The sequence below is a fragment of the Lampetra fluviatilis genome, chromosome 15 (genome assembly GCF_964198595.1).
Source record: "Lampetra fluviatilis chromosome 15, kcLamFluv1.1, whole genome shotgun sequence".
Taxonomy (NCBI): Eukaryota; Metazoa; Chordata; class Hyperoartia; order Petromyzontiformes; family Petromyzontidae; genus Lampetra; species Lampetra fluviatilis.
Genome location: NC_136289.1, coordinates 11578243 through 11847756, shown reverse-complemented (window position 1 = coordinate 11847756; position 269514 = coordinate 11578243). Strand labels below are relative to the sequence as shown.

The window sequence follows — 269514 nt, the reverse complement described above, 5'->3', positions numbered from 1 at the left end:
TACTTAGAGTTGATGCTTGGAAAAATTACACAATTAACTGTAGACAACGTCGGAAGAATTGCTCGATGTGCTGCAGTCGAGACAAATTATTGAGTGACAGACGAGAGAAAACGGCGAGAGGATGTTAGAATGCGGAGATGGAGCGATGAAATCGGCCAATGTTGCAGGAGATCATGAGAGTCGGGCACGGCTTAGGAATACCTTCATCCGATGATGCTGAGTGAAACCCCCCACGTGTGAGCTGCCTCCTGGGCGACAACCCACACAGGAACCGAGAGAACGCTCAACCGTGAAACTGCGCCATCTCTCTAACCCACTGCCACCCGGGTGGATGTTTCACGTACGCAGTCCATCACCTACGACAATGAGTCCCAGGGTTATGTACGCCTCACCCGAGACTGAAACGTCGCACCTCCTGCCTCTGACTTCCTCGAAGACACCCGTGGAACATCAACAGCATCAGAACACCAACACGCCACATAGTAGTGCAGTGACTGTGGCCATGCAACCCAAGCCGTGGAGCAGATACTGGCGCCACGATTGCGAGATGTTAACTCCGTTGCCTGGTATGCAGGAGATCGTGGGTTCGATCTCGACCCTGAGGCATGTATATTTGGAGTTTGCGTGTCTCTCTCCCCGTAATCACGGGGAATTTTCTCCGGGTCTTCCGGTGTTTCCCTCCACATTTAGAAACATGCGTTTCGAGTATTTGGCTGCTATACATTTCCACGTGACGAGCCATTTCGTTGAGCTTTCATTTGTGGCCTAGTCGCTTATGAAAAAGAGCTACATAGCTCAGTGGGCCTTACCTGGTCAAATACAAAAATAGTTTTGGTTATTATATATTGTTTTAGTCAATCACTGGAGCCTGTGTTTATTTAACGAAGGAATAGCAAAAATTAAATGAGCTCTCTCCAGGAGCCATCTTGTGGCTCGCAGAAGTCGACAGTGGCATTTAGCTCAATAGCAGATTGCCATTTGCAAGAATAGAATAGCGACTTGGAAGGTGGTACTGCAGGTACGAGTTTTCTTATGGTTGCCGCAAGATTGTTTTTGACGATACAGTACAGCACTTAATTCTAGATTTGAAGCTTTCGTGACTGCAAGGATTCGTATTCTTAGGTTTTTTTCGGTAAAGTCACGTGACTTTACCGAAAAAACCTAAGAATATGAGTACAGCACTTGTCGCAGCTTACAGCTGCGTATCTCAACTCCAGAAATCCGAACCTCCAAAGCTGCAGCTTGTCCGAGATTGCCAACTATCAGGTGTATGCAGTGTCCAGTGTCTTCATTTGCACATGAATAGAACAAAAATATTATTAACCACGAATAAGGCAGAGCTTACAAGCAAGAGCTAGCATCTCGCCTCAATGGCGAGAGGCGAACTACCCCGCCTGGTATACAGGAGGTCGTGGGTTCGATCCCAATCATGACGCCTGTTGTATATTTGGAGTTTGCTCGCGTGGATTTTTCTCCGGGTCCTCCGGTTTTCTCCTCCACATTTAGAACTATGCTTTAGAGTATATGGCTACTATACATTTCCACATGATAAGCCATTTCGTTGGGCTATCATTTGTGGTCAGGTCGCTTCTGAAAATATCTATATAGCTCAGTGGGCTATACCTGGTGAAAGAAAAAAAAATATCGAGTAAAAAATGGGTACTCGGAAGCTAATGAGGGTCAAAGCTGCTGAGTGCTTGGATGGGTGACTGCCAATCCATAGCAGGTGTTGTAGGAAAGGGGCTGGAGAGAGCAATGCAGCGATGGGCTTGTGGATTGAATCCATCCGTATATAGCTTTGAACGTTATCCTGTCATCTGTGTGTGTGGGTGGGGGTCCCGTTACACTGCACTCCTCGCATATGCCCAAACGCTTATAAATTGTATTTCCCAAAACGAATCCTAAGACTCAGTAGATGGCCTCGGTAAATTATTGGCTTTTTGACACTTAAATATATTATGGGGGGTTACAAAGGCATTATAAAAAAAACACGTAAAAATATATTTTCAAAATGGTCCAGTTATCATTTTATACTCCAGTGCCATGGACATGGGCCATGGTCCATCTTTTTCATCTTTACCGTTTAAGAGATGTATGCGATTCACATTCATATATGTATGGTGCAGACTTGTGTAAAGTTAAAACATGGGACACGGCGCACGGTATCATAGCCTCAAGGATAGAAACCACTTCTTCAAGTTTTATCTAAAATATTCAGCACATTTTAATATATTCAAATATGACTTTGAATCATTATAATATAGATAAAAATTACACTATTTTTTGATGTATGCTCATGGTCGGAACTTTGCAAGTATAATTTCAGCACAGTGTTTGAATGTATTTCTATAGATACGGCTGTATATGTATACTGTATAATAAAATGCATTGGCAGGCAAAAAACAAAAAGGGGTCGCCGAGAGGTCGCGATGCTATCGAGTTTATCGACAAGCGCAAATCAACATGGGCTCTCATCATAGACGCACGGTGGAAAATCGGTCCAAATCGAAGCCGTCTGCATAAAAAAGAAACGAGGCAGCTGCAACTTCCGAGTCGAAAGGCGAGGATTTCCCCATCCACATTCAGATCTCAGTTTAGACCCATTCCCATTGACCCGTCCGTTTAGGATCAGTGGTGTAGCCTACACTCAACTCCAATCACACAGACGGCACGCGTGAAAAAAATGAGCCGTGACCTGCTGGGCCACGTCACGTGTTTTTTTTTTCCTTGTTGCTATTCCTTCCTCTCTAGGCGACATCATTGTAAGACTCGACATTGCACTCCATACGACCCCCGGTGTCGTCCCTTTGCCACCGTGCAATTACGTGATATACTCAATAATATTTAAAGTCTGAACCGGTTTCTTAAGCCATTAACTGATTAGCGCCTAAGTGCCCTCATTATGTTCGAAGCAAATAGGCTTGGTAATTATGGCTTGGATAGAGAATATCGATTGGAAATTGCACGCGTGCCACACGCTGACACCGCCAGCTCGCTGGTGTTGGCTCGGGGAAGCTCACCTGTGGAAGAGGGGCAGTTCCTCTCTCTTCCAGCAATTTATGCTTAATTACACGTGTGCACGCGTCTCCTGTTTGTTTTTCAATCGACCTCGTTACATAAATCATCCCTGCTGGCCTCTACACATGGACGTTACTGCTATTGTGGCTTCCTGTGCATAACATGTATGTTGAACTTATGTCGCATCGTACGAAGCCAACCGTGCTCATCGGATGTGCGGGGGAAGGACAACAAACTAAAAGCAAAAATATATTCATAATCATTGAATTTCCAAGCTCGATGATGTCAAAGTGCATAGCTCCAGTGGCTTCCGAATATCTGACGGAAGAGCGTTCCAGACGGCCGCAGAAGGGCATTTGAAAACACACGATGCGGTGACCACCGTCTTTGTTCGATGGAGAGCCAAAAGCCGCTGCCGGAAGGATGAGCGGAGTTCGCGTGAGATGGTTGTTGCTCCTTGACGAGATCAGCGAGGATTTGCGGTTCTTTTGTGGCAAGCACTTTGTGTGTAATGAGTGAGATCTTATAGACCTTGAGCGACTCGTTTCTTGGCCATTGCTTGCCCGCGGTTATTTATTTGTTCTATCTATGAGATGCACGCACGTGACACGGGAACGCGTGAATGAATTGCGATCTTTTGTCAACCCACTACTGGATGCAGGCCTTCGAGCCGCACGATGTCGATCATGCAGGGTTGTTTGACCATACTTCACCATGCTGGTCAACGCAGGTTGATGAAGTGGAAGTGGCTGGCTGAAGACGCACTTTGAGCTACCACTCGCCGCTCGTGTTTAGCCATGGCCAGGGATCGAACTCAGTTTGCCAGGTCCATAGCGCAGGACACGAACCAATGTGATGTTCTGCTTCACCCAAGGAATGTGTGTGCAATATAGATCATATTGTGGCAGGGGCGTGGTGCTGTAATTTGGTTGAAGTTTATTTTTACTTAGTATATGGTTATTAAAATTACACTTTGCAAATATTTTCTTTTCATCAAAAATATATGTAAGGGCATTGTTAGGTACGGCACTGTCCCACATTTATTCCGTGACCTGTCCATGCATCAATATTTTTTTTTCACCCCCCCACATCGCGGCCATGAATTTTGACAAAAATCCGCTTCGCCAAGATAGTCTCCATCATGAGCGAGTGCCCAGGCAGCGTGTGTGGTGTCCTGTCTCGTTGTACACGTTTACAAACTCGCGTCTGTGTGGACCCCGTGCTGGTGCTAAGTTGAATTCATTACATCACAGCCACACAAAAAAAACCTGCGACTATGGGGAGCCTGCCATCTCCCCCCTTCCACTTTTTTTGTTTCGGATTATAATAACATTTTACAAAAATCCCACAGAGATGGCTCCAAGCGTATCCTATATGCTGATCTCCCCGAAGCTTTGGAATTAAATTCGTTTTCAAATTGGTGGAGCTTTTCTATCTCTTTTTGTCCCGCGCACTCAATGTGGAGCACAAAGCATTTTTCCCCGCCTTTATAGATTGCAATTCTAACGACGTATTAGTTGAATGGACTAGAACCACTACTGAAATAAACTAAATCATTTATATTGAATCGTTAACTGCAACAAGGCTCCGACACAATCTGTTTAATAATGTTTTTTTTTTACTGCCTGGTGGATGTTTTATGTTAACCAGTCACATTTGCCCAGTATACGAATTGTAGCCTCATTTTGAACATATATTTCATTGTTGTACAACTAAATATGAATACAAACACAAGCCTATAGCCAAATGACGCACAATGTGTTCCGATCTCAGCAGCTAAGCAGGCTAGAGGCTGGTTAGTGCTCGGATAAGTCACCACCATGAAGGCCAAGCCGTCAGCAGCTACCATGATCATTGTTAGATCGCGTCAATATAAATATACATTTATATATTTACGCGATCTAACCCAACAAAAAAAACTATATTATGGATGATATTGGTCGCGAAAGCCTACGTGTTAAACGGCGTGGGTAAAGTACGGTCAAACAATGCACATGACCGAAACGGCGTGGGGAAGGCTTTCGACCAGCAGTAGATTGACAAGGGGATACGCATTTCACATCATCAATGTACTCTAAATTAGCTCAAGCGTCCCGCAAATCACGTGACTTATGCGTGGCCACCCCCACTCTTATTCCCTCCCCTCTCTTCCCACCCCCTGGGAAAACAGACCCGGCTCTGTGCAGCTCACTCCTGCTTGCTCCTTCCTTCTTTCTTCTAACTCTCTTCTCTCCCCTCTCATCATCACCCTATCATCCCCGACATATTGGCCTGGTCATTCCTCTTCTTCCCCTTCCTGCCTTGTGCTCCATCTTTCGTCCTGCCGCTCATCTTGAGCTGTGCCCTCCGTCTTGGGGACTTCTCTCTCGTCGCCCCTTTCCTTTGCCAATTTTAGTTGTATTCTTATTTCACCACGGAAGGCCCACTGAGCTATATAGTTATTTTTCAGAAGCGACCTGGCGGCAAATGATAGCTCAACGAAGTGGCTTATCATTTGGAAATGTATAGCAGCCAATTACTCTAATACGCATGTTGATTCTAAATGTGGAACGAAAAACCGGAGGACCCGGAAAAAAATCCACGCGAAGAACGTGCAAACTCCAAATATACATGCGTCCGGGTCGGGATCAAGCCCACGAACATCCTGCATACCAGGTGAGGAAGTTAACATCTCCCCACCGCGGCGCCCCATTCTCTCTACTCATCGTCATGTGGTGTTCCGCGAGTAAAAACGTGTTTATATATTGCCTACACTGTGCAGAGTATGCAGAAAAGACTATAACACTGGCACGAGATATACAGCGAACAGTTAAATGAAGGAACGGAAGGCATGGCCGTGTGGGTGCGTGAGTCACGCACGCTGTCAGCCACGTGGCCTTGAAAACAGTGGCGTTCCGTGCGTGGTGCTGGCCACCCACCCCCTCGTGTGCCGTGCCGGCCTTCATATGTGCTACTCGCTCACAGCACTTGCCCCAACAGGCTGCGAAGGCTACACGGATAATTCATATTCTTGGTTCTTTCGGTAAAGTCACGTAGATAGAAAATAAAAAAGCAAAAACTACGACGTTTCGATCGCAACACAAGCGGTCTTCTATTTTATATCTACGTGACTTTACCGAAATAACCAAGAATATGAATTCCTGCAGTCACGAAAGTTTTAAGTCAACATTTTTACACGGGGAATCTTAGTCTTTGCTCCTGACCCCATCGGGGGCCCGACTCAGACATTGGTTTTTTTATACTCCCCTTTCGATTTATAAACGCCAGGTGAGATGACAGAATAGATGTAGATAGGAGGCAGAGATCTAGTGATATGAGAAAAGAGAGACAGACGAGACGGAATTGATGTGATAAGAGAGAGAGAGAGAGATGAGATGTAGATACGAGTCAAAGATGGGAGTTAGATGGGAGACAAGGTAGGGATGATCGAGATGTACCGCATTGGTTTTTTAATGTTAATCGTCTAGTTGTGTTGAATGGGATTTTAATTTAAGCTGATATTTGTTCACCCCTATTTTCATGAACCAGGGTGCCTCATTGGCTGATTGAGGCCCCTGTGCGTCCGCTTGTTTTGTCTCGAGCCGAGTGCGGCTCCCGTCACGGGAGGCGTCACGAACGCACACTGACATGGGCAAATTCTCCAGCCGTCAACCACCTTGCGAAATCGCCACTGGGATGTTCGTCTCCGCGACGATTCATTTGGTACGTCGACGAGGCTTGGCCAGTGAACAGAGGCCAATGGGAAGCGAGGTGGGCAGAGCCTCGCTTCTCTCCACGAGAAAGGCCGCCGCGTTTCTTTTACTCGTTTTTTACGTTGGCGACTTAAGTGCGTGTGAGATTACATCGACTTGCACGCATTTTTTGATTTGCTTATCTGGCCAGCGTGGAAGAGTAGGCCAAGATTCTCTCTAGAATTCCCTCCTCGTGGAGCGCAGTGCCTTCTGCGGGCAGTGGCTCGATCAAGCAATTCCAGGGCTGCGCCTTAACCACACATACACTAGAACGTGTCGGTACCCCTTGAGGTGGCATTCGTTTCGTGATTAAAATGTTTTGTTAAATTATTTACGAGGTCAACAACAGTGAATTATGTTATAGACACTTGAAACGAGTGGAGTTATCAAGTACTATAATCCACTATTGTTAGCCACGTACAGAAATTGGCAAGTGGTACACATTTCTGCTCTGGCCCATGGACTCAATTCGTGGCAATGCAGACCAGCCCAGATTAAGTTTGCTGATAATTCTGGGTCATAACAACAACAACAAAAAGTGTTGCTTACTTATGGTTACATCCACACGAAATCCATATATAACATTCGCCTAAAAATATATGTACTATTACATTTCAAATGAACATTACTTTAAATGTGAAACAGCCCACAATAGTTGGTATACAGTACACACTGCACATTAAGGAGCACAAAACTAGACCATCTAGAAAAATGACCAATCAGCATTGACCAAATTAACTGCCTAACAATTTAATAAGAACAGCACATCAAAGATATTCAATCAAAATAAAGTTTCCCATTTAAGAAGAAGGAAAAATCAGCTTAAAAAAATACATTTTACAGACTTCATCCGAGGTCACATAACCTGCTTTCATTTAATGAACCCACCCCCTACAATCTTTGCTGGAATGGTTTCTCCACCCACATCCAGATTCAATTTGCAGAGACTCTGGCATACTGCCACTCGCATGGGGTTGCCACTGCTGTGGTACAACAACAACAAAAACCATAGAAACATATCACAGGGAAAACAATAAATCATCTCACAATACCGGAGAAAGGAAGAACCACGTGTAAAGGCGTCGTCTTGAGTGGAGCGTTGTTATGCAACTGGCAAAAAGGAAAAACATGGATTTTTTTTATCTCCTAGAAAGACTTACAGATTTCCCAGGATCAGCTGCCTCAAGAAGAAGGACGGCCCTGGTGAGACCAGGACAGGTGGCAACACGACCACTACCGCCTTCTTCACCAGCCATACCACAGCCTCAGGTAAACTTCCACAAGGGCAACCGACTCTGTGGGCTGATTATCCATCCGAGCCATGTGGCTTTGCCGATTTACTGATTTGGTTGTGCACAAGTGGGTCGTGGTATCCATTGCTGAATTTCAGCTGTAACAGTCCGGAATGCTGCTCCAGCAATAATTTAATCAGATTCAAAATATGTATTTATATTGGATCCAATGAGCTATCAAGCTGTTTTTCACAGATGTCCAGTAGGACATTATTATCCATCTTGCTTAATTTGGTGGAGTGATGCAGCGGTTTGTGCATGAATAGTGCTTAGGGTTACCAGCTGTCCTAAAGGACAGTACAGTTGTTCGCAATAAAGAGTACAGTCTTATAGGATTATTAGAGATAGGGTGTACCTGGTACTTTGGGTGGCAGTGCCTTATACAAAATCCCTAATCCAAGCCGGCTCCAAGTGGGCCTCGCAGCAAGCCGGATAATATTGAGTGAGAAATTAAGCCCTGGTGGTATCCATGCAAGTCACTGGCTCTCCACATCATCTCGTGACTCAGTGATACACAGATGAAGAAGGCCGCATAGCACTGTCTTTTTTTTTTCTTGTGCACAGCCAAAAGGCCCACGATTGCATGGGGTTGGCATGTAGTTCCCACTAAACCATAACACTCTTACAGAGCTCACGTCGGCCACCGACCAGTCGATGGAATATATTCGCAGATGAAAAAAATATGGATTTTTTTTTTAAACCAAATTGCCATCCTGATCTCGTGCAGATAATGTGTAAGCACGAAACACGATTTCCGTTGCTGCGCGCAGCACAGCTGTTGCCACAAAAGTCGCGCGCCTGCGATATCCAGAGTTCAATGCATGCCTTGAACCGCAGAGGCCACATTCACAGTGGCTGGTTGTTAGCAGCTGGGCACACGTTGAGCACAGTGGTGGGCGCATTTGGGCAAGCCAGCACGTTGAGGTTCTGGCCCATTTTCACGATCCCATGATCAGCGTGAGTTAGGGCGCGATATGGTGCGCGCGTAATCTAGGGGTCTAAGCAGTGTGCTGGAGACTGAGAGCCCGCTTGATGTATATCCTACAACTAACCCAACACTCCTGTCAGACTTGTTTTTTGGTTATCTGATTTAGGCAGCTATCGATGAGAAGCACCTGACGCCATCAAAATAATGGCACCATATCGTGGCGTTTAACGAAGCGTTGAATGGATGTGAACAATGGCTGCCCTGTTGTTGTTGTTTTTTGGGGGGGGGGCGCGTGGGTAGGCTTTTAACGTGACGCTCAAGTCCACTACAAAATCACGGTCGCAGCTGATGCTACCGTGTTCGGTCGATCCCCTTTCAAAAACAACAACAACGGTTTGTCCAGCTGATTCCCCCAGTTAAATCTCCGACGCGCCGTGCACCATCGGGTATGTGTCGTCGTCCAGTTCAAGACTAAAATATGGTGATGGTGGTGGAGGGGGGAGGGTGGTTGCATGCAGGCAACGTTTTAAAGGCGTGTGAATAGCCGTCGGGGTAGAAATGCCGTGTCCGCGCAGTCTGGGGAGCTCTCTGGTACCGAGAAGCGAGTGCCCTCCCTTGGCAGGCAGCCCGTACAATGCGTGTTGCTCGCGACATTCCGGGTCAACGGTAGTTATTGAGTGTGGCGCGGCATTAACCTTCACGTATAGAATCTGCAGCGTGGCATAGGCACGGGCTAATGGATGGCATTTAAGGGCGATTGTGTTTTGGAAGTCATCGTGTAGTGAGAGCAAATGGCATGTCTAGAAATTATGAACAGACTAGTAAGCACATTTTAGACTTTTTGTTTATTGAGTCAACTTTTTAAGTTTGGTTGATTAAAATCATATCTTTATTCCTTTTTTTTAAAGGGTGGGAACAGCAAACAAAAAGTCTGAAAAAAACTAATTCATTTTTGTAGATGTATCCCGTCATAATCTATGTAAAAGTACAGTGTCCATTTACACAAAAGTAAAACAACAGTTACGTAGGCAATCGGGGGGAGGGGGGGGGTATACGACGTCACCTGTAGTAAGTGTGTTAATTGTACACTGGGACACTACGGCTATGCAGCAATGTTTATTTTGGGAATTCATGAAAAACATCACAAAGCGAACCACTCTGTTGTGTACAACTGCCAGTAAATAGAAGCCTCCTCGTCCGTACCTTGCACCATTGGGCAGGCTTGCTTGGCACATGACATTGATCAAAGTTATGCACTCATGATGGCCTCTCCTCCTGGTCTAAGCTGAGAAATGTGATCGTATGCAACACATAATTTAAAATGAGTCGCAAACACCCACTATCCCAAAGAAGAGAAGCAGCTATTAGCGAAATGTTTTTTTTTTGTTTTAATGTGTACCATCCGCCGACTTATCCCACGAAGCTATTGACAGTCACAGCTTGAACGATGCCTATTTACCGCAGGATGAAGTTTAATACAGTATATATCACACAGAGAGCACATCTTGAGTCCAAAAGGTCACCACAAGTTGTGAAATAGAAAAAAATTCAGTACCGATGGACGGGTTGCTTTTTTCTGTTCTTCTTCTTCTTAACATGTGATGTCCATCTGTCCATTGGGAGCGATAATCCTGTAAGACATCTCCACGATTCCCTGCCGTTGCGTTACAGTGTGTTTTTCACTGAAAAACAATATAATAGGTAGTGGGCATCCCTATAGAGGGACGCTCTTGTCTATACAATCTGCTCATTAGGACACAAAAATACTGTTAACTCAGTAATGTCTTCCTTTTGATGGATAGTACTTCAGCCAAGTGCTTACGCGTTTTCTCGTACTGTGTCCATTACCTTAATTTAGAAATGAGATTGTCATCGACCAAGACAAACAACAAACAACAAAATAGAGGAAATAAATAGGCTCCTCGCCATGAAACAAATGTTAATGGAAATGTCTAGCTCCATTTGAATTCGGGTCTTCTTTGGTCTACACACATACTGTAAATATGTAACTCGTAAAACGTGGATGGTGGCGTGAAAAATGATGGAGGTGAAAGTGCAGCCCTGCAATTTCTTCAGTCGCACCAAAGCGCTGGCAAAACGGCACCCCCACCAGAGGGAGCTCCGGAGAGCCCCTTGGTCTACTCTTCCTACGCCGGCCGCATATTTTGGAAGAGGTGGGGGGGGGGGGGGTAACCCACAATTTTACCCCCCCCCCCCACCGCTAACATGTGACCTGCCACTGACTGTGGTGGTGCACCCACAATTTATGCTGGCTGGGTGGACAGCAGAGGCCAGGGGTCATTCTAGAAACCTGCCCCCCCCCCCCCGCCCCACACACACATTGATTCCTCTCTGTTGTGCCGGGAGATCGAACTGGCAACCTCTTGTGTCTTTTGTGTACGTGTGTGTGTGGATGCGGCATGAAATGGAACGTGATAAAAAAAAAAGAACAAGGAAGCAGCTTCCTTCGGTACCGTTAGCTGCTCCAGGCTCCTTTGACACCAAAACTTAGTTGATGTTTATTGGTTTCCACCTCATATATAATAGTACATTGACACTGGGGGCAAGGGAATGTGGTTCTTTATTCCTCCTCCCTTTCAAGAATTTCAGATTCGTCTCCTTGCTGTCTTAGAGCACTGGCTGCAGTAGTCATTTCCGATGACACAGACCCGACTTGTTCGATTCACGGCAATTTTGGACACGCAAATCAGCGGTGTCCGTAACGAGTGATGAGCGCAGTGTGAACGCTACTTTCTGTCTTGTGCTGCCCGTGAAAAAGATCCAATCAAGTTCGCCCCTTCTCCTTTTGTTATGATGATTGCTCCCCCACCCCCGACCACGTATATATTCTTTATTACAGTGTTGTTATTATTATTTTTTTTATCATTGTTGTGCCTCAACCCACAGGGTGTCACAAATATATCCACATTCTTGTGCGTGTGGCATCCTCAACCCTTTCTGGGAAACGTCCCGTAAAACATCAGCCAATCGCCCCGGTGGTGATGCACCCCCATTGCTGGCCACGTGGCTTTCTCTCTCTCGCTCTCGCTCGCTCGCTCGGCTGCTGGGTCCAGCGCACAGGTAACCTGCCGTGGCTCTTCAGGAAGCAGAGTCCCTTAGAAGCTGTTCGATCTCGGCTACGACCTGCGTGGCGTCCAGACCCTCCCCTCGAGTGCCGTGCCTCTCCCGGCTGGCCAGCATGGCAGGCTCGGCATCGGCCTCTTCCAGTTCGGCGCACGAGGGCTCCGGTATTGGAGCGAGCCGCCTGGCGGAGAAGGGCAGGCTCGTCGGGGCGAGGTGAGCGTTGTTCAGCGGCGTCGGCGCGACATTGTTGGGTACCGACGGGCCGGCGCACTCTTGGCACGGCATCGAGGCGCTGCCGTCGCTGTCGTCGCTGGGCGTCGTCGTCGACTTGCCGTTGTTGTTGCCGTTGTTGCCGTTGTGGTCGGCGTTCGGGTGCCGCGGGGGGCTCTTTGCGGCCGCGCCGGCGGCGTACGGAGCGGCGCCCAGACGCAGCGTGTTCGGACGCGACCCCGGCACAGGCGGCCGCTCGGCGGACGAGCCAGAGGCGTTCGCGGCGGGGCCGGTGAAGGCGAGGTAAGGCCGAGAGGTGGCGCCGGGGCTCGGGGTGGGCGCCCCGTCCGAGTCGTCCTTGCCGAACGTGGAGAACGTGCGCCGGGGGAAGTCGCGGTGGGGGCCACCCGCCGGGGCGTCGCCCGTCGCCACGGCCACGTAGACCCCCTCGTGGCACGCGCCGCCGCCGCTGGGCCTGCCCTCGGCTCCGTTGAAGGCGGGCATCCAGCACCGGTCCGAGTGGCCCAAAACCTTGCACTCGGGAGTGCAGTTGGAGTGGACGTCGCCGTCACCTGCAAGAGATTGCGACGTCTTCACTGCCACGCTCTATTGCCCGAGTCGTAATCGTCGTGAGCCACGGCCAATCCACTGCTGCGTGAACGCCTCCCCAAGCCGCCGCTGCCACCACCTTTTCAGTACGTGCGTACGTACGTTGAACTTCTGTCACACCGTACGTAGCCAACCGTGCCAATCGGAGGATTCTCAAAATCCTGCGATGTAATGATCGCAACAGGGATTATTTCGTCGCTCCATCTCTGCTCTCGGATGCACTTCCATACTTTGACCACCGCGACTACACCGTTATTCTTGACCATCGGCCTACATTCTCCTACGAGCAAAGTGTCCTGCCCAAGCCCGCTTAACTTTCTTAACAGGTTTGAATTGCGTCATTATGCTCGTGTTTACTTTCCTAGTCGATATTTTCGCACTTCCTGTTTCTCGGCATAGATGCGCGGCAGAGATGCGTGCTTGATGGCACGTTTCCCGAGTTTACATTGTTCCATCTTAGTCCTGACACCCGAGTTGTAATTTCCCCTCAAAATACAGCCTCCAGTTCTCTCTATTGTTTGCTGAAGTTTTCTTCACGCATATCATTGTAGTTACCTCTCCCCATTCGCCAATAGTTGCCATTGTGTGAAGGAATGTGCAACGAATACCAAGGTGTTTCACAACAACAGTAACAAGATTATTCTTGCAGAATTCACCAATATTCCGAACGGTGAAAGAAAAAAAATGTCAAAAGGGTTTTTTTGCACGGGCAACTGAAATAGACAGCGTCCATGGCATGGGTCCTGCAATATTGGTCTTTTTAACGTGTGATTCTTTTTTGTTCTCTCTCGTGTTTTTAGCTTGCTTGGCTCAATTCTACATTCATTTTCAGCTGGATAATCTAGATTAGATACCATACACACATATATATGAAAAAGCCACTTGGCAATAAATAGCGCGGCATATAATTAATGCATTAAATAATAATGCTTTATGTGCGGCTTTGCATGCATTAGCACGCTTCGAGCAATGCGATTAAAACATTCTGCTCGTCCCAGAGATGTAATGAAAATTTCCACTTTTTATGCTTATCACAAGGGTTGTGCGAGGAGAGAGCGAGAGGGGAGAGAGCGAGAGCCTTCGCCTGGGCCTCCTCGCATCTTCGAACGGCATCAAAGCTTGGCACGAATCTCTTAGCGCTGCGAAAACGCATTATGGACCCTCCACGCTCCGCTGCCCTTGCGCCAGCGATCAAATAGATGCATGAAAATATACAAGCGCAATTCCGTTTATCTGCGCAGATTTTACGGAAGGGGGGGGGGGGGGTGACGGGCAAGCGGGGGTTGTGGGCCGTCCTGGCGAGCATTGTTCTTCCCAACTGACGAACCGGACGGCACCCCCAGTACCTTGCTCTTCCCGAGGCCCGGCTGCGGCGGCGGCGGCGCCGTCGTCGGTACAGCCGCGCTGTGGCTGCAGCGGGACGGTCTCCTTGGCCGCCACCTCGCTGTAGGAGCCTCGCGTCGTGTCCTGGTCGCTGTCCCCCGGGTCGCTGTCCCCATGCCCGCTGTCCTTGAAGCTGAGCCGGTCCGCCTCCTTGCACGACAGGCTGCTGGCCAGGGAAAAGGGGGGCAGGCAGGGGGGGGGCACTCTGGGTCTGATGGGCGCCGCTGCAAGCTTACAAAGAGGTTGAGTGTCCGAGCACGTGCAGAGATTTCTGGAGCGAGTCCCAAATCCTTCCAAACGCTGTCATGTTCCGTATTAGGAGAGAGCTGTCTATGAGGTAAAGGATATTTTAAGACGTTACGGCTGAATTTTTTTGTATTTTCTCAACAACAAAAAAAATGCCGTACATTCTTTTGATGTGAATAGACACACACTCCACATTGTGCCAACATGGCTCCGGATAACAATGAGCCAAGGCCGAAACAGTGAGCTTTAAACTTTCAAACTGAAGGCGATAGTCGCCAGCGTTTATTTTTCAGATTGATAGGCATTGGAATTTATTTTTATGTTGAATTTCCCACAATCGGCATTTAATTGAACGTTTGTCGCATTCCAACTGTTTAGCATTTGGCAGGAAATATGGCCACCTGACAACACGGGATTCTGCCAAGCCACAATACCGCCTTCCCCTTGCTCCTCTCCCGTGGTGTTGTTATGGATATTAGCTTCGTCTGCAAATTACCAGCGCAAAACGGAACTTAATTTGGAGGCAAGGTGCTGAAAATATTACGGGTATCGCGTGCGTGACGTGTTAAACGCTCACCTTCTAGACGACTGCTGCTGCTGCTGTTGCTGCTGCTGCTGTCGATTGAAATGGTTGTTGGGCTCCAAGAAAAAGCGAGACCTCTGCAAAAGAGCAACGGGGCATGCCATCGTCATTCACACACTTCGAATTCACGATCGCGTACGGGCAGACGCTGCATATGTGCACGTGAAATTTGTTAGTTTTGTATATCGCCACTGCATGCCATTTCCTTCACTTCCATTCTCACCACGGAAGATTGCAACATTCATCATTTTGTTTAGTAACAGGAGCAATCCGTACGAAGCAGGGTTATTCTGCCAACGTTAGCGCCCGACGTCTGTCCACGAATAGGAACGCAGACTCTGAACCCCTTGTCGAGAGAGCGCAAGCTCGCACGTTTGAAGACGAGTCCTCGCCGGGACCACGTGTTTTGTGTGTTTTTTAAACGTACATGAAGCTCGCCAAAAGGAGCGCTCGGATCTCAGCAAGCATAATGATGGCAATCCGTATTCTTCGAATGTGCCTCCTCATTATATCCGCTTCTGAGTCTCTTAAACATCTGCCACCAGCAGATCCCACGGACTCCTGGGTCCCCCCTCCCCCCGTCGTGTTGCTCAATCCTCGCCAGTCCGAGCGGCAAATGCGATCAACATATGCCCGCTGATTGACGCACTCTGCACTTGGTTCCCTTGGGGACGTTGGTTTGCGTAGAGGTCGAACCATGAATCCACCCCCCCCCCCCTCCCGGTATTGTACCTCCCCTATTCAGTTGCTTCACATTATAATTGCTAACCGGAGCAAAACGCATGGAGATGAAATTTGAGCAAAGTCAATCAGTCATACACAATGCGCCTATATTTGATACTTGATTGCAATTTAATTACGCGGACAGTCTACGGAGATATGTATGGAACAAAAATTTATTATTTTCCCCTCCCCGTGCACGCTGCATTGTGCGTAACGCACACTTGGTGGAGGGGGGGGGGATGATGAATCGTGATGGATGATTGATTTTCGATATTTATGAAGTCATTGCCGGGGCAGTCGCGGAGGGAGAATTCAGCGGAGAGTACTTCGCGGGCCTCCGCGGGCCGCGCGGTAATTTAAAAAATGGGGCCGTCTCGCATCGTTCACCTGTGCGGCGGGCTGCGCGAAGCCGCCTAGCAGCAGGTCAGGCTGGCCAGACACACCGTTGAGAGCGTGGCACGGCAGGGGCTTGCGAGGCGCTGGTGCCGCCGACGAGCCGTAGGCGGGCGCGGGTGCCTTGCGGTACACGGCGGCGTCTTCCCCGCGCGCGTCCCCGGAGCCGCGTGTGCCGCCCGCCGCCTCCGAGGGCAGGAACGACTGGTACTCGTAGGTGTGCAGCGCGATGACGGACGCCAGGTCGGCGTCGGAGCCCGCCTTGCTGCAGGCGGCGGCCTCCAGCTCGTTGCGCACCAGCGTCACGTCGTTCTTGCGCGGGCTCGGCTGCGCGCTGGACTCGGCGGCCGCGCGGCAGTTGTAGGTGCGCATCTCCTTGTTCTCCCGCTTGCAGCGCAGCGCGATCATCACCATGGCCACGAGCAGGACGCACGACACGGCGCCCAGCGCCACGATCACGATGAACGACGTCGTGAAGGCGCCGTCCGCCCCGCCGGCGCCGCCCCCGCCGTTGCCGCCGACGTCGTCGCCGGAGCTGCCCAGGAGCCGGCCCTCGGGACGCGCGTCCGTGACGAGCACGCGCACCGTGGCCGTGGCGGTGAAGGCCGGCTCGCCCCCGTCGCGCACGGCGATGGCCAGCTCGTGCCGCGCGTGCTCGTAGGGCAGCGCCCGCGCCGTGCGCACGTCCCCGTTGGAAGCGTCGATCCGGAAGAGGCCACGGTCGTTGCCGCGCGCAATCGAGTAGCTCAGCCGGGCGTTCTCGTTGCCGTCCCCGCCGTCGTCCACGTCGCCGCCGCCGGCGCCGTCGTCGTCGGACGCGCGCACCTGCGTGACGAGCGTCCCGGCGCGGGCGCCCGGCGCCACGTACACGTCGGCCGTGCCGTTGGCGTCGAGCGGCGGCGCGACGACCACCGGCGCGTTGTCATTGACGTCGCCGATGACGAGCGCCACGGCCGCCTCGCCGCGCAGAGGCGGCGCGCCGTTGTCACGCGCCTGCACGCGGAACTCGAGCCGGCGCGCGTGCTCGTGGTCGAAGGCACGCAGGGCGTAGAGGGCGCCGCTCGCCGGGTTGATGGACACGTAGGTGAACACCGACATGCCGTCGATCTGCGAGTCCACGATGGAATAGGCGACCTGCGCGTTCTGTTGCGCGTCCGAGTCGCTGGCGCTCACCGAGCCGATGTAGGCGCCGGGGATGTTGTTCTCGGGCACGTGCAGCTCGTAGGTGGAGCGGGAGAATCGCGGCGCGTTGTCGTTCTCGTCCGTGACGCGCACCGTGAACGTCTTGACCGACACGAGCGGCGGCACGCCGTTGTCCCGCGCCACCACCGTCAGGTTGTACTCGGCGGCCGCCTCGCGGTCCAGCTGCGTCGCCGTCACCAGCGTGTAGTCCTCGCCCCCGTCCGAGGCGCGCAGGGCGAACGGCAGCGCCGCGCCGGGCCCCACGGCCGACGCGCCCTCGAGCGTGCAACTCACGCGCCCGTTGGCGCCCGAGTCGCGGTCCTTCACGCGGACGAAGGCCACGAAGGCGCCAGGCGGCACCCCCTCGGACACGCCGATGACGGCCGCGCCGCCCGTGCCGCCGCCGCCGCTGCCGCTGCCGCTGCCGCCCTGGCCGAGGATGAGCACCTGCACGTCGGGCGCGTTGTCGTTCACGTCGAGGATGCGCACGAGCACCTCGCCGTGCACGGGGATGGAGTTGGGCCCCCGGTCGCGCGCCTGCACGTAGATCTCGTAGGCGTTGGCCTCCTCGTAGTCGAGGGCGCCCTTGAGCGTGACGCGGCCCGAGCGCGAGTCCACCGCGAAGAGGTCGCGCACGCGCGGCGCCACGTGCGCCCCCAGCGCGTACACCACCTCCCCGTTGGCGCCCTCGTCCGGGTCCGACGCGTTGAGCTGCACGACGGGCGTGCCCACGGGCGCGTTCTCGGGCACGCGCGCCTGGTACACGGGCCGGTCGAACGTGGGCGCGTTGTCGTTGGAGTCGAGGACGCGCACGGTCAGCAGGGTGGTGCCGGTCAGCGGCGGGTGGCCCCCGTCGAGCGCCGTGAGCACGTACGTGTGCACGGCCTGGCGCTCGCGGTCCAGCGCGCGGCGCACCACCAGCACGGGCGCGCGGGCGCCGCCGCCGCCCGCCGGCTGCACGTCGAGGGCGAAGGCGCCGTCGTCGGGCTCCATCGCGTAGCGCCGCAGCGCGTTGGCGCCCGCGTCCGGGTCGTGGGCGCCCTCCAGCAGGAACCGCGTGCCGGCCGCGGCGCTCTCGGTGATCTCGAGGAGGGCGCTCTCGGCCGGGAAGCGCGGCGCGTGGTCGTTGACGTCCAGCACGTCGACGTGGACGCGCGCCAGCTCCATGGGCCGGTCCAGGACGGCCTCGAGCAGGAGGGCGCAGCCCGAGTCGCCGGCCACCCGGGGGCACACGGCCTCGCGGTCGAGGCGCCCGCGCACCCGCACCTCGCCGCTCTCGGCGCTCACGACGAGGTAGTCGGAGGCGTTGGTGCCCTGCAGCGCTCGGAATCCGCGCGCGTGCAGTTGCGCGGCGGTGAGGCCCAGGTCGCGGGCCAGGTTCCCCACGAGCGTCCCCGGCGGCTCCTCTTCGCGGACCGAGTAGCGCAGGGCCGACGAGTGGGCGGAGGCCTGGGCGGCGGTGGCGGCGGCGGCGGCGGCCGTGACGGCGCAGCGCAGGCAGCACAGGCAGAGGAGGGCGGCGAGGAGAGGATCCATTTCCCCGGGGCAGGGCGCGCCAGGGCACGACGCGCGGTGAAGATCGACCGCCGAGCTGCGTGCGTGGACAGCGCCGGCTGAGGAATCAGAATTGCGGGGAGATAAAGGGGGAGGGTCGGGCAGGAACACGGAATGATTAATGATAATGAAAAAACAGGTTATGGGGAAACAGGTTTTGGGGGGAAAAAACCCTGTGAATTGTGCTTTTTAATGCCGATATTTTCAGTTGTGGAAAATGAAATTGTGATGTGAAAATGTAAAAATGAATAATGCATAATCAATAGCTATTACCAGAATGAATGGGGGTGCTAATTTTTTCTTTCACTGTCCGAAACATTGCGTGCCATTCACACGATTCGAAGGTCGCAAACCACAGGGTGCAATCTGCGACCGCGTTTGTGCGACACCTCGCCGCAGCCGCCGCGAGAGGCCCCCTCCAATCAGGGGCGCATTGTTCGGCCCAACTTGTACCGCCGGTGAGCACGGCCGAATCTCCCGTACACTCTCCGAGGAGCCGCTCTCTGTTCACTTCCGCGGGCTCTCGACGAAGTCAAACGGTGCAGCATTGGTGGCGGGCGCGCGGTCACATGTGGTCATGCCACGTACGCATTGCCGGAATACGCCAACGTTTTACGCTCCGAGCTAATGTGGAGCGTCATTAAATGTTGCCCCCACCACACCGAATACGGTCGTGGTTGTTCCAAGCAAAGTGACAAGCGTGGGGGATATTTAGGTCAACGTATGCGCGTTGACAAGGCCGTTGGGTTTTCTTCCCATCGTGCCCTACTCATAGGTACGTCAGACTCCCCTCCAGCTTGTCGTGGCCAAAGCCATTGTTACACTTAAGCAGCGTGAACAACAACAACAAAAAACATCGGCCAAAATTTCCATTCATTGCGAGAGTGGAGGAATGGAAATGGTGGAATGGAGCGGTCGTGCATCGCACGTAGCATGAGCGCTCCTCGGCATACACTCTCACACTCGGGGGGAGGGGGGGGGGCAACATGGGCCAGAGACACGGTGGCCGACACAACATTCATCGTCGAAATATCTGTTTTGTAAACGGGCTCATGTATCAGATTACGCGTGTCCGGTATCACTACGTCAGCAGAATAGGAAGCATGAAAAACAAACAGTGGATAGATAAAAGTCATATCGAGCTACATACTTATTAGTGTACCCCTTGCAGCAACAATCTAGTTAATTGCTCTAATATATATATCAGGCTGCAGGTAATTGACAATTACTGACATTTACATCAGGCTGTAGCCATGGCAGCCATTTGTACTGCGTTACACACCAGACGTCGGTATAACGGGCCATCATTGAAGTTAGTACCCCTAGAATTAGCCAACACTCAAACCGTGATATTTAAAACACGCTGCAACGTCGCATATCTGCTCGCTGAGGACTTAAGGTATATATGTGGATGAGGTGAAGAGTTCAGATATGCAAACATCTATTTAGTCACATTTACACTGTGCACAACGCACCGCTGCTGAGTGCGGGCGGATATGCGACGTTGTACTGAACTGAAAACGTGTATAAAGTGGCAACACGGTGCGACGGTGGTCATAACGCTGCCAATGGACAGACTGCAGCCCGTTGGAACACTAGTACACTAATCATTATCCACAGGCTCGCTGATAGGTGTTGTCGGGTTTTGCAAGATAGGCTGTAAATGCGAAATCAATGGGAGAAATATTTGATCCCAACAGCGACCCGTGCACTTCCGTGCACGTGATGAAGCTACGGGACGGCCCTCTCCTCTGTGGTTTTTTATTCGAAATCGCATCTTCATACGTGGCGCAGCGTCTCTGTCGGTCTCTGCAATAAAGCGCTCTCGTTCGGTCCAAGAAACAATAACCATAAACAAGGAGGGGAGGATGGGCTTGGCGCAATCATTAAACTGCGAGGACAAAAAAAAAGCCAACCGTGAAATTAACAGTATCTTAGCCACCACCTGGACGCTAATTAAACACAGTGCACGTCGGAAACAGAAGTAATAAGGCTATGCCACCAATAGGCAGCGCCGTGCTGTTCTAGAGTGCACCTCAAGAAGACCCAACAACATCTATATGATCGAAAATAACAAATGATCGCAAAAGCATGCGCCCGAAAAGCGCACAGGGCTTACGTATGGGCTGAGGCATTTGGAGCGCAAGGTTCCCCTTGCCGTAAGTTAAATGGTTGTGTAAACGCGTGTTCGTGGGAATAGCGCTGTGCCAAGTCCCCATAGGGCATCACGACGTGCAGTGTGCTACAACCACGCGCGCGCTACACAGAGTGCCGAATAAAATACTCTGGCGCGCTAATCCGGCAGCGAGATTGCTGGCTTGGCTCACTGAGCAGCAGGCAGCGGATTCGCCCTTTTACCACAGCCCAGGGTGGTTGGTATCCGTCGGGTATTTTTTTCTTTTTGGCAGGAGTAGCAAGCAACCCCAAAAAAAAGTGTGAAATTATCCCGACTGGAAATCAGACCAACGGAATCAATTTTCATGATAGATGTAATCCTGGCCTTATCAATAATAGAGCACCACACATTCCTTTTATTACGTCTCGGACTCCCTTTCGCATTTAATCTCAGGGTTCCTTTCCATTTCGTTCCTCGTGCCTCATTCATTCCTGGCATTTAAGATGCGAAGAGAAAGTAAACGAAACGCTCGCTTTTGTGTCGACGCCGTCCGCTCACCGGGGTTCGTTCGTCTTAACATCCCAGGACCACACGCAATATTGGCATGCTTCGCTGAATTCTCAAATGTGTTGATAAGGCATCTGTGTTTTGTCGAGGCGTGTGGTCAGAATTCAAATGAAGACCTATGGAAAACCCACGCCCCCACCCCCACCTTCTCCTCTCCTCCCCCCCTCCGCTCCTCAGTCCCCAATGACTTTTAATAAGGCGTCTTATTGTCGCAAGAGGCAGTGTCCTTTATCATGTTCATATCCGACAATGCCGAGTGGATAAGACATCTGGACGAGATAAAGTTTGCTGTAAAGGCCGTGCGCACTGAGTAACACAGCGAGGCGTGTGTCCGGCTCCGTACACACATTGATTACATAATGAACACGTTTCGGAATAACCTGAAATGAAAGTTGCTCGAGATGACGCGCTCGATCCTGATTTTTTTTTGTAGTTTTGTAGCCAAATAAAAAAGGGGGAAAAGAACACAACGGGGGTCCGCGCTTGCTCAAAAAAATTAAATAGTCACGGCCATGATCGCTTTGTCTTCAAAAAAACAACAACAACAAAGCCATGGAATTGAGTATAGTTTGTGAAAGAGCACGACGCCGCGCCGAGGAGAATGACAATTACAATTTCACGAGATAACAAAAAAGACAAGTGATGTAGCCTCACGGATTGTCCGGGCGTCGTCATTGGCGCTCGGAGCGAGCCGGGCTGTGGTGGTGGTGGGGGGGGGTGACAGCGTCCTCAGTGGAGCGCAATGAAGCGACGGAGAGCGGCAGTGCGTCGTGTGCTTGCTACTGAACGCGCTATGACCAACGAATGAACAGAGGATGACATTACACCCCGTCCATTCGCATGGTTGGGATTTGCGTTGGCTCGCCATCGTCTTTCCTTCCCGGACACTCGGCACCGAAGCGCGCCGCGCACACAAACCCAGGAGACACCGAAAACAACAAAAAGCCCGCCCCCCCCCCCCATGAAGCTATTTGGCTGTTGGGACAAGTGCTTTTAACGAGCACCTACGAAGGCCGAGTACAGCCAGCAACCATGCCCGGCCGCCTTTGTCTCCCTAAATTGTGAATCATTTCGGAATTAAATTATTTACAAAACCGCACCACCGGGTTGAGTCGACCTGGCGGGGGGGGGGGGAATCCCAGCACCGGTTCGCTGACAATCGCCACTGATCTCGTTGCGCGGACACAAACTCGCAGCAGCGGGCACAGAATCTTACCCCGTTCTCTGCGGCGACGCCGTGCACTTGGAGAACTCTGCTCCGCCGGCTCCTTGGGATGGCGGTGGCTTGAAGGGTTGTCGCGCGGGTCAAGGCGACGTCCTCGCTCTCGATGTTTATTCCTCCACGGTCCCTCGGGAGGGTGACTTACGGGCGAAACGCATCGTCTCACGCGAGCCCGGAGCCCGTGTCGGAACGGGAGCGCAGTGAAGGATGGTGAGTTTCTCTCCCTCTGGCACTCGCTCTCTCTCTCTCTGCTTGTCTCTCACGCTCCCCGTCGCGCACTCGCCCAGAGCGCACAACACTCGGTCCCGAATGAATTGCCAAGTGACCCCGCGCACGCGGGGCTTTGCGGGAAATTAATTACGATTAATAATATTCTTATTATTATTTTATCGCCGCTACGGGGATTGAATTGCCGTCTACCTGCACAGTTGCAGGCAGCGGCGGCGGCGGTGGAGAATAATAATAATTAAAAAAAAAACTATCAAGCAATGGGTAGTAAGGAAGACAAACGAGAGAGAGTGGAGAGGAGAGTCGTGGGTGCTATCCCAAACGCGGCGGGTCTCGGTGTTTGGGAGCGCATTCGAATCCCGTAAGCGGGCGAGATGAGCGCTTTAGCTCAGGCGCAGCAGCCTATTGCGGTGAGACACACACGCTCGGAGCCAATCACAGCTCTCTCCGTCCGTGCTTGTGGCCATCCCACCATTATCCATTCCTCTCCCTCTCCTCCTCCTCTCTCCTCTACAGCCCCCCCACCCCAAACCCTCGCTACCCCTCCCTCACTCACTTCCCCACTCGCTCCCTCCGTCCCTTACTTGCCCCCCCCCACCCCCCATCCCACCCTCCTCCTTTCTCCCTCGCTACCATCTGTCACGGCTGGGGGAGAGAAACGACGGCGGGATTTGGATGAGTGATGAATGGGGAGGACGCGCCAGGCTTGCCACCCGCTGTCGTGCGCGTGGAAGGGCCGGCGTGCTTTGCTAAATACGCCGCTGTACGGCGCGGCGCTACAGGTCACCCTGGCGGAACGGGGCTCCCTGCACGCCACATGCCCGGAGACTCGCTGCGGAGATCCATCACTGAAGCCGCATTCTCACTGTAACCGGTTTCTCTCATCGCACACCCCCCCACCCCACCCGAACTCCCTCCCCGCCTTCTCATCCGCGTCGTCATACCCTGCCGCGACGCATCTACGTATCTCTCGCGAAAGTTGCATCTGTAGAGGGGCCATTGCCTGAAACGTTAGCCTTGTAAGTGTTATAACCGCGGGGGGATTCGCGGTTGGTGGTGTTGTTGTTGTTGAGGCTCTTCGGTGGAGTTTAGAGTTGTGGCGCGTTGTTCGCCATTATTGTTATGTCCGACGTTTCCCGCCCACGTACTTGCTCAAGAGCTTTTTTTTTTTCTACAAAAGAGCCTAACATCGGAAGGCCTGCTACAAGTGTGTTCGTGTATGTTACACAGTCTGGGTGGATGTAAGGGGGGCAGCGTTAACGTGAATGGAAGAGGCGGTGCAGTGTTCTTAGCGAGGGGACTCAAGGCCATGAACATTTAAAGAGAACGTGTTGACACAGATGCCTTGCAGAAATAGAACATACAACTCTAACTCGTGTGCAGCTTTTCAGCGGCGGTAGCCTTCTAAAAATCACCGATATTTTTTTTATAACTCCCAAACTTGTAAAAAAAAAAAACTATTTCAATTGAATAAAAAATACGGAAAATTCCAGCAATCTGACACGCGTCGAATTCGCCCCCAAAGTAACGTCTTCCCTTCTCGGTTGCTCGTCAAGTCGAAGTCGTTTTTGTGAAATAAGGGAGTGTTTGTGTCGAAAAACGTGACATTTAATTTGTTCGAGATCAACTTGAAGATAACTTAGCCCGCTACTCCAGCTCCTCCACCACCGCACAAACTCTGCGCGCGCGCGTCTGGCACCACCACCACTAACAGCGCACGACTCTTTTTGTGTGTGTGTGTGAAGACGTCGAGCCGTCTTTCTCTACCCCCCCCCTGTCTCTTGTAATTACTGCCGGGCAAAACGTGCACCGGCAAAGAGTACAACTTGCTACGACCTCGACTCACGTGCGGGGAAGCGCATTATGTATTGATTTGCAGCTTTGCGAGAGCTTTAGCGCAACTGATTTTATTTTAATGAGGCGCTGTTGAGCTGCTCGTCGTATAGGATCTTTTTACCCCCCTCCATCTCCCTCCCCTCTCTCCTCCCCCTCTCTCCCCCCTCTCTCTCCCTCTCACTCTTCCCAACAGCTAAAGGCCCCGAAAGCGTGGCAAATCCCATTTGCCGGAGCGACGCTTTCGTGCTGTATTTACCGCCGTTGCGAAGCGCCGCATTTTTCATCCCGGAGTCGAGGCCACCGTCAATTGTACGGGCTTTCCTTTCTCTCTGCTGTGCGTGGGGCTGGAGGTGGGAGGGGTGGGGAGGGGAGCGGGGGAGGGAGACGGGGGGGCAGCGGGAGTTGTCGAGGAGTGGGGAGGGGTGTGGACGAGCAGGGAAGGTGGTGGAGGAGAGGAAGAGGCTCGGGGAGAGGCGCTGGGTCAGTGGAGGATGATGTGAAGGTGCCACCGGGCAGGGTGGAGGAAAGAGAGAGAGGAACCCGCGTCTTGCGTTCCGGTGATCCAGCCGGCGCCCAACGCGTTACAGAAGCAGCAGCGGCAGCAGTGGCAACGAGAAACACCTCGAGTGATCTCACAAGTGCTCCGTATTACAGTATATGTATAGACGGTAATATGTGCCGTGTGTGTGTGTAGAATATATAGAGAGATATGCTGTTTATACAGTATATGCACAGCAGAACCTAGATTACCCTTAGCCCGTGCGCTTACGTATTAAATACAATATTTTAAAAAAAGCACACCAACTCGCAAACTCGCACGGATCGATCGGAACTCGTGCTCATAGACATAAAGTCGGGATGGGGGAGGGAGGGAGGGACCTTGGCAAGGCGAGCGATAAATATTTAATACCGCAATAAACGTCAACAATTCGCTCGCACTCCGCGTTGCAAGCTCTGCCAGGTTGGATGGAAATAGAAACTCTAATAGCCGGGGCGCTCTCCGTCGAGCCCATTTAAACCTGGTTAGAGCAGCTGCCCGCGCTGTGAACACGGGACGAGGGTTCGTTTGGAAGACCCCCACCACCACCACCTCCACCCACCCCTCTTCCTCACCCCCACCACCACCCAGACCTTACTTCCCCGGCGTCCCGCAAGAGTGCCGACCGCATTGCAATACCGTGCATACACTGTTTCTGCATCTCATTCGCATTTTCAGTGGCGCGCGGTATGCATTATGCATTTATGCAAGCGCTACGCGTCCTGCCTCGAAATGAGTTCCGGAATTCTTCTCGCTCTCGTAAGAGGCGCGCAGCCCAGCCCAGCCCAGCGCGTTCGGCGTCCGCGCAGAAAATGAGTGACAGCCCCGTGCCCAAGATTGATAGTTACCTGCGCAGATGGCGAATAGATTAAGCGCCGCTGTATAATTATAAGAGCCCGCGGAAAGCGGTCTTGCCAATGTCGTTACTTGTTACGCACCTCCTAGGATGATCCAGTAAGTGGAATGCATGTTGACGCATCTCCGTTATTAAGTTTATGCGGGTTAATATCTGGCACACGAAGCTCATATTGATAGGATGAGTGAAGGGGAATTTCTTTGGGCGCCGTGATGAAAATAATATAAATTATTGCATTTTTTTAAGCCTTTTTTTTTTGGCCACGAGAGTAGGCTATGATGATGTGCAGCCTGCGAGATTGCTCCGCCAATAATAATGGCGCAAGGTCGTTGCGATTGACACGGACAGATAGGGTTTCCGCGTGTGCAATTAGTCTACTAATTATTTTTGTTGACTTCGAATGACGTCACTGAGCGAAATTGCATTGGTTATTTAAATATATATTTGAAAGAAAGCCCGATATATGCCAGTCCTCAGTTTTCGTAGATCATATTTTGCAGTGATATTTATATACTGAGGATCACAATACAACACGATAGCACGAGCAAACCACGATAATGGTTTGTGCAATTCCCTTTCAACGTGAGCGTTAAAGACACGACCACAGGCCACCGTGTGTATGTATAAGATATTGACCGCACACACACGACGAGACTACATGCATCATCGGGCGCGTTTCACGGCCATTGACATCTTTAAAGCTTTTTTGACCGCATCGACCACTCATATGAGATAACAAAACAACTTGGAGGGGTGCGGGGGAGGGTGGAGGAGGGGGAACAGCCGTACGATACCACACACTTGTTGGCATCTCAGCTTTGTTCGGATAGACGTGTAACATTTGACACCCCTCCCTCCCTCACAAACCACACCCTGGCTCACCCCACTCGCCACCTCGCCATCCACCACGATTTTCTCAGCGCAACTTCTTACCATATGCCAACCGAGCGCCCGTGCAGATCGAGGGGCAATTTCTGCCGTTGAGCCGTACGGGGCGAGGCCGTGGTGTCAACCGTTGCCACCTCCGCAAAGGTGGCAACATACACGAGTCCTTTTGGTTTCCAACTTAGGGCTTGAGAAGATCAAATCTTGCAGGGAAAAAAAACACCGCATGGTTTGCGCTCCTCCATATGGCCACACAGCTTTGGTTTATTTATTTTTTTGTTGCAGGCGTCCAAGTCACTCCCGATCTTCCGAACATCTAATCCTTCAACTGTGCCCCTGGCACCTAAAGCCGCCCCATTTTAGAACAAATCTTTCGGTCCCCTTAATCGCGTGGTAATACTTTGCCCTTTCATCATCTCAGAACTCGTGAGCTGCGCGTTCTTTCATTACGGTGCCTTGGGTCGTGAGCTTTGACCATTTTTTTTTGCTGAATCCCAAGAATCTTAAGAATGCAGGATGTGTTTCGCGAGACATGGATTTTGTGTTGATGGGTTTTCAGACCACGTGACCTCAAATGGCATTCTGTTACAAATCTCCTCGTTTGATACATGATCCTACAATTTTCTGTCACAAAGTCGACAAATAGATATATAAACATTTTTTAGTTTTTCCGGCAAAAATATACAAACATTATTTATGTGTTTATGCGTACATATGCACATAGAATTGCTAAGAATGTGTCGGTAGCCGTAAATGCCCAGTGTGTTTCTTGGAGGGCTATCTACGAGTGACACGCCAGTGACTAGCAGAAGAGGACATTGGAATTCTATATCCTTAATCTTTTTTTGCCTTAGTTTTTTCCACCTTAGAGGCTTTGGGGTTCAATAGTATGTGATTCCAAGGATGAGTTTGATAGATCTGGCATGACGCACCGAGCCCTGGGTGGCCTACCTAGAAACCGTGGCGAATGCTTGACAAATGCATGGAGTTGAATGTGCCCACCAAAAGTCTATTCATATCTGCCTTAAGAAAAAAACATTGCTCCTACCTTCGTTCAACTGGATTAGAAATAACTGGATAGGTTTCAATTAAATCCCTGTGTTGTATCGATTTGCTTCATAATACCCTAGTGCAGATTACAGGTATTCTTCTTCCAAATCTTCACCGCACCTTTCCACTCTCGAGATAAATACATTCTTTTCCTTTGCATATACAACCCATTTTTTTCAATCCACTGCTGGACGAGGGCCTCCGTGCACTTTGCGAGTTGTGGGAGCCATTTGAACATACTTCACCACGCCCGTCAGTGTGGGTTGAAGGAGGAAGTACAGTACAGCAGTGGGTATTGTTTTATTACTCTCTTTTGCCCACAACATCGCAACCACAACGCTGCCTGTGACAAAATGGCGTGCATTTTGCTCACCCATCCAATAACTATCCAAGCTCAGGCCTGCTCAGCCGCAGAAAGACCTGACAAGATGTGGGGGGGGGTGCATTTCGGGCGATTCGATAATAGATTTGCTGTTATTACACTCAAATGCCCTGTATTGGCAATTGCGAGCACGCCAATTTGGGGTAACGTCAAACTCGGTGAGCACGATGTGGTTATGGGGGCTGCCACCGAGCCGCGGTGTGAAGGGCATTTGGGGGCTCGGTTGTCGACATTTGACAAGCCGACGCGATGCGTTTTACAACAGGTGCCGCTTGCGCGTTATGGGTTTAACTGTTGGGTCTCGATGAGAGGACGCTGGGGGGTGGCGTCGTTTGTGTACGCCAGGCACGTTGCGCTGAATATCGCTCTCGCACGCACAGACATCCCGTGATTACACACCTGCTCCTCGAGATGAACATCGCCGTCAAGGACGCGCCCCCGCCGCTTTAAGTTTGTAGCCGACACCACGATCGGTTTCTCAGATGCGGTTGCCACGTGAAGTGAAGGGTACAACCTCCGTTACGGGTTTCAGCGTGCGCTCGCGACCAGTGATTTGCGTGGTCAAATGTGACACCTGTCCAGAGTGCCAATCCTCCTCCCCCCGCTGGTTGCTCCGGAGTCCGACGCTTCCAGCAGAGTTGCGGCGAGAGAAACGGTTGTTAAACTTGTCACCTCCGCCAAAGGAGGTGTGTTGTTGCAGCTGCTACAGCGCGGGACCCATTGCTGCACGGGGCGCAAAGGAGGCGGAGGTCAAGAAAGTGCTGGACCGTGCTAAATCACGCGAAAGATTAGCACGGTCGGCTACGTTCGGTGCAATAGAAGTTCAACATGCATACATAGCAGCGTAGCGTGGCTGGCATGGGGCCCTGGTGCTGCACGGAGTGAAATAGCCGCCTCCTGTACAGTCCCCCCCCCCAGGTTTGTAGGCCGATGCCTGGGCCCCTCTTGCCCCATGGGACCCTCAGTGCAGTTGCACCGCCTGCACGCTCGATGGCTCCGCCACTGGTAGCCCAACCGTATTACCGGTGATGTTTGTCATCACACGTTGTTATTCCACACTCTTGACTAAAGTGTGCGCTTCGTATGGGTGGGCAACTCCATGAAATGTAAAATGGACGTGGGCCATAATTCAAATAACCAATGGAATCAGATGTGTGTTCACAAGGGAGGATGTCATGTCTTTGGTTTAGATCTGTACGCATCCTTCCTGCTATTTACTCACCATGCAGCGGTGAAACCTGTGCCGCTGTGACAATGAAAAGCTCACATTAACCACATCACAGAAGGAATGTGTAACCATAAACTCTTCATGCTTCACAACCTATAATAGCGATATGGTTTCTCAGCACAAAACCTGTGCCTTGTGCACCAATTTCTATTTCCATTCCACTTGAAAGTGGTTCCCTGGCAAGATGTACAGAGATAACCCAGTGGTATCGAGGTGATGAGGAAATTGACCATGAAGCGGATGTTTCCCGCAAGAGCAGAAATAATGTTTTGGAATAAAACCTGAATGTTTCCCAACTTGTTTCCCCTCTTTTACTCGTGATTTTACCGAAATATATCTTTAAAAGACCAACACCACCCCCCCCCCCCCCCAATTGGGGCACCACGGTGGCGAGGTGTTAACTACCTCGCCTGGTTTACAGGGGGTCGTGAATTCGATCCCAACCTTGACATCTGCTGTATATTTGGAGTTTAGCATGTTTCTCTCCCCGTGGTAGCGTGAATGATTCTCCGGGTCCTGCGGTTTATTCCTCCACGTTTAGAAACATGCGTTTCGAGTATTTGGCTGCTATAAATTGCCACGTGATAAGCCACTTCGTTAAGCCTATTATTTGTGGCCAGGTCGCTTCTGGAAAAGAGCTATACAGCTCAGAAGGGGGCTTCACCTGGTCAAATAAGACATACTTGTATAATAGTTGTAGTTCCCAGTCCTCATACCTGTGTCAACCTGACACCACCAATTACAGTACGTCAGTTCACGTGGTGGAACAATGGATGATGGCCGCAATCATTATTGAAAAACCACCAACCACTCCTAACATTACAAAGAGAAGGAATGCACTGCTATCACCTCCCTGCCTCCCTCGCTCCCTCTGTACGTACCTCCCTGCCTCCCCACCCCGTCCTGTAAACATACATCATCTCATTTAAATGGTGTGTAGGAAGAAGAAGACAAAAAACCCAAACTAACATTTAAGAAATACAACTCGTTATTTTACGTCGTCATTTTGTGGCTCGTTTGCAGACATGCAAATCGCGTGTTACGGCTACAGATTCCGAGGGGGTGGGGCTGGTTAAGCCCTGGCGTCTCCCCACTGTTCTTCCCGTTGTGAACCTCCTAAATCACGCGCGACTCGAACGGCATCGCAACCACCGAATGACGGCCGCGATCGCTTACATGCCGCGCACAATGCAAGAGCCCCCGACCTATTGTTGTCATTATCACTCAACATTATCTAGTTGTGCGCGCACGGCGCGCGTGGACCTTCTGAAGCGTAAACAAACGCACGGTAGTGTCGCTGTAAGAGTCGTCAATAAATGCGCCGTAGTTGCTTGCACGTTCTTACACGTGCGTTATGAATGCCGACAACTCTGAACGTAGGGTGGGGAGGGGGGCACATTCATTACACTGGTCAACAAAAAAACTACATTTTTTTTCTGGCCTGGACTTTTGCAGCTGTTTTAGACTAATTTCAGGGTGCTGATTCCAAATCTGATCTCAGATTTGCTCTATCGCATCTCATTTTTATGCTATCGGCATACCCCATTTTCATTGATTTTACCCGAAATTAACTCTGTCACTTATGATTGCAAGTTGTTGCGAGTCAGTGACTGCTTTAGTGTTAAAATATGGTGCTGTATTTTTAGGATAGTGTGTTTATAATATAATTTGATGTAGATATCCACATTTATTTAATATTTTTCTTCTGCAGTTTTTATTAAAAATGCAATATTTGATATCTCAAAAACTTGACGTGATAGACAAAAACTGATGCCAGATTTGGAATCAGCACCCCAAAATTACCTTAAACCCGTTGGAATACCTTATGCCAGAAAAAGTGTGTTGACCAGTGTTATCGTTGCCGTTACGATGGGGCGCGATTTTACTTCGCGCACACGGCTCCGTCCCCTCGTCGTCGTCGTTGTTGTTGTCGTCGTCTGTAAGTAACCAGAAAAAGATGCGCTGGTGTCTGCGACTCGTAACGCGCGGTGTTTCCGACAGGGGCCGTTATTCGTCGTTGATAAACAAAATTAAAACGGGAGATCATCGCTGGGGACGTTCGGCGTCGACGACTGTTGAATGTGACCGCTCAACTTACGAAATGACAACTCAAGCAGAATGCCGCGTACCGTGTGCGTATGGATCGTGCGGGGGAGGGGGGGGGGAATTGCTGGCGTTGAAAATGAACACGGAACGCGACACGTCCATCAATAACGCCGTGGACTTGAAAGGAAAGTAATATACAATAGGCGTCGTTGTGGACAACGGGCCCGTTTTCCATCGCATAACAGCACGACGTCTATAGTTTTTGCCATTTAAGTGCACAGTGTTATTGACGAAGATGAAAGTTTGTTTTCTTAGGTTTTTTCGGTAAAGTCACGTAGGTAAAAAAAGAAAATTAAAATTAATAAAAGTAAAATAAAATAAAAATAAAATAAAAATCACGACATGTTGATACAGCAATCGTGCTGTGACGGTTCCGAAACGTGATTTTTATTTTATTTTTTATTTTATTTTACTTTTATACATTTACATTTTTTACCTACGTGACTTTACCGAAAAAACCCAAGAATATGAATCCTTGCAGTCAGGAAAGCTTCAAATCTAGAATGAAAGTTTGTTGTTTATTAATTGTGCTTGTGCATCGCTGCGAACGCAGCAGCATCACCAACGTAATTTGTTTATGGTGAAATAGGGAGACTTTTTACCAATGAATCTACATGTAATGTGGACACAGATGTTCGTAACAAATCATTATCAGAATGTATATGGCGTCTATACATATAGCAACACACACTGGATATGCAACTTCGGGTGCTGCAGAGGGCACGTGTTGGCGATTTTACCAGACCATGCAGGCGGAGTAAATAACGACACGAAACCAAAGCCACACGGAATGAGCACGAATTGGGTGGACTTAGCAGCGTGTGGCCACACACCATGCGCACAAATCGTGCGTTGCTCTCATCGTACACACTTAATGGAGATATTTCATTTTAACCGTGACATGTAGCTGCCAATGCGGGACGATATACCGCAGTAGCTCTGAGTGCCGTCAGGAGAGTGAAGCACCTTGACACACGGGGCCTACGCTGCTGTCGCCGTGCGTAATTGGGGCCGGTCCTCGCTATTCCCATCCGATCGCAATGCATTGAGCAGCACAGGTGTGTGTGTGTGTGTTGCTGCTCGAGCGAATAATATACAATACATTAATTTCGCACGCAGGCTTTTATATGCGTATACAAACTGTATACACACTCGCACGGGAAGTTCCGTTTGATTTGCATCCTCCAGCCTGTGCCTCTTAACGGTTCGAGATGGTTGCACGCTTCATCCCATAAGCTCATCCGTTCATTATCGTGCAGCTTTAAGAAGAAGAAAAAAAAATGACTAACAGTTCATTTTACGCGGCGCGCGGAATTTACGCCCTCGGCGGCGCGGGAACAGCCACGTCGACTAATACCCTTGCGCGAGATGAAGCTGTCGAATGCGAAGCTAGGGCACCCCCCCCCCCCCCCCCCAAGGCGCCGCGTCTGAATTTACCGCCGTGCGGATGAACACATCGGAGGCGACGCGCCGCCCGCTCGGGGTCGCACGATGTCCGTCTCGGGGTGGTGGGGGGTGGGCTCGGCCCGCATCACGACCCTCGCCATATCTACGGAGGCCATTTACGCCTGACCCCCCCCCCACCGCGTGCGAGGCGTGGTTGCCGTTGGCTTTTTTAGGGCGTAAAAAAAGCAATAACAACAACAACAAAGATCCTGCTCGGCAGCGAGAGAGCTGTGTGTTTGTTGTGTGTGGGAGTTTCCTCCGTTGTCTGTCCGCCACCGCTGTATCGGAGGAAGGGCCATCATCCGTGACCCCTTCGCATGATCCCCGCTGTTGCGTCCCCAGCCGTAGCACGTGTGCGTCCGCGCGCGTGCGTGCGCGCGCGTGCGGTTTTTTTTGTGTTGTTGGGGCGAGAAGATTGTGTTCGATTGGGGATTATCACGCGGCTAGGAATATTGCCAAATAATTACGGCGAGTTTCGGCGTCCCGGGCCCGTGATGGATTGCTGCGAGCTGCGAGCCGCCGTAACTCGCGTCGGCGTTGTGTAGGTGATGCGAGTTACAACGCGAACATATACACGACAACGGCGCAATAAAACAATGCGAGTAGAAAAAACAAGAGAGAGAGGGAGTGTGCCTCTACAGCTTAACGATGGCATTAAGGGCTCCGCACCCTATCGCGGCACTGCGGGGAAAAAAAACAAGCCACTGCATCTCTGCTTTAATAATGCGCAGTGCATTTAGAGCGCGTCGCGCCACGCATCTGATCTCTCGCTCAGTCTCTTGAGTGTCGCGGGCGACAGTCGTCGTAAATCCACGCGCTCGCACGTGGAATTACGCCTTCATTACGTCGGCGCAAAAACTGCGTTCGGCCGAATATCCGTTTGCAAAGAATCGCCGGCGAGTTGACCAGCCATCTCTTTATCATCCCCCTCCAACACCACCACCACGTCCGCCCCAGTCTCCCCCCACCCACCCTGCTCTCATCTCTCTCCCCACTCACCCTGCTCCCTGCTCCATTCTCCCTCCCCTCCCTGGTTCACTTCCCCCCCACGCCTCTGACAGCGCTATCATTTTGCGATGCGACCTCATTGACCCCTGCGGTGTCTTCATGTAAATATAAATAAATAAGTAAATAAATAACGCGCTGCACAATTGCAGCTCCCCCCCCTCTCCCTCCCCAGCCTGAGTTATGGCTCCGCTGACGCCCAATCGGCTGCAGAATGAGAGATATCCGCTGCCGTTTCTTACAGCGACGCCCGTTCACTTTACGATCACGCTCACGACGCCGATTGGAATGGCATTAATATCGGAGGGAAAGAAGGCGGCGGCGGAGGGGGGGCCCTTGTCGTTTTATAATACCCCCACCACCCCCACCCCACCACCACCACCACTCCTCGCATTGTATTGCTTACACAACAGATTAAAGGTCGCGCGCAACGCGCACTTTTAACGGGCGGTCCACGGGACGTGATCACGCAGCCCGCGTTGCGCCATCGACGCCTTTGGTACGCGTGCGGTGGAACGCGCGGGGGAGCGGTGGCGCAGGGGTTAGGAGCGCCGCGCCGCTCTGCGTCGCAAACCCGGCGAGCTGAGTTCGATTTACGTTCACGGGCCAACACCGGTGACGATTATCTGAACCGGGTCCCGGGCGTCCCCATAGGTCGACTCATCCGTAGAATGAGTACCTGGTGCGGTGTGTAGTTAAACATCGCCACTAGGGAGAGAAAGGCGACTGGGTGTGGTGCTGGCCACCCACCCCCTCGTGTGCCGTGCCGACCTTTATAGCTGCTCATTAACAGCACTTGCCCCAAGATTCTGTGATTCGGAGTGTGGAGGCTTCATTTATTGGTGGATAGAGAATGGCCGGAATAAATACATGTATAGATGTGAGTGTGGTGGCCCATACAGTAGTAGAAGCTGTATATTAGCACACTCTTTGGGAGCAAAGCCAGATACACTGTAGTCCGTGTGCTTGTATGAGAAGTTGCCTTTCCCTCCCATCACCTGTTTAATTCGGGAATATGTTGCTTATATGAGAACTTTGCGTATATGAAATGTACCTAAATCAAACTTCAAAGTGTAAATGGGTACACCACAAGAAGTCGATAGCCAGGTCGTGTGTGGTGGGGTTAAAGTGGAGGTACTCCCACCAACTTTCATGTTCTTTTATCATCCTGTGTTTGTACTGTTTATTGTTGTAGCGTTCTTACCCGCCCCCTACGAGACATCTGTGAAAAATGAGCTTCATAGCTCATCGGATTCCTCCTGCAGTATAAATACTGATTCTGATTCCAATATGTCTGGCCAGTGAGGAAGGATAGGCCAGGGTACGAAAGAGAGAGAAGCTCTCTAGCAGAGCTCTTTCCAGTGGAGTCGCGTCGGCAAATAATTGCAGGGCTGCACCAATTCCTTCCTTACAAACTTTTTATTATTATGAAACTAAAACTTTTATTTATTTTATCAGGTAAGGCCCACTCTGACCTATATTGCTCTCTTTCAGAAGCACCATAGTGACAAATATATCGCAACGAAGTGGCTTATCACCACGTGGAAATGTATATCAGCAGTCAAATACTCTAAACGCATGTTGTTTCTAAATGTGGTGGGGCGGAAAACCGCAGGACCTGGAGAAAAATCTACACGACCACGGGGACAACACGCAAACTCCAAATATACAGCAATGGTCGGGATCGAACCCACGACCTTCTGCATGCCAGGCGAGGAAGTTAACCTCTCGCTACCATGGCGCCCTCTTACATACAACTTCTACTGCATTGCAGCATTGTGATGAAAACAATACGTAATAGTGTATTCATTTATCCAGGAAAGCCACACTGAGTCATATTTTTTTAAATGTTTTCAGCCAATCAATGACCGTCTATTATACAAGGTCGGGAGAAAACCGGAGTACCCGGAGAAAACCCACGTGCGCGAAGGGGGGCAACGCTATATCCCCGTACAGATCGGAACATATGGCGATTAGTCCGCTGGCTGTAAAGTCTTCACCCGATGAGCCAGGGCATGGCACCTCGATGCCCACGGAAAGGGGAGTTTCACAACATTTGTCCAACGGAGCCACCACCAACGGTGCCGGATGACAGACCACGTGCATAGCCACCACCAAAGTTCGTCCGTCTGTTTCCAGTGCCCCCCCTCCTCCCTATAGCCTACACGAGTCTCTCGACTCAGACCACCCTACCACCCTTGTTTTTTTTATCCCCCACCCCCACAATCAAATTCCCCGCACACCCACCCCCCCCACCCTCTTTTATTCTTTCGCTTGTGCACGCTTTCCATTAGCGCGCAGTTAGAGAGCAAACGGCCCGGAAAATCGCCCTTCAAAAACGCAAAACAAACGCGGCTCTGGCGTTCACAAACAAGCCTGGCCTGCCCATCCTCCCCACCCCGTCACTCTTCATTACCCTCCCGCGTGCGTGTCGTGCCAGTCGGCTGGCAGTGGCCAGTTATGCCCCTGACTAACGCTCCCCCTGATGCCCTCCGCTGCACTGTTAGGTATTTTAATTCAGCAGCAGCGAATTTAATAAGGTTAATGTCTCGGTACAATGGTTATGGTTATTATTGTCATAGCGCGCCGGTTTTATTCGATCTCCCGGCGCGGTAGTTGAACCCAATGCGGCAGGTTTTTTTTCTTTTTTTTTTTAAAACATGCCCACTAAACCTCATCAATGGATTCACCACATTCAAATCAATAAATGGCAAAAGAATAACCACCATAAATTGTTTGCTATTTTTATTATTTTATTATTTCTCTTCTACGTGACTTTACCGAAAGAACCAAGAATATAATAACCACAATCTTACACGAATACGGAGAGTGCAGGTCGGAAAACAAAAATCGCTTCAAGCAACACGCGACACCTTTTGCAGTCCAGAGCAGAAGCGTCCGTGTGTTGTGGAGATTATAACATCAGTCGATCGGCAGTTTGTGGGGTAAAGTCTGGGCATTCCCACTTCTTCCAAGAAATCCGGCCAGCGTTGTAGAGAAAGCCAAAATACTCTCTTGAGCAAATAATTTGGGCGATGTTGATCTTTATTGTATGTTGAACTTCTTTCACACCGGACGTAGCCAACCCCGTGCTAATCGGGTTTGCGAGTCATGTCACGGCTACACCGTTACCCTTAACCACATTTTTAACTAACGTGGCATTATTATTATAAGTATCAAATAAAATGCCGCGCAGTGCGTGGACATGAAAGCAGCACACGAGGTAAGGTGGGCGCGATAAAAATCGACCTTTATGCTTTGACAACTAACAGCCGTGATTAAATCTGCGCCTTGCAATTAACCTAATTCGTCGTCGGCAGACACGGGGACATTCGTGGTGGCTCTTGGAGGAGCAGAGACGCTGTTGGCAGAACGCGGCCTTCTGACTCCGCATCTGCCCCCCACGTCTGACCCCTCCGCTCGTCATTAGCGCCGGCTCGGTGTCCCACTCCTCGTGGTTGTTAGATTTGTTTTTTGTAAATAAGAGCAGCGTGGGCGTTGTGGAAATACCTAACACTGACGGTCACCAACCCACATGCGTCGAAACGTCACCCCCCCCCCACCACCTCCCATACTTGTGTTTTTAAGGCAACGAGTCAACGCAACAGAAAGTAAAAAAAAACACAGCACCTCCAATTAGCACGGTTGGCTGCGTACGGTGCGAAAGAAGTTCAACAAACATACTCTTGGCATAATCCTGTACTCGGGGCACTCAAACAAGGCGCTGAGCTTCCGTCTCAAAGGGTAAATTATTCTCCCTCCGCGTTTCTTACGCTCTCAAAGTTACAGTGTTTATCAATTCACGAATACCCCCACTGACTTCTGATAATGTAAATTCCAACTTAACAGGCGATTGTGAATGTCGCGGAAGCGATGACACCACGCCTCACAGAAAAGCCGGACACCCCGCACCTAGGATCAGCACGGTTGGCTACGTATGGTGCGAAAGAAGTTCAACAAACATACATGCTTTAAAGTGTACGGTACTTCCATTGACGGGAGCCGTGAAGAGGCTTTGAGAATCACATGTAATATTCTCTGTGTGTGTATGTTGAACCTCTTTCACACCGTACGAAGCCAACCGTGTTAATCGGAGGTGAGATATCTCAAAATATGTATGTGTGCATACAAGCACATTACGTATTCTCCGGATTATTAAAGGGCCCCGAAAATAGGATTCCCGGATTCACTCACGCACCTACAGGATAATAAAACAACATTAGCTGTGAAATACATGGGGGGGGGGGGGCAATGCGTCTCATAATCTGGAGAATACGGTCTATGAGTGTGTGTGTTTTCTGTCTGTGTACACTGTATACATTGTGGGGAGCGATGGTGTAGCGGTTACGAACCCCGGTGGCTCCAAGTTCGATTCCTGCTCACGGACAACACCGGTGATGACCATTATCTGAACCGGTCCCGGACCTCACCCCAACGTCACCGCTTAAGGAGACAAAGGCGGCCGGGCGTGGTGCTGGCACACTCGCTCATTCGTGTGCCTTCCCCACCGTCATGGGTTGGAGCTTTGTCTTTGCGTACATAAACATACATACACGCAATATAAAGGTCGTCGCACGCCTCCACCTGTATCAACATCGGATCTCGCTCTAAGTGGTGCACAGAGGGCGCATAAGGACCTCGGGTGAGCATTCCCGCCTGCACTATTTCGGAGCTAATGAGCGGGGTGGCGCGCTGCTGGGTGGCATGATACTCGAGGGGTTTTTACCGCCGTCGTAGGTTGCCTCTTCTCCTTCGTCTAAGACGGACTCGCAAACGTGCGCGACTGCGCGTCCCCGTTGCGACGAGAAGCGGTATTCCTTAACGTGAGCGGCACGGAGCGGGTGCATGAACAAGAACTATCACTGGGGGAGACCGACACGGCCCGAGTGTGTGGTGTGGCTTTTTTCTCTCTCTTTCCACTACGCAAACCGCTTCGAAGAGGAGCTATTTTGGAAATGAGAAGAAGGCAAAAAAAAAACACCGCTCCATAGACGAGCGAATTGCGTGGTGAGTAAGTTGGCACACGCTGCCGATACGCGTACTTGTCAGTAACCTAAGTGTGATCCCCCCCCCCGTCCATGGTTAACAGTGACGATTATCTCAACAGGTCCTGGGGCTTCGCCGAGGTCGACTTGGCCGCAAGTGGAATAGCACTACTGGTGCGGTGTTTAAACATCACACTGATGAGACAAGGGTGGCTTGGGCCATGGTTTCTGGCCACGCTACTCTCTCTATTGCGCCGCGAAGACCTTCATAGAGGCGCTCGCTCATGGCACTGAGCTCCAACAGCCAGTTGAGGGCTATGTGGGGGAATAATAATTATTATTATTACGTGTTTAACTGGCCTCATAATTAGCAACTTAATAAATTTCGCCGGACATTGAATTGTCGCATCAAAGTAATAATAATAAAAAAAACACATCCCTCGGTGTGAAGTTAATTACATGCGGCGTTGTCGTAAACGTGGAACTACCGCATTGAGAATTAAAAGGACGTAAGATTCGCCTATTGAGTGTTTTTCCGCCCCGAGCAAATATTCATTGGCAATACCAGCGTGACTCGCGTTTCATAATGGACCTTGGTATACATCAGCTGAATCGGGGCATTGACTTGTTGACATCACTTTGGGCCATTATTCACATTTAAACAAATATTTTCCCAGTTTAATTGATGTGTACCTCGTCGCCTATGAGGTAACACACGCACGAGAGAGAGAGTAAGTATGCCTTCCAAAAAGCGGCTTATAAAAATTAATATATAAAAACATCGACCCACAGACCCCTATCACAGCTGAAGTGACATTTATATCGAATCGATGTATTAAGCGATACACACGGTGTGAAGTGCGTCTCTGAATGCGCACTTCAAGTGCTCCGTCTTTCCACAAAGCCTTATCTTGTTTTCTTTGTCTCCTCTGTACTGCTATTTTGGAAAAGAGAAAAAAAGCCCCTATATGTAGCCGCTCTAATCTCAAACGGAGATCATTAATCGCCACCCCTCTCTCCCCTCCACCACTCACCCTCCACCTCACCGTCGTTTCGTTGCGTCTGCCCCCCCCCCTTCCTCGCTCGCTCATTTGTCGGAAGCAAATTCCCACAACACACACCGACCTATCAACCCACCTACCTGCCCCTCGCATGCAGCCCCGGTCGTTACAAGCACTCTGTGTTGTCACGCAGAAAGCCAAGCAGCAGCCCGCATGTGTCCTCGCGGTCACACGCAGCCTTCTACACAAATTAGCTGCGTCCGCGCACGGGTGTTGGGAGCCGGCCGTTGTCTTGCTGTGTTGGAAGTGAAATAAAAATAAGGAGCCCGCACTCAATTATAAGCCCTATCTGTACGCCGGCCTCACAATCGGTGCCTCGCAGACGACTGCTTTAAGCTGCGTTTTTGCAGAGCCATCGATTCCTTCAGTAGCTCTCCCTTCAAATCAATTTCCACAAGCGTATACATTTGCATGGTCTTTCGTTCCGCTGTTACTTACCGGCTGATTTTTTTTTATTATTAGTTTGGAAAAGGCTCACCACAACAATTCTAATGTGCATGCAATGCAATGTCGACGGTGGGGTTTGTATTCAATTTCGACTGGTTTTTTTTTTCAGAGTGAAAATATGGAGAGGAAAACACGCACGCGCTCGCTTACGCACACGCGCCGCTTGAAAATTCAATGCACTCGTGATATCATTGCAGCTGACCATGACCGACACAAAACTGAGAACGATGATGCATTATATACCGCATAATGTTATGAGCTCGGCTTCTCCGTGGCCAACATTTCCGAAAGGAAACCACAAACCGCACATATCCGTTACCCTCCGCCCATGCCGCCCGCTGTGTCGCCCTTAATAGGTGCTCGCAAACAGCACTTTGCTCATATCCAACTCTCTGTAAGGCTACGGCATGCAGCTAGACAATCGTTGTGTTCTGTGTTCTTATCACTTCCCACGAGGGGCCTATACGCGGACCCTCCTCCCGTGGATATGCGTCCGCCTCAACGGGGCCTTTTTTTTCTCACGTTGCGGAGCAACCGATTTTAAGGGCTGTTCAGAATAGCTGGGACACAACGTGCATCAAGAACCGGGAGCAGCCATCTCCGATGCCTTTTGGCATGAAGGTGCACTGCCCCCTGCGTATTCGAAATTGATTGCGCCCGTTATATGAGTAATACAACAATTATATTTCCACGCGCGATGAAATCGCGGGGCAGGCGGCCTTGGTGGTTGAATGTATTTAATATTCATCATCAGCATCAGCCGCGCTCTCTATACCCCCTCTGGATGAAGGCCTCCCTTAAACGCCGTGCCGTCGGCTTTGCGAATTGTTTGACCGTTTATCATCACGCTGGTTTGAGGCGGGTTTGCTAAAGAGGTTTGGGTGGTTTCCATAACTCGTTAACCGTGGATGGGAATCGAACTCAGGTATGCCGGTTTAGTTGCGCAAAGCGACCATTCGACCTCTAAGACTAGTAATTGCATTTACATGTATTAAAACGTGCTTGTAATGAATGATGTGCTAAAAAGGCAAATATTAACACGCGTGACTGCAAATTTGGGCACATCACCTTTTTATTTAACAAGTGTCCCATGGCTTAGATTGTGCATGGTGGTCTAGATGTCCTGTGACCCACAATTAATTGACCCCGAACATTGTTTTCCCTTTGCATATTCTTATCTGTTTTAAATTAACGTTACTTAAAAAATACAATATTACGTTTTATAAAATTAAACGATAGGGGGACACAAGACATCTGGATCCACCATGTATAGATTGAGCTGTGAACATGTTTGTCTATTCAAACTCCACCTGTCTCCCCTCCGTTACGTCCACCGTTTCACCTCGTACCACTTAAGCGTATCCGTGATTTCGGGGGGGGGGGGTGGGGGTTCGGGCCGATGTTGACGGCGACGACAATCGTCTCCCGTGCAAGTCGTAGCGTCCTCACTGGTAACATTAAGGCGAGCGTGCTCGGTTTGTTTGTCGCGAGCATTAATATTCCCGGCAGCGGCATCACGTGCAGAGCAATGCAGGACATGCATGTGCAGGCGCGCTCGGGGCGTGTGCGTTGAGGGTTAGTGCATAAAAGTGAAACTGCGCAAGTGTAAGCCGAGTGACACATGGCCACTAAAATGAAGAGCGCCCAACAGACCCTTAAAAAAACACACAACAGAGAGGGATTACATAATAACTAAACAATGTTTAACGGGTATGACAGCACGGCTTTCGAAAGCCACGTTCATCCTGCAGTGTTAGTGTTCGACAGGCATCCCAGCCAAATCGTCTAGTAGCACAGTACATCAGGATCAGCATGCCTCTGTTCCATGCCAGTGTTAAGATCTGCAAGCCACGAGAGGGGCTTCAGGAGAGGGCTTCAGGAGAGAGATCGTGAGCTGCAGATGCCACCACACATCTCGCGAACCTCTTTCTACCCCACGCCAGAAACCACAGCTGCTTGAGGCAGATTTTTTGAGCGCTGAGCTTTGGTGACTATAACACTATACTGATGACTCCTAATCAGGACGAAACCGGTCCACAGTTGTCGATCACTGTTGCACCCCTGCCTGGCGCTCGGCCACGTTTTGACAAAATGTGTATGGTGACTGAAGACCACAGGACCAGAATGCACTTCTTCAGCAAATACATTATGCAAAAACGTATGTGTTTCCGGCCTGTATTATTATTATGACGTTTTAGTTTTTTTTATTGTTATTTTCAAATAACATTAGCTGCTGCAGAGCAGACATGCGACCTTCAAGATCTGTCCTAACAGTATGGTATCCCACAAACCATCTGGTCTTTGGTCTTCCCCTTTGGTCGCCGGACCTGGAGAGACCACTGCGATGCCTGTCTTAGCAATGGGGCTTCCTCCATCCTCCATCACGTGTCCTACCCAGCACAACGATTTTTTTTTTGCATTATCACATCAATAACATCAACAATTAATTCATTTTTATTTTACTCTCTTTGAGGTGGACATTGATTAGGGAGAGCATAAGGAAAACACCACCGTTGATGTCTTATATACGTGTAGAATACTTGCATTATTCAAGGTGACAAAATTAAAGTTTAGAAAATCAATACTGAACTGGGAAAATACGGTGCTCTGGAAATCAATGCATTTCGGGCGCTTTTCATTGCAAAAGTAAGTGCCCTTGCATTGATTCGTCTCGTCAACTTTACAACTTTATTAGCACAAAGCACTGCAAGAGACCTAATCGTACATGTACGGTGTGATTCCTGCAAAAAGGGGCGCACGTTAAATGAGACGCTTGTAAAAGAGTGGTAAAGAAATCCATTGAATGTTCAATCCCCTTTTTGTCAATCTGCTGCTCGATGGCGGCACGTCCATCCGCACACCGTGGGGGTTGCAGGTTGAGACAACAACTTGCAACTTGACCGCCGTGGCAGGGAATCCAACTCATGCGGGCGGGTTCGAAACGAAGTACGGAAGTAAAAAATAACCCATTGCACCACGCCCATTAATGCCCTCCCCCCCCCAAGATGTTAATATGAACGAACTAATGCAATCGCTGATCACTAATAGGCGTGCATCGTGTAACAAACAAAAAAGGGTTAAACTGTGCAACTGTTTAAAACTGTATACGGCAGCTACGCTGCGAGTGACTGGAATGGCAAGGACATGGGGAGTGGCAACGAATTGGGGGTGGTGTGGGGGGGGGCTGATATAGTGGCTCACAGAATCATAATCTTTATTCATACTGGAGCAATCCGATGAGCCATGAAGCTCTTTTTTCACAGATGCCGGTACTGCACTATGAAAATGCATTGCCAACAAATCAGGACGAGTACAGCTGAGATATCCAATTATTTGCGTAATTTATTAGCTGTTGTTGGTTCCGTGACTCTAAAAATCGGATGACACGAAATACATAGCTGGGGGAGGAGGGGGGGAAGTACGGTACTGCGTCGCCTGTTGCCACATGTGCCGTTGGATGGGGTGATTTGTAATGGGAGGGGCTTAATGACGCAATCGGCATCATGAAGCGCTTAAATTTGGGCGTGGCTTGTTGTGGGTTGCCCTCCTTCAAAGGGGTGTGACAATTGTCGCCTATATTAAAAGGAGGCCTGAGAAAAATCGATCACTAAAGTTGAATTAATCAATCGAATGATTAATCAATCAATCGACTTACTCGACTGATAGTGCCATCTCTGAAACCTTCAAAGTATACCATGGTGGCGGTGAATGTTGATGTAACGCATGAGCGAGCTCGCGTAGTTATTCTAATTAAAGCTTATAATAGCGCCATTTATAATCTCACGGCGCTTTACATCAATTATGTAAGAAGAGGCTAATTTAAAATAAGACATTATTTCTGGAATTTTTTTTTTTAAGGCGGGACATTAAAGACTCAAACCAAGCCAGTCTCTGCCAAGCCTTTGCAGAGAGTCTCACAGTCCCGGTGCCAAGGAAAAGAAGGCCCAGAGATCGCCCACGTGACTTGACCTTCGTTCTAAAAATGCGGAGGAGATCGAAGTCAGATTTGTGATTGTTGTTGCAACTCCAGAATATACGGAGGTGCGAGATCATTCGGGGCCATTGGATGCGAGGAGCAGGACCTTGAATTCAATACGGAATTTAACTATTACCACTACTACATACAACGGTCTCCACTCACCGCAAGCCCTCGGCATCTGCTCGTCCGGCCTTTAATGTGTTTACAAAGGCAGCGTCAACACAGCGCGCGCAAACCGGAGAGCGCTGTAATGCCAGAGGCAGACGCGCGGGAGGATGTTCGTGGGTGGGTGAGAGCGTTGTGACGGTGATCTGAATCGGTCCTGGGCCTCCCCTATATCGACTCGGCCTCGAATGAGTACCTGGTGCGGTGCGTCGTAAACATCTCCAAGTAGGGAGACAAAGGCGGCCGGGCGTGGTCGGCTGGTCAACCCAGTCCACAATCGTGCGCCGTGCCGTGCAGGCCTTCAGAGGTGCTGTTCGCCAACAACACTTGCCCCCAAAAAGTCTGTTGAGGCCATATAGGTGTGGGGAATCTTTGTCTTTTTGTTGTGTTGTGAGAAAAGCGGAGAGTGTGTGTGTGTGTGGCTGGCTGTCTCAATACGGGTCACCCTCATTGGTATTCACGGCAAGCGTCCCCGTCTCCATAGGTGCGCGCCGTGACCAAGTGTGCTGGCGAGACTCGGCGGCTTGCTGCGAGTTGACGGCTTAAATTGGTTTGTGGAAGAAAAAAAAAGTGCTCCCCCTCATTTTACCCATTATTTAATCCACCCGAGCCTGGTGCTTTACACGCTTTTGTTTTGTTTACGCTATAATTGTTTGAGCCGGATGAACGCTAATTTGTTGTGTTTTCTTCAAGACACTGTTTTATTTGCAAGCTACTGACCGACTGATTTTTTGCAGTTCGGGTTTCTAGCTTGCTATGTTATATAGGCGGACTTCGTAGCCAGGGTGGAATTGTAATCCGCGTGTTGGCGGCAGTTAGACACCATGCTAATTCAAAACATGTGTGCACTGTCAAATAATGTTAGCTTTAAATAAAAGCAGGGCATTTAATTTAATTCGAGTAGCGAAGTGGCTCAGAAGCTGTCGTTATCCCGACAATTATTTGAAAAAGCACACGCACTTGCCTAGGAATTATTAGTATTATTCATGACTACCAAGGCTTCATTTCAGCCAGAGCTGTCCGGGGCTGAGTTCCCCCCCCTCCCTCCTCATCCAACACACCATATCCAGCACGATACACACTCGCTGGGGCTATTGAATCACAGACCAACTCCCGCCGTTCTCCTGCACCTCAGAAAATAAACGAAGACCATTTGTTGAATCTTCATGCATTGCTTCGTCAATCAAATGCGTTTGACCAAAGTAGTTGCTGTCCCGTTCATGTTTTTTGTTTTAAATCCGCTTTGCTCAATCAAGCCTATAAATGACGATTTAAAAAAAAAACAATCCCCGTCAAAACAGGAATATGGTGCCAAGTTCGGAAAGCCGTACGTTTCAAACAGCGCACAAGCAAGCACGCTATTGTATGCATATAAAAAGCGCTCAGCCTTTTCGCATTATGCACAATTTATTAGCAGTTCCTGAAGAACGTGATTGTGGTCCTTTTGTATTATAAGGAGGACATCAATATATGTCTGAGAAAATGTGTTCGACTGACTGGCAGCAGTGAGACAGCGATAGACAACTGTTCATGTTTGAAATTAGCGAAGGAAATGGGCAGGTAATGTAGAAGAAGTGTGGATCTATACTCCACACGTGGTTCTCGGAGGCAGACTACAGCAGCAAGCAACGGTGACGATACCATGCTGGCGAGTCCTATCACGGGACGAAACGGGCTTACAGTTCATCTTCTTCGTCTACAGTTGTCTATTTCTGTCTCATCGCTGCCTGCGAATCGGTCACATTTCCTCCAATTTACTTTTGATGGTGACCTAAGAAAGCCACGGCGGAGTTCTTTAGCAACTACACTGTGGCGCTTTTTTTTTTTACACGTAACGCACAAAAGGCTGAGCGCTTTTTTTGTCCCCCCTGTTGTTGTATCCGCTCCGCTGCAAATCGCGCGTCGTGATGCGCGGTGCCAAGCCACCGCATCTGGCCGTGCGAGGCAGCGCGTGGGATCCGTGGCGCCTCACGTCCATATGTCCATCACCAGGGCCCCGCAGATGGCGAGGCTTGAGAGCGTCACTTCCCCTTCATGCCTCGTCCGCGTCTCTTTAAAAGGACGTCCCCAGACGCCACTTCCTCAGAAATCCCAAGCCGAGCCGTATTAAAGCATTCTCCCTTCCACCCACCCACCACCCACCGTCCCTAATTCTTCCCCACGCGCGCACGCACGCACGCACGCATTCATGCACGCCCCTCAACCCCACTCCACCACCCCCCTACCGTAGGCCCCACTCGCGTTATCATTCAGTTCCCACCATTAAGGGGATCGGCAGACAAGCCCTCAACCCCCTCCCCGTGGGCCACTTCAGTCCCTCGGGCCCTGCTCCGACGGCCTCGCCGTGCCACCTGGTAATCAAGGGTGCGGTGGCAGTGAACAGGTTGCGATGCGGTGGTCGCGCAAAGCAGCGTTCTCAGAAAGGGCATTTCGTGCGCAAACGCACTTTGCATCGACCCAACGCGCAGCGAAATTGGTATTGCCCCCCCCCCAAAAAAAACGGCTTCGCTTCGATATGTGACCACAAACCACCTGTTTAATGCGCTCAAAGATACAAAAGGGCCTGGCTTCATTATGCCTTTTAATGTGTGTAATTTTCCATAGTAATTTCCCATAATGGTGTCCGGGATCTGCTCCCATAATGGCACAGTATACCATGGCCGCGCCGCAGCGCGTGACATTTATTGCCCAAATTGCTTGCGGAGTTGCCGTAATATTTTTATTTTTGCTTATAAATATGAACCGGGGGGGGGGGGGAGGGGGGGTGGGAGATATCACAGCATCTCTGTTCATCACATTTAAACATATGATGGGCGTTAAGATGTGCGCGCGTGTCTTGCGAGTGCAGTTTGCGGATTTCATTATTTCAAAGGGGATAACGTGGGATGACGCGAAATCGCAGCTGGATGCGGAGGACCAAATGAAATGTGGTGAATAATTTTGGTGCATTAAAAAAACGCAGAATAGGCTTGACTCACGTGACAAACGTTAATCTCAGTGACTGGGCTATTGTGTCGACCAGACGGGTCACTTGTTGAGATTTCAGAGACAGCTCTGTGGTTATCTCCTTCCGTCGGCCGTTCTGTCGAAGATGTTCACTTGCTCTCTTCTTCTCAGGAAGTACCTATCGGGTATCACGATCGGGATACAATTGTGTTAAATTATTTTTAAAAAAACATGCCACGTGCAAACAACAAGAAAGACTCAGCTGCAGACAACCATGCCAGAGATAAAAAAAAAGTGTCATTCTGGTCAATATTCTGCCGAGCAGCGTGTGCAGATGAGAGGGAGGGAGGGCATAACTTGTGAAAAATCCACAGTCTGACACTAATTGAATGTAATCTAATTCACCTGCACGCACACAAATATGAATGCATAAACAAGGACAAAGGCAGTGATGATGAAAGGCAAAAATGAACAGAGGTGGAAAAAGGAGAGAGGGTGGATTTGGGGATAGAAGGAGGACATCGAATGGGATACAGCGAAAGAAAAGTGGGGATCTTGGTGAGAAATGAGGTGAAGCGGGTTTAAGGGAGGCTATCGAGGCGCCGTGCGGGAAACGAGAAGAATGGAGCAAAGAGAGGCAGAGCCTAATGAGTGTATGTGCGTTGTAGGACCTTCACTTCGCGTGGCCGTAGGAGCACACCCAGCCTGGCACAAGTGCTGGAGTGATGTCACCGCCACTTAGCGGCGAATGGGGAGCCTGTTTTCTCCATTTCGAGTGTTCTTGTTATTATGCGCAACTGCCGCTGTTGTAATGAATGTAAGAACCCCACCTGGATATGGCTATCAGGCGGATAGATGGGAAAATAAAAAAATAAAAATATATGACGATGGGAGCTCTTGTGTCCTGCAGGTTCTTAATGCGCTCACTTTGTGTCTGGAGCGGCTGTCATACGGGGGTCACGGATGTTAGCACACATTGAGTAAGCGCCTGTGTGCGCTTTGCGTTGGAAGGTGACAGCATAATCCGCGGCGTCCGTGTCGTGTCTTGCATATCAACGTTCCACCCTCGGATTAGAAAACAACACCTCTACGCTGCATAATGAGGATGTATATAAAGATCAAAGTATTCGGTTCCGCCGTAAATATTTTTACAGCCTTTAATTAGATTTTTTTCCGAAGTGGCTTGCTTGTTTTAACCCCATAGTCACCCCATAGCCCGCGCTCGGCAGCACTGAGGTTGGGCCTGCAAACTCTACATAATCATCAGCCTCATGAATCATACATTTATACAATTTTTATGGCTGCCCGTCGGCCTTACACACAAAAAAAAAACACATTCAGGCAAATCACCTAAAATGCCTTGAGCTCTTGAGGGATAGCTCAAATTTGAGATAGACTGCTTTTGAAAACTCATCGAGAACGTCTAAACGTTTCATGTGGTCCGTCTGAAAATTTAGGCAGTAGCCTTTCAGATTTCCTGCAAAATTGTTTTTGAAGTCTTTCCTTGAATTTTTAAATTGACCCCTCAACTGCCTGAAATTATTTTTTTGAAATGTATCTGACCTGACTACCATTCCTACCCGCTAACGTCAGTGACGAGCCAACACGAGCATCTGAAACCTGCCCCTGGGCAAACCTCACAAAATACAACCCCCACGACCAAACAAAATAATGTGGGAAAGCCTTCGCGCCCATCAGGGGATTAACAAACGGTTAACAATTTACACTGTGTCACCAACACGCCCAATATCCCATACCTTGGAAGTGATTTCACGTTTGTAGTTTTCCTAATTTCAGTGGCGGTCTGGAGCGCATATATCTTGGCGAAAACCCCCTAGTTAAGTAATTGTTACAATTCAGTGCTACACTATGGATCCACACAGATCGCTTCGAGCAGTAAAACTAATACACGCTATGGTCCCAAATGGAATATGAGGCGTGCCCATGAGTCTATAAATTAAAATAATAGATTCAAACCTCGTGGCTCTACTGCCGCGTGATTAACAAGCAAGCGGTTTGCGGGCACAATCAGAAATAAAGAGCGCTTGAGCTTTGAGGTTAATGTAGCACGCGTGCGATGTAATATATCTATTTGTATGTTATGGCTTGCACGTGCATATATTTACGTCGATGCATTCACGGCGCGTGTATCAGCAATCACCGTCTAATTTGTAGAATGTGCACATTGTCTGTACGTATTGCCCCATTGTGCCTCGTCGGCTGACGTAGGACAATTTCAACGCTTAATTTCCATTTTAATAGTGGGACAATGAACATTACCCAGACTAATAATATATCCATGCAAGTAGACAGGGGTGTACATTGTCTTCATTTGCGACGGAATCATCAGGTTTTTTTTTTTTAAATCGCACGTTGGTGCAGGATCAAATTGTGCGGTGATAATAAGCCTTAATTTGTAGCCCCCTTTTGGTGATCTGAATAGGCAATTCTGTTCGCCAAAGAAGCCTCCCAGCGTGTGGAGTAAAACGTCAGACGTCGCGTTCGGCAACTCGTTGCACAATGTGGAAAATGCATCGGAGAGGTTACACTCGTCGTTAGTCGTCGAAATGTATTGGATCACACTAGCCTTGCATACCCCTCCCCCCACCCTTTGAGGTGTTGGTCATGAGGATGTGTTTGACCATACTTCATCACACCGATCACTGGTAAAGGGCGGATGGGACAGGCGGATGGGTCCCCCGACTCGGCTCCCATGCTCGCCGTGCTTAACGCAAGCGACAACACCGCTCCAAGACTCGTTCGTGCGCGCTGGATGTTGAACTTCTTTCGCGCCGTACGTAGCCAACCGTGCGAATCGGAGGCGCAATCGTTGTGTAGTATCCGCAGCACTCATCAGATATCAACTCTGCTGTTGCAATTGAGGCATCAGCAGTTCATGCAGACGCCTATTTCTTTTCGCCTGCTGTCAATAGGTAACTTGGATTATCATCAGCGTGAGAGTCTTTTGCTTCTAATTTGAGTTTTCGCTTCACACATCACTAATGACGTTCTTTGTGAGACGCTAAGTACATTGCACGTTTCCCCCCAATGTAAACGTATCGCATAGACCTTTGATGCAATGATGTAGAATGGGATGCTCCAAAAAGCCACCTTGTTATTATTAGGATGTTTACAATAACATCTCTGTGTTGTGCGTGTTGTGTACGTATACAGCCCTTTGTTAACCCACTACCTGATCATACATCACCACGCTGATGCGAGCAGGTTGGTGAAAGGTGGGGAGGGGTATTTAGGTGGGAACACAGAAGTACGGTACAACGGTGCATTTTTTGCACTGCCAGCAACGTTGCCCTTACATCACATAACACCCGCCATACGTGGTAGTGGCCCATCCAAGCGGGATTTCCAGGATGAAACCTGCTTCGCTTTCTAAGGTCAGGCAAGATCCGCTGCACTGCTGGTGATCTGATCAACGGGCCAAACATTGTTGTGATAATCATGCAAATCGTTTTCTCAACCCTCTGTCAATCCACAGCTGCGCACAATGCTTCTCTCGTGCCTCATTTAACATAGGGGTGGGGAAGAGGGGTTTTGGGATATACTTCACCACCGCGCCTGGTCAGTACGTGTTTTGAAAGCGTTATTTGGGGTGGAAAGGTGGGGAAGGTGGGGGCGCCAGGAACAGTCCTTCCACCCTCATGTACCGAAGAGAAAACCGCACGCTAAAGCAATTCCGTGTAATCAATAACCCTAGGCATATTTTGAAACCCTATGTGCATGCACTATCCGTAGAATAAATACGGCGATAGTAGAGATTGACCGCAAAGAGTCAATTTAATTGGTTTTAGTCGGTGTTAATTTTTAACGTCTTATTCTCAAGACTGGGAGAATGGTGACCCAGTGGTTAAGCGCGCACTATTGTACCTGTGTTGAACTTCTTTCGCACCGTACGTATCCAACCGTGCTCATCGGGGATGGGGGGGGGGGGGGAGACCATAAACTAAACACAAAGCAGTTTTAAAGAAATTAGTTTTCAATCTATATGGTTTAAAAGTGTATAGCTCCAGTGGCTTCCTAATATCGGAAGGAAGAGCGTTCCAGACGGCCGCAGAAACGCATCTGAAAGCGCCGTGCGATGATGCGGTGACCCACACCCTTGCACGATGGCTCAGCCAAAAGCTGCTGCGAGGATGAGCGGAGTTCGCGTGATGATGGTTTATGCTCCATGTGTGCGTAATTTGATTCCTGGACCGTGGCTAACATCTGTGGCGAGTGATATCTAAAACTGCTCCTGTGCCCACACACTTTGCCAACCCACACTGAACGAGCGTGGTGAAGTATGGTCAAAAGACCACCATGACCAAAACACACGGGGAGTGTCCTTGTCGGTCAGTGGATTCATTCACTTTTATAGATTCTCGAGCAATGTAAACCGGCTGCCCTGAATTTAATCCAGCTTGCATTACATTGCCGATTGTGTGTGTGGCTAAGCGCCACTTTTAGGCCGTTTGCAGAGCAGTTGTTGTTTAGACAGCTCTTCCTTTAAACGTGTGCTTTGTGGGGAAATAGATATAGTGTTTGGAAGCATGACGCCTTGGGAATGTTCAGGCGTTTGGGTGTTTTTTTTTTCTCGCTTCGTGAGTGGTCACTGCTTCCCGCTTCTGCATCGCAGCAAGATCACAAAGCACTTGATGAAAAGTACACAATAAGCAGAAACAAGAGACGAGCGTGCGAGCGAGAGAGAGAGAAAAATAAGAAGCAAAGAAAACGACTTGTTTTTCTCGCAGCCGTCCTCATCACAAAGGAGCTTTTTTCCCCCAGACGTCCCTGACTGCCAAGCGAAACACCGGCGCTGAGAGGGCGCGTCTCTTTTGCGGCGCAGACACCTGACCACGGGCGAAGCTGCAGGTGGGTCGTGGGGGCCATGGTGAGTGTGCCGATTGATCCTGCGCTCACTAATGGACACTCGTCTCTGTCTTTCACTTCCCTCCTTTGAAAACCACGGTTCCCATTGCTTCGCAGCAGTAATTCCCAACCGCTCCTCGCTGCCGCTTCCTTTCATCTAAAGGCATGACTAAAGATTGGCACCATTTCAGGGCCATTCCACAAAGGCATTTTCTCTCTTTCTCTCTGAGATCCGGTCACTGTTGATATTGCTGTTGGTAAGGATATGGATTACAATGATGTCACATATACAAACAAAAAATACTAAGATCCTCCATATAGCCTTAGCAGACTGTTGGGGCAAGCGCTGTTAGTGAGCACCTATTAAGACTCGCGCAGCACATGAGAGGGGGGCGGGATGGATGGCGAGCACCACACCCGACCGCCTTTGTTTCCGCAGTGCTGATGTTTACACCAGGTACTCATTTATAAGGCTGAGTGGACCTCAGGGAGGTGTGGGACTGGTTCAGATATTCGTTATCAAAGTTCGCCATGAGCTGGAATCAAATGCGCCACGATGCTTCATAGCACAGTGCGATAACAACTACATTACAGCTCACATACATACACACATCATTGTCAGTTGTTGAATATGTTTTTCTTAAAGAACACATGCTTTGGATAATTGTTTTTGCTCATGTAGTCTTTTCCAGTTAAAACAGGAAATAAGCAAAACCCTCTAAGAAGGTGTTTAATATTTCAGCAAACGAGGCTATGTTTACGTGAGTGCGATAATTAAAAGCATCGTCATGATCGTATATTATACTTGCACTGGATTCATTGTGAAATTTTATTTTTGGTGCCATGGGTAAAAAAGATACAAACACGACCCTTGCTCCTGTCTCACTTGAATCGTCACGACCCAAATAGAACGACTGGTGTTTAGTACATTTTTACACATGTTTTTATATAAACAGGTGTTTATTGGTATAATACAGCCTTTGACTAAATCACCTTAAATGCGGCCCGATCTCGTGAGATCTCAGATAAGCTAAGCAGGGTCACGCCTGGATCGTGCTTTGATGGGTTCTCACCATGTGCAAAAGAAAGACGGGTGCTCTCGGCTTTTGCGGAGCTACTGTGTCAGCTAAACAATTCATTGTTGTACTGTACTGTGCTCCGATGTCCATGCTCCCTGCCTTTTGCCAAATCCACTCTGGTCACACGAGTCTTCATGGACCCACGTTGCATTGGGGAGGCCGTCATCCAAGAGCGAATTGACTAAAAGGGCTGCACGTGTTTCCACGTGGAGTTCTGTGCACAAACATACGATCGGTGGTTAAAGCGTAATAATTACAATAATTGACAAATGTTCAACTGCTATTTCCCCCCCACCCCCCTCCTTTATTATTTTACATTGCAGAAATCATTGAAATCGGAAAACCCATTATTATGATATGATTGCATAGATAGCTTTGTGAGCATTTTTCATAATCAGCTCGCGTAATATTTTGAGGGTCACTTGTACGTACACGGAGATTACCCGACGTTGTCCCCCCGGCTCAAAGAGAGAAACAATTCTACATTTTGGAGGAAATACACACACACGTATTTTCCTTTGAACGGAGATGAGACGGGGTAGCATGCCAGGAAGGCAGGCAGGTGGGAAGATTGATTTTACATTTCCCGGTGTTCTGGGAAATGTCACGAGAACATCTGCTCTGGCAGGGGCCTTCTAGTCCAAGCAGTGATTGCTAGGTCAGTGAGGTCAGCTTGGGCAAGGAGTATTGATCCATAAAGCTTGATAAAAAGCTTTTTCAATAGCCCATCATCACTGTGGAATTACATGTGTCTCGGGCTTACGCACTGTACGTTATATATTTTCGAATTGCACGAGGCACATGCAATGTCATATGTATAACATTAGTATCTAAGTGGATTGTGTTCATTGTCATGTAGTCCCCGTTGTATTCGATATCCCCATCTGCTTTCCTTGGTCAACGTGCTGTGACGGAGAACGATTCTCCACACGCCATGTTGGCCGTGGACGTTGTTTGACCATACTTCACCATGGCTGTCAGCAGGGGGCTAAAGGCCGTTTCAAATATGACCCGCCGCTGACGGATTTAAACTCCGATCACCACGTTCAACCCGCAGTGTGGGAGAGCCACCACATCAACACTCCAACCCACACTGGATAGAATAATATTATATTAATCATAAAATAATAATAATAATCATCATCATTTATAGCACTTTGCTAATCCACTGCTACATGAAGGGCCTCCCCACACTGTGTGTTGGTTTGTAGACATTGTTTGACCATGCTTTACCATGCGGGTCAGCGCTAGGCACCGCGGTGGTGAGATGTTAACTATCTCGCCTGGTATACATGATAGCATGGGTTCAATCCCGACCCTGAAGCCTGTATATTTGGAGTTTGCATGTTCTCCCCGTGGATGCGTAGACTTTTTCTCTGAGCCCTCCGTTTGGTTTCCTCCATGTTTACAAACGTGCGTTTAGAGTATTTGGCTGCTATAAATGTCCACATGATAAGTCACTTCGTTGAGCTATCATTTGTGATAGCCAGGTAGCTTTTTCAAAAGAGCTATGTAAGCTCAATGGGGTTTACTCGGTAAAAAAAAAACATAATTTAGTTTTTGTTTTAGTTTAGGGTTGTCGAAGGGAGTGAGGCCAGGACTGGTGCAGATAGCACGCGCAACTGATGCTAGCCGTGGCCGGAAATTGAGCTCGGGTTTAACAGCGGATCCCGCTCAACATTGGGCCACCCGCTAATCCCTGTCGTTCTGCCGCAGAGTGTACAGCGTTGTATTTAAGACGTAACTAATGGAAATAAACACCAGTGCGCAAAAGCTGTTGAGTGAAGTGGTTGGCAGCAACCACTGGGCCTGAATGCCAACACTTAACTCTTGATGATTAGCGGAAAGACTCGGGATTCAGCCTAATGGACTCACATAACGCACGCATCATAGCAAACACTTCATAGAAATAAACCCTGTGCCCATTGGTTCAAACGGCAACACACAGTTCAATGTGCACGTTTAATCCCAAAGTGATTAAGTCAAATTGTCAACAGCACAGATTCGTAGTGCTACGTGCTTACGGATGCACCGCCGCTCCACTCTGAATTTCAGGTGTAGTATATAAATGTATCTGTAGACCCACCTATAATATACAGCAAATCGTGGTTTTTAGTTTCAGCGCTTTCTAGAAATGCTTGTTTATGAATGCGTCTCATTCAGATATTGTGTTTTCACGTAGGCAGGCCTCTTAGACCCCCCTTCACCCACTCGTGCCAAATTAGGGGAAAAGCAAACTGCGCACCAGTCAATGGCCTTGACCTATCCTCCGAGTTGGGGGAGAGATCCGAAGCGGCGTGATGCAGGACCATCGCTTGGAATGTGTCACTGCCACGTCCCATGAGCATTCATAGGACACATCTTGAGATTGCACTGTCACACCTCGCCACAGACGGATTGCATTCTCTGTAGCATCCTGACAGCAGAGCTCATCCTATCTGCGCCAAAACTAAGCCCCCCCCTCTCCCCACCCTCCCTCCCCCAATTTGGACGGCATTGTTTATTTATTTACCACCCACATTTATACAAGTGAGACGGTATTTGCGGCTTGAATGAAATCACCACACCTCCCGTATTGCTGCTGATGACCATATTCATCAAAGCACCTGCACAAGCTTGTTTGGTCAAATATATATATACACACGGTACTGTATTATATATTATTTTTGCTGTTAAAACTCGAAGAAATTGGTACTATTTGTGCGATGAGAATTTAAGTGAACAAATTCACGGATTAATTAAACACCCCTCACAGAGTTCAGGAACATTGATTAACCTTGGTATGATAGCGCCACCATCGTACGTATCCGACGCGGCTGATTTTGTGATTGATGTTATAATGCGCATTGAACATGTTGCCTGTGTGCATAGTGGTTGGTTGTGCATAGACGCAAAAAAGTGCTTCTTTTTATTCCGCATCGCGGTGTTCATGTGGAAGGCTGAAACATAATACCCTTTGTTTATCCGTGTATAACCATTTCGGATTGCCCACGTGATGCACCGTTGTTACGTTCAAGAACAACACATGCCTCGGATCCGTTGAAAACGTTCAAATAACGTTATGTTGAAACAACCGCAATAGGCGTTGAGTGGTTGTTGTTTTTTGCGTTGCATTCATAACACTTTGAAATTTGTAAAATTGTTACCCTTCACACAATTATCGACCCGTATTATTTAAATTGTTTTTATTCCCAATATTCCTCTTTTGGAAACGTGTATTATTATTATTATTATGCCCAACCACGCAAGCCTTGCACCAGCAAAGCAGTTAATTTATAACACTTATTTGAGTGTAAGCTGATGATGTATGGACCTGTAGAATTTCAAAAGCACATTAGGGAGTGCAGGAATATGACCGATTTCCTTTTAAGTTAATAAAATGAGATGCCATCTTTTGTAGCTGCCTTGCAACTGCACGTTCCCTTGTCACACTCAAGGACCTCAAGCCATCAGATAGTGTTTTATATTCCTTTGGTTTTTACAGTATGTCCACATTGGGCAATTTCTCTCTTTTGCTCTTCTAGCCTCGGTTGGCTGTTGCAGGGGAGGCCTTGGCTTTGTATAAATGAGCCAACTGTTTGGCTGTTGGCTTTCTGAGACTACTACATTCTATCTGGCTTCCACCAATATCAGTGTTGATCAGATCAACTCTTTGTAATTCATCTGAAGGCTGTTGTCTGTGTAAATAGCAATGATTACCTCGACTCTGCTGTTTACAACTTGTAATTTCACCCCCCCCCCCCCTTCCTGAAAGTATAATGAGGAATAACATAACAAAATGTCTAATGTGCATGTACAGCATGTTTGAGTACTTTCCAATTAAACTTCAACAGCCTGTCACAGGCTCTCCAATCTGACTATTGCAATTAGTGAAAATTAAGGCTCCTTGTGGCAGCATCAGATTTGTATGCACATTATCACATTGGCTCGTTTAGACCAATTGAAAAACATTTGCCAGATGATTTAATGTTAAAAAATAGTTTTTTATTTTATTTATTTGTGTTCTCAAAATACATGTTTTTTTTTTAAGAGAGAGCAGTAAATGGTATATTTATTGATAGGAACAAATTGAGTTTACTTTGATCAAAGGTCCATATTGAAATGAAAATAACTGCGTTGGTCCATTACCTCATTACGCTTTTGTACAATATGTCATTAAGCTGCCTTTCTTGGAAATAAACAATCCAACCATTACCTGATTTTACTGCCGAGTCTAAAACCCATCAATGCCCCGGAGACTTGAGGACTAATGAGCTGTAATCCTCCACGTGGACAGGCCATTCGGAATTGAGAGCGTTCGTTTAATGACTTAAGAGAGGGAGAGAAAAAACACATTTCAGGTTAAAACATGGCCCGTATAAGCAAACACTGAAATAAAGAGAGCGAGAGAAGAGTAAATAAAAGACACCTTTATTAAGCTCTTAGACATAAATTGTTCTATAAATGTGCTGCGTATTACTATATTATTCTTTGGACAAATATATGCATTGCTATTTAAATATTCAGCACTTTCCAGTTGATGAATATTCTGATGCACGTTTCATATATATTTTGTATGACTTGGGTCAGTGCGGCAAGGGAATCCACTGTCATTTTGTGCTACCCTTCCTCCCGTCTTCGCCAAGCCAGTGTGGTGAAGTACGATCATATTCTTAGGTTTTTTCGGTAAAGTCACGTAGGTAAAAAAATGTAAATTAAAATTAATACAAGTAAAATAAAATAAAACTCACGACGTTTCGGAGGCAACACAAGCTTCCGTCTTCAGGTGGAACCGTCACAGCCACGACAGCTGTATCAAGTAAATGAGAGATTACAAGACTTTACCGAAAAAACCTAAGAATATGAATCCTTGCAGTCACGAAAGCTTCAAATCTAGAAGTATGATCACATAACCCCCATGACCCGCACGGGCATAGGGGAGGCCCTGTACACGGGAATTCTGTTCTCTATGTAAGGTTGGTCCACAATCTTTATTTTTTGTTAGACTTGCATTGTGCTCGTAATGTACGAGAGAGAATCTGGTTGTGTCACAACAATACGTGAATAATTGTTTTTTGACAAAAAAAATATTCCCGTAGAGTTTGTCAATCGCCGCTCACCACAAATTGTAAGGCAGTTGAACCCAATCCAGCCCATTCCGCAAACCACAATTGGATTATGGTCCGAGTACGATCGCCTTCATGTGATTTCTCTGCTTGAAGTTAGGCTGTGGCCGAGGAGGAGCTGTGGGACTGGAGGAAATGTAAAGCATTGCAAATAAAGTTTACAAGCATGTACAATGCCAACAGATTATTTTATTTATTAATTTGTAGTAACCGTAAAATATGTACTCAACTTCTCCCTCAAGTGCTTAAAAATGAAATCATGTGGGCGCTGCAGACAGCAAGCATTTTCCCATTAATAAAACATCTAGAATGTCGCCAACAGCATTAGGCATGGTTCACCTGAGTGAGCTAGGGCACGTATTGCATACCGAGACGCTTTAATGAGCTTCATATCAGGTTGGCAGGATAAGATCTTGGTCGTATCATCGTACAGCACAATGGCCTGCTGTCTTTTTTTTGTGTCCAACATTACAGCGGTATTCCCTGTAGTTTACATCTCTTAATTTAAACCAAGGCTGACAGTGTTTGCAGAGGTGCGGAGCTTTGAGTGATTACCCTGTAAAACATCCAGGAGTGGAAGGAGTGGAGAGAGAGAGAGAGAGTGAATATGCCACGAAGCAACATGTAAATTATTCAGCCCAAAACCAGGTACTGCCGAGTGTCTATTGAGGCCACGGCAATTTGTCTTAGTTTGCGAAACTGTAACCAACACTTTGGCGCAACTTAAAGGAATGTTGATACGTTTACTTTTAACCTTGCGAGATATATTTGTTGTTCACCAAAGTAATTTCGTTTGTCGTCCGTGCTCTTGATTAGACTGTGGTTTGTTTTTACTTTGTTTTGTATACCCAAGCCGATTGTGAGGCGCAAACATGTCATGGAGTTAAATCCCATAAAATATATATTATGGCTTTTTTGTACAGAGTATGCTGCTGCTAAGTTGGCTTGCGATCATGAGGGAAGTAAATTGCTATATTACATTAAAATAAAAAAACTTAAAAATTATTATTATACTATGTCTGATGTGTGTATATATTGCGCTGGAAATTATTAATATACTGTAGTGGAGCTTGTTATATTTGTTTGCATAACGTATAGGATATGCACACTATATGAAAAGTAAAAACAGTGTGCAGATTTATTTAGATGTTCTGTTTTCCACGTAATGGCAAGGTGACTCATTCTATAAATCTTACGTGTCAAGCAAGTTCTGCTTCATGTGTATATATATATACACTCAAGGACGAGTAAATAACTTAGCAAAATATTTCTCATGTCTTATTTATTAACTTTTTATTTATTTCATTGGATGCTTCCAAACTCAGCTGTGGTTGCTTGTATTTTCTAGTTTCCCTCGAACAATGATTGGTTTTGGGATCTAGAATAGGAAATGGTTTTGATGTTTACGACATAAATATTTTCAAGTATAGTTTTTAAGTTTGTAAGCTCAGCTATTTCTGTTTAACTGTGCATTTATGCCACAAACACACACTTACAATCCGCATGTACAGTAAAATATTATTCGGACTATATTTATCCCTGCAAGTCTTGACAGCACCGTATATGTAATGATCAGTGTGTAACAATATCACATATTTATTACGTGGAAGATATTTTCAATCTACATTGCATTTGAGCACATGTTCTAAACAATATTGTATATACACAGTTTTGCCTTTATTTCGTGATATTTTCTTGTCATTTTCCTACAATTTTATTCTCAATTCTGCTATCGGCATCATGTCACGGACAATGCTATCTGCTCGGAACTCTCACTGAGCACTACCACGTTAAAGAATGACCCACGGAAGGGGATATCACAGAGCAACTGCTTTTTATCAATTTTCACAAGACATTGTAAGGCATTTCCTCATATTTTTTTGTCTTTAAAAACTAAAAACTCTATTGTAAGATTGTCTAAACGTAGCCGTTCAAGTAAAAACAATTGCATTGTACATTCCACGTGTACTTTTGGGGATAATTAATTACGAAAAAATCTTAAAATAACAATAAAATTACGTTGATACAAGCAATGGTGTTGTCACTTTTTTCAGATGGTCCAGGGGAGGTTGTCGTCTTAATTTCGCCCTTCATCGTCCCTCATCTCTGTCTCTCTATATTGCCCCTTGCCTATATTGCCTATTGTCTATATTGCCCATTGTCTATCTTGCCCCGTGTCTATATTGCCCCGTGTCTATATTGCCCCGTGTCTATATTGCCCCGTGTCTATATTGCCCCGTGTCTATATTGCCCTGTGCCTATATTGCCCATTGTCTATATTGCCCCGTGTCTATATTGCCCCGTGTCTATCTTGCCCCGTGTCTATATTGCCCCTTGTCTATATTGCCCCATGTCTATATTGCCCCGCGTCTATATTGCCCCGTGTCTATATTGCCCCGTGTCTATATTGCCCATTGTCTATATTGCCCCGTGTCTATATTGCCCCTTGTCGCTGTATCATCTCTTGTCCCAGTGTCTGCATGAATCAACAAAAATGAGGATGGTAAAAAAAATACGTAGTTTCGGAAATTAGGTCAAGGTCATTAGGACCATCATTAGGATCAGTATTAGTCGTGGTCTGAAGTAACTATAATGGGCCTTTAACGATGCCTCACAAGGTAAGCATTAATGGTGCCTCACAAGGTGAAGCAGGTGGCGATTACATTTTTAACATTCGTTTTTCTCTGCACTGGGAATGCCGGAAAATAAAACCCGCCAGTCACAACCCTGTGTAGTCATCGCAACTACCAGGCTTTGCAGCAATCTTAGGGAAAAAAAAACAATGCTTGTCTACGAAGTCAGGTGCAACATATTACACGCACATTATCTTCTAGTACCGTATTATGGGCAGGCAGACAGGAGATGGGTCGAATAATTACTTAAACATGGTATTGCAAGCGTCTGTGCTGTGGATAAATAGCCATTATGTGTGATTGGTTTCCCATGTGCACAGATTTATACTCTCCTACGTTATGACTCTGATGTTGCTATGGAGTAATGGTTAGCAACACTGGACTTGCAACCCAGAGGTCGCATGTTTGATCGCCTAGCGTGGCACTTGAAACAACGGTGCAAGATTGTTGAATCACCTCCCGCCTCTGTCCATGCCGGCGGTATGAATGGGTCCATCGCAGTTAGTCGACGGGCATGTTGCATTTGCTGAGTCACAATGCGCCTACTCCCACCTCTTTCAAGACGTCTGCGCCGGCGTGGAAGAGGAGGTGACAAAAAAACAAAAAAAACTCCCACTCGTGTGGCCCTGTAGACCTCCCTCTCGCGGAGGCCTGTTTGCTGGCAAGTAATTGCAGGTGCTGTACCTTCATCTTTTTTGCTTGCTATGTTATGGCTCTGCACTTTGCGGTCTGTAAAGATATCGCATCACCGTTTGGCATCCACTCTGTATTCATTTAAGCGTGATTGAAAATGTTTTAGAATTTTCACAGGAATGGCTAAATCAGCAAAGCACTCGGGTCGTGATCGAAAGGTGGTGAATTAAAATCATTATCAAGGCCAACCTGGTTCACCACCTACCTCGAGGGTCAGGAAAATTAACAACCTCTGCAGAGTGCCACTTGATGGCAAATCAAGAGTGGCTGACCTTTGGCGATATCAGCCTCTCCTATAGGAATATGGAAATTCCCCCCCCCCCCCATTGGTTTAGGACTGCCAAGGACATAAGCGATGTCCAGGGCTTGGATGAATCTTGAAACCATTTGACTATTAACTTGATATATTTAAGTGCAATCCAGAGATGGTTTAAATTTGTTAATATATATACAGTGTATATATATGTATTCAGCATCTTTCCCAATCCAATACTGGATAAAGGTCTTCCTACACCTTTTCGGTCACAGGGGTTGTTTGACCATACTTCACTAATCTTGATACAGTAAATTTGACTGTGACGGTCCCACCTGAAGACGAAGACTTGTGTTGCCTCTGAAACGTCGTGATTTAATTGAGTTATTTTCATTTATTATGATTATTTTATTTTATTTTTTACCTACGTGACTTCACCGAAAAAACCTAAGAGTATGAATCCTTGCCGTCACAAAAGCTTCAAATCTAGAACTGGTGAGTGTGGATTGGTGGAGCGAGGGGGGGGACCCTGTTTAGATATCACTCACCACTGATGTTAGACATGGCCAGGAAAATAAACCACTCAGGTCGTAGGGTTCATAGCGCAGTGTTCTAACCACTGTGTCAACTTAAAAAGGTGTTCAACAGAAGATATTCAATATCTACGCAGACTCACACATCATTGTGTTGTTTTTCAATATGTTCTAATGCGGTCATTTTGTTTGTGCTTTGTGTTTCACATGATGCATCGATTCCCTATTAGATCCCACAATAAGCACACTTGACGAAGCCGTTATAATTTCTTGTTTTCAGCACATGCTGTCTGCCCTTATTTCCAGCATATAAAGAATTTATATATGCCTACAATTTGTGTATTGTCTGTGGGGCGTGGGTGGATAACTTGGCTGCATGGTGATTAGAACTCACTGCACTATGAACTCAGTCAACCGATTTCAATTCCCAGCCATGGCGAACATGAGAGGTGTCAGAACTGGACCTGCTCCTCAACCAAATTAACTTGCTCCGAATGGCATGGCGCAGTATGGTCAAACAACTTCCCAAGACTGAAAGGCATGGGGAGGCATTCCTCAAACATTGTATTGACAAAGAAACCCAAAATTAATCATCTATATTGTTGTACTTTTAAGAAGCCAAGGAATAAAGAGAACGGTTTAGATCTTTCCTTTCAGGACTGCTTAACATCACAAAATAGGCCCCAACAATGCTGTACACACTCCAAAGCACTGAAGGGCGTGATGTGTTAGCCAACCTTCTGGTCTCATTCATTGCATAATTTATTTATCGGTTTGACTGTAGAACATGAATTTAAAATGATGTGCAAATTGCAGAGACATGAGGTTTTGCAGCCTTTGGTAATTTTAAACTAATGTAACATTAATTTAAGAATGTTGAGAGTCGAGTGTTTTTGGCTGTGTTGCGGCAGCAATCTTCGCTAATGGTTAGGATAAAGAAATGTGCACACAGCTTCCACGACTGGTACCCTGTGACAGCACCAGGATGTGGCAGGATTTAACCCGAAGACGCCGCGGAACATGTGCTCAAGTTGCAAGCCGGGGTGCAGAGCAAGCAGAGTCGTCTCACTGTGAGGCATTTGTCCCACTGCATAAATTAGATTTTTTTTTCCCTACGTGGGGGCCTGTGGTAACGTGATTATGTGGCCCTGGAGGGGGTATGCCTGTAAAGCAATGCATGTCCACGGGTGGTGGCTCATTAATTATGCTCCCCTCTCAAGATGTGTTTTTTTTCTCCTCGTATAGAACATCATCATAACATTGAAATAATTGACTTGAATGCATCGGTGCTTCAATGATGCATAGGGTCATTGACCAGCTTTGTGGGTCATTAACTCCTTCATTCATTCATTCATTCGCATGCTTATATATTTATTCATTCGCTCATTGGTCTATTCATTAATTTCCACACGTCTTCAGACGTGACTGTAGATGTTACCCGCTGCATATGTCACGTGCCAGTATAGACGCGCACAAAACGAGAGTTGTATCATGAGCACTGCCACATGACATGAAAAACACATCGGGGACTGGCGTTTCAGACAGAGGCCCTTTTACATAGCATGGATGTTGCCCAAAAGAAATATAATTATCCATAATGCCAGCCTACTATATACAGTATATCTGTAATAAGGCAACGTTAATGAATATTGTAAGAATTGTGTTGGTGTCTGCCCATGCAGTTCATTGTTTTTGTCTGTTCCAGTAAATATTGTTTCTTCTTCAATATGTATATACCTATGTCATGTGATTTATAAGAATGTTTACAGTGTGTCCGTGACAGTATCATTCATTATTAAAGAATGTTAATGAGACTGCCGATTAAGCTTGGTCAACGTTGGTTTAACAACTCTTGTTGGACACTAACGTTGGACAAAAGTGGCGGTGTTTACTGGGAATACACTCACACAATTGGGTAGCATGGACATTTTACCTTAAGAGTGCTATCTCTCTAAATCTCCACATCTACCACTGTAGTGCTGATGACATATGCACATTTAGGAGTCCCGTTTGTTAGAAAAACATATCAGTTCTAATTGTTACAAATGCTTCCGTCATTTGCTGTTGAAGATCAATTCAGTCTTTCTGTTTTTGCTTAAGTATGTACACGTAAACAAGTAAGCACGGAAGTTACATGTGAAGTATTGGAAAATGACGGCAGGAAACTCCTTGACGGGAACACACTTCTTTTATTAAATCTTGACTTGTAACAATACAACGCGTGGCCTCTCTTCTTCACAATGCGGTCACCATACAACGGTACAACTCGTGACCTCTTCTCTCCGCCTTACGCTTCTCTTGACTCTCTTAGATTCTGTGCTGCTGGCTCTCTGTGCCTCGTGTAGACTCCGCGCCTCGGCTACACTCTTCTCTCGTCTCGTGTAGACTCTGCGCCTCTGCTACACTCTCCACTCGCCTCGTGTAGACCTTGCATCTCTCTCTCTGGCTACACCGTATGCATACTCGGCTCGTGTAGACCTTTCTCTCTCTCTGGCTACACCGTATGCATACTCGGCTCGTGTAGACCTTTCTCTCTCTCTGGCTACACCGTATGCATACTCGGCTCGTGTAGACCGTTCTCTCTCTCTGGCTACACACTATACATTACTCAGCTCGTGTAGACCGTTCTCTCTCTCTGGCTACACACTATACAGTACTCAGCTCGTGTAGACCGTTCTCTCTCTCTGGCTACACACTTATACCTTACTCTCCTCTACTCTCCATTACTCTCCTCTCCGGGCTCTATCTCTGCACCTTCGTCTTCATTCTTAGATGGTTCCACTTCTGCCTCTTGCTCCTCTGTGCATCACCTTATATACCTCTTCTTCCCGGGAGACGGAGCGGATGCGGACCTCAACGTCGGCACTGCTCCTCAGTTACCCAATCCCCACGCGCTATCCCTACGATCCGGTTCCGCTCAGCGCGTGTTTCCACTCCCCGACCAATCACACCGCGCTGCTACCCGATCACTCCCTCTGGGCGCGTCACCGGCACACAGCCAATCAGCAGCACTACCCCCACCCGCGCACTGACGCCTGCTCCTCCCCGTCAGCGCGCGTCACCACACACACACCCGTACATACGCGCTGGCACACGACATATACACCCAGCGCGTATCACCACTACATCACCCCCTCCCACATAGCTCGCAGCCGGCCCGGCTGCTAACAACAACCAACCGCGACGATAAAACGACAACCAACAAAAAAAACCCGTAACCCCCCGAGTGTGCCCCGTAACATAACACAACAACAACAACAAGAATAACTATGTACAGATTGACAATGAACACGAAAAGTCAACAATAACACGATACGAGCAAATTCCAAAAACGAACGCGCCCCACGTCCCTGCGACTACACGCAGTGACGAGGCGCTCCAACTGCCCCGACTCCTCACGAGGCAGGTCATGCAAAGTAGCACGACCTGGCGCGAGTCTGTCTGGCTGGTCCGTCGTATGGGGCGGGACACTGACGACCGTCCGGCGGTTCCGGCTGCTCCAGACGGCGCGGAACGGGCCTGAAAGGGCCGGCCCCGCCGCGGAGATCCGGCCGCCGGTGATCGGCAGCTGTCAGTTCCGAGACACCTGGGAGCAGATCAGGCGAAAATACGTGTGGATCAGGCAGAGACATTTCCCCCTCTGGGTCGCCGGTCACGTCACACGCCCGGCCATCACGACACAAGGGGAGGCCATATGGAGGCGAGAACGGTTTCAGTCGGGAGGGGTGAACGTACCAACGGCGCTTTCCCCACTTTATCTGAACGCACTGGGGCCGTGCAACGCGCACGACCTCCACGGGTCCCCTCCACGGTCTCAACAATTTAGGCGACGTAGCCAAGGGTGCCTGAGGGCAATGCAGCCAGGCCCTGTCACCTGGTTTCCATTCGTGCATGGACACCTTCCGTGCCCGCAACCGTTCATTAGCAATTTGGCGAGCCCGCGAATTAAGCCGTGCGGCCTCCCTCGCCTCTGTCAGCTTGTGAATATTAAACTTAATATGTTCTGCCAAATTGGAATTAGTTCGTGGAGCGGACAGGCCAAGTTGCGTTTCCATTGGCGGGTCAGCTTCCCGACCGTACATCAAATAGAATGGGGAAAACCCCGTAGCTGCATGGGGGGCCATTCTATACGCGGCAAGGACTCCCGGGACCTGCAGGTCCCAATCTACATGTGCCTCGCACACCTGCTGGCACAGCATGGAAGTCAAAGTTTTGTGGAGTCTCTCCACCATCCCGTCTGTCTGCGGGTGGTACGGGGAGGTACGCACCTTCTTGGTACCCAACAGATCGCACACCTCTTGCAACAATTTACTCGAAAAATTTTTACCTTGGTCGGTCATCAGGCGTTCGGGAGCCCCCTTGTCCAGGACATAGCCCTGGACGAAGGCATCCGTCACAGCCGCTGCCGACTGGTTAGCGAGAGGCCACGCCATAGGCCATCGGGTAAAGTATTCGACCCCCACTAACAAATATTTATTCCCTCTCGGCGTGACTGGGAAGGGCCCCAAAATGTCGAGTGCAACGAGCTCGTTGGTACGCGAGACCTGAATAGATTGCAGCGGTGGATTAGCTGCCACGGGCGGTGGTTTACGCCTGGCGCACTCAACGCACCCCTTCAGAATATGTGCCACATCACTTCCCATTCCCGGCCAGTAATAGTCACGCTGAAGCAGGGCAAGCGTCTTGTTAACTCCCAAGTGCAAGAGGCGTTCGTGTGCCGCCAAGACAACCCTCCCCCTCACAGCGGAAGGCACCACGAGTGCGTTCCGCCGGGACAAACTGTCCCATTTCAATAACACGCCCTGCTCAAGTACATAGGAGCCGGTACGCTCCTGGTCCCCCTCGGGACCCCCAACCTTGCGGCGCAATGCTAGCAGCGAGCTGTCCGCCATCTGGAGGCGGCCCCATTCGCTGAGCGACAGCGAGAGCAGCGAGTCCCGACCCTGAGAGGCAGTGGAATCATCCACGATCGGTGCGCCCGCTGTCGCAGCCAGTGCCCCCATCTCCCCCGCAAGCGTCGGTTTACAGCGCGCCGATCCCGACAAACACGCGCATTCATCACAAGGCAACAACCGCGACAAGCAATCGGCATTTGTGTGTCGCAACCCCTTACGGTATGTAGTCGTAAACTGATAGTCCTGGAGGACTTCCAACCAACGCGACAACTGGCCCGAGGGCTGGGCGACCCTCAATGAATACTGTAGCGCCGCGTGGTCCGTTCGGACTGTAAAGTGACGACCATAGAGATATGGCCTAAACTGCTGCACAAAAAAAACAATGGCAAGCAGCTCGCGACGGGTGACACAGTAGCGCTGCTCCGCCGGAGACAACACCCTACTACCGTAGGCGACAACTCTTTCGACACCCCCAACGACTTGGGATAGCACCCCCCCCAATGCCCGTGTTGCTAGCATCCGTGTCCAGCAAAAAGGGACTGGCAAAATCGGGATAACACAAGGGTGGGGCACCCACCAAGGCGTCCCTCTTCTTCACAATGCGGTCACCATACAACGGTACAACTCGTGACCTCTTCTCTCCGCCTTACGCTTCTCTTGACTCTCTTAGATTCTGTGCTGCTGGCTCTCTGTGCCTCGTGTAGACTCCGCGCCTCGGCTACACTCTTCTCTCGTCTCGTGTAGACTCTGCGCCTCTGCTACACTCTCCACTCGCCTCGTGTAGACCTTGCATCTCTCTCTCTGGCTACACCGTATGCATACTCGGCTCGTGTAGACCTTTCTCTCTCTCTGGCTACACCGTATGCATACTCGGCTCGTGTAGACCTTTCTCTCTCTCTGGCTACACCGTATGCATACTCGGCTCGTGTAGACCGTTCTCTCTCTCTGGCTACACACTATACATTACTCAGCTCGTGTAGACCGTTCTCTCTCTCTGGCTACACACTATACAGTACTCAGCTCGTGTAGACCGTTCTCTCTCTCTGGCTACACACTTATACCTTACTCTCCTCTACTCTCCATTACTCTCCTCTCCGGGCTCTATCTCTGCACCTTCGTCTTCATTCTTAGATGGTTCCACTTCTGCCTCTTGCTCCTCTGTGCATCACCTTATATACCTCTTCTTCCCGGGAGACGGAGCGGATGCGGACCTCAACGTCGGCACCGCTCCTCAGTTACCCAATCCCCACGCGCTATCCCTACGATCCGGTTCCGCTCAGCGCGTGTTTCCACTCCCCGACCAATCACACCGCGCTGCTACCCGATCACTCCCTCTGGCGCACTGACGCCTGCTCCTCCCCGTCAGCGCGCGTCACCACACACACACCCGTACATACGCGCTGGCACACGACATATACACCCAGCGCGTATCACCACTACACATGTTTTTCAACGGTTCAACTATTGTACGCAAATACAATTCTTGAAATAAATAATTATAAGATGCGAAATCAAATCAAGGAATCTCAATCCACCAATGGATAAATATTTTCCCACACCATGTTAATGATCAGAGTGAGTTTTTTTTTTACCATACTTCACCACGCTGGTCAGTGCAGGTTGATAAAGGGGTGGGGGGGGTAGTAGGTCCGGTTTTGATATCACTTGCCACTAATGTTAGCTGTGGCTGGAAATCGAACCCAGGTTGCATGATTCATAGCTCAGAGCACGAACCCACTGTACCGCCACTTTATCCCTCATATTATTGTATTTATGCCCTACGAAGGATACAATTTGTGTTTCCAAACAAATAAGGAACATCTTCTTGGTTCTTTCGGTAAAGTCACGTAGAAGGGAAGTAATAAAATAATAAAAATAAAACATAATAAAATAATTCTCACGACGTTTCGGCTTCTTCACCTGAAGACGGCTGCTTGCGTTGTAGCCGAAACGTCGTGAGAATTATTTTATTATGTTTTATTTTTATTATTTTATTACTTCCCTTCTACGTGACTTTACCGAAAGAACCAAGAAGATGAATCCCTGCAGTCACGAAAGCTTTAAATCGAAAAATAAGGAACATCTATAATAGAGGTTTTTTTGGGGTTAGATCGCGTAAATATATAAATGTGTCGTTAAACCCGCCACCACCCGACAAAGCCGACTAGTAAGGGTTGTCACGTAAACAGGACGTGTTAATTCGTCACTAGTACAGCACTAACCGGTGTGTTGGAGAGCCAAGCCACAACATTTACAATCAGAGTACGACGTTTTGGCAGCCAGATTCTGGCTGTCGCCTGATGAAGCTAGTTGTAATAACTGGCGAAACGTCGTACTCGGATTGTAAATGTTGTGGCTTTGCTCTCCAGCACACCGGTGTTGCTGTACTCGTGACGAACGGCTGTGTCGGGTGGTGGCGGGTTTTAACGACACATTTAGATTTTTATGCAATCTAACCCAAAAAAAACCCTCTTATGGATGATATTAATCGCGAAAGCATCCTTGCCAAGGAACACTTGGCAAGAAGGTACTTTACTTTGACGTTGTACAGTTGAACACCAGCAAAAAAACGTCTTTAAGAGATGCTGCCATGCAGTGTACTATTGACATTTTGATTGCTTCGGTTTTGCAGTAAACACACGTATCGACTTTTGCATTTCCATACGAACACAGTTCCGGTGCTTACGTTCAAAAGTGTTTGCTATTATGCCCGTGTTGTATAAGTCCATTACGCTGAATTCCGAGTCTTTCCGCTAATTATTAGAGTTGAGTGTTGGCATTCAAGCCCAGTGGTTGCTGCCAACCACTTTACTCACAACAGGCTTTGTGCAATGCTGTTCATTCGCATGAGTTTTTTAATCTTCTGAACGCGCAACCCTCTGCTAATATCACTGGCCCTAGGTTCCCCCCTTTCACCAACGTGCACTGACCAGCGTGGTGAAGTATGGCCAACAAACCCCTTGGCGATACTGAGCGAGGAGACCTTCGTCCACAGCAGTGGATTGTTTGGGCACATTGCCCTAAACTATTTGCATTATTACTCTCATCTAGAACAAGAGTAATTTCAGACGCTGTCTTTCCGACAGACCTGTTCTTCACCGGAGGATGGCTGCTTGCGTTGTGGCCGAAACGTCGTGATAATTATTTTATTATGTTTTATTTTTTATTATTTTATTACTTCCCTTCTACGTGACTTTACCGAAAGAACCAAGAAGATGAATCCCTGCAGTCACGAAAGCTTTCAATCGAAATTTAAGAGTCATTGATTCATAATATTTGTCAGAAGAATTAAGATATTAAATTACATATTCTGATATGGATGTGTGAGCGTTAAGAGTCCACAGGACACATACATGTCAAATCACTTTTGTCAAACTACTCCTAGATTCGATGCCTTCCCAAACCTTTCCGGGGGTCGTGGCTGTCATTTGACCATATTTGATCACACTGGTCAGTGCAGGCTAGTGAGGACAGGCCGCATAGACCCGGAGAAATAGAAGTGCAGTACAACGATCGGTTTTGCTACACTGCCATCTACTGCCCACCACATAGCCTCGCCACCTACGGCATCCTATTTTAAAGTTAAACTAAACTATTTTTTATTTAAACTAAACTATTTTTTATTTCACCAGGTAAGGCCAACTGCGTGATATAGCTCTTTGTCAGAAGCGACCTGGCCATAAATGATAACTCAACAAAGTGGCTTATCATATAGAAATGTATAGCAGCCAAATACTCTAAATTCACGTTTCTAAATGTGGAGGGAAAACCCGGAGGCCCTCGAGAAAAATGCACGCTACCACGTGGACAGAGATACGCAAACTTCAAATACACAAGTGTCAGGGTCGGGCTCAAACCCACGACCTCCTGTATTCCAAGCGAGGTAATTAACATCTAGCTACCGTAGTGCCCCATTTGCACATGTTAGTCGCCCAAAAACTATCCAGGATCTTCCGAGATTAGCTTATGAGATTTCATGAAATCGGGTGCATTCCAGGTGATTTAGTCATAGGCGGATGGGTCTATATTAATCAGTATGCGGGTATGATATTAAATAAAAAAACAAATAAGCTCCCTTTTTCCCATTTTCCTTCTGTAATTGTTGTGAAAAATCATATTGATTGCCAGCTCTAATCACCATCACAAGCATCCATCATCCATCATCAGTCACACATCAGTCAATGTCAGCTGCTGTGTCTCCTCAGACCCATTTATCATTCAGCATTCGACATCCATTCTCATCATCATCATCATTACCTTTGTAAAGTGGGCTTTATATATATATACAATGTTGCGTCTAAGTGCTTTTCTGGGCTGTGAAAAGAGTCGTTTCACTCTTTCTATGACAAACTTTCTCGCCTAAAAAAAAACCCGAAACACTTTCCCCAACAACAAAGCAACAATAATAACAAATGGCATCTCTGTATGGGACAAAACGAATTCCCACAAGAGACCCATATAGGTCATCATTTATCAAAAATCCCATTTCACTGCACTCTAATCTGGCATTCCTTTTTTTTTGTCCAGCATATGAATTTTTATTACGGGGGATTTTCACCGCGCAAAGTCGCATGACACCGCAAGTCCGAAGGTCGGAGAAGTGCATTGCTGCTGGGAGATTTTATCACCCCACGTGCCCACGCAGAGCCATCTCCGCGCGCGCGCGCGCACGCGCACACGCTGGCATCGCACCGTTCACCAAGCAAGCCAAAATGTTCCCGCAACAACCTCGTGTTTTCACAGCTAACCCAGAATAAACAAGAAATTCGGCTGCCGCCGTTTTGTGCAACGGGTAGCCACGTTGAATCGAACCTGAGATCCCGATTCAATCTCGCAGCACGGGCTGCTGAAACATTTCTGCATGGTGATTAAATCCCACCCCCTCCCCTCCAAACCTCTTTCCTCTTCTTCCCCTCCTCTAAAAATACCAGGCTCCCCATCGTTGCCCCTATGGAAGCCTAATCACCCGTTCGCCTGCCTGTGGGCACCTGGGCATTGGGCTTGTCGTCTGTGCCCCTTCCTTGCATGGTTCATGCGATGTACTGAGCTCTTGTTCTATAAACAAAAACACTTTTTTTTAATGACCCCCCCCCCCTCTCCACGACTACGTCAGTTCAACCAGAAAAATAAACGGGTAAGCCATAGTCAGTCAATATGCAGGTCGTGCATTGTGAGGTATTCACCTGGCCTGGCACTCAAGTCGGCTATGTGTCCAATACAGAAACAGTTGTTTTGTGTGTTTAGTTTGTTGTCCTTTCCCCCGCATCTCCGATTAGCATGGTTGGCTATGTGCGGTGCGAAAGAAATTCAACGAACGTACAGACGTAAAGCGTTGCTAATTTCACCTCTTCCAAGACGCGTCTGGCCGGTTTGGAAGAGTAGGCCAAAAATATTACCCGCTCAAGAGGGGGCCCCTCAAGAGCTTTCTCTCGCGAAGTGCCCTCTGCCAGCGGTGGCATCAAAAAGTAATACTTTCATTGCTGCACATTTACATTTGTGTTTAACTTTTTTTTTTAAATAAAGGCACTTCTACGATAACTTTGGGAACTTACTTTCAGGATGGCTCGACAAGGAATGTGCATGTCTGCTGCTGCTTGCTGCTGCTTGTAAAGTGAGGCGGTATGGATACATGGATCACGAGTAACTGTCAAAAAAGAGAAAAAACTTTTGTTTGAAGGATCTCAGCGATTTTTGTTTTCAGGTATCGTCTGCTTACGAGTGTCTGTACAAATCCATTAATGTATAATGCATATTTTATGAGGTGGCATTTATCAAGTGGTTCAGAAGTAAAATTACAATTGCTAAACTCTGCTAGGCATCAGATACTGGCAAATAACTCGTCTATTTTAAATAATTCATGAATTTGTGTAATGTCTTTATATTGTCCGCGATCCAAGAAACATCTGCTTTGTAATAAGTAGTGTATGCTCTTACTCATGATTTGAGCTATTATTAGAGAAAAGTGCATTCTAATATATTCATATTAACGCTCCCAATTCGGGACTGAGAAATAAAACCGGGTTCATGCAAGATGCATTCTAATGCGCGCACAACAAAACAGAAATCCTTGTTACTTACTCATCTTCACCTATCACATTGAACAAATAAACAAAACAAAATCTCATCTCTAGCCTTTTCCCCTTGCGCTGTGTGGTCATGGTTAATGCAATTTTTTTTTAAATGATAATTAAATAAAAAGTTTTAAAGAGGCTTTATACTCGTCATAACCAGACGGGGAAGTTATTACAGAAAGGTGTTACCTTATTGCACCTACCAATACACGTGAGGCGAATATGCAGAATCTCACCTTGTCATGGCAAATGTGCAGTGTGTCATAGTAAGGAATATTTAATGGGCCGTTGTGAGCATAATTTAACGTGATTTATGTTCAAGCTGTATCAACAAATTATGTTGATTCAATTACTGTAATATATGCGCACATTTGATGTGGTTGAACAGACAAAATCTCTGCAAGCGCCACTAGAGACCTGTTCGAGGAGAAGGCGTCAATAAATTCATGAAATGTTTTCGTGTCCCGCACCTCAGTCACCCAGCAGGGCTGAGAGGAGTTACAATTGAACGTAGTTTATCGTGTGGGATGATGCAGGCCATGGCAGGATAAGGTTGGGTCTCTTGTAAAGGCCTCCATCCTCGCCCCCGACCCCATGCCAAGCACAATCCCTCAAATGTAATAAACATCACGCTAATTTCCTTATTAAAATTGAAGCATCACAGATGCCGCTGATTGGTGTAATAAGGAAAATGCAGATCAACATACTAAAACTGATTTAGTGCAAGTGTGCAGTTTCAATAAAACAGTGGGAGACTTCGTATGGAAACATTTTACAGGCATTTGTTAATGCTCCTCCTTTATAAGGCTTTTAGAAGTGAGCAGAATATGATGGTTTCTTTAATCCTAAATGGCCAATAACATACTTGCAATGAATACAGATCGCATGCTGCAACTGCGAAGCAACACAGAGCACACAGACAAGTCCATATAATTGGGTTGTCCTTGAAATTTCAACATGCAACATGATTATAATTATAACTAATGGAACATTTCTCTTCAGGGCCCATTATTAATTACAAAGGAGTTGTGAAATTAAATTAACAGTGACTTTTAAAAGAGCTAAAAAGCGAGTGCATCAAATCACGTGCAGCCCCCTACCCCGTGACGTCGTGAGCGAATCCAATTGGGACACCTCCACGATGACAAAAACATATTTTTACAATCAGCTGTTATTGTTCACGAATTGCGTTCGTGCTGGCTTGGCAACACAATGCCGGATGACGTCGTTAAAGACCAGAATACTGCCCGGGCCATTCACGCTGAGCTGAAAGCCAGGCGCCATGAGATGCACTGCGTACGCATTATCCCAGTGTATTGTATGAAATGAATGCATCTGTGAGACATTGTATGAAATACATTTTGCCTTTTTGGCCATATGTGAGCAGATATGCGTTTGCAAAGCACACAAAAAACTGGGGAATTCTTTGGAATAGCTCGAGAACACATATTTGGCAGAGCTTTCTTCTGTTATTTCAAAAATAAACCCATGTTATATATTTTTGTTAAAGCAAATTTTGCGTAATAGTATTTGATATATAAAGGTAAAGGTGCAACCAAGTGAACTGTTTACTTATCACACTGCTGGCGAAAGGGCCTCCACTAGAGGGAGATCCAGAGAGCTCGAGAGGTTTTTGGCCTACTCTTCCCCCCCCCCCTGGCGTGAGGTGGGAATACCCATACTTTACCCCACTACGCGTGAACTGCTCGATTGACAAATTGTGGATGTACCCATTTATACGGCTGGGAAGACGGAGGCAGATTTACAAAGCTCGTCCATGGTTTCCACTGCCGTGTCGGGAGTTTGAACCGGGACGACTTCTGTCCATTGTTAACGTGACAGCACGGAAACATCTCACGATATTATTTTGTTGTATTCTTTCATTTCTTAAAAAAAAAACGGCCACTGGGCAGCGGTGTGGCTGTCGACGTGGCCTGTAATCCAGCACTGCGAAGGCTCCCTTCCCCATGGCTTTCCAGCAGAAGGACAGTACAGCAAGTGGCCTCATTGTCATCCGTTTCCATATCTGTGTGGGGATATAGCGTTGCCCCGTCGCGCACGTGGATTTTCTCCAGGTTCTCCAGTTTCCTCCCATTAGTTGGCTGAACAAATATTGAAGTAAAAACCCAATACAGGACCCTCCTGAAAAAAATAAGATTTCTCCCACTCAGTGTGGCTTTTCTGGATAAATACTACTCGTAATAATAATACTCATATATAATGAATCGATTGGAAATCTGTCAACTTATCCATTTAAACAAAAAAAAACATTTCGAGTATCAAAGGAAGCTCGGTTGGATTTCGGATAATATATTTGAGTTCAACATAGAGGGCTGTGAAAGTGAGGTTTAAATGTCAACAGGTGGATTGAGAAATTAAGTGCAGTCAGTGCGCTCATTAATTATGGTATAGGGAGCTTTCCAAGCCTTGAGAGTGATGTCCATGGGAAGAGGTTGACCCCACCGATGCCCTTCAGGGCTTTAACTTTTAATTTTAATAATTCTCTCGCGGTAATTTGCTGGGTAAACGAATGAGCACCACGTGTACGCGGGGTGGAAGTCTCCAGGCAGAAGTAACTTCATTAACTGATAACGATCTATGTCGTGCTGCGCAAATAGATCTGCCGTGGAGCGGCTCTGCCCAGGAAAGCACAGTTGGGGATTGCGGGGTTGATGGGGGGCAGCGCATGAGCCTTTTAAAACGCCTCTTTGCAAAAGGGATTGTAATTTTATTTAAACAAAGGTATCACATGTAATACTGTATAAATGTATATCAATAACCCCCCACCCCACCAACTCCCCCTCTGCACACGGGTCTATAGCTCGATCAGAATTCCCGTGAATTCAATGGGGGATCAAGTGGCCAATTAAATGTAAAGTAACTCGATAGACTCACAAAGGGAGGAGGCTCAATGGTAGACGTTTTTTTTAAATCTCTCTTTCCTCCTTTGCAATGCTTATAATAATCATAGGATGATGATTAAACAAACCCTTAAAACATTGCTCACTTATAGCAATTAAATATCCTCTAATTTCCTGCTACGTAAGTAATGCCCCTTGCGGTATGAACGTGCCCAAATACTAGAAAGCGATTCTGGAACTAAACACCTATTGTACTAATATTGCAAACAAATCACGTCCACAAAGGAGATGTAGCGATGAGATCAGCTCCTGCGCAGGTGCTAGGTGTATTGCCACATGACAAGATTTAGAGATAGTGGTGGCTTGGAGTGGCCTTCATCCAGCAGTGGATTAACCATGGTTGATGATGATAATTGTGATCATTGCAAAAAAATGTACAGTCTTGGAGTTTTATTCTGTCAACTAACTTTGTTTGGTTCTCTAAGGCTTAGCCTTTTTCTCCTCTGGTCTGAGAAAGCATTGGATATGTGTTTATTTGAGCTGGGCAAATGTGACAAAAGATAGTATTGAACTTAGTCAATGCTGTGTATGCTGGAAAAATACGGGATAGACAACATTGGCATTGTTGTTTGTAATTCCATTTTTTTCTTTGTTCAGCGTACAAATATGCTTTTTGTATAGCACTTAAGAAATGCTGACAATGCTGCTATGACTTATAACAACAGCACGTATTTATTTTATGGGGGGATGGGAGGGGGAGTTGTATGGAATTGTTTGTTGAGCATTGTAATGTAATTTATAAAAATACAATCTTATGAAGTATCTTGTGGAAGGGTCGCTGTCTTGCAAAGAGGGCATTCTTACATCTTCATGGGGTATGGTTGTGCACACTTTCGAATCGCGTTGTTCAGAAGAAGAAGAAACAAACATTGTCTGGATATCGACATTTATTTTTCACTTTGGAATAGAATGAAGGTCATGTCGGTAAATGAACGGGGCTGGCTTTTTTGCGAGCCGAACGGGCTTGTTAGTGCGCACCATTCTCTGTTGCCTCCTCTATATCATTGCAAAGGATACATTGGGACCGCAGTCAATGATAACAAGAGTATTTGTGGGTTTTTCTGTGATGATGCCCTGGGTTCTGTTTTTGTTTCCTGCTTTTCAGGTATTGCACATTGGGATCCTAGGATGGAATGGGAATTATAAATTTTAATTATCATCAACATCAGCCATGCTCAATCCACTGCTGCGTGAAGGCCTCCTTAAGCTGCCACTACTTCTCACAATTCTGCGATGTCACAATTTGCCCAGCACCTGCACATGAGCTAAATTCATCTCTCCATCTTTGCGGACATACTCTCGAATGCCGTCCATTCCTTGGCTGCTTCACCATAATTGCTCTTGGCCATCGGCCATCACCCCATCCAACCACGGTGTGTCTTGTCTAACCCCAATTAACATTATTCACAGTTTGTCCTGAACCTGCGGATGTTCTGTAATCGGTGTGTTCCTCTTGCTGTCTCTTAGTGTTAATTACAAGTATGCATCTGTCTTTGCTTCTTTGCGCACTTTTCAGTTTTTGTTCCAATGTTTAGTTCGTGGTTGTGTTTCTGAAGCATATGTTACAGGTAGTATGCACCGATTATGCTGTTATATACGATAGAGTATTGACTTGTTAATTTGGTATCTCCATATGAACGACTTACTGTGTTCAGCATTTCCACTGAGTTGCTATATAGAGTACATATATAGCATCTGCCTGTCTATGATGTTTGTATGTGTGCTTTCAGAGAAAATGTAATGTAAAGTAGAATGACATCATAACTACGACAAATACGTTTTTCACCCCCCTTCCACCACCCTCTTGCATTTCAATAAAACCATTATCACTTAAAAAAAAACAAATTCACCAAATAATAATTTAATTAAACACATTACTACATGCCAACATAAAAAATTAGGAAATGTGCATGTATACATGCATGTGTAGTGTCTTCAAAAATTACTCACACCGACACGTTGTAACAAGTAACCTGCTTACACTTTATTCACCTGTTCTTGCACCAGGTGTAGGCACTCCTATAACTATCTATACGGTCACTTATGGTTAACGTTTCCCCACCGTTATCTACCTAATACCTCACTTATCCTGCACTCAGCAGCTCTGCTCTCAGCGACTCTGCACACAGCGTCTTTGCACTCAGCGTTTTCGCACTCAGCGTCTCCGCACACAGCGTCTCTGCACACAGCAACTCTACATCTCCACTGCTGCCCTCACCTACGCTCCCTCAGACCCGCTCACCCATCTGCCCCGGGCAAGGGGATCAGCCAACAACTCCCCCTCCGCTCACGCGCACACCCTTATATCTCTCTGCTAATTTTCAGAGACCTCTCGTGCGTCTCTTTAAGCTCTCGCCAGGCCGGCGCCTGTTGGCCCATAAATCAACCCTTATTTTCCGTCTCCTTGGCAACACCTCCAGTCTTAACGTGCACAACCGGTCGACCCCGTTTGCACCTGCTTCGCCCCTGCTTCGCCCCTTAACAATTCAAGAGTGAGGCGTCATCAAGATTCAGGACAGAATCACGTGGCGACTGAGTGCCTTCATCCCACATTGTCCCGGCCACTGCCAGCACAGCGGTCGCACCCTCTTGCGAGGGCTTACATCTCGACGCCCCCGAGGCACACGTGCATGTGACATGTGGCATCAGCGTTGATGTGCCGAGTGCCTTTCCTGTGCACCACTGTGAATGAAAATCCGTGAAGGATTTCGAGCCATCGGGACAACAACCCCGAACGGCTGGTTGATGCACAGGGAGTACTGGAGGGCCGCATGGTCCGTGCAGAGAACAAAGTCCCGTCCAAACAAATATAGACTATAGAGCTGGATGAAATGGACCATAGCCAGTAACTCCCTGCATGTGATGCAATAGCACTGTTCAGTAGGAGACAGGACTCGACTGCCGTAAGCCACTACCCTCTCTGTGCCCTCTAAGCTGGGAAAGGACTGCCCTGATTCCCATATCACTGGCGTCCATGTCCAATATGAAGGGCCTCGTAAAATCGGGATATGCGAATACGAGGGGGGGGGGGGCATTGGCAAGGGGTGCATGGAGGGCGAGGAAGGAATCCTCCTCAGCCTTATCTCACCGAAATATTTGGCCCTTGGCCATGAGGGCGTATAGTGGTTTAGCAATGGTGGCAAAATTCCTAACAAAACACCGGTAGTAAGAAGCGAATCCGATGAAACTGCAGACTTCCGCCACCAATTTTGGCGCCTGCCACGTGCGCACGCACGTGATTTTCTCTCGATCTGTGGCAACACCGATGTCTGAAGCAAATGACATTATTGCGGCTTGAATTTCAACTTAGCCTCACGTACTTTCTCAAAGACCGAACACAATTGCTGTAAATGTTCGTCAAAGGTACTGCCAAAAACAATGACGTCGTCCAAATATATTAGGCAGGAATTCCATTGAAACCCTGCGAGGACCGGTTCTATTAATCGCTGAAAGGCGACTGGTGCCGAATTCAATCCCATCGGAAGACAATTTAAGTGGTGGAGCCCTTGTGGCATGCAAAAAGCGTTTTTTGTTTTTGATTTGTCATCAAGGAGCAATTGCCAAAACCCGGGCAGTAAATCGAGTGTTGAAAAAAACTGTGCGCCCGATAACACATCCAGCGAGTCGTCCATATGAGGGAGGGGATATGCATCTGCCACCGATATCTTATTTAACTTGCGGAAATCAACACAACATCTTTAGTTCCCATCACGTTTTTTCACTAGGACTATGGGCGCCCCCCACAGGCTATTGAACGGGGAAATAATATCAGCTTCCAGCATCTCATCAACAGCCTGGCGTACCTGTTCCTTCTCCGCGGGGCTAAGTCTGTGCGAATAAATCCGAATTTTGGGCAAATCGCCCATATTGATATGATGGTGGAGGAGAGGAGTGCATTCAATATCAAATTTTATAGTGCTAAAGACATCGTAAAAATCATATAAGAGCCGGTGCAGCTGAGCTCGCTGAACTTCTATCAGTGCAGGGTTCTCGGAGCATAGAGATTCCAAGCACGCGGAATCTGACTCATCAGGTCTACCAACGCTTCCCGCGAACCCAGGGGCTGGCTCCGAGGCATGTGCCAGGACAGTGCCCTTCTAAATCACAACTGGCGCATGCCCCGCGGATACAATGGTCATAGCCCCCGCTAGGGAAGGAGATTGTGATACGGCGTTAGAAGGGGTTAGCAGGATCCCCTCCTCTGGGCCCGGTGAAGGCAACTCTTTGCGCAATCGCAGCAGCACAAGCATTTGAGAACCCGGAGGCACTTTAACGGTTTGGCTAGCCATCGCATGAATGACAGCGTTCTGCGATGGCTGTCGACCAGGGTAGTTCAGAAACAGCAACCGCTGTCCCGATGGTAGTTCAATAGACCCCTGGTCGATGATAATTTTCAAGGGCATCCTGCCTAGAAAATCGGTGCCCACCAAACAGGGCAAACAGATTTCCCCAATTTGCACAGAGGACAACATCTGACCCATAATACCCAGACTCCCCCCCATTAGCCACCACACAAGCGCTTCTCACGGGGTAAGAGGATCGGATGACGAAGGCAACGTGCGAAACACAGCCTCGGAGACCTTAGTCACAACGGCCCCTCTGTCTATCAAGAGACGAACCTGGATCCCCTGAATTAGGCCCACAACTGTTGAGGAACCCGCCGCGGTGCCCACTACGTGATGAGCCAGTGCGTTCCACTGCTTGACACCGCTAACGACCCCGCATCCTGTTTCTGAGTCGCGACGGGATGAGATTCCACAGGATGAGTCCATGCGCGACCTATGCTAGATGGATGATGGGACAAAAACGGCAGTGTATCTGACACGGTCGGACTCACCTGTATTTTGTGGGAGGAGGAGGTTTTGAAGCCGGAGGATAAATGCGGCGGGAACCCTCCGGTCCCGCGGCGGCAGTCGACGGCGATGTGGCCCGGGCAGCCGCATCTGTAGCAGGTATGGTAAGGACGCCCAGGCGGCTGGCTCAGCCTGGGGTGCCATTCCCGTGCTGATGAGCGCAGGCCACCGCTCCTTCCCTCCATTCCCCGGGCAGAGGAGGTACACGCCTGCTCGTCCACGGCCGGCTCCATTGCACTGGCCGCCACTGCCGGCCAGTCTTTAAGGTTGAGGTGTGCTTGGATGCCGCGGGCTACCTGCAGAGAAGTCGGGTCATCTTCCTCTGCCACCGAGAGGGTGACCCCCAACTCCCGAGCCAAGGAGAGAAGTCGTTCCAAGGTGAGGGAATCCAAGGCGACTCTGTCCATGCGAGGGAAAGCCGCGTGCCCCAAGGCGAGGAGAGTACTGCGATATGCCAGCGGCGTCTCGTTTTCACCCCTTCGCCGCATGCTGAATCTTCTTTGAACATTAGACGGGGGATCAAAAATACCAGCCATCTCAGTGTAGGCGCGTGCAAGGGTTATTCTATCAGACTTGGGGATGGTGAAAAAAGCGGCTAACGAGTTGTCGTCGAGGTCCATGGTAAGAGCTTGAAGTGCCTCCTGGGATGTCCATCCCACCGAGATGTAGGCGGCCTCGAATCGACGACAAAAAGCCATCCAATCTCCTCATGCAGCAGTGAACGGATGCACCAGCGGCTGCTGTTATGGCACGGGCCGATTGCCCGAAATGGTGGACAAGTGGAGAATGGCTGCAGTCCCCGAAATGGCAGGAAGGTCCAGCGCTCCAGTCGCCTCGGTCATCACAGCGGCGGGAAGCATGTCTTGACGTCCAGTGGAAGTTGCAGCAGTCATCCACTGAAAAATATGAGCGGTGGCCGACAGCAACCTCCCCAGGTGACCGGCGATGTCCAGCTAGCTCTGCGGAGGAGGTGGCTGGTCTGGACTCGCCATGCACTCCTGAGCCAACTGAAGCACGTCATCGGAGCGGGCGCTCGGAGCTCCAGCAACCGGAGCTGTTGAAGGGACGACATCTTGCTCGGCGTCATCGTCGGATGATGCAACAGGTGGGTTTTTATGTTTCATCGCCGACTTGGAAATGACGGCGAAGGTTCGTTGGCACTTCTGGCACCAAATGTAGTGTCTTCAAAAATTACTCACACCGACACTTGCTTACACTTTTTTCACCTATTCCTGCACCAGTTGTAGGCACTCCCATAACTATCTTTACGGTCACTTATGTTTAACTTCTCCCCACTCATATCTACCTTCCACCTCATTTATCCTGCACTCAGCAGCTCTGCTCTCAGCGTCTTCGCACTCAGCGACTCTGCACACAGCAATTCTACATCTCCACCGCTGCCCGAACCTACGCTCCCTCAGACCCGCTCACCCGTCTGCCCCGGGCAAGGGGATCAACCAACACCCACCCGGCAACGGCGTGAGGGTTGAGGTCCCGTTGACGGTTGGAGCGGCAGCGGCGAGATGTCTTCACTCTTCGACCCCGATAACAACTCTCCCTCCATTGATGGCCTGTTGGCCCATCAATCAACCCTTATCTCCCGTCTCCCTATCAACACCTCCGGTCTCAACGTGCACAACCGATCGACCTTGTTTCCACCTGCTTCGCCCATTAACATCTGGCGGTTTGTCCGTGCAAACCTGATGTTGCACACTTGCACTTGTTTGCCCTCGGTTGCCCTTGGTTAACTGTGTATTTCACTCCTCTACACATGCATACATCCTTTCGATACGTTTTATCTATCTACCTAATAATATTTTCTGTGTTTTTGCTTTTGTCATAGCATGTGTTTCACAAGCACATTTCAACATAGTGACTTATTGTACTAATAATTGGCATTTATAGGCAGCTGCTTTAGTGAAGCTCAGACTTTTTAATATAGCCTTGTTTCACTTTCAATTTATTTATACAATAAGCTGCCTTACTCTCTGTGCTTTTGATTAATCCGAAGGTGCTGGGTCCTGGCAATGTTTTGATAATAATTTTAATAATCATTGCTTTACAGAATATAAAAATATTTAGTATCTATTTAAAAGTGTTTATATTTTAAATAATTAATTTTAAAGTAAATTAAATTCTATCGTTTTATGATGGAACCTTTATTAATGCTAGATACATGGCGAGCAAATGTCAGGGAGTAATTTGAATTAATCTGCTTACACGTCTAGATTTTTTTTCATCCTAGCCCCTTTCATCCTTACAAAATTAGAATTCTTCATCCAGTTATGAAAAAAATTGTCATTATAAAATGTTAGATAAATGTTGATTATGAGATTAAAGTAAAAGAAATGGCATGGAGAAATGGAAAATTGTTAATTTTGGTCACTAATACCATATGTATTACACACATATGACATGAAATATTGAACAAAAAATTAATTTTCAGGATTGCAATTTAGATCCAGGCTGTTGAAAAGTGTTTCCTTTGGGCCATTTCAAATCAGCCGTTTGCTTAATGATTTTGCAGAAACATCCCCGTGGCCTTGAAATGAAATTTCATTTCAGATTGCTATGCGCAGGACCCCTAGGCCACTCAAACTCAGGAAAATCTTAGAGAGAGAGAGAAGTCCAGAAATAGGAAGCTCCATCACTCCAATTATATCCTTTCATACACTTTTAGCCAGATGGGTCAGTGGCCCAGAACAGTTTAGTGTTCCGTACGACTATTATGGGATGCAGCTATGGTGTCATGGTTAACCCACTGGACTTACAATCTAGAGGTCACCAGTTTGACCTCCTGGCGTAGCAGTTGAAACGACGGGCAAGTTACTTAAAGCCCCCCTCCCCGGCCTTCGCCCACCCAGCAGTATAAATGTGCACGCCACGGTTAGTCGATTGGCAAGTTCACACGCGGTGGGGGTAAAGTGTAGGTACTCCCACCTCTCTCCATAGACGTCTGGCCAGCGTTGAATAGTCGGCAAAACACGCCATGTAGAGGCTCTCTAGAGCTCCTTCGAGTTGTGAGGCCCTTCTTCCAACAGTGGGGTAAGCAAAACATTTCAGGGCTTGCACCCCTAACAATTTTTACCTGACTATTTATTACGATTATTATTGTGGTGAGGAACTGGGGTAGCGCTCACTGAAGAAAGTAAACTTTTATAATGGACTCCATTTTATTCAAAAACAGCTTGCTCTACACGGTTTGTCAGCGTGCGTATGAGCATACGTGGGGACATCTTATAAAGATTCGTATATACCAAGACTGTGGAAGCAGCAACTAAAAAAACGCTACAGCAAGGCTATAAAAAGAATCTCTCTCCCTGGAGACATCGCTGCACTCACATAAAAATAATAAATAAGTGGGGGGGGGGGGAATATTTTTGGTATTAATCTGCAGCTCACAGAGGAACAGGCAGGATGACCAAAGGGTTAATGTCTGCTGGAGGGCAGAGTGTGGTTGCAGAATACGTTGGATGTAGACTGACGTTGGATGCATAGAGTTGTGATGAGCTGGCTCTTGCAATCCATTATCTTCTGCAATACCAATGGTTTTGTCCAGTGTGTGTGCAAAAACTCTCAAATTTACCCAGTTCATTAGTATTGTTTTGCGCCCCTGCCTGCCAGGATTTGTAAAGCTTGCGCTGAGCCGCGCATGCGGATTGTTTGCCGTTATTAATTAACTCAGCTCAGCAGTGGTCCCTTTTAAATGCTATAATGACAACAACAATAACAAAAAATTATTTAAATTTATACAAAAAAATTTGCACATTAATTCCTCTGGTAATAAACACGTGCACCTGAGTGTCCAATGGAGTCGCTGACTTTCAATGAGGTGCCCGTGGACACGTTCAGCGGCTCTGCGGCAGAGCTCTGCGGTCGTTGGGCTCGCATTTTGTGGGTGAAGGGAATTGTTGTTGCAACCGGGGATGTCAAAGTGTCATTTTCAGCACCTACGTCTCTGGCTGACTGTGATATTTTTTTTGATGTGCATCCTCTCGCAAGGGACTAATTCTGCTCCATCTTGATGTGTGTGCAAGTGTAACTTTTGGACCCTTTGAAAATGTCAGCATAAAGGTAATTCTGGAACTCTGGTGACTTGATGAAAGGGTTTCTGTGTTCAAAGACTATTCGGTTCATTACTGCACTCCGATCTCCTTCTGCCACGTTGGCTCAAGCCCATGATACACTCACTCATTGTTAAAGGAGGTAAGAGAGACATGAGTGAAGTTGATGTATTGTTTAGTTTATCGCGTAGGATACCAAATAACTCATACGTATTTACATTAATTGTGGCAGGTTATGCTAAACCTGTGCCGATGACCAAACCATCTGGAAACATGCCCGGCCTCATCAGATCTCAGAAAGGAGGGCAGAGTTGAGCCCGGATAGTGCTTGGATGGGTGATCACCGTGCATAAACAGGTGTTTGTAGGCTGCTGTTGCTGCCCAACAATTTCAGCAGAGAGCTCTTAAGAAGAAAAAACAGCCATTATTGTGCTGTATTATGCTCCAATGTCTATGCTCATTACCGTCACCAACCCACACTGACCGGCATGGTGAAATTTCCTCAGATCCCCCCCCCTCCCACACCGCATGGCCTGCATGGTGTGGGGAGGCCCAGAAATTTAGCAGTGGATTGAGAACAAGGAGCAAAACGTGTCCGCATATATCAGAATCAGAATATGTATGTATACTGGAGGAATCCGATGAGCTCAAATAAAAAGGTCTTTTTCACAGATGTCCAGTCGGGGCGAGTAAGAATGTTACAACAACAAACAGTACAAAATACATGCTTGTAGTGCAACGTACAAGAAAAGTAAACAAATCACCCATATTCTTGGTTTTTTCGGTAAAGTCACGTAGAAGGGAAATAATACAATATTAAAAATATAAAAAAATTCTCACGACGTTTCGACTGCAACACAAGCAATCATCATTTTATTATTTCCCTTCTACGTGACTTTACCGAAAGAACCAAGAATATGAATCCCTGCAGTCACGAAAGCTTTAAATCAACATTTAAATCACTCAAACACAAACAAATGAAACTTAACCATCCCCATCCTACCAGACAAAGCCCACTGATAGACTTCATATATATTTATCATTTATCATGTAGCTTTCATGTTTTGAAATGTACTCTGTCTTCCTCGAAAAATGATGGAAGGTGTTCACAGTGGCTTTTGTTTGCAGCTTGGGTTGGAGAGAGGCTAATAGGTGCTTGGATCACAATGGCGAAAAGAATGTGGCAGAAGGGATACATTAACCAATTTGGAGCCAGCTGTCATCACTCCATTTAAAATTAACAAAGTTTATGAAGTAAAAACTAAAATGTAGTATTTGGCAAGATTAACTGGAGGGTAAAATGTATTTACATAAAAGGGCATTGCACACGTTTTAATGGTGGCTTCCTTTACAGTTGAGCAGTAATACTACAGCACATTTGATATATATATATAATTTATATACGTATCATTGTCTGAATAATGAACACGAACGTCTTGTTCCTTTTCTTCCCCACATCTACAGAAAGCCCGATCATCGTCACGTGAAGCCTTTTCACATTGTCACATCGTCAACGTACGAAGCAATGTTCTTCATTGCCGATGCATTTTTTCCCCCCTTTGAAAAATATAAAGAAAATGTATTCCACTACTGGCAAGGTCACAGGAGAGTGCAACATTGCACAAATCTGACTTTCTGGGTACTGAGGAATAGGTGGATATGTGAAAGGGTCGGATATGTGAGCATCTGTACAAAATTACGGTTGTGCGACCGCACGCAAAATAGGTTACTAGACAAAAATAAAGGCCTGCATTAATCATGGGAAATGTAATTTGTTGTACTTCATAAGTAAGCAAATGTATTATTGAAGATGAAGAATGCGTGACTGTGAAGAGGTTGGATCAGTGCACGCCGACAGAAGACGACCGGTTACGCTGCGCACAAATACTGTACAGCACTGGCCGTGGGCAATCAACTGGTCATGGTGATGGACGCACAATGGTCGGATATGCGACGTTGCACTGCATGCACCGCGTGCTCAGCTCTGTTTTATTATCCACGGGTGTATTTAAAAAAAATCTAATTTAGCTTTGTTTTTCCAATGTTTTGTTGTTTTTGGTTGTTATTTTTAAATCCCCCCTTCTCCCAAGGCTTCCCACCCCCACCCCCCAAACCCAGGGTAAAACAATTGGAGGTGTTACATGCGAGCGCCACGTTTTCCCTTTGACGCATTGCATTTGGAGGCCTACTGTTTGTGTCGTCTCCACACCTGTGTGTGGCCTAAAGGGTGCGAAACCAACACGTACACAACTGGCAAAACAAACTATGAAGGCACACCGGCTGCTCGCTTGAGTCAACACACATAGTTCTCTCCGCTGTGTACTGGCAAGGTGTTTCAGAGCAATGTGTTTGGTGCTTGATTTTTGTTATTTGTATTCTTTCACTCAATTCTATCATGTATGCACCCTATGGCCAATGCGTATGTTTGTGGTTTCTCAACAGCAACAGCAGCGAGTGCTACTGCTCGTTTGGATTCACAGCCGGCTGTCACCATGTACAGTTGCCATTCAGTACGGGATGATGAAATGTACTTTCAAAGAGGGGAAACAAAAAACGAGAGAGAGAGAGCGAGAAAAAAAAACTTGTACAATTAATTTTATGCTTCCTCTCTTTGAGCCAGCTTCCTTTGCCTTGTCATTCGGTGCAGAGGGCAGATGTGGCTCGAAGCATTTGTGCCACGAGGTGGGATTAATCACAACGTTGCCTTTCTGATCCTATCAGAGCAACCCAGAGAGGTGCAGTCCTTTATCTTTTGCTCTTTCCAACCCTGTCCCACACAGACACAGTAGGACATTTATGATTGCTTTGGCTCAAATTGACCGCACACCACGGAAGATTTATTTTATTTATTAGGACATAATGGAACTATAAAGGTAATAAGTGTGAGGAGGCTAAAAAAAATATCTCCAAGCACTTCAGAACTTAAAATGTTGTGATATATTTCGAATCGAATTTGATATGTTTTGAGAAATTGCTGGTGTGTGAAGGCATGGTGAAATAAACACGTGTATATAGCTGCGATGGCACATGCCTGTAATCAAATGCTTTGAGTCGGGTTTTGTGGGTCATGCCAAATCATGGTGTACCATTCTCACCTGCAGAGCTACAAGATTGTCAGCATAGGAAGTAGGTTGTTACCTATCTGCCTTGATATCTGAGTGTTATTTACTCGCATCATTCACGAATTCTTAAATATATAACTCGCACAAATTGAACTTAGATATGACATTCAAGAAGCGTGGCAGAAATAAATTAAATAAAAAGCGAAAGTTTTCCAATCCTGACAAGAAGGATGGCACAGGCACCAATGTGTTTGGATTTCCCAGACACTCCTAAGGTCTGCCTCAGTGTAGACTTGCAAACAATAATTTAAAAAAATATCATGGTTGTTTACAGAAAAAAGACTCAATGTTTTCAAAATACGTGCTTCAGCTTTAATCAGCAATTGTTGTTTTTGAGCCGTGTCTCGTGAACGTAGCAGCTTTGTGCTCGCCAATGTCTGTCGCATTGTGGGAATTGTTTGAGTTGTGGCAGCAAATGGCAGGGCTTTCGTTTGAAAAGACAAACCCGGACGGTGACAGCTGAGGTCATAGTTCATTCTGGGAAAAACATTACTGCAGCGATGTGATTGGTTGACAAGTTGTAATCGGAGCTGTTGAGAAACCCCACGATGTAGTGTTGCTCTGCCGTAGTCCTGGGGCAAACAGGGATAAGAAGCGAGTTTTAATATTTTAAGCACCCTGGTACATGCTGTACACCTTGATGTTCTGTTTTACAACAGGCATTCAAAATACATTTGTTATCCAGACCCTGGGGTGTCCCTTGATGGGGGAGTTTGCCGTCAATTCTCCCGTGTGCATATATGCACAGAAGTTTCTTAATCTGACAATATCAGTAAATAGATAAACCATAGTTGACAACATCATATATTTATACACACACATAGTGTTCATAATAAACGTTTTTGGGTTAGATCGCGTTATTTATAAATGTGTCGTAACCCTCCACCACCCGACACGGCCAATCAGCAAAGAAGGTGTCACGTTGACAAAAGACAAATAGTTCACTACTTTAGCCCACCGGGTTATTGAAGAGTTAATCCACAACATTTACATTTTTGAGTACGACGTTTCGCTGGCAATTCCATCCAGCATCATCGGGCAATTCGCCAGAATGGTGAGGCTCCCCTCTAGCTCCCGGTCTTAAATAGAGCAGCAGCAGGGTGACGTCATCATTGAACTCATCAGGTGCAATGATTTGAGGCAGAGGGGGGGTATTGTAATTATGAAATAGATTGGTAATCAGTCAAGCCTACGTGTTAAACACACACATAGTGGTATGTAAACAATATTTCTAGCTATGACTAATATCACTAGATAGTGATATCGGAGGTGATCTTAGGCTCCACCATTCACAAATTCCCGTGCGGACGAAGTAATTGGCCAAACAAACACTCGTGACTCACACGGAAAGGGGACGCTTTAATTCAGCAGTGGGTTGTCAAAGTGTTGAACACGATGTCAAGTTGTTAACGAATATTGTTATTCGGATATATTCACGTGTTCAGGTCGTGCATCGCTTGGTGTACTGTGCTTTAAAAAAAACCAGGAGACTTAAGTTCGATTCCTTGGCCACATTTCTGGCAAGTTTCGGATAAACCAGTCTTGGGTCCCTCATTCACCAACCAGCACTGACCAGGGTCGTGAAATATGGTCAAACAACCTCCATGGACGACACGGCCTTCATTCAGCAAATGTATTAACAAGGTTACTGCAACTACCATACCACGTTTTAATAATATTAATATATGTCTCGAGTTTCGTGGCTGGCTGCTGGTTGGACTCCTTATCGCCCCCCAATAATAGCTCTGTTGTTAGTGGCTGCTGCGGGCCGTTTCCAGCGAAACTAGTTTGGTAACCGGCTACACGGGATTTTCCGTGCAACAAATAAGCGTGGAGTTGAAACGGTGGAAGAAGTTCGGAAGACATATAATAGGTAGCGACACCAGATACGTGGGAGTGACGGATCCAGAAGATTGACACGGTTCTCATGAAATTGCTTTAACTGTATTGCTTGTGCTCCTATTTATGTAAGTATTTCGCCAGAATACGCGTATCCTATGTAGAATATAAAAGCCCTCGGTGCATATTATCTTGGCATTTTATTACGACGTTAAAAAATAATCTGATTACTTGTAGTGCTCCGAGTACAAGAGGGTTGTTAAAAGAACATGACAGCTTATTTTCTGTTGAGAGAGCAACGGGTTCTCAACGGGTTATCATCCAATATAATTCAGATATTGGCGTATCTTTCTAAATATGATGCGGTCCATCCAGAAATAAAACAATGGGCCTCGTGCGAATTAACTAAAATGTAAAACGGCAAAGGTGCAGCCCTGCAACAGCTTGCTCAAGCCACTGCTGGCCGAAGGGTCCACCACTCGAGTGAGCTCCAGAAATTTCCAGTGGAAGTATATTTTGGCCTACTCTTCTGCAATGAGCAGACGTCTTGGAAAAGGTCGGAGGAGTACCCCACGCTTTACCTCACCACACCCATTGATTGTGTTGGTTCGGGGGGGGGGGCTTTAAGAAACGTGCCCACTGATTGGACTGCCGCACCCGGAGATCGAACCGCTCGATCTCGTGATTAGCAGCATCCTGTTCGTTCCACCGCTGCGTCATTCACCTCATTGAACCACCGGCACGTAAAAAAAACAATTAATACGTTCATCTTCTTGGTTCTTTCGGTAAAGTCACGTAGAATGGAAATAATGAAATAATAAAAATAAAACATAGTTAAATAATTCTCACGACGTTTTGTCCACAACGCAAGCAGCCGTCCTCAGGTGGAGAACAGGCATGACTCGCAGTGCTATGCAGAATGGCCATTGCCTGAAACATTTCATTATTATTTTTATTTCAAGGCAGCGTTATTGATGAACGTATTGACTCTGTGTTATTTGTGCGGGTGCAATGCATTATCATCAATGCATTATTATCACCAATTACCAGTTCATCATATTAATTAATTTCGTGAGATATTGTGCTGCATGTTAATGTGGACTGTAAAGGATACATTTAACTAAATAAATACTGATCTTTGTAAAAAAAAAATTCCGGCGCTATTTTCAATGTATTGTACTTACAACGAGAATACCAGCATCTACCAATAAATACACTTCAAAAAAATAATACCGTACAAAAATGACACTGGCCTTCTTCAAGAGCCCGGATGAAACTGCCTCATTATGCAGTCACATTGGTTTGCCAGGAAAAAAACCCACTATTTATTTATTGTCATCTCCAGATGCAATAGAGAGGGCACAGAAGGTTTCTGTTTTGTCTTTCTGAGAGGGCCGTGTGTGTGTTTTTGTAGAATACATATTGCATCTAATTGGCTTATTTAAGATCAAAGGACATGGAGTAGCGGGAGCTTACATTTGTTTATTTTATTTTATTGAAGCTGCTTTCGTGTTACTCAGAGGGCGTCGTGTTTATGACGAGGAACGTAAGGGGGGCGGGAGAGGGGTCTTATCGCCACGTGATGTGGCCCAGTTTCTCTACGTGGGGAAAAGCACGTTGAAACGGGGTTCTCTTAAGACATTCTTCATAAATGAGAATCAAAATGCACGTTCTTGTCATTGCCACATGAAAAACTGCATCCCCCCCCCCTGTTGGATGTCTTTAAAATAATTGATTTGACACACAATTGGATAATGCTTTAATTCAAAACTTGTCATTACACGTCCAGATATCTTAATAGTAACAATCATGGTTTAAATCCACAGTGTGAAATTGTGTATTAACTATGCTCCCTGAAATTGCCTTATAGTGACGAGCTGATTTTAATATTTTTAGACATGCACATTTACACACACGCTGGGTGTGAAGATAGCACTACGAGCAGTGCCTCCAAATGCAAAATGTTTTCTTTGGATGTCCAATGCTAGTTTTAGAACTCAGTGAATGATAAAAAAAATCGTTTGGTATCAATGCTGTCCTTTGCAGAGGAAAAAAAAACCCAGGTCTGATTGTCAGTCTGAGTGTGGTCATGTCGCGAATGCACATCACCCTGCTCTGCCTATGGTGGAAGTAAATTATTTTAGCGAAATATTTCTAAATATGACGGCATAAATAGTTGTACCTTGGCACGCACTTTAAATAAAGAACTTTAAAAGTCTGGGATCTTTGGACAACTCATCGTTTTGGCAATGAAAGTTTAACAGTCTTTTTATATATAATCTCGTCGTCTAAAAAAAGACACAATCACACAATGGAGGTAGAATAATAAATATAAAAAATCACACATGAATGGCTTGTCAAACTTGCCAACAGACGTGTTGAATTAGCGTGAGGAATAATAATAATTATGTTATATTCAAAGCTTCAAAACGAGATGACATAATCACGTGATTAGAATGTTATTGGGGGAGGGGTGGGTGGAGGGGGAAGCATGTGACGTCACCGACTTGTTTTTAAAAGTTTTCTCTTTTAAGCATTCTAAGTTTTTGGCAACCCTTCCAACATTGCACTGGGTTTTCGGTAGGGTGAGTAAAGTCCCTCACAAGAAAACTACACATTAAATCATCTTAATGAGAGTGATCATGACCCTCTCTGCAAAATAGACGGTAGGACAGAGCTATTGCATGTGTAGTGACATGAATAGAATTGCATATAATTGGTGCGCTGATGTTATGGTGAGCCTATAAATTAAAGTATTGCCCTATTTTCTGGGGGGGAGGGTTTGAATATTTGACAGCTAAGATGTAGAGAGCTGAAGAATGTGACCAGCTGTATAAAGAATGATAGTGTGCAGAGAGTAGGGGGATATTTCTTCAGACAAATCTCTACCAGTCTTTTATCTATTTCCAAATCATTGTCCAACACCGTCTGCTCAACTCTGTATCTATCATCCTTATGCCTTCATATCGCTTTTATCATTTTTATTATTTCTCATCCTTATCTATCCTCTTCATCTTCCCCATTGCCTATCTGTTTTGTTTTAATCACAGGTGTCCAGCATTTCCTTGGCCACATCTTTTCATTATATTGGTTTTGTTTTTGTTTAGATCATGTGACCTGTTGCCCACTTATCACTCGGACACTTTTGACAAAGAACTTATTTTATTGGTCTACACAGATTAACTGTGGACGCCTTTTGACGTCCTCTGGTCGAACACCGTTTGAGACTAGGCTCGAAAGAAAGCTCTCTTTGGTGTGGACCAATCCGTTTCAAAGACAATGCATATGCTATCAGAGTATGTTTTTTGTTTGAATTCTGACCACAAGTATTGCGGTTAATGCACACATGATTCCTTGTAAAAGGTTTCAGTTTGGTATTTTAACATCTTAAAGTCTGTTTTGTTGCCAGAAAAAAGGGGAAAACCTATTCTCAGATTAACTGTCCTTGCAGAATCTGCCCAGCCACACTGCTGTTTGACAGCCACCTGTCAGATTTTCAGAGGGAGGTCCCTTTACACAGGACAGGCAGTGTTTATTGTCGGTTTTTTATGTTAATTGTAAGAAAAGCAAAGGTTTGTTTTGTTTTCTCTCTCTTTCTCCCAGATATGCTCTGCCAGATGATCAGTTCCATCTGTATGTCTCCCCCCACCCCGTGAGTCCATACAAACCTATCCCTACTCCAAAATTGTGTTTATATTTATCTATATTGAATTGTTGTAAACACACAAAAGGTTTAAGAGCATCACTCTGCACCACACTGCATATAATTTGGATACTCTGCATAGTGCAATGTTTTAAATGCGAAGTGTGTGTTCTTTTATGCTCAAAGGCTAAACACAGTTCAAACGTTCTAACTCCATATTTATGAACCAAATTACAATAATTATAGATCAAAGATCGTAGAATGTTTTCCACAAACATGAAAAATGTATTCCATTACAATAAAGAAAAGCCAACATCTAACACACCGTTACAATAGACATTTTAATATACAGTACTGTAATTGGATGTATAGTACGCCTAAAAAATGCGAGTTTTTTTCTTTCACTTTGCCATCAATAACGATCTCAGTCTTATAGTGAATTATGTTAGTCCCCATTTTCACGAGCTACGCCATTTGTGGTCACACAAAAGTGGGAAAGAGTTCATCATTAATGTAAAATTACTTGGCGCATGAATGATAACCACCTAAAAAACATTTTATGTTTTACAAACGATCCTTTATTTGGGTAGAAAAAAATTAAGACCATCAAAATTTCCTTGCACTAATTAGCTAGATACATGAAAAGAAAGAGCGTAGATACTGAAGAGGAATAGTACATGTAAAGGGCTCTTACTGCACCCATAAAGAGTAATGAATAATAGGGGCTGGCCCTTTGTGCTTTTGCCTTGTACACAAGGATTCCTTCCTTGTGTAATGTGCATTACCGTACTCTCCAGATTATAATAAATACATTTATTTTCACCCTGTGTGTTCAAGCAACGTTTGTGGGATTTATCTTATCATCCGGATAGGGGTGTGTGTTTGAGAGCAGATTTGTTGTTGTTGTTGTTGACACCCGGGGCATATTTAGGGGTGCCGTCTTGCGTTCCCGAGTGTCTTATAATCCAGAGAAAACGGTACCAAGCATCGTCGTCTATAACGTGGGTGAGGAGGCACTGCCCTCCGAGACATCCAAATTGACATTTTCTCGTCTCGTGTCACGCGACGGCAATAGCACAATTGGAATAAAATAGCAGATAAAAAAAAAACCTCCCACACTTTATTTTATATTTAATACACCCATTCAAATTACTTTTCATGATAACGTTGCTCGCAAGTACTGTCAATGTGCGGAACTGTATGCGTGTGAGTATATTTAATGCCTGGAAGGGGGAGAAAAAAAGTTATCTCTCTCACTAAAATATTAAATATCCATTGAGTGGAATGTTTGCCAGAGGGCTTAATCATAAAACGAATATCACAAGCAATAAGGCAATGTAACGTTGCTGCATTGGCAAATTATTTACGTTGAAAGTTAATAAAATAAAACATATTTCACTGTTAACAGTCATAATGGAATATTTCACAAAGGACACTTATCGGAACGGGGATAAAGGTGTATCACGTATTAATGTTGAAGGTTTGCGTCCCGCTTAGCATCCAATGTAAATCTCAGCCGTTTAAAATGTACACCGGTTGAGACGTTTATTTCTACATTTCCCCTGAGAAATTGGGTGGCAGCAGTATCTAATTGTTTAAATTAACTGTGTTGAGGTCACAAGTCAATATCGGCACGTGAATTACTAACGGACTATTATTTGTTTGGACAGTACGAGCCGCGACTCTGCTTTTACATTTGTCCAATCGCTTGTTTATTCTATTTGTTTGCTTGAAACCCGTCGGGGCAAAAAAACCGCAACAAATTGCTCCGAATGCAATTTGATCTGATGGACAAAATGAAGCCACTGCCTGGCCACTGGAGTCCAACGCAGGCAACGCTCCCTGTGCGCCGATGACGAAGATAATTCCAATTAAAATGCAAAAAACGATTAGCGCTGCAAATCCGCTAATCTACCAAAATCCTTAAGGGAGACAATACTTTTCACTTTCTTCCATTAAACTAATTCATAGTCAAACGTAATTTTGAGATACGTATGCAAATATATGAATTTGTGGTGCTCTGTTCATTATGTAGATGGTGGAGGATCGTGTTGGGTAATTAGCATTGCGCATTAGTTTTGCTATGCATGCTGAGGCCTGATTAATTCCATGCCAAAATCCCTACGTGAAAAGGAATTAATGCTGTTGGCAAGAATGTTATATGCTTTAGTTTTTGTGTGGAAAAGAAAGGCTATGTTTCTGTGCTCATGCCAATATTGGCATATCTTCATAGAACACTTCAAAAGAATAAAGCGAGATTATATATTTTTTTACCTCTGACATTGGCTACCTGAATGAATCATATGTAAATTATTTTGAACGTATAAAATTATTAATGCTATCTACTATGTACTATGTGTGCAGCCTGTCTGGTATGGATGCTAGGCATGGGCTCACAGTCCAGACGTACTGATTTAGCTTCCCCTTCAAGGTGTCTAAAGCCTTGGCGATGTATTGTTGTCCGACTGTTTATGTGCCAATGTACCAGAGAGAATGAGCACAGCGCAGTTAAATTCATGAATAACATGTACATGTACTGACCTCCGTCGATCCACAACTGTGAAGGTTATGGGGGTCATTCGACCATATACTTCACCGTGCGTCAGCGCGTGTTTGTAAAGGCGGCGGATCATCGACCCGGGAGCGTAGAGGTACAGCACAACACTGGATGCTGCTGTGATGCCCTTTGATGCCCATAAACATCGTCCTGCGCCCTACAACAAATGTTTTATGCATGGTGGTCTTCTTCCATTCAAGCACCACCCAGGCTCAAACCAGCTTAGCTTCCAAGATCCGATGAGATTGGGTGCATTCTCTGGAATTTGTTCATGGGAAAATTGTGGTAGCATTGCCTTTGTTCGGTATATCAGCCTATCTTGACAGCATGGAAAAGCAGGTTAAAATTATCTTCAAAAGAGAAATCTATCTGACCTCAGGAGAATGCAAAAGGTTGACCTCTCAATGCTTTATATATGATAGAACATGCTGCATCTAAAACGTGTTATTGCCTGGTGAGACAAAAAAGATTGCTTATTATGTTATTAACTCTGCAGTTACCATTCATGATGCATTTGACATTATAAATATTAAGTTGAATAAAACATATAAAAGCACATTTTGAAAAGCTCATTATGTTGTATATCCAGGCATTATGTTTATCACAAAATTACCACATGTTCTCCATCAAATGCATTATTATATGAAAGAATGTGAAAATATTTGCTCACCTGGAAAACGTTAAATTTGGCATGTATATAGATAAACGTGATCAAAAGAAGATGTGTCAATACATGTTCTGACTGTTATTGTTGATAATATATCAAAGACCTATAATGTTTGTCTTTTATTTCAATTTCACTATCCAATTTGTGATTATTTAAGATCTGTAAGAGTTCTATGAATGTTCAAACGTTTGACAAGCACGAGGTGTGTTTCTGCATATACGGTGTTTCTTGATATACGGTGCTTTTATAGAAGACTTTGCTGTTTTTTCCTGGATTTTTCTGTTGCGCATAGTCACTTTAAGATGTTCCTTGTTCATGTTTTTGTTTGTTGTGGTTGCACCTGAGTCAAGAGCCGAATGGCACACAGGGCTATACCTAATACATTAAACTGAAACTGAATGTTGTAAAAACTCCAAGAACACAATATGTGCAATAGTTTTTAAAGCAAGATATTTTACCATGCAAAAAAATCCAATCACCTTATCAGATGCTCGTTCTGCTTGGTTGACATTTATCTTCTACTTACACTCTAAAACAACAACAACAACCCCTCTTAACCACTAAGTGGCAGTGATGTCACCACATACTATGTTGCAGGCTAGGTACTCTTATACCAACTTTCAATGGACTACCCACTCGAGTTGGACTTTTTTTCCCTCATAACTACACTTGATGGTCAACTCGAATTAGTAAAACAAAAATGTGGATTTTCCTCGATTTCTTTAGTTTATCGAGTTATCGTGTGATTTCGGCAGGTCTTTCCCAAGACCTTTCCACACATCCTTGATTATTCAAATATTGAATGGTACATTAAATGTTCTTCCCACTTACATACAATAAATGTCTATAAACATGTTTGGTGATGCATTTGTACTCAGCCCAAGCTCTGACATAAAGACTTCAGACCATCCCACGAAGTGAAATCGGCTCCGGAGAATTTGGGCTTCAGCTTAGATGGTGCCGCGGTGGCGAGATATTAACTACCTCGCCTGGTCTGCAGAAGGTCATTGGTTCGATCACGACCCTGATGATGCCTGCTGTATATTTGGAGTTTGCGTGTCTCTCCCTATGGTCGCGTGGATTTTTCTCTGAGTCCTCCGGTTCTTCCCTCCACATTTAGAAACAACATCACACGTTTCGTGTATTTGGCTGCTATACATTTCCACGTGATAAGCCACTTCGTTGAGCGATCATATGTGGCCAAGTCGCTTCTTTAAAAAATAACTATGTAGCTCAGTGGGCCTTACCTGGTAATAATAATTAAAAAAATAGTTTTAATAGAAAGGCAGCCGCCACTTTCAATGTCTCATGGGAACGTGGTTATTGAGGCTGCACGAAGTGGTGAGGACCCACTGGCAGGGAAGTCACGGGACAGCCTCCGTTATTATGGGTTTACTGGCCAGGGTGATTGGCATTTGAGTCATGAAACTCAGTGAGGCTTCTTGGGTAAACAACCGTAGGAATAATAACATGTTCTACCCACAACTCCCTGGGCTTTGTCACCTGTTGTTCTGCTTATTGTTTTGAACATCGCACTCCAACCTCCAGTTGTTTATTGAGAGTGAGTGCTACCAGCTGCTCAGTCATGTCCTATGAATCCCCTACACATAGGTCGATTCTGAGCTCAATGGTACCAGTCATGAGCAAGTCTGTTCATTTCCAGGTCTTCCTGTACCACATCAGCTGTCCGTTTACAATCGCTTGCTTTGCTCAATTTATTTCCATCTGACCAGTAAAAAACGAGCTGTTTTGGCATTCAGTGGCTGAGCAGATGACTACCAACAAGACAAAGATCCCTATAAAGACAAATAGGCTGTGTGGGGAAGTGTTGTTAGTGAGCACCTATGAAAGCCATCGTACTGCATGAGGAGGTGGTGTGGACAGAATCACATCTGGCCGCCTTTGTCTCCCCAGTGGAGGTACTCATTTAAGACTGTGTTATTCCCCTGTAAGTGTACAGCAGTCAGTGGCGGCTCCTGCAAAATCTCTCAGGGGGGCAAATGTCTGGATGATTGATAAGGATAAGGACCACCCATGCAATGGATAAATAAACAGCTTAAGCATGTAAAGGCAACTTCACTTCTTTAAAATTAATGAAAAATAAAGTGACTCTATACTCACTATTAAAACAAACCACTCAAGTTTCTTTTATTAAAGATTCCACTAGGTGGCGACAAATTATATTGTTGGATGAAACGTGCTTACGTATGATGACGTAAGCACGTATGATGACGTAAGCACGTTAGGGCGAGCCCTCCCGGAAGCCATAGAGAATGCATTGCAGCGCCCCCGTTCGAAAAAAAAACATCTTTGAATGTAAGTCTATGGGACCACTCGGGGCGATTCTCAGCTGGAGGGAAATCGCCCAAAAAGAGGCGGTACTCCACAGAACGTAGCATGACGCTGATTGGACTATATCCAGAGGCACAGTGACGGCTAGCGTGACTCTGTGGTTGAATGACATTGGTGGTGCGTCGCCCAATCGCCCTAATGAAGAAATTGTTTTTGACAGCAGTGCATATAATACTTGGCATAAAAAACAACAACGCTCCCGCCAACAAAGTAGCAAACTTCTTCAACCGATAAACACAGCGATGTTGAACAGCTGTACTAAATAGAAGCTTGACGTTCATGAATCACATCACGATGGCAATGTCCTCGACGTCATATTTAAATTTGCATTAACTTAATGACGTTCCTTTTAAATGCGAAAGAAGCGCGCGAACCAGGCGCGTCAATCCATCCAAAGTGTATAATGAATCAGTGTGGCGGGTGTGAACCGCACACCAACGCAACGGAAAGTCCCCTCACTCAATAGCTGCAGGACTTTCCACACCAAAATCGCCTTTCCTTCATTTGGCGCTCACACCAACAACCCAATCGTTAAAACGAACTCCACCGCATTGTTTTTTACACTCACTATTTACCTCGCCGCTATTAACCTCGCCGCTATTTACCTCACCACTATTTACCTCACCTATTTACCTCACCGCTATTTACCTCACTGCTATTTACCTCACCGCTATTTACCTCACCTATTTACCTCACCACTATTTACCTCACCGCTATTTACTTCACCACTATTTACCTCACCTATTTACCTCACCGCTATTTACCTCACTGCTATTTACCTCACCGCTATTTACCTCACCTATTTACCTCACCACTATTTACCTCACTGCTATTTACCTCACCACTATTTACCTCACCTATTTACCTCACCACTATTTACCTCACCGCTATTTACTTCACCGCTATTTACCTCACCACTATTTACTTCACCGCTATTTACCTCACCACTATTTACTTCACCGCTATTTACCTCACCACTATTTACTTCACCGCTATTTACTTCACCGCTATTTACCTCACCACTATTTTCCTCACCACTATTTACCTCACCACTATTTACCTCACCGCTATTTACCTCACCTATTTACCTCACCACTATTTACCTCACCTATTTACCTCACCGCTATTTACTTCACCGCTATTTACCTCACCTATTTACCTCACCACTATTTACCTCACCTATTTACCTCACCGCTATTTACCTCACCTATTTACTTCACCACTATTTACCTCACCTATTTACCTCACCGCTATTTACCTCACCACTATTTACTTCACCGCTATTTACCTCACCGCTATTTACCTCCCCACTATTTTCCTCACCACTATTTACCTCACCGCTATTTACCTCACCACTATTTACCTCACCGCTATTTACCTCACCACTATTTACCTCGCCACTATTTACCTCACCACTATTTACCTCACCACTATTTACCTCACCTATTTACCTCACCGCTATTTACCTCACCACTATTTACCTCACCACTATTTACCTCACTGCTATTTACCTCACCACTATTTACCTCACCTATTTACCTCACCACTATTTACCTCACCTATTTACCTCACCACTATTTACCTCACCACTATTTACCTCACCACTATTTACCTCACCACTATTTACCTCACCGCTATTTACCTCACCACTATTTACCTCACCACTATTTACCTCGCCACTATTTACCTCACCTCTATTTACCTCACCTATTTACCTCACCACTATTTACCTCACCTCTATTTACCTCACCACTATTTACCTCACCTATTTACTTCACCGCTATTTACCTCGCCACTATTTACCTCACCACTATTTACCTCACCACTATTTACCTCACCTATTTACCTCACCGCTATTTACCTCGCCACTATTTACCTCACCACTATTTACCTCACCACTATTTACCTCACCACTATTTACCTCACCACTATTTACCTCACCACTATTTACCTCACCGCTATTTACCTCACCACTATTTACCTCACTGCTATTTACCTCACTGCTATTTACCTCACCACTATTTACCTCACCACTATTTACCTCACCACTATTTACCTCACCACTATTTACCTCACCACTATTTACCTCACCACTATTTACCTCACCGCTATTTACCTCACCACTATTTACCTCACCACTATTTACCTCACCACTATTTACCTCACTGCTATTTACCTCACCACTATTTACCTCACCACTATTTACCTCACTGCTATTTACCTCACCACTATTTACCTCACCACTATTTACCTCACCACTATTTACCTCACCACTATTTACCTCACCACTATTTACCTCACTGCTATTTACCTCACCACTATTTACCTCACCACTATTTACCTCACCGCTATTTACCTCACTGCTATTTACCTCACCACTATTTACCTCACCACTATTTACCTCGCCGCTATTTACCGCAACCCCCCCCCACCCCCCCTTCTATCCTCTTGTGCAAATGTTGTCCTTTCCTTTTAAAGTTATACTACCATAAACTTTAGCTTCCCCCTCACCCGCCCCACGCAAGCCCAGTAATCATTATAACTGCCCCCCTAATGCTCCCACGTGACGTATAATTGTCAATGTGTTTACCCAGTCGATGCTTTTCAAATATTCATACACATCTCTTCGCAGTCACTCTGCACACAACTTAATACCCAATACTGCACACACGAATTCACCTCCAGTTTTCTAAATCACGTGCCGTTAATTCACTACCTTCCCCTTCCTTGCTGTCATCCTTCTCATTATATACACCTCTTCTCACACCGCGTAACTCATTTCCACGAACTCAATTGGGATCGCAAATCGCAATCATTGCTCCCAACTCGCCTAGTTGCAGGCCAGGTGCTAAAGTCACTACGTGCCACACAGGGACAGCTGCACCTGGGGGTGCCCTTTCGAACGTTTGAGAGATTTGAAGTGCTCTGAGAAGCCCATGTGTATAGGAGGGCACTCTATCCAATACAAATCATTGTTATGTATCTATGTATGTTTAACTTCTTTCATATGGTGCATATCCAAACCGCGATAATCGGGGGTGCTATTAACAGACTATTGGGACAAGTGCTGTTAATGAGCAACATTGAAGGCCATTTTCATACCTACCACTGATCACTCACACCCACGCCCGCTAACAAGTCTGGATTCACACTCTTGAACTGTGGACCCACATTAACCACATTTGCCAAACAAATTACACGTTGCATCCACACATAGTTAACAAGTAAAGGTGCAGCCCTGAAATGTATTTCTCACACCACCGCTTGCGGAAGGGCATCCACTCGAGGGAGCTCTGGAGGGTATTTGCGCCTACTTTTCCTCACTTGAACAAACAAACGTCTTGGAAAAGATGGGAGTACCCACGCACCACAACAGACCTGTCGATCGACTATGTTTTGTTTTGTCTCCCATTTAAACTGCTGGGTGGACAGAGATGGGGTGGGGTGGGTGAAATTAAGAAACGAACTACGATTTCTCGATTGCCACCACAGCAGCAGCAGCAGCAGCATCGCAGTCACTTAATAAATACCTAAAAATGTATTCAATTCTATGATATGATTTTTTTTTAAACCACATCGTGCCAGAATAGCTGATACAATAGTGTGACCTTGTCTTACCGTGAAACTGTGTTTTTTTATTACTGGAATCGTCTTTGATTTATTTATTTTGCAAAACTGTTGATAAAACATGTTTTATGTGCGTGAAGGCTATACCAGAAGTGCTGAATAATGTGATGAGTGTGCTTGATATCAGCAGCATGTCTTAAAGCAATGCACTGGAATGCAATTATTAATTATTGTTTCATTGCTTCTTACTAGTTTCATAGAATAAAGTGGAAATATTAAATTACCAAAACTATGCTTGTCATGCTAGTTGTTTTGTTATTTACTGAACGCTCGTATTTCGTGTTATGTAACATGCGAAATTAAAATATTTACTTGTATGCGTTAACTCGCTTTATAAAAGTTTCATATTCTGATTTATTTTCTGGGAGAGTCTTGATCCAAGGAAATTGTTTTGCCATTAAAACAGTAATTTGTGCGGCTTTCAGTGGCAGCGTTTCATTATAAGCCTTATCTGTCTTACTTTCCGCAAACGCTGTGCAAAACGAGGGCCCGCATTCCAGCTTACCCAACCAAATTCGTAGGCCGTTAATTGTGACCGATAACCCATTAATCTTATCAGTCACAACTTAAAATAAAAATGAGTGTCAAGACTCCAAGGACGAGGCTGTTTAATATTGCGCTGCACACGAGTGCAATGTTATTGATGAATGCATGATATGTTTGGGACTATGATGGATACCCTGCCAAGGCTAACAGGTCACTTGGGTCAAATTAAACATTTTCTTTTTTTTGTTCCGTTAACATTCTAAATTCTCCAATATAAATCTGGATTGCTAACCACAACTCTACATGCTTCAGGGAATGCATTTTCGAAATACGGCACTGCTTACACTGTATATATATATATATTTTACCGATGTATTACTTTGTTGGAGTTTTTTTTGCCCTCAATACCGTAATGGTAAACAAGCCGGAATGTCACTCATGCAGCCGTTGCCTGTTTAGATCTGGTCTGTGGCACGCGACCTAACGTCGCCAGTGCATTGACTGCCACAGCCGGGCCCTTCCGAAATCAATGGCTGTTTGTTCCCGATTTTATTGCCCCTAAACAGGGTGGGTGCACTTGCATTATTTATCTCTTCCTGACATCCTACCCTGGAGGTAGTCTAACTATACTTAGGTGCGTTTAAATATGAAAGTCTTTACGATGCCAATTTATAAGCGCACACCGTCTGGGTCATTTCTGTCGTGTCCTATGATTTGTGCGTGGCTATGTCTGGTTAAGATTACCTGTGTGTGTGCGTGCGACGTGTTGTGGTGTTACTTCCCCTTAATGACTGCGTGACAGCCAAAGGATCTGGCAGAAGGTAGGAAGTGATGGCCGCAATGTGATTCTGGTCTTGCCCAAGCTTGCATTTGGACTTTGAGAAATCTTCAGGAATGTATGTACGAGTGCAATTGGTACTTCCATAAAAATGTGTTATATTTAGATATTTATGAGTGACTTGTTTTACTTTTCTCTATCTTACCCGTGTATCATTTGTTGTATTTTTTGTTGATTTCACTTGATCATCTGGCCCCTACTGGACATCTGTGAAAAAGAGCTTCATATCTCATCAGATTATTGCAGTATAAATAAAGATTCTTATTAGCTGATGACAACACACCATGACCACATTACATGAATTATACCTGATCTTGTTGGATCTAAAAATCTAAGCAAGGTTGAATCTGGTCGTTATTTGAATGGGGGATCACCAGGATTTTCCAGGTCTAATATAGTCATGGACTATATTATGGCAATGTTGAGTGTTACATGCTTGTATATGTGTGCGTGTGTATTATATCCGAGTTTTTCAGTTTAATTTAAAAATTCATCAAATTTCCCGGCCATACATCTCATTGCAGGACCCTTCCGTAAATCAGTCTTAAGACTTGGTAGGACTTTTTTGTGTCAAAACTTTGCACTGTTATGATAGTGTTTAATTATAGATGCTTTGCTTTCAGAATCAAAATAGATTTTGGCACACTGACACATAATTCTATCAGCTCTCCTAAGCATTATCCATGAAATTATTATGCTCTGCCACAGTCCGTAAGTAGCATTTCTGAGAGCCAAAAGCTTTTGTTTTTATGCACGGGCTTTCAGGAAAATGAGTGCCAATATAGGCCCAACCAGATACATCTGGGAAAAAAAATCTGTGCTGTACACATGCCACATACAAACTCAAAGGCATGCTCCTGGGGGTGATGGCTAATGCACTACACTTACAATCCAGAGGTAACTGGTTTGACTCCATCTCCCGGTGCAGCAAGTTGAAACAATGGGCAAATTCGCTCAAACTCCACCCGCCACTGTCCACCCAGAAGTATATTTGGGGTTGACAAAGTTCGTCGATTGGCAAGTCGAGTGTGTGGTGAGGAAAAGCGTGGGTTACTTATACCTCTTCCAGGATGCCTGGTTAGCGTGGAATAGCTGGCCAAATGCCTCTCTTGATCTCCCTCAGCGGGAAGCCCTTTTGCCAGCGGGGGGCACAAGAAAACAACAATTGCAGGGCTGCACCTTTACACGAGCAGGTTTCTATAATATAAGCAACATACTTCATATATAAAATATTTTTTAAATATATTATGTTACTTTACTCAGTTTTGGGGGTCACCCTTGAAAAGAGCTTGCCAGCCCAATGGGTCTTACCCTGGGATACCAAAAATGTAATACAAGTATAAAGTATGATGAAAAATCCCCATGACTGCCACAGCACAGGGAGGATTTCATTCAGCAGTGGATTGATAATTGTATAATTAAACTGAATTTGTGCAAGGCATACCTTTCTGTGCTGCTTATATAACAACTGTACTGTATTTACAGAGATGCATGCAAATTGACACTTTGCATGCAAGATGAAATGCCAATTATTCTCAAACATTTATCAGTCAATTTTAGAATGCTAATTATTTCATCAATGTAAATATAACCCGTAATTGGACAAAGTTGGAGTTTCTTTTAGATGTTAAAAGGAGATATTTTTGAGTATTTGGTGGAGAAGTAGCACACTGCAGTCTGAACCTGGCCAACCTGAATTAAATTCCCAAGCAGGGCTATCATCAATAGGAGGTGAACTATGAATGTGCCCTGGGCTCCCATTCACCAACCCGCACTGATCAGCATAGTGAAGTATGTAAAACAAAACACCTGCAATCAATGCTGCCAGGGAAGGCCTTTATCTGGCTGTGAATTGAGAAAGGGCTATAATCTATACATTTTAAAGCATCCTTTTTGCAGCTCTGATTGCATTTTGAAAGTTATTCATAATGCCTATACTTTTGATTGACTGAAGGGTTCTGTGCAGTAAGCAGCTTAGAACTTTGAAAGAAGACCTTTAGCGATTATATTACTCATTTGGCACATGTACACATACATTAAACAGCTATATGGATCTAATTTTTTTTTTTATTTCCAATACTCTTCATTAGATCTTATAGCTCCACTTCAGGTTGATTTCCATATTAAATAAATGTAGCACACAGATGTTGAGTTCAAAGGCTTCTATGCCAAAGAATCCATGACTCTTGTTTTTGTAAACAGCTAACGGACTAAAATGTGATGACATGCATGAGAGGTCTTACTATGAGCATTATTTATTAATTTACCATTAACTAACCCAATTGTCAATCCGCTGCTGGATGAAGGGCTCTACATGCCGTGTCGGTCATGGAGATCGATTGACTATACTTCACGCTGTTTCGGTGCAGGTTGACGAAAGGGGGGACGACGCTCAGGTCCGGTTCAGGTATTACTCGTCTCAGATGTTAGCCCGAGTTTTGAATTGAAGTCAGGTTCACCGGATTCAAAGTGCAATGCGCTAACCACTGTGAAACCGCAACTTATGCACATTGTTGCCAAACAAAATGATTGAAACAAGTAACATTTTTGGTTACAAAAAATTTGAGTCTACTTTTCTAAACACAACTTTCAACATGAACCAAACAACCTTCAATACATTCAACCTGCAAAAACTAAAGTTTAGAAATAATCGAGGATGTAAAAAAGAAGCAGAAAAGGCTTCATGCCCTTTCTGGCAATAACACAGGTGTTAAGATGTTCAAACACTAAATAGGGTAATAACACCTGTATTGATTTAAAGCTTTCGTGACTGCAGGAATTCATACTCTTTGGTTCTTTCGGTAAAGTCACGTAGATAGAAAAATAACTAATAGATCACGACGTTTCGATAGCAACACAAGCAATCGTCTTCAGGTGAAACAATACAGCAGGCGGACTGCTGAGGCAGGAGCAAATATAGTTTTAACTTTTGTGTTGGCCGACTCTTTGAGTTGCATTACATTTCTAAGTTTGCTAAACTTGATATCTTTTTTCTCTCTTTCACCTTGTTCCCTCTGTACATTTCACCCCACACTCTCGCCCGTGATGGCAGCCCCTCCTCTCCCCCCCCCCTCGGATTAGCTGAGGTATGCGAGCTCTGCGATCTTACATTTACTTGCAAATTCCATCCCTAGCCCCGCCCACTTACCCTTGGGTTGTACCCACCACAAACGTATATAACCTCTGGTTGCAGTAGCTCTCTCGCGACATTTCCTCCTACCTCAGCAGTCCGCCTGCTGTATTGTTTCACCTGAAGACGATGGCTTGTGTTTGCTATCGAAACGTCGTGATCTAGTAGTTATTTTTCTAAATACGTGACTTTATCGAAAGAACCAAAGAGGATGAACACCTGTATTATTAGCAGAAAGGGTAACACATTTTCTTCTTTTAATAATCTTAATACTGGCAATAAAGGTGCCGTAGATAAAACTCTAGGATGTGTTTGAGTATACTGAGAGTGCTCCACTGGTACAATCATCAGTGTGACATTGAGGAGGAATAATTGGGATGGGACGAGAGGGAGATGAATCGGGTTTTGTGGCGTGATTAGATAAAGCGTGAAACCCGAGACGCTTCTATTCAAATAATCATATCGGAGCAAGATAAACTTCAATACTAGACGCGATGCTTTCATCTGGATATTACTAGAGTTGCAGCAGTGTCGTGTTGTTAACCCCAGTGACCTCGGTTTGATTCCTGGCCACAGCTGACATCGGTGGTGAGTGATATCTGAACTGGTCCTTGACCCAGCCATTTCACTAACCCGCACCGACTAGCGTTGCAATGAATGTACTGTATGTTGAACTTCTTTCGCACCACTTGGAGCCAACCGTGACAGCCAGAGGTGTGAGTGTACAATCCACCCCCATGAGATACACGGCATGGGGAGGCCTTCATCCAGCAGTGGATTGACAAAATTACTTTGTGTTACCAAATAAAACATGAAATGGGTCAAAAATAATTATTTAGGATAATGTTGTACGTATACGGACAAAGGAAATACCAAGTTATTAAAATTAATCGTAACTGCCTGGTAAGGATTAAACATAAGTAATCTCTTTTACAGCCAACATTATGATAACTTTCAAGTCAATTTTTTTCCTAACATCTGTACCTGACTTATGTATTACTTCATTAAATAATAAATGAGCATCATTAGCCATTGTTTATCCACTGCTGGATGAACGATTCTCCATGCCGTCACCATCCCTCGTGTTCTATGATGCCACGCTATATCTCACTCCAGCACATGTCCCCTGGTGTCATTGCTTCATCACCACGGTGGTCATCCCCTCAGCCACATTCGCTCCTTTGGCTGCCATTTCATTACCAATGTTGTCCATCAGCGATGTGTCAAGCCCAAATCCATTTAGCAGTCAATACGATGTCTCCGATGAGTTTTTCTACGGAGGCTTTCACGACCAACATTATGATTTATAATTAGTTTATTGTGGGTGAGATCGTTGGAGGTATAATGTCAATTCGACCTATAATCCTCCACCTCCTGACAAAGCCAAACATATCAAGTTGTCCCGTGGACAAATGTGGCAATCGATTATATTTTACAGCAAACAGGTTAAGTTGCAAAGTAAGCAAAATTTTACCATTTTGTATAACGTTTCACTGGAGATGACTTTTCTTTAAATTATACTTTTTTACTTTTTGGTTCTTTCGGTAAAGTCACGTAGGTATAAAATAAACAAAATAAATGTAATTTCTTTTGTGTTGTTTAAAATTTAATTTATTTTGTTTTATTTTATACCTACGTGACTAAAATACATTTAATTTTTTTATATTTATTTTATACCTATGTGACTTTACCGAAAGAACCAAAGAGTATGGATCCCTGCAGTCACGAAAACTTCAAATCTAGATTATACTTTTTTATTTTACCAGGTGAGACCCACTGAGCTATTTAGATCATTTTCAGGAGTGAACTGGCCACAAATGATAGCTCAACGAAGTGGCGTATCACGTGGAAATTTATAGCAGCCAAATACTCTAAACACTGTTTCTAAATGTGGAGGGAAAAACCGGAGGGACCAGGAGAAAAATCCACGCGACCACGGGGAGAACACGGAAACTCCAAATATACAGCAGCAGGCATCAGGGTCGGGATCGGGATCAGGATCGAACCCACAACCTCCTGCATACCAGGCGAGGTAGTTAACATCTCGCCACCGCGGCACCCAGACCACAGCCAGACTGTATTTCAACTGGTAAGGTCCATTGGGGTGACAACTCCAGTTCGCGGGCCATCTGCGGTTACAGGATATGGCAGGGTGGGAATTTGCAAACGAATAAGAACAAAAACAACAACAAATGATTGACACAAAACCCAGGCAAGAACTTACTGCAAAGAGGATAAACAATAAACAGTTATTTTTTTAAACGTAATAAGGTGTCGAGATTTGAGCTCTTGCTAACACTTGATGTTACCAGATGTAATCTCCAGAGAACTGACAACTTTTCAAAATTTGCTTGCTTTTCAGCTCAACCGGTTTGCTGGAAGAAAAAAAATCAATAGGCATATTTGTCCACATGACAATTTGAATTGTTTGTCTTTGTCAGGTGGTCGAGGATTTTCGCTCTCATCACATGTCTAATGATCTAACCGCAAATAATCTCATTATGAATCCTTTGATGTCTATATATGTAGTTTTAGGTTATGCAAAAACATGGATTACATATTAATGTAAATTCACCCTTAAATCCTTGTTAAATAAATATAGCAACGCTTTTTAAGGTTCTGCCAGAATTAAATACTGCATTCTCTGGCTGAGATGGATAGCAGTCCTGCTTGGACCAGTGCCTTGTGATTGTTCAGAATGCTTAAAATACAATGAGATCAACATGGTTAATCCCTTCTCCCATTGAGCATTGTTGTTTTTTGGTTGAGGGGAGTTTCTCTCGAGGACTTAGGAGTAAAACAGGCAAAAATTAAATCTAGAGAGGGCCCCGAAAGCGGACACTTTGCCCTACTTTTTTAGGCTGGAAAGGCATGAACTATATATGATTATTGAGCTTCTTTCGCACCGTACGTAGTCAACTGTGCTAATCGGGGGGTGCGAGGGAAGGACAACAAACTAAAGTCAAAACTCTGTTCTCAAATAATTAGTTTTCAATCGAGATTTCAAAGGGCATAGCTCCAGTGGGTTCCTAATATCAGAAGGAAGTGCATTCCAGACGGTCGCGGAAGTGCATCTGAAAGCACGCGATGCAGTGAGCGTTTTTATTTAATGGACAGCCAAATGGATGACCGGAGTTCGCGTGATGATTTATACTCCTTGACGAGATCAGTGAGGTATTGTGGTTCATTTGTGGCAAGCACTTAGTAGATCGTGGAATTAGTGGGAGTCCTCACATTATTTTTTTATTGAATCGAGACAATTGCATCACCTCGGGGGTGAATCGTTAAAGCCCTGCTTACAGAGTAATTTTGTCTTGAGCGCGAGCTTTGCAGTGACACCAGTGTGTAGACTTTGGAGTAGGGATTGAACAAATCACTCCCTTCGTGAACCAATGCTTTGCCACACTTTAGGGTTGTGAATTGATTAAAGTGTAACTCTTTTTGTTATTATGCAAATGTAGGCCTCTCTTGGCTCGATGATTTATGTGAACCACTTACATACACTATAATTAATAATGATGAATAATTTTATGAAATGTACACGAATCTTTTTAAAATATAATCTGTACATGCATAATTTGAAGCATCCAGCTTTATATACAGTATGCCCCCAATCTTCATCCTATCAGTGAATATTACATTGGGATTTCTCACAGATCGGTGCATCCCTTCATGTTAAAGAACGGTTCAAGGAGGTCGATTTCACAGGACTACTTCTGACATCCCTTCGAGTGACCTTTGGTGCACATGGTAGAGGCAGTACTTTCCCACCCACCGTTGCAACAATCTGTATTTGGTGATGCTGCGCTGGCAGTCGTGCACACAAGCACAAACAGCTAAATATTCAACACTTTCGCCATAACACTACCTTGTCCCATGAAGAAGGCCCACTACCCAAACGTCACCTATTACAGTATATATATATGTTTCCTTTTCATTCAGCGTTATTGACAAATGCGTTGAACTTTCTGATAAAGAGAGTAATGTTCTTCGCATGACAGTCAAATACAATTTGAAATTATCGGAGCTGGGATATAACCACATTTAGTGCAGAATCAAATTTTACGTGGTGGTTTATTATTATTCTCTTGCGCGTAGTCATTGGGCAGAAACCATCAACTCACTACAATTTAAAACTCAGGCCCCCCCCCGCCCCCCTATAATATGAACCTCGGATCTCAGCAATTCCAGGCTCAGCCGCCCTGACCTTTGAGCAAAACCCGGCCACCTACGCATAACAGTCAATTTTAATTGATGTATCATTACACGCCCTGTTATGGAGTTACACGGTCTGTACCATGGCACCGTAAAGCTCCTGCCCGCCCTCCAGCCTCCTTCCACTCTCACGCAACAATGCCATCTCATGCTACAGGTGCTTGTACCCCGCCCACCCTCCCTGAACATAAATAAATTATTCAATGTTCAACCACCTCTAAGCGGACTTATGACCCATGGGACTTACATTTAGATTATTTAGATAATGTCGCTGCTTTAAATTTACACGCGACAAGCCACTTTGTTGAGCTATCATTTGTGGCCAGGTCGCTTCTGAAAAATAAGCTAATGGCTCAGTGAGCTTTACCTGGTAAGATAACAACATAGTTTAGTTGTATTTGTATATATGTTTAAGTGATTTGTTTAATTTGTTGTACTTTGCAGTCCTATCGTGTTTTTTATATTGTTGTTTTGTCGTTGTAGTGTTGTGAAAAAGAGCTTAATAGCTCATTGCATTCCTCCAGTATATATCAATACTCTGATTCTGATTTATACCCACAGACTACCATGTCCCATATAGGCTACACAAGGGCTCATTGACGAACATTGGACCTATTTAATTACATTTGGACCACAGGCATAAATACATTTTTATTGGTAGCTTACGTTTAACCATTGGCTTACATGATATGTAGACGTATTTAGGACCCATATCGTAGTTTTATCCAAGGCAGATAAAACTCGTGCACAAACAATGGGAGAGGCTACTGGTTAGTGTCTTACCAACCACCACCACCAACACACCATGACATGAGCTCAGATAACATTTCCCATAATGGCAAAGGTCTCGCCGCAATTGACAATGTCTGTTCAGTCTGCTTGGGCACTGTGCCATCAGTAAAAGAGATGGTTAGCAGACTGTCTCTCGAGCTGAGGAATCAGGGTTGGGTGATGGCAAGATTGCTGTAAAGAAGAAGCAGAATAATAATAAACGAGAGAGATTAAATACAGAACTGCTGGATTTTCATAATTTGCGGGGCACTTAATGATGAATGCCATAAAGCAGAGAGTGTAATTAAACTTTATAGCAAGCAATTGTTGATTAGTACGCTCGTTGACCTATCCAAATTAGAGCTAATTTACCTTATGGCGGGACCCCGGGGTCCCGAATAATCGGAAGTCAAAATCGTAATTAATTAATTTATTTTTTGCGACTTCGTCCCACCGCGCACATTAACACCGCGACCCGCCTGGCACGAATTGTTCTGTTATGTCCCAAGCGCAGCGGCGAGGACGAATGCAGAAGCGCTGAACAAGCGAATGCTGCACTCCATGCTCGGGTACGGGCAGGATCATAAGTCTTATCCAAAGCTGCTCAAACTCCCTACGCGACTTAAGTCCTTTATTTGTCATAACGGTATGCATAATACAGTGAAACTGCTCTCTTATCTACATTTTTATTTGTGACCTACCAATATCTGCAGCAGGGATCAATCGATGACAATCCTATTACCTGCAGATATTTAACAGATGAGATGCGTTGCACCGTTAATTCATCCTGTTTGATAATACTTCTCTTGTCCGTATGCATCTGTGCAGATAGGTTTTTTTTTGCGGTTAAGCCGTAGTCCCCACATACCGCTCGTATCAATGCGGATAAGCGGGGCGGCGACCCATTACTCTGTAGAGTAACATTGGTATAAACGCTTGTTACAATATGAACAGCGCATTGAAAGCGCGTACTATTTTATGTTCTGTTTACAAAGTGTGTTCACAAATCCACACTGAGAAACACGATGATTGACAGAAGGGTGTAAATAATGTTTTCGATAGTGTATTTAAATAGAGGTACTGCAGGTAAGTAGTTTTCAGTTTTAAAGGCATAGGTAACAGGACAACACTTGCCACCATCCTTCAAACGCATTGGTGAAAAAGAGCAAAGTTTTTGTTTACATTATATTATAATGTTTACGTGAGAGCCGGAGGCTAATCGGACCCCGGGGTCCCGCCATAAGGTTCAAATGAACAAAAACATTACGTTTTTATTGTTTAAAAAGGGGATTTGGATTGCAGAAAGGTTGAGAATGGAATTGTGAGATGGTGATAAGCAGAGATTGCTATCGTATTTAAATTAGCATCCTTTATTGCTTTCATACCTCCCAGTTTTAATTCAATTGTGCTATCGGCATCTTATAATGAACATGAAATCACCAAACTCTTCCTAGAGTTTCCTAATAAGGCCTCTTTATCCATACGAGGAGCACACTTTGCATATGCCCTGCAAGGATTATGCTTCGAACATCAAACTGTGGTTTATATATATATAAATAAGCTAATTAAAATAAGAAAAAAAACCCCACTAATTTAATGTGATGGAGTCTTTTGTTGTTTGTTGTGTTCAGTAATTTGCGACCATTCAGAATCAAAATATGTATTTATACGGGAGGAATCCGATGAGCTATTAAGCTCTTTTTCACAGATATCCAGTCGGAGAGGGTAAGAACATTTCAACAAACAATACAAAAAAATGATAGGAGTGCATTCTGTGTCCACTCTTGAGGACAGGCGGCTGCCCAGAGTCAACCCCGCACCTCCGCTCAGCACGGTTGGTTACGTACGGTGCGAAAGAAGTTCTACGTTCTTACATCTCAGCAGCACCAGCAAAGTGTACCCTGACACGGCATTAGCCCCGTGAGCCACTTGGCTATCTCAATTATCCTAATTTTAATTAACAGTGATTTTTTTTGCAGTTAAGTGCATTGAAATTGTTTGCTGTTTTATATCTGCAGGCTAGCGTTGGTGCATATCTGTGTTGAATTTTCTCATTATAGAATCCGTGTGAGTGGAGTATTTAATTAAAAGCATCTTGCATTGTATTACCACTTCTATTGGTGGGGAATATAATTTATATTTTTAGTATTTATGTTAATAACCAAGTTCAGCCAGCATAGTCTTGTGATGTCACCTCTTTGTGCATGAAGCATATTTGAGGATATTAATGTTTTCAGAACATGCACATCATCATCGTCATCACCCTTATAACCCTTATAACTATTGTCATTATAATTATTTTTATTGTTATCACCTTATCACTATCATCATCACTACCATAATCACGACCGGCATTGCCACCACAATTATCATCATCACTTCAACCATCACACACTAACCAGCATGGTGAAGTATGGTCAAAAAGATCCCCTTACCGATGCAACGTGGGATTTCTTTCCTCTAGCATTGGATTGACAAGGCCTGTGAATTCATTGGTTGACATAAAGCATTTTGCAAAAACAGAAAATATTGACACAGTAAAAAAAAAACATTTAAATCCTTATTATGCAGATTGTTATTGCCTGGGATTATTATTAGTTTGCTTGTAGTGCATTTTTTATTGATGCGGAACAAAATTCACTTTGTTTAAATGACGTGAAATTCACACATTTTAGCATGTCAACATAAGTAGAAGGTTAATTAGGTGTTGTATAATTCATGAATAGAATTTTACGTATGAACTGACAATATGCTAGAGCCTAACTACTGTCTGTTGCATGCAAAAGGAGAGCAACCGTCAATTAATTTAAATAAAAAAGCAGGTAAATCTAGTATCATCCAATTACCTCTCTGTCATTGTAAATTTAGAGCCGGCTTTTGCAGTGATTCCTGCCCTTTTTCTATGCAGCCCCCCCCACTCCTCGTGCTTTCTTCATCTGAAATGTAGCAAAACGAGTGCCTGTCTTTGTTGGGCTCACACTTTAATTTATCGCAGCCCCTCAACAAATGGAGATGTCACGGGCGACCTTTACAGCGTGGACAAGACTACCGTTTTTTTCTCTGCCCCCCTCTCCCTGTCTCTGGGAAGCGGAGATCACGGCTCTCCATTGCAATTCCTCAAGTCCATTACCGTGCATCGAGATTAAACGCCGTGAGCCGAGAGGTGGTGTGGTGGTGGTGGGGCTGACGCAAAACTGATCTTAGCACATTAATTCACTCCGCCTAATCTGTCCGTGGCCAGGCTGCGGCCAGAACGAGTCACGCTGACCACTCTTCCCTGCCATCCAGTGCCTCCAAGTGGCTATCGTTGGGCAGATAAGCTCAGTAACGAGCGTGCTTAGAGCATAAAAAAAGAATTAGTGCTGAGAGTGATTTTTTGGAATTATGCAGAGGCGTTTGTATCACTACGAGTTATATTTTTGGAACCAACAAAATCCCCCAAAATTGCATTAAAGATTAAAAGCAAAGGTTACAATTATTTGCGTCTTGTGTTTTTACGTCTCCGCAAAAATATTCTCACGTTAAAAATAAAACACTGCACTGCACTGTACTAGGAAAAAAAACAAAGTGTAAACATCGTTTGGGATATGCGCTGTTCATGACAGTTCTTTCGCACTCGAGATGAAAGTGCGATTTAATTAACGTTTAATAACAGCGGAACAAATTCATATTTGTCCTTTCAGAGTGAAATGAAGCCGATTCTGTAATCATGGCTGCAGAATGTGCTAAAACATCACAGAGGACAACACAATATCACGGGGGAGATAAGCTTATAACACTTTAAAAAAGAAATATTCACTACGGTGTATAAACATTAAACATGCATGCTTAAATCACCAAAGTGTGCCAAAGTGTATCAGGATATGTTTTGCCCTTTGTATATTTTTTATCTGGATTGGTTTTTATTTTTACAATAATGACTTTTTTCCCTTCTAATGATCAGTCCTGAATTTACAATTTGTTTGCCCTCTGTCAGGAGGTCAAATTCATGGATAGAGCTTCTGAATGAAATCGTATTCAGGTTGAGCAACACATCTTCACAATTGTGAAGAATTCACGTCCGAATAGATGCTAAATGAACACAGAGTATATGTAGATATATGACATATTGTCTGCTTATCCACAGCGTAGTGTATATACATTTGCATACCATCGAAACACATTTGTTGACATGCGTGTTCAAAATGTCAGTCGTATGAAACCCACTTCTTACTTGGTCATTATAGTTGTTTTACAAAAGCACTGTCCCCAACAGTCTGACGGGGCTTTGCTCAGGTTTGATTATTGTTATTTTGCTTGTTAAAAAAAGAAACGTTCATATATTTCTACCTTTTTCATATATTTCTACCTTTTTCATATATTTCTACCTTTTCAACAATATGGCCCTAGGCATGACCAAGATGAAACATTCAGGGGCTCAATTTAAACAATCATATACACTATGGGAACCTCATTTGCCAGTAAAAATATGATAATTGGTTCTTTACCCTTCTATCTGGCAACAAAACTGACACCTTTTTTACGAGGAGTCATGTTTGCATAGACCACAATACCTGCAGTCATAATGCAAACAAAAACATAACTCTGAGAATGTTGACTTCAAGGACAGTGCATACATTATCAGAGTTATGTTTTTTGTTTGCATTATGACTGCAGGTATTGTGGTCTATGCAAGCATGACTCCTCGAAAAAAGGTGTCAGTTTTGTTGCCAGATAAAAGGGTAAAAAAACTATTATATTTTTACTGGCAAATGAGGTACCAATGGTGTAAATGCTTACTCCGAGCTCTCATACTCTGATGGTGCATTGTCTTTGAGTTGTGCGCCTTTTGGCGTCATCTGGTCCAACCCATGTGAGACTAGGCTCTAAGGAAAGCTGTCTCGGGTGTGGACCAATCAACTTTAAGGACAGTGCACATTATCAGAGTTCTGTTCTTTCGTTTGTATTATGACTGCAGGTATTGCGGTCTATGCAAACATGACTCCTTGTAAAAAGGTGTCAGTTTTGTTGCCAGATAGAAGGGTAAAGAACCAATTATTAAACAATCATGTTTCCCCACCTTTACGTGAAATGGTTATTTGAGCCCAATTGTTTTCTTTTTCTACGACTGCAGCTATATTCTGCCTTCTCTGCATTTGACTAATGCGGTTTTATGGCCATGATGTTTCTTCCAGCGTGACTTGACTAACAATAATAATAACAAACAGTAGTAAGTGAAAGACAAAGACAACATCCTTGTAGCAGTTTTATCAGTGAGTTTGTTAATAAAGCATGACAATGTCATCAAAACACTGCATTCCCTATGTATCTACGTACAGGCCAATGCTCAAAATGCAGTCAAAATTTCAGCGATTTGCTAAAAGGACTGTGCAATTGTCATGTTGTTGTGCTTGTACGTGATTCGCAGAAACAGTTACCTATTTCCACCAAGTGTGCTTCTCTTGGAAACTCAATACTTAATCCTTTAACCCACGTATTCTTCAATTCTTTGGCGTTTGTCTAATTCACAGCATCTATGATACAACAGTTGCACCAATCACGATTTCGTGCAATCCACAAATCCGACTGGCACCCTAATTTGTTAGCCGTCCAAATTTTGCCTGAAAAAAAACCCCTCTTTCAGCAGCATAGACAGTGGCTGCTGGAAATGACCACAATACAATTGGTGAAAAGGTTAGTGACAATTACTGTGGACATTTAATTACTGCAATGAGTTATGCTGCCAGCTTAACAGCATTTTAAATTGCCCATCAAATATATGTGACTTCGAAAAAATGTTACCGTGTTATTAATTAAAAGCCCGCTGCCATAATATTGCATTGAATCTCCCTCCCTTCCTTTCCGCCAGAGGATTAAACAAATATTTAAGGTTTCCATGGATTCATCCCCATTAACTCCCTGCAGAAGATTAAAAGAGACATGTTTTCCTAACTTTTTCCATAATACGCCAGTCTTTTCCGAGTGCGATATTCAAGCAATTCATAAACTAATCAATAGAACGGAATTAGTTATTAAGCCAATTAGTCGGTGATAAAATTAACAAGTTGAGCTGCCATGAAAATTACATTCATATTTTTGAGGTGACATTTAAAAATCTTTGCATGCAATGTGCTGAAGATAACATAACCTTACTTCAAGTGGTAATTTAAATATCCATTACCGTATGTGTATGTGCAAGGCATGCAGGCCTGGTTATGCCAGTCTAAGGTTGCAAAAGCTAACAATTAAAAATTATCATCAGTTAAACTTTGAAAAAAACAAATGGGTAAGACTTCATCGTCCAAATGTTTAGCATGAATTTTCATAAAGTTTCCATATTTTATTAATTTTCACAGATGGAGATTTAGTAACCTTTATAACCATCTGGTAACCAATGAGTCAACAAATGGATGAAATGACAATACACAACAAATAATGGCTTAATTTAAATAAGTTTATTTAATATAGATGTAAAAATAATGTACCAAAAATTTCATCTTGTAAAATTCTGCAGCTTTCTGAAGCAGTTTCAGCTCCAGAGACAATAATTAAAGTTTAGCACAGCCCTAGATTCCATGAATTGAAAATATTATTCAAAATGGCTCAGCAATAACTCCTATTGCATTATTCCTGCATGCATATGCCTTTGTTTGGCCTTATACATCTTTATATAGAGTAGTTTGGAAGCAAAGACTCAATAGGCATATGAAAAAAATAGTATCATCTACCAAAAATGAAAACTATTTTGTTTGGGTTTATTAAAGAATAGCTGCTTCTAACTCCACAAATCCCTGAATAATCTTAAGTAGGAGAGGGATTATTGGTCAGTTAAGTTGATTATTCGACTACAAATTATAATTAATGATAGGTATCCCTCGATTTACGAACACTCGGTTTGCAAAATTTCGCGTGAACGAAAGTGACAAATCGTGGACACTTTTCGATTGATGAAATCAAATTTCCGCGTTCATAAAATTTCACTACGGCCACGCGCCGTGAGATCATCAAACAAGGAGCAGCGGCCGGGAGGCTGCGTCATCCATCAGCAACAGCATCACGGTGTCAACAGCAACGCCTCCACATCACCTTTCCGTTTATTCCAAAATGTAGATCTTTTGGCAAGTTTCCTTGAAAAGGTTAATCATTTTTTATTTAAAATTCAATATCATTAATTTTTTGAACATTTATGTTATTTTTGTTGTTTTTGGTTTTTGTGAAAAGTGATATAGGTGTATATTTTTAAGTTAGGAACAAAGTTGGAACGACTGTCTGAAGCACATCCCAAAATTTGTGTATTAAATTAAATGGGGAAAGCTATTGTGATTCACCAAATTTTATTTTACGTGTCTCTTTTTTAAAGAACGCAGCCCGTTCGTAAAGTCAGGGATACCTGTGCTGTATTGTAACATAATACTTGGGCCCCTTTAAAAGATAGATGGCCGCCTATAATATCCCGACTCGTGAAGGCAGGAAACCCCTCTTCGAGCCACACACCCACCGTGATGCGGCCGATGATGTCACCAAACCCCATTCATTACTTCCTGTCCGGCAGCACACTTAGGTGACAGAGGCGATACTCTTTTTAAAAATATATGCTTACGATTTTCTTGCTATCCGAGTGGTCGATTAATCTAACCAATAATCAGTAGAGCGATCGACTACTGTAAGTTAAATAATCGGATAGCCCGGTTATAGTCTTATGATTTAATTTGTCTGAATGGGAATGTTAAATTCGTAATTACATGTCAAAAAAAACATTTTATACATATTCTTGGTTCTTTCAGTAAAGTCACGTAGAAGTGAAATAATAAAATAATACATTTAATACGTTTGGGTAATCCTCCACGTTGGTGCCTTCTACATTTCCAAATAAGGAATGTGCTTATTTGGAAATGTAGATGGTATCCCATTGTTTCCATGAACTAAACCTTCACTGTCCACTCTCACATCCCACCTTGATGCGATCTCATGTTGGCATGGTGACGATGACTTCCAGCTATATGTTTACAAACCAGAAGTGGTCCTCCTCAGCGAATAGTTGACTCTCAGCTTGAGTGTGCACCTCCAAAACGTAAATATTCCACCGGCAGTATGTGTGGAACCTTGGGAGTTTTCATCGCTAACAAAGTTCTCATTCTCTTCCCACATTACTCAACTTGGCGGGACCTCATCCCTCCATCTGCGCAACATTTCTCTAAATCCGCCATTTGCTCACCCTCAGCTACTGCTGAGATCCTCATTTATGCCTCCATGAAATCTGTAATCACCTATCGCAACTCTCTTCTCGACAGCCTCCCAAAATGTCTCATCCCCAAAATCCAGGTCACCCAAAATGCTGCTGACGGACTTCTCACCCACACCAGGAATACTACAATTCCCCCCACACCATCGTCAAGATCCTCAATGGACTTGCCCCTGCCTACTTCTCCCCTCTCATCTCCCTCTACCCTCCTCCACACACTCTCCTATCCCTCCCCTTTCATCTCACTTCACTCCCCTCCACACACTCTCCTACCTCTCCCCTCTCATCTCCCTCTACTCCCCTCCACGCTCTGTCCACTGCAGGAACGAAGGCTTAATATAAAAGGCCCCCAGACAATCATTGCTCAGTGTAACGTCACTCATTTTCTTTTTGCTGTCGTCGTGAACTCCCTTCCCCCAGCCATCCGTGCTGTCAAATCCCTGCCCCCTGTCCAAGTCCAGGCTCAAGGCCTTCTTTTTTTCTTGAGATGTTAGCTGCATTTAAACACCACAGACACACAAACACATCACACACACAGACAAAGATCCCTCCTATAGCCTTAACAGACTTTTGGGGCAAGTGCTGTTAGCAAGGGTGGCCAGATCCACGCCCGACCATCCCAGTGGCGATATTTTTACCCACCACTTCAGGTACTCACATGCATCCATATTGCATCATAATTTCTGGTGAAGTAATGGATAATTTTTTTTCTATGTTACAGATATGAATAACAAGCAATTTAATAGTTTTAGTACAAGGGAAGAAGAAAACAGCAGTAAATCAAATGCAATCGGCTTAGCAGCTACATTTTGGAGTGTGATATTAAATGTTGTTTTATTACTTGTGGCTCAATTGCATGTCTGCAGTCGCTCTGGCTTCTAAATTACTCTATTTTACTTGGTGTCTTTACTTGTCACTCCTGGTTTCCTTCAGCCGTCTCATGATGAGATGGGGAGCAGACATAAAGGGGGTTTCAAGGTCCTACGTTTGTTAAACTATGAAGAGTGATAAATATATTTATAGTTGATGCTTTTTGTGATGCTCAACACGATGTGTGTACAAACCACGGTCATGCTAATATAGTGTGGCGTTATAAATGGTTATTTCCCTGATTTATATAACGGCTGTGCGCATTTGAGATTTTTTTCATCATTTATTTTGTAACGGTTTAATTTGTGAATGTTGAGTTAACAATGTTGGTAATAATGTCATTATTCGTGCATTCATTATTAATCGTAAATGTATAGTAATCAGACTTGAGAAGCGTTTTGACCAGTATTAACCACGAGTAATAATCCAATGCAATTATACAACTGGCTTCGTGGTGCCACGTGGTTCATGTTTGCTTAAACGTACAAATACACAATTTCCTTCAACACTCAAATTCAATGTCCAATTCTCTCCGGCATTAATGTTGACAGTTTGAATGTTATCTGCCTAAAGTGAATCACAATTATCTTCAAATAACTTGGAAGCCTCTTGCATAATACAAATTATGATAATGTGACATAAAATGTGTGAGTTTTGTTGACGTAAATTAGTGTCTTTTGTGGTGCATTTGTGAGAAAGAGAAAGATTAAAAAATGTTGTTTAATTAAATGCCAACGATAAGCTAACGGTTGACTGGGGAGGTCCTTTGATAAAAATTACACTATGTAACACAATTGTTGTTCCTGGGTAGTAAGTCTTATTTCCTAATTGCCTATTCCTAACAAGTATAGAAAATGGCTATTATTCCCCAAAAACTTAGTTTTTGTGACCAGGACATTGATATTTTGAAATGTACCTGTTTTCGATGAGAAAACTGGCGAATTTGTGTCTTTTCGTTCACATAAAATCAGAAAACAACAACATATGAATCAAAATTAACATGTATTTATACTAAAGTTATACAAAATATCTACAAAAGATTTAGAAGTGAGTAGCTTTTCGAGATTTACGATTTTTCTGTAAATCACTTTCACGAATCAGCCCCCAAATGTCGTCTCCCATCATGTTCTCGTTATAGTGTCCTTGGTAGCAGCGTTCAAAGTCCAGTATATCCTGGTGGAGGCGCTTGCCTTGCTCCTCCGAGTACGCTCCCATGTTCTCCTTGAATTTATCAAGATCAGCATCAAGGATATGGACTTTGAGGGACATCCTACAGCCCATTGTGCCGTAGTTCTTCACCAGTCTCAACCAGCTCCACATAGTTTTTCACCTTGTGATTGCCCAGGAAGCCACGAACCACTGCGACAAAGCTGTTCTAAGCCGCTTTCTCCTTACTAGTGAGCTTCTTGGGGAATTCATTGCACTCCAGGATCTTCTTTATCTGTGGTCCGACGAAGACATCGGCTGTGACCTTTGCCTCAGACAGCTTAGGAAAGAAGTCTTGAAGTTACTTGAAGGCTGCCGACTCCTTATCTACAGCTCTGACAAATTGTTTCATAAGGCCCAATTTGATGTGCAGTGGTGGCATCGGCACCTTCCGGGGGTCCATCAGTGGCTCCCACTTGACATTGTTCCTCCCCACAGAGAACTCGGTCCACTGTAGCCAGTCCCGCATGTGGTAGTGCGCCTTGGTGTCCCTGCTGTCCCAAAGGCAAAGATAGCAGGGAAACTTTGTAAAACCGCCTTGGAGACCCATCAGGAATGACACCATTTTGAAGTCTCCGATGACCTCCCAGCCGTACTCATCATACTTCAAGGCATCCACGCAAGGTCTTGATGCTGTTGCAATCCGCTTTGAGGTGCACCGAGTGAGCCAGGGACAGGGACGGGTACTTGTTACCAATATGGAGCAGCACAGCTTTGAGGCTCCTGGATGAGCTGGCAATGAAGAGGCGCCACTCATTAATTTTAATTTTTTACCTACGTGACTTTACCGAAAACACCTAAGAATATGAATCCTTGCAGTCACGAAAGCTTCAAATCTAGAGCCACTCATTCTGGTTACAGGCGATTCCGATTGCCTCGAACAGACTGGTCACATTGTGGCAGAAGCAGAGCAAATCTTGACGGGTGAAGAAGCTGCAAAAAGGTTGGTGACACTTCCTCTGATCTGTGACTTGCACACTTTCATTCAACAAGTTCCACTGCTTGAGCCTAGACGTCAAAAGCTCGGCGTTGGACTTGGTGAGACCAAGATCTTTGATCAAGTCGTTCAGGTCTTTTTGGTTGGGGTAGTATGCAGGGGCGGTTTCTTCATTAGGGCGATTGGGCGACACACCACCAATGTCATTCAACCACAGAGTCACGCTAGCCGTCACGTGCCTCTGGATATAGTCCAATCAGCGTCATGCTACGTTCTGTGGAGTACCGCCTCTTTTTGGGCGATTTCCCTCCAGCTGAGAATCGCCCCGAGTGGTCCCATAGACTTACATTCAAAGATGTTTTTTTTCGAACGGGGGCGCTGCAATGCATTCTCTATGGCTTCCGGGAGGGCTCGCCCTAACGTGCTTACGTCATTATACGTGCTTACGTCATCATACGTAAGCACGTTTCATCCAACAATATAATTTGTCGCCACCTAGTGGAATCTTTAATAAAATAAACTTGAGTGGTTTGTTTTAATAGTGAGTATAGAAACAAACAAGATGTATTGTAAGAGTCACTTTATTTTTCATTAATATTAAAGAAGTGAAGTTGCCTTTACATGCTTAAGCTGTTAATTTATCCATTGCATGGGTGGACCTTATCCTTATCAATCATCCAGACATTTGCCCCCCCCTGAGAGATTTTGCAGGAGCCGCCACTGGTAGTATGGGTTTCTCTCCTCAGCTCCACCTCTGAAATAGTCATCTGGATCTACGTCTTCCTTGCTCTCTGACTTGCTGCTCTCTTCTAAAGATGGCTGCTCTCTCCGGAGGAGTGGGTACGGGGAGCTCATGGCAGTGTGGCACCGGGGCAATGGATGAAGGAACGTCTGGATACGTGATAGCCGGTGCATTCTTGCCAGTCCGACGTTTGGAAGGGTCCACCATGCAGAAGTAGCAGTTGCTTGAGTGGTCAGTGGTTCCCGCCAAATTATTGTGATAGCGAACTTCATGGCTCTCTTTTCCCCTCTGTACCATCCTACAAAAATACATTTATTTAAATGTGTAAGAGATTCTTGAAACATTTTTCATATATGATATATACTTTTTTAAGAAAATTGTAAAACATTTAAAAATTAAAAACTTCTACAAATTTTATAACATAAAATTCCAAGCAACAATTATCCATCTTACCTTCCAGAGTTTTTTGCATTGCTCGCAGGTGAAATGAGGTGCCCAGGATTTGTCTTGATCTCCGACAGGCATGCCAAAATATGCCCTGTAGGCCTCACACATCTTAGCAGATGCTTCCACAGAGTACTTTTTCGCTCTTGTCTTGATAAATTGCCCACAGACATAGAAAAATGCATCTGCCAGATGCTTGCACTTAGGCAGCTGGAACTAAACTGAACTGGTGGGCTTAAGGCCCCTGTATTTATATTACTATTTATATTACTGGAAAGTTCTAGAATGTTCTAGAAGTTACTCCAAGTTTATTCAGCACTGAATCTATCTGGAATGTTCTGGAAAATAGGTAAATTTCAAAATATCATTGTCCTGTTCACAAAAGCAAAGTTTCTGGGGAATTTCAGCCATTTTCTGTAGTTTTGAGGCATAAGCAATGAGGAAATAATACTTACTACACAGGAACGAAAAATAAATACAAATATGTTATACAGTGTTACCATGGGTTCCATTCTAGAAACGTGTTAACTCTTATCCATTATACCTTTGGCATTGCTGATGGTTGCTGGCTGCTCCACGTTTTTGTCCTTTACACAGCCACTGTGTAAACAAACTCCCCCACCTCACAATGAAAACAGCAAAGCTTGTGGAAGATGGTTAGCTATCGAGCCTCGAGTTGGCCAGAGCAACTGCCAATTCTCATTTGGCATGTGCCCGATACATCGATTACATCGATTAACATACATTCCCGATTGTACATCGTGAATCTAATTGCGCGTGTGAGAATCGATCACTTTCAATTTACATAAATTATATGCGCATTAATAACGTAAATTATATTAACAGGTGGGTTAATGGGGCGGGCGAGACGGAAGCAACACAGAAGAATCAATACAAACGAGGGGGTGGAAAACGAGACGGGAATGATTACATTCTCGAGTACAATCGGGACCGTGAAATTGTGATAACTCATCAAGCCATTGTTTGGGGAAGGGGATAATTAAATGAGTATGGTGCTTAATGTTACATTCGTCCCTCAAATGACACGTACGGCGAGTCCGTACGAATGCAAAACCAACAGCATGTGACCAAAGCAGCAGCGTTTTTGAACATCGCAAGAATACCAAGCAAAAAGGACCCTTGTCCGTGCACTCTGAGAATAATCCTTTGATTCAGGGGGGTCCTTGAGTCTTGATGTTATCATCATCTGCAGCATTCTGCATCGCTGTGGAGGCACGACTTGGTGGTTCGAGTTGTGAAGCTTCCTATCCCCCCACTGGGCTGAAAGGTGAGCCGGGAGATAGCAGTTCTAAACGTATCATGTGAACCTGCCTGTGCAGACATTTGAGTCCAATCTTCTTGTGTGCGCGTGGGTTTTCTTTCTAACGAAGCGCTTTCATTTGCGCTTCTGCGGCGGTCTGGAACGCTCTTCCTTCCGATATTAGGAAGCCACCGGAGCTATGCACTTTTAAATATTGATTGAAAACTTATTTCTTTAGAACTGATTTTTGTGTGAAGTTTGTTGTCCTCTCCCCCACACCTTCGATTAGCACAGTTGGCTACGTACGGTGCAAAAGAAGTTGAACACACATTTCTACACATACAAAGTAATACATCATTAAATTGGATAAGCATCCCTTCTTAAAAATAGCGTTTAGATTCAGTGAGGCACACCTGGGTAAAATATAACTATTACTGAATGCCAAAATGTATATTATCGAGCGCAGCCCACTAAGACGTGTGGCTTCATTTCTAACAGTATCTTGACAAGATATTAGTGATGTTACCGTTTAATATAAAATTGAGAATTAATTTACGAATGCACGTTATTTGTGAAATGCATATAATAACATTATCCGTCTATCTGACTGCAATAACCTCATCGCTCTATTGAAATGTCTCTCGGGAACGAATTGGTGATTGTGATCATATTAATATGGCAATAATTTCAGTGCTTACAGCGTGCCGCAGAGTATTCGCTAACTCTGGAAGAGAGAGACCACAACTCAGGTGTGAGGAGGACGGGAAGGGAGCTTCATAACTCGTGTGCGATCCACCAACTTTTGCCTCCACAGCGTGAGGATTAGAGACCTGCGTCACCACCACTTACACACTCCGAGGCTGTCCACAGCTCTGCAGGAATGAGATGGATTGTGGGATCATAGAATCGAGTGAGATTGTGATGGCATATGGAGGTTCCCTGATCCAGCAGTGGATTGATCATTGCTGACAATGATGACCATTAACCACTCCAGAATTTTACAGCAAAGATCTGGAACAAACATGCAACATGCCCCACATAGACACTTCAAGATGCTCATATACAAGTTTTTTCGAATTAAAATCCCTGGAATGGTAGTTTTTGTGTGGAATTTTGATCCTATCCTCCATTTGAAAATATTATGGAGTATTATGTTGACATGCATACATTGACACGCATACTGTGATTTGACTATAAGAAAAGTAAACTTCACTGCTTTAAAAGTTGGAGGTGTTGGTAAATAAATAACAGTTCTCCAACATAGTTCACATATGACTTGAAAAACTGACCTCTTTTATTTTTGAGGCATAACTTACCTGACTTTTGGCTTAGGAGTGAATATATTCCTTTATTAAAGATGTTTTACTCACTCGAAAAAAAAGTGTTTTCTATTCTTCTCCTTTATATTATATTTATTTTATTTGTGTACTTTTTAATTCCATTAGTATCCTCACAATATTTTGCTATCCTTTGAATCTGTTGCTATAATTTTCATATTTTAATAAAGCTATATTTCCTATTGCCATTCATTTAATTTTATTTTCATTATTACATATTTTTTTCCCGTTTTGTTTCAGATCTGTGAATATCTTTGCCTGGCATTACACGGACCTGTCTCTGCCTGCCTTTTTCTTTCTCTCACTTTCCCTATCCCATTCTCCAAAATCTCATTTTGGGCCAATTCCCACAATGCGTAACCAGATTTTTGCCCACGAGCTCCCCGGCTTAAATCTCATTTTACACTGCATCACGGTTGCAAGGCAAACCAGATTTTGTGCGGAATAGAAATGAAACGGGGGGCCACTTTCTTGGAATAATTTCATTTTCGGGACAGTTTCTTGACGTGGATGTATGTGCCTTACAAGCAAGGGGAGTGTGTAGGCAGAGAGGTGGCTGATATACATCAGCGCAAGGGCCAACGGGCTTCATAAATCTGACCTTTTCACATGACCGGCTTGGGACAAATATGAATTGGCAGGTTTCTTTTTTTAAAAGCACAAAGGGGTCGCATTTGGAATTTAATTACATTGCTCCGTGGTGCTGTGTTATTAGGTTACTCTAACAAATCGAGAGGAGGGCAACAGAAGGCAGCATGCACGCATGTTTGCGTGTCCGTGAAATGTTTCGTGCGTGTGTGCGCGTGTGTGTGTGGTGTAGCAGTTAGCCTAATGCATTGTTGCTTAGGTGACCTCTATTTTAGTAAATCGCCAATTAGAAAAACGTGTGAAATGACATCTACTTGGCTACCACGTATGATGAGGGCACACCCCAAGGGTTAGTCTACCTTGAAACTGCGTACCTGCCACGCTGTGTTTGACATTGCTGGAAGACAAAGGCAGCTGGGCTTAACATTGGCCAAACTACATTGTCGCCTAACGCGCCATACATCAATGTAAAGGTCATCACCGGTGGCTAAAAATGTAACGCCCTATTATGCACTACGCTGGCTTATAATTGTGCGAGACAAAAATGTATCGTGTTAAATTGACAAATTTCTTTTTTTTTCCTCTAACTAAAGAGAAGTCTATTGAAGGTTGCCAAACTTTAGCAGGTCATAACATTATCTGGATAACCTGATGGCATAATATCGAGAGAGAAATAAATAGTCAATAATATTATTAGGTGCAGTACAAACAGTCTTGCCAATGTTTTTCAAACAATAATTTTTTTTTTTGTAGGAATTTGTAAATGTGTAATGTACTGCATGTGGATTTATATTTAATGAATCGCCCACAGAATATCGACATGGAACTTATTGTGTTTAATTGTATTGTTGTTGCTTTTGAAATAAAGTCAAGTAAAAAAAAATGATCGAATGCAGAGACTATGAATGAGGCAATATGATAGAATGTTCTTTTTCATTCAGATAAAAAGCCTTTAAGATTACTCATAGAGCAGTTTTTTTTATCATTGTGAGAATGTAAAATTATATATCAAATTATTCAAAATATAGATATTTTTGTGTTTATAAGCAAGCCTGCCACCGGTGGTTGTGGTAGTGCAATGTCTTCATTGTAAAATGGAGTTCCATTCGGATGACATAATCGGTTAATTCAATAAAGATATTTGCAGAGGTGGTGAAGGAAATTCATAATTTCAGCGCTTGCAACCACAACTGCTGACAACGACGCATATCTTTGAATGGTCTTTCTTGGGTCAAGTCATGTTAATTCACTATATTCACAGTTGTTAAAGAATTGACTGCTTCGGCTCTCCTGTGTGTTTCCGGCTCACATTCTTGTTGTTGTTCAGCCTCGCGTCTGACGGGAGAGCTCCGTAATACAGCCGTGAAAATGTGTGCAGTAAGTAGTACATTACCGTTTTATACAAGTGAACTTTAATCCCTTTTTTTTTTATTAAGACTGCAATAGAAATGACAATGATTACAGTTTTTAAAACACATATATATTGTATAACCATTGACAGGCGTTTCTCAATCCACAGCTGGATGAATGCTTCCCCACTAACTGTACTACTCAGTGCAGGTTGGTGAACGCAATTTTGGGTAAAGGAAGGGCCAAGGCCGAATTAAGGTCATATGGGGCCTCAGGCTAATTGGAGGAAATGGCCTAAGTATGTAATACATATTGCACGAAACAATTATGAAGCCATAAGACATTTATACACCTATGTAAAATTAACAAATTTTGTTCGACTCAAGGTACATTAAATTAATCAAACAAACATCACTTACTACAATCATTTCTTTAAGCAAACATTTCCTAGGTTTAGATGTGGCAAAGTCACGAATGCTGTTATCGTTCTTCAAACATAAAACAATTTCCGATGGTCCTGCTACCGTCGCTCAGCTGTTACTTCAATGTGGAATAGAGAGCCAAAAGGAGCACCTGCAAAAATAGGTGAATCCAGCCCTGGGTAGGACTGAGGATATTTGGCCTACTTTTCCACACTGGCTAGATGTATTGGTTGAGGTGGCAGTACCCACATTTTACCCCACTCCACACGACCTGCCGATCTCGACGAACTGTGGTGTACTCTTTCACACTGCTCGGTGAACATCGGCAAGGCGATTTCAGAAACGTGCCCCATCGATTCAAGTGCTGCGGCCAGGAGATCAAATTAAAGTGGTGACCGACCTTTGGAATGCACGTCGAGTGTGTGCTAACTATTCCACCGTAGCAGCATCCAAATTTATTCCATTTGTATACGAGTTTACAATTCATGTTTGCCATCAAAAGGTTTTCTGGGTTGCTTAATAATACAATGATTGCACCTGTTTCTTCAGTAATACACGTAGGTGTTATTTTTTACTGAGAACTCAACTCTGATGGTCACCATTCATCACTTAGCTGTCATTTTCCAATATGGATCGTCTGTGACCATCGTTGGTACATACTGATGTTGCGATACTAGTAAATGCCTTCATTATGTTTGGGTTAGATTATTATAATGCTTTCTCTCCTGACTCCCCAATAAATATATTCATCGTCTTCAATTATGCCAAATTACTGCAGCCAGAATTCTTACCCGTACAGTCAACTCATCATATAATGTCTATCCTGAGACTTATCCATTGGCAACCAGTTCAATACCAGATTTAATTACAAATGCTCTTCCTCATTTTCAAAGCAGTTCACAACCTTGGCTCTCCATACATGAGTGAGCTGATGACTACATGATGTCACAGTCTGCTCCGTGGACAATCTAAGGCTGGTTGGCTTGCTTGTGCCTCAGGTTCAACTGCAAAAAATATTTAGTTCAAGGACCGTTTTTCAATTGAATTTCCCATATTTTAATGAGCTTTCTTTGACCATCAGAACTATTGAGTTGATCAATACATTGATATCATTGAAAAAGCCATGTAGTAAGAATTTAAGGGATTGGCTGGATTTCCCAGACGAATGTTCATATTGATATCGGATTTATTGTTATCATATTTTGTTGATTTTAATATGATAAGGATGGCAACCACGGTATAATGGTCAGGACACTGGACCTGGTTCAATCTCCCAGCTTGGCAGTTGAAACAATGGTCAAGTTTGTTAAATTCCACCACCTTTGCCCACTCAGGAATGTAATCGGTCGATCAGCAGGTCAAGTGTGATGGGGTAGTGTGGCTACGGTACTCTGCTTTCAAGAAGTCTGACCGGTGTGGAAGAGTAGGCCAAATACCCTCCAAAGGGGCTCTCTCGAACTCCCTTCTACCAGCAGTGGGGTGAGAAACCAATTGTAGGGCTACACCATCGTCATTTATGTCAATCCAAATTGCCTTTTTTGTTCGTTCAGAACATTATTGTAATCAATAATCACCGGTCATTTTTAAACCCAGGATGGATGCAACTGCCAATAAATGTGTGCAGTTCAACGTGGTAGTTCTTTGGTTTGATTTGCTATGAATGCCATACGAATGTAGAACCCTTGGACTACCCACTACTGGATGAAGGCATTTCCATGCTGTGTCGGCAATGGGGGTTGTTAAACCATACTTTATGAAGTTGGTTAGTGCGGGTTGGTGAAGGGGGGAAGAGGTTAGGATTGGATCAGAAATTGAATATGAAATATATTAAAGTGAAATGATTTCACACATTTATCGATTGCTCAGCAGTGTAGCTTGGTGAAGGGTAGCGCCCAGAACTGTTTCAGATCTCACTCACTACCGACGTCAGCCAAGGTTTTGAATCGAACACAAGTTACCAGATTCAATGTGCTAACCACTGCGCCATTATTTCCCCGTATATTAAACTTAACTAACTATAGTTCATATAAAACAATGTCAGACCTCTTAGAAGACGTTTAACATTGGCATTTTCCACCGACTGGCCATGTGGCTTAGCATTAGAGTAAGGAGTGAAAGTTTGCAAGATCAAATCTTGGTTTAGGGTTTGATTCGGACCATCATTGCTCTGGGGTTGGGCAGCACGGTGGCGAGATGCTAACTACCTTGCCTGGTACACAATAGCGCGTGGGTTCGATCCCAATCCTGATGCCTATATATTCGGAGTTGGCGTGTCTCTCTCCCCATGGTCACGTGGATTTTTCTCCAGGTCCTCCGGTTTTTCCCTCCACATTTACCAACGTGCAATATCCATATGATTAGCCACTTCGTTGAGCTATCATTTGTCACCAGGCCGTTTCTGAAAAAGAGCAGTGGGCCTTACCTGGTAAAGTAAAAAATATATAGTACCACTTTGATCATCCTATGAATAAACTCACCCCTGCCATAGTAATGAGGAATTTATATAACATAAGTGCTGTAAAGAGGAGATGAGTACCTACTCCATGTTGATTTGAGCAATAAATAACTTTGACTTGACTTTCCCATTACCTGATTTACTGGTTTTTAAATGCTCGGTGGTGATTTACTACTATATTTACCCAAGAATGTCAGTGTGTAACGCGCGTGATGTCACTCCACGTCGACCAGCCCCCCCTCATTAATAATAATGACCAGGTGACGTCCTCCACATGGACCCGCCCCTCATTAATAATCATGAGCAGGTGACGTCACTCCACATGGGGGGCAAGGCGCCTGTAGCGAAGTGCGTCCACTTAGACCTCATACTCGTATAAACGAATTGATCGGCACCATCAGGATCTGGCAGCAGTATCGGCGGCATCATCGCGGCATGCTGCGCCACCAGGCCTCGTTTGCAGACCTTGCTCGTTGCACCATCCAATTATATGCCCGTCCACTCCGTCGGCACGCGTCCACTCCGTGGAGAGAAAAAAGCGACCTCGCCAAGTGGGTGCCCGCTCTTCCAGGAGACCGCAGGCTTGAACACCGGGGGTCGAGAGAATGCGCGAGTTGGGAAAAACCTCCAGATGCTCGGCACAACTTCCGATGTAATTAGCGCATGGTGGGACGCGACCTCCTATTACCACGGTTGACGACGTGAGGTGCGAAATGGAGTTCAACATACGTCGTGAACGCAACTTGAGGAGATGCTGCGGCAATAAGGCTGCACATTCCAGTTAATCCACGTCCAGCAGCCACGGCCAAGGACGCATATACAGTGGCATGCCGTCTCGGCGTCACGTCACCGTGCATTTGCAAAGGCGAGCGTTCATTCTGCGAACGATAAAAAGTCAACTCCACGAACAGAGTCAATGCAAGGACACCGAACCCCAACGTACCTTGCCTGGCTGAGACGTGGCACGAGGGCAATGATTGCCGTCTGCGTCAAGCGATTGCCATCGGGCATCCTGCGGGTCCTCGGATGTGCACGCCCGTTGCCACCTGAGTCAAAGAGACCGACAATACAAGCTGCATCCATAAATACTCTTACGTTTTTTCGGTAAAGTCACGTAAAGAAAAAACCTAAGAGTATGAATCATTGCAGTCACGAAAGCTTCAAATCTAGAATGCATCTGTAAACCCCGGTGCCATCGCCACCGACGGATGGCGCACTGACCATCGAGCCAAAAGACGTTCCAGCATCTTTGTGCCAGAATCGCAACGTGCATCGCCACCGCAATCTAGGGCCCCTAGCTCAGAGAACGTCAGCCCCTTGCCCTTCAGGTTGTCAAAGACGAGAGCTCGGGCTCGCAAAAGAACCCGAGGGAACCGTGGCACTCCCTCGACAACGTCGCGTGTAGGGCAGAGAACGAGCACACGATCAACTCTCGTTGTTGTCAGCAAATTACTCTGAGGACCATTCCGACAGGAGGGTCCACGGCATCCCACGCTTCTACAGCGGGCGTGCTGTCAGCAACGTTTGTTGACATCGTTAGTCGACAATCGGCTCTCGTCCTTCACTCCGCCGGGCATTGACGATGCAATAAAGCTTTGTTCGTGACGCTCCAGCCAAGCAATCCGAGCTTGATCCACTTCCAACTTGGCTACTCAAGGACTACATCGACCTGCTGGCACCGTACGGCACTGACCTCTTTAACGCTTCACTTGCCACGGGTTTTGTCCCCGCAGCATCCCGTTGCTCTAGAAGCCCTCTGCGGTGTTGAACCTTTGGGTGGTGTCGAAGATTCTAGAGTGGGGGGCCCCATCTGTCGCCGGATCGAAGCTCATTCTCATCGAGGCTGGCCTCCTTCCGTCCGAACAAACTGCCTGTGTGCCGGCATCCGCCAATAAGTCCGGATGCCGCCTGAAGTCTGCTGCTCATGGTGACCTGAGTGTTCTGATGAAGGAAATGATGTTTTGGGTGACTACACGAAATGCTGTTGCCCGCCAACGTGCTTGGAACAGCCCTTGCTACATGCGAGCGACTGAATCACTGCTGTCGTTCAAACACTCAACGCCAAACCACTCATGCTGCCAACAGCCGCGAGGGACACTTCATTTATTTCTCACCGAAATGGACTAATGACTCCTGTGTAATGTTTGTTGTTGTTTGTTCATCACCCTTGCAATAGATCGCCATGTTACGGCGCCATTGCAGTTGTCATTATGATTGTACCGTTATTTAAAATGATTTTCTATTTGTACGGTAGTGTTAAACGTAATGGAAATTTTACACATTATTTTCAAAAGGTCACTGCTGGAAGGGTAATGGGTTGAATGGGAAGTTGACTGCAACATGTATTTCCTGGTGTCCAGGCGACGTGTCTTTTACCGTAACATTTCAATCGTGAGATTGTTGTCTTTGAGATGTTTTTTTTTCCGACAGCGTGATTGTGTGCATGACTGAAGAATATAAACTGCTTTAGTCGCAAGGCACAATCGCCAGGTTCAGGCTTGCGATATGAAGCGTGTATGTTTTTTTTTACGTTTCCTTGTTCACGTTGACTTGATTTAATGACACTATATCAGACATTAAAATGATACATTTTCTTCACGTTTTTTCGAAGCTCGTAACTGGTATGATGGTAATAAATATTGATCAGGCCTTTGCCAATCCACTGCTGGATAAAGGCTTGCCTGTGCTATGTTAGTCATGGGGACTGTTTGATTATACTTGACCACACTGGACTGTGTAATTAGTGAAGGTGTGGGGGAGGGAAGCCGAGGACTGGTCCCGATATCATTCGCCGTTAGCTATGCCCAGGAATCGTGCTCATCAAGTCAGAGGGTTTCACCCCTTAGTGTGCGGGGAGGGGGGGGGATACTCATCATTACAAGCCACGGTTAATCCACTGCAGGATTAAGCCACGTAGTCGCCATCCATCACGGGGTTGCAGTGCCAAGAACAGGCTCACTTGTTCACGTGAGTTCATCTCGAATAGCAACACTCCGTTGTGGTTTTCCACCTGCGTCTCTCCAAACATTTATTTTCCTTTTTCAGCGATCTCATTGTGCACGACTCTTTTTTTTCTTTAGACCGACTCTGCTACCTACTAAGTCTTGTTTTTGTCATAACTTCCTCCAGTTCATTTCATTAAAATTTCAAAATAGGAATTGATCACGAGCTGATGATTTGCTATTGTTATTTCAACATCGCTAAAGAGGTGACGTTAATACAGAACAAAAACAAGACGGTTGATAAACAACATTTACTGCTCCTGGTGGGAGTATTAAGACTGATTTGAAGAAACAAGAACAAATGCATAGAGAAGCAAAGTGACGAAACGGAGGTCACAACTTTGATTTAAAAAAAAGCTCATTGTAATGGACAGTTCGCTGAAAGCGGGGGTCAAAACATTAAAATGAAAAATAAGTTATCTGAAACCACATAGAGACATTCTTTGGGTCTTTCGGTAAAGTCAAGTAGATAGGTTCAAAGAAAATAAGAAAAAAACAATAACTACGACGTTTCTATCGCAACACAAGCGGTCGAAACGTCGATCGCAACAAAAGCGATCGAAACGTCGTAGTTTAGTTTTTTGTTATTTTCTTTGAACCTATCTACGTGACTTTACCGAAAGACCCAAAGAATATGAATTCCTGCAGTCACGAAAGCTTTAAGTCAAGATTCACAAAGAGACATGTTCAGGAAAAGGAGATAAATGCTGAGGGTTGTGAGCGCAGAATATAGATAGAATACATACAACTCTGTAGAACCATTCAGAATATATTGAGAAAATAGGTTAAAGAACACAAAGTTAACAAATTATTAAAACTGTGAAACGAAGGAAGAGTGGCCATGATAACAATATAAAATAAGTTGATTCATATATCACAAACAGTAGAATGTATAGAGCAGGATGGAGTAATGTTATGCCAACCTCGATCGCAAAATCTACACCCAGAAAACAAATCGAACATAAACGTTTTGGATAAGACAGTGGTCACTGTCCTTCTGGGTGTGACATCGGGAACATCCCGTTTCCCTATGTGAATCGTTATTTGTTTGATTGGTTTCCTGTGGTAGATTCCACCATCGAGGTTTGACATCAAAGGTTTTCAATACAAATGAAAAAAAATGGTATTCAAAATGAGAATTACCGGATCAGATGGAAAAAACTGTGGACATCATAAAAGAAGCAGGATGGGCTGTTGGATCGAAATTAGCAAACATGTACACTAAACACTTACACGGAAATGAACAATCACATTCATGGAATGAGGCCTAGGTCTATCTTGTTATTCAACAAGAGATCACATTCGTTGGACGCATTTCTGACCAATTTGCAACTTATTCCACGTACAAACTGAAGACCGCACTGCAGAGAATAATGGAACATACATACGTGAAAGCCTCCACGTGAGTAACGTGCACTTAGAAAGAAGGGTTCTCGATCATGACCAGACACATAGTATCAATCAGATTTTAGAAAAGACAAATGAATATCAAATATTATTTTCTGGATTCTTTTTTATTATGGGAAGGCATTTATTTGAAGCAGGGAATAACTGATGCAGCCATCCAGGCACGTACGAACAAAACCCAGAATAGAGATCAGCAAAACTGTTTGTAAAGATGGAATAGCTATACTGAGATTGCATGTCGCCAGTAACAACGAAACAACCTAATCAGAAAAGTAGTCAGGTTTGGAGATACACTCTCACCAAAGCCATTCACAGGATCACACGACTACAGATATATATTCAGAAAATTGGAATGGAGACATTTTGGCATATGCATAAGTGGAGAACTTATTAACCATCTCAAATTTGCTCATGACATGTCATTATAACAACCAATTGGGAATGAACGACAGGATGTAGGTATGTGTATATGACTTGGAAGTGCATGCTGGCAGTTAATGACCATTCATATGGGCTTTCATATGCAAAGCAGGAATGACATTATCATACTCGCACAGTCCCTTACATGTTTGTTTTATTTAGTTGGCGACTTAAAAAAAAAACGGGCCTTTGTAAGTTCCATAACACATTTGCATATTAAAAGTTGTCAACTATATCTTTTGGCACCTATGAGTATACGCAGAGCCACCTGAAATGATTGTTTCGCTTCCTCCTTAATATATTAACACTGTGTAGAGATGAAAGGTTTTGTTTACAGCCAATTTTCTTGCGAAAGTGTTGTTATTTTCATTGCGCTTCCCGTGATTAAAATGCACGCGAGTGATATTTAACAAACAAAGAAACTCTCTTATAACAATCATTTAATCATGAGTCTTTTCTCCATTTTAATGAGCAAAATAACGCTATTCTTGCTCCTATAATGTGGACTTCTGTACCAATGTGTGTGCGTGTGTGACCTTTGGTGTTAATACCAGGTTAAGTGCTAACATAAGGACCATGTTGTATCATTGCGTTGACCTTCAACACTTCACCTAACCTCGGCGACCTTTCTCATGGCCCATTTTAGACCCAACACATGTTAAAGTCATCACAACCAGACATATGAATGTGTCAGTGAGCGAGTGAGCTCGCTTGTATGAGTTTGTGTGTGTGCGCGCGTGGGAAGCTGTAGCCCAGTGGGTTAGCACGCTGCCCTGCGAACCTGGCAACCTGGGTTCCATTCCCGACCACGGTTAACATCCAGTGGCAAATATATAAACATGTCCTGACCTCCCGTTGGTTTATTCATCATCAAATGGGCAAGCGGCACGGTGTGTGAATATCTGAATTTGTGGAGACAAAAGCGGCCGTGCGCATGTTTTTACCCAGACACACCACCCCCAAAAATCTTTCAAGGCTTTGTATGAGTTCATGCAGGGGGTGTAAATGGGATGGGGAGTGATAGTGGCTGCATAAGAGGCACTTGCCCATCACAGCAGATGGAGCAGGCACGCGAGAGCGCGTAGCGTGTCAAAGCGGAAACCGAAACGCAGATATCGCGTATCTCAAAGCTCCCAAGTAAAACGCCTTAATCATGGAAAAGTGAACCTTTGAGGCTTCAAAAATGCCAAGAGTGCATTTTTTGACAGTATAAAAGGTGCATTTTCATTCATATACATATATCAAGTGTCACGCGGCATTGATATATATCCTCCACGGTATCAACCCCATCGAGAAGTAAACACCAGTAAATTACATTAAATATTTACACCTCACGTTTAAGCATGTTAAAAGTACAAATCTGGATTCTGAGCAGGAAGCATTGGCTGAATGTGTTTACAATGGTGAGCCCCTTTTGGCATTGTCTCTTATTTGTTTATGTAAGTACATATAATTCGTTTGGTGGTTCTTGTGTGTACATGTTTACCTCTTTATAGTTTGAATTGAAAACATATTTGCCTTTAAAGTTTTTTTTTTACTCTAATGTTGGTGTTGACAACAACAGCAGCAACAGCGTGTGTTTCTGCAGCATCTGGATAGCCCCGCAAAATTAGCTAAATATCAGCTTGTTATATAAAGGACTTACCGGCTAGATATGTATAATAACTTTGTTATTCTTTAATGCTTAAATTAATTCAATTGTGCCGCCTCTGCACCCAGTTATTGATGTCCTTATTCATTATTTGGGGATATACTCGATGCTTAATCAGCACATATAGCATTTGAGAACGTGGATTTTCTTTGTGAATATGTTTCATCATTGGTAATAATTTCTTTAAGTATTTTTTTAATCTCTCAAATGTCCATTAAAAAGTGACTATGTATAGCAGTAAATATATTACCACGGGGGTATTTTTGTTTAAATGAAAAATAAAATATCAAGTCCAGTCGATGTCAATCAGTTTGACCAATGATCAATGCATTCCGATGAAATTATAAACGTAAGTAGTGTGTGTCACGATCATTCGGGATATTCCGAACTCAAAATAAATTAACACAATTATATCTAACTTAATTTGAACGCACGTGATCAAATTTACTTTCTTTGTCGTCAAAATGATCCGCACTTCGTGTAATCTTGGGGGGGGGGGGGGGGTGCTGTGTTGCTATAACGGTCAACACACTGGATTTGCAATCCAGTGATCGCCAGTTCAATGTGATCTCCCGACACGGCAGTTAAAACAATGGGCAAATGTCTCAAGTTCCCCCTGTCTCTATCCACCCGGCAGTGTAAATGAGCGCACCGTAGTTAGTCAATCAATAGACTGTAGCCTGGTTCTTAATCGGAGTGAGTGTACTGGCAATCTATAATGTAGACTGTAACCTGGTTATTAAGTTTGGTGAGTGTACTGGCAATCTATAATGTTGACTGTAGCCTGGTTATTAAGTTTGGTGAGTGTATTGGTAGTCTATAATGTACACTTATTATTGGTTAAATCTTCACTTAAAGCTTTCGTGACTGCAGGAATTCATATTCTTTGGATCTTTCGATAGAGTCAGGTATATAGGTTCAAAGAAAATAACAAAAATAACAAAAAACTACGACGTTTCGATCGCAACGCAAGCGGTCGCCATCAGGAGAAGAGGGGTTAGCCTCTAAAGGCAAACTGTTTATAAAGGTTTAGAGATGGGCGTAGCCCAAGTGTGTCAGCAGCATGGGCGGGGCAGCTAATGTTAATGTGGGAGAAAGACAAGCAACTACACCAATCAAGGGGCCTCCGGTCAATCATTGCATCTCGCTCCACACACCCACACTGCTGACGGTGGAGGTTGACGAGAAAACACAAATAAAGTCATCACCCAAAGTGGTTGATGACATCTTTCCAATGATTGCTGAGTTTATAACCATCCTCTCGGTTGAAATTGTGTCCGCATATATGGATGGCTTCATGAACGAATCTTTATTGATAGCCAGTAGGCTTGAAAAGTACCATCGTCTTAGATAAATGAATAATCAGGCTACAGTCAAAATTTGTGGTTTTATTTTTTATTATTTAATCACTTTATTTTATTTTTCTATCTACGTGACCTTACCAAAAGAACCAAAGAATTAGAATTCCTGCAATCACGAAAGTTTTAAGTCTAAATTTTACGTAGTTGCACTTTACTTAATTTGTGTTTTCGATGATTTGCCTTCTAAAACATTCTGGCATGTCTCGCCCTCCCCCCCCCCAAAAGGGCATCTCGTACCCCCAGAGGGTACGTGCACCCCAGGTTAAGAACGACTGGTTGCGAACTGTAATAATAGGGGTTTTCCCCTTTTTTCTGGCAACAAAACTGAAACCTTTTTACAAGGATTCATGTCTGTATTAACCACAATACTTACAGTCAAAATGCAAACAAAAAACACACTGTGATAAAATATGCATTTTCCTTGAAACTGATTGCTCCACACCAAGGGACGGCTTTCTTGGTGTGGACCAATCAGTTTCAAGGACAATGCATATAGTATCATAGTGTGTTTTTTGTTTGCATTTTGACTGCAAGTATTGTGGTTAATACAGACATGAATCCTCGTAAAAAAAATCAGTTTTGTTGCCAGAAAAAATGGGAAAAACCCTATTGTTATATTTTGGTACTGGCAAAGGAGGTCTAATGATGGTTACGAACGGGTTAAGAACCACTGCTCTCGACGGTCTCTATGGAGCTGCCTCCAGTGGAGGCCTTTCTCCATGCAGTGGTTTGAGTTTAAACATTGCAGGACTTCACCGCTGCCTTTATCAACTTTACCAAGTGGTCGCAAGCATTCTGGCAGAAATGTGAAAGCCAAAGCCCTTATTTAGCATGCCTACAATATTACCTCGTGTAATACACGATAATCGTATGTCACTGTACATACTATCACACACGGTACAAATGCCATCACATTAAACTAGGTGGCTCTCTGCAGATGGCTTTCTATTAAGTAGTCTATTCATCATCTCATAATTGCTTCACTGGCCTCTTTGAAAATTGGGGCGTAAAAAAAGCGTTTATTTAAAGCATAACATGCAAATAGCGCATTGGATTAAGAGGTTATATTCTGCAGATAACTTTTTAATACATAATTTTAAGAAATATTTAAACATTGGGCGGTTTACGCTCATCCTAAAAACAAGTATTTGCAGTGTTGAATTAATGCTAGGCCTTCATTGCTGGAGTATGTAAATTTTTGTTCGCGTGGTAATAGTTTAGGGACCGGATTTGTCCTCTCTGCATCACTATAACGTGGCCTTATTTTCTCGACCCAATTTCCGAATCTCAATTATTCTGGGCAGCGAGGGCTCGCATTCTAACAAATTAATTAAGGGAAGGTGTGAGGGAAATTACGGATTGCTCCCAGGAAACCTCTCTGATGAACGAACTTGGCAATTGTGACAAGTGGAAATTTGGTCCGCCTATTTTAACTCTTGTTTTTTTTAGTCGTGACATGGATTCTGTAGCTTCGCGTTAGTCTAAAATTGCCTCTGTTCTGACCTAGAATTTTGCTGTTAGCTGTTTAGTCTTTGTTGCCTGTAATTATCGTTTTCCTCTCGTTTAGCTATGTTGAAGGGGGGGGGAGGAGTTTATATAAACCGCAAAAGACCTGCTGAGGAAGAGGAGAGCTAATAAAAAGGGATGGGAATGCTCAATACAAGCCTGCATTCACAGAACTCGGTAAAATGAATCAGAAATAATGAGAAAAGACAACCAATTTTTGGAATGTACCTATTTTGAACTTTTCCCTGGACCATACATAGCCTACCGTGCTATTCGGAGGTGCAAGCTGAAGGACAACAGACTAAACACAAACAGCAGTTCTGAAGAAATGAGTTTTCAAATGTATGATATGCTGCAGTCATAAAGCTTAGTATTGCTTGTTAAAGTTTGCATTGTGTAGCATAATTAAGCCACGTACGTGTGGGTGTGTTTTTTAAGTCTGCGCCAAACACTGGTTAGTCTCAGCCTCAAAGATAGGAGTATGAATGGTACCCCCCGCAAGGATTAGCTTGAACTCTCTAATGCACCCATGAAGATGGGCCAGCGGGCTCAGTCTTTCATTCAAAATATGTTACGCTTCATGTTTGCTGTGCCCACCTCGAGTTGCTTGGGGGGGCTAGGATTGTGTTACAGACCGGTGAACCCTGGAATTTGAGGCAAGTGCATTGCTTATGAGCCCCCCCCCGCTGCTGCTCTGTGATGCTGCAGTGTGTATCTGCTTTTAACAGGGAGATGGGTAAAGTGGGACTGTGCTGATGCAGCCACAAGAATAAAACAAAAAACCCAAATGTGAGTCTGAACAAATCCTATTCATCGCCCATGGGCAGTAGTGCCAAAGCTTAGCTCTAACATTAAACAGAACAACATTTCAGAGAAAAAAAAACATGAAAACCGATGGGGGGGGGGGGGGGAGCTATGACTGAAATGTGCACTGTTGTAAGAATGTATTTTGACATTTATGTTCTGACATTATTCTTACAAAAATTAGCATAAGCACATTTGAAGTGAAGCAAATGTGTGGTAATGTTTTAGAATATTGCCGTCAAAACAATTCTGGCAACAAATCGTCATGGGCGCCAACGATACTGGTTTCATCACTTACGAGGACGCATTTCAAAGGCCAACATTTTTGTTGAATGTCTTCTCAGATTCTGCAGACCTGGGTTTGTCAAGCTTAAAAAATATTAACGTCCCTCAGTTTTGTGTCTGTAGAGCAGTAGCACACCATTCGAACCTAGTGAAGCCTGTTACATTTGTGGATGCTCAAGTTACGAAATATTATACTAATTTGCAAGAGAGAAGTATCCTTGGAACAATTACAGCGAACCTGATATAAAGTCGATGCTTCTGTTACATTTCCAAGCACTTTTTTTCTTTAAGTGATTTTTGTATAGAAATGAAGACTGTGTTTTAAATTAATTTACATGGGAGAAATGATAGCCGTATTTAAATTTCAACTTCATTACTAGTGTACGACTATAACGGCTTAAACGAATTAGACCCTCGTAAGCCGAATGCACGCTTGCCAAGCAATAATTTGCCCTGTGACAAGGTGTTTCAGGATTAGTGTTTCTTGCTATTACTATCAGTGAAGATGACCATACTTATGATACAATACATGCCAAATACTCGTTAAAGGAATTGGCCACATACAGTGTATTTCTCTCCTGCTGTTCTCAATGGGTTTCCTCCAGATTCTCCAGTTTCCTCTTACATCTACTAGCAAAGCATAAACTGTAACTGGTGATGGCCAAACATTCCAATGCTGATTATTACCTGAGAATTTACTCAATTGGGTTTACAGATAGCATCATTTCCCCCAACTGCGAAAACTTGGCAGGATCCTCCTGAAAAAAGTGTTGAGACAAAGTGAGGCTTTCCTGGGTAAACAAGCAAAATAATCAGAGTAACACAGAGCTCAATATTTGTGATGTTATCACGAATATTTGTGATGTTTCTCCAAATGTATTTGCCTTCACGTGCATTGAATCCATAATGACGAAGGAACTAATGCATGGCTACACACGGACACCCAAGTGTGGGGAAAAAACCCATTAGCATGCAGGCCACGATGAAAAAAAAGGTATTTACAGCTCACAGGTACGAAATATGTTTTACATTAACACATTTTTGGGTTGGGTTTCTTTTTTCACTCAAAAAAAACTTTTTGAACGAAAGCTTTTCTTCCCCATATAACACTTACACTCTAATAGCCGTGGTTCGTATGTTCCAGTGGTGTTCTAATAATTATTCATGAAATAGTGTAATGTATTCCCTAAGTAGACCTTCAACAAAACTGATATTATGCGCTGTTGTGGAACTTTTTTTAAAGTGTTATTGTTTCCTCACCGATGTGTTTTTGGGTTGTATCGCATTTCCTTCGGCGTTTTGTTCAGCATGATGTCCACCATTTTGCTCCACATGCTCGGAGCTTCTTTAGGAATTGCCAAACAACCCACGGTACAAAAAAAAACACATCAGATACAGCCTAACCACAAGAGCCTATGCAGCTGTGATTTTTTTTCTGCTGCTGGATAAAGTAAAACAAAAAAATGAATGTAGAGACAAAAGGAGGGATGTGTATTTAATAATGAAAAATGCCTCACAACAGGGCATGAGTTTTTTTGGCAGTATTTATTCTGTGTTCAACATTGTCCTGTTCAAGCAGCAGTTGTTTAACAAGGCTCACTCTGCTCATGGAACCAAAAATGTCAAAACCAGTCCAGTGGTTAATCAATTTTTTTATCGTTGACAAGTGTGGAAGGCCAAAACGACCAAGAAACTGTGTTATATTTTGTACAGACAAACAGAATTATGTTTATTTTTTAATCAGATCTTAAATAATGTGAACTTCTGAAAATGTGAACATGAACATCACATTCTCTTCACGTACTTTACTGAAAGAACCAAGAATATGAATCCCTGCAGTCACGAAAGCTTTAAATCGAAATTTTAACTATTTTTATTTTTATTTTACCAGGTAAGGCCCACTGAGCTATGTGGCTCTTTTTCAGAAGCTACCTGGCCACAAATGATGGCTCAACAAAGTAACTTATCACGTGGAAATGCATTACAACCAAATACTCTAAGATCGTGTTGTTTCTAAATGTGGAGGGAAAAACCGGAGGACCCGAAAAAAATCCACACAACTACGGGAAGAGAGACACCGCAAACTCTAAATATACAGGAGTAACGGTAGGGATCGAACCCACGACCTCCTGCATACCAGGCGAGGTAGTTAACCACCATAGCACCTATTGAGATGCTACATACAACTAAACTAAATATGTTTTAAAATGATGACAATAATATATGTTGGTTGTCATGGTAAACATATAATAATTTATATAATCAACCCCCCCCACCATTTTATATGCCCTTATGTTTAAACAATTCATGGGCCTTGTTGAGCCTGGGAAACCATGTGTCCTTTAAAGCTGTCATAAAACAGTTTCGAAATGTGTTTTTATTGCCAGAGTACAAACTCTCATTTACATCCAATTAACGAACAGTCTGCAATCTAAACACAAAAATGAAAGCATTTGCACGCGACAGACCCATAACCTTGGTGTTTGGAAGTATGCATAGCCATAAGTGGCAACATATGGCACACTTGCATATTCTTGCAACGCCTTTAATCGCGTGATATACCAGTGTACAAAATGCTGCCAGGGTGTCATGGTTAGCACACTGGACTTGCAATCCAGAGGTTGCTGGTTTGATCCCCCAGTGCAGCAGTTAAAGCAATGGGCAAGTTTGTAAACTAAAACCCCGGCCCCTGTCCACCCAGCTGTATAATTGGGGGTACTGGCACTCTGAGTCGATTGGCAGGTCGTGTGTGGTGTTATCAAGCGGTGGGTACCAGGACATCTGGCCAGCGTGCATGAGTTGGATAGAATACACTCTGGAAGGGCTGTCGAGAGTCTCCTCCAGTGGAGGCCCCTTCCACCAGCAGTGTCGAGAGCGGGCAATTGCAGGGCTCCACCGTCACCTCTGTACCAGTATTCACACTGGCAGTCAACACGGCAGAGGCAGAACCCAAGAAAATTGGTGAGCAGAGCAAAAACACAGTTCTTAGGGTTGACAAAAGGAATCCCCCTGTGATGCTTCGGGTTGTACCATTTTATTTTTATTTTATTTAATTGTATTTGGAGAGTAAGCACAGCAGGACGCACGGCTGCTCATTTCTCCAGCTCCCCACGCGCCCAAATAACAGACGCTCAGGTGAAGCTCTTGGCTCAATGCTGCCGTTATTCTAAATGGGCTTACAGCGGGGGGAATGCGGCAGGCGCAAGTGGAACACAGTGTGCGGCCGTTGCTCGTAAATTAAGGATGTAAGCAGCTCCTTGCGATCCGCACTCTGTCCGGAGGGGGTAGATCAATACACCACATTATAGCGCATCAAAAAAGTGTTGCTAAACCATCAGGCTCTGGGCAATAATGTGATTCCGACTGATGTTGAATCTTCTCGCAGGTATGACAGTGAAACTGATTGCTTCGGTGGTCAAACTGTAGAACTTTTACCTCCATGCCAAAGGCTCTGGGCCTGCATTCGTCAGCATGGTGAAAGAGCCAAAGGTGTAGCCATGTAGTGTCTTGCTGAGACCACCTCTGTTGGAAAGGCTTCGACTGGGAGAGAACGCAAGAGAGGTCCTTCTGGAGAATATTTTGTCCGAGTCTTCCAGGTTTGCCAGATGTCTTGGAAGAGATGGGAGCAGTACCCACACTTGAACGCCACCACACGTGACCTGCCAATCAAATTAATTGTGGTGGACCCATTAATACGCCTGGGTGGACAGAGGCGGGGGTGGGGGGGGGTGTTAGAAACGTGCACCATTGTTTCAACTGCCACGTCAGGAAATCAAACCAGTGACTTTTGGACTCCAACTCGTGTGCTAACCATTACACCCCAGCATAACTTAATCGGCCTTTAGCACTCTATATAAAAAGTAGGTCATGTTTTGTTTATGTCAGTAACTCACTTGCCAGTTTAAATCTACATTATTGTCATCGTCACAGGGCATCGTCTATTAACTGCTATATGACGACTTTCCGATGTCACTTTCACCCCACGTGGTTCAGCAGTGCTAACAAAAAAATCTCACTGCAGCACGTGATATGATCTCATTGCTCCATCTTCTTGGTAATCGTCCTCCCAGATGCACTCTCTCCTTTTTGCCTTTCTGTCCACGAGATTTTCGGTTTTCACCTCTTCTGGCGATGCCTCCTACCCGGGCCCACTTGCTTTTCCTAACAGTACACATGATGTCACTCAATTGTGTTTGTTCCCTGAACCATGTGCTCCCCCGTGTAATTCCGAATGTGTAACCTCTCCATGCTACCTTGCGCACTTTTCGGTTTCGTATTTGATCCAAGTCATAGCTGGCATCGATGCACCGAATGAAAACTTTTTTTTTCCTCTCGCGTGCACATCAGTATTGCCGCTTCTTCTCATAATCAAGTTTAACTTTCCAAAATTGCCCCTTCATGCTGTGGCTTGCCTATTCTTTGGCCCCTTTTTGATCTCATTTCTCCTTCACATTTTATCCCACACATGCATATTCCACACATGCATATTCCACAGTACCTTTGAGTTGTGTTGCAGCAAAAACATATTTCCTTTGGCAAATGTGTTGCCCCTGACCTTTCTTTTTTTACTTTGGTGTATCTAAAATACAGATTTTTGCAGATGTCTTGTAAAGTTAAGTTATTCATTCGCTTCCTGCAATACTGTACATTGTAAACCTGGCAGACCATTCTTGCCGCATTTACGTTCATGCCATTATTTTTCAGTTCAATTTCTCGAGGATATTTTATGAACATCACCACAATTAACCTTGATGGGAACGTGTCACCTTGTGTTAACTGCTATTCTTATTAGGAGCTTGATGCTGTCTTCATGCGTCAGGATCCGAATGTAACAAAAATTACACCACATTAATTACGCAACTGGGGTTACACATATCATCATCACCCCTGGCTGTAAACAATTGGCAGGACCCTCCTGGAAAAAAGTGTATTGAGACTCAGTGAGGGTTTCCTAGTTAAACAAGCAGATCTTTAACAATAACAATAATCTCATGATAGCAATTCCTTCTCTGTAAATATATGTGTTATTATAAGGATTGAGGCCTTGGTTTGTGGGAGTTTGGATGACTTTTTCAGTTGAAGCCTTTCCATAATTAATAACAGCCAGACATAATGATGTTTGAAATTAATTTGCCTGTTGTGGAACCAGCTTGGCGGTTAATGGTTGTACAGGTTTCCCTCATTTAATGCGGGTTCGGTTTTGTGCTACTTCGCGTATATATCTAATGAACATTACCACAAATTACCTTGATGGAAACGTATCTACCCACAATTCGCTATACTGAATGCGGTTTGAATTCACTCATATGCGGCTATGCTGTCGGGCGTAGGACAACATTGTTTGTCTAATGTACTGTATCTGCACCTCGGCAGGCAGCTGTTACGTGCGGTGCATTGTTGTTTTTGGTGTTTAGTTGGCTGTCCTTCCCCGTACCTTCGATTAGCACGGTTGGCTACGTAGGGTGCGAAAGAAGTTCAACGTACATACATAGTGGATAGGGTAACTGTTTCGATTTGTTATTCGGTTTCGATTTGTCCACCTTTTTTTGGAAAGCATCTGTGACCGCATTAAGCGATGGAAACCTGTAAAACCAAAATGAAGCTTGCTCGTTGTGGTTGCTTGGCCTCTAAAATCTCAGAGTACTGTAGCGATGATTACATATAAACGTATTGCTAAAGCAACTGAAAAAAATAGATTTTTTATTTCATCCCACTAAGTTTAGGCACGATTGAGTAGCCTTTTAAAAAGAGTTTTTAATAATAGCAATTTTCGAGAAGAAAATACCCTTTTCTAATCCTATCATTTGTATTGGCAATGTACTTTACAGATAATTTTGACCATCTTAAAATGTATTTAATTAGAATTGTGTTTCATTAAAATTATTTTATTGAGGTTTCTGCCGTGGTGTCGGGATTGGCATGCCGGTCTTGCAACCCAAATGTTGTCGGGTTCAGTCTCCCAGCGTGGTATTTAAAGAAATTGAAAAGTTTCATGAATCCCCCTGTCTCTGTCCACCCAGAGGCATAATGGGTTACACCACAGTTGGTCGTAAACTTGACTCGATTTGGCAGGTTGTGGAGTGGTAAAGTGTCGGTGCTCCAAGACATCTGGCCGGAGTGGAAAAGTAGGCCAAAAACATCTTCCAGAGCGCTTCTCTAGAGCTCATCTTAGTCGTGGCCCTTCTGCCAACAAGCAAGCGACTGTATTACTGCACCGTTAACTTCACCGATTATTATTTTTTATTTAAATTAAAAGCACGTCTTTTTTTAGAGCTGCTTTATTCAGCTCACATTGCCTGAGCACAATTTACAATATAATTCGCAGTGTTTCACTTGATAAAAAAAAACAAGGTGTTATGTTCTCAACTTTAAGTGTAAAATAACGTCAATTAGCTGAAATTACACTTGTGACCGGCAGGTGCTGGTGCATTGAAGCTCAGTGTGGTGTGCGTTGCCAGCTGGCTTTTGAAACTTGGAGGACCGAAGCAGATGGTTGGTGTTTAATGGCCTGCCATGAGAACCATTTGCAGGAGCCACATTTGTTCATTTTGAGTCATTCATTTCACGAGGTGTGCGCCTACTAGTTTAACAACTCCGTGAACCACTGTCCAGATCTGCTCGAGACAAACCATCGGAAGCATACATTTTGATTTAAAGCTTTCGTGACTGCAGGGATTCATCTTCTTGGTTCTTTCGGTAAAGTCACGTAGAAGGGAAGTAATAAAATAATAAAAATAAAACATAATAAAATTATTCTCACGACGTTTCGGCCACAACGCAAGCAGCCGTCCTCAGGTGAAAACCAGGTCCGTCGAGGCGACAGAGTCTGAATGAAACAGCACACGAGCTTGGAGCATGCGTATTACAAGAAAGACATGTATTTATGATATCATAAAAAATAATAACCCACCATTGCGAATGGAAGGTGGTACCTGTGTTATAGTTTAATGAGTGCCACATGTGTATTTCTCATTTAATGATAATATAGCAAAAGGTTGAATTAATTACTCATGGTGTTGTGAAGCTGATTATCGGTTTCTTAAATGTGACGATTATAACATTTTGGATCCCACATGAATGAACTTTGCTAAAAGATGCTACACTATCCATCCATGGTTTGAACTTTGTTGGTGACATATAAAAAAATGAATGTAGATAGAATTCCTCGACAAGGCAGTCACACACATATGTGGCTTTGATGAGGAGGACCTGATTAGACAGCCTAGGTATTGAGTTTCTCGGTGAATGGCAATGTATGTGAAATAAGTGTTAGAGGGGGTCAGCTGTCAGGAGACGTACAGTCTTATCTCATTCCTAAGGCATCACCAGGAGAAACCTGGGTCACTTACAATCCCCTTCCTGCAGGCAATCCATTACAGATTTTTTTTAATCTACCTTACGTGGTGGCCCACATAGGGTGTTGTAATCTTTTGAATTCATTGTCTCCTGAGGCCATTGCAGCTGCCAGTGCCTCTAGGTGTAGGTAGCAGGTCCAATTTTATTGATGGGGTGGGAGGTAGCGTGGGTTGTGAGTAGTTTACAGATGGGCAATGCTAGGAGCACCCGTTTGAATTGCAGTGGTATTCAGCAGCATTACATCTGCACTCATACATATATAATGCCTGCTTATGCATTTGGATTAAAATGAGATTCCAATAAAGGCTGTACTAAAAAATAACTTTTTTCTATAATAACGTATTTAAAATTACACCTATACTCATACCATTTTTCTGGTTACTTTGTAATAATTACATTGGTTAAATTTTAATGCTGATGCTTACCAGGCTGGCCTTCAAATAAAGTGTAAAGAGCACATCAACCCAACCAAAACCCCGTAATGGATTGTTCTAAAAGATAATACGATAAAAAAACGAAATCGTTGGAGGGGTTTTCCAACTATTCAGTAATACACCTCCTTAAAATATTACAAATCCAATCTGCGTCTAGTACATAGCTCGAAACTCGTACGTACAAAAATCAGTAAAAAATGTTTTAAAGAAAGCTAAATATTGTGCTCTAATGTTTCTGATGCAACATACCAAATCTCTATTTTGCTTATATGAAGGCTTCCTCTGTTAAAGACGCCGTGTTTAACAATGGGTTAGCATCTGGAGCTAAACTGGGATTCGTTGATTGGGATTGACTGGCATTGGCTGCAAAATTGATTTTTAGAATTAGTTTTAACACGTTTCTTACAGGAAGCATCACGACTCGCAAAGTGTGCATTATTGCGTCCCGTGGCCTATGGAACATGCTGTTTTGCAATCATCAATACGTGTGAATTACGTATCACATTTGATGACATTTTAATAATAACGACTTTAGAGGTGTGTTCTTTGACAGTTCTGAGTTGGTCACATTTTGAGTAATAATTTAGAGTCTAGAGCACATTTTTAGAAATCATTGCTACTCTGCAACGTCGGGTAAGAAGGTTGTAGAGGTCACGTGTCATTTGTCAGAAAATCATCGCGAGAATAAGCTATTTATTCATAGTGTCACACTGGAACCTTCTTTTTAGAGAAGGGAAAGGGTTGATGCGGCTGATGGCTTTGGGAAAAATCAATGTTTGAAATGGGATAATAATGGCCCAGTGTCTGAGGTTCCCTTGTGAACCTGGTCCTGCACTGAACAGGTAATAGACTCCAGAGGAGACCATCATGTTTCAATATTGACAGGCGGGGGGGGGGGGGGCTTCAGGCTGCTTTCATATCCTCAGCAATCCTCTTGGCCACCACGTCTTCTAATAGCTTGCTCGACACCAGCCTTGGAGAGATGCGCTATTGTTGGTCACACATCTGTGCAGCCTGCTGTTTGGGGACCCTGGTGACTTAAGCTTCCCTTTTTTTCAGACACAGGACGAGAAGCCCTTCGTCAGGGACGTGTTACAGATATGAGTGAGGAGGTTGGCCATCTCCACGGTGACTGATTTTTTTCTTTCTTTATTTCTTTCATCGACTTGATAGGTGGGCTCCCCTTGTTACCGTGACGGTTGTCACTAGGAGGCGCACTTTGATCTACGCCTTCATGGCATTTGCTCGCATAGTGCCGAGTTCAAGCATTAACTCTTCAATCTACAAAGTGTTGAGGCCCAGGGATTAATATACAATTATGGCAAAGCAGCTTTGGGAATGTTATTTCCCCCCTCCCCCCCCCCCCCCTAAGCAGTAAATGCAATGCGTAGCCGTGTTTTAAAGTGATCGTGCGAATTGGAAATTGTTATAAGTTGTGCGCGTACTTCAAAATGTCGTATTGTTAATGTAAGAATTACTATTGCCGACATATTGGTATGATGCATTAATTGCTGCATGCGCTTACGCAAGATGAACATTTAACACGTTTCCACTCACAAAAAGTGAGAATCGTCAGAATGGGATTTGATTTAAATGTACCGCGCGCAAAGCTGTTTCTCTTGTACTGGGTGTAATAGCAACCCTAACATTTTAACCACTGCCAGTAAAGCGTTGAATGATTGGCCGCTTGCTCAAAGAAAATTAAAGGTTTGCCTCAAGCGTCGTCTTCAGAAGTGTGCAGAATGAAAAAGAAAACCACCCTCGGAGAGGGCAAATGCATTAATTAGACTCATTAGCATACATTATAAATTCCAACCATTATGAATACTGCAAGGACCATCAGCTCTCATCAGCCACTGCGCCAGATGAAAACTTTGTGCTGTCAGTGTTGTCACAAGCAATCTGGGTAGTCACGCCCGGGTGTAGGGTCAGCCGGGGCTGGAAGAGCGAGACTTGCTGACGGGGGGGAGGTCGGCACACAGAGGAATGCTAATGAGACAACCTGTAACCTTCCCCAACCACCCCCACAAGTCTGTCGGCCTAGCCCCCAACAAACCCCCGGATCCCTCCCTCCCTTTCATGTGAACAAAAATGTTTAAATAGGTGCCAAAGACATTCAGCTTCAGAAGGGCTTTTTTTCTAAGCCCATGTTTGGCCCGGTCCTTTGGTGCGTTGGGCTTTTTTAGTGTCACAACAAAGCTTGATGTGACCTTGTATGTCAATAATGAACCACATTGGTGGGGTTAACAAGCAGGTGAAAAAAAATGCTTAAATGTGCCTTGCCTTAGCGATTAAACAATCGCATGTTTTACTGTTTCCAGCATAAAAAAAAAGTTTTAAAGGATTGAAATTGCTGATGATTATGTTTATAAAATTGTAGATTCATCATTATTGCTTTGTCTCATCACAGTACCATGGGAGCTAAGTGTTTTAACTCGGTTGTTTTATCATGGGTAAAAAAAAAAATCTCAAGTACTTTTTTAATAGAAATCATATCTTTGCAATTCCATTTCTAATATCGTAAGATAACATTTCGGCTGAAAACATGGGTTGTCGTGCATTCTGAAAGGTTCCTAGTGAGAACAAATTTAGTAACTTTTGTAAACGGATTTTCTTGGGAAACCGACGTCTGTGTTGCGCTGACGGCCACCACCAGTGACGATCATCTGAACCGGCGATGGACGTCCCCTCGGTCGACTCACCCTCAAATGAGTACCGGGTGCGATGCGTAAATATCACCACTCGGGAGATAAAGGCGGCCGGGCGTGGTGATGGCCACCAAACCTCCCTCGTATGCCGTGGCGGCCTTCATAGGTGCTTGGTAAGGGTACTTACCCCAACATTCTGTTAAGGCTTTATGGGTGATATTTGTCTTGTGAGCTACATCTATGAAGCGCTTCCACACCTCGCAACAAAGTCCACCCCAGTTTAATAAACCATCTGCAGGGAGAAGTTCACACCTTTGATAAAAGCAGGCCTCCCTTAATAAAGTGAAACCCTGGGGGATAAGATAGAAGCTGTTATTGATGACCTATTGTCCAGGTAACGCTTTAAAATATTAAATATCCCAAAGGGCAAAAACTGTTTTAATTTGTATTTCTTCTGCAATGGGGACTGCTTTGTCCTTTGTATATATATGTGTATATATTTCGCTTTATTATCGTATCTAGATTGCTATACTTATTTGTTTGTATATATTCAAATCAAGATTGCATATATTTGTTTCAGAATTTATTTTCGTGCATATGAACACTTAAAACGTAATGTCTCTTTAATTTCAGGGGGAAAAATTTCAGTTAAAAAAAATGTGTCCTTCGTACCAATCCCAAGGTCGTAAAATTGTAACACGCTAATATAAATTATATGCCACTTATATAATATGCCGCTTAGCTCGCTTCATTTAGATTTTTCATGAATTGGACATTTCCGTAAAACGTGATAAACATATGTAACACATTGATAATCTTGTGTCGTGCATATAAAAAATTACATGTTAATGAGTAGAATATATATGAATACCTAAAACATCATGTACTGTACAAAAGATATTAACTTTTTAATTCATAATTCAGCATTACACAAATGGCCATCAAATTCATTTCTGTGACGACCGCACGCACCACAGTATTAATAATGAAACAGATCGACGGTGGGTGGGCTGCACGGATTCGTGCATGATTGCCAAGTTGAGAAGAGACAGTGGCACTGGTTCCCTAAGTCGCATGTGTTGACAGTGAGTGTAAGGTGGGAGCCACGGTGGTGAGATGTTAACTACCTCGCCTGGTATACAGGACGGTCGTGGGTTCGATCCCGACTCTGACGTCTCCTGTATAATTGGAGTTTGCATGTCGTCCCTCTCTTCTCCCCGTGGTCGTGTCGATTTCCCTCCGGGTCCTCCGTTTTTTTTTTTTCACCCCTCCATATTTAGAATGAACGTGCTGCTGTACATTTCCACACGATAAGCCACTTCATTGGGCTATCATATGTGATGGGCAGGTCGCTTCTGAAAACGAGCTCTATAGCTCCGTGGGCCTTACCTGCCAAAAAAGAGTTTAGTTTAAGGCTCAGGGAGATAACAGATAAGACCTCTCCTATCCTTTCTGACATCCCTCCACCCCCCCCAGTCCCTCCCCTTTTCTTGCCACTCCCCCTTTCTCATCTTCCTTAACCCCCCCCCCTATCCTCTCTTGCACCAAAGCCCATAATGAGTTGCCTGTTTGCCTGCCTAGGGCTTCCCTAAGGCACATGCATGCATTATTCAACACTTATTTAAATAAAGTTGGCTTCAAAGTAATTTGCATTTTTGTACTTTTTTTTCACACCATTCTTCAGAGTTTATTGCGGGGAATGCAATTAATGGCGGCTCGCAGCGTTTTTCAAAATCCTTGTAAATAATTGTATTTGCATTGAGGCAACATGAATATCCGGGAATTTTGATTTTCTGTTGCTCCCTTATTCGAATTTCAGCAGAGCTGGTAAGACATTTAATATTGTTAAAAATAGCCACGAGGGAAATTGAAATATATTCCAAAAATATTCATTTGTTTTGACAGTTTTTGTATGTATTTATAGAAAGTTTAATCCTGTATTTGTCTACGTTAAATGTCTATTTCAGAACCTTGGAAAGAAAAAGCAACATGTTTACATGTAGAACCAACAGGTGAGTCAATGAGTAGCTATGTATCGCGTGCTATTAAATTGTAAACGTTAACACAATTCATAGTGTGCAAAACTGTGCAGTTACCGGCCATATTTTGTCACGTTTTACATCAAGCATGCATACATGAATAGATATAGATTGCCTTAAATTGTCTGAGCTGACAATAAAGGGCAATTATCGGCTATAACGAGCAATCTCTCATCACCGGCTGACTTCCTAGGCTGCTGCATTTGTAGCCTACAGATGCAGACCCTATATGAACAAAAAACCCCACATAAATCCTCTTGATCCGCACCTGTTCATCATTGTCACAATTCATCATTGTCTAGGTCAAGGCTGGCTTTTGTTTCCGATTAGTCAATCTATTGGGAACATTTGCAATGTTCTCCTGGGCTTTTTGTTGCCTTATCACAAGCCTGTTTCTCAATACTTAAAACCCTCCAGCCATCAGGGCCGGTTGTTATAAAGTCCCCCTTGAGTCTGACACAGCTTAATGTGAACACTTTGAAGGTATAAGGTGGGAAATGAATTGTTGTTCGTGTATTTTATTTCATCCGAGCTTGGTGCATTGTGTTTGTTTCATTGGGTTTAAAGAACGCGATGATGGGGGAACTTCATCTTTAATGCAGAATGGTAATTACAAAGCGACACTAACTTAATAGCACACTCTTCGCCGCACTATCTTTAAGTGTGGATGGATTTAAAATGTCACGTGGTAATGCCAGATAAGCAGCAATTCAAAGTTGCTGCTTTCTCATTTCCACTCGTGATAATCCATAGTATGTTTAAACTCATCGTACGCTTCATGTGCACTCCGAGTGAATATATTAACATTTCATACAAATGTTTGCTCTGTTGAACTCCAACATCGTGTTTGGCTCATGGCATTGCCCCATATATTCCAGTTGAATAATATGAATATCAAAATTAAGGTAATTAGTAACGAGTGTTAGCTCAGGCATACTTTCCAAGTTTGCAAATGCAGCACCATTTATTTGTCTTACACAAGCTCTTCATCGCCCACTTTCACATTATTTGCTTTAAAAGAGAAAGATAATTCATTATTGTTAATGACAGTGGGAAAAAAAGGACTTGATGCAGATTTTTAGAAGAAGAAATTATGCAGATTTCAAGTGTTGGGCTTCACACTTGGGCGAATTTGTAGCGTCTCCCTTGGCCATTCCACAACAGATCACATTCGTTCATGGAATTTTTTATTTTTTTTAATAAGTGTACCTTTAAATCCAACACTAGCCGTTGCAATTATATCCACCCATATTAAAGTGTAATATCTGAGTATCCACCATAATAAAACTATTTTTTCCCCACGCTATAATATGAATGGTCCTACATGCACCACACGTATATCCTGTTGCAAGCTTACTTCTTGTACGCTAAGGGCCCATTATTGCGTGAGGGTCAGCTGTTTGAATAATAATGTTTTCTCCCTTCTGTGACTGTTCTCTATTCACATTTACTGACCTCATTTCTCGTTCCATCACGAAACTTCCTTCTCTCCCGCTGTCTCCCTCTGTACTCCTCGCGCCCTGCACCATACTCTCCATAACCAAAGTTCTAGTTGCATCTTCTCTGTCTCTTCTAAACACATACCCAAACTATATTTGTGGCCTCCATTATTTTCATGCCCCGAGCCCATACACAAACCCCTAATTGAGATTTGAAACTTCATGGATGTCATTAAATTAAATCTACGCTTTGTTCGTGGTTATGTAAAAATACATAGAATGAACGTTGATTAAATGTGCAGCAAGTGCATGGGAGAGTTAAGTGGTTTTTTTTTACATACTGAACTCGGTTACAGTGCTGCAGGTCATTCTCTTCAGTTAATTCCGAGAGTTTATCAAAGGGAAATAGAATTGGAGTTTCAGGTGAACTTCACAATACCCGGATGTAGTGTTGGTTCCAATGCTAATATGAAAATGTTCTTATTATGTGGGTTAATAGCACACTTTCGGTGGGATCTCTTCTATTGGACAATAACAAAGGATGAATACTAAACACAATTTTCGAAAAAATTCATGTCGACGGCATGTGATGTGCAGCGAGCTAATTTAAGGCGGATTATTTGCGTATGGCCAATTGGTCCCATATATGTGTAATGTACATCATGTTTTAGAATTGTTTCAAATGGAATATAAAACATTGGATTATATCATTAATTTTAAAAGCACTGTTCTGGAATTGATTTAGCCACTGAATATTTCTCTTGTTTCCATTCAGTTTCCAGCACGATGCTCGAAAATGATGTATTCATTGATTGGATTTTTATATATTTTTTTCATACCGTGCAATTTGGCTGTCTTGAGTCATTATAAATTTATGGTACACACCTCGAGGCAGCACGTGTGAGTACTGTTGTGTTGAGATAGGACGTTTATGATATTATAAATATGACATTTATTATATAAATAAATGCTGCATAATAAATGCATCATTTCGGAAACTGAGAAATGTAGTGTGGATATTTTCTATTATTTTTCAAAATTATATCCTAGATCTGGATATTTTATGAAGGAAGCATATTCAATTCTCCTGATTCCACATTGGTTGATTGTTGTGAGAATCCACAATTTTTCTATGGGTGATTCCCATATTATGTTCTCAGTTCAATTAACCTGGAATCTAACAGTGATTTTGCCATGGAAGATTCGAGTCATAAAAGGAAAACTGTCAAGTTTCCATTCCGAATGTAGCTTATCCAACCATTGCTAATTCCAGCTCACCACAGAGGTGAATTATTACAAGCTCCAGGCAACCGGAATGACTTGTGCATGGAACTGGTCCAATACAATCAAAATAATCTGGCGTGACAATTGAAAAAGACTGGCAGAGTGGAATTGCCATTGAAACATATGGCCGATGCCTATATAATTCATTTCCGTGGTGATTCTAGTCGATGACCAGCTGGCTGGCTGACAACTGAGAATACGAATAACACTGGTGAGGCAGTGGGTCCTGGTGGTTAAGGCCTGGAAGAAATTAGGAAGATGCACTGGGCATTCACTGGGCTCCTAACCAACGTCATGAGGCAAATGATAATTTCAGATGTCTCACAAGATGGCACCCTTGATGCCTCTGCTCAAAGGAGATGGAGACATCCAGGAATATGCAAAGGATCGAGGTATCAATCTTGCAGGTCATATCTTGAAGCTGTGGGGAAAGGTGATGCAAAGAGATCAGGGAGAACGAGTTGACTATATATTGCCGTTATAACACGGTGTTATTGATGGTGGTCAGTTTCTTTAATCTATAATCATGCACTTCTGGCAATTCACTGGCCTTAATTGTACATTGAATTCTGAGCAACGAGCCTTGAAAATAATACCGGTTCGGTAAACCAACAAGGGCTGTAACGTGGCGCAGTGGTCAATGCACTGTGCTATGAATGCAGAGACCCGAGTTCAATTCCCGGACACGGATATCACCAATGGTGAGTGATAACCAAAGCAGCCCTGGACACCCTCCACTTGTTGTGATGTGTTATGAAGCGTGGTCGAACAGCGACCAACATGATCGACGTGACGTGGGGAAGCCAAGAGCTCTCGAGCTCTCTAATTAAGCAAACATTGCAAAGTCATTCTGGTGTTTGACCTCTCCAGGCGCCAATGGGAGCAGTTAAACCGTTTCCCATGTGACCAGGGAGAGTGTATGCCGTTTCCGGACATGGATGGGGCATGCCGGGCGGACTGGTTGCCCTGCACGTGAGGAGGAGGCTGAAAAGTGGGCTGACGTCCACTCAAATAACATGTATTTATTTATCGACATATATTTTGTTAATTTACATGGTTGTTTGACTGTGGAAAGTCACGTCAAAGAGCATTCGCTAAATAAATGAAAACTGCATTCTAACATTTCGAGCACAACTTATTCCTCCCACTACATCCTTTACTGGACTCATTGTGACTCAGAGCTATGGTGCCACCCATCGATGGTGGCTCTGGGGACAGGCAGTCCCGTCGACTCAACGGGTAGTCTGCCTAGACTATAAGGCTCACATAACCTGAGAGACGGTGAGCTTTAGGGAGATAAATAAGAGGCAGGATGGAGTGGAGGCCAGAGGCCAAATTGCCATTGGGATTAAGTTGAGTAACAGAAATGTGGTGGATAACAGACGACTACATTTATGGACAATCCCAGCTGGGGCAATGTTTTCGACAAAGTGCACCGGTATGAAGTTTGTTTTGACCAACAGCACTCTTTTTTCTCTTCCCAGTTTGTAAAATGTATTTGTGCACACGGTATGTTGTGTGTCCTCTTGTGTGCTCTCTTTTGTAAATAATAAAAACCATTCATACATTATGTAATTAAGTAGATGTATACGCTGCTGCAGGACATTTTCCCCTGGAGGCGAACACGGGTCAACATTGTGCACATACAAGGAGTGTCTTGATTGACATTAATGTTGCGTGGTAGACACAGATATAGGAAACACTTTCTTGTGTATATATTTGGCTGGCTGTCAAGTTTGATGAATTGTCGGCAAGTAACAAATGGCTGCTTGTAAATTACATGACTGAAATAATCTGCCTTAGTCAGTGACCCTGAGTTTAAAGGTTAAAATAGCTGAATGAACCCCTTCAATGACAATGCAATTATTTACAAGAAAGTTTATAATATGCTCATTGGTTGTCCACATTGTAACGTGTATATTTTTAATGTACAAAAATTGTAATTTACCTTGGAAGATGCATCTTATACTGCTCAGTAACTGAAAAATACTTGTAATTTCACAGGCAATTAAACAAAACTATAATCTATTTGTATATTTTATTATCAATTTGTACATACACGTTGTAGACTGCATTTTCTAAAGCAATCTGAGGTCCAGCTTTGTGGGATATAATTTTAGTTTTTTTACATAAATCAGATGTGTTTTTTTTTATGGCAGTAATACATATACATATGGACCTCCTCTTAAAATAGGGAATATATTGTTTGCATGTGCATTATGTAATGGTTGTACCTGTACATATATATACATGTATGACACGGCTTAACAAGTAGGCTTTCGCGACCAATATCATCCACAATACAGGTTTTTTTGGGTTAGATCGCGTAAATATAAATGTGTCGTTAAACCCGCCACCACTTGACACAGCCAATTAGTAAGGTTTGTCACGTGAACAGAACATGCCTATTCGTTACTAGTACAGCACACTAGTGTGTTGGAGAGATTGCAAATGTCGTGGATTTACTCTCTGCTTTCCAATGGCCAGATTAAATTTGCAACATTACGTGCGTGTGTATTGAGGTTATTAAGACATTTAATGGCCAATTATGTATCATGGGACCTCCTTTGCCAGAACCAAAATATGAGAATAGGTTTTCCTCTTTTTTCTGGCAACAAAACAGGTGTTAAGATGTTAAAACACCAAACTGAAACATTTTACAATGAATCATGTCTACATTAACCACAATACTTGTGGTCATAATACAAAAAAACATACTCTGATAATATATGCATTGTCTTTGAAACGGATTGGTCCACACCAGAGACAGCTTTCTTTGAAGCCTCGTCTCAAAAGGTGTTAGTCCAGAGGACCAGAGGACGCTAAAAGGCCTTTTGGCATCCTCTGGTCTAACACCCGTTTGAAACTAGGCTCCAAAGAAAGCTGTCAATGCATATATTATCAGAGTATATTTTTTGTTTGCATTCTGACCACAAGTATTGTGGTTTATGCAGACATGATTCCTTGTCAAAGGTTTCAGTTTGGTGTTTTAACATCTTAACACCTGTTTTGTTGCCAGAAAAAAGGGGAAAACCTCTTCTCCAATTATGTATGTCAAGCTCACTTTCTTTATTTGATGCTTTGCCTCCAACTCAAAACTCTCCAGTTCACTTATGTCCCCCCCCCTCTCCCTTCCCAGCATCCACTCGCCTGCTGAAATTTAACACCACATTCTATACGAGAATCTTTGAGCTCCCTCCTCAATTCCCTTCTCATTAATCTTACCAGCAGCAGCTTCTTCATGGCATGCACCCCCTTTTCCATGGCGATAATAATCCAAATATTATTTGAGCGCCCACTGCTTTTTGTCAGAATACTTCCCCGTATACTTAAACTTGTCTCAACTTGTCCAGCTGTTGTTCATTAATGATTGTGATTTTTAGCCTACTGCCCACCTCTCCATAAGCTATTCATGAATTTAGTTTCTTGCATGTTTCCTCTCACTTCTAGCTGTAGTTTAATATATATACGTAACAATGTTGTTAGTGTCTCAAAAAAGGACACTTTAATCGAGTTTTCTCTGGATTCTGCTGCATTCCATCGCCGATATGTACAACTAATCCTGAGCAAGTGAAAATTAATAACAAAAGTTTAACTTTACTTTTTTCACGTTCTTGGCATGATAAAAAAAAAACTCGTCTTGTCTTGCTGACGTAGTGTTTTTTTTCTAGTTGAAGGAGACTGCAGATTTTCATGAGCTAGCGGGGAAGCTTGAAAAAGTAGTTGATGAGGAGAAAGGGTGAGTGAGTGAGCAAGCATGACTTCATCTTGAGTATGTGTGTATGAATGTGGAACCTCTTTCGCACTGTACGTAGCCAACTATGCTAATTGGAGGTGCGGGGGAAGGATAACAACATAAACACAAAAAGCAGTTCTAAAGGAATGAGTTTTCAATCTAGATGATCCAAAGTGCATACTTCCAATGGCTTCCTAATATCGAAAGGAAGAGCATTCCAGACGGCCGCAGACATGCAATCTGAAAGCGCGCGATGCGGTGACCGTCGTTGTTCGACGGCTAGCCACGAGCTGCTGGCTGCGAGGATGACCGAAGGTCACGTGATGGTTTATGCTCCTTGACGAGATCGGCGAGGAATTGTGTTTCATTTGTGACGGAGGCGCAGCGGATGAACTTGAGCAACGTGCAGAAGGACATTGAGCCGAGCGTGAGGACGTACAGGAGCTGGCAGAGCCGGTATTAAAACAGCGAGCACCACCAGGAGCGGTGACCCTCGTCTGACAGCTGGAATATAAAAAAAATTGCGTAACAAAAATAAAATGCTAAAATTTAAATTTTCTGAAGAATGTAAGCTTTTAAAATGAAAACTGCAAATGTGGTCAAAGCTCCATTTGTGAAGGTGAAATATGACACAATTGCACATTTATGCTAATGTGAAAACTACTTAAGAGAATACAGTTAAGGGTTGCAGAATGAGGATTAAAGTTAGATAAGATAAGGCTTTAGTGAACATGCAATAATAATTTTACACTTAGCTGCAATGGCTTGGCTAATTGCAATTTGGCAAGAATGAACACCTATTTTTATGATGGTAAAACATATCTGAGAACATGATATGAAATTACACACATGCACACTCTCAATACATCATATCAGCATCCCGCCGTGAATGGACTCAATTGGTTTATTAATACAAAGTAAATAAATCTATCAAATCTATCACCGTAGATTCGGAATTTGCATCACGGCCAACAAAGACTTTGGACCTCACAAGTCCCCACACAATGCTCCGTTTAATTTCTGAAGGCGACGGGAATTCTTTGTGCTGGAAATAAAGAAAGTTGAATGTTTTGTTATTTGTAGTTTCACAAAGTGTGTGATGTTGTACGTATTTATTATCAGCAAAGCTGCAGATGTTTGGCCCGAAATCCTCTTACATTTTTGGTTTTGCGGTGTCAATAACGCTGATTGCAGACCAGGGGCTCGCCCAAACATCGAGAGGTCAGGTCAAGTTTCTCTTAATATCCTGAATCAGACTTCAGAATGTGTAAATGACGAAAAAAGAAAGATCCCAAAGAATGTTCAAACTAAGATTAAGGTGTATGGAAGTAGTGAAGCGTGAGAGTGCATGTGACCTGACCGCAGCTGTAAGTGAAGCTCTCCTCCCCCCAACCCCCCAAAAACATAATCCCACCATCCTCCACGCATTCCACGCGGTCTGAATTCTCTCTAAACAGCTAACCTCCCAGAGCGCTGTTATTCCCCTTGAGAAAAATGGGTATACGTCCCGGGGTCTCCGATTTAGATTCCTGCTGAAGGCCGGCTAAAGACGAGGCAAAGATTTAGGACTTGGACTTGTTACATCTGAGCCTGGACGCTATAGTTTGTCATCGGAGTATGAAAGTGGTCTATTAATTACCAATGTGAAGTACGTATTAAATTGTCCGCGAAAGTTTGTTTTATTGGTTGGTTTGAAAAATAAAACACGGCCATTACTTTTACGACGTATTACGGTGTTGGAATAGCAAAGCTAAACTTTAAATCTAACTTTTATTAGAATACGCATAATTCTCAAAGTTCACACTTCCGCTTGTTCACTTAATGTTTTATGAATGTAGCGCTATATAATATTTAGATTTTAGTTTTCCTCATGTGTGTTATTTTAAACCATTTATACACACACTTTACAAATGTATTAATTGTTGTATGTGGGAGGGTCTTTCCAGGAAATACTTGTCAAAAGTGATCAAATTAGATGCCGGTTTTACATATGTATGACTAAATCTACGTGTAATGATTTGTATTGTTATAAAAACAAATATCAAATGGTCAAATATTCTAAACATGAAACGTCTACGAAGACTAATCAAATAATAATTGACTAAAGTGACTTTGGTTTCTTGTTGAGTGTATCTGTAAGTAACGTCTCGTCGAAAAAACGAATAAAACCCGAAAAGTATGCAGAATTCTTTTAATTCATTTTTCTGTTGTCGCACTGACAAATATTTGATGTGTCATTGCAAATCAACAATGACAAAAAGCCCGGAATATATAATGGGCAAGAAAAGAACCAAGAAAGAACCCAGAGATGGGGAACAATTTGTTTTCGACGACGGGGGGGGCCTGCCCCTTGTTGTGGGGGTCTGAGACGCTAAGTGCGTCGCGTGTTTCCACCTGTCTGACGGCGTCTTGTCCCACACTTTGTGTGTTTACATCCTGGGTGGCTTTCACGATGCGCTGGAAGCTGTCTCTGTCTCAAGCACTTCTCGTCATGTGCCCCAGCTTTTTTGGTCTCGCCCGGAAACCCCCCTTCCTCTGCCGCGCAGCCATATTCAGATAAGCCTCCCCCTCCCCCTTAACTTGTATTTAAGACCATTGGAACCTCATTTGCCAGTAGCGAAAGTCTATGCACACATGACTCCTTGTAAAAAAAGGTGTCAGTTTTGTTGCCAGATGAAAGGGTAAAAAAACAATTATCATATTGTATTTAAGAGCTTGTCTCTTTGATTTTTCCCTCACTTGGTACAGTAAATTTAGCTGTGACGGTCCCACCTGATGACGGAGACTTGTGTTGCCTCCGAAACGTCGTGATTTATTATTTTATTTCCATTATTATTTCTATTTATTATTATTTATTTTTTTATTACTTATTTTTATTTTTTACCTACGTGACTTTACCGAAAAACCCTAAGAGTATGAATCCTTGCAGTCACGAAAGCTTCAAATCTAGAATAATCCCAACTAGTTGCACTACTAAAAGCAGTCCCCTTGCAATAATTAAGAATACAGTCAGCATTTATTTACGGTTTGCCTTTTTTTGTTTGTTACTTCAGTAGAATCCCACTGATAACTTGATGTGTGGGTAATACGTGAAGCATATATATTATTAGAATCACTCTAGTCTCCAATCCTTCGTATACAGTATTGATATTTACAAAGGCATTATCAAACTAACTGATGAATGAAAAACCGCTTAAAGGGAAGTATTGATTGAAAATACTCACGACACATCTCGGTTTTATCAGGAATCTGGAAAGCGCACGGGAAACTATTCCATCCCTTCCAAACGGTAATAGGTATCCTGTCAGAAACAATTACTTTGTATTTAAATTCTGGCAGTGGTTTATACATATACCATGACTCACAGCTGCGTGCCTTTAAATATCCACCACAATCTGCCTATTGCATAGCGATGCTTTACATTTAGAATGTCGTTGTACACACTGCATTTGTATTGTTTTACTGTAATAATTTTTTCTTGGCAAATATATTAGCATGCAAATAAGTAAATAATTGGCATTGTCAATTTTTTTACTTTTAATGTGATTAGAGTTTTTTTTTATATACTGAAAAAATGTCTGCAAGATGGTAATTTTATCTTCTCTGAAAGTACTACAGTACGTAACTTTATTGTATTCTGATAACTTTACTTTCTTTATCTGAACAAAGATGTTCTGGCTTACTGTACCAAGCAATTCCAGAATAATTTATGAATGAAACATAAAAGCAGTATTCAGCAGGAGCAGAGAGAAGGAAATAATGTTAATGTTTACTATGATGATTACATAAGCGCTATAAGACTAAGCCATCTCCACAGCTCGAACAAAAAACGGAAGATAATGATACCAGCCGCAGGTGCAATTTTAAGATCCAATGCTAATTTCTCTCCGCAAATAGAGTTTCAAGACCAAAATGCTGATTTCTTTTCTAGGAACGTGGAATATTAAAGCTAATGAAACATAAACAGAATCATATTTATATCTCCTTCGGTGTTTATTACTTGTGTCATTTATTTGCAATGAAATAACACATTGTTTAAACTCAATTTGTTACTTTTCATGTTTTTATATTGTTTTTGGGATTTCATCTTTAAAATGTGAAAGCAATTTTTCTTTTTACAAAGTAGACATATGTTTTTATTATATTCAGAGAAATGGTAATTCATATATATCCATTTAAATTGGCAGCATTTAATTATTGGGGGTTTGTTAGATTGGCAATAAACTATAATGATGAACATGCTAACAAAACATTCATAAAGTATTTTTGATTCTATTCTATCATGTTGTCAGTTGTTTTGAATGAGTATTTTGGACTTCCAAACTGCCCAATTCTTAAAAATAATGCTTCGGCATTCTGACCACTTTCGATCCCTGAAGTCACAATATATTTCCCTGGGCACTCTCCTTATACCCACGTACTTACACAACCGCCTATTCCATTTTCTGATATGGTTGATACAAGAGGTTGTGCACCACAAGAGCAGACGTGCAAACACGCAGACACGCGCACTCATGCTCATTGGCCCACACAATAAGATGACGTGCACTTTGTGAACGTGGGCACAACCGTTCAACGATAAGCCCTCGCATTTTTAAGATTTGTTAATACTTCCTCGATTAAAATGCAGGTGCTTGTATGCATATCTCAGCAGTCGTTAACATCAAAGCCGGGGATGTGGATGTGGCAACCTGCTGTGATTTCCCATCATTTATCATAAGCTGCTGTAACCATCATTGCCCTTATTTGCATGCTATTACTAAATTGGTCTGGGAAGATTCATTGGATGACATCACGGAAGATGAAATCACCACGTTTTCGGTGGAAAATTGCATTGCTTCAATATTGAATTGCTTTGAGAAGCGAAGAAAGGTGATATATAAGGCTTATTTATTTTTAAAATAGCCCTTTCCATTCTTTGATACCATATATGTGTGCTTTAGGACACCTTTGGCTCACACCAAATAAATCTGTGCCTGAATAACCTACAGCCTTCCAAAAATAATATTGTCTTCTGTGTGGGTCACCTATGATGGCTGCTTGCCGAGACGGTGTTCCAAACCAGTGAAGCCACTCAGCTTTATACTGAATCACAAAACCAGAACCGGGATTTTGATTGGCAATTTTTTTCCTGTGGAGGTGGGGGGGGTGAGCGGGGGAGGGAGGGGGAAGAGTGTGGTATGAGACTAGAGAGAAAGAGGGAAAGAAATGCGGTTTTCTTTGCAAGCTCAAGGGCCACAATTACCGAAACGATGCTCTGCTGTGCCAAGAGGCCGTGTGCGGAATGGCAATCACCTGCTTAGGATGCCATTCACCTCCCGACCTCCCTCTCCAGAGCAGTGAACGCACACAAACCTGCACAAAGCTGCAGACACAGCGTGCGCGGACACACACCATGCTGGGTTAGGCCTCTTTGTGTCAGGAATTTGCCCAGTGCAAATTAGGAGCCTGCGGTCAGCCTATTTACCGCTCACTCCTTTGTTGCGTTGTGTTGGACAGCCCCACCTCGCCCCAAGACCACCACCACCCCTGCTGCTCCCCTTTTCCCTCCCTGGATCGTGATTTTGAACAAACCTCATACTTTTATGGACACACACAGGGAGGTAAAGAAATTTTAATCTTCAGTGCCCTAGTTACACATCAGTGGATCTATTTTCCAAAGCTCGGTGCCAAATAAACTTTACTTTTTCCTGTTAGCTACGTTATCTGTATATATGTTCACTAAACTAAGCATGAGCCTTTCCCTATGTATTGGGCAAGGAGTGTATCGAAAACAAAAGAATGTTTCTGCAGTATTAATAGGTAACAATACAAATTGAATTCCCCGGAAGATTAATATTATTTTTCATATTAAAAGAGTTTGATTATTATTGTTCACTGTCTGGAAGAATATTTTAATTATATTGCAGGCGGGCAAAGTAGATTGCCACTTTGCATTTAACGTTCATTAAACAAGGCATTTAATATGTAATTAAAAACATGTTTTTTTATTTTGGGCAGTTGGTAAAAAAATGAAAGCAATTTGTAATATATTAGTGATCATTTAAAAAATATTTCTAATTTCTAAGACCTAAAAGGGTGATGCGAATTCTTTCGACGGCAATAATTGTGTTGGCGTGGATAATGTTATTGTGTTGTCCACAATAACAATACCTGCATGTGGACTGCAAACAAAACCCAAAGACCTTGTCATTTAGAATTTCATAGCTTGACTTAAAAGCAAGAATAACTCATACAGAATTATTGGCAAGCGATTACTATTATTATTTGACAATACATACCCACCTGCATCCCACCGCCCTGTTATAATAATGGATACAGCTAGCAACGCTGGTAACCAGTGAATTCTCTGCTTTGGTACTTGATGAAACAGACCATCACTTGCGCTGCGAAAAGCCTGGCAGCTGGCGTTTTCCCACTCCGTGCCTGTGAATAAGCTTGGCAGCTTCTGCTTTGGGGGCGAGGGATCGAACACATTTATGTAGTTTATCCACTTAAAACACTGTGTGCAAACAGAGTCATTAACTTACGATGTTTACCCATCACTTGCACATTCCTGCCCGCCGCCTGCCTACTGGTGGGTGTTTGCTAAGGCGGTGATGTGGCTGGTTGCTGAGGCAGCTCGGGGTTGTGGGGGGGATGCGGTGGATATGGCAAAGGTGCTTGGGAGGTCAGGGGAGAAAAGGCAGGGGAAATATTAGATACGGTTGGGTGAAAGGGTATAGGGCACGTATGAAAGGCCCTTTCCTTTATGTTTTTTTCTTTCTTTCTCAAGCGTCGGCCAGGAGATTTTGTTCACAGCTCTCAATATCTTCCGGATGGTTCTGGAGAATGACCAAAATGAACCCAAGGGGCCCTTTGGCCGCGCAGTGTATGCGATTGTCTTGCATGAAATGAGTTAATCATATCGCAGCGTGTGCTCTTCAGATTAATGACGCCAGTGTAATTCTCTTGCACAATCAACTCATAAACAAACCCACTGGTGGTGACTTTAGAATTCTTGATTCCTTAGATGCATTTTAAAGCTCTCTTTTTCACGTTGTGATTTTTTTGTAAGTGCACGCATCAAAATGCACACGCAAGTATTGTTTTAAACAAAACATGTTTTGTAATAGAGCTTACGTAAGTTTTGACTTGAAACTTTCGTGACTGCAGGAATTCATATTCCATGGTTCTGTCGGTGAAGTCACGTAGATAGAATAACAATAAAATAATAAATACAAAGTGAATAAAATATCAGCTTATATAAGCAGAATTTAATTCTGTCGCCACATATAAATAACGAATGTGTTTCAGTCCAATGGTATTTTGGCTTTCTGGACCAATATTATCGAGCAGAGTTTATTTAAGCAAGCTCGCAAGTTTAGTATAGCTTTTTTTTGCTATAGAAAAGGAAAGCACTATAAAAAATAACATCCATTCCCAAATCACTGTTTTTTGTATATGTGAACTATATAGCTAAGTGGGCCTTACCTGGTGAAATAAATAAAAAAAAGTTTAGTTTTTAATACAGCCTAAGAAATGTGAGATTGTTGAACACAACAGGGAAGTAAGTAACAAAGACATGTTTTGGCATGGAAGTATTTAATTACGTAATTAGTAGTGCAGAAGCCATGGGTGGCAGTCAGGGCAAACTTAATTTGCTAGTTTTGGACAACTCTTTGATCAATTTGCATTTTTCTATAGGATAAGTGCTATATATTTCTCACTAAATTATCACTCGTTTTGGATAATCTTTTCGGAGTGTCGCCGTGATCCCGTGTTACAAACAAACGGACGAACATAAATACAAATGGACGGACAGTCAATACGTGTATGCTTTACAACTTACCTAGAAAGTGTTCAAAAATAAAAACATCGATTTCAATCCCAACTGACAGTGCTTTGTACGGTACTTAATTTTTTTGGTACATTTATGCATGCGCAATGTCTTTAAATAATTGATTATTTTACATTGTTGGTTTTTTACCCTTCTATCTGGCAACAAAACTGACACCTGTTTTACAAGGAGTCATGTTTGCATAGACCACAATACCTGCAGTCATAATGCAAACAAAAAACATAACTCTGATAATGTATGCACTGTCCTTGAAGTTGATTGGTCCACACCAGAGACAGCTTTCCTTAGAGCCTAGTCTCACATGGGTTGGAGCAGATGACGCCTAAAGGCGCACAACAACATGACTCCTTGTAAAAAAAAGGTGTCAGTTTTGTTGCCAGATAGAAGGGTAAAAAACCAATTATCATATGTTTTACTGGCAAATGAGGTTCCAATGGTGTTTTACATTGTGTTTAAATTTCCTCGTACAATATTGCATGAATATGATCCTGTAAATGCATCACAAAGGTGTCCTTTTACATGATACTCGTGGTGTGCTTTGTTATTTAGTCAAGTTGTGTCACTGTTGTTAACTCAAAGCTTCCCTAAGATATTATAATATTACCATTCCGATTCATGAGTTTCAAGACACCCGAATAATGTAATTGTTCTAGCCCGATTGGTGGCTTTATAGTAATCTGTAATTTGTGTTGTAAAATCCAGTGCAAATGTAAAGTGTCCAAAATCAGAATCCGAACATGTATTTATAGTGGAAGAATTCGATGAGCTATAAAGCTCTTTTTCGCAGATGTGCAAAAAGGTGAATGAGCAGGACTGCTCATTCTTGCCCATGCCACTGCTCATAGAAGAGCCTCCGCTTGAGGTGTCTCTTGAGAGTCTCTTTCTCTAGAGGGCCTTCGGCCTCCTTTCAATGCTGGCCAGAAGTCTTGGCTGTCCAGACACATGCAACCTCCGAATCGACTAAGAAGCAAGAATATTTAAACTAACACTGGTCAACACACTTTTTCTGGCATAAGGTATTCCAACGGGTTTAAGGTATGATAATTGGTTCTTTACCATTCTATCTGGCAACAAAACTGACTGTCAGTTTTGTTGCCTGGCAAATGAGGTTCCCATAGGGTTTAAGGTAATTTTGGGGTGCTGATTCCAAATCTGGCATCAGTTTTTGTCTATCACATCAGGTTTTTGAGATATTAAATATTGCATTTTCAATAAAAACTGCAGAAGAAAAATATTAAATACATGTGGATATCTACATAAAATTATATTATAAGCACACTATCCTAAAAATACAGCACCATATTTTAACACTAAAGCAGTCACTGACTAGCAACAACTTGCAATCATAAGTGACAGAGTTAATTTCGGGTAAAATCAATGAAAATGGGGTATGCCGATAGCATAAAAATGATGTGATAGAGCAAATCTGAGATCAGATTTGGAATCAGCACCCTGAAATTAGTCTAAAACAGCTGCAAAAGTCCAGGCCAGAAAAAAACGTTTTTTTTGTTGACCAGTGTAATTGTCCATTGTTTCATCAGCTACACCGGGAGATTGAACTGGATCCCTTTGGATTGCAAGTCAACTTTTTCTACCCGTTCGGTCACTGCAGCATCCCCCAAGTGCGATGCATTTATGGCCAAGTATATTTCTAATATTTGAAGAGAGCCCATGATCCTCGTCAGGGCAAAATCTGCCCCAGTTTTGCCGCTCCTTACATTGGTACATTATACTGTATTATCTTTTGGTTTAATATAATTTCATTGTTACATTTAAAAGGACAGACATTAAAACGCGAAAAATAGACCATCAGATACAATTATTTTACTGCCAAGTAACACTGTTAATAATTAATCTTATGAGCGTCATGGTAAAAGTAAGATTTCATGCGAGACAAAAATAATGGCTATTGACCATTTCATAGTAAATTTAGCATCATGCATTCTTTTGTGACCTATTTCAGCAAACCACCAACTATTGAATAGCGTAAAGTTAACTGTAATCTAAAATCAATACTGGGGTCAATGAGAGTGAGATTCAGGGAATGCTTATGTAGCTCGCACTCCTAACAAAAGACATCAATATTGCGAGGTTTTTTTTTCCTGTCACTTAGAAATAATCAGGCTCTTTAATATTAATGCTGCACATTGTTATCTCATATTGGGCTGTAAATTGCTCTCAAAGAACATTATGTGGCTGAGGAATAATTAGGCAATTTTGCAGGCAGTTAGAGAATAACATTGCATACCAACATTACGGTCCATGCTAATTCATTTCTTTAATTTATTTTTGTTGATTAATTTGTTTAGTTTGCTTTACTTAAGCTTTCATATTTTCTTCCAAACAAAGGAAAATACGATTGAAACAGAATATTGTGGCCAGAGCACTGCTACATAAATGATTGGAAGCAGTCTTCGTACATCTGAATCTGGCTTGCAATAAATTATAATCAGCGGTCGTTAATTTTATCAATGCAAGAACACGAATTTCAAAGCATAATCGTATCCAACAGCATCGCAGGTAAATGTTTACTTGTATTACATTTCCTCATAAACTAAAGTCATCCTCTTCTCAGTTGTGCGAACTTACAGGATATTATATACACCGGAGCACAGGTGGCATTTTATTCTTGCATAATGGTCCGCTTTAAATATATATAAAATATATATATGTAAAATAATAATTGTGCAATGTACCTTGTCGGCACTTGGTGCTCAGACAAGGTGCTTTGCAATTAGGATGTGAATGTCTAAAGTGCCAGGACTTGCTGTCTCAGGCTGAATGTGAATTGCTTGTCTGGATGAAGACATGAGAAACGTACAGTGTATAGGGCACTTAAGTCGGGCATGTTATATTATATTTAAATTTACTTTCAACAAAAAATAGTTTTGCGCGACCGAAGAAAAGCAGTTCGGTAGTTGTGGAAAAAAGTTTCTGTTACATTGCGTGTATGTAAATGAATTGCCCGATGATGCTAGATGCAATTACCAGCGAAACGTCGTACTCAAATTGTAAATGTTGTGGTTTCACGCTTCAACACACCGGTGGGCTAAAGCAGTGAACTATTTGTCTTTTGTCAACGTGACACTTTTTTACTGATTGGCCGTGTCGGGTGGTGGAGGGTTACGACACATTTATAAATAACGCGATCTAAACCCAAAAACGTTGATTATGAAAAATTGTACGTACGGTGCGAAAGAAGTTCAACATACATAACATTTCTTCACAATCCGCAAACAATGCACTGCTGGATGACAACCTCCGCAAAGCCATCACCCACCTCACACGGCCCTGGGACGTTACAAGTCAGTTAGCCGTTGTCCACGAGCTGATTTCATCACTCGATCCCCACGGTGAACATGCTTTCGAACATTTCCCATGCCCTGGCTGCCACTCCATTGCCAAATTCGACCACCGGGCCATCATCTCCTCTCATCTCTTCGAGCAACGCGTCCTGCACCAAGCCCAGATACTTTTCTTGGACAAACCACGTCACTGGAAGCGACAACACATTTAATTACAGTTTAATGGTTCAGTACGTTTATTGACTTATTGGGCACAGACTTTGCCTAATTTTGTGGTCCATGGCTACGCGATATAAATTCCCAGCAGCCGGCTGGTTGGGGATTGCAGAAGCTCGTCGGTTGTTTGTATGTATGTATGCATGCAAGACGTCGCGTGGATTCCCGCGAGGTATGGCCTAATGTACATGCAGATCATGTTACCGAAAAGCCCTTTCATGCTGTGCCTCACGCCAGAGATGCAGAAATGGTTAATTAATTCAAGTCGCAGTGGGGAACCATAGCCCCTCATTGCCAAGCCGACACCACCTGTAATTACACCATATGCACAACACCTTGCTAAGATTCGTTCTTTGGCTCCCTGCTGCCCTCCACCACATGCCCTTGTCGTTCCGAGCCCCTCCTCCCCCTCCACGGCGTACCCTCTCAGCCCCATTCCCTGACCAGCCCTTCCAACTGTGACACCATCCCGACTGCCCAACTCAAAACGGAAAAAGGCGTCCCAGACCTTTGTGTTGTTTTTGCACATCAGGCGCCATACACCTGGCTCAATTCCCCATTTTCTTTTTCGCTTAAAGAGCAATAAAACAAAAGTTCTGCATTTACTTGAACACTTTGCAAGAGCATAGAGTTGTCAGCTTCCTCATCCACCCAATCAGACAATTTGGTTTTGTCTGCCCAAATAACCTAATTGTGCTTCTCAAAATTACGCCTAAGAGACTTTACGTCTGCAGTATTTCAACTTGTTAGGGAATTGCCTTGCTTGCGTTAACCTTTCCCAATGGTGATTGCTGTGACGGCTGCAAGAATCACATTCAAAATTAGTTTTGGTAGGCTTCCAAGACAGGATACATTGCCTCCGAGCATATGGGCCTGCAATAATTTGTTTATTTGTTTCGTGATACAAAAAGAACGCTAAATTGTTCATCGTGAGAAATTTTGCAACGGCAAAATCGGAGAACGAGGACTGTGCAACACTTGCCTCCAGACTGCATTAGCTGCATTTTGCAAATGTATTCCATTTCACAGATGTGTACTGTGATACTCTATAATTTGTTTACATTTGAAGTTCACATGGAGCTTGGTAGTCAGTGGTTGATGAAGCATGCGATACCGTGATTGGTGGGGCTGAAGTGGGCAATTTTGAGTTGTAATGTTAAATCACGTCTAAAATTGTACTTTCAAGGCAGAAGCGTTTTACTCATCATATGGTCATACAGATGATTATGAATTAAGCTTGCCATTCTATGTATACATCACCATCAGTCTCTGTGTTCGTTCTCTGCCTTTTTATCTTACTATTTCTCCTCTTGTCCAATCCTTTCCTCTTTTTTCAAGACCTCCCTCAACCTTCTCTTTCCATCTCCTCTCTGCTCCTAACCTCTCAGGTTTAGTCACATCCGCGATTGCAACCTTTTGTTGCAATGTTACGGGCACCTTTCTCTTCAATTTAATGTTAAACATTCTCAAGAATATTTGAATATTCTTTTTGGGTGGCTGATACATTTTTTTTACCAATAATGTGAATCGTACAACTATACTAAACCGCTATAGAGTTATATATATACTCTATATTTAAAAAAAAACATGTTGTCTCGAGGACATTAACAGGCATTTGCTTATCAATACGGCCGAGACGACGTGACGACAGAGAGAAGTTGATCTTTATTTCACAGCCTCCCTGAGTGGGTGCCAACAAACAGAAACCCCCAATGGCTGAGCGAACCGTGATGTTTTCCCAGATCTCAGCGTGCAAGTCCTTTGACACCAGCACGACAGTTTCCACGTATTAAATTGCTCCCATTTTTGGTATGACCCCCCCACTCCCTCTATTCTCTTCTTTTCATTTCATCCCCTGCTCCTTCACGCTCCTTAAGGAACAAAAGCAGGTAACAGATGTCTTGCTTTTTGTGCGGCATTTTGTTTTTCCCGTTGCCCCCCCACCCCCCTTTTATTATTTAACTCCGTGTAAAGGTGCCGTCACTTCCAAGGCGTAGGCACATGGTGCCATTCATTGCGTCTCCTTTCGTCCAATTCATTCCGATTCATTGACCATCGTGTAGCCATCTTGATATTTTTCCGTAACGTACCGTCAACAAGTTAAAACACTCCGCGGTCAGCTTTCTTATATCGCGATATTAACATGCAAGTGCGGGGAGGTGGAGGGGAGAGGGAGAAGGGAGGGAGGGGAGGGGGGAGGCGTGTGGGCGAGGTGGTTGTTGTCATCATGTCTTTCACGGGGAAATCTAATTTAACACATTTTCGTCTAATTGGAAGGAAGTGGGGAATCAACAACGAATGTTGCGTACAAAATTGTTAATATGTGTTTGTTACATAATGGGCTGTTTCATGAAAGGGAGGTCGGAGAGCTGTTATTATTGTTATACGAGTAATACAGGACACAATAGTATTACGTAATAATCTCATCAGTACTGATTATTCTTAATGAACGGAGAGCGGTGGCACAATTTTTTTGCTGCCTTACCCAGGCTTGCATTTAGTGTTGATAAATCTGACTTATATACCGATGTTTCATTTATTTTAATTTAGTGACTTCATTGGGTTTTAGAAATATATAAGTTGCACTCCTATCATGCTTTTGTACTGTTTGTTGTTGTAACTTTCTGACCCACCCCGACTGGACATCTGTGAAGAAGAGCTTCATAGCTCATCGGATTCCTCCAGTATAAATAAACATTTTGATTCTGGATAGTGCACGATGCTATGAAGTCTGGCGACCTGAGGTCGATTCCTGTCCATGGCTCACATCAGCGGCCAGTGAAATCTGAACCTGCACTGACCAGAGTGGTGAAATATGGTCAAACAATCTCATGACCAAGAAGGTGTGGAAGTGCTAACATCCAGTTCTTGATTGACAATGGGTCGCAATATAGTATTGTTTTTTAACAGAGGTATTGATGGTAAAGGCTTTAAAAAAATATGAAGTATTGCACAGTACTAAACCGAGAAAACATTGACGCATGATAAATTAATTGATATTAATCACGTGTCTTGTAAAGACAGCTAATCACGATTGGTAAAACATATCAGGGTGGGGCTTTTTCGCGAACATTTTTTTTATTGAAAGATTTTACATTGCTTCCGCGGAAGGCATTACAGGGTGAACATTCAATCAAGCGAATAATTGTTCTTGCGGTCATTAGGCGCGTTACTACCTCGTTGTTAGCGATGGCTGTAGGGCGGCTTTCAGCGCAAGCGCCCGGGCCAGACTTGGACGTGCGCCGCATGCTTTAACGCAGCCGCAGCCGTGCAGAGGCCCTGGACGCCACGCGCTTCAGCCGCGGCTGTTGGCCTCCTTTTGTACGCGGGCGTGGAGAGGACCGAGGCGGAATGATTTCCCCAAAGGAGATCGTCACCACCACCACCCACCACCCACTCCCCAACCCACCCCATGACCCCGTCCCGCAAGCCTTTGTAGTGGAGGGGAAACACTAAGGTCATCTATCAATAAAATAAAAACCCATGAAAATTGGGGGTCCAGCAATGCACGCCAGATTCCCCTACTCCTCTGGTTTGTGTATCAGCACAGATGTCTCTATCTGCTCACCAGAGAAGCCCCAGCATATATTGTGGGAATGAGGATATTCCTCAAATGTATGTGTGTGCGTATATATATACCGTGCATGCATTTAAATGTTTGCACTGTTTGTAAGCTGTGTAATCAATGGTGCATCTCGATTTTATGTTAAAGTGCGCGTCATATATTCAACTGTATGCGGTGGAAAAGTTAAGCAGTGGCACAGTGCTCTGAACCTGGATACCTGGGTTTGAATCCAGGCTAATATCAGTGGCAAGTATCATTGGAATAGGTCCTGCATGCCCAAATGGACCACTCAACAATGAGCAGCACAATTACAGTCACACAAGCTCCGTGGCGAACACAATATGTGTGCGGAGACTTTCATTGACCAGTGGATTGAAAAAGCGGGCGAATGAGTGGTTTGCAGTGGCTCGTCACTCGTGGATATCTCAAATCTTCTCCGTGTCACGAGTTGCAAAGCGCAGTAGGTCGAGTTACGTGACGGTGAACAGCAATACCGAACTCGTGGAGACCATCGGCCACCGAGCGTGCAATATAAATGGGAGTGTTGTGCAATCGTGCGTCCTGTGAGCTTTTAAAGCTGAATTTGCCTCGTTATTCTAATCGTGAAGGGTTTACCCCGGGTGGGGATTTGTGTGCCGACGAGATATATGTTTCAGTGTTTTAAGTACGCAGCTTGACTGTTTTGCGCGTGTTATGTGAACGTGCCTGTAAGTTAATGTTCACGCGGTACTTAGTTGGCGTCAAGCAAAGTCCCCCGGGTGTTAAATTCTAATATTTTATTCAGAAAATTCTTTAGACGAACCGCTCGCAAGCCTCCCTCTTGGGTATGAAGGTTGATTATTTCTGCCATTCTGCCGCTGTGGAGAGGTACGAGAGTGCTGCAATTAGTTATAGCTGTCAGCTGGTCTCTGCAGCACATCAATTAGTTTTTATGCCACTGGTTTCTTGGCTTAAACAGCACAGTTAGGATCAGCTAATGGTCCTATTAGATCAAATTGCAGGATTTACTGTTTGGTAGAATTGGTAAATAAGATGTAAAATGTAAAGCTGCAAACATTTCTCACCGTATCTAATTGCAAAATGGTCTCGCTTATGTTCACAAAATATATTTCTCGATGACAACTCGATGATGTGATTAAACAAACAAAACACACCCTTCCTCCTTTCGATAATCCGTAATCTATGTAATTTGTTTTAAACTCAGTTAATGTGTCCTGTGATAATGAACTGCACTGGTTAAGCCCACACGATTCACCAACGAGTTGCACCTCCTCACATGCCTGCCGTTACAGTGTACTTCTGCCGCGTAATACAACTGAATAATAATAATGGTGTATTCTTTCTTGGAATCTATATTTTATTATATATTTTTTCTATGTAAGCCTCATATGAAAAGAGACGGGGAAAATACGCATTTATTTATGATAAAGGGGGGGTATGGGTTAGATCGCGTAAGTATAAATGTGTCGTTAACCCAGCCGCCACCCGACACAGCTAATTAGTAAGGTTTGTCACGGAAACAAAAGCGTGACAATTAGTTAATCCTGCAGCCCAACCGGTATGTTGGAGAGTAAATCCACAATGTTTACAAATTGAGTACGACGTTTCGCTGGTAATTACGTCCAGCATCATCGTGCGATTTTACCAAAAAAACATTTCATATGAATAATATTGGTCGTGATAGCCTACGTGTTAAAATTACCTTTTAAAAATGTAAATCACTCGCCTTTTTGAACAACCGTCTCCATCCTTTAGAAAACTACGAACAAAACTGACCAATTCCTGCAGCAACCTATTTCATGTTTTTTGTTATAAATTTAAGATTCGAGTACTCTGCTTTTAATGGCTGTAAAGGATGAGAGAGAAAAAAATTGCAGCATTGTGGTAAATGAAGCGTAAAAAATACTGCATGATATCTAATTAGCTGGACACTCTTCTGACTGCTCAATTGGAAAAAAAAAAAACTCCACCAGATTGAAAATTGCGGGAAATATATTTGCTGATTAACATTTAACCAATTAAAATGTTCCCGGAAAATTAAAATTCTTTATTCATGAACAAAATGCATTCTTTAATAATTTGCTGTAACAATTGAATGCATTTTAATTATACTTATTACATATTACAAATGCTGCAACAGGCCTGATAATTTTTTCTTTGTCCTGCGTATTGTAACTGGTCAGGCGCACTATGCCGTGTGCGTAGACGACCTTGGTTTGATTCCTAGCCATGGTAACTATGAGTTGCGAGTGATATCTGAAACCGTACCCTCCTCACCCCCACCTTCACCAACCCTACCTTCACCAACCCCGTACTGATCAACATGGTGCGAGAAGGTCTTCACTTACGAGTGTATTTACATTAATTATTATTATATCTTTAATATGAACCCTTTGCATCTTTAACTTTAATATTTTTGTGGGGTTAACATGTTAGTTAAGATACTTAATTTGCAGTTGATTATGTGGTGGTGTGCACCACTATACTCGGCATTGCCCGGGGGAAAAATATATTTTAAAACTTGTCTTAAAAACACCATTGGAACCTCATTTGCCAGTAAAAATATGATAATAGTTTTTTTACCCTTCCATCTGGCAACAAAACTGACACCTTTTTTTACAAGGAGTCATGTTTACATAGACCACAATACCTGCAGTCATAATGCAAACCAAAAACATAACTCTGATAATGTGCAACTTCAAGGACAGTGCACATTATCAGAGTTATGTTTTTTGTTTGCATTATGACTGCAGGTATTGTGGTCTATGTAAACATGACTCTTTGTAAAAAAGGTGTCAGTTTTGTTGCCAGATAGAAGGGTAAAAAACCAATTATCTTGTCTTAAAAACATAACATGTACATACACAAGTATTAAGCTATTGTGAAAGCCCGGCGTTCCGTTTGTCTGTCCATTTGTCCATCAACAAAATTATAAGAGGCTTGAAGAAGTCCTGAATCAAAAAGTAATAGAAAGTGGCTGGTAAATAGTTGATCTAAAAGGTTTCCGAAAATTGTCGACTCCCCCCCTCAAAAAATGTTTACCCCCCCCCCCCCGTAGGCACATATAGCTACACACCCTACATACAATAGAGTGAGTAGTGTCTACTGATTTTATAGTAGTATCTGGCTCTACAGTAGTATCTACTGACTCTATAGCAGTATCTGCTGACTCTATAGTAGTGTTGAGGAGTTCCCACGGACTCACTCGGAGACGGAGGTAAGTTATGGGCTTTCGCCAAGGGTTTATTAAAGGTTAACAATAACACACAAGGGTACACAACTCCCAGGGGCTAGGGGTCCTACTCTGAGTCCTGGTCCCTGCCCGGCTAGCTCCGGTCTCTCTCTCTCGTGTCAGATCGGGGACTCTGCCGACTCCACCGACCGGAGAGAGAGCACCTCTATCGGCTACCACCGGCTTCTCCCCAGACTCACTACCCGATCCCTCTCTACCCCTGGTTCCCTCTTCACCCTTCGTACTCTACCCGTTCCCACAGTGACCCGGCTTTCGTCACGGGGTCTCCCTTAAGTACCCTAGGAGACGTGACGTCATCGCACTGAACGGCACACCTGACGTCACGTCCCCATTTTACTCCTCTACATTCGTATCTGCTGACTCTATAGTCATTACTAACTGACTCTGCAGCAGTATATACTGACTGTAGTGGAATCTACTGACTGTAGTATTATTTTCTGACTATAGTATTATCTACTGACTATAGTAATATCTACCGACTCTACGGTAGTATCTACCGACTCTATAGCAATAACTACTGACTCTGCAGTAGTATCTAATGACTATAGTAGTACCTACTGACTGTATAGTAGTAGCTATTGACTCAATAGTAGTATCTACTGACTGTATAGTAGTATCTACTGACTATAGTAGTAATTACTAACTCCATAGTAGTATCTGCTGATTCTATAGAAGTATCTGCAGACTCTATAGCAGTATCTGCAGCCTCTATAGCAGTATCTGCTGACTATAGCAGTATTGACTGACTCTATAGTCGTATCTACCGACTTTGCAGCAGTATATACTAACTATAGTGGTATCTACTGACTGTAGACGTATTTACTGACTGTAGTGCCCTTCACGAGCCTCCTCTACAGAGGCCAATCTTTACACTGCTGGTACCAGTCATCGGCAAGTCCACTCAGCTACACATCCTCCTGTACCACATCACTCCATCTCTTCGCTAGCCCATGCCGCGCCCGTTTAGCCCCCTCGATCCGGCCAAACAAAAAATGTTTAGGCATGCGGTGGCTGGGCATGCGGGCTACATGGCCCGGCCAACGCAGCCTTGCCTGGCGTAGGAGCTCGCCGATGGGACTTTGTCCAAATCTTTCAAGGATTTGTGAGCTCCTCACACAATCCAGCCTGGTTAAAACCCAGGATGGATCATAGGCAGGCCAGCCTAAATGTTTCTAACCGGCGAAGATGTTCCATTAGGGGGGTCCACGTTTCGCAAGCGTAGCGAAGGGAGGGAATGACCATGGCCGAGAAGACCTGAAGCTTTATGCGGAGCGAGAGACCAGGTAGCTTCCACACTGCGTTACGCAACCGATTAAAAGATAATGCTGCTTGACTGATTCGGAGTGAGACCTCTGCTGTTAAACCGGAGCCAGTCATGAGCACACTGTCCAGGTATGGGAACTCTCCACTCTCTCCACAACTGCCATATCACCAATTGGGAGTTGTGGGGTGGACTGTCCGATGGTACAAAATACCCAGGCAGGTGCTTAGTTTTTGTGGGGCTGATGGTAAGGCCCCACCTCTTAGTGGCAAGCTCCAGGTTCAGCAGCAGTGCCTCCAACTCCTCCTCTGAGTGAGCAGCAATTACCAGATCATTGGTATACATAACATAGTTAAGCAATAGGGAGCCATCCCTTGACCGCACCCGAGCATTGATCAGCCTCCGATTGTATCTGTACCAGATGTAAATTCCTCCGGTACATCTATTGAAGGCTTCACGAACTATGTGGTCGAAATAGATGTTAAATAATGTGGGAGCCAGGGAACATCTCTGTCGCACCCCAAGGTGTACAGGGAATGGCTCCGACTGGAGGAGCCCTGAGAGTAAGGATTCAGTCTCCTGGTAACGTCAAATGGGGTTTGGCCAGGAGACGTCATAGATGCCTGTCCCCCCGGAGCCTCCGGCACAAGCTTATTAATTAGATATTTTAAATGCGGTTTTGTGGTAGTTAATTGAAGGTGGAGGGGTTACCAGCCCCTCGCACCCGTCCAGAGCCCCCATTTGGCCGCTGTGGTGGTTACAAATGCCATAAGGGGAAAGGTTAATTTAAATTGGCCCTCTCCACACGGCACTGCCCACCACAGTGTTGCTATCTGGCACCACGAGGAGATAGGAGGTTGTTTTTGCCAGACGTTTCGCCAGTAATTACAACTAACTTCATCTAGCTTGTACTCAGATTGTAAATGTTGTGGCTTGGCTCCAACACACCGGTGTGCTGTACTAGTGAGGAGTTGGCATGTTCTGTTTATGTGACAACCCTTACTAGTTAGCTGTGTCGGGTTATGGCGGGTTTTAACGACATATATTTATGCGACCCAAAAACCTATATTATGGAACCCATCAGTACCTACGAAGGCTGGAACTACACACACACATACACCACACACACACAGACACACAGACACCACATCAGTACCTACGAAGGCTGGAACTACACACACACACAAACACCACACACACACAAACACCACACACACACAAACACCACACACACACAAACACCACACACACACAAACACCACACACACACAAACACCACACACACACAAACACCACACACACACAAACACCACACACACACAAACACCACACACACACAAACACCACACACACACAAACACCACACACACAGACACTCACAGATAGACAGACACCACACACACACAGATACCACACACACACACACAGACACCACACACACAAACAGCCCAAACACACATAGACACCACACACAGGCAGACACCACAGTACCTACTAAGGCTGGAACTGCACACACACAGACACCACACAGACACCACACAGACACGCAGACGTGGTGAGGCCTAGTCCCGTGCAGAGCTCCTGGCCTCGCCTAGATTGCCCAGCCGACCGAGGTGGCACCTTGGCAGGCTGGGGCTGGGCTGCCCCCCCCCCCCACGCATGATCCCCTCGCTCGCTCTACAGTAGTATCTACGGCCTTTAGTAGTAGCATCTAGCGACTCTATAGTAGTAAGTGCACACATTGGGGTGGGGGGGAGAACATCATACTGTGAAGAATTTACCTCAGTCTTGTGTGTATTTATTTTGCATTTTTAACGCGAATGAGAATTCCCCCCTCCCCCCCACCGATGTGTGTACATTGCTAGTGGCAACCACGGCTCGGCTTTGTCGCGCATGTGCAGATGCGTGGTTTGGCGCGTGCTCAGCGGCGTAATATAATAATTACTAGTATTAAATTGTTAATTTAACTACTTTAAAGTTGACGGATGCGAAATACGAATAGTGCTGGCTCACCACGTGGCCTATCGTGTGGTACCTGGGTACTTTTGAAAAATCATAAACCCCATGGTTTGCAAGTTTCATCCACACATGGACAGACAGAGATATACACAGATAGACAGATACACACACAGACAGACAAAAAAATACTTTTATAGGTAAGAATACAAGACACATGTGGTGAGGTAGAGTGTGATTACTCCAAAATATGACTGTCATGGAAGAGTAGGCCAAAACACTCTCTTGAGGGGCTCTTAAGCTTGTCCCCTAGTGGAGGTTGAGTAAGAAATCACAGAACAACAACTATCATTTCACATTCAGGTGGTCAAGCCAGATAACCGAGTCAGGAGCAGCGAAGTGTATCGCTGCAATGTCTCCTTCGTTTTTGTGGATCGGGCATTGCATCGTCATACGTTGTACTGTCTGTTCTGGATGACCACAGTCGCACATTGGAGAATTTTAAATGTTCAATTTGTGCATCAGGTATCCGCATCTGCCATGGTTTGTGCGAATGCGATTTAGGGTGGACGATGGGCTTCGTGGAAGATCAAACCCAGGGATCTTCTGCATTGGGTCTTTCACAAAGTATTTGTTTCTGACTTCTTTTGAACTCCATTCGGCTCTCCAAGCTTCATTGGGGTTAAATTCGCAAACGCTTTAACTAATTGTTGGTAACGGTCGTGTCTACATTCTTGAATGTCCTGGGAAAAGGAAAAGTGGCTGGGGAAAGAAAACCTGTGCGGGTCAACTAACATTTTATTTGTCACACTTATTCAGTTACATTAGCGATTGCCGGTTGCACACAAGGGCACATGCCAGGAAATTGGGGTAAGTGGCTTGGCAAGAGGGCACTTTCTAGGGATTGGGGCACATTGGCACGCAACAGCAGTGGGATTCAGCCCAGCCAGTGCCTGGTTTCTGCAGAGTTCTGATTACAACACGTCCTGATTACGTGGTACATATTAAACGTAAATATGAATTTTAAAAATGTTTCAGTTAAGGTGAGTGTTTTTTCTTAAGTTGAGGTATGTGTGTGTCTGTTGAGTTTAAGTAGATCCCTCCTTGTAATAAAACCGCTGTATATTTTTTAAGTCAACATTTTAAACAGGAAATGTGACTGCATTGAAATGTTCGTAGGTAATGAAATAGAAGATACGAATACTTTTTTTCAGTATTTTGGCCTATTAATAATAATGGTAAAAACAAGCATTGGTGAGGTGTGGTGGCATTAAATGCTTTTGTCATGACGAACTTGATCTTGGATCTTATAGGTAACTTCGTCACTTCGTTTCTGGGCGAAGGCTTCCTCACTGTGTCATTTGTGGGTGTGTTTGTCTGTAGTTAACTACACTGACCAGTGCAGATTGTTAAAGGCTTTGGTAGGGCCATTGGCAGTCCACATTCCACTCAGCACCGCAATACTCTCCAGATAGTGATGCTCCTGCTGTTGTGGAGTGACTCATGCAGCCAGCTATGGCTACAGGGTTTGGTGGTACATGTTGTTTATGTCGTTTATTGTGAAATTTCGTTCACAGTTCCTTTGATCACCGTTACATTGCTTATGGCTTTATTTTGGTGATTTCGAAAAGTTTTTTGGTTTGGCCATGTTTGTTTGTTGTAGTATGGAGTTAGAATTATGGCTTTAATCTAAGTTGTCTTGTGGTTGTTGTTGTTGTTTGACTTACATCCCACTGGGATTTTTGCACACAGCGTTGGTGTACGGTGCTTTTTTTCTGGAAGACTTTGCAGTTTTTTCCTGGCTTTTTCTGTTTGCGGTTGCACCCGATTTAAGAGCCGAATGGTTCACAGGGCTATACCAAATACATGAAATTGAAAACTAAGATATTGAAACGTACTCTTTGGTTTTTTCGGTAAAGTCACGTAGGTAAAAAAATAAATAAATAAAAATATAAATAAAAAATAGAAAGATGTATTATTTTATTTCTATTATTTTTATAATTATTATTTATTTTTACCTACCTGACTTTACCGAAAAAACCTAAGAGTATGAATCCTTGCAGTCACAAAAGCTTAAAATCTAAAGATATTGAACTCGAGTTGCTGGGTTCATAGTGAAGTCTACTTGGCACTGTACTACTGTTCCAGCCCCATTAGATATTTATTTTTAGGAAAATATTGTCACAATTAATACAAATTTACACGGGTGGAAAAGACATGAAGGTGTCTGAAAATGAGACCTGTGAATGTATTCAAAGTCTTGCTATATTGTTATGAATAAGATAAAATATTAAGAGATGGTGAGCTTTTAGTTAAGCCGTCATCCAGGCGTGAATAGACAATGTTAATTAATTGCGATGGTAATAAAACATAGCCTTAAGATGTATAGAAATAATTGTTTCGTCAGTTTTTGCTGCCTGCTCACTGTTTGAATGTCTGTGTCAATGAATTGCCTATATTGTGTAAGCCTTCAAACGAAGTTGTTCTAATGAACATTGCAGAGTAGTCTGTCCTTTCTGTTTGCTGTCGACGGGGAATTTGTTTGATTAATAATGCATTGTTTTTGTACAATGAAAGAAACCGAACTCTGTTGTAAAAAAAGATCAAACACTTTGGATTTACTTTTACAAAATAATGTTTCATTTACAAATTCTGTTTAATATATTTTTCATACATTAAATGCAATGTTATGATTCTGTCATCTTAGTAAATAAAGTGGTGTACCTGATTACTTATTTATTAACGATAGATTAAAGTAACATTGGTGCTTCACAGACATTATTACGTATTGTTATTTGCGTACATGACCTAAAAAAAAGTAGAAACACAGCCCTCGAATGACATGATTACGTCACTGCTGGCACAAGGGGCTCAGAGGTAGTCCAAGAGGGCCCCTCTCCAGGGTATTTTGGACTAATCTGCCACAATTGTGGTGCGAGTACCCACACTTTACTCCACCACCGAAACACAATCTGTCAATTGATTAACTGTAGTGTACCTATAATAATTGGTTTTTTACCCTTCTATCTGGCAACAAAACTGACACCTTTTTACGAGGAGTCATGTTTGCATAGACCACAATACCTGCAGTCATAATGCAAACAAAAACATAACTCTGATAATGTATGTGTAGTGGTGATACGCGCTGGGTGTATATGTCGGGTGCCAGCGCGTATGTACGGGTGTGTGTGTGGTGACGCGCGCTGACGGGGAGGAGCAGGCGTCAGTGCGCGGGTGGGGGTAGTGCTGCTGATTGGCTGTGTGCCGGTGACGCGCCCAGAGGGAGTGATCGGGTAGCAGCGCGGTGTGATTGGTCGGGGAGTGGAAACACGCGCTGAGCGGAACCGGATCGTAGGGATAGCGCGTGGGGATTGGGTAACTGAGGAGCGGTGCCGACGTTGAGGTCCGCATCCGCTCCGTCTCCCGGGAAGAAGGGGTATATAAGGTGATGCACAGAGGAGCAGGGGCGGAAGTGGAACCATCTAAGAATGAAGACGAAGGTGCAGAGATAGAGCCCGGAGAGGAGAGTAATGGAGAGTAGAGGAGAGTAAGGTATAAGTGTGTAGCCAGCGAGAGAGAACGGTCTACACGAGCTGAGTAATGTATAGTGTGTAGCCAGCGAGAGAGAACGGTCTACACGAGCTGAGTAATGTATAGTGTGTAGCCAGCGAGAGAGAACGGTCTACACGAGCTGAGTAATGTATAGTGGGTAGCCAGCGAGAGAGAACGGTCTACACGAGCTGAGTAATGTATAGTGTGTAGCCAGCGAGAGAGAACGGTCTACACGAGCCGAGTATGCATACGGTGTAGCCAGCGAGAGAGGAAGGTCTACACGAGCCGAGTATGCATATGGTGTAGCCAGAGAGAGAGATGCAAAGTCTACACGAGGCGAGTGGAGAGTGTAGCAGAGGCGCAGAGTCTACACGAGGCGAGAGAGGAGTGTAGCCGAGGCGCGGAGTCTACACGAGGCACAGAGAGCCGGCAGCACAGAATCCAGAGTCAAGAGAAGCGCATTGTGAAGAAGAGAGGCCACGCGTTGTATTGTTACGAGTCAAGATTTAATAAAAGAAGTGTGTTCCCGTCAAGGAGTTTCCTGCCGTCATTTTCCAATACTTCATCTGGCGTCAGAAGTGAAACGGGCTTCCAAGTATGGAGACGAGGAAGACCCGTAGGACCCACGGGATTGACCGCGAGGAAGACCTGGACGACTCGGGGCCGCTGGTGGCGGGGGGTGAGGAAGAGGACTTGCCCACGCTGCAGGGTCCGTCGACGGCGCCGGCCGAGCGACCGGGGACAGACGCCGGGCTTCGTGAGGCGCACTCCCGACTGGCGGAGCTGCTGCTCGCCGCCGCGTCCATCTTGGCGGAGATCAGCTCGTCGGGAGGAGCGGGGACGGTGGGGGACATTTTACAAGGTCGCCCCGCAGATTCCCGCCAAAACGAATGGGGGATTCCCGCCATTGCGCCTGGGCCTACTTTTGGCGGGAACGGCGAGCGCCACGTGGTGGTGGGTTCCCAAGCGCGCGCATCGACGTCATCAGCGCGCGAGGGGGTCCGCCATCTTACGTCTGCTGCTGGAGCCGCCATCTTAGACACCGACGGACAGGCGGAGAGGAACCACGAGGCGGATGACTTCATTTTTCAGCAGCGCCTGCCCACGTTGTCAGCCTTCAAGGCGGAAGGCGGAGACTGGGGCCAATTTCAGCGAAGGTTTTTGGCCCATCAAGAGATGTCAGCGTGGTCCGATGCTACGGCGCTGCGGGCATTGCCCGCCATGCTGGACGACGATGCGCTCGCGGCCTTCAGGGCTGCACGGAAGTCGGACCGCTCCACGCTGAAGGATGCGCTGGGGTTGTTGGCCAGGGTCTACGGGCCTCCCTCTACGTGCCGCCATCAGTTCTACGCAAGACGGAAAGCGGCCACGGAGACCGCGCTGGCCTATCGCACGGCGTTGCTGGCTCTTGCTGATGCTGCGTTCCCTCGGATGGACGAGGAGGGCCAAGACGCGATGGTTTTGGAGCAGCTGCTCAAGTTGGCGCAGGACCTGGGGGTCCCTATCAACACAGCTGACGAGATTGATATTTCTTCTTTGAGAGTCGCCACGAGTATTCAAGCGCACGAGGCCCTACAACGGAAGCAAGGCGTTGGTTGCAACGCTGCTGTCGTCGCAGCCCCGGGTTTGGTGGTCGCCGAACCCCAAGTCGTCAGCCCACGAGAGGAGGCGTTCGCCACGGGACGACCAGGGGACTGGAGGCCGGGGGCCCGGTCGCCTCTGCGATCGGGCCGAAAGTCGGAGCAACCAAGATCTACTCCGACCCTCGTCACGTGCTATAACTGCGGCCTCCGGGGCCACGTGGCGTCCGGGTGCCGCGCTCCGCGGCAGCGCGCCAGGGGAGCTCGGCTGGACGACGACCGAGAGCCCAAGTCATCTCTACAATCCCCGGCAAGTCGCGGCACCTCACACGCTCGGCCTGTTTATTCGGCACACATGGGACGCCGCGTTGCGGCGGAGGAGGGCCGGTTAAGGTTCGGGGATTCGGTTCGGCGAGGGGGGTTCGGCCGGGACCAGGGAGACATTGAATGGGCGGAATTGGGGCATAGAATTGTGGCTGCTTCGGCGGGTTCGTCCGTTGTTACGGGATCTATTGATGGGGTTGAGATTAGGGTGTTAGTGGACACGGGGGCATCGGCAACTATTATATCGGACCTCATTTATAATATTCTTCCGGTCCAATGTCGTCCGCTGCTTCCAGTGGATGTGCCATTTTACGCCGCTAATGGGGGATCGTTGGGCATTATCGGTCAGGTTAGGGCGTCCATTTGCATTGGAGATATCAAATTGTCGGGACCCGTTTTCGTTTCGTCTTCTTTGGCAGTTCCGTGTCTTTTGGGCACTGACTTTTTGGCTAAAATGCCCATTAAAATTCTTATCGATCAACGATGCATTGAACTGCCATCGGGTCGCCGGATTTCATTTTTGACGGGCCCTACTGACATTCGGACGGCGTGCGCTACGATACAAGCGGTGGCGACGCAGACAGTGCAAGTGCCCCCGGGTTCACAGATGTTGATTCCCCTCCGGTTGCGGAAACCATGGGTGAGGGAGGCTTCGGGACAGAGTATGCTTTTGGGTCCTTCTAACAAGGCTGTCGGGGGTCTTGATTTATCGGTGGCTCACACTTTGGTGCGGGCTGACAGGGATCCGTTTGTGATGGTTTTGAACGCGGGGTCGCGACCAGCTGTCATTCCGCAGGGCACCGTGCTGGCTCACGCGGCGCAGGTCCCTGGGGATGATGGGTTGGTTGCGCAGGTGGGCTCGAGCCCCGCGCGGAACGTTGAGCCAAGGGAAGACCTTGAGTGGGTCCATTCGTTATGTGCCGCCTCGGACGATTTGTCGGCGGCGCAGTTGGGTGCGCTGCGCGAGTTGCTCATTGAATTCTCTGATGTATTCAGTAAACATAAGTATGACATTGGGTGCACGGATTTGTTGCACCATCACATTGAAACGGGCGATGCGGCGCCGGTCAGGCTAAATCCCTTCCGACTGAGTCCCGTGGAGAAGGAACATGTTCAGTCGGCTGTTAACGATATGCTAGAAGCCGATATTATTTCGCCCTCCTCTAGCCCGTGGGGAGCGCCTATTGTGCTGGTTAAGAAGCAGGACGGGTCCCTGCGATTCTGCGTTGATTTCCGTCGCCTGAATAAGATCTCTGTGGCTGACGCGTATCCGCTCCCCAGGATGGATGAGTCCCTCGATGCATTGTCTGGTGCGCGATATTTTTCGACTCTTGATTTGTTATCGGGGTTTTGGCAGTTGCCGCTCGACGAAGAGTCGAAACCTAAGACAGCATTTCGGACTCCAGGGGGGCTGTTCCAGTTTAACCGGTTACCCATGGGGCTTCACTCCTCTCCAGCGACGTTTCAGCGACTTATGGAGCTGGTTTTGTCGGGCTTGCAGTGGGATACATGCTTGATTTATATGGACGATGTCATTGTTTTCAGTAAAACGTTTGAGGAACACCTCCGGCGATTGAGAGGGGTGTTCTTGCGAATGCGATCGGCTAAGTTGAAATTTAAACCGGCCAAATGTCACCTCCTTCGTAGGTCCGTTAGATACTTGGGTCACATTGTCGATTCTTCGGGGATCTCCACCGATCCCGCGAAGACGGATTGTGTCGGTTCGTGGCCGACACCTACGTCCGTTTCCGACGTGCGTAGTTTCATCGGGTTTGCTTCTTATTATCGGCGGTTCGTTGAGCACTTCGCCACTATTGCAAAACCCTTGCACGCTCTAACGGCGAAGGGAGTGAAGTTCAAATGGGGACCGGAGGAGGAGGCCGCGTTTCGCTCCCTCCGGGACGCCTTGGTGGGTGCCCCACCCTTGTGTTATCCCGATTTTGCCAGTCCCTTTTTGCTGGACACGGATGCTAGCAACACGGGCATTGGGGGGGTGCTATCCCAAGTCGTTGGGGGTGTCGAAAGAGTTGTCGCCTACGGTAGTAGGGTGTTGTCACCGGCGGAGCAGCGCTACTGTGTCACCCGTCGCGAGCTGCTTGCCATTGTTTTTTTTGTGCAGCAGTTTAGGCCATATCTTTATGGTCGTCACTTTACAGTCCGAACGGACCACGCGGCGCTACAGTATTCATTGAGGGTCGCCCAGCCCTCGGGCCAGTTGTCGCGTTGGTTGGAAGTCCTCCAGGACTATCAGTTTACGACTACGTACCGTAAGGGGTTGCAACACACGAATGCCGATTGCTTGTCGCGGTTGTTGCCTTGTGATGAATGCGCGTGTTTGTCGGGATCGGCGCGCTGTAAACCGACGCTTGCGGGGGAGATGGGGGCACTGGCTGCGACAGCGGGCGCACCGATCGGGGATGATTCCACTGCCTCTCAGGGTCGGGACTCGCTGCTCTCGCTGTCGCTCAGCGAATGGGGCCGCCTCCAGATGGCGGACAGCTCGCTGCTAGCATTGCGCCGCAAGGTTGGGGGTCCCGAGGGGGACCAGGAGCGTACCGGCTCCTATGTACTTGAGCGGGGCGTGTTATTGAAATGGGACAGTTTGTCCCGGCGGAACGCACTCGTGGTGCCTTCCGCTGTGAGGGGGAGGGTTGTCTTGGCGGCACACGAACGCCTCTTGCACTTGGGAGTTAACAAGACGCTTGCCCTGCTTCAGCGTGACTATTACTGGCCGGGAATGGGAAGTGATGTGGTGCATATTCTGAAGGGGTGCGTTGAGTGCGCCAGGCGTAAACCACCGGCCGTGGCAGCTAATCCACCGCTGCAATCTATTCAGGTCTCGCGTACCAACGAGCTCGTTGCACTCGATATTTTGGGGCCCTTCCCAGTCACGCCGAGAGGGAATAAATATTTGTTAGTGGGGGTCGAATACTTTACCCGATGGCCTATGGCGTGGCCTCTCGCTAACCAGTCGGCAGCGGCTGTGACGGATGCCTTCGTCCAGGGCTATGTCCTGGACAAGGGGGCTCCCGAACGCCTGCTGACCGACCAAGGTAAAAATTTTTCGAGTAAATTGTTGCAAGAGGTGTGCGATCTGTTGGGTACCAAGAAGGTGCGTACCTCCCCATACCACCCGCAGACTGACGGGATGGTGGAGAGACTCCACAAAACCTTGACTTCCATGCTGTGCCAGCAGGTGTGCGAGGCACATGTAGATTGGGACCTGCAGGTCCCGGGAGTCCTTGCCGCGTATAGAATGGCCCCCCATGCAGCTACGGGGTTTTCCCCATTCTATTTGATGTACGGTCGGGAAGCTGACCCGCCAATAGAAACGCAACTTGGCCTGTCCGCTCCACGAACTAATTCTAATTTGGCAGAACATATTAAGTTTAATATTCACAAGCTGACAGAGGCGAGGGAGGCCGCGCGGCTTAATTCGCGGGCTCGCCAAATTGCTAATGAACGGTTGCGGGCACGGAAGGTGTCCATGCACGAATGGAAACCAGGTGACAGGGCCTGGCTGCATTGCCCTCAGGCACCCTTGGCTACGTCGCCTAAATTGTTGAGACCGTGGAGGGGACCCGTGGAGGTCGTGCGCGTTGCACGGCCCCAGTGCGTTCAGATAAAGTGGGGAAAGCGCCGGTGGTACGTTCACCCCTCCCGACTGAAACCGTTCTCGCCTCCATATGGCCTCCCCTTGTGTCGTGATGGCCGGGCGTGTGACGTGACCGGCGACCCAGAGGGGGAAATGTCTCTGCCTGATCCACACGTATTTTCGCCTGATCTGCTCCCAGGTGTCTCGGAACTGACAGCTGCCGATCACCGGCGGCCGGATCTCCGCGGCGGGGCCGGCCCTTTCAGGCCCGTTCCGCGCCGTCTGGAGCAGCCGGAACCGCCGGACGGTCGTCAGTGTCCCGCCCCATACGATGGACCAGCCAGACGGACTCGCGCCAGGTCGTGCTACTTTGCATGACCTGCCTCGTGAGGAGTCGGGGCAGTTGGAGCGCCTCGTCACTGCGTGTAGTCGCAGGGACGTGGGGCGCGTTCGTTTCGAATTTGCTCGTATCGTGTTATTGTTGACTTTTCGGGTTCATTGTCAATCTGTACATAGTTATTCTTGTTGTTGTTGGTGTTGTGTTATGTTACGGGGCACACTCGGGGGGTTTCGGGGTTTTTTTTTTATGTTGGTTGTCGTTTTATCGTCGCGGTTGGTTGTTGTTAGCAGCCGGGCCGGCTGCGAGCTATGTGGGAGGGGGTGATGTAGTGGTGATACGCGCTGGGTGTATATGTCGGGTGCCAGCGCGTATGTACGGGTGTGTGTGTGGTGACGCGCGCTGACGGGGAGGAGCAGGCGTCAGTGCGCGGGTGGGGGTAGTGCTGCTGATTGGCTGTGTGCCGGTGACGCGCCCAGAGGGAGTGATCGGGTAGCAGCGCGGTGTGATTGGTCGGGGAGTGGAAACACGCGCTGAGCGGAACCGGATCGTAGGGATAGCGCGTGGGGATTGGGTAACTGAGGAGCGGTGCCGACGTTGAGGTCCGCATCCGCTCCGTCTCCCGGGAAGAAGGGGTATATAAGGTGATGCACAGAGGAGCAGGGGCGGAAGTGGAACCATCTAAGAATGAAGACGAAGGTGCAGAGATAGAGCCCGGAGAGGAGAGTAATGGAGAGTAGAGGAGAGTAAGGTATAAGTGTGTAGCCAGCGAGAGAGAACGGTCTACACGAGCTGAGTAATGTATAGTGTGTAGCCAGCGAGAGAGAACGGTCTACACGAGCTGAGTAATGTATAGTGTGTAGCCAGCGAGAGAGAACGGTCTACACGAGCTGAGTAATGTATAGTGTGTAGCCAGCGAGAGAGAACGGTCTACACGAGCTGAGTAATGTATAGTGTGTAGCCAGCGAGAGAGAACGGTCTACACGAGCTGAGTAATGTATAGTGGGTAGCCAGCGAGAGAGAACGGTCTACACGAGCTGAGTAATGTATAGTGTGTAGCCAGCGAGAGAGAACGGTCTACACGAGCCGAGTATGCATACGGTGTAGCCAGCGAGAGAGGAAGGTCTACACGAGCCGAGTATGCATATGGTGTAGCCAGAGAGAGAGATGCAAAGTCTACACGAGGCGAGTGGAGAGTGTAGCAGAGGCGCAGAGTCTACACGAGGCGAGAGAGGAGTGTAGCCGAGGCGCGGAGTCTACACGAGGCACAGAGAGCCGGCAGCACAGAATCCAGAGTCAAGAGAAGCGCATTGTGAAGAAGAGAGGCCACGCGTTGTATTGTTACGAGTCAAGATTTAATAAAAGAAGTGTGTTCCCGTCAAGGAGTTTCCTGCCGTCATTTTCCAATACTTCATATGCACTGTCCTTGAAGTTGATTGGTCCACACCCGAGACAGCTTTCCTTAGAGCCTAGTCTCACATGGGTTGGACCAGATGACGCCAAAAGGCGCACTAGTGTACCTATTTATGCTGCAGGGTGGACCATGGGTAGGGGAATAGAAAAAAAACCTGCCCATCGTTTCAACTGCCTTACCAGGAGACGGAAGTGAACCGGCGACCTCTGGACCATTATACAACAGCAGTACGTGCTCTAAGAGCTCTCAACACGCCATTGCCTTACTTTGTATCGCAATTTTCAATTTGCGCTTTAAACCTTTATCATTCCATAAAAAAAACGTGACCGCTTTATATAGTGTGATACTTCACGTGAAAGATACAAGTACACGTAAATTGGCAAAATAATTGAGTGAAGGGCCAAATTCGGAGACTTGAGCCTCGAAGGCCAATGGAGGTTTAGTTCTGCGCAAAAGGATAGGTGGATGGCGCGGTTGCGAAACAAAAGCTTTGAGCCTTTGCCCATCACAGAGAGGCATGTGAATTATTAAACAAGCACATGGATGGGGAATTACTTTATCCCCACACATGCTGGAGCCTCCCCGAGGCCCTGCTGCATGTGTTTGCACACAAGCTCAGACCCCTTCTTATCTCCCGGTCCCCTATTTCAGCTGAGCTGCTGAAAATGGAAAGCCATATCAGTTTACTGTCCATGGACTGTGCAAAATCAGCCTCAGGCTGTAAACTAGATATTGATCCTTGTCCTCTTTCTGTGCACATGATTAAGGATCGACTGATAGCTTGTCAAACCAGTTAAGGCACGGTATTTTTTAGTTGCGTTGTCAGCATTTCTTACAGGTATAATATACACGTACGAATGCACTAATTGGCTCAACACGCATGTATTATTGAGTTCCGTTATAAAGAATAGGCATTTTCTTTGCGAATGACATTGAGCGGAGAGAGAGGGAGAGAAAAAAATGACACGACAAATGTGTGACTAATACGCATTTAGAGCAATGCAGTGTATAGTAAACATTAAATACGTTTAAATATGCTTTGGGTTGCTTGTTAATCATAACTCTGTCCCTTCAATGCCAGAATGGCCATAGGCATCGTGTGTAAAGAGGCCCCTTTACACACTAATTGTCAATGATTGTAGCAAATACGTGCAGCCCTCAGGCTGTGGCTAATTGTTTGAGACACTGGCCAATCACATCATGAAGCCCCCCCTCACCCCCCCCCCCTTACCCCTCCCTCCCACACCATTCACATCCCATGCACGCTCCATTTACCACTGGCTGGCACAGATCCCTTATGCAATGCAATTAATTTTTTAAATGTGCCACATGAATGATCACTCGGAAATACAGACGTGTGTCCACTTGCAAGTTTGCCAGAGTAAATGAGGGATTATTTTCTCGGGAAATTTGTGATTGAGATTTTTTTTTAATGCAGCTTGTTTTTTTTAGTTTACTGTTTTAAAATACTGTACTTGTATACAAAGAAAATAAAAAAACTCTGCAAAAGTGTGCTTATGTCAACATTATATGGCCATTACAATTAGAATGTAAACTATGCTTGCATAAACCCAGCAGATGCCCTGCAACAAACATAGCAGAAGATTCCTTAATTCAATTATCTTTTGCCGAAATTGTTGCCACTGGAATGGAGCTGCAAGCTTTAAACATCATACCATTCGTGTGCGCTTTGGTGATTTCTAAATACTGTTGGGGCAGAGCGTGGTGCTGGCCACCCACCGCCTCGTGAGCCTTGTTGGCCTTCATAGGTGCTCGCTCACAGTACTTGCTCCAACAGTTATAGTATCTATAATTATACACATACACGCAGAAGGCAAATGATAACAAACCGGCTCATTAGATTAGGGTGGGTGCCCATCACTACACTTGTGACCGATACAAGGACACATCCAAACGTATTAGTCCTTGTGCGTTTTGGGCTTGTGAAATTACGCTTAAATACATTGTTAGTGTTGAAGAAACACGCCCCAGGCATAAGCTAACATTATGAATCAGACTGAAATTGAAGGTGATAAAGGTGCAGCCTTCTGCCAGCAGCGCTCAGGTCACTGCTGGCCTCCTCTAGAGGGACGTCTAGAGATCCCCCTGAGAGGATATGTTTTGGCCTACTCTTCCACTTTGGCCAAAAGTGTTGGAAAAAGTTGGGAATAACTTTACCTCACTATACACGACTTGACCGATTGACCGTGTGGTATCTATTCATAACTACAGTGCTGTGCGGACAGCACCGGCGTGGGTGGGTGGGATTTAAGAAACTTGCATTGTTTCAACCGCAGCACTGATGGCCTCTGGATTCCAAGTCCAAAGTACTAATTCTAAACTATAAACTATTTTAATGTTACCAGGTAGGACCCACGGAGCTACTGTATATATCCTTAGGTTTTTTCGGTAAATTCACGTAGGTAAAAAAAATTAAATTAATAAAAGTAAAATAAAAATAAAATAAAAATCACGACGTTTCGGAGGCAACACAAGCTTCCGTCACTTGAAGACGGAAGCTTGTGTTGCCTCCGAAACGTCGTGATTTTTATTTTATTTATTTTACTTTTATTAATTTTAATATTTTTACCTACGTGACTTGACCGAAAAAAAACCTAAGAATATGCATCCTTGCAGTCACAAAAGCTTCAAATCTGGAACTACTGTATATAGCTTTTTTTTCAGAAGCGACCTGGCTATCACAAATGATAGCTCAACGAAGTGGCTTATCGTGTAGAAATTGGCAGCAGCTAAATACTCCAAACGTGCGATAGTTGATTCTAAACATGGATGAAAAAAACCGAAGGACCTGGATAAAAATCCACGGGACCACGGAGAGAACACGCAAACTCCAAATGTACAGCAGACGTCAGGGTCAGGATCGAACCCACGACCTCCTGTGTACCAGGCGAGGGAATTACCATCTCGCAACCCCGGCAACATCCCCTTACATGGTGACTGCGTATAAATGTACCAAAGGACGTTAGGACAAGAGTAGAGTCTCAACTTGCATTTATGTGTTTTAATCACTGTCACAAAAGCGCTGAGAAGGATACAAAATAGTGCTAAATATGTACCATGCAAAAATACCTCTTGACTTTTCTCGATTGTAAAGGGACGTGTGTGAATGTCGAGAATGTATGTACCCTGGTAATTAGTTTTTGACACCTTTCTGTGTGGTGTCATTTTGTTGTCCCAGGATGATCCTTCTGAAGAAATAAAAGAACCAACAAATGTGTAACCTTACTTGTTAAACTCTATTTTGTCTCCTGTGTGAATGGTAGCTGCCAATCGACTCAACGTGATAAGTACATGTAATGTGGTATTAAAGTTTTAGCATGGCAAGTGTTTTTTGCCTTAACAGCAGGGAGTTTTAGCCTTTCCACTGCATATTCCAGTTAAAGACTGCTCACAAAAATACACCCACTCCTCTGGGTGCCACTTAGTTACTTCCATTCAATCAATGGGAAGGCTGCTACATAGAACCACGGTTAGTACTTTGAATGTTCGCTCTACCGAGCAAAGTTAACCGCCTCGGCACAATGGATGCTCTCTGCGTTCAAATGTGTTGCTGCAGGAGATTAGCACATCTTTGTCATTTCCTTAAATGGCCAATATACATTGGGTACATTTGTGTTGATTTATTTATGGAATCACTTTTGAAATCTTTGTACTTGGGTAAAGTAATGGGAGCTGGATTTGCCTAGTTTTTTTCCACCTACTTTTGCAGTAATAATAAATCCCGTGCAATTCAATGGGTATATTGCTCATTTAGGACGAGTAATATCTTCATTTACCTCACGGTGGAATAGTGAATGCAAATGGAGTGATACATTTATATCAATCCCACAAACATCATGATGAGCACTGAACAGATAAAGCAACATTCAGAAGCCTCCACACGTCTCCATCTCACCAATTTCAACGCACCGTATTACATCTCTTAGTTCTCTCCTCCGTGCGTTATGGAGCCCGCCGTCTTCACAATATTCACTCACCTGTTGAGAAGAATCCAAGAAGGTCATTATAAATCAAAGGGGGTATCTAAAGTTAGATCACCCTGTGCACTACCGAGTTGCAAGCCCTACTTTTGTGGGACATACAACTTCTTAACGGCACTGCAATGGAAATGGGCCCTTCAACCAGCGCATTTCAAAGTCGGAGACAAGCCAGCCTTAGCAGGGCCTCCGCAAAGATGTACCTGCCCAGACTGTACCCCGACCATGCTCGTGCCACGCTATCATTAATACGGCCTTTGCTGGTGGGGGAGGGGGGGGGTGCTGGGGGTGGATATTAATAAACACATCAGGTGGTGAAGTGACAGCCAAGGGCAAAGATGGGGAAAAAACCGCATGGATGCTCTTCATTGTTCAGCTAAAAATGTGGAATCCGATGTGCGTTTCTCACCATAAGCATATCCTATGCAATCTAAGGTCAAGTAACTGGGATTTTTCTCCACGAGTCTCTTTTTTTTTACCCACATTCCCCGCTGTCAAATTATTCCATTTTCCTTTCTTGCGAAATTACGTGTTTGGATGCATAGTTATTTATATATATTCCAACTGTCTCGTGTGTGCATTTGAATATCATTATAGGTGAAAGTGCAAAAGAAACCAGAATGCATCTTCATGCCTCCTCGCCAATTATCATATATGAACAAAATCTGAAAAAAATTGAAACACAGGGATGGTATTTGGTAAAACCAAAATTTAAAAACCCCAACACAGCGCATATCATATCCAAGGGCACAATTATACACATTGCGTTATTCAGGTCAAGAGTGCCGCACTTTTAGTTCAGACAGAACACAGAGGTATGCGGCGGCTTCAGTGTTGAGACCACTACACATCGCTATCTTCGGTGCCATCTGCTTTTGTTACTGGACTCTGTGGCTGAGAGAGGGCTGGAGTGGGGCAATGAGTGGTGATGCCTGACAGGGTGATGGAACGCACAGAGTGGGATTACTCTATAACGCTAAGTCGGATTTGACTTCTGTCTCTTTTTGTGCTCGGTAGTCCATCATGGGGATAACAAAGGTGCACTCGTGCTCCTATTGTAGATATATCTGGAGCATTTGGAGGGGTGCTTTTTATCCTCCTCCTCAGAGCCAGCAAAACAATTTAGAGGTCTGTGTGTCATTTGTGGCCGCCGGTCAATTTACAAAAAGGTAGCACTGAGTCTGATTCGATGCGTTTTATTGTTTGCATGTTAGAGCCCATATAAAAGACACACGTTATTTTTTTTGCAAGGGAGCGTCAGTTTATATGGGTGGGGAACAATTTAATCAATTTGCATCGGCGATACGTGCATTGAGTCGCACGTCTAGCATGTAAGGGCTCAGCCGACCCCTACAAAAGCGATGTCCATAACAATGGAGGAACTTTAACTGCATTTGATGAACAGTAACACAATTCCACAATGCTTGCGACATTACGAAACTCTTTCCATGACTTAAATCACAACCTCCATCCACGTGTGGCCAAACCCGTCTCCGTCAGTGTTCTCACATCTCTCCGGTAGCACGCCCTTTGCGACAGTCACCTCTCCACATGCTCTTCCCCCCCCACCCAGATCTCCCACAGCACTCTACAGAACGTCTTCACAACTCCACACCTCTCCACATGCCCCCCTCCCCCGAACAGATCTCTCACAGCTCTCTGCAGAACGCCTTCACAACCCACCACCTCTCCACATGCTCTCCCCAAGTCCTCTGTCTCCTTCCAACAGAGCTCACCAGGTGCTTCTAGATCTCCATCCAATATGCAAACGTATTCCGTGTATTCATACATTACTGCCACGTATCCCCTCACATGCATTGTTTTTCAAATGCATAATTTATCCAGACTATTATTGTTGGGCAGCAGTGAAGCACAGTGGTAACTGGTGCCTTCCTGTGTACTGTTAGAACGCTCTGCCCCTCGCTCTGCATGGGGTTTCTCCGGGTTCTCTGCTTTCCTCCCAGAGCTAAAGAAACATATAATGTATTTGATCAGTTTAACACGTAGGGCTTTCGCGACCAATATTCATAATAAAGGTTTTTGGGTTAGATCGCGTTATTTATAAATGTGTCGTAACCCTCCACCACCCGACACAGCCAAACAGTAAAACATGTGTCACGTTTACAAATAGTTCTAAAGTAGTGAACTAAAGCAGTGAACTATTTGTCCTTTGTAAACGTGACACATTTTTTACTGTTTGGCCGTGTCGGGTGGTGGAGGGTTACGACACATTTATAAATAACGCGATCTAACCCAAAAACCTTTATTATGAATGTATTTGATGTTGGCCAAAGATCCCAGTGCAGTACCCTCCTGAAACAAGTGTGGCTTTTGTGGGGAAACAAATAATTGTTGTTTATATATATTAATAATCTCAGGTGTTGACTCCACTTGAATTGATCATTTTATTATTTTTGATTCCTTCTGTTTTTCAGACTGCTAACAACCTCCATGATATTAATAATATATCCTAAGATAATTTCACCACGGAAAAAGTCACGATTGTGACCATAGAAACAGCTCTCTATCATGCCTTGCATGTCACGTGACATAATTTTCACGTAATTTCACCCATGATTTGTAGAATAATCGATTATAATCTAAGTAATCGGAGAGGCCAGCTATAAGTAAAATGTAAAATGAAATGTGTAATGCTGATGTTGGTCTTTAAGATTATTGTTGTTGGTTTTCCCTCGTCTGCCTGCAAAGTGAAATACAAACGACCCAGTGTGATATCCCGATGGTCACAAATCCCATCGTGTGGCGTTACACAAACTTTTGTCAAGGAGAGTGTGTATTTTGACTCCCAACCTAGTTTTGGAAAATGAAATTGATTGCCTGATTGATTGTGCCTTCACATACACCACAGTATTGACCTTGTAATATTACGGTACCTTAATTTGGCTCTGTAAGCTTCGGGCATTTTATATTGAGCCCTTTAAATCCACGTAATCCCATCAGGTAAGACTGTGTGTGGTATTATCAAAATGCATATCTTGTTATGAAATGACTTTGGCTTATGCTACCTAAGGTGGCATTTCACATCATCGATCCAACTGGCCAGGAATGGATATATTTTTATGAATATTAAAATAAACCCATACCATTTTGTGCTTTCAAAAAAGACGTTAAATGTCAAATACACATGAAGGGTTTGTAATTATTGCGGGATGTGTAATTTGCATGGCAGAGAGGACAGAATTGAAGTAGTGCTGGCACATCCTAAAGATCTGAGACAAATGAAACGTACGCAGCCATGTCCCATATTAATGTCTCTCACACAACAAAGTGTGCCTTGCATATATACAGTACGTTTGAGCTAGTCTCTCCAATTATTGAATCAATCGATTACTCTTCCGATTAGAGTATTGGTTAATTACCCAACTAAACGGAGAACACAAAAAATAAGTCGGGAAAAACTCAACTCTGTCCCCATGTGTGCCGCTGTAGAGTAGTAGTTGAAGGGCGCGGCTTCGAGGATGTGCGCGCAACTGCCATTTTTAAAGGGGCCCGCATGATCAAACGCAAAATCACTTGGTTCGATTAAACGTAATTAGTCGATTCGTTGACGTGAACAACTCATTGTCCCAGCTCTACGTTATGTATGAAGGCAGTCACAACAAGGCGTGGCTTTTCAAAATAATTATAATAATAATAATCACATCCTTAAGTCTCCCTACAGTTTGGGGCCATTGGTGGCTCACTCATATGGACCAGCTTTGCATCATCCGTCGCGGTTGCCTTTTGAACTGTTGGCATCAGGCGTGGATTGTTTCCCTCTAGTCCTCTTCTTGCTGGAACGCGCCATTCTCCCGTGGCCGACTCTTGCCATGCTTTCGTTCATAATGACCACCGTTGGCTTGGTTCTTTTACGTACATTTCCGTTGGCAATCACAATTACATACTCATTACGTATGCGGGGTGGAGTGGTGGCGATGTGGTCATTGTGCTGTACGGTGAACCTGGCGACACGAGTTTGATACCCGACCAAGGCAAACACCATTGAAGAGTGATATCAGAACCGAGTCATGCCCCCCCCCCGCCTTCACCAACCCATACTGACCTGTGTGGTGAAGTAAGGTCAAGCAGCCCCGATGACTGACACAGCGTAGGGAGGCCTTCATCCATTGATGGATTGGTAACGGCTGGAATAGCTTTTACTCTATTTTGATGGATATAAATGATACTCAATAACTTGAGGTGGAGTGGTGGCACAGTGGTTTGAAGACTACGCTATGAACTCAGCGGATTGAGTGGCAAGTGATATATGAACTTAGAAAGTCGCACTCATTTGGTAAAGTCGCACTCATTAAACACACAAAGTGCTTTCCACAAATGAACCACAATACCGTGCCGATCTCTTCAAGGAGCATAAACCATCATCACGCGAACTCCGGTCATCTCCTCGCAGCAGCAGCGGCTTTTGGCTAGCCACTGAACACAAAGACGGTGATCACCGCATCGCGCGCTTTCAGATGCGCTTCTGTGGCCGTCTGGAACGCTCTTTCTTCTGATATGAGGAAGCCACTGGGAGCTATGCACTTTTAAATGTAGATTGAAAACGAATTTCATGAGAACGGATTTTTGTGTTTAGTTTGTTTTCCTTCGCCCACACCTCCGATTATCACGATGGGCTATGTATGGTGCAAAAGAAGTTCAATATATACTTACATACGGCCTGGTATTGCCCTCCTCTTCTCCATTCATCACTAAAACATTATCAATCCTATAACTGATGGAGCATAGAGGCCTTCATCCAACAGTGCATTGATAAACGTCTGTACTATATTATTGTGTGAGTGTTTCTATATGCTGCCTATATATCTCACACGCAACCTATATTGAGATAATAACGCAAATTTATAATAATTCAATAATAAAGGAATTTGACTCCTATCACAGGGAAAATTGTACTTCACTTTAATGAGTTTAGAGATGTCGTGAAAAGCTAAAAGTGTCAAATTTACATACATATCTGGATATGCTGGTACATTTGAATGGCTTTATTTTGACTTTATATTAAAAAAATCTAATTTTGTTTGTGCTGGCTTCAACAAGTGAACTAACTAGCTTGAACACATTTTCATTAAATAGATATCTTGTTTTATGGTGTGTTGAGTGCTGGATAGTTAAAGAGCAATTTCTTCTCAAGTATATGACAAACTCCTATAATATCACCTAAAATGATGATTACAATTTACGCTGTTTTTCAACATTGCATTATTTGTCACTTTAATATGCTGCTCATAATTCACGCGTCGGATAGTTTCACAGCCTTCTATCGTGCCACTCTCACGGCAACACATTAATGGAAAACGTAAATAGCCAGGACTGTGTAAATTATCTGATCGTCATCACTAAGTTCATTCTGAACCTGGATCACAAACGACTTTTTTCCATCTCGTTTTGTGATTGTACCATTATAGTCAGTGAACCTGTCACAAGTGCTTTCTCAGGCCACGTGGAGTGGCAGAGGGCTGCTTGGTAAAGAGGTCACACGATATAACCCGACGTTATCGATTTAAACAAATCTCAATGACTTGCATCCATTCTATCTGAAGCTCCACAATTGTTATAATTCTCTGTATTCGAGTTGCTCTAAAGCTAGTCCATAAAACTGTTGGAATATGCCAGCATCAACTTCAAACCACTCCTTGTTCATTTGCACTGTCACTCCGCTATCCTCTCTGTCTCTAATGTCATACCTGTTTGACACTGCCTATTTAACCAAACAAAAGCCTCAAGGGCATCTGGCAGTTAGACACGCAGGCTAATTTACCTCGTCAGCACAGTCTTGCTTCCAGAATTATTGTCACAGTCTTTCAAGTATATGCGTGCTCATTTTGCAATTCAGCATAGATAGGGTTCGCTCATAAGTAATACAAAGACTTATTTAGCCATACAAACTGTTGGGGGTAAGTGCTGTTAGGAAGTGCCTTTTAAGGGAGGCAACGTGCACGAGAGGGTAGTGTGGCTAGCACCACGCCCGCCCGCCTTTGTCTCCCCAGTGCTGATGTTTACACACTGCACCAGCGACTCATTTGAGGCTGAGTCGACCTAGGCGAGGGCCAGGACCGGTTCACATAATAATCGTCACTGGCGTTGGCCGTGAGCGGGAATCGATCTCGGATCTCTGGGGTTCGCCGGGAAGCGCGCTAACCGCCACATCACCGCTCGCTCATCCATATGACTTCTCAGACCCTTCTCACAACCGAACGCACACGAGTCCAAGCACACTCACGAGGGCCTAGTCCGCCAGCCGCACTGAGTCACGCCACATCACATCACCGCAAGAGCTCCCCGCATTTGTCTGCCCCTACGTGACGTGAATGCCATCGTAGTCTTCGCGCTGGCTCTGCATCTGTGGTTAGCACTCTATCAATAACGGCACTGACTGTTAAGCAATTAACACCTTAAGTCTTTGAAAAACGTCCTGCTGAAAATTCTGAATATAAATTGAAGTATGCGCGACGATTACGAGCATCTTTTGTAATTGTGGGACATTTTTTTTTTCAAAACAGTTGTTTAAAATGCACCTGAGAATAAGGATTAAATATTCAATGCAGCCAATGTTCTACACACAATTGTCATTTTATATATTGTAAAAGATAAATACTGTATGTGTGTTACAAATTGTGGGTTTATATCCCAGAGTGACCCTCTATGTATTTTGCAATGGAAATGCGGCAATATATAACCAAGCATGTGAACTCAGTAGTTCCCATAAGATTTAATTATGGTTAGACACTGGCCAAATCATGTCCAGTGCACATGTTTTCGCTATATTCAAATGCTAAAAATGCTATTCATGCAGGTCATTACTGTATTTAGCTCATTAAAACACAAAAAATTTACATTTTGTTAATATTTTACATTGTAAATGTTCAGCAAATTATTTTTTCTAAAACATAGTGAAATTATCACATGGCTAACTGTGTTGTTTTAAAGGCTGCAGGTGAAATATTTAATTGGCCATTAATGAGGCTATTGCTAGGTCAATGGATATCCTCGTTTCTAAAGCTTGCATTTGTCTCCATAAAGACTAACATGGCTTTCCGTTGGTCTTCATCCAAATGGGCACCCACTCGAAAAAATAAATCTTTCTAGTACATGCTGAATAAGAGCAATTTAAACTCTGTAAAACACATTTGTCGAACACTTTTCATACAAAAATTTTACTTTCATCCATTATTGGATAGCCTACAAGGACTACATTTTGTATAATTCAGCAAACTCAAAGTATTTTCTGTGTATGCTCACATGGTGAGTATAATCACCAGATGATCGTCTCCCAAACTAAACCAAAAAAACTTTTTAGATTGTGATTGAGTCACTAACCACAGATTTATTTCTAAAACTCGGCGTATGTAGACTTATTCATACTCATGCGTACGTGTGTATGTCTTTATTTTTTATACAGATTACACATTTTTGAAGCGTATGACGGCGAGTGAATACTGTGCATGTCTGGAGAGAGAGAAAAAAAAACACATTATCTATTGGATTTAGTTTTGGTCCGAAGAGCAGAAAAACAGATTTTTTTTGTTTAACTGCTGTATTGGATTCTAGCTGCATATCATGTACACCTTTTAAAGAAACCGACCTATTTCATTTAATATTTAGCTGCTATTCTATGCAAAAATCGTTCCGCGAGCGTGTGTGACTCGGGAAGTCTGACTCTCGAAATATCTTGCGAGAGCATTCCCATCATTATGGGCCCACAATGTGAAATTCTCTGCTTCCCTCATAATGAATGCATTCTATCATATATTTAACGTGACATGCCATTTTAATGCAATACATCTTAAACATGTACTGTCTATGCTATGTAATGGAATGCACTCCGAGGCCATCACTGGGGGCAGGATGTAGATGAAGCCGCTTTTCCGTTGTGATTCCTCACATTTACATATTAATGAATAATTAAGTAGTTGCGCTATCAATAACAATAATAACGGGCAGGAGGACGTGTCTGTAATACATTTTTTGTGTGTGTGCCCTAGTTTTATTAGGCACGGAATTAAACGCACAAGAGAGAGTCAAATACCCACTTTTCGCAAAACCGGTTTTGCAACTGAATGTCACAACTGGCCTAAAACCAGTACATAGTGTATACTTTGCAATCCGATCGTGTTCATGTATCGTTTGTTGTTGTAACTTGCCGACCCGCCCCTTGCTGGACATCTGTGAAAAAGAGCTTCATAGCTCATCGGATTCCTCCACTATGACAGAGATTCTGATTTTGTAACACTCCGGAAGAATTGCTCTTCAAATCAAATCAAACTCTACACATAGAGCGCAATTCGTGCATAACATGCAATGCAAAGTGCTTTACAAGACAAAATTACCTTCACATTTTAGATACCGTGCCATACATTATACGTGTGTCTACTGCGCACTGCCTCAATTGAGCGAAATCAACTTGGGTATGAAGAACAGTTCATAATTAAGGATTCCTACTGCACATTACCCTCATTATGTAAAATTATGGATTGCCATTGTAATGCAATAAAATTACTATGCCTTGATTTCCATTGTATTGCAATTATGTCATCACAGATTGAGGCCATTTGGTAATGGGCCCTCGATGATCAGAGCCTATACCACGGTGCGTCACACTGAGTGACACAATTGATAGCCCTTCGCAATCCACTGGTTGATGTCGCCCAGCCCCCTCCAACTAAGTTTGACCATACTTCAACACTCTTTGGTTCTTTCGGTAAAGTCACGTAGGTATAAAATAAAATAAAATCACGACGTTTCAGGCGCAACACAAGCGTCCGCCATCAGGTGGGACAACCACAGCAAGAAACATACTTCAACACTTTAGTCAGTGCCTACTGGTGAAGGTGGGCTACAGTAAGCCAGGGCCAGTTTAGATATCACTCGCCGCTGCCGTTAGCCTTGGCTGGGGATTGAACTATGGTTCACCATGTCAGTGGAGCAGTACCGCTAACTGTTGCAACATCGCTCACCAAGGCCGTAGCCATGGAGTCAACATTGGGGGGGACCAAATCTTCTAGGGGGTCTGGGATCCCCCCCCTAGAAAATAAATATCTAAATTTGAAAACTCATTTCCTGCCATTTCCTGCCTAAAATATTTTTAAAAATCACTAACATATGGGATAGACTTTTTATTTACACAATTTGTAACAATAATGTCTAATAGTGTATTGTATTACATTACTCTGTTTTTTCTTTTTTACCTTTTCTTGTTTCATTGTATGTAATGGCGGAGATTAGGGATTCATAAAGTACAACCATAACCACAATCATATAAACAGAAATGTATGCATTGTTATATGAAGACAAATCCAGATATTGTGGCCAAGGTTTAGCAAATTGTTGTTTTTATTTACATAGCATCGCAATTATAATTTTTTAAAATATTTTTTATAGCAATATATTGGGGGGGACATTTTGAGCATATTTGAATATATATTATAATTGCGGCCTTGCCGCACACAATGCACACTATATGAAACGAACGTACGTACCCATGCATAACATTCAGTCGCCATTGTGTGTAACACCCATTTTCAAACTCATATCTGGCCATGTCAGCATTCAATCATTTACGTGGCCATTTGCAAGAATATGGCCTTTTTAGCAGCACAGAAACAGAGCATCGCGGTTGTGTTTATTTTGAGTGTGAAAGCGTTGCGAGCCGCAGGACGAAGAGAGTTCTGTGCAGGAACAGAATAAAACTCCAATTACAAGCAGTGTCCCACCGCTGTGATATGCGAGCTGTTTGATTTGTAACCTGGCAGTTTAGTCCTTGTGACATAACTTGACACCAGCCCATTGCGGTGTGTCCGATTCAACCTCACGCCTGCTGCTGCTGGTTTGCACGCCAGGTGCAGAAACCACTAAGATGTTGCACGGCCTTTTGATCAGAGCTCTGATACATGTTTTAATAGTTTGGTTAAGGCGGGGGTGGGGTTATCGTCGCAGCATTCAAGTTAAAAAGAAATTAGTTCCTCTTTCATGTGAAATATACAGTGATTCAAAGAAAGGTTTTTGATTGTGTGTTTTGCATGTTATGCTACGTACGATAATCGTGCCATATTCTCAGGTTTTTTTCGGTAAAGTCACGTAGGTAAAAACATTAAAATTAATGAAAGTAAAATATTTTTGTTTTGTTTTATTTTACTTTCATTAATTTTAATGTTTTTACCTACGTGACTTTACCGAAAAAACCTGAGAATATGAATCATTGCAGTCACGAAAGCTTCAAATCTGGAGATAATCGTGCCATTTAGTGACATCAGTCGTGTCCTGTCAACACTTAATTACATTTAAAAGCACTGAATATTGAACGAAAGAATCGGCGCTGCTTTGCGCTCATTCAGATAGTGACCCTTTTGGGGGAGCAGTGGCCCGAAGCGGTTCGTGAATTGCGCTGCGAACTCAGTCGCAAACTAAGTCACCGTTCTTTTTTGTTAAGGGCAAAGTGTTATTGACGAATATGTTGAGTTCTTAATAGTTTTTTTCGTTCGTTATTTGTGCTTTGTGCACCCACTGCCAACGCAGCGTCACCAAAGCAATCAGTCACCTGGGTTTGATTCATGACCGTGGCGTCTTTCATTCCAGCAGAGAATTGACTGTAAATTAATGTTATTACATCGTAACAACAACCACACCTGTCTATTAAATAATGAAATGGGGGAATCGGCGCTGCTTTGTGCATTTGCAATTTGTGATTTGATGCCGTTACACGAATACAAAGTGAGGTCACGGGGTGTTTGATATCCACTTTGCAGGTGTGTGTTTTTTTCAATATCTCACAATATAGCCAAACAGGTCAAAACTCCCTCGTGTACACTGGCCCGAAAGGGAAACAGGTTGACCAATTGGGTTGTCAATCCACCACGTAGGTTAGAGATTATGCACAGATTATCAGAAATTCTGCACTGCCTTTGGGAAGGTAACTTATACGCCAGTTAAATCAAGTAAACACAGAGTTCTCCGGTGTGTGTGTGTTTCCAGGTTGTATTGCATTGTTCTTCCACACTCTGAAAGCCTCCACGAGCATCGTTTGAATTCTTAAAGAGGTGAATCGAGTTCTTGAAGAAGCTCCCAGGGCACTGGGCAAACAATGAACGTAGGGCTGTCACCAGTCCTCGTTTTCCCAGGGATAGGCCTATTTTTTTAAAGCATCTGTCCAGGGAAATCTATATGCCTTTCCGGGAACATTAAGATGCTCTGGGGATTTTTTTTGTCAGTTATGTGATGAGAATAATAATAATAATGATCGAAATACACAACTTACAAAAACCCATGGAAATGTACGCCTCCCCTAGGCTGGCATTGCGAGAGATGAATCTTCCCATGATACGTCTTGGTTGTTTTGTACAGCATAAGTGCCAACCCTCATTAGACATTGCTTTGAACAATTACCGTTACAACCCGAATACTCACCGGAAAGATACACGGCGCAATCGCAAAAGTTTTGCGGTAACATCAATGCATTACCATTGTGATCACTCCAAATCAGCTGAGATGCCACCTTAGTCTGGCCTTGTCGGTGCCCTGGAGAGGGACATTATATACATCTGCGATCATGATTATTATCACTTCGAAGAGCTCACAATCACTATAATGTATTGCGTTTAATTTGCGCATGTGTAGCACACGCTATTACATTGTATTTCGTTGAAAAATGCCGAATGCACACTTGTGTACAGCAAATAATCGCGCAGTGCCTTATGTTGGGGGAGGGGGGGGGGCACAGGCTGAAATCTCGTGCAAAATAATGATTGCATCCTATTTGTGAGCAGCGACTGGTTGACTTAGCTTGCCAAACATAGTTGATTGCCCTTTGAAATTTAATTCGGAGAGGGGTAGTCACTGGGCTTAGGAATTATTTAAATGTACAATTTTTCTGTATAGATAAGAAATGTGCTACAAAAAAAATGACAATCGAGACAGTTGGAGAATGGGCATGGAGGGGCAATAATTTTAGTGTACGGATAAGTGGACAGCTGCCTCTGATGCCCTGACACTCGGCAAAAAAAACTGTAATCAGGCTACAGTATTAAGATTTGTAAGATTTTCGATAGGAGCACAGCAGGGTATCGACCAAGAGAAAATTGGTAAATCTTGACTTATAGCTTTTCGTGACTGCAGGAATTAATATTCTAGAAAATTGGTATTCATAAATCCTCCCCAAAAATCAACTCATACCAAAAATTCCATTTATGTGTGGAAATAAATATGTACAAGGGTAATTGCATCCAGTTTTAAAGTCAAAAGCCCACTTAGATGAGTCGGTTGACTCAAGCACTGGCACAAATAAATTTGTCTGCAAGTACTGTAACCATCTGATAATCACTTAAATTTCAATGACTTTCAAATTAATCTCGGGAGCAATGCAGTAACTCTCTCGTTGTCATTCCACTCATGAATATTTGTGATCGTCATGATGAAACTACTCCACTCTCTCGATGTCCTTGCTCAATGATGTCGACGACCATGCCCTTCTTCCATTTAGCACTTTCCATGACATTACTCCAGTGGCGGCTCCTGCAAAATCTCTCAGGGGGGGCAAATGTCTGGATGATTGATAAGGATAAGGTCAACCCATGCAATGGATAAATTAACAGCTTAAGCATGTAAAGGCAACTTCACTTCTTTAATATTAATGAAAAATAAAGTGACTCTTACAATACATCTTGTTTGTTTCTATACTCACTATTAAAACAAACCACTCAAGTTTCTTTTATTAAAGATTCCACTAGGTCGCGACAAATTATATTGTTGGATGAAACGTGCTTACGTATGATGACGTAAGCACGTATGATGACGTAAGCACGTTAGGGCGAGCCCTCCCGGAAGCCATAGAGAATGCATTGCAGCGCCCCCGTTCGAAAAAAAACATCTTTGAATGTAAGTCTATGGGACCACTCGGGGCGATTCTCAGCTGGAGGGAAATCGCCCAAAAAGAGGCGGTACTCCACAGAACGTAGCATGACGCTGATTGGACTATATCCAGAGGCTGCACAGTGACGGCTAGCGTGACTCTGTGGATGAATGACATTGGTGGTGCGTCGCCCAATCGCCCTAATGAAGAAACCGCCCCTGCATTACTCCACAAATTCGCATCAAATACTCCCAGTTGTGTGCCACTGTCTTTAAGGGATACATATGATTTTTACAATGCAAACATTATAATCAGTTTATTGTTTTTTCATTACACGTTCAATAACCTAACTTGTGTCTTTCATATCATTATTTTTGTACCTGGAAGTGCTCCGCTCTCTGCAACTTTGAGATGCGTTATATCATCGGTATACTGTGCTCCTGGTAACATGTACGTCACTTCCCATCCATCTTTCGTATCCATTTGTTTTTTTATCTCCCATGCTACCAAACATCAACAATTTTACAGGTTTCTCATGTCACGACTATGCATGTATGTTGAACTTCTTTCGCACCGTACGTAGCCAACCGTGCTCATTGGACTAGCCAAGTTTCTTCTATTTCGGTGTACAGTCCAGCGTTTGCGCTAATCTGTAATCATATTCTTTCACGACTTAGGCCAATGATTTAATACAGGAATCATACTTATTTTAATTTCTACACCATCGTTTGTATTGTTTCTTGGTTTCAAATCGCTTGTACAACTTTGTCCCGTTGGTACAAACGTAATAATACCAGAGGTGGGACAAAGTCATTGTTATGCAAGTCCAAGTCGAGTCGCAAGTCATCAAATTCATGACTCGAGTCTGACTCGAGTCCAAGTCACATGACTCGAGTCCACATCTCATAGGTGGGACAAAGTCATTGTTATGCAAGTCCAAGTCGAGTCGCAAGTCATCAAATTCATGACTCGAGTCTGACTCGAGTCCAAGTCACATGACTCGAGTCCACATCTCATAGGTGGGACAAAGTCATTGTTATGCAAGTCCAAGTCGAGTCGCAAGTCATCAAATTCATGACTCGAGTCTGACTCGAGTCCAAGTCACATGACTCGAGTCCACACCTCTGAATAATACCATACTTTTCACGTACTGTAAATACTAGATTCTTACATCTAAAATGCAGTGCTCATATCACGAGTGTAAAAATCTATTTTAATCATGGAATATGCCAAGAAATGCCTGCATATTTCTGGCATTGGAAAAGCGCATTGCACACGCAGTCGCACTCAGATCGTAAATGTTGTGGCTTGGCTCTCCAACACACCGGAGTGCTGTACTAGTGACGAATTGTCCACGTTCTGTTTACGTGACAACCCTTAATAGTTGGCTGTGGCGGGTTTTAACGACACATTTATATTTTTACGCGATCTAACCCCAAAAAAGCCCTTCTAGATTTGAAATTTTCGTGACTGCAAGGATCCATACTCTTTGGTTCTTTCGGTGAAGTCACGTAGGTAGAAAATAAAAATACTAATTTTTTCACCGACGTGACTTTACCGAAAGAACCAAAGAGTATGGACCAAAAAAAACCACCTTAATTATGCACACGCAGTGTGTGTTTCTCACGACTGGTGTGGCTTCTGTCCCTTGTACGTGGAACCTCTCGCGAGACAAGCCCTCTGCACACTCTAACCACCACACCCTGTATTACAGTCAAATAAGGTTTCAATAAACGTGGACAATGGCCGGCCTTATTCACAATTGGAATGGTCGATGTGGCCGATGCGGCCATTCCAATTGTGAATGCAGATAACGTGAAAGAATATGCTACGGGAGCGCACAGACTCAATTTGTTTTGTTTTCCTATGTTAACCAGCATTATGGCAGTTTGTAATGCGATTTTAAGTGCTTAGCTAATTACTTTAGACACACAAAGGCATACAAGGGGTCTCTTTTTTTATTGGAATGCCTTATGCAAACAGAGCAGCAATTGCATTGGTAATATGAAGAGAACCTCTGCCACTGCACTAAACATAAGCCTGTATATATCATAAATGCTTTTCCTTTCAGTAATATATGAGATATATATTTCATATGAAGTAATTACTGATCAGCTATATTGTAGGCACTGTCTCTCTGGCTTCCTGCCTGCCTGTCGACCTGTTTGCCTGCCTGTTTGTAAATGTAGATGTCTGGCTTTGCTATCTGTGTTGGATGGGTTGCATGGCTATCTACGTTATCATTAAAGTAAATTAAATGCAATTTTGCATTTTGCTTAATAATTGTTCGTGTGGGGTAATTGGTGGTATATAATGAGATTGTATTTTTAACTCAAAACTTCAAAGAAAATGTTCAGTTGTGAAACAGGCTTTTGAAAGGTACATGAGATGAGATCTATTTACAAACTTGGTTTTTATCTTGGGTTGCTAAATGATGTGCATTCTTTTTTCAAAGGAGTTACATAAATGTTTGGCTGAAAGGTAATGGTGAGTGTCTACTAGAAATTAAGGGCACTTATACTGAATGTAGTCTGCATCATTTCTTAAAATTGTTTCAGTTTCCAGCAATTAGCTCATCTGCGTGCATGAATGCAGATGAGGCCATTAGGAGTAGGTATGTGTTTTGAAAATGTGCGTAATTACATTAGAGCATTTTTATTCATAACAAAGTTTACACAGTAAAGGTTGGTTTTAATGTGTGTATGGTTTTGGAATATACTTGAAGCCTGATTGTTTTGAGACAGACTACTTTAATGTATGCTTGTGCAGTAAGACTAAATAGAGATTAATTTAGCGTAGCATATTTCAGAAAACGTGTGTGCGTGTTTATTAGAACAACGATGTGTCATTGTGTAATTAGTGCATTAGCATGGTTACTGTGTGCATTGTGATCATTATATATGCTTGACATTATGTTTTAAAAAGCTTATTAAAACATTCCAAAATTGCTGCAAAAAATGTGCATATATTAATCATCAGCACAATAGCCGTTAGAATATAAATGTCATCTAAACAATGAATATAATTATTCCCAATGTTAGTGTCACGAAGACCGAAAAAGCACCGTGTACAATTGACAGTACAGGCCTTCAGATTGTCAGCTTATTTCCGTCCATTGAATGTGAATGGACATTTTCAGAAACCAGGCACAAGTGGAAATTAAAAAGTAAGTGCAGCAAGTGTTGACACGCTCTAAAGTAGCCACTTTAAAAGTTCTTGCGGTGGTGCTGGGGCAATGCTCTGTGGTGGATTCAGCTCGTACAGCGGGGTGGTTCTGCTTTAATGTCCGACGTTTTGCTCCAAAAAGCCGGACGCTTATTCAATTCCTGAAGCAAAATGATTGAATAAGATGCGCTTCTGCGGCCGTCTGGAATGCTCTTCACTTTCAATATTAATAAGTCACTGAAGCTATGCACTTTTAAATCATCTGAGTTGACATTGAATTGGGTTAGAACTGCATTTTGTTCTTAGTTTTGCAGTCCTTCTCCCGCACCTCCAATTAGCATGGTTGGCTACATATACGGTGCTAAATAAGTTCAACATACATACACAAATAATAACAATAACTTTCAGCCATTTGTCAATACACTACTAGATGAAGGACTTATCATGCAGTGTCAACTCCACTGTTAGTTACGTGGTGTATATCACAGAAATGTAATTTAGTCAGGATGAAAATATATCTGGCATAGTAGCTGTCTATAATATATAGAGAAGTGCAATCATGATGGGTGGAGCAGTCGAGCAGCAGTTGGAGCACTCTGCTCCGAATGCAGCGACTGAATGGAATGTTGATCCCCGCCTGTGGCTAATCAGTGGTGAGTGATGTCTGACCCCGTTATCAACCAACATCGGAAAGTCCTAGATCCAGCAGTGGATTGATAAAGGCTTGGACATTTGTATTGCTATTTATGTTTCGTGTTCTTACAGTGGTGGTATATAAAGATAACATATAACTTGCGGTGCATTGCAATTAAATGAAAAAGCACGATATGGCCGCCTGTCAAAATCCTGGCTCTCGACAGTAATAAAACAATTAACGCGTACGTTTTGCTTGCCAATATGCTGCGATGACATGACCTTGTGGCAAGGGTCTTTGATGCTCATGCAGTCCCCAGAGGAATGTGGTCCAGTGCTGGGTACAATGTGTCCTGACATTAGCAGATGGTGGAGGAGCCATGGGACCATTGTTGACATTGAATGAGCAATGATGTTGTTGGTAATTATAGATATTGCAAAGTCATGAATGTAATTTTGGTGCATGCACGTTTACTACGCAGAAATGCGTATAAACAAAATAAAACTCGATAAGGCTATTCAAAAGTGCAATGCACTTATCATGGGAGGCTGTTTCCAAATCCTGCCACTTGAATACAAAGATCAGGCAGATCAAAAGTATTGCGTGCAGAGGAAGTGAGGGAAAGAAAATGGAAAGCAGGCAGAGTGACGGGGCAAGATCTTGAGGTGGCCTCGGGAGTGCTAGCCTCATCAGGCAGGATGTGAGGATGAATGGCACAGACTTTACTGGGCCAGGTCTTGGGAGGAAAGACGATGGGGAGAGACAGATGGAAACGGAGAGACAGGCTCCCCTGGGCAGTTGTAAAGCAGGGCAGTCCACATAGCCCAAGGACAGACGGTGGGGTAGACGTGTGGGAATAGACTTGAAAAAAAACCAAAGTGAGTCTGAGATGGTGTGCAACAATAAGAAGTGGTATAGCGTTTGTGGCAATCGTCTTAAGAGTGCATGTCAAATAAGACTATGATCTGGGACAATAGATTCAAAGTGACATGTAGGAATAGGGGCAGTGATTGCGAGTGTGACAAGCAAAAATTGAAATAAAAGTCTCGCTTTAGATTGAAATGGAAGTCGTGTCACTCGGGACAAGGCAGTAATGCCACCATGGCAACTTTCTTTGGTGGAAGTCAAAGATCCAGCCCCCAATCGGCTTATGAAAGAGGAAATACAAGGTGCAGGTCGAGATCATATAATAGTTTGAAAAAGTATATATCGTTATTCGATAAATACATTTTAAGCTATTAAACACAATTCATCAATGAGCAAGCACCGATATGTTGTTTGAAATATCATTGAATAAAAATGAGTTTAAAAAATAAAGGACAAAAACTACTTGTTGTGTTTAGTTTGTTGTCCTTCCACGCACCTCCGATGAGCACGATTGGCTACATACGGTGCGAAAGAAGTTCAACATACATACACGCATACATAGTGATTCGATTTTCAGTAATTAAAAAAAAGAGAAGGGAATGCCAGCGGCCATTGGCTGGGTGTTTGAGAGGAGTTTTAACACGAGGTTGTCTTGAGGTACGGCTGGCGAGAGAGAGAGAGAGCCAGTGAGAGGGAGTGGGTGATCGGGGAGACATGGCAGACAACTGAGGACAGCCGAGAGCATAATGAAATGGGAGGCGGGCTGCCACCACGCTCCACCACACACACAACATGAAGTGACAGCAATGGGATGGGTAGGGGGGAGGGACGCTTCGTGTCAGAGGCTGTAAGGGGTGGGGAATTCAGGGGTCACAGGAAATTGAGAAGAGAGAGAAGATTGCGGTGAAAGATAGGGAAAAGGGTGAAAGTAAGATAATGCTGCGACGACTGTTCAGGCAGTGGGAGCTTTTTATTGTAGGTTTTTTATATATTGGGATTCAGCGCTTTACTTTAAGTTTTTTTTTTCTAATGTGCAAGATTAGCAATTACGCTGCGGTCATTTAAATGAAGCCATGTAATGCCGCATGTCACAAAATAGATTGATTTCATTTTATATTATATATAGTATGCTTGAAAGATTGCTTCAGATTGATTCACATGGTTCAGTAATTAAGCCCTAGGGTAGGCAGTGCTGTGTGATGGCATCTCACACTGACCATGACAGGCAGGCTAATTGACCGGTGCTGAATTCTGCCACCAATATAGTGAGCAGATAATTTGCATTTCATGTATTAATTTATAAAATGAACCTTCGACATGGCAGAACAGCTTTACAAAAGGCTTCAAGTTGCATGAGGTTTCCCTTCATATTGAACGTTTGGTTTTTATGTCTGAAATATGTGAATAAAACAGCAAATTATTATCAAATGTAAATATTAAATAGCCTCATGTATTCCGTTTTGTAAGTGTGAGAAACGCACATTTAGCGTATGTGTGCGGAAGGGAGATATTCTCCTTTCACAAGTCACATGCCGTCAATCAGGCTTTTAGGACCAATTTCATACAAGATTCCTTTATTACCTCCTGCATATCCGTTTCGCTCTATTGGCATTTTGTGTTGTTGTTGCCAAGGTGCTTCACTGTATTCAGTCAAATTTAAAGTTGCACACTCCTAAAGCTTTATGCACACAGGCATCTGTCTGGGGATTAGACTTCTTTATTGGCCATCCATGAATGTATCTGTGAAGAAACTTTTTTTTACATTAACTTTGAGGGGCGATGGAAAGGTCACAAATCTTTTTTTTGGGAAGCACAGGCAACCCTCAATAATTCAGGATTGCAACTTTAGCTACCATACAGCTCTATCTATTAATCTATTTATTCATGTGTGCATACCGATTTCCTGAATTCTGAGTTTTTTTCTTGCACGTGTTCTAGTCAATGTTTTAAAATGTGGTTTATGAACTGCATACCAACAATGTTGGCATAATACGATAAAATAAACGTAGTGAAAATCTAAATGTGAAGGTATAAGCTTATAAACAAATCTTTATTTACTGGGGAAAAACCTCAACAGTCTCAAAATGGTTTACATAAGGACTCTCTCTCTCTCTCTCTGACCATTTCCTTTATCTGTTATCTTCATATAACGAGAAGTGACAAGAAAAACACATGGGGTTAAACAGGCGACCGAGGACCGGCGACATTACTGGCAATTAAGTGGACGACACAAAAAAAGGGGCACGTGGTACTTCAATAGGACGTCGCTTGAAGGAATGACAACTGAAGGGCAAAAAAAAATATTGATGGAGCATGAGACAGGCTCGAAAACACACATGAAGAAATGACTAAAGAGGAGATGGTATGATGAAAACAGGGAACGTGTGGGAGTGAGATTGATTGCATCTGCACAGGATCATGGGCAGTGGCATTATCATGGAGAGGCCTTCATTCAGGAATGGATATAAAAATGTTGATGATGAATGATAGGCTCTATATATATTTGCTTTATATTTATAGTACAGCTACATGCATGTGCGTCTCTACGGCGTGTACCGCACTTTTATTTTTTATATATATAGGCGAACGAAGAAGCTGACATCCCATTTTATCATGCCGTGCAAATATGTGAGGGTGCACACTCAATTAAAGGTGACAGTTGTTCTTGCGTGGTGCGCAGCAGAGATGTGCTTATGGTAATCCACCATCATCACTAAATGATGAACTTACCTTTCACTGTAACTCTCTCGTATTCTGCACTGTGAGAAAATACCAGCACTTGTAACAGCCCCATTCCTTTTTTTTTCTCCCCCCCCATCCCCCAATTTGTATTGACACTTTTGTCACGGTCCCCCAAAGAAGCTGCGTGCTTCTTCGTGTAACATGCCCTTCTGCGCGTATTGTTGTGCAGTGGCGACCACAGTAATGCTTTGACCATAGATGGGGCAGGTCCCCCCCCCCACCCGTCTGCCCCAAGGGAGGCCTCTAATGGCCCATCTCTGTGGGGTATGGCTTGTGGGCAGGTCCCCTGGTATAGCCCATTAGTTGTGTGCTTGGTTCTTTTTTCAATCGTTTTTCTTTTTTATTATTCTTCCCTTTTTAACGGATACAATGAGCAAATGTATTTAAAGGAACGTCAATAAATAAAGATATAAATTCTGGGCTGTGTTGATATGTCTTTTTAACACCTTAATTAAACATGGGTTTATTCACTTCTGGATGAAGGCCTGTTTAGGGCATCGCTATCTTGCATGGCTCTGCCATTCGATAATTGATCTCACTAATGCGCTTTAACTGATCTGAGGTCGACTCAGCCTCAAATGAGTACCGAGTTCAGTGTCTAAGCTTCACCAATAGGGAGACAAAGGTGGCCGGGCGTGGTGCTGGTCGACCACCCCCTCGTGTGCCATGTCAGCCTGTTGATGCAAGTACTAACAGCACTTGCATCGACAGTCTGTTAAGGCTATGCAGGGAATCTTTGTCTTTGTGTCGTTCTCTTTTTTGGCTGTTGTACCATCAGTCATCATTCTCGCAATATTTGCTGCCCAACACTGCTTATTTTATTTGTATCAGTTAGTATGATGTGTCTTACTCCCATTTCTCTGATGTATCCACTCCTCGTCCCGTCTCTCGGTGAAAATAACTTTTCTTCGGCTTTTGTTCCACTTTATTTGCCATTGTTTCATGTTCATAATCTGTATGTCAAAGCTGGTGATGTGCACTGATTGAGAGCGTTTTATTTGGGTACATTGATTTTCAGTATCAGGTTCAGCTACATTAAACCACTTCATCTTTATCATCTTCACCTGTTTATTTCATAATTTTGATCCCAATCCATCTTCGTTACTTTCTCTTTGTATAGATGTTTTAACTTCATCATTTAAGTTAGGTCCTTGGAACTATTAGTTATTTAATTTTGATTCGCAAAATTGTTGCAGATGACTTTTGTGTTTGTTTAACTGAAAACCATGTTTGCTGCCCTCTTTCTGCGAACCCACGACCTCCTTCATACCAGGCAAGGAAGTTAACATCTCGCCACCGTGGCGCCCAGACAAATGAGACTGAAGTTGCCGGGTTCATGGTGCAGCCGCCGCTCCACCCCACACACACAGCACATTCACAACTGAACTATCCTAGGCATTTGGAGATATGGAAAATCTAATGGTAATAACAGGACTAGGAATACAACCAAGATGTTAAAAGTGAATTGATGATGCGATAAGTTTTAAAGTTTTACTGTCTCCAAGAATATTTTTCCAAGAAACTTGCTTGATATATGTGGGCAGTGCCTTATAACAGAGTGCAAAACAATTTGGATTGATATTGCGTCCAAGTACAACTGCATCTCAAAGTTCATCCATTATTTTTGTGTATGGAAGGAGACCAGAATGGCTGGGGTATGCTTGGACAAATGATAGGAGAATTCCACATAGATACAATAGATTTATCAGCCACTTTTACAAAGGTATATTAAATACAGGTACATATAAATATGGTGGCTTTGAAACCTATTAATGATTTAATCTGAGAACCCAAAAAACCCCATCACTGGCCTTGCATACTGTTGGCCAAATATCTAAATATTGTAGAAACTGCATATTTACTCCATGACAATTGGAGCACGTAGCAGGCAGTAAAATATGGGGTGCGTTACACATGGCAAAAGCTGGAAATGTAAAAAAAACACATTTGGATGGTGGCTTTATCAGGCTTGACAGTTGTATTGTCAGCAACAGTTCCCAAGTTGGTTGCATTGCTTCGTGTGCAGTGGTTGATGTTACGGTAGTGTGCATCTTCAAAAGTTAAACTGTCAAAAATAAAAGCGGCCTTTTAAGGGACTAGCGGGGCAAAGATACAGAGATTGCTTCACACTAATTCTAAACCAGTGCTGAATGCGTTAAATGTGACACAGTTGCAACATAATGCACAGTCCACACATGCACACGCCGGATACAGAGGCGATGAGAAGCATGAGTACACTTGTGAGCGTTATCCACGAAATTACCATGTAGACCTATAAATGCCCTGGTTATCTGTGCATGTTTGGTACGCCGTGCATTCCAACATAATGCTCATAGATCGATTGTAAATTGAAGACGATAACATGCTTGTTCAAATAAAAAAATGGATTTTAATGAGGAATGCAAGTGAAACCAGTGCCTATTCGAGGTTACGTGCGCATATATGTGTATTCAAGTGAGCATGTGCCCACATAGGCATGCGCTTGAACATCCATGGATGGGTATGCACTTATGGCTATTTCTACACATACAAGATTCACTGTCGAGTGTGTGGGTGTGGTTACATCTCTAAGTACATGAGCGTGCACGTTTTTTCCCTTCACTTCTACACGCGGGCATACGTGTTTAATTAATTTTTTACTGCTCACTTTGGCGCAAAACTTTGAATTGTCTCGTATCCTTCTGAGATTAGGCAAAATGGTGGGCGGTGTATGACAGAAGATGGTTATTTTTCCCGTGAACCCAGCAGTAACACAATGTCCGACTGGAAAATGTCATGGGATGTTGAAATTGAGCAAACAGTTGGAACATATCCATCACTCTAAAGAGAAGGACAAGTCCATTTTTATGATGCGAACACAAGCGCTGCATGTACTTTTACTTTGCGAAGCACTCTATTGAACTGCATTTCTTTATGTTTTTTATAAAAAAAATTATAATTGAAAAGTAAAATGAAGCTAATGCTCTTAATTTTCCCTATAGGTACACATTGACATATGGTTGATGGTTGGAAACAATAACATTCACGTTTTTTTATTAGATTGCACGTTGGTAACATTGTAATTCTATTTTCACATTGGCAACTCGTTTGGTGTGATTATAACCCTTTAAAACATCGCGTTGGGTGTTGTTAAACCGATTAGAGTGTTAATAACTAAAACAATATTACATTGCACTAAATATCTTGGAAATATTTGATGCATTTGATATTGTTTGCATCTCACCTTTAATTAAGGTTACAATGCATGTAACCATGCTGTGGAGTAAATTCGTGTACAAATTTATTTCCAGAAATTTCACGAGGCGCTAAATATCCAAGAAAAAGGCATTACTCAAAATGCATGTAGATGTCGGCGTTTGTTTTGTATATTGTATGGCTTCGTGCACAAGTAATGCCGGCGATGATGATAATGATCATGTATCTCAAGACTATTTTGGGAAAAATCCACCACCACTAATCTCTATGGGATCCCCAAATCTCAATCTCTGTGATCCACCAACACCACAATCTCTAGGTGAGCCACTTCGCTAATCTCGAGGTGATCCCCCCAATGCCAAATTGTAGGCCCAGGAGGTGCTCAGGAAATGGCAGCACAGCAAGGGGGTCCGTGTAGTAGACCAGTGGTGGCCAACCGGCATCTCCCGAGCCGCATGCCGAGGTGGCTCTTTATTCCACTCACATGCGCTGCTAACGAAGAGGCACAATGTCGAATGTGCTATCACAGAAGCAAAACGAATAACGAGTTTCTGCCGTGCTATGCCAAAAACTGTCAATAATCATATGCACACGTATATGTATATACACTTGGCTCTCTACAGAACTCACGAGCGCATTTTGGGCTCTTGGTCTGTTACAGAGGCACACAAACACAAATAACGAAAATCTCAACACGTCCGTGAATAACACCGCCTTTTACAAGTGTAGTGGTGATAACTACTCGCTGTTCACAAGCTGTGAGAGAGCGGATCGTAAACAAGGTTTTCCCGCTCAATCAAACGGTCAGGGTCAAATGGGGTGAGGTAGGATCCAAACGCCAGATTGGGAAGGACCAATCGGAGGGTTCCACAAGGTGACCGGGGATTGGACAACCCGGCCACGAACAGGTATAAAAGCCAGAGCGCTGAGAGCTCTTGGCCAGTTCTGCTACACGAAGACCCAAGTCGGCCGAAGACATCTAGGACCCTGGACCAAGCCCTCCAGCCCTTATCAGGGCTAGGGCTCAGTGTAACCAGTGCTCGGGGAGAGATCCCCTAGGTCCAGCCAGAGGACGCTGGGATAGCAGGGAGATTAGATAGCCTGCAAGGTCCGGAGGCTGTACCTCCTTAGAATAGGAGCTAAGCGTGAGTGTGGAGCTGTACAAGGTCTGGAGGCTGTACCTCCTCAGGGTAACGGGTGGGGTGAGGGGACCATATACCCCTTTGTGTGATAGGGACTGTGTATTAAGACAATAAACAGTGTGTGCCATAAAGAAGTTTGGAAGTCAGTCCTTTACAACACTACACAAGGATGTATATTTAAATGTGGACATGTTGAGTAATGATGCTTCTTCATCGCCTTTCTTCATCATGTGCTATGAAAAAGGGCAATCGCCCGAACATTCACCCGTTATATATGTTTTCCTTTTAAGGTGGTATCATTACCTCTATATATGCATATTGCTGGTCAAAATGTCACATTGATAGGTTAGAATAGGCCACGATATCCCCCTGGGTACTTCCTTCAGAAGACTCACCCACAATATTTGATGAATTTGATTCAGCCATGAGCAAAAACTTTCTGCCAATGGTGAAAGGTTTCTGGAAGAACTGGGTTCCACCTAACTCTGTCAGCCCTGCACACTTTGCGCCATCATGCAGTTGCAAAATTGGCCCCCAATGGATTCCTACCTTGTAATGAGGCCATTTTTATTTTACAAAAATAGTCATCATTCTGCCAAAATGAAGTGGAAATGTGGCCAAAACTACATGTGTTAGGACCCATTGTGTCCATGACTTAAATATAATCTAATGACGGGAAATTCAGGCTAGATTAAACGGATAACTTGCATTAACCGCCATCATATTTATAAAAAAAAAACACAGACAATAATTCAGCAAACAACAATAATAAATAAATAGATAAATATTTCGAGACATCTTTTTTTATTTTTTCAAAAACAGCTTTCATTCCATTCAATAACTGGATGGTGGTCTTTTTTTTGCAGGCTAGCTCAAGGTCAACCTTTAATGATTTTGTACAAAATGCCATCATGCCCATTCTGTGTCAGGGGAGGGAAAAACTGAAGTAAAAATATATATATCTTCATGCTTAAAGTGGCCACAGCCAGGCCTTAATTATAGCCTGTCCCTTAATTCCAGAGGACATTCTGGTGCTCATTACACTGGCAGCTCGATTAGGCACTTATCTGCACTCTGTGTGGCAGAAAAAACGTGTCTGCACAAGTAAAGGGATATTCATTGGTAAATGAAAGTAGGACAGCAAGTAAGCAAAACTAGATGATGGTGAGGATTATTATATATATAACGTATTCTGGGCACGAGAGACAAAATGACGGGAAAGTAACTCAGAGTGGAAGGATAGTGCTGTAAATGAGAATCTGAGAAGGGAAGCAAACGATGGAAATATGGTTGGAAACGAGGAGAGGATGAAGAAAACGTGCCTCGTATGGATCACAAAGTGCAGCTCTCACTCCCGTGTGACAGGTGGTGCATGATTCAGCGTCGAATATGTACAGTAATACCCTGGTTGACTTCGGGGATGCGTTCCTGAAAGGTGCCACGAATATCGAAACGACGTAAATGAAAGCAATCTGCAGGGCACGTGGAGGCAAAGGTTCGATGCTGTAAGCGACGTCAGTGTGAGTTGAGGCGACGGAAATCAGCTGGTGGTATAGAGCGATGACGTGTTTGCGAAACGAAGCAAAATGGGGAGACGGGATGTTACAAAGCAACTTCCACTGCTTAAGAAGAGTTGTTTATACTGATTTTTTTTATTTATCATGTAAGGCAATAATATAATTGCATGAATGCTGCCACAGTGGTGTAATGCTGTTTTATGGACGCATGGGCAAGTAATAATGGGACTGCACCTCTCCCTGGTTTGTATTTGCATATTCATCTTTTATTTTGTTGTGGAAACTCTACCACAAAGAAATGTTACCGTGTTGCAATTATCTTTGAACTGTTAAATTCAGTTCACTGAACGGGAGCATTGTTGTCTGTTAATATAAATAAGGATAGCTTTTGAAAATGGGAACAAATAAATATCTGAACACTTAATTATTTTCACGCGATCGAAGTTATAATTACATTTTATACCTCAGCAGTTTCATTAGGTGTTTATATAAATCAGCATTAATATACATGTGCAAGGCCATGAGTAGCAATAGGAAACTAATGGGTATTCGGTCATGTTAGCCTTAATATCCTGGCCGAGCCACATTGTTTCCCTGGAACATCCCGACCCTTGTGAAGAGTTAAAAGTGTGGGACGGGGGGGGGGTGCTCACGGCTATGGCAGATGAAAACAATTGCTTCATTTGCTCGAAAGACTAATTGGCTGGAAAACCCAAACACCTGAAATGAGTGTGGTCACGGAACTTCGATATTCGGTTACGCTGCGCATTTTACTTTGCTGCAGGACACGCTGCTGCCTTTCACGCCCGCGATAATCTTTCACAATTCACGTGGCACCTGCTACCCATTTTCCCCTGCAGTGATTGTCGTTGTTACATAATGTCTCAGATGTAAAAAAAAAGCATTCTCAAATTTCCCATCAAATCTTATGCGCATTTACATGTTTAAAAACAAATGTGCATGCAAATTCACCCCGCCCCCCCCCCCTCCTCAAACAACTGTTTATTCAATCATAACCTGAATAATTGTATGCATGGGCTCAGAAAAAAAAAAACCCACAATGCTTGTTATTCAAAACAAATATTTTCGCTAACCAGGCTTGTTTTGAAGTTAATTACAAAAATATTTGGGGTTCCAGAAAGGAATGCCTTAATTTCATGCAGCCAAGAGACTAATTGTCACATTAGTACTGCCGCATTCCAAACGCGTAGAAACCCGGTGTACTTTTCTTCTAAATCCGCGAGGAAGCGTACAAAGCAAGAAGCGCATGCAAGACCACAGCATAAGGATATTTGTAGGGACGCTTGAAAGATATTGATATTAAACTGACACAGTGGGAGTGGAGTGACTGATGGGGCCAATTGAGGTCAACTCCTAAATAACCATAACATTAGCGGGCATCCATAGCGGTGATTTCAACAAGACAAATGAGGCTTTGGCACTTGATAGAGGTGGGTTTCTGGAAAGTATGCTTTGCAAGGTTCGGCTTGGCCAAGGTTTCGGAGGATAAAACGCTTTTAGCGAAAAAGAGCCACATTGCAACCCTGCGGGGACTGATTTGGTATCCGGGTAGCCAAATCAATCTTAATTTCACTGTGCAATTAGTGTCATCGGCTGCGAGGACGGCTTAGCAATGGAAGAGGTGCGGTGAGTGCAGGGAAATCGTTAGATGGTGATTTGTGCGATTAACATTGGCAAATTGACGAGCCCCCGACAACCCCAGGGGGGTGTCGGCCTGAAGTACGCCATGGCGCAGCACCGATCTCCGTCAACAGAATTGAAATAAAAATGTTTCATCGATTACATTTTTTTGAAGGATTCCAGAAAAAGGGGGGGGGGAGGGGAGAGGTGCAGGGGCTTGTGGGAAGAGAGGATGAGTAGGCGGGTACACGAGCGATGCGGCGAGCGAGTGCTTGTGCTTGCCCTCCCTCCTCGCCCGTACGTGCGTGAGTGAGCTGACGTATAAAAAATGAATGTGGAGCTGCAGCAATCGAACTATTATTGATGAGCAGCCAGGAGGATTCATAGCACAGCTTTAAGAGACACTTCCGCAGAGACTCCGATCCACAACCAACCAAGAGATAAGCTTTTTTCCGAAGCTAAACTATATTTAATGGCCGTGTGAAATATATAAAGAATGCTTGGAGTGGGGGATACAAAATAAAGTACAAGTGTATGTTGTGCAATGTATAAAATGTTATGCTCTTGTCTGATCACCAAATAATAAATCTGCCTTGTAAACTGGCATGGAAGATAAGGCGTGGCTTTTGAAACTATTGAGAAGGTTGTGTGCATTTACCAGAAGATGCAACTTTCAATGTGTAAGATTAGATGATGCACCCACAAAATAAATCAGCCTTGCAAAGAATGGGTTACAGCAGCAAATACAAATCATAGATGAAATCAATCAGGGCAGGCATAGTAGTTATGGGAACGGCATTGTTACGTCCTTCAACTAAACATTCTGTGCTGAAGTTTTTTTTTCCACAGAATACTTTTCATTTTCACAGTATTACTGCTGTATTACTAACCGTGCATTTACGCGTAATTCAAATATTGGTAAAGGTCTGCTTATATCCCGTTTATGTTGGAGAAAGCCAGGATATGTTTTGTCCTGGGCTTTTGAATATTTTCTGAGCCGCACAACATATTTTGAAATGTGTTTGCGTAGGCTACTCAATGCCACAATACTGAAGAAGACACTATGGAAACTATTCAGTCACACCAAGAACCAGAATAATTTAATTGCTATCAGAATTTCTGGGTTTTTTTGCAGAGCTATGCTTTAAAAAAGCATCAACATTTAGTTGGTTACAGTCAAGCTGCTGTTGTCACAAATAGAACATGGTCAGTTACACAATCGGATGCGTTTTTAAGCATTGATGTAAAGCTATATTTGTTATAACACTATACGGTACATTGTATACACCTTTTAACCGATTTCCTTTTGGTTTTGCGCATATGTGTGTGTTTGGCAATGGACTCATGCATGCCAGTCAACGTCACTTGGACTTAACTCACAAAGGTTAACGCCCTGTAGGGGTCAATTGTAACGTCACACATCTAGCATGTTTTGAATTAATCCAGGGAGACAATTCGGCAGGTATCTTTGACCTGACAGGTACTCTACCCCCCTCACTTCCTGAAAAGAATGCTACAACATTTAAACCTGCACGTGCACAAGAACTGCCGTCTCAATAGAATGATACGGAAAGGGCAGAAGAAATCTCTGCATTTGCCCTTTGGAAATGTCACATCACCGAGGGCCTTGTCTGGTGTTAAACAGAGTGTGAAATCTTTCCTGTAAAGTGGATGCCCTCCTATCTATGGCATCTGTCAGTCTCTTAAACTCACAGAGTCAAAGGGATGGAAAAAAATACTGCTTTAATCTCTCTCTTTCTGAACTCTGCATGTACTTTATGATAATATATTCTCCCCATATCTCATGATCTTGTAAAAAAAACACACCATTGAATATCGTGCCTGTGCATTGTTTTATATCGTTATGTATGAGAAAGTGCTTGAAATTTTTACAAACTTTCAGACATGAGTAATACCTTGAATTTATTTGAAATGTATTTTCCATTTTCTGGCTTTGCATTGCGGAACTTATAGATCTTAAAATCAGCGTCAAATTATTGTGACCTTGTAGTAAAATGTAACCTCTGTGGCTGGAACACGTCTAATGTTTAAGTTTGTTTTACTAATCATCAAAACACTTCGAAGTAAGGATTGAGACTGAGAATAACATTAGCTTGTATTGTGGAAAAAATGTGGGTAAAAATTAATGATATATAAATAATATACAATTTTTGAAAGCGTCACTCCTTTTTTACAATCCGTTAGCCAAATACATTGAAAATCAACTAATTGCTATGGGTCTCTCGTTGCACATGATTGCTGATCTGTGCAACATGCAAATCTGCAATTAACAGCAAGCGTCACCCGTGAAACCCAAAACACACGCGACCCCATCAAAAATGTAACAAAAATCATTTCACAATCTCAGCCCACGCAACTTGATAATTACACTAGTTCTTTGATGTGGGTGGACGTTTTATGAAGAGTTTAACAGTTTTCCATTAAACTGCTAATTTACTAATTGGTTCGAAATTCTTAAGCTTTGGCCAAGCGCCTCGGTCAACCCCTGTGACAGCTCACCCCTATTTCTCAAACGCTTGCATTTCACAGACACATGTGACCCTGCAAAAAGGGCACTCATCGATCGAGTTGGCACTTCTCAACTCCAGAAGCGACGCAATAAATAAGCCCCGTGTACTGTAATAATGTCACACGTGGACCCAGTGCATCTCTTTGAAATACAGCGGAGCACCAAAACTCATGAAACCTACTATCATCACCCAGGAATGTCTGTCCTTAACGCTCGTGACGTCACTCCACATCGACCAGCCCCCCTCATTAATATTCATGAGCAGGTGACGTCCTCCAAATGGGCACCCCCCACCCCTCATTAATAATCATAAGCCGGTGACGTCACTCAATATGGAGTACTCCCCCCCCCCTCACGAATAATCATGCGCAAGTGACGTCACTCCACATCGAACAGCCCCCCTCTTTAAAAATCATGAACAGGTTACGTCCTCAACATGGACCCCCCCCCCTCATTAATAATCATGAGCAGGTGACGTCACTCCACATCGAACAGCCCCCCTCATCGATAATCATGAACAGGTGACATCCTCCAAATGGACACCACGCCCCCCATTCAAAACAATTAGCGGGTGACGTCACTCCACATGGAGGGGGGCAAGGCGCCTCCTCCCCCCTCCTCGGCGTCAACTTACAACCCTCACTACAAAGGCAGAACCCTCACGTCACGCGATCTCCGTAACGCTGTTGAGACATCGAAGTAAAAAGGACGTCATGATGAACAAGGGATTATAACCTTTTAATCAAATAGGTCTGTGTCACCGCGCCCTCACAAATTGCACACGAATGGATGCAATGAATATCACGTCGCGATCTTATTTCGCTTGCAAGTTTCAGATTTACTGCAATACACCCGTCCTTGGACGGGCAAAAGGCTAGTACTCTATAGTTTCCATTTCAATTGTGTTAAATCCCGAGTCCCACCCCCTGCTATTATTACCAATGTTTTACAGAATTCTGTATTCGTCAACGTCGTAGCATCAGTGCCAACTCAAGCTATGGTGGCTTCAGAGCTCTGATATGAAGGATATATTTTTACGAGGTGGACAATACCATCTTAGATGCTTCTGTGTTTTATGTTCCCTCAATACTGTTGCTACAGGGGCATAATTTAAGAGTCCAGTACCTCATGCCTGATCAACTCAGAAATAAATTGGGTGCAGAAAATGTGCTTATTTTATAGACCGCATTGAGCAAAGTAATTTGCAATTGTACGGGTGGTGTGAAAGCACTAGAAATAAAAACCACTCAACGAGGCTGAAGTGGCTGTTATTTTGTTTTTATAGGTAAATCGCCGGCTGATATTTTTCGTGTACATAGCATTGGTCAGTTTGATCATCCCAAGCCTATTCTTATTCTGTTCAAAGTGGGTGCCATTTAGTCCATTTTACATTGAAAACGGCAGCATCCGTGACTAACTTGTGATTGTTGGTTTTATGCCGTGTGGTGAGCTCAGGCCACCAGCTGGTGTGACCAGCTTTGGCCTATTCTTAGGTTTTTTCGGTAAAGTCACGTAGGTAAATTTACTTGATACAGCAAGCGTGCTGTGACGGTTCCACCTGAAGACAGAAGCTTGTGTTACCTCCGAAACGTCGTCATTTTTATTTTATTTTACTTTTATAAATTTTAATTATACTTTTTTACTTACGTGACTTTACCGAAAAAACCTAAGAATATGAATCCCTGCAGTCACGAAAGCTTCAAATTTAGAATCAGCTTTGGCCTGTCTACTTGTCGGTGAAGGACAACATTTCTCTTGGTTTTAAGTTTTCGTGACTGCAGGGATCCATACTCTTTGGTTCTTTCGGTAAAGTCACGTAGGTATAAAATAAAATAAATTAAATCACGACGTTTCGATTGTAACACAAGCAATCATCAGGTGGGAAAACCACGGCAATAATTAGTTTTCCCTTGTCTATCTTGAGCCACACTTGAGAGCCTTCCCCATATACTCCCACTTCAGCAAAACATGTTCTTGCTGTGGTTTTCCCACCTGATGATGATTGCTTGTGTTGCAATTGAAACGCAGTGATTTCATTTATTTTTTTTGTACCTACGTGACTTTACCGAAAGAACCAAAGAGTGTTTATCTTGGTCTGAAGATGCAACAATCCACTGAGCTGCGGCACATGAGTTGAATTCATCTCTCCGGCATGTTTTCTCCTTTGGCTGCCAGTCCATTTTACGACTCGAATAGCAGCCATTTTCTCTTACAATGAATAAAACATACTCTCCAAGCCCTACTGAATTTTCTCAAAGTAAATATTGCTTCTCTAACTTTTGCATGTCCGCTGATCACACGTGTCCCTATTTTGTGTCCATCTCAAATAATTCCAAGCATCCACCTTTGTTCAATTTAACTCGTTAATATTAATGTTTCTGATCCATATGTCATTGCAGGTAACATTGCACCGATTGAAAACCTTACTCTTTAATCACATTGGTACATTGCTTTTCATTACTGTATAAAGTACATTTCCAATGCAAGCTGCTGTCATCCACATATTTATTTAATAAAATTGATCCAGGTCCACCTTCAATAACCGACTTAGGTATACACACTCTCACGTGTTTTCCCATTTTGTTCCTCCAACAGATATCTTCTCTTGCTTCGTGAACTTGTACGTGACTTTTGCTACCCTTGCCTATCTTGAGCCACGCCTGGGAGCCTTCTCCATCTACGTTTTCTTCATTTTCTTCAAAAATGTCCGTTCGTTTCCATTTGTTGTTATGATGACTCTCTTCAGGAAACTCTTCGATGGTTAATATTTTCTTCATTTACGGTTGCACCGTTTTTGCTCCAGTGCAGTTTCCAGATTGTTATTGGCGCTTTGAATCATTTTGTCAAAAAAATGAGTCTCCTTGTCCAACTCTCCCTCTGATATTTATATGATTAATTTCTTCACGCAATCTCAGTGTAGCTGTGGCATTTGTTTTTTTAATCTTGTTCATTATTTCTCATCATAAATATAGGTCATGTTTTGTGAGAGTTTACATGCTGGCCCATATTTGTTTTCGAAGCCCACACACACATATATTACAATGCATAAGCTTTATGGAGGTCTTCTTTTTTCATTGCCGTGATCCGGTGAACTGACAATCCAACAATTCAGTATCGCCAAGCCTGAGCATCCAGCAATGGAGCCACAAATGGCGATCAAATCAATTCTTATGAAAAACGGTTGCAGCCTGACAGAAATCAATGGGACGTATTTGCTGGCAGAGTGAAAGCAGATTAAGCATGGTTCAATACTCTTCTTGAAAAGACCAGCAGGGGTAGTTACCAGCCGGCTCCAGCTCTATCCTTTCAAATCCACACTGTTATTGAAGCTTATTTAGCCCAAGCGCCCATTTGAGGTCATTTAGTCTGGGTCTTCACCGTGCTCACTACGTAATCTAGTTATCTGCATTTTTGTGTGTGCGGGGGCCTTGTCTTTGTAAGCTTGCCTCCTTGTTCCTCTTCAATGGCCTTTTGAAGTCACCTGCTCCTGGCTCCCAAAACTTAGTGACTGAAAGGCACAGAGCTGCACATTTTCAGCATCTCAAATTAAATTAGTCCAAGAGAATGACTTTCGTTCCTATTGATGCTTTCAGTTGCGTTCGGGGAAAATAAATAAAACAATGCGAGGATTTCATGAATGCATTTCTGCACGCGTAACAAAAGGAGTTCCACGTTTTACCGGGGGGGGGGGGGGGGGGTGAATGGTCATGTCTCAGCCCAAGGCTCACTTTGTCCACCAGTGGAACAGTTTTTGAATGCGCAATGATGGCGGAGTGGTTAATTCGCTGTACGATGAGCCCTGTCGCCTGAGTTCAACTGCTCAGCCATGGCCAAACATCGACGGTGAGCGACCTCTGAACCGGCCCTGAGCAGCCGCTTCACCAACACTCACCGACCAGCAGTGGATAGAGCTGTAAATGATTATTTCGAACAAAAAGTAGTTCCACGCATTCGTTCGAAGCAGTCGAGCGTGCCACAGAAACTCGCGCTCGTCCGGTCTGAAAGTTTATGAATGCGCATAGCTTTCGTGACGCATCCTACAATAAACCAGCTTTATGGCGGTCAGAGTGTTGTACGTGTGTATTGGAACGGGGCTCTTGTCGATGTATTGATCGTGCCACTGGCTCAGCAATGGCTTTGGCCTTATAATCACGGGATGAACGGCCAGTCGCTCACACTAATGGTGTTTAAATGCTGTTTAATGGCTGCCTCGTACAGCAGAATCGTGGATTTAGGGCGTTAACAAGGTGGTAAATCTGAGCAATGAGATTCATTCTAGTTTCTGTGCATCTCGCTTCTTGTCGGGGACTTAATGTTTAAGTGTACCTGCAGTGCGGTCCTTGTGAATGCTCTGCGTGACAGTTTTATGATTTTATTGACTTTGGGTTTTTTTTCCCCCCCAATCCATTACGTGGAAACTTCGCTTGATGCCTGCTGGAAGCATTCATATTCAATGTTGCCATACACAATATTTGTTTAATGGGTGTGTGTGTGTGCACGCCACTTTGCGGATACATGTGAAGGCTACGCTCATCATTGTTTTCCAGAAGCTATAATGTCCACACGCTTTTGTTTCTAATCCTAAAAAATTGATCTCTTCGTGTGACCCAAACGAAGGCATCACATCTCACGAAACAATATATGAACGTTCAATGAAGAAGAATTACAATTAATCCCAAAAGCGCATGTACCCAAACGAACGCACAATACAGACAACAAAACCACATAACAGGACGATGCTACAGCCGTGAGCGCGATCTATGCACATTGAGCTTACTTTGCACCATATGTAGCCAACCGTGCTAATCGGAGGTGCCATGCGCTTTGAACCCGGAGAGCTGACTTTGATAATTATTATCGGTCACAGCGAACATCAGTGGGGGAGTAGTGTCATAAGCGGTTCTGTCCTTCCCCCTACAACCAAACCTCACTGACCAGTGACGAGCGTGGTGGTATAAACACCACATGACCAACAGGGCATGGGGAGAACTCTATCCATTGGTGGATTAGGAATGGCAGGAACGTATTTGTCTATATATAGTAATAATAATACGGTTCAACATATGCATTTCCAATACAAGTTGTGACAAACAACAGTCTGGTACACTGATGAATCTCGCTTATAAAAACAATGCATGCAAAAACACATTCCAAAACATATTCAGGATATCCTTGTTCATAAGAGAATATACAATGCGTACATTGACGTTCTACAATGCGACTGCATTTTGCACGTGTGTGTTACTGCTAGCCTGTGTACAAATATGCGTGCGGCGAGTTTTAGAAACAAGCATGGCTAATCCACTGCTGGATGAAGGCCTCCTCAAACCTCCGCCTCGAACTCGCGCGATCCTGTGATGTAATAGCTCAGCGCATCTGCTAGATTATTACATTGCATATTGATGAACAGTGAACTTTACTCGGCATGTTTGTGCATGCATGCATGTGAGAGTGTGTTAATGTGTTTGCGCCGTGCAGGAGGAAATATACTGATGCGCACTTAAAAAATCAACCACGAGACCCAGTCAAGCCTCTACTCCGTAGTCTCAATTTAATGGGAATCTGTGGCCCTGACAGCAAAGCCATTTCATCCGCTGTGGCAGTTTATCTCTTTTTTTTATGCCTTCTCTCTTTTAAAGTTCATTGACTCAAACCAGCTTCACCACAAAGTGTTATATGATGGAGGAGGGAGGCTGGAGAATCGAAGTGTTTTGAAAAGGCCCGAACTATGCCAACTTTAAGTTGAAACGCATTATGATGTATTGCATAGTACTATGAACCCTCGAGAATCTTTGATGGCGTGTGTTCTTGATCATGATCAACACGGGACATCACACCAAGGGCTTGAGTCAAATAGAGCGGATGGTGAAGGTCTGAAGTGGCCAACCACCGTGGAAAGTGAAAATTGCCGATCAATATTTCTTCACTCTCGACTTTGAATAAGGAACACTGCCGGAAACATCGGCCTATCACATACACGGTAGACGGCACACATAATATCATGATGGTTCAATCTTGTCATTATTTTCTGGTGGAAGGGCCTCCACTAGAGGGGAGCTCTAAAGATTCCCCATCTCGATGGTATTTGGCCTACTCTTCCACGGTGTACCAGACGCCTTGGAAGAGGCAGGAGTACCCACACTTTAACCCCACCACATTGGACTTCCCAATCGACGAACTGTGGTGGTGTACCCATGTATACTGCTGTGTGGACAGAGGCGGGCAGGGGGTGGGAGAAGGTAATTAAAGCCCCAGATTGAAGGGGGCATCGTGCCTCCTAGTGACGTGATGCTGCTGCGTGTTTAAACTGCGCCCGGCTTGCCACGCCAGCCACTGCCCAGCAGCGTCGCGACCAACTCGAGCGCAAATTTTGACCCGCGAGATGCAGCGAGCGGCGTGTCACGCGCTGTCTTGCGGTGCCGATGCACGCGGTGCAGTGGCGTGCACGAGCACTCGTACGGAATAAACGATGGTGGGTGCAGCAGCCTGCACACAGCACAAAATCAACCGCACCCCATACCACCCCACCAACCACGTCCCACAGCACGCTGACTCACATTCGTCAACTAAATTAATTCTGTGGCTCAGCCGTGATCAATCCACTGCTGAATGAAGACAATCTCACCTATCACCATCTGGCAATGTAACAATCCACCCAGCTTCTGCCCGGTAACTGATTTCATGTCTCCATCTCCTCGGTCAACGTATTCTCGGGTGTGTTCCAATCCTTGCCTGCCACTCCATTATATATTTAATATAATATTACATGAATTGCTATTATTACTACTACAACAGAATTATTAGCAGAGTCCTTATATAATGCATTATACATACACTCATGCGTTACGTTATATTCGACATATATTACGTTGAATTATGTACTATATTCATTGTATTACATATAGTGTACATTGCATTATAGTCCAGCACAGTATACATTTGTTATACTATACACATATTGCATAATGTAATATGCATGCATTGTACTGTATTATACATTATATTATACTCATATGTATTAGCATTGGATTACTTACATGAATGGAATAAATGCAAACTTTTATTCAATTATTATCATCGCTGATCACAATTGTATAATTTTAATGACGTAGAAATAATGATACTAATTAATCATCCAGGAAGCTGCAATGATTCGTATTACTTTTTCAGGAAGGGTCCTGCATTGTGTTTTATTTTTTATTTTAAGACGTTTTCAGACAATTAATGAGCGTTTATACGTGCATGTGGAAACCAAAACACACAGAGAAAACCCAAGAATGTGAGGGGGAAACGCTATATCCCTGAACACATGGACGCAATTGGCGAATAGTCCATTTGCTGTGCCGCCTTCTCCTGGTGACACAAAGTATGGCACCTCAGCACCACCAACCATCGCTGCCTCCACAGTGCTGGATCTCAGACCACGTGCAGAGCCACCACCGCCAGGCTAATTCCTTAGAGAGTGCATATAAATGACACACCATCACGCCTCGCGAGCCCCTGCTCTCTCAGCGGTCAAGCCTCTCTAGGAAGGGTGGTGCAGAAATGTAGGAATGTAAAAATATTACTCTTTGGTTTTTTCGGTAAAGTCACGTAGAAAGAAAAGAAAATAAATTATATAATACGACGTTTCGATTGCGACACAAGCAACCGTCATCAGGTATGAACGAATGAGAAAACAAACCAAGTAAACTTAGAAATGTAATGCAACGCAACACAGAGAGTCGGCTAACACAACAGTTAACACTTTACCTGGTTGATTACGTTCTTACAAAAATTGCTAAATTTGAGAGAGAGACAAACACAGCCACGGAGATACATAGAGAGACACACAAGCAGAGAGAGAAACACAGAGAGAGAGACACACACAGAGACACACATCACGTGTTTCTCTGTTTCTCTGCTTGTGTGTCTCTCTATGTGTCTCCGTGTCTGTGTATGTCTCTCTCTCAAATTTAGCAATCTTTGGAAGAACGTAATCAACCAGGTAAAGCGTTAACTGTTGTGTTAGCCGACTCTCTGTGTTGCGTTGCATTACATTTCTAAGTTTACTAGGTTTGTTTTCTCATTCATTCATACCTGATGACGGTTGCTTGTGTTGCAATAGAAACGTCGTATTATATTATTTGTTAAATTGTATTTATACGTGACTTTACCGAAAGAACCAACGAGTAATTCCTGCAGTCACGAAAGCTTCTACTCAAGTTTGTAAAAAATATTGTTTCTTTTTTTACTTTTGTCATGCTGTTGACTCGGGTCACGCTTGCAAACGAGACTGATCCAGGTCTCTCGACTTGTGGTTAAACAGAATAAACTTGACACGCGTGGGTATTTGCGCTTTGTGGCGATTTGCACCATAAAATCAAATCGTGGTTTTATCCACTGACACGCGAATGCATGCCTTTACAGCTCAGAGAGAGAGAGAGAGAATTGTGGAATAGCACGAGGCAGAGGTCGCAAAAGGGTTTTGATTCCTTACCCGTACCCGGCCGCACAAGGGTCGCAAACGGGTACCCGTACCCGGCCGTACCCGTACCCTACCCGTACGGGTACGGGTAGCTGGGTATCGGGTAGGGTACGGGTATCGGGTACCCGGTTGCGACCTCTGGCACGAGGTGAGTTTGGATACAAGAGAAGCGATGTTCTAAATGGGGCTCACAATGCATCAACATAGAATCAACGATGCTCCTTGTATTGGGGCCTCAAGAAACTTGCCCAATGTTTTAACTTCTGCACCGAGAGATGAAATCGAACCGGTAACCTTCAGATTTGCACGTCGAGTGTGCTCACCGTTACATCGTGGCAGCATTTTAAATATCTTGTACAAACACATATTATGCCTTATAAGGCAGTGTTTCTGATCTCGTATACACTCAATGTTCTCCATTATATCCGAGACGTTTGAGTTAGCCATGAACACAGAACTGGTTTAAAAGGTAAAAGTTGGGTATATAGTACATTAAATATGATATGTTCTAGTTACGTGTGCTTTGTAATTGCTTTCTTTTGGGAAAAGAATATTAAAAAAGTTTTCTTCGACAGAAAAACTTTTGACAGCTTTTACACCATGAAATATACAATTGCTGTATTGAGCTGTTATGGGGGAGTCGGGGGGGTTACAACGGAATGTGGACAATATAATTTTGAAATATTTTTTTCTAAACTGCAACATTAGTTTTACGAATTCTGAATCTAGTGCATCATTATTGAGATAAATATTAACGCCGCATTATTCAGAAGCACGTGACTAGCTCGAGAGGGAAAATGTCCTTTGGACCTGGAGTAATTACAGCCTGGAAGGTCAGTCATTATAGACTAAGTTATTATTTTTATCCAATGTGTGGGAATATGTGGTGAAAAACTGTGTACAACGGCTGGCATAGCACCCCCAAGGGGTTGGCTTTCACAGCAATGAGCAACAACAAAAAATGGCCAAATGTGTTTTTACTGTAATTCCAAGTTCACCTCTAACCCATTATTTCACCCGGTATTTCTTCATCATCGTTAACCATGGTCCATCTACTGCTGGATGCGGCGGATTAGCTACATTGTAGGATTGCAAAAGGTGGTGGCAGTTTGGCGAGACCTTCATCCAACAGTGAATGTACCATGGTTAATCATGATGATGATGAAATACCGGGTGAAATAATGGGTTAAAGAGGAGAAATTGGAATTACAGTAAAAACATTTTTGGCCTTTTTTTTTTGCTCATTGCTGCCACCACCTTTCACAATCTTGCCATGTTACTAATCCACCGTTATTTCACGGTAGTTCTTAAACATTAACATCTGAGCTATATTACGAACAATTCATATAATGTCCACATCAAATTTTAACGAAAAACTATTCTTAGATAATTGCCTCATTGGAATCCTCAATAATGTGTTTTTTTCCCTGCTCCTCAAATGTTTCACATGCTTATTATTATTGAATGAAAAAGATAATCGCTAATTTATGAAAATTTCCCTATAGCATATCAAGAAAATTAATGGAACATTACTGCAGTATTTTAAATGTGTGGATATTCTCATAGTGAGGATATGAAAATTAGAAAGCAATTCAATAACAGGACAGGGATATTCATAATAAGGGATTAATAATATTTGAAACATCAGCACATTAAAGCAATGATACTTGAGAGACAATGTGTTGCAGGGAAGAAGGTTGCCAAATGAAGTGTTTAATTTGTTTCAATGAGTATCAGATAGGGTGGTAATTCCTAAAGATGCGTTCATCTCTCTTTATCACTAATTGTAACGGCATCGCTGTATGCACAATCTGCACGTGCGATATATCCAGAAAATCCAGAACGTGCGATTGGGGAGTTCTTTAAAATTAGTTTTGCTTTCATGAGGTACGGTGTAGATGGGTAGGTACCATTTATTTTCATCGGCCCCCAGTCGTTTGACAATTGTGTTTGGGGTGTCGTAGGAGGTGGATCAGGGAGGGAGTGGTTAGCGGTAAAATTAAATATTGGGGACATAGCCTCCGGTCCCTGCAACTGATATATATTACCAATCGCAATCCTAGAAATTGGAATTAGCGCAGTGGTAACGTTGAACATTTCACATGCTTACAAAAAAAGGGAGAAGTGATAGAGGATAAATGAGAACAAGTTGCATTTTATGTTCTTCAAATATATAACATGTTACGAAATCAATTTGCGTATTCCTTTTTTTTGTACACAATGGATGTCATTTTCATCCTCGGTTTAATCCTTCATTTCGTGGGTGTGAAATTCAGCTATTGTGTGAATTTGGCATGTCTGAATTAGAAGCACAGAATGTGTTTTCCTTTAAAAGGTACGAATTAAGCAGCTCGTGTAGAGCTTTCTTTACCATGGCTAATGCCAACCGCAAGTCGATGATATTTTTCAGAACTTAGCTTACAGGCTATCATTTGTAATAGCCGAGTCGCTTCTGAAAGAGAGCGATATAGCTCAGTGGGCCTTACCTGGTAAAATAAAAAAAATAGAGTTTTTCGTTTAGTTTTTGTTTAAGTGACAGCTTAGTGTTATGACCTCAGAGCAACATCGCCACCTATGTGAGAAGGTGAAGTCTAAGTTGCAGCAGTACTCAACAAAAGGTTAAGTTTGAGGAGGTATTTAAAGGGTACTCCATACAGACCTGAGAACACTAAGCTGAATTTTAAATCAAAACTGTCTCTCTAGTGCGCAGCAGCATAGTAAAATGGAGCAGATTGAATGACACACAAGTACAGGGTGCTTAAAAAAATTTTAACACTTATATGCGATATTTTTGGTTCTATCGGTAAAGTCACGTAGAAGGGAAATAATAAAGTAAAAATTCAATAAAAAATAAAACATAATAAAATAAATTTCTCACGACGTGAGAATTTTTTCTTTCCGACAGACCTGTTCTTCACCTGAGGACGGCTGCTTGCGTTGTGGCCAAAACGTCGTGAGAATTTTATATTATTATGTTTTCTTTTTATTACTTTATTATTTCCCTTCTACGTGACTTTACCGAAAGAACCAAGAATATGAATCCCTGCAGTCACGAAAGCTTTAAATCGAAACTTATATGCGACTATCGTTTTTAATGGAAAAAATAACGGATAATACACTGTAACATGACAACAAATGAATGTTAACAGCTTGAAAAAGTCAAAGAGTCTCCACATTTTCGCCATCATTGTCAACACATACCTGAAATCTTCTTCAGGTGGTCTCCAGAGCCCGGAGGAGGCACATTTCTTGTGGTATTGTTGCAAATTCTCAGAAGTGTCAAAACATTTTTGTTTATACACCCTCTACAGCAGAGGAGCAGGAAGGCTACAAAAACATTGGCGATCTGCCCGTTAAAGTGAGAGATCATTATTTACATCCAATCAAGACTGTGTACCATTGCAACCTCCTTTGCCAGTAGCAAAATATGATAATTGTTTTTTTACCCTTTTATCTGGTAACAAAACTGACATCGTTTTTACAAGGAGTCATGTTTGCATTGACCACAATACCTGCGGTCGGAATGCAAACAAAAAACACAACTCTGATAATGTATGCACCGTCCTTAAAATTGATTGGTCCACACGCGAGACAGCTTTTCTTAGAGCCTAGTCTCACATGGTGTTGGACTAAAGGCGTGTTGGACCAGATGACGCCAAAAGGTGTCACCGCCAAAAAAGTCGTCGCCGCCAAAAGGTGTCATCTGGTCCAACACCATGTGAGACTAGGCTCATCTGGTCCAACACGCCTTTTGGCGCCATCTGGTCCAACACCATGTGAGACTAGGTTCTAAGAAAAGCTGTCTCGGGTGTGGACCAATCAATTTCAAAGACAGTGCATACATTATCAGAGTTGTGTTTTTTGTTTGTATTCCGACCGCAGGTATTGTGGTCAATGCAAACATGACTCCTTGTTGCCAGATAAAAGGGTAAAAAAACAATGATCAAGATTGTATAAGTGTATGTGCATTTATTTGTTGTACTATAACCCTCCACCACCCGACGGGGCCAATACAATTATTTGTCACGTGTACAAATATTCCAATTGATTTGGTTTTTCAACAAAATCGGAATGTTGAAATGCAAGAAAAATGTTGGACCATGTTATATAATTTTTCCCTGGAGATTACATTTAACATAATTATGTGTTAACAAACGTTTCTCATCTCTCAATTACCTTGGCAGAGATGAGTTATTCCAAGGAGCTTTAAAAATAAAAATTATTTCTCTCTTAGAAACTAGAAAACAGTGACATAGGGCAGGATAGCATGCTTCCTGGGAAAATATCATCTAATTTTATTAAACCCTATTTGTGGAAAAGGGTAATTGCCCAATTTGTTTGTATTATTGTTATCTGGGAGATATTCTGACATTTTTACGAACAAAAGGCGTTAGGCGTAATTTATCGGGAGCACTTTATCTTGTTGTTTTCATATTCAGAATTATATGTTCTCTTCCTTTCAGAGTGTGCATTGCACATATGAATGTAGATCTGAAAACAAGAGCCAAGGTGTTGAGCTTTCAATCGTTGGCAGTCTGGGAGTAAATTCATCCCATGGCTTGCCGTGGTTTTGTACCGTGATTGCTGACATTCTATCGATATATTAATTAATCTGTAGATTTATTGCAGATGAAAAACAAAAACCTATTTCGTTTTAAAACTCTGATTCGGAAATTTTTGCGCGTTTATTTTTATCTTTAGTTCGCTTCAACAAAGTTGTTGCACTTTACCTGGCCTTGACCAACTGCAATAGAGACTGATACATTATTATTTTATTTATACACACATGTTTTAATGCACAAAACCTGAATGCCATTGTGATTTACAGCTTCCCAACCTACTCACGCGATTAATTCTCTCAGTGCATGACAGTGTTGTCAATATCAATTGCTGTTACGTTTTGCATGCTTTCTTACGTAACTTCGTAAATCAATGGAAACTTCCCCTAATACTTATTTCAATATTTCATAAGCACACGAAACGGCCTAATAGTCGCTCGCTCTCTCCTCAACCGCTTGTAAATTTCTCTCACGTGTCATTTATCATCCTTTCGCCCCGCCATGCTGACCGACAGCTGCCATGGGAGGGCACCTTCCATTCTCAGTCATCTCACGTCACCCCTAACCTTTTCACACATACGCAAGCAGAACTCAGTCAAAAAAAAACAACAACCCATAATCCATTAAAGGCACTCACATATCCCTTGACCCTCTTTCAGCAGACAAGCCTAATGCAGATAACCAATAGCATGCTACAGCTTACAGCATATTCCATGCAGGCACTTTCCATTATTTAATTACAACCAACGCACAAAAGGTTTTGACATGTTTTATTCCTTAACACTGACCCTTGTGTAGGCCTATTTCTTCATAACAATTTCCCAAATGTTACGGTAATTAATACCTCTGTGTCCTTGTGGTTTACACTTGTTAACAACGGGGTCTTCTTACTGAATTGTCGGTATTTGATGCATTATACGGATGTTTACAGACCTTTCTCAATGCACTGCTGGATACATGTAGGTTGTTTTTGACCATACTTCACTTTGGTGGTCAGTGCACGTTGTTTCAGATTTCACTCACCGCCAATATTCGTCGTGGCCTGGAATCAAACTTCGACCACCAGCTTAGTAGCGCAGTGTGCTAATCGCTGCGCTACCACTCCACCCCTTCATGCTCGGGGGATATATAGAAACAGGTTTAATAACAAATTGAGCTATAGTTTTAAGAGCTTCTACAGTTTTAATTTTTAAGAGCCTCAACAGCCAAAAATTGTAACAAGTTATCAATTTGTGAGGAGTGCAAATTGATACACGCCCATGAAATATTCAGTATATTCCACTCCTTTGTGTGAATAAGGCAAACATGCAGCCCTCCAATTTATTGCACACGCCACTGCTCAAGGAAGCTCTGGTGAGGGCCCCTGAGGAGGATATTTGTCCAACTCTTCTACGACGCTGGCCAGACGCCTTGAAACGAGGTGGTACCCACACTTGACCCCACCACCGTGCGGCCTGCCAATCAACTGTGTGGTGTATCCGTTTATGCTGCTGGGTGGACAGATGGCGACGATTTGAAGAAACTTTCCCATTGGTTCAACTGTCGCTCCAAAAGAATGAACCAGCAGCGACTTTTGCATTTGGAGTTCAGTGGGCTGATCGTTACACCACGACAGATTCGCACCTTTGCGTGAATAAGTGGCACTATATGGATAGCCCCAAATAATTACCGCCAAATGTAATGCAATAGTTAATCCATTAGCTGAAATTAGGCACGTCTTTGTGATAATCTGTGGCTCGCCTAACCTATTTTATTTTATTTTAAATCTGCATAAAAATATTCTTTACAATTGTAAAACTAATAATACAATTACGAGAAACCAAAGGGGAAATAAATGATAGCCATAACTTAGGTAAATGTAATACATCATCGTTGGATTAGCCATGATCTATCCACTGCTGTAACAAGGCCTCACCAAGAGGTCACCATCCCTCACAGGCGCGAGATGGCACGAGCTGATTTATTTCTTGAACATTCTCTCTCTACAATGGCCTCCACCACCAGCCACCGCCCCTTCTCTTCACATGTCCTGCCCCAGCCCACTTGCTTTTTTAGCAGTCGATATGATGTCTCTGACAAAAGAGGAACACATGAATCAGAGAACATATGGAATAATTCATAATACAGGGGTTTTTTTTGGGTTGATATTGGTCGCGAAAGCCTCTGTGTTAAACTGACTAACTTACATGGAATAATATACAGATATTGCCATTATTTGTGCATGTGTATATAGACAGCCCATTTGTCAATCCACTGCTGGATTTGGGCCTCTCCATGCCATGTCAGTCCGTGGAGGTTATTTGACGTACCATGCTGGTCTAATTGCATTGGCGAAGGTAGGGCGCACAGACATTGGAGCATAGAAATACCCTACAACAACGGATTTTGTGGCACAGTCCTGTGGTCCATATAACAACCTCTTTGTGCACATCAGTCTCCCATGCAAGCACTATGCGGACTCAGATCTGCTTAGCTTCCAAGATCTGACGAATTATATAGATTTACAGTGACTGATATTCAGTAATCTGATTTCCGGTGATCCTGCACTTTTAGCACATTATGTCCCCACAATGGTTCCTGGGGATCAAAATGCTGATGCTGTACCGAGACTCTTTACTGGATGATGAGCTAATAATAACCCACAGACATTTATTTTGTGTTTCATGTACATGTCGAAGCCTTCAGTCCAAGCTTTCAGCCATAAAAGCATGTAATGCAGTCGAGGTGGTTTATTTGTCACGTTTGATGGGTGATTTGAGTTTACATCAGCACATTTACATGAAGCTTTATCTTCAGCAAGCAATGTTGACAATTCAAGGCTCTCGGAAATCATCTCAGTGGCATTTAGTAGTAAAGCTGGGAAATAAATCCCTGAATCTATAATTCGTTTTTGCATGTCAGCTGTCATCCCGCTAATTTGTATTAATTGGGTGTTTTCACAGATTTACATATGCAGCAGCAATAAATAAATATCGTGCCCAGTCCCAGTGTGCTCGATCGAGCTCGACAAAGTCCCACGCTACACAGGAAGAAGAGAAAAATGGATGCGGGAAAAGAGGTAAAAGAAATAGGGGTAGCGATGATGTATAAGCACCTTTTTTTTCTTTGACACTAAGTCTGAAAAATATGAAATGCGTTGCAACTGAAAGCAGTGCCTGTAGAAGCTTTAAAAGACAAATGAGAGCGCTTGACATTTTCCCCCCCCTTATTTATTTATATATTTACACTCCCCCCCCCTACACCCTTACCCCCTGGCCACATGATAAAGTGGGGAGGCCATCATATTTGAAAGTATGTTGGGATGGGGAATGAGGATTTTTTTTGAGCTGGGATTTTGGGAATTTTCCAACAAATCCGGTTCTAAGAGTGGCCTCTCACTGAGACCTCACATTTTCGAGGGACATGCTGCACCGGCCCAAAAAAAAATGTCCCAAAACAGATTAGCCGTCATACGTAATCCGAGGTATAATCCTTCTGGCCTGAGAGAAAGGATATATTTCTGTAGTAACTTAGTGGCCGTGTATGGCACGTGAGAGTGACAGTTTTTTTTATTTTAAAGGAAAATTAGATTTTTTTACAAATCGATTTTTAAATGTTGATATTTTTTCTTAACATTTTAAAGAAGCAACGTCTTATGAAGATTATTTACAATATCATATATTCTCTATTGTGTGAGCTGGTAGGCTTCTTTGAAATTTGCAAATGCACTCTTTACATTGGTATAAAACAAAAATTTGGAAGCTACGTAACAGTCACATTCTGCATAATTTTGAAATGAAAGATATGCATTTATTAATCCGAAATCATTGGCCAATTATCTTAAGTTAACAAGGCTACAAATTACATTTTCTCGACCACGAATTGTTCTTGCTCACAAAAACATTCTAAATAGCAAAGGTGCCCAGAGTTAAAAGGTTTTATTCAGAGCTCATCAGCAAAACTATTCTGCACTTTAATTATGGTCTCATGTATTGACCTCCAGGAAGATCAATGTACAGTAGTTTTAATTTGTGATTACTCTTTCTGAAAAAGAGCCATCATAGTGACTGCAGCCTTTTAGTTGGGAGTAATTTTTAAAGAAATATACGAGTAAAACCAATAATGCGTTGTATATCTTGTCATCATCATTCAATAAGACAAGTTTTATTTTTCATGAGGGGTGGTCAAAGAAAGTTTAGAGAATTACATACAATGGAACATAATCGATCTCATTTCAGGAGCATTTTCATGGCTTAATCTCTGTGCATTCAGAAAAGAATAGACTACTTGTAAAAGGGACTCTTGTTAAAGGTTACTGTGATGACATATAAGGGCATTGCATCTCAGCCCGTAAAGACATTTTTCCCGATTAGCCAAAGGAGTATTTACCAATGATCATCACCAGCTTATTATATATATATAAAACCTTAACAAAGTACAAATTTGACACAGAATTTCAATGTCATTCACAACATTTAGGTAGGCTAAAGGTTTGTACCGTTGGTTTAATTCATAATCGGATTGCATAGGAGTTTTTGAAAGGGAAAAAGAAAGCAGAATCAGTCAGAATGTTATTGTCAGGTATTCTTAGGTTTTTTCGGTAAAGTCACGTAGGTAATTTTAATGTTTTACCTACGTGACTTTACCGAAAAAACCTAAGCATATGAATCCTTGCAGTCACGAAAGCTTCAAATCTAGAATTATTGTCAGGTCACATCCTCATCGGATTACACTGGAAGCATTTCTGGTTAGGTTTGTCCATACTTCAGCCCCGAGTAGAGTCATATTAGGCAGTTTGCTATATGTAGATTTTTAATGATTTTAAATCGATTCTTACGTTCAAGATGTGTCCAGAAAAACTATGTTTGTGAAAGGGGGCAAGTGGATTGTCATGAATCTGTAGTATACCGTATAGGAGTAAAAATGTACCTCCTGATATCCAGTGGCTATGAGAAATGTCCCTGAATGAAGCTCAGATATCCTAGGTTCATCATCCAGCATGTCGTGCCGTGCCATATTTTTGTTGCTGTTTGGGATGTTCAACTAATGGCTTTATGATTAGTATCGGTGGGATTGAGCCTGGGGGGGGGGGGGGAGAGCTTGGATGAGTGACCATCATGCATAACAGATGTGATAGGCTGCGAAGGCTACGTTGTGGGCACAAGGTGCCAGTGCTGAACAATCTCTCATTGTACTGTACAGTAGGAGTACTTGTTTCCTCCAACACCTCACGCTTGTCTGCCTTCACTAACCTGCAATAATTAGCGTGGTGACGTAAGAGCAAATAACCCTCATAACCTCCATGGCATGGAGATGCTCTCATACAGCAGCGAGCTGGCAAAAAGGCCAAACATTTAATGTACGTAAAAATAATTTCGTACAATTTGTTATTATGCGTGGCAAATTCAGTCCTAATTAGTAGTCAGTTCATGATGGATTTTTTTTTAGCTGCTGCTGATTGATTGAATCCGTTGCAATGTAGATTGGATAGGATCGGAATCAGATTTGGGTCGTGATCGACTGGACGTGATTGAGTACCATTAGACCCAAAAATGGGCAGCCACATTGGGCCAATTAAACACGGAGGTGGCCCTATGTGGGCCATCGGCCACGGTTACAGCGGCAGTGATGGCTCCGGTGATGACCACAGGGCAATATTTCAACGCATTGGCATAATGCATTCATAAAAAAGGGGGGGGGGGCTGAATTTATATACTAAATAAGTCTAAACAAGTTGTAGTTATGCGAGCAATGTTTTAATGTGTATGTTATTGAATATTGCTTCAATTAAAAAAACTAAAGATTTAGTAACGGCGAACTTCAAAGAACATTATTTAATTTATTGTGTTTCATTTTCAAAAATTGTTATTTATTAATGTCATGATTAAATCTCCTTGAAGCAGCTCTCCCCCGTTCTAGTCAAGCTTCCGGGAACACCCGCCAAAAGCATCACGATGTGCTGCTATTCTTTGGTGTGCTGGCAGGGGGTGGAACCGCTTTCGTCTTTGTTTAAAGTTTTATACGCGTCACAGCTTTAATGTGCTGATGCTCAACCAAAGGGCAATGTCAGTATGAGCACTTTTTTCCCCCATGCATTATGTGACTCGCATGACACCGTGCTGATTCAATTCGGCATTTGAGGAAGTAAATGATTAATGAAACACACCTTATTAAAAAATGATACGCAGCCTAGTGAGCTGCTTTTGTTACATTCAGTCTAAATAAAGATTCTGATTTAAATTGGCACACTGCTGCACATGAAGTTACTGTATTCTGAATGCACTGCTTGGCAAATTCAGAATTGCAAGCCAGCCTCATTGTACGGGAATGGTTGATGACATTATCAAGAATTTATTTATTTTAACTGGGAAGAAATAGATGATGGTTTTGCCCTGTTGTAACTAAATATGTGGGTCACCTCAAAGTTGCTGAGCTTTGAAGGCATTCGGTGTTGAAGAAGGAGAAATAGCATGCTGTTAAACACGCCACGTAATCTACGAGTTGTTTTATGGCCATTTGTCATAATGTCTCGGTAAGTTTTTGACGATGGCAGGTCCCACAGCCTCTGTGAAGGTTAATTTGTTATCGATTTCGAAATGAATAATTCTGCTTGGTGAGAATCTGACAAATGAATGTAATGAGGACTGCATATGAACCAATAAGGAAGGGGCTGGTGTTTTGAGTGTGGAATTAAGATTCTATGTAAATGTATTCCACAATCAAGTAATTACACCTTTATGTCTACAAGAGCGATGTGGCATCGAAGACCTTTATCAATAATCTGTGGAATCAAAGGCCAAGCACCGTTGAAACTGTGAGCACCACTGACCTTTCATCTCGTGTTTTTTTGGGAAATCTTGACAAGAAAAATGGTTTAGGATAGAAGCACCATTATTCACGTGTGTGTGTGTGTGTATATATGTATAGCTTTGTTGCCTGAGGAGGAAGCAATAATGTGATTACAGACCTTAAACGAAATCAGCCGTTCTAATTTTATGTAAGATTTTAAAACAAAGGGGGGGGGGGGCAGAGGGGTGGTGGAGTAGTTAGGGGCACTGCACTACAAACCTCATATCCTGAGTTTGATTTCCGACCATGATCCCTATCAGCGGCGAGTGATATTTGAGCTTATCTTGGGACCCCCATTCAAAAATCTCAGATTGACCATATTCTTTGTGTCTTTCGGTAAAGTCACGTAGATAGGTTCAAAGAAAATAACAGGCAGATAATGACCGCTTGTGTTGCGATCGAAACGTCGTAGTTTTTTGTTATTTTCTTTGAACCTATCTACGTGACTTTACCGAAAGACCCAAAGAATATGAATTCCTGCAGTCGCGAAAGCTTTTAGTCAAGATTCGGATTGAGCAGTGTGGTCAAAGGTGTGGTCATAGGTGTGGATTAAAACAGGACGAACAATGATGACAAAAATAATTGTTATTTTAAAAACTCGAACCAAATAATAATACAAAGAATGGGACGACATTACTGTTGGATTATTTTGCATAGGGTCGACACTTGTAAATTTGGTTTGCAAGCAATGCATTTTATATAGATATTAGTTTTTCCTATTTAAGCTTTTCCGTAGACTTCATCTGATTTGAGATAGACTTTTGTTTCGAGCATAAATGCTTCATCTTGTGCGGCACAGGGGTCACGTGCAATATCAGATGGCAAAGGTAGGATTTGTTCAAGGTGCATTATATCAAAACGACTTGACGATAAATAATGAGTGCACGTACGGTGGTGGGGATACAATGCTAGAGTTATCAGATATTTCAGTCCTTGTAGGCAGTTTGATGGTTTGTGAGGACACACATGTACATTTTAACGGCATGGTATTTGGTAACGTTGCCTTTCACACTTTTCTAAAGTTTTGCTCAGCAATGAAACTGGCAAGATTGATCATTGAAACGGTTGCTCTCGTGCTCATAATGTTTAGCCCTGTAAAATAAGGGAAGGTAGGGCATGACTCAGTGCAGTGCCTGTTTACTGTACATAACCCAGGCTTCCAAACGGCACCCTCTGCTGGAACGCACCATTACATTTAAACATGGACACCTCTTTTTCACAGCAAGAACCAGGGACATCTCTACGGATGAATAATGTCTAGGCAATGTTGTTGTTGTTTTATTTGTAAGTACAAGGCAGTTAGAAATCACATTAATATCCTCGCAGATTTCCTTTGGGCCTCTCAATTCTCAGCTTTAACCACGGACATATCCTTTCTCAGCTAGGTATAAATAATTTATGGTAACCTACTTCACTTGTTTGGTTTATCTAAAGAAGCATTTAGAAATTAGGACAGTCACTAATGGCAAATTCCTGGCTCGAGAGGACTTGTGTGCGTTTTAATGTACACTCAAGTCTTCACCTATTTTCATGTTCTCGCACTGTTTTGTTATAGACTGGCTGTTTAAGGTCTTAAAATCAAGCTGCAGAGTTGGTGTTTCAGTTTCTTCAACATTGTCAAAAACGCCAGCACAATTCATTGGATTTTGGGAGCACATGGTTCATAACGTACCTCGAGTCTGCCTAATTTGGGACGTTCACATGGGGACTCAATGTATTTTGAAATTCAAGTTTTAGCAATATCATTATATAAAAGGTTCCCTTGTATAATCAAAAAATGCCCATGTTTTCTGGACCTTATTATGAGTTTTCAAGAACGCCACTCGTGGCCAAACACAGCTGAAAAGATTAATCAACAATTACCACCATTACATTACATTACAACAATAGGTATTGTGTAGGGGGTGAAATTCAGGTTCGAAATTTTAGGAATTCGAATTTTCCGATTTCAATGGGAAATTGTTTATGTTTCTCTCCAGATTTTCGGAAACATGTCCACTATGTGGTCAGAAGAAGTGAACGTGCGTCATGCTATCAAAAGTGACGTCACCCATTTCCGCTTGACACCAAGTGCTGGAAAGCAGGAGCATAAAAGTGATACAGTTAATGTGACATCACACTTTTGAATCCATCCAAAACATTTTTATTGGGTCGCCTGAAATATTGCATCTAGGCCCGATTTCTGGATATATATTTTTATTTATAGCATCGGTTGCGCATACCTATTACAACAGTTTTTTTTAAATCAGAATAAAAAATATTTATCCTGTAGGAATGCGATGAGCCATGAAGCTCTTTTGTACAGATGTCCATTGGGGGCACGGGGTAAGAACGTTACAACAAAGGATATAAAAACATGATAGTAGTGCAAAGTATATGAAAGGAAAACTGTCAAAGTGACGGTCATTTTCACAATTCAGCAGGGAAGACGACCCTGACACATGTAAACGTGTACGCAAGCCCATGCGGGCAATGCTGAGGTCTATGAGCAGGTCTGACACATTTAAGTGTGGAGTGCAAGTCGCACTTACAAGTGAAAAAGTCACACTTTTACAATAAGCCTGCGCGACACTCTTATGAAGTGCCAACATGCGCTTGAAAATTGGAGCGTTTTTTTCCACAATTACCAATTGGATAACGAAATTTAAGCTGAGACTTAACAAAGTACTTTATAGTTTTTTTTGGCGATAGAGCATTGAATGCCCTTTAGTTTATTTCAGAAAGCCGGGTAGTCACTATCTATCAAATGGTTTAAATTTGTGGTAATATATGCAAATGCCGTTTCATATTTCAAATTGAACATTATGTTGGATTCAAAATCTTTGCTAGGAAATAAGTAATACTGCAATCGAGAAGTATAACGCAACTGAATTAGATGGAAAACGTATCTACTTTCACATCACAGCAGAGCTTCATTGATTTACGGCTGTGAAATATTCATCACACTCCCACGTGTTCAATCAGTGGTGACTTGCAACCATAGGACATTTGATGTCTTTTTTTAGAAATAAATAACGGCAAACATTGCCAGGGTTATGTTGTCACGTGCTTATTATGTCGGCGACAGGAGCGAGTAGGCTCATACACTGAGCAGGTAAAAGTCTAAACATTTCTACAAACGTGATGGATTCTATCAAACACATATTCAGTTCACTTTGCAAACCGCAAATAAAACCATAATGCTGATGCACTTAAGCGTGCAGAATTTGTATTGTTTACAAGAAAAAAACGTTGAACATTTCACTTAAATCAGATACCATTAAAACAGTTATTGAAATTACGTGCTGTCCACCGCATGGATTTGAACTTTTCCTGTGGATTTCAGATGGATCCATATGTAATTGCGGGGGGAAGAATGAATAGGAGAGCAAATCTATCTATATGCAATCTGAAAATGAATCTCCAAAATTGGCTCAAACTGATATTGGGCTACGTGCTTTAATAAGCAGTGGTGAGGTGTGGCGGCATCAATAGCAATGGGCTTGATGAACTTCTTCCTTTGAAGTCCAAGCAGACTCTTCATATCAATCTAAATGCTCATACCAAAACTGTCAGAGCGCATCCGTATAAAAATGTTCCCCTTATTTTCCATCTCTGTCACGTTAATTCACCAAGAAGCCGCAAGCATTGTCTCAGCATGAATAATTATTTTAGTGTGGCCTGCTTAGGAAGGCTGCCTAACACTTAGGTCATTGTCAATCGATTCAAGCTTAAACTTGCCAAAACATTCATCCATGATGAGGCAACTACTGCAGAAGTTTTTAGCCCATACAGAAGGTATTGACCAACAAAAATAAATAATTATGTCATGGTAATATTAGTCTGCTTTGCATTTTTCTGTAGTACATCGTACATTTATAGTTTGTATGTAGTTATCAAACTACGTTAGAATCTCTTCAACTTTGGTTCGATGTCCATGCTTGCACAGAAAACGCGAAGGAGAGATGGTGCAGTGGTTTAGTGCATGGCACTACGAATCCGACGACCTTAGTTTTATTCCATGTCATGGCTTACATTATTTGTAAATGATATCAGAACCAGTCCTGGTTGTCTTCGCCCCCCACCATCCATCTACATCCTGCACTGTCCAGCGTGGTGAAATATGGTCAAGGAACTCCCATGATAATATTTTGTAATATTGATGTGATACGGGGAAGCCATTATCCAGTAGTGGATTGGCAATAATGGGGGGCAAGTATGGTGATAGCCTCTCCCCCATAGGGTGCTTTTCCAGCCTTAGTAGGTGGTAAATAACATCAATTTCTTACAGCCAATAAGACTGCACTGTATGTGTGTGTGTGCATTCGTGGGTATCTATTCACTTACTAGCCTTTGCCTGTCCAAGGACGGGTGTATTGCAGTAAATCTGAAACTTGCCAGCGAAAAGCAGACTGCGACGTGATATTCATTGCATCCATTCGTGTGCAATTTGTAAGGGCGCGGTGACACAGATCTATTTAATTTTAAGGTTATAATCCCTTGTTCATCATGACGTCCTTTTTACTTTGATGTCTCAATAGCGTTATGGAGAACGCGTGCCGTGAGGGTTCTGCCTTTATAGTGAGGGTTGTCAGTTGACGCTGAGGAGGGGGGAGGAGGCGCCTCGCCCCCCCATGTGGAGTGACGTCACCCGCTAATTATTATGAATGGGGGGGGGGGTGTCCATTTGGAGGACGTCACCTGTTTATGATTTTTGACTTAAAGCTTTCATGACTGCAGGAATTCATATTATTTTGGTCTATCGGTAAAGTCACGTAGATGGTTTAAAGAAAATAACAAAAAAAACTAGGACGTTTCGATCACAACGCAAGCGATCGTCATCAGGAGGGAAAAGAGAGGGGGAAAGCTGCTGAAGCAGGCTGTTTTAAAGGTTTAAAATGGGTGTAGCCCAAGGGTCATAAACGAAGTCGGCGGGGCTAGTGATGTTAATGTGAGAAATTAGCATGTTAATGTAAGATTGGAGAGCGGCCTCCATGAGGGTGTGGAGGTGGCTATGTTGATGGGAGAGATTAGCATGTTAATGGGAGATCGTAGAGCAGCAACGTCGAGCTCGGCGATCGAGGTGGCTGAGTTAGTGTGGGAAATGTAACCTGTTAATGTAAAATCAGAGACCCGAAAATAACAACTAACATCAGAAGGTGGTAGGATGGGAACATCACAGCCAGTTATGACTTAAACTGGTTAATAATGTCCTTCCAATGATTGCTCAGTTTATACCCATCTTCTCGATGGAAGTTGTGTATGTGTCTGTATATGTGGATGGCTTCCGGATATGGAGCTGGCTTCCCTGAACAAATTGCCGGTGAAATCACCGATTCTGGCCTTCAAATGCCGCGCGTATGGACATATCTTAACTTCACCACACGCCTTGTAGGGACTGAGTCTTTGGTCTGCAGTGAACCAACGATAATGCCGATTGGACGTACAGCACATCTGATGTGGCTCTTGTTCACAATTGCACCCAATAAAAAAAGCCTTTCAACTGAATCATGTTATCACTTTTGGTTTCTTCAACTGCCTACATGTACTTATATACATTGCACTCTTAGGAAACACCTGGGAAAAAAGTGTTAGCAGACTTAATAAATGACGTCACGCACCTAAGGGGGGGGGGGTCAGACATTTGTGACGATGTGTGACGAGGTGGGGGGGGGTTGAGAAATGTGACATCACATCAAAATGAGCAAACTTTAAATAAATAGACAACACCTTATATTTAACTAACGGAAGTACCCGGCTTTGCCCGGGTGAAAAATATATTTCCTAAAAACCTTACATATATATACACAGATACTAAGGTATTGTCAAAGCCCGGTGGGCTGTTTGTACATTTTTCCACCAACAATATATAAGAGGCTTTCACAAGTCCAAAAAGTTGTAGAAAGTGTGGGGTAAATAGTTGATGTCAAAAGGTTTCCGAAAATTGCGGTCTCCCCCCCCCCTCAAAAAATATATTTACCCCTCGTAGGTATATATACTAACAACACCTTACATACAACAGAGGAAGTGGTATCTATTGACTCTGTAGTAGTATCTACTGACTGTACCGTAGTATCTACTGAGCCAGTAGTAGCTACTGACTGTGTAGTAGTATTTAGTGACTGTAATAACTACTGACCATAGTAGTATTTACCAGAGGTGTGGACTCGAGTCATGTGACTTGGACTCGAGTCAGACTCGAGTCATGAATTTGACGACTTGCGACTCGACTTGGACTTGCATAACAATGACTTTGTCCCACCTCTGAGATGTGGACTCGAGTCATGTGACTTGGACTCGAGTCATGAATTTGATGACTTGCGACTCGACTTGGACTTGCATAACAATGACTTTGTCCCACCTCTGGTATTTACTGGGCCTACAGTAGTATCTACCAACTATATACTCGTAACGACTAACTGTATAGTATCTGCTGACTCTATAGTTGTATCCACTGACTATAGTAGTAACTACAAAATCTATAGCAGTATCTACTCACTCTATAATAGTATCTACTGACTCTAGAAGCTACTCACCGTGGTAGTATGTACTGACTGTATAGTAGTATATACTGACTGTAGCAGTATTGACTGACTGTAGCGGTATATACTGACTGTTTTAGTATTTACTATAGCGGTATCTACCAACTCGATAGCAGTATCTACTATCGCTACAGCAGTGTATACCGACTGAGGTCGTACCTGCTATCACTACAGCAGTGCATACTGCTGTGTTGGTACCTGTTATGATGACAGCAGTGCATATTGTGGTGGAACCTGCTATGATTACAGCAGTGCATACTGCTGTGGTGGTATCTGCTATGATGAGAGGAGTACATATTGTGGTGGTGGTACCTGGTATGATAACAGCAGTGCATATTGACTGTACTCATCATTCACCCTCACCATTCACCACTCACAACTCACCCTTACCACTCATCCTCACCACTCACCACTCCCACTCACTATTCACCATTCACCCTCACAACTCACCACTCACCAACCTCCCTCACCAATCTCCCTCACCACTCACCCTCACCACTCACCACTCACCCTCACCACTCACCAATCACCACTCACTCTCACCACTAACCCTCACCACTCTCACTCACCACTCTCCCTCACCACTCACCACTCACTCTCACCATTCACCCTCACCATTCAGTCTCACCACTCACCCTCACCACTCACCCTCACCACTCACCGTCACAACCACCACTCACCCTCACCACTCAACTTCACCCTCACTACTCACCATTCATCCTCACCAATCACCACTGACCAATCACCACTCACCACTCTCCACTAACCCTCACCACTCAACCTCACCACTCACCCTCAAAACTAACCACTCTCTCACCACTCACCCTCACCACTCAGCACTCACCCTCACCACTCACCCTCACCACTCACCCTCACCACTCACCCCTCACCGCTCACCACTCACCCATCACCACTCACAACCGCCACTCACCCTCACCACTCATTCTCACCACTCACCCTCACAACAACCACTCACCCTCACCACTCACCCTGACCACTCACCACTCATCCTCACCAATCACACCCTCACCAATCACCACTCACCCGCACTGCTCACCCTCACCACTCACGCTCACCCTCACCACTCACCCCTCACTAATCACCACTCATAACCGCCACTCACCCTCACCACTCACCACTCACCCTCAACACTCACCCTCACCACTCACCGTCACCACTCACCCTCACTACTCACCACTCATCCTCACCAATCACACTCTCAACAATCACCACTCACCCTCACAACTCACCCTCACCACTCACTCTCACCACTCACCACTCACCCTCACAACAACCACTCACCCTCACCGCTCAGCACTCACCCTCACTACTCACCCTCACCACTCACCACTAATCCTCACCAATCACACCCTCACCACTCACCCTCACCACTTGCCACTCACCCTCACCACTCACCACTCACCCTCACCATTCACCCTCACCACTCTCCCTCACCACTCTCCCTCACCACTCACCAGTCACGCTCACCACTCACCCTCACTACTCACCACTCACCCTCAACACTCACCCTCACCTCTCACCACTCACCCTCACCACTCACCCTCACCACTCACCCTGACCACTCACCACTCATCCTCACCAATCACACCCTCAACAATCACCACTCACCCTCACCACTCACGCTCAACACTCACCCTCACCACTCATGCTCACCACTAACCCTCACCACTCACCCTCACCACTCACCTCTCACAACCGTCACTCACCCTCACCACTCACTCTTACCACTCAACCTCATCACTCACCCTCACCACTCACCCTCACAACAACCACTCACCCTCACTACTCATCCTCACCAATCGCACCCTCACCAATCACCACTCACCCTCACTGCTCACCCTCACCGCTCACCACTCAACCTCACCCTCACCACTCACGCTCACCCTCACCTCTCACTAATCACCACTCACAACTGCCACTCACCCTCCCCACTTTCCCTCACCACTCTCCCTCACCACTCACCAGTCACGCTCACCACTCACCCTCACTACTCACCACTCACCCTCAACACTCACCCTCACCGCTCACCACTCACCCTCAACACTCACCCTCACCGCTCACCACTCACCCTGACCACTCACCACTCATCCTCACCAATCACATCCTCACCAATCACCACTCACCCTCACTGCTCACCCTCACCGCTCACCCTCACCACTCACCCTCACCACTCACGCTCACCCTCACCACTCACCCCTCACTAATCACCACTCACAACCGCCACTCACCCTCACCACTAACCCTCACCACTCACCCTCACCACTCACTAATCACCTCTCACAACCGTCACTCACCCTCACCACTCACTCTTACCACTCACCCTCACCACGCACCCTCACAACAACCACTCACCCTCACAACAACCACTCACCCTCACTACTCACCCTCACCACTCATCCTCACCAATCACCACTCACCCTCACTGCTCACCACTCAACCTCACCACTCACGCTCACCATCACCACTCACCCCTCACTAATCACCACTAACAACCGCCACTCACCCTCCCCACTCACCCTCACCACTCACCCTCACCAATCACCACTCACCCTCACCACTTACCACTCACCCTCACCACTCACTACTCACCCTCACCACTCTCCCTCACCACTCTCCCTCACCACTCTCCCTCACCACTCTCCCTCACCAATCACCACTCACCCTCACCACTTACCACTCACCCTCACCACTCACTACTTTCCCTCACCACTCTCCCTCACCACTCTCCCTCACCACTCACCACTCACGCTCACCACTCACCCTCACTACTCACCCTAACCACTCACCACTCACCCTCAACACTCACCCTCACCGCTCACCACTCACCACTCACCCTGACCACTCACCACTCATCCTCACCAATCACACCCTCACCAATCACCACTCACCCTCACTGCTCACCCTCACCGCTCACCCTCACCACTCACCCTAACCACTCACGCTCACCCTCACCACTCACCCCTCACTAATCACCACTCACAACCGCCACTCACCCTTACCACTCACCACTCACCCTCACCACTCACCCTCACTACTCACCACTCATCCTCACCAATCACACCCTCAACAATCACCACTCACCCTCACCACTCACGCTCAACACTCACCCTCACCACTCATGCTCACCACTAACCCTCACCACTCACCCTCACCACTCACTAATCACCTCTCACAACCGTCACTCACCCTCACCACTCACTCTTACCACTCACCCTCACCACTCACCCTCACAATAACCACTCACCCTCACAACAACCACTCACCCTCACCACTCATCCTCACCAATTACACCCGCACCAATCACCACTCACCCTCACTGCTCACCACTCAAACTCACCCTCACCACTCACGCTCACCCTCACCACTCACCCCTCACTAATCACCACTAACAACCGCCACTCACCCTCCCCACTCAACCTCACCCTCACCAATCACCACTCACCCTCACCACTCACCACTCACCCTCACCACTCACTCTCACCACTCACTCACCACTCACTCTCACCACTCACTCACCACTCCCTCACCACTCTCCCTCACTCACCACTCTCCCTCACTCACCACTCTCCCTCACTCACCACTCTCCCTCACTCACCACTCTCCCTCACTCACCACTCTCCCTCACTCACCACTCTCCCTCACTCACCACTCTCCCTCACCACATGTTAAGGGTGATCCTAAAGGAATCTACAACGATGATTCCTTTGCGCGATTCAAAGAATCGATTCCTGGCGCATAGGTTTCCATTTTTAATTACAGAGTTATATTTTCATTCGTATGTTATGTTTTAAAGTTTTCAGGAGTTGTTAATTATATTTTAGCCCCGGTCAACGCCGGATATTTCCCATTCGTAGCAGTTTATATCAACTCTATAACCAACTAATATTAAACGGAAATAAGGCGATTCTAAATGAATCTACAACTTTCGATTCCTTTTCGCGATTCAGAGAATCGATTCTTGGCGCGGTCGGGTTTAGAGTTTTAATTACACAGTTGTATTTTCATTGGAATGTTATGTTTTAAAGTTTTCAGAAGATTTTAAATGTATTTTTCCCCCAGGCAACGCTGGGTATATCGAGTTTATACCACAAAGTCGACGCCTGACAGAGTTTCGTGTCGAGGCCTAGTACCGTGCAGAGCCTCCGGCCTCGCCTAGATTGGCCACCCGGCTGAGGCTGGGTACTGGGGCCGTTAACCCCCCCCCCCCCCCGCGCTACAATAATACTGTCTAATCGCTATATTTTTATTATCTACCGACCCTATAATAGTAATTGCACACATTGGGGTGGGGGGGGAGTGAAGAGGACGTGAAACTTTGATGAATTTACCTCAGAGTCGCGTGTTAATGCGTGCACATATTTTTAATGGTAATTCAAAATGGCGTCCACCCCGCAGCGAACGCGTTGCTATCCGTTGCCAGGGGCAACCGCCGTGGTCCGCGCCTGCCGGCAAGAGTAAATAAATAAATAAAGCGTTAAATAAATAAATAAAGATTAATCGCACTAAATCGATAATCGGTCCGATTTAAAGTTTAGAGACAAAAAATCGGAAATGCCTAAGTTTACCGCGGGGCCGGGGGCGTGCCCACCTGCAAAATTTAATCTCGCCGAACTCCACGGTCCGAGAGCTAAATCCCCCGGTAGGGAGCGTACGCAGACGGACGGACGGACGGACAGACAAAAAATGAATTATATAGGTTAGATTAAATAGACTTTTTAATAAATGTTTTCTCCCACAACATCAGAGTGCAGCGCCACATTAAACACGCACTACAATGACACTAGTTTAAAGCGATTTGAAGCATGTTGTTTATTTTCAAAATGGAAATATGGTTTTGGGGGGGAGGAGAGCTTTGTGACGTCATATTTGAGGGGGGGGGTCTGACTTTTTGTGACGCCATGTGACGAGGGGTGGGGGGTCAAAAATCGCATGACGTCATTTATGGACGGCCCCACAGTCCTTCACGTAATTTGCATCTGCTCCGAACACCGATGTGTCTTCTTCGCGGTCCCCTGCTGTTTATGCACCGCGCCTAAATAAAATATGTAAATCACCACCAATTAACTTGATGTGATAAATTATGCATGTTATAACAATTTAATGAGAATAATTGTTAGCATTCAACTTGTTGAGTACCGTCTGGCAATGCTTGAGTTAATGGACTAATAAACGACAACTTAAATGGAACCATAAATGGCCATTTGAAAGAAAAAAAAATGTCATTTAAAGAGCACTTTTTTGAAAGTATATTTTTTTAATGAAAAATGTTGATTGAACACGTTGTGGGAGGGTGAAGGTTTTTACATATACATCGTAATGAGCGTGATTGCGCACGTACTTTTAATGTGTGTGAGTTTTTCTCCTCCGCTTTAAATATAAGATCTGTTTTAATGTCTTGCCGGTGGTCATAATGAAGCGGACTACTTTCCACTTGAGGTATAAAAGAACCGGTCTGGCCTCGGGGAGCAATGCTGTTTGGTTTTTTTTTTCTGTTAAGCTCAAGCATGCAAACCTTTCTCTCCTGTCCCAGACTTTGAAGACTGGATGTAAAATCTGTCTAGTTTTAAGTACCATATAGCATTGACAGTTGATGAATAAGTCATTAAAGAAGGCAAAAAGGCGTGGAAATGGGACACGGATGAAAGGCCTCTGCTAAGAAAGAAACAGTTTAAAGTGGAAAGCGGGGAAAAAATTGGAATAAATGTGTGATAAGCAGGAATAAATTAGACTTTAAGATGCTTGAAATATGCTGAGCCCTTCCTTGTAAATGTAAATCGGTCACCAAGCATGAATGTGTGAACAGCGATGTGCAAAGTCTCTGCAAATGCTATGTGTATTCTTTAAGTGGTATTCAATTTGTAAAAATATTTCATGCCCATGTGTCTCCATCTGTTCTCACTTGCCACATTAAACTGTTTAATTAACCACACTACCTACGATTTTCATATTAATTTTCTAATGTATGGAGCATTTTGTTCTTCAACCTTGCAGGCCCCAGTCGTATAAAAAGCGAACATTTATAGCCACCCAGCAGCTATATTGCTCATGCGTAGATTTACCTCAATATTCATTCTAATTTTACGTGTTGTGCTGATTAGAATAGCTGAGGAAAAGAGCTGCAATTACTTACTTCCTCTCTTGTTTAGTATTTTGTTACAATTACAGTAATATCATTAAAACAGACTTTGTCATGAATTCTTAGCATTATGAAAACAATTTACAGGACTAGGGCGGATGGGGAAAGTGGTAGTGGTGGAGTGCTTCGCTATGAAACCAGCCCCCCTGAGTTTGATTCCCAGCCATGGCTAACATTAGTGGCGAGCGATAGCTGAACCAATACTGCCCAGCCTCCCCACCTCTGCACCAACCTGTAACTGAGTAGACGTGTGAATTAAGCCAGACAATCTCCATGACTAATGTCGCATGGGAAGGCCTTCGTCCATCAGCAGTGTAGAAAAAAGGCCTGAGCACCATTAAGTATGCTCATTATTACTAAAGAATGTGTTTGCTCATGGTTTTGCTCAGTTTGTGTTTCTATCAAGGTGTGACATTCACATCTCGGAAAGGGATGTGAAAACAGTGTTAATGGCAGGAATAAATTCATCATTAATCACTGGGGTCTTGCACTTTGACAGCCACCAGGGGTGAACTGGCTGCGGCCTCAAGTGGTTACCACTTATTCAAATGCAAGTCATCGTGGGACTATTTAAGCAAATTAAGTTTGACTCATGCAATTGTGGGTTTTAACTCTGAGATCAATATATCTGCACTTCAGCCCCTTGCCTTTTTGCCTGGCTTGTGTCCTTTGTTTCACCTCAATGCCCTATTCAGTCAAATCAGAGACAGGATCATGATTTGAAATTGTGAGCCGACAAGTCCATTGTGCATCACAAATACTACCTCAAGACCTGGTTGGCAAAATGTTACTATCGGCAATAACTAGGTGATTTGCTCAATGGGTTTCAATTACGAATTGAGAGCTATGACTCCGCTGAATTATTATTGTTGTCTTGTTTTAATTCAGTTGAGTCACACATTGTTTTCAGAAATAGAGTTTTTTCTTAAAAACTGTTACTGGTGTCTTGTACTGTGATTAATTAGTTATTTGTGCAGTTGCCTGCCAATACTCAGCTTCTGTGAGTTGATGGAAATCGTTGTGTATCTCATTTATATTTAAAAGTTCAATCCTCATCGCCTTTATCTAAACAAATAAATTATGTGTAAAGCACATACACATTTGTGTCCTGTTTACGAGTAGGATAGGGTTTTAAGAGGGACATCCTTTCTATCAATTTTAATAAAATAGATTTAATTTGAATAAACGCCATTTAATTGCTTAAAGTTACTGCTGGGCAGAAGGGCCTGCTCTAGAGGCTATTGGGGCGACTGCCATCCTGGCCAGATGACTTTGAGAGAGGCTCGAAGTATCCACACTTGACCCCACCATCAAGCTGCCAATCCACTGCGGCGTACCCCATTTATAGTTCACGGTGGACAGGCATGGGGGGTGGTAAAAATTAAAGGATCTTGCCCATTGCTTCAACTGCTGTTCTCGGAGAAGGAAGTAACGATATCTGCACTGCGAGTCCAGTGTGCTAATCATTAAACCGTAGCAGCATCTCAAAGGCACTCATTTGAATAAACTATTATGGTGAATTTTTGAGGACTCGGTAATTTTTCAGTAAAGAAATACTTCCTAGGAAACCGAACCCCTAGCAACGTCATATAAAGTTATTCATTAAATCAATGAACACTCACTCATAATACAAACAATTTTCATGAAAATGCAAGGATGATATGCCGTAACGTCTGGTACAAAAACCTTTTTGTCTTCATATGATGCTGCTTAGCAGTTATTAAATTAACATAAATATGCCACACCATTCAACATTGCTCAATAATGAACCCTTTTTAAAAATGTGCACACGTTTACAATAAATCATTAACACTGACATTACAAAGACCCTCTAAATGAAAAATAAAAAAAAAACATCTTTTTTTTTAAAGCAGAGTTTTTGGACAAGCATCGGTTATTATGTTGTGTTTTTTTTACAGTGTCTCATTAAACGCAAGTGCATTGCACAAATGACGACGAACCACAAAAGTGTGGCACATGGTCATGACGCACTGACCTCACAGCGCTTATGTGGAAAGGCTGTTTATTGAAAATTGGTCTTAAGGGATCCATTAGAGACCACGCAGAAGAAAAAAGCGCACGCTATATTTGTACCGCTCACCCCCCAAAAGAAAGGATATTTGATGGAAGCTCCAACTCACAAGGCAATTGGACTTAGAAATTAAGTTAAGGATTATTTTGATAAATCTATCACAATATTGCATAGCTTTTTTTGTGTGCCAATTCCTGATTGTAAAAAAAAAAATCCAGAAAATGCCTTATGTTAAACTGTACCAGAGGTGCACAGTGTATAATACACACAATTAAAACTGTATATACGGTATTTATAATATACGGTGTGTGGATTTTTTTGTACAAGTCAAAACTTTGATCCTAAATACAGTGTGTCGTACAGATTACTATATACAACAGGTCAATTCATAATCTATTGTGTTTAGGATAAGATGGTTTCCATCACATGCAGTTACCTATGAGTAGAGTACGTATTAAAATCAACCGTGAAATAATTGAAATGTCTTCCATAACGACACAGTAAACATTGTGACAGTAATGTACGACGTTCAGAATGGAATGGTTTGCATAGGTATTATATCTTACCTGCAAAATGTAATAACACAGCCTCCTCTGGACCCAACGTGTATCATCCTATTCTCCTGTTTAGAACCCATAGAAACTCAACCATTGCCAACATAGTAATACCTTTGTAACGAAGAGTGCAATAGTTGCTGCATACTTCCATTCAACCGCATCAGAACATTGCACAGCAGATGCAGCTGTCTCCTACACTAACGAAAAATTCAGAATCATGCATCCCACAGTCTGATAGCAGTCGACAATCTCAAATTATAGGCTACTTAGTAAAGTCACTGCCCACTTCACATCGTTTTGCTGGCAGCTTTTCAGATAATCATCAGGCTACCCCCGAAGGTGTCTACCGGCTCACCAACCAACTTTGCTCATCAGATCCTCAGCATATATAAAAGTTAAAGAAAAATGACTAAATATACAATCATTGCCTCGTCCAACCATTCGATGGAGTGTCACGACTTATTCAAGTAATTGGTAATAATTTTAATCATTTGCGCCATCTCGTTTGTATTGTTTCTTATTTTTTTCTGTCTAGTTGGCACGATTGTATAAACGTAGTATTTACGGGACAATGTATTTCTGTAGTTCAGTTACTGTATTGCCCGCACATAATACAGTTTTTTTGGGTTAGATCGCTTATATATAAATGTGTCGTTAAATCCCGCCAGCACCCGACACAGCCAATTAGTAAGGTTTGTCACGTAAACAGAACATGCCAATTCGTTACATCTCAGGCCTACATAAGGCCTCGTTTCAGTAGCTTTCTCTCTCTCACCTGAAGACGGTCGCTTGTGTTGCGATCGAAACGTCGTGATCTATTAATCGTCTAACTACGTGACTTTCCCGAAAGAACCAAAGAGTATGGATTCCTGCAGTCACGAAAGCTTCAAATCAAGATTGAATTCGTTACTCGTACAGCAACACCGGTGTGTTGGAGAATGTATCAACAACATGTACAATTTGAGTACGACGTTTCACCAGTAATTACAACTAGCATCATCAGGTGACAGCCACATTTATGATCTAACCCAAAAAACCTGTATTATGGATAATATTGGAAAGCCTATGTGTATTGCACAACATTTGATTAGTTTGCTTCAAATATACAATATATTCCAAATACAAGATACGGTATCTCACCCTGTTTTAATAGTCGCTATTATTATTAGTGTGCATGAAGTATGTGTACGTACACCCAGGTGGAACAGCATGTTGCATTCAAATACTACATACAATACGGTTCCAACGGTAGTTATTAATTAAAACTAAAATTCTTCAGGACACTTGAAGCCATGCAATCTCGTGTACAATTTGGTCCTTGGGTGAAGGCGATGTATGGCACGGGAGCAGATAGGTGGGAAACAAACAAACAAAAATCCATCGGAGATATGTTTCAAGATGAAATTTTTCATTGAAAAAACTCACTTGGGGAAATACAAAACAAGAATTGTGTTCAATAGCTAAAGGACAAGAGTTTTCCCCAAATAGTGTGTGTGAAAGTGAATATCGGACTGAGCCATGATTACAATTTTTTACAGTTGTAAACGCGAGGCCAACAGTATATTTTATTTTCATCTTAGCACTCACAAAAATCTTGGGGGGGGGGGCCAGGATTCCAAGGCAGTAACGATTCAATGTGACTGCCAAGTTACATTCCAAAAACGTCGGTTTAGATTCAATTAAAAGTAAAAAAAAAGATGGCAGCTCAATATGCAGAAGAACACTGAGATGCCAAACATCCAGTGTCAATTATTGGGTGTAAAAAAAAGAAACAACTTCTAATTGGTATATGTTTTGCTGCAGACATCAAATAACTTTATGCATATAGCTGAAGCCAAACATTTCGCAAGAACCAAATTATTGGTGGCTATTGATGTTGTTGTGATTAATACTGGCGAGACGCATGTATTGCACATGTGCACATTGCAAAGAGCCACATGGTAATAGGTAAAGGTGCAGCTCTGAAATCGCTTGCTCACGTCACTGCTAGCAGAAGTGCCACCCGAATATGCACAACCCTGCCAAGCCACACCCTTGCCCCCCCCCCCGCCCACCCCCAGTTTCCAGAATGTGCTCCCTAGACAGAAGCTCCCTTTACTCTGCTGTCCGGATATGTCACTGCCTCCCTGATGAACACATTGTCGGCGAAATCGACGATTCTGGTCTTCAGGCCTTCAAATGCCGGGCAGAGCATGGGCATCTCCTAACTTTACCACACGCCTTGAAGTGACGGAGTCTTTGAGCTGCAGAGGACCAATGATTATGCCGATTAGATGTCCTAATGTCTGATCAGGCTATTGTTCTTCTTGGTTCTTTCGGTAAAGTCACGTTGTGGCCGAAACGTCGTGAGAATTGTATTTTATTATGTTTTATTTTTATTATTTTATTATTTCCCTTCTACGTGACTTTACCGAAAGAACCAAGAAGATGAATCCCTGCAGTCACGAAAGCTTTACATCGAAATTTAAGGCTATTGTTCACAATTGCATCCAATAAAACAAAAGTGGGAGCCCTAGAGAGCTCCATTTAAAGGGTTTTCGGCCTACTCTTCCACAGTGGCCAGACGTCTTGGAACAGGTGGGAGTATCGACACACATTATCCCCACCATACACCAAAACGATTTAACTGTGATGCACTCGTGTACATTGCTGGGTGGACAGATGCGGTGGGATTTGGGAAACTACAGCATTGTTTCAACTGCCGTGCCAGGAGATAAACTGGCGATTTCTGCAGTGTGCTAAAGCAATGCACCACGGTGAGATCGCAACCGCACGATATTGACTAATAATCAGATCAGTGATTTCTCGGTGGCAGTGTCGCCGTCTCACTCCTTATTTAAAGTGGCAGCTGTTCTTTTTAAGGGGAAATTCAATGGGGAATATTTTACATTCCGGCCTACAATCGAATTTTGCTCGCAGCCTTTAATTTTCTTTGAGGAGCAAATGTTTATTATTGCACAGCAGTAGGTATCATCCATCCTCACTGACCCTTTATAAAAAGAGAATACTGTACTGTAGAAAAGCTCAGAAATAAATCCACATTTGTCCATACCTGATCCGAATAGAGCAGGCGGCTTATTTTTGGCAAGCACAGAAAAAGAAAATCAGTAAAACAATGATAGGAATAACTGTTTCGCTTGCTTGATATTTTTAGGCTTCTCTTAATTGACATTGACCAAGAGTGTATTTGAGCACCCCCAATTAATTAGTCCAGTAGAGGGCCTCTGATGTAGCCTTTGGAGGCTGCAGTTGGGATTTAGGACGGACAGCCGGATTGAATACTAAACCAAAGCTACGATATACAAAACAACAGCCAATCGATCCCCACATGACCAAGGCCGATTTGACCACATTGAACGACAATTTGTTTAGATGGGGGGGGGGAGAGGCAATACATTGTGCACATCCACTGCCGCAGGGTTCTGCCATGCTGGGAACATTTAGCCGGAATAACTGCCTTAGGCAACCATACTAATTGTGAAACGTATAAACCTAAACGATGTCCTGTGCATACGTTTACCCCACGTTAAACCAAATTGTCTCCAAGGAAGCTTTCGCAAATTTTCAGTCTGAGAACATTCATTTGAAATTCATAATTGCTTTTTTTTAACATATGTTAACACCGGCGTTTTAATTGGCGCTTCATCAAGTTGAGCATTTTAATACGGGACTGTAATGGATATTTGTTTAAGTAAGATGTACTGTTGCTTGTGAAATTATCTGCATGATTAAAACGTATAGATAACGCACCAAATGCCTTATTTAAGTTTTTGGACACCTCGGCGTATGTGCATTTGAGCAGTTTGCTGAAAATGCAGTTAATTGCTAAAGTTGTTGCGATGCTTAGCTTATGTGAGATTTCATGAAAAGTGCACTCACAATATGTGTAAAGGCATCATGTAATAATCAGCCAAATGCCCCTCTGCATAACCTGTCGCCCCTAGCAAAGGTTACTTATATATATTATAAACTGGGCTCTCCCACGACAATGCCATTGCAACACGGTATATGTTTTAACATCCGTAACTGGCTTCATGTTGCATCGAGATGGAATTGACATTCAACCACTTACGTGGGGTAAAATTAGCATCTAGCGAAGAGCATGCACTGTAATAGGTGAATAAGCAAATGAATTAACTCTTCCTCGGAGATGGTTGCAGTCTATCAGGTTTGGAAACTTCATCTTGACAGGCATGTGCGTATGATACCCATCTTCCCATTCAGAGCAGGAATGGCTTTACCGACACGAGCGGGGAATCCTCCATGATTTCACGGTCGCCCTTGGGGGGAGATAGAGTTCTCACTTAGTAAAGAAGCCGTAGGGTTATTGTGTATTAACGGAGAAAACCCATGGGCTTTGCTCCATTTTCTAATGCGAGGCACACGTAATAACAATGCCTTATTGCATCAAGAAAACAACAGCGCATCAGTTCACACGTGTGTAGTGCTCCGGATTTGTCACATTTATGCACAGAGCGGAGGAAGCCTACGTTGGCTGAAAATCACATGGGCTCGCAGAAACAAACAAGACAAAAAATATACACCGATGTGGCAAACACGCTCTCGCATTTTCAAGAAAGAGTGCCGCAAAGTGGTCCATTTTAAGTAAACTGTTTTCAGCAATCGGAGGTTGCCGAAAGGGGTCACGCTTTTAAATGCAGTTATTTGAGACGTTTCTCTTTGAAACCCTCTCTGAACCACAGAGATTGCACGGTCATCCATTTAGGGCCATGCCTTACAGCACTTAAATGGTATTCCGCCATGTCTTGGATACTGTCAGCTAATCAATGTCAGAGGCAAGCTGCACGCATTTACAGAGAGTACAAACAGACCGCTCTCCCCAGGGTACAGTCGTGTTGTTAAAAACAGATTCCTTATGCTAACAAGAGGTGTATCTTGACTGATTGCAGCTCGCCTTCTGTCACACAGTGGTGCGGTGTGGCAACGTGCTCATTTAATGAGTAAATGGAAACGAGATTATTATTATTTTAAAGTAATAAATACAAACACAAAAGTTTCAATGGCGTACAAAAAAGTTGAGATATTGTCCATGAATATAGTCCGTGTTTTGGTACGTTAATTAATTACCCAACTGTATTTCTTACACATCTATTCTATCTATATAAAAGTAAAAATTTGTGGGTTTGTGGGTTTGTTTGTGGGTTTGTGGGTTTGTTTGTGGGTTTGTGTGTGGTCGCTCGCTCGCTTGGCTCTCTAACGGTGGGGTTAACGTAAAGAAATTGCCAGTTACCACGCGGTAAGCCACGCGGTCAGCAAGCGCTATTCCTTTATCACATCCGTCAACTTTAAATTAGTTTAATTAGCGATGTAGTGGCATTTTTGTGCGCTTCACTATTATTTATTTATTTATTACGCGTGCACGACGACACCAAGTCACGCGCCTTTGGTGGGGGGGACGACCCATGCCAAGTCGCACACCTTCGGTGGGAGTCAGGGGGGCATTTTCTTTCGCGTTAAAAATGCTATAAAAATACACTAA

At 43.9% G+C, this 269514-nt stretch overlaps 1 protein-coding gene and 1 long non-coding RNA gene across 3 annotated transcripts; one reads left to right on the top strand and one right to left on the bottom strand.

Moving 5' to 3' along the window:
* Nucleotides 1–10130: 10130 nt before the first annotated feature.
* Nucleotides 10131–23575, bottom strand: LOC144936230 (protocadherin-10-like). 2 transcript variants are annotated; one of them, XM_078863234.1, is made up of 5 exons: nt 22836–23575; nt 16195–18995; nt 15079–15161; nt 14219–14421; nt 10131–12835 (listed from the first exon to the last, which is right to left on the bottom strand). In XM_078863234.1, the coding sequence occupies exons 2-5, from the start codon at nt 18916–18918 to the stop codon at nt 12069–12071; spliced, it is 3777 nt and encodes a 1258-aa protein (XP_078719360.1). In that variant the 5' UTR covers nt 18919–18995; nt 22836–23575; the 3' UTR covers nt 10131–12068. The 2 variants fall into 2 exon arrangements, with proteins under 2 accessions (XP_078719360.1, XP_078719361.1); XM_078863235.1 differs by having other exon boundaries at nt 14219–14418.
* A 17905-nt stretch (nt 23576–41480) lies between these two features.
* LOC144936228 (uncharacterized) lies at nt 41481–220313 on the top strand. Its single transcript, XR_013637412.1, has 4 exons — nt 41481–41515; nt 45523–45588; nt 52767–52853; nt 220142–220313. It is a non-coding gene; the product is annotated as an uncharacterized LOC144936228 (long non-coding RNA).
* The last annotated feature ends 49201 nt before the right edge of the window (nt 220314–269514 follow it).

Coding starts and splice junctions, on each gene's coding strand:
- LOC144936230 (XM_078863234.1), bottom strand. CDS start 18,918: ATGGATCCTCTCCTCGCCGCCCTCCTCTGCCTGTGCTGCCTGCGCTGC. Junction 15,162..16,194: donor TCGCGCAGCCCGCCGCACAG/GTGAACGATGCG, acceptor GCTCTTTTGCAG/AGGTCTCGCTTTTTCTTGGA. Junction 12,836..14,218: donor CGGGCCTCGGGAAGAGCAAG/GTACTGGGGGTG, acceptor AATCTCTTGCAG/GTGACGGCGACGTCCACTCC.